This window comes from Cynocephalus volans, chromosome X, assembly GCF_027409185.1.
Source record: "Cynocephalus volans isolate mCynVol1 chromosome X, mCynVol1.pri, whole genome shotgun sequence".
NCBI lineage: Eukaryota > Metazoa > Chordata > Mammalia > Dermoptera > Cynocephalidae > Cynocephalus > Cynocephalus volans.
The window spans coordinates 74,235,526-74,523,883 of NC_084478.1; the positions used below are offsets into that span (position 1 = coordinate 74,235,526).

Here is a 288,358-nt window from a genome sequence, read left to right on the forward strand (position 1 = left end):
GGTTCCAAAGACTTTCCAAGCACCTGTGCTCTGGACCCCAGTTTCACTGTGGCTGAGTGTCAGACCCAACACCCAATTGTTATAAGCAATGGAAACGGACTAATACAGTGGTCAAGGAGCATAAAGTGCATGATTTCAATCCTAAATCCACTGAAGCTTGTTTTATGGCGCAGAATACGGTCTATCTTACAGAATGTTGCATGTGCACTTGAAAATAATGTATACTCTGCTGTTTTTGGATGGAATGTTTTATGGATATTGTTAAGTCTAGTTGATTTACAGTGTTGGTCAGTTCTTCTACATCCTTGATATATTCTGCTATTCTGTCATCTCTACTTTTCTAAAATGGCCATCTTTATCAATACGAACAGTTTTTGTCTTAGTGTCTATTTTGTCTCATATTAATATTAATAATGACACTCATGTTCTCATATGATTGCTGTTTGTATAGTATATATTTTTCTGTCCTTTTTTATTTTTAAATTTAATTTAATTTTTAAAATTTTTTACTAACATATTATTACAAATCATACTTATTACTTATGCACCTTATCCAATCTTTCCCCAGCCCCCTCCCACTTCCCCCTCTAACAACCATAGATTTGTTCTCTCTTCTGATAGGTTAACTGTTTTTCTGTTGATTTGCTGCCTAGATGATCTGTCCAGTACTGAGAGAGGTGTGTTCAGGTCCCCCGCTATTATTGTATAACAGATGCTTCTTCTATTACTTTGGAGCATGCTTTGTGGAGAGAGAGGACTTTTTTTGTTGTTTGGTCTCTGCTGGTGACTCTCCTTGTGTCAATGCACTTGAGTGTCTGGCGTGCCATCTGCATGGTGGCTGTGACTTCTCCTATAGCAACTAGCCACTTTTGCCACAGCCATGGCAATTGCAGTGGCTATGGTGAGCTACCCACATGGAAATGGTGTTTTTGGTGTGGTCTTTACCTGGCTGCAGCTGGGTTCAGCTTCCCCTGGCTTCATGCCTCAGGACCCCAGTGGGGCACTGGGGCAGCATCCCGTCCTTTTACTTTCAATCTATTTGTATTTTTGAATATAAAGTGTGTCTCCTGTCAAGAGCATAAAGTTTGATAATGTCTGATAATCGCTGTTGATAGGATTGTTTAATCTATTCATATTTAATGCTACTATTGACATGGTTGGACTTATGTCTGCCATTTTTCTTTTTGTTTTCCATCTGTCCCATGACTATATTTTTCTTCTGTTTTTCCTTTATTATGTTCTTTATCATAAGTGGATATTTTCTAGTGTACCATATTAATTCCTTTAATGATTTTTTTAACTATAATTTTTGAGTTATTTTTTGAACGATTGATTCAGGTCTTACAACATATATTACAATATATCAGAATCTACTTCAGAGTTATATAAAATTATTTCTAAATAAGGTACAGGAGCTTTACTTCTATATAGCTGCCTTCCTCCTTTTATGTGCTATTACTATTATATATATTACACCTATATCTGTTTTAAAACCAACAATACATTTTTATAATCATTGTCTTATATAATCTTATGTCTTTTTAAAGAGATAAAGAGAATAAAGATGAGCACAAATATATTTATAGATTTTCTTCATTCAAATGAACCTTCTTATTTACCTTTTCTAGTTGTCTTTATTTCTTTCTGTGGATTTGAGTTGCCCTCTGCTGCCATTTCCTTACTCCGATATAGCTTAATTCCTATTCTCTTCTTTTATGTTGTTACTGTCAAATATATTGCATTTCTATATGCTATAGACCCCCAAATAAAATTTTATACATATTATTTTATGTGATAGTTTTTTCATTGTGATGTAATTGGCATACCATAAAATTCACCATTTGAAGGGTACAATTCAATGTTTTTCATATATTCACAGAGATGTGCAACCATCACCACTAAGTTCAGAGCATATTCATAACTCCAAAAAGGAACCACTTACCCATTACCAGTCACTTTCCATTCCTTCCTATAACCAACCCCTTGCAACCACTAATCTGGTTTATGTCTTTATAAAATTTCCAATTCCAGACATTTTCTATAAACAGAATCATACAATATGCGGCCCTTTGTGTCTGGCTTCTTCCACTTAGCGCAATGTTTTCAAGGTCGATCCATTTATGCCAGTACCACACAGTCTTGATTACTGTAGTTTTGTAGTAAGATTTGAAATTGAGAGTATGAGTCTTCCAAATTTGTTTTTCTCTTTCAAGACTTTAGGCTTATCTAAGTCCCTTGCATTTTTATATGAATTTTAGGATCAGCTTGTCAATTTCTACAAAAGAAAACAAACAAAAAAGACAAAAAGAAAAGAAAAAGAAAAGCCAGCTGGGGTTTTAATAAAGATTGAATGCAATCTACAGATCAATTTGAAAATTATTTACCTTCCAATCCATGAACGAATTGCTTTCCATTGATTTATGTCTTCTTTAAATTCTTTCATCAACTTTTTGTAGTTTTAGTGTACAAGTCTTGCACTTCTTTTGTTAAATTTATTCTTAAATATTTTATTTTTGATGCTACTATAAATGGTATTTCTAAAATTTTTATTTACAGATGTTAACTGCTAGTGCATAGTGTATGCAATTGATTTTTGTATATTGGTCTTATATCCTCCAACATTACTGAATTAATTTATCAGCTCTATGCCAATAGAAATACTTTTACAACTTTCTTTCTAGTCTTGATACCTTTTCTTTTTCTTGTCTAATTGCCCTGGCTAGAATCTCAACTATAGCATTGAAAATAAGTGACAAGAATGGACATCTTGCTTGTTCCTGATCTTAGGGAGAAAGTTTTCAGTGTTTCACATTAAATATAATGCTAGCTGTGGGGTTTTTTTTGCAGATGTCTTCCATCAGGTTGAGGAAGTTCCTTCTTATTCCTAGTTTGTTGAATGTTTTCATCATGAAAGGGTGTTGGATTTTATCAGGTGCTTTTTCTGTGTTTATTGAGATGATCACTGTTTTTCATTCTTTATTATGTGGTGATTGACTTTTATACGTGGAATCAACTTCTCGTTTCTGGAATAAATCCCACTTTTGTCATGGTGTGTAATCTTTTATAAGCTGCTATATTTTGTTTGCCATTTTTTTGTTGTTGAGAATTTTCACATCTATATTCATAAGGGATGTTAGTCTGTAGTTTTATTTTCTTGTGATGTCTTTGGTTTTGATATATAGTAATACTGGCCTTGAATGAGGTGAGAAGTTTTCTGTCCTCTTCCACTTTTTGGAACAGTTGTAAAGAATTGTTAATTCTTCTTTAAACCTTTGGTAGAATTCACTAATGAAGTCATCTCCACCTTGGATTTTTTTGTGAGAAAATTTTATATTATTATTCAGTCTCTTAACTTGTAACAGGTCTATTCACATTTTCTGTTTTCTCTTGAGTCATTTTCAGTAGTTTGTGTCTTAGTGGGAATTTGTCCATTTCCTGTATGTTATCTAAATTATTGGGATATAGTTGTTCAAAGTACTCCTTTATAATCCTTCCTATTTCTGTAAAATCAGTAGTAATGTCCCCTCCTTTAATCCTGATTTTAGTAATTTAGTCTTCTCTATTTTTTCTTGGTCACAAATTTCTTGATTTTTTTCCAAGAACAACCTTTTCATTTTGTTGATTTTCTCTATTGTTTTTTCTGTTCTCTATTTCATGTATTTATGCTCTATTCTTTATCTGAATGAAAACACCCTAATTTCTCACTTCTGGCTGACTTTGAGTCTCTGCAAAAGCTGGAAGTTAAGGCTATGGCAGAGTTGTAAACTGTTTGCTCGAGTGCTGAAGACTTGCTCCAGCATATACACTGAACTACTAGGCAATAGCTGAGAAACTTACTGGTCCCAGTCATTTAAAGATATCTCTGTCTAATTATTAGTTGACCACTCAGCCATGTCAATGAATACAGATTATACAAAGTTAGTTAAGAAAGGTCACTAAGGAAACAAACAGCAACAATAATAATAATGAGCAACAAAAACACACCTGGGAAAGAGAAAATCTGGTTTCCAGAGTTGTTTGTTTTGGTGGCATCCCTTGCTGATGCTACTTAGTCACCTGGTATCTCTCAATGGAAGAGTGAAGTCTCAGGCCTTGCAGAGAAGGAGACTGATTCCTCTGACTGCTTATTGTCAGCAATGCTCCCAATCAATCCCTTTTGCTGGTGCTGCTGGGATCACCTGCTGTTGGAACACCTGTTCTATCTGGAGGAGAGTTGAAACCTCCTGGGCTGTGTTCCATTGGCAGTCAGGTTGACAGTCAGGTCGGCAGTCATGTTGGCAGTCAGGAAATGTCAGGTCTGGGTTGCCTACTTCTCTTAGGTGGCGGGGGGGGAACACATGATGCCCTTCTGTTGTGTTATTCCTCCAATCTTGTGGTCCCTAGCCAACTTGCCTTTTCCTTATTACCTTCTGAAGTTCTCCTTTGGTTTTATGTTGCATCATTTCCAGAGTTTATAGTTGTGTTTTGAGGGAAGAGCAGGGAGAAATGGGCCTAACCCATCTTGCCTGGACCAGAAGTTCCTGTAAAGCATTTTTTAAAAATCATTATTAATTGTCATAAAGATGGGTAATACATGACTTCTGCCCTCAAGAAACTATGGTCTAGTGGGGGAGATGTGACCAAAATACAATTGTAGTAGCAGCATTTACTCTGTTTCAGTTTATAGGTAGTAAATGCTTAACATTAATTAACTGGTGATTTTTATGGCAACCTCTGAGGGAAGTACTAATATGCTGCCCATTTTTAAAATGCACAAGAGACCTTAAGAAACAAGTTCAATGTCACACAGCTAACAGGTAGCAAAGTCAGGATTGGTACCTAAGCAGTCTGGCTTGAAAACTGCTACTCTTATTACTATGCCAAGTCAGATGCCAACAGAAAGAGGCAAATGAATGGCCATAGAGTTCAGAAGAGCAAATGAGCTCATCATGGTGTGGAAGTCAGGAGAAAGTGGCATTTTGGGGGAATCACGAGCATTAAATAGGATTTCGTTGAGTGTAGATAATAAAAGTCTATGTAGAGGGAAGAGCATGTATAAAGGCCCTGTGGTGGTAACAGTAGGGTCCTGCTGAGGAAACAGCTAAAGCATCTAGTATACTGAGTGGTGGGAGTTGGGGCTGCAAAGGAGGTTGGAGCTATAGGATAGAAGGCTTTGAATGCTAGGCTGAGGAACTCATTCTTATTTTACACAATAGTGACTTCACAAGAGTCATGTCCTAAGCAGTTGGGTGGTTTCTAAAGAAAATTCTGGTGGCAGCAACTGAAAATGGAAGCACGGAGCCCAGTGGAAGCTAGAGATGAAGAGCTTACCTAGGACCAAGACAGCTGAGACAAAGAGGAGGGGATGGATTCAAGAGATATGTAAAAGGTAGAAGCAATAGAATTCAGGGACTGATTAGACATGGGGACCAAGTGAGAGAAAGGAGCCAATGACAATTCTCAGCTTAGGAGCCTGGCTGGCTGCTAGTGCCATTAACTGAAATATTGAATTCTTCTGGCTCCAGGATATGGGCAAAGGCAGTATAGTAACCTCTGTATAGCATTTTTTTAAGATGTGAAGACTATTATTCTGTTGACAGGCAGACTTCTTTTCTCAAGGCAAAATGCCTTCCACCTTTCCTCATGGATCCTATTTCCAATTGTTATATTCATTTTCCTTCCCTCTTCTCTGGGCATGTTCTAATCTCTGGCACTCTCAGAATGCAAAACACAGGCAGAGTGTTAAGAGTGGGGTGGACAGTGAGAGAGGGAGAGAGACAGAGACTGTGTTGGAACAGTGAGAACAGTGAGACTAAGACATAAGCATATGGCCTGAATTCTAACCTTTAAGTTAGAGAAGACAAAGAGACAAAAGACTTGTGGTATCTTACTCCATCAGTAGTGCAGTTCCCATGTTAGAGCCTTGCACATTTTGACAAGGAATCAGTCAAAAGTGGTAATGGAGCCTTCAGCGTTAAGACAAGAAACCAGGTGTCCTGGAGCCTAACTCCAGCCCAGCCTCAGGTCATCTGATGGGCCTTGGGAGATCCTCTTCCATTCCAGGTACTCTCCTCTGCTGTAAATGACATTCTATTAGGTTGAACCATATGAAATGGTCAATACTAGGAGAGTTTTGACTGGCACAAATTGCAATATTATATGGTTCAGCTTAATACTTTTATCTGTTATAGTCATGTGCCTGCTTATCTTACACACACACACACACACACACACACACACACACACACACACACACACACACACACACACACCCCACTGGTAGATTGGCAGCTCCCTTGTGGCTACTACAGATCCAAATGGCTGAAAAAATAAATAAATAAAAAGCCCTGATTTGTAGTGTTTGCTGATTTCCATGGTAATCACGGCTATGATTACCATAAGCAATTTCAGTCTACTAATGTGATGCCACTGAATGTGGAGTTCAGAAGAAATGCGCATAATTGGCTCTTGAGAGCTAGTACAAGCTGCTCTGACACACCACTGCTCATCTCTATTACTATAGCACCTAACACAGGATCTCAGATCTAGCATGAGGGCCATAAAAGTTCATCACTTTGAAGACGTAGCCTCCTCCTTAAGAATCCAAGCTGCACAGCCAATGACAGTAAAAATGACAACCATTTTGGCACCTTCCTTTACAGTTTTCAAAATACTCTTTATATTCATTTCACAGGAGGGAGACAGGGAAGCGATCCATATTCTTACCTGATAGATGAAGAAGCTGAGGCACAGAGAAGTGAGGGCAGTGCCTTAAGTCACACAGATGGGCAGGCCAGAACCAGAAAGAAAAGTCTCTGACCTAACTCCTAGGAGAGGCAGAAACTCCTACTGCTGCTGGACTTTATTCACCGGAGCTCAGCTCCATCTCAAGCTAGGGAGAAGATACTTCCTGATTCACGAGTCAGGAGTTTGGAAGCTGCGGACCATTTCCACCAGCTGTCCATGACTATCCTGAATAGTGGCTGCCATAAATACAGTCAGTTAAGGAGGAAGCTACATGAGGCCATCTGTACTCTGTATGGTCTTCTGGCCAAGCCAGGAACATGCTCAACCTTGGTACTGAGAACAAAAAAGAGGGGGGGGGGAGAGAGAGGAGAGAGAGGAAGGAGAGAGAGAGAGAGAGAGAGAATGAGATGAAAATAAAGGACAGAAATGAGACTGAGGAGTTGGGAACATCAAGAGAGTGAATTCCTTCTAAGTATGGCAATTTTTCAAAAACCTAAAAACACACACACACACACACACACACAAATAAAACTCTAACCTCACCATGTCTAATGACTGGGCTGTCACAGTGTAAGGTCTGGTGGCTGGCAGGTTCAAAGGGCTTTTCACAGGGCCCGAGCCTCCGGAGAGAGATGAGCTCATAGAGTACAGGCCAAAGCTTTTGTGTAATATTGCCACCTTGCATTTCTATAGCCTTTTACAATTTTTAACATGTACTTTCACATTCAGTGTCTACTGTATTGTCCAGTGGGGAAAATGAGAATGGCTTCCAATGCAGCACAGGATTGGTGGGAGGGAGGATAAGTAGGCATTACTGGCCCTTTTAGCAGGTGAGAAAACATGTTCACGGCTTGGGACAGACCTATCCAGGTTCTCAAGAACTTGCCTGTTCTTCTGGCCCTCCCAGCACAAGCTTGCACCAAGCCATTATTTCAACTTCCAGGTGAGCAGGGTCCCTCCTCTGACTGGCCTACCACTAAGCCCAGACCCAGGATACCCTACAAAACTTGGCTTTAGGGATAGGCTACCCTGAAAGCAGTTCTCAAGGTAAGGACCCAGAGGAAAACATCTTGGTGGGTGCCCTGTTTGCATCTTGAATGCAGATATGACCTACCCACACAAAAAGCGATCAGGGATTCATGAAAGCCCAGCCTTGGCACTGAGCACCAGCCACCGTCATCTCCTTCCCACTCACCTGTTTGGTCTCACTGTTTCACACTTGCCTCCTCTCTTGGCACTGGGTTTCTGATGCCCACTTCAGGTTCCTTACTTGGATGATGGTTTTAATCTTAATTATGCAGCTCAGGCCTTAATCTGCTTCTCCAGGTTCAGCCTGCTGCATGTCTCCTGGCTCCAGTCACTTCCAATTGCTGATAAAAGAAACACTTGCCACTGACTCCCCTTGAAGCCTCCATTCCTACCTTCCCTTGGGGCAGGGGCATTGGACCTTGAGCCTGAATGCTGACATCACTGTCTCTCCTGGGACCCCTAGATCCAGCCATCAGCATCACAACAACATCACATCAACATCAACATCAGAGAGCTCAATGGAAGAAGCACAGGGGCTCACACTCTTACCTCCCCAGCTGCAGAGGCCTGCACAGAGGTGACCAGGTTGACCAGATCTCCCACTTCAGGGTCCACAACTACCAAGGATCCAAAATGAGGCTGCCTATGTGCCAAGGACAGGAGCCACAATGACAGCTAAGATTGGCCATCATCTGAGCCGGGCCAGGCACTGGACAGCGAGGCTTTATACAAATTATCGCTAATCCCCATGACAAGGTGCAGATTATTTCTTCTGTTTTACAGATGAAGATGCTGAGGCTTAGAGAAGGTTTCACTTAACCAAGGTCACACAGCCAGTAGGAATAGGACCCAGGTCTATTTGACTGCAAAACTCATCATACCACTTAGCCTCTTAAAGGTTTCCAAGAATAATACAAAGGATCTCAGTGAATTTGTCCAAAGTGTTCATATTTAGCATATTTAAATGAATAGAATTACCTTCTCTGTGGTGGTGGCTTTTTAAACCTTATTCGTTCTTTCTAAAATAATGTCCGTGTTAAAAGGGTGTTAGAGACCATCAAGGAAAGCAATTACCCCACATCCCTCTGCCTAGGTTAGACAGTCCCTGAGAGATCGTGTCCTGTTCTGGGACCCATATTTGAAGGGGGCCACAACACACTGGGGTGTGTTTAGGAGGGAACAAGAAGGCTGAGGTGGGGGCTAAAAATCAGGGCACATGGGGGAGGATTGGAAGGAGCTTGCTATGCTCTGAATGTTTGTGTACTCCCAAAATTCATATGTTGAAACCTAATCCCCAATGCGACAGTATTAAGAGATGGGGCCTTTAGGAGGTGATTAGGTCATGAGTGCTTCATCCTCATAAATGGGATTAGTGCCCTTTTAAAGAGGCCCAAAGGATCTTGTTTGCCCCTTCCAACATGTGAGGATAAAGCAAGAAGGTACCATCTATGAGAAAGCAGGCCCTCACCAGACACCAAATCTGCTGGCACCTTGATCTTGGACTTCACAGCCTCCAGAATTGTGAGAAATAACTCTGTTGTTTATAAGCTACTCAGTCTATGGTATTTTGTTATAGCATCCTGAATGGACTAAGATACAGCTGAAGTTGTTAAGCCTGGAAAAGAGATGACTCCAGGTGACATGAGTCAGTTCATGTTACTCTCTGCTCTCATTTTACTCACAACAAGAGCCAAAGTCTTTACAATGGTCTACAAGGCCCTTTTTCATTTCCCCAGCCCAAACACTACCTCTATGACCTCATCTCCTATAACTGTCCCCCTCACTCACTCAATTTCAGCCACACTGGAGTCCTGGTTGTTCCTGAATACACGATCTGCTCTCACCTCAGAGCTTTAGCTCCTCTCAAATGTGATCTTCTCAGTGAGTCCTCTCTGACCACTGTATTTTAAATTGCAACCCCTCTTTCTCCTCCCCTGCTTTATTTTTCTCCATTGTACTTATCACCATCTGACATACTATATCTTTTGTTTGTTTTGTTTATTGTCTACCCCCCTCCCCAAAATAAGCTCCATGAGGGCAGGGCTTTATGTCTCTTGATCACTGCTGTACCCTCAGCACCTACAACAGAGCCTGGCATATCACAGGCAATCCATATTTGTTGACCCAAAGAATACCATCTGTCTTCAGATATGGAAAGGCTGTTACATGGCAAGGGAACAGATAGGATCTGTATGGTTCCCAGGGACTAAGCTAGGTCAATTCCAGCTCAATATAAGAAGGGACATCATAGGTATTAAAACTCCAGGAATCTATGGCAGTGGAGGTAAGCAGGCATAGGACAGATGGTGTCGGGGGGATTTGGGCATCAAAAGGGGTAGGGTGAGGAAAGAACTGCAGCTTGAAATTCTGTTCTCCAACCCCCTCATTTACAGATGAGGAAGTTGAGGCTCTGAGAAATCACCCAAGTTCCCATGAGTTACAGGCAGAACAGGGACTAAAATTTTGGGGTCCTGAATTCTAGAACAGTGAAATCATTTTTCCCCCCAATGAGGCAGTCTTTTCGTGGCAGGGTGATTTCCAGAAATACTTGTGTTTGTTTGTGTCTATTGTCCCCCTATATCCCAACTCCTCATTTCCCTCATCCATGAAGGTAATCAGGCCCTTGACAGACTTCTTGCAAGAGGTAGTTCGCAGCATAGAAAACAGAAGCAGGCTGAAACCACTGAATCCATCATTCTTTCATAAAAGCCCGAAAACTCCACTGAGGACACATTATCCTAAAGGCAAAGGACAGAGGGAAGAGGCTTAGGAGAGCCCAGAGAGAGAAAAAGAAAAGAGATTCCTACCACTCCCAGCTTCAGCTGCAAAAGGAGAAGTCCTGAGTCTAGGGCTGTAGGAACTCTCAGCAGTGCCTCAGGGAAGGGGAGGAGATGGCCCTAAGGTGCTCAGAGGGAGGCAAAACCTAAGCCCCCACAAGCCCCCGAGCTCCTAGCTTCCCCTCTCCGACTGCTGGCATGGAAAATGATGGTGTCAGTGGTGATGAAATAGATTAGACAATAGTTGCTCTCGCTCTAATTTCTCCCCCCCCCCCGATTCCAGTGCCACCCTTGAGGGAGTGGAGGTACCCGGTCATGACTGAAATGGAATTTCCCACTTCCCCGTTAGAAATGGAGAGCTTGGAGTCAGAATTCAGTTACTTTATGGAAAACAGACTATTTCTTGCCTACCCACATCTGAATTTGTGGACAGAGATGGATGCCCATTTCATTTTCTGCTTGTTGAAGTATATAACCTTACTTTTAATCATAGTATTTGTGGCCAGGCAGGGCATCCGCTTCCTGTTGGTGATGGGTGCTGCACGGGAGCCCCTGGGAAACCATATGAGGTGCCCCATGGGCTGGATCACAAAGAAAATGTGCTCCAGCATCTGGAGGAAGTGAGAAAGCAGGAAAGAAACTGAGGGAACAGAGAACAGCCTTCAAGAGCCCATCAGACAACAACTATTCTTCCAGAGAAAGAGACTGTTTCCCACTGTAGCTGTAGTGATTTACGATTAAGTAACTTCATGAGGCCGAGCTCCAATTGATAGTGAAGGTCTAAGTGGCAGGAGGGCCCTGTCTCCAGGCATCTAAGTGCTCATGTCTGTTGACTCACTCTGCTATTCATCATCTTTCCCAGGCTGCTTATTAGCAGGTTTAAGTAGGAGGGGCGTTGGGCCCACCCAGGTGGGAACAATTCCCAGAGATCTAAGGCTGGGTGTGGGAGTGGGGGAAGGGAGTCCCACCGTGGGTTCACAAGGGCCTCAGCCCCTGGATGCTGACCCAGGCTTGGAGCTGGGAGGCTTAGCTGGGCCCAATGAGATAGAGAGGCAGCCAGAAGTCCCTTTTATCTTCAGGATGCTCAGACCTGGGGCCAGCTGCTGGGATCATTACTGCAATTCACCCCTGGTATTCAGCAGCTTCAATGTAAGTGCAATGAAAAAAACCCACAAGATTTGGAGTCCAGTGATTTGGCTGTGTGAATTTTGGTAAGGTCCTAACCTCTCTGAGCTTCAGTTTTCTCATCTGAAAATAGGAATAACAATGTCAACCTCATAGGGTTAAGGTGAGGATTACACAAGATAACGTAAAGTGTCTGGTGACTGGCACATATCAATGATATTATTCATTTTGTGCTTGGAGAATTATTAGGAGTAAACTTTCTCTTCTACCACCTCTTCCACCCTAGCCTGCCCCACCCTCTTTCCCACCCTGACTTGTAGTCAGTATTCTATATTACCATGAACAAGTCACTTTACTTCTCTGTGCCTCCATTTTCACTTGCTCTGCCTACCTGCTTCTTAGGACCTTCTAGAAGATAATAGAGATGGAAGGAGTTTGCAAACTAGAAAGTGCTGCCTTCAGGTCACTTGCTCTTACTGGCTAGGTCTGTCTGTAGATGCCATGCAGTCCAGCCTAGGAATTAACCAAAGAGGAAAGAACATGGTCAGTAGGGACAAGAGCCCAGTCAGCCTTCTTGGGAGTGGAGCTGTGGGGAGCTAGCAGCTTGCCCACAGCAGTCCCCAAAGGGTTTGCATAAAGCTCTGCTGGGCTTACATCTGCTCTAGATGAAAACTGGGAACAAAGGCAGCCCCCTCCCTAGGCACAGCCCTGGCCCTCAAATGGACCAGAGAACATCACTGGAGCTGAACGAACTGAGTTTCTAGATGATAAAAAGGTAGGCCTTAGGATGGCTTCCAATGCCCCTGTTCCAGCACTGCAAGGTACTCCCCAGGGGGCCACAGCAAAAGCAGCCATATGTCGGGGCAGAACAGGAAGAGCTCTTACCCACCCACCCACCTTGTCCAGCAGGTCCAATGTATCACAGTCATGTGGGTACTACAAAAAATACTGACAGAAGAACTCCATCCCAGGCCAAATGAGTCAGAATCAGGGTGGGAAGTGTTGAACTTAGGTAGTTGAAAAAGTTCTGCAGGTCATTCTGAGGTAGCCCAATCTTCTGACTTGCATATGGGAACTAGTGTAGTCAAATCTATGCCCAAGATCTGCTCAAGGATAAGGGATTTGCCCAAGGTCCAATTGATTAATGAGGGGCAAAAATTAGGGCAAAAACCCAGGCCCAGAGGGATTGCTCCAAAAGATCCCTAAGTAACTACATCTGCCCCTTCCCTCCCTGGGCAGCCCAGGACAGAGAATTCAATTTCTGTGAAATATCAACTCTCCTCCCATGCGGTTCTCTCTTGCTAATTTGCTTTTAATTGGCTTTGCTTGATTCATGAGGTCCTGGGAGTCACCAAGCTTCTTTGCTGCTCTGGGAAGGGCCCCCAGGAATCCCTCCAATTGTATCCATGGCAAAACTGCTCACAGCACTTTCAACCAGCTTCTGTTTCAGGCCTTCTCACTTACTTAGAGATTGCAGTTGGGAGAAACTCAGGGATGCCCTCACAGCAGGTGCTAGATGCCCTTGCTTGCCAGGGGCCAAGGGTAAGAATCTGGATTAAGAGAAACCAAAGCCATGAACACAATCAGCTTCTCCTCATTGGTGGCATAGGTAGGCGTTTGTGTGGTAACAGAAAGTGGCAAGTTATTTCTGCCTAGGTTAGGACAGGCCTGGAAATCAGTACATGACCACGAAGTGATTGGATCATTGCTATGGTATATCTCTGGTGCCCATGGATAAGATGCCCATAAAGGCAGAAGTCACATCCTTCCCTTCCCTCCCCTCATCCAGCACCACAGCTTAATAGGTGGGGCAGGCAGCTAATTGGCCAGCATCTCTGCCCATAGGCCCAGGCAAAGGCCACCATTCCTGTAGCTTAGCCTGATCATCCCATGATTAGACACATCCTTCAACTGAGCCATCAGCAGGAGGTCCATACCTCTGTGTCTTGACTGGTGGTGAGGCCAGCACACTTGCACAAACTGAGGCTAACTTCACAAGTGACAAGCTCCTGGCAGTGCACATGGACTTAAAGGCAGGTGTGAAATGTGTGGAGAGTTTACCAACACAGCATCTGACTGGGACACAGGGCATGGCTTGGATGAAAAACTGAAGTTTCCTCTACTTTCAGTTTAAGCTCTGGCTTCTGTTTCCCCTTCTGGATGCCTACTCCCCACCCACCCACCTCCTTGGTTTCTTCAATTTCCCTTCAAGGGCAAACCCAACAACCACGGGTCACAAGCATGCTGCTGTGGAACAAATAAGAAGAACGCACTTTAGTGACTGCGGGGGGTGCGGTGGGTCCCTCTCAAACCCAGAAGTTTATTAGCATTCAGCAAAAGAAATATATGTTACAAATAGGCAGTGCACCAAGATATCCAGATGTAGTGAGAGCTAGGAGTGCAGAGGTCACAAACCAGGAGATTCTATGTTGCCTCAGGGATGGGGAAAGGGAAACTCAGATACAGCCAGGGGCCACACTCCTCTTTCTGCACTGGGAGAAAAAAACTCTTACTTGGGATGGGGATGTACTGCAGTTCCTAATTTCTTCCCTCCTCCCCCGCAGCCATTTCATTTAACATGACATAAATATACATTTCTGTTTCCCCTCCCACCCCACCCCACATATACACCAAGAAAATAAGCACCAATAGTAACAAGAATAATAATTAAAGTTCCACCTCTCAATAGACCCAACCCTCACACATATATGTGCCATGTGCACGTTCTTCTTTGGAGTGACTATAGGATGGAAAAGTGGGGGATCAGGCCATCAAGCCATCACCCTGACAGTTACTGCTCCCCAAAGTACCATCCATGTGTGAGCTGGAGCAGGGCGGGGAAGGGGAAATGGTGGTAGGGGGAGAGATTCCCCCAAAGCAGCAAGAGGGGTCAAGGAGTTCCCGAAAGTCTCCTCTGGGCAAGTGTCACAATCAACTGAGCTCCTGGAAAATCCCATGCAAGGGTTTCCTCAGGGAGATGGTTAATTCCTGATGGTTTGAGCATCATTGCCATCTTTCTCCCCCAGCTTCTTGGGGAAAGGGGGCATAGTTGAAAATCCCTGCCTCCCGACTGGGTGCAGAATGTCCTCAGAATGCTCCTTTGGAAACTCAACATGACAAATAGCACAGCATGGGCATTCTGGTTTCAAAATGAATGCACAAAAACATAAAGAGGAAAAAAAAATAAAACAAAAGAGACATGAGTACTTTCAGAAGGTTTACACATGGGGAACGGGGAGTCCAAAAGTATAACATAAAATAAAGCCATAAAATGACACGCTGTCTACCAGGTTCCACATGCCTGAGCCACCTGGCATTTGTTTTTGGTACCTGGACATCTTCTGCTGTCCCTATCACAGTGGGAGGGAACAGACAGTGCGATACAGCAGGGGTAGGGCAAGGGGAAAGAGGGATGGCCCTAGGCAGTTGAGATGCCAGCCCTCTGCCCAAGCAGCAGGGATTTTTTGTGTCATCTTTGTTTTGTTTAAAACTATAAACAGCACCGCTTAAAAATAAAGTATATCAGAAAAGAACAATTGATAAACATTGTTTTCCATGAATATAAAATGCAAACAATACAAAAATAGATAATTGACTTCTGATATATATATATATATATTAAAAACAACTTAGATGCAACATACACATGGGTAAACTCGAAGTCTCCCTGCTAAACCCCCCATGCCTCCCTATAGCAACTGGGCCTGGGGGACAAGGACAGGTGGGGTGGCGGCACAAGTGGGAAAGCCACTGGCAGCAGGATAAGGGGTGTGCACCCAGCCTCCTGGGTGTGGGAAGCTACCTCCCTCCTTGGTACAGCCCTAAAAAGGGAGGAAGACTGGTGTTTATTGAAGCCTTTATCCCTAGAGGCTTGTGGCCTGGTACCTAAGCTGAGGCTAGATGGGCAGGGCATCCTTGGAAACTCTAAAGCACCAAGAAACTGGCATCCCGGCCCTGGGAGAGGCCTGCTAGATGGCCTTCTCTATCCATGTTCACTGGTCCCCCACAGACTGGTCCCATCTGGAAATTCTCAGGATCAGAGCTGTCTGGCACTACATAGGCCTTGGGTAGCAAGATAAGGGCAACTATCTCCTTTCAAGTCACATCCAAAAGTATTGTCCCAAGACCTTGCAATGGAGACATGGTGTTCACCTGGTCACAGCCTAGGAGGTGTGGACATGACATCAACACCTTTAGTAGTCTGGAGAACATCTGGTACCAGCCAAGCAAGTACTGGCCTGTATTTGGGGAGAGGACTAGAGCTTGGCAGCCTCTCCCCATGTCACCCTGTGCTGTCATCACCACATGTCCCCAGCCAGGTCTTCCTCTTCTCGGCTGCAGCTGGGGTTCAGCCACAAACTACTCAGCTCTACAGACCCAAAGAAGCCTGCTTGTGCAGCCATGTATCCTGACTGCCCCACTTCTGAGGTGAGGATCCTGTCTGTGGGCTGGCCGGGGCACTGAAGGAACTTGCAGGCAGCAATGTTGTCCAAACCATGAACTCCACTCAGCCCTGGACCTTACTCTGTGGTGTGTGACCTTCCAAAGCCCAGCAGAGTATATCAGAGCTATGTAAGCTCCCCTCAGAGTCAGCACCTCTTGCTGCCCTCCTAACCCTGAGGGCAGCTCTCAGCCCTTGGCCAAAGGCTGACCATCTCCTTTGCCTCTTCTCAGACAGGTTGGTGGCCCTTTTCCAGAGGGCTCAGGAGGCTGATGACGGCCCTATTGCCTGCTGTGACTGGCACAGTACACAGGCAGACAGGAGCTCGAGCTGCCCTGAAGAAGAGGCAAGAGGTGGGTTTCCCCTGTTGTTGTAAAGGCATTTGGTGAGTGTTTATTTCCTACCAAACAGCCAGGCCAATTTCAGCCCTACCCTCCCAGAGCAGCTTTGGTAAGAGGCCACATGGTTGTAATTTGGGCACTTCTCTCGCAGAATGCTGTGGTTGGGGCAAGGAGGGCCTTCCTCACCCTCTTCCATTCTCCAACTCCACAACAGATGCCTTTCTTCATGACGTAGCCAAAGTCAGCCAGGAGAGCGGGTCTGGGTCCCTTGAGGGAAGGTGTTGGTGCAGCTTCTACCAGCCAGGTCCGCTCTTAGTGAGGAAGGGCACCGGGCCAACCCCAATCTGAGAAATGGTAACAAAGACCAGCATGGACGCATTCCCTGGCAAAGGGACAGTTTGGCAACAAAATCACCTTGACTCAGGGGACCAACAGCATCTGTTTCCAAACTAAACTGCTGTATCTCAGGAATGGAAAGAGCCCTGCTGACTTCTTAACAGGCATGGAGATGGCTGGGAGGAGGTGAGAGAAGGGGTGAGGGGTGGGGAAGAATCATAATTTGGGTCAACACATCTAGGCAAAAATATGTTCCATATGCCATCTCCAATAAAGAAATTTAAAAGGGACCCTCTCGTATGGGTGATTAATGAGTGACTGAGCCTGACAAGATTAGTCTGTTGGAATGTCTTCCCAATGGCAAGCTCTCCCCCACCAGTATTTCCAACCTAGTTGAACGTGAAAACTGCATGGATTCAGGGGAAGGGAGGGTGCCATTCAATCCATAAAAGGCTGCAACTTCCATGCAAATCAGAGTCCTGCAGCTTGGTAGAGTAAGGTTAGGTCAGTCTTTCCTCTCAAGAAGCCTGGTCCTTTGAGGATGCTAAGGACTTGGCTAACAGGAAGATGAAAGCTCTTTAGAGAGCCCAGAACAGCAGCTGAGATGCCTTTGGTATTGTCTCAGTAGTGCAAGCCTGGGGCCTCTTTACAGAGTCCAAATGAGGAGGTGAGCAAGGCTTAAGGAACTTTTTGTGTTGGGGTAGGGGAGGGTAGGGAGCAATTTTCCCTTCTAAGAAGCTGGGCTGCTTCAAGCTCCACAAAGTCTGAAATCCCCTCTCCTGATGGCTGGGACAAAGGACCTCCTTTTCCTATCTTTCTCCTGTACCCCACAAAAACCCCAACCCCTATAGCCAAGCCTAATTTAGGTTGCTTCCCTTTCCTAATCTCAGTTAAAAGACCGTGTTCCTTGTGATGAGATTATGAAAACTTCCTTTAGAGGAAAAAAGAACAAAAATTCAAAAGCATCTGCAACTCAGGCAGTCACAGGCTTAAAAGAGGAAGAAGGAAAAAAAAAATCCTATCATTCCAGAGCTCAAGACTTTATGGCAGTGTCCATGATAGAACCTTGTTTTGTCTTCTGTTTACAAATGGACAAATTTAATCACTCTATTAAGAGGATTAGTGTTTTTGCCTTCACCCCTAGCTATGGCAGGCTAGGTTACAAGGCCCCCTTCTGGTTATGATGTGAAAGTCCACAGCAATAGGCAGTGAGACACATGCTACTTGATCCTCTCTAAGGACAGCTAGCTGGGACAAATAGCTTATAGTCATCTGACATAATGGTGGCTATGCCAAGGCCAAGAGGAATGGCAGTGGGGAGGATCTGTACCACAATTTCACATTGCTAAAAGCAAACAAGCCCCCCCCCCCCCATTCCCAAGTGGAAGGCAGTGGTTCACCATCCACTGGGGGCAGGGGGCAAAGGGGTGCTAAAGGTTCAGCCTGTGCCAAGGATACATGCTATATCTATATAATCACTAACTTGGCAACTGGAATAGGCACAAAATTACAGCATCCCAAACTCTGTGTGGGTCACAAGAAGAAACCCTGAAAGCAAAAACTGGAGCACAGCAGCAGCAGCAGCCTCCCTGGGCAGATGTGCTTGAGCTGAACATGGCCATAGATGGCAGAAGAGGGAAGTGGGAAAACAAAGGTGAAAACTCATAGGAGTTTTCCTTGGCCAAAAGGATTTTTAAGTTAAACAGCAACCCCCACCCCCCACCCCTCTGTTCAACCCCTGATCCCCATTCACATGCTCAGACCCCATGCCCCCACTCTGGAATTGATGATGACTACTTGGCTAGGTTTCCATTCACGACATTAGAGGAATAGCTGATGGGGACAGAGGCACCTTGCTTGGCCCTCTCCTTTGACAAGTCAAGGCTGGAAGCCCTGTAGTGAGTGGGCTGGGGGGGCTCAGGCTGGACTCTGGGTAGCTGAGGGATGCCATGGGTGATGCCCACAGGCTTGGCCTGGGGCACAGTGCTGTGGTTAAAGCCTCCAGAACTGGAAGAGCAACTGGACTCACTGACAGGCAGCAACACATCTCTAGGCCTGGCCCTCATACTCTGGGAGGCCAGTGGCTGGAGATTATAGCAAGGGCCCATGGGCAGGGGTAGGTGTGAAGGCCGAGCATGCTGAGGCCCACATTCCCTGGGTGCCCTTCGCTCTGGCCCTGGCACTGACAGCGACATTGACATGGCCACAGGAGGTACACAAGAGGTTGCCTGCCCATATGGAGACTGGCTGGAAGATTCATCCAACTGGCTGGGGCTTATCCGGGAAGGGCCTGGCCCCACCAGAAGAGGACAGGGAGCCCAGGCAGGCCAGTCATAGGCCCCTGGGGGTTCAGTATAGAGGGACATGGGACTGTCTCGGCCCCATTCTCCTTCCTCCTCTTCATTTTCTACATCTGAATCTTCCTGCTGGGCCTGAAGCTCATCAGACTCTGGGTAGCCCTGGGCCAGATGGGAATTGGAGAGCTCCAATTCCAGGGTCTCTGCAGTGTCGAGGGAGCGGCTCCTCCTGTTGAGACCCATGGTGGCAGGCGGAGGTCGAGGGTGCATGCCAGGCAATCCCAAGTATCGAGGAAGGCTGCTCACACCCCAGGATAGGCCTTGGTAGAATCGGCTGCGGTAGTTGTTGAAGGTATGTTTGTGGTAGTAGCCCAGCTCAAAAGCTTCCAAGGAGGCTGCAAGGTCTTCGTCATTGTGAAACTCAGAATTTTCTTCACACTTGTCTTCCCCATCCCGTTCCACATCAACGATGTCAAAGGTCACCATGGGGGGCAGCTCAGGGAGGTTTTGAGTGAAGGATGAGTCAGAGTCAGAGCTGCAGGACATGCTAGAGAAAAGGTTCCCATTGCTGGTGAACTCCACAAGGGCCTGTGAGAAACTCACAGTGGCACTTCCTTCCTTCTCAACCTCCTCTTCCTCTAGCTCCTCAGGGGGTGAGTAAGTAGGGTAGGCCCTCCTGGGAGATCCTCCAAAATTTGCTTCTTGCATGTCTGGCTCAAACATAGCATCACTCTGGAAAAGCTGCATCAGGCAAGTACTTTGATCTTTCTTGGAGCAAGTTCCCTCGAAACGCTTCTCCAGAGGACGGAAGTCCCTCCAGTCTGGCTCACTGCTCGCAGTGGTGGGGAAAGCTGAGGTAGTTCCTCGGTGGGAAGTCTGAGAGGCCCCTGATGCCCCTGCCACCAGGCCCATCACTGACGGGCCTAAGGGCCTCATCTGATACTCCAAGATAGGCTTCTCCTGCCAGACCTGGGCCTCTCGGGCCTGAGTCTCTTGGGTTCGGGACTCCCTGGCATAAGCCTGAGCATGGGCTTCTCCAGCATAGGCCTCCCTGCCATGAGCCTCTCGGATATAGGCCTCCCTGGTGTGGGCCTCCCTGGCATGAGCCTCCTGGGCACGTGCCTCCCGGGCCTCAAGTTGCTCCCGCCGAAGCTCCCAATACAACAACTGTTTCTGGATGGTCACTAGTCGTTCTTCCTCTGTCTCCATTGCCCCAGGTGGCCTGGAGGAAGAAAAGGGCTCCAAGCTCAAGAAGGGGTCAAACATCTCAGAGCTGCGACCATGGAGATCATAAAGGCAGTCATCTCCAGGTGGAGAGTTCTCGAGACTGTCATCTGGCTCATAGAACTCATATAGGGCATCTCCACTGTAGCTGTCTCGGGGTAGGCAATCCCTGTGGAAAAGCCCCAGGGCCTCACCTGAATCATCCTCAAATCCAGGTGTGGTGGAGTCACAATAACCTTCGTCACTATTGGGGGCAGACTCTTGCTGGTCACTCTGAGGAGTCAAAAGTTCACCAGGGGCTAGGCCAGCATAAGACTGAACTGAGTGAAGGAGCATGTAGCCATGGTGGTTTGGGGATGTGGTGGGATTGTACCCCAGGTTCAGATTGGGCCTTGGGTATATTTGGGCACTTGCCCACAGATATTCTAAGTCATCATCTTCTTCCTCCTCCTTGACCTCCTCTTCTTCCTCCTCTAATTCCACTTCTTCTTCCTCCTCTTCTTCCTCGTCATCATCATCATCAGGTAAGGCCATCTCCTCCCCACCTCCTTGGTAGGTCACCAGGCAGGAACTTCGCTTGGTCCCATCTCGGTTGGCCCTCTGGCCCCCAGAGGCCATGCTGTCTGTCATACTGTCCATGTCCTGTTCTGCAATAATATCACCACAACCTGTCAATGAGTCAAAGCTTTTCAGGGATGTGACATCCCCAAACAGAAGACTCAGCTGGTCCCCCACAGGACCACTGGAGGGATTTACCTCTCCTGTCACCACCTTCTCCCCTGTGTCTGGGCTGTGGGGGTCCTCAGGGCAACTGGCTTCAAGGGCAGGCTTGGGCTGCATGAGTGCTGAGACATAGGCCTCCATGGGTTTTTCTTGATCTTTACAGGCCATCTCAGTAGCGGGTGGAGAAGGTTCTGGTGCTGGAGAAACTTTTGACCCAGGGGCATCTTGGGGTTTGGCATTTTCCTCTCTAGGGGCTTGGAAGAGCTCCTCAGATTGAGGCAGAGGGGCTGAGTTCACATGCTCTTGAGGCCTGGCTCTAGCCCCCTCAGGCCTCTTAGCCTCTGGCTCACTTTTCTCAGCCCCAGCAACCTTGCTCTTTCGGTGACGGCGGATACTGCTTAAAAAGCCTTTTAGGCCTTTCTTTGGCTTGGGCACAGAGGAAACCTTCTCAGTCCCAGCTTTCTCTGTGGCTCCAGCCACAGACGTCTTATGTCTGGGGCCTGTCTCCAAGGTCCCATGGGCACTCTGGGAACTGGGAAATTGGCAGGGTGACTCAGGCAAAGGTAGGGGGAATCCAGTTCCTTTGCTGACAACGTCTGCAGGACCACGGGCTGCTTCACTCAGGCTATCGTAGGTCTTGCTCTTGCTGAGGCCCTTTTTGGAGCTGCCTTTCCCAGAACTTTTGCTTCGTCCCCCTCCAAAGAAACTAGGCAGAGTACAGATACCCTTCTTGCCACCAAAGAGTTTCATGGCAGTTTTCTTCAGCTTACCTGGGCCAGATGAGGGCTGCTCTGGTGTTGGTCTTTCTGTTGCCTCAGCTGCCTTGTTCTTGGCTCCTTCCTCAGCAACTTGGTCCTGGGTATTCCCAGAAGCTGCAGCTCCCTTGATTTGAGCAGCTTCATCCTTTTGGGTCTCCATGGTGATGGGGACAACTCAGGTACTTTCAGCTGGAAGTGCAGCCTTGGGCTTGCAGGCACTGTTATAATATCATCACTAAGGAAGCATCACAGTGGGGTCTGGAGAAGATGAGAGACAAAGACATACTGGTGAGCAAGCATCCACGCTGAGTTTGTTTTCACAGGTGTCTGTGGTCTCAGGCTTGAATGGAACCAGAGAAAAAGTAAGGGAAAAATGTGAAGAAAACCTTAATCCACTCCATATGCTTGGCCTGGTGGGTCAGCCCCCTCTGGGCCCCAAGGCAATGAAACTCTACACTGAGAAACAGGCAGCCATCACCTCCCCCCATCCCTAACCAAGTCCACTCCCTTCGGGCCACCCTAAGCTCAAGGGAGCACTGGGCAGGGTAAACTACAGATGTGTGAGAAGCCCCAGTGGTGCTATTAGCTGTGGGAGGGATTACTGATAATTGAAGAGGGGAGGGGTAGGGAGAGGCAGGAAAGGCAGGAGGGAGGTTGGCTGTAATGTCACCGAATTTTTGAAAAGCATCTGGCAAAACAGCCCATGAAGTCCTTACTGGGTTCTATTGGAACCTGGCCCTGATTTCACATTAGCCTGGGCTCTCACTGACATTTTGCCTGGGGCTGGGAATAAAAGAAGACCTGAAGTTTCACCAACTGCCTAAGGGCAGGATAATGCTCAGGCCTTCAGAACCTCAGAGTAGGAGCCTCACAGACCCACAGACTAGGGCTGCAATCCAGGGCTTGCTAAAACCATGTGGTGGCCTCAGGAAAGGTACTTTCTAGGCTGCATATCCTCCATCCAAGAGGCCTACTAATACCTCCCCTTCATAGAGGTTATGTGAGAGGTGGGTCTAGGTGAGACTTTCTATTGACTGTCCTGCTGGGAAGAGATTTTAAAGTGGCCCTTGACAACTGGAACCCCCAAGTTCCACTTTAGAACCACCAGGTGGAATGTTTCTCCTCTATTCTCTTCCCCTTGTTATTTTGTCCCCCATCTAGCTCTCTGTCTAGGAAGAGAATTCCTTCAAGGCACAACCCTACATGATTCATGTTCCTGTTCTGGGAGATAAGCTCTCAACAGCTATTTAAATAAATAAACCTGGTGCAAGCCACACCCTTCTGGTCTAGGTTCCCAACATTCCAAACACCCAAATGCCAATAGACCAACACACCTCCCCCTCTCCCCCAGGTCTGGTGTATTCTAGTGACTGTGGATTGGTGACCAGCCTGCTAAAACCCAATAACCCCTCCCTAGAAAGTCCCACCAGTGTGTCCCCTCTCCGTAGGGTAGCCACCAACAGAAGGATCTAGGGTGAGAAAGGGGGTGCGAAGTGGAAGAGGTAAGGCAAGCACCACTATGGTCAGGGAGCAGCTGGCCAGCACACCAGTCCACTGATTGATTGTGATGGTAATAAGACACATTCAGCTGCAACAGAAGACTGTGGACCAGCACTGGGGGTGGAGAGAGACTAGCAGCTACTATCTATACTCTGACCTCATTAGAGGAACCCCTCCTGGAGTCCCTGCTCCTGTCTTGCAAACAATCTTGCCTAGTGCCTTGTTTGGCTTGACACTTGGATCATCAGTGTGATCCAAGCTTCTATCGAGAGCACTTTGCAGAACTGAATATTAAAATTAGAGCAAGATAATGGCTGGTTACCCAGAAAAGGAAAAAAGGCAAAAGTTTTTTAAAATCAGCTTATCTGATCCCTTCTCTGCAGAGATCTGCATTGCCATTTGCTTAGGTTGGGTGTTTTTCCATGTGACATATTTTAACATCACACTGTTGCAACTTAGCCCTGCAACTGATAGCTCCATAAGAGACAGCACCTCTGATACCCAAGCACACAAAATCGCCCAGAGGTCTCTGCCCTGGGATCTGATGGGAATGGGGGCCCTATCATCTATCTGAATCTCCCACTTTCCATAGCACAGATATTTTAACCTCTGCCCTGAAATTGCTGACAGGGTTGTCATTATGGGTTGGGGGTGGGGGAGCTGGGGTGGCAGTAGTGGAGCTGTTTGTGAAACTGCATTCCCCTCTGTGGAATTCATGAAACATACCGCTCCTGAACATTCAGTAAGTGACAGGCACTCAGCAAAATCCTGCAGGACAGGCCCATAAGGGGGAACCCCTAAACCCTTGCTTTTAGGAAGCCTCTAGACTAACAAGGAGAGAGTCTGATATGTAACAGTCTGAAGGCTCAACATGATACAGGCCTGGAAGAATAGCTCATTATTTCTTAAGCTGGATGATAGGGTTTCTGTAGATTTCTCGGCCTCACTTCTCTGCCCATTGGCCCAAGCCCCAAATACACAGGAGCTTCTCCAGTCCTTTTAAAGACGTGGTCACCCAGGCACTGCCTCTCCCTAGAAACGGGCTTTCCTTGTGAGTCTTCTTGATTCCCCTGCTTTCTCTTGAGGTCCTCTCCCTGCTGAGGTCCTCTCCCTGCCCAGCTCGCCTCGAACAAGGGGCTTTGGGAGCCACCTTGTACCTGCCACTCCCCTTTCAAGCTCCCAAACCTGCTTAGAGAGGAATGTATCTAAGATGGATACTGCCTGAATAGGCTTCCACTATGTCAGTATTAGCTCAGCAAGGGTGAGATCAGAGACAGATGCTACCCCTTCCCCCACCCCCTGTTCAGATAAAGAACAAGAGAGGAGCTAATCCCAGGGAAACACATGTGACAGGGCAGCCGAGGAAAGCCTGCAGAGAAGCAGCCAGACCAGGCGAACAATGGAGACCCCTGACTTTCCTATGTATCCACTCCCTTCTACTCATCATACCCTGTGTGGGAGGTCAAATGAGAAAACTGAGGCTTGAGAGGTCTCAGGAGAGTGTACTTTGAGGAAAAAGCCTAGAATTTGGGGCCAGAAGCTAAGGACTTCTGCGCAACCTTAGACAAATCTTTGCCCTATTCTGGACCTCAGTTTCCCCACCTAGAAATGTGAGATTAGACCAGGGGGTCCAGTTGCCCTAGGTTGCCCTGAGAGGCTGAGGGAGGGATGGTCCTGTGTCCAGTTTCCAGTGGCTGCTGAGTCAGGAGGCCTTGGTCTGGTTTGGGGGGTCCTAAGCCTTGTTGGGAGGCCTGGGTACTTAGCTGGTTAGACCAAGACCACCACTACAGGTCAGGGGTGCACTGTGGCCCAGCCATACTTCTTGCACCACCTCCCAACATTTTACTCTTTCAAAATGTACTAGGCCGGGCCTGTGAATATTTCCAATATGTCCAGAGAGGAGGGGGCCCAGAGTCTAGCCCAGCATTCTTTCCTATGAAAAGAGCTGAAGCTCCCAGCAGGGAGGGCTGAGCAGATGGGGAGGGAGAGCTATGGCATGCTGGCTAGGGACGGAAGGTTAGTATCTGCTTGGAAGCCCAGCAGGGGGGAAAGAAAAGCCTGTAGGAGATGAAAGCAATGAAAGCTTTAGGACAAGAAATACAGATCAAAGGATCTTTGCCCCTGAAGCACCAATATGCCTGTCTGTGACCTCACCAAGGTCCCTTGGGCCATTTTCTCCATTGTCTATATTTCCCCCTAATCCCAAAAGAGGAGGCTGGGGAGCAATGCTCCCTTAGCTGGCATCTCTGCACTGGTTCTGTTTTCCCTGCCTGCCTTGCTGGAGATACACTTACACGTGCACAGGTTTGAAAAATAAGACCAAACAGAGAAGATAAAAGACTCTGATTATTTAATTCAGAGAACAGAAGTTGGGGGTGGAGAGAGTATTTAATGCTTATGAAATCTCCCTCCAATGGATTGTGAGGCAGAAGAGCAATGATGGCCAGCTGCTCTCAACTCTACCCCCAAACACACACACATATGCAAGGTTTAACTATAGCAGGAGAGGTTCAGATTAGCTCTGAGAAAGAACTTCCCAGCAGTGAGATGGGTGACCTAAGAATGAGTGACACAGGAAGGCTATGAAATACTTCCTCTGGAGGCTTAAACTTTATCACATAGTTTATCTGCCTGGACAGTATTTGAGGCAGGGAAATTGATGGAATAACTTTGGGTGTCCCCTCTTCCAGCCTCAGGTACCCTGTCTGTTAGGTGGAAACTCCTTCTCCCTCTTTGGTTCTACAAGCCCATGATCTGTCAGGCTTGCCGCTATTTCTCTCATTCCCTTGTTCCCTTGGACCAGGAGAGCAGGGCTATTCCCTTCAAACACTTTCTGAGAATGGAAATGTAACAGTTCTTGAGGAATTTTCAACACTTCCAGTATACTGGGAGGGAATCACTGGACTGCCAACTTCTTGCAACTACATCCTCTCCTTCTGAAACTTTCAGCACCCGATAGATTGTAGACAACACCAAGAGATAAGAGACATGAAACGGGAGAGGGATTCCCCAGATGGGGCCCCCAAATTAACTCAGCCCCAGGAGGCAGCAGCCTATCTCTAAATAGCCCTGTGACCTTAAGCAAGCCATTGTTGTTTTCCAGGGTCCAAACTGGTTCTCCCTGAAGGCCTGTTTGGCTGAGGAAGGAGTTCAACAGAGGCCTAGAGAACACTAAGCCCCCACCACGTTGCTATTTAGAACCTAGGTTCCCCCCACCCCTTCCATTCCTTGCCCCTGCAAGGCTGAGGGAGACTGACATAGTGAAACATCCCTCTGGAGATAGCCTGCCCCCAGCTCTATTTCCAGATCCTAAGGTCGTCTCTTACCTGCCTGACTTGCAGCATGCTTCCAATCGCTTTTTAAGACCCCCATTCTAAAACCCTTTCTAACACCCCCATTTTTATCACAGCATATTTATACACACAAAAAAATACCCAACCCCCCAATTCCCCATTCTTTGATGCCCCCTTCCCCTAAAAGGATCAGCTCTCCATTCCACAGCCTGGTGTTTGGGAATCCCCACCACTGAGCCCTAACCTCTGCTCCACCTCTGAGCCATACCATCTATCTCAACCAGAATAGACTCAGTCACCTTACTCACCCTGCCTGCTAGCCACCTTCCTTCCATCCTAATTTTGCTTACCCTTTGCCTACCAAACCCCTCTACTTTCTGGCAGCTTCCCAGGATGATCCCCTGTATATACAGATCTCTCATCTCTCAAGCACTTTGTTTCTAGACTCATGAATTAGCAACCAAAGGTATGCATAATCTAGGGTCTGAGCAGTTCATATCCTGAGCTTACTGTTGAGGGGATACTTCATGATTTATGTTTTTCTTATAGTTGCAACCCATCTCCCTTCTGCATTCTCATGAGGCATACTCAGTAAATATCTGAGCCTCGAGTATCATTTCTCTAGTCACTTTCATATAGACCACGACAAGTACAAATTGGAAAGATAAAGGTCTTCTCCAAACCTGTACAAAGACAGCAAGTCCTTCTGAAGCAATCATTAATTGCTCTGCACTGCTAGGCTCTGAGAGGATTGTGGCTGAGGTCCAGGTTTCATTAACTCCTTGGAGAGGTTCCGAGAGAACCCAGACATCCATGATATCAGGGAGACAAAGCAGAGGAAGGGAAATTAATTAGTCTGCCTCCTATTATAATTTAAGCCTGAAAATGCCCAGGAGATGCAAGCAGCCCTGGAGGAGTTCCGAGAAAGAAGAGGTCATCATGAGTGGCAAGAGGTAGACAGGAAAGGCACCGAGGAGAAGGTAGGCCCAGAATTGGGGCCTCAGAGGGAGGAGGATTTGGACAGGTATAGGCTGAGTGGGTTTGGGTGTGGGGAAGGGAATAATAATATAGAGCAGATACATTAGGTGGCTGTTGGCCTGAGGCAAGGCAGAGGGCGGGTCTATCGCTGGGGTGGAGATGCCCAGCTGCAAGTACCAGGTGACTGTAGTGTGATATCCGCAGTCCTGGCTGGTGTTGAAAAGATCCCCAGCTAGCCTTTCCCCAAGTGATTTACTGGGTCTCATTGCCCTCCCCTCAAAGATGCCCAAGCTTTGCCTCAGAGGTTGATCAAAGGTCCAAGAAGAGCTTGTCAAGCCCCTGGATCACTCCCTTTACCCTGTTCCTCTGGAAGGCCTAGAGAACCCATTGCCAGAGGCACACCGTGGTGCAGTGACTGTGCGCTTTGTGGGGCCCAATGAGGGGAGCCGCACTGGGGGAGGGGGCTCTGCTGGAAACCCCAGGGGTGGGGCGGGGAGTCCAACAACACAGTGCCCATGTCCACGCCGCTGACGCAGGCGGGCAGAGCCGCAGAGGGAGGTGTTTGTGCGTGGAACAAGGATCACCTTGACCCCGTGGCCTATGACAAAGCGAGCCTGGCCAAATAGAGGCCAGCTCTGCGGGGCCAGTCCAGCTGCTGCCAGGGCGCCTGGGCTGTAGAGCGCATGGCTGGCACAGACCCTCACCGCCCAGGGAGCCCAGGCAAAGTCTGGCATTCAGGGGGTCACCAGTGTCAGGGGTGTTTGCAGCAGACAATGACAGCAGCCCTGTGGCTGCTGCGAAGTTGAAGGATTTGGCTGCCTCCCTAGTTCTCTCACACACATACAGACGGTGCGTTCCCTAGTACAACGACCGCCTCCTTGGCTTCTGGTACGGAAATCCCTCCACAGCACCATGTCTATCGCTATTTTTAAACGGGACGCTGGAGATGAAAACGCGGCCAGTACCCTAGGGGAAGGGAGGTAAGGCGAGGGGGGAAGACAAAGCGGCCTTGCGGCTCTAACCCAAGGACCAGCAAGAGCCCCGCCGCCAGCTTGCTTGCTCACGGAGGCGGGAGCCAGATGCGCTTGAAGGCCCAGGAGGGGGCGCGGCTGGTTAGGGCTGCAAGGCCGAGGTTCCGAAGGGAAGTTGGCAGCCCACAGGCCTAACTGAGCTCCCCTGGGTATGGGGTAGAAAGTGTGGATATCCCAATTCACGCCCAAACCAGTCTCCATCTGGCCCAATCCGGGGCGCCGGCTTCGTCCGCAGAGAGGAGGGAGAGGCAGAAGATGCGCAAGGGAGGAGCGGCAGCAGGGCCGCTGGAGTGAGCGGTACCCGCGTAACACAGCTGTTTCAGCAAATGTGCTACAACAAAGCTGCGGACCTCCCGGCCTACAAATGCACGGCTTGGGTTGCTGGCTGGCAGCGCCCCACCCGCAATCGCGGGGCAGCACGTGCAGGCCCATCACCGCCTACCCCGAGAGCCCCAAGGTATGGCCCAGGTTAGCTCTCCCGCCCGCCCACCCTCTCCACTCCTCTACCCCCCGCTGTGGTCGTCCGCGCTCAGAGGACTCACAGCCGCTCGGCCTCTCACCGGACAGTCCGCAAAGCGGGTTCCAAGGGAAAGCGGCGAGCGGCCCGGACTCCGACCTGCTCAGTCCTTAGTGCCCTCCTCCAGGCGACCGGAGCGGAGCACGCGGGAATGCACCCGACCGCGGGCAGGCGGGGGCTCCAGGCTGCGCGCAACGCTTACCCGGCCCGGTCCGGCTCCTGGCCGGGTTATTGTTTGCTGCGCCGCCCTGGCCGGGGCTGGACTGTCGACTGCCGTGGCTGAGAGCGCCGCCACCGTTGCTCCTGCCGCTGCCGCCGCCGCCGCCGCCGCCGCCGCCGCCGCCGCCGCCGCCGCCGCGGCTCCAGTCACCTCCCGCACTGAATCCCCTTCCCCAAGCTCTGGGCAGCTCCCCCATACCCCTCCCCCGGACTCCATGGCCACAGGGTGGGGCGTCAGAGCACTGATTGGCATGAATATGGTCCAATTGCTACGGTGGGAAGGCGTGCCCCGTCCCGCCCACTGTTTTTTCTTGGTACGTTTCTCTTTAAATGCAAATAAGTGCGGGCGTGGCGTTGGCAAGGGGCGGAGAGGGTGCGGAAGCCCTCGCTGGGCGCCCCACTCCCGCCCCCAAGCCAGGCGGTCGCGGAGTGGCTACACCGAGGGCTCGAGGGGACGGTCCCTCCCGGATGAGGCTCGCGGATTCCTGGAGCTCGGTTTCGGTTTTGCACGCGCTCCCATTTCCGTGACCGCCTTGCATTCGCGCTACTGCGCCCTGGTCGCCACTCGGCAGTTTATCCCCCCAAGAGGCCGGTGGGGAGAATCGTGGTGGAGAGGTTGGGGAACCTGGGGGTACTGCAGAACCTTTTGGTACCTCGGCTGACCTACCCTTAGGCATAGAGGCAGGGCCTCGCGGCTCGCGCCACCAGATCACCCAGAGGAGGGACTCACCGGCCGGGAAAGCCAGCTGCAGCGCTTGCACCCACGCCCCAGCTTCTTCCGCCTCTCTGGCACACCTGGGCCCTTAGGGACCATCGAGTCCAACTTCTACCAATTACCGACGGGCCTACTACTGTCCAGAGAAGAGAAGGCACTCCACTAAGTTTCCCAGTCCTCAAGCGACAGGGGCGTATTTAGAATCCAGAGCCCCGGGCTTCCCATCCAGGACTGCTTTCACTTTTCTTCTCTGGGAAGATACCCGTTTACTTAGTTTGACACTCACCCAGTTTCCCACCTTTCACAGAACATGAAGGGGATCCCCAAAGTCTCCAGAGCCTTCAGCCCCCCAAATCTTTAATTTTGAACCTGGCTTCGTGCAGGTCCCTGTCCCCGAAAAGTCTAGATATTGAGAGAAAAGTCTTGTGTGGGCCCAGACCTGAGGTCAGGCTGAGGATGAAGTGAGGAGGCCTGTACCAGCCTTGCCCACTACTGTGTCTGGGATGTGGCAGGGACCAGTTGAGCTCGGGTCTCCAGCCTGAGGACGTTAAGTGGCATGAGTGGCTGCCAGGGCCAATTGAGCTGAGGCAGCAAAGAATCCAGTTTTACCACCAGCTCAATATCTGGAAAGCCCAGCCCTAAAATTCTGTGAATGTCTAAAAAGGAGGAGGAGGGTGGGTTAAAGTTGAGGAATGGGGAAGGATTAGAGATCAGCGTGTGCCATTTTTGCATTGCAGGAGTGTTCTCTGCTGCTCTACTGGGTCCTGTCTGCCTTGAAAAGATCCAGCTGCTGAACTGGTAAGGTAAGAGGTGGACTGCTGCCTCTGCATGTGCAGAGCACAAGAAGTGGCATGGCTGCTGGGACTAGGATCTAGCTCCGGTGCTGCCTCAGACTTGCTGTGAGAACTTGGCCAATCCCTTTTCCTCTCTGAGCCAGTCCACCACCCCACCTCCCCAAGGAGGGGGTAAAACTCATCAGGCTCCCTTGATTTCTTAGGGCTCTGCCAGTGAATTAAATTCTCTCTATAGTATTTCACGATGTTTCATGACCTCCCATGATCTATACATCTCCAACAAAAAAATCAGCAGTGAACATCATTCCCTCATCCTAGTCCTGTGTCTAAATAAATGGTGGTAAGTGGGGAGCTGCTGCTCATTATGCAACTTTGTTGGGTAAGTTCCTTCTCCATAGCCTCAGTTTCCCCTTCTGGATGGCTGTTCTATATAATGTTTCCCTAGGGCTGTGCTTTCCTGCTTTGGAAAGTCTTGATTCTTATTTGTTGGGTCTGATCTGGAAGGGTCTTCTCTTCCATCATAGGCTTCACTGCTGCCTCCTGCCTCTGGTCACTTGCCACCTGCTCACATTTCACTTGGAACCTTGATTCTCTCGATTAGGTCAAGATTACAATTTGAAGAAGGCAGTTTCCAAATCTGGAGCCCAGGAAAACAAAAAGCCAGAGCAGTCTCTGCTGTGGGAAAAGGAAGAGAGGATGTGTGCAAAGTAGTCAGGTGGTGGGCTTGAAATAACCCTGGACACTGTTGCGTTGCTCTTGTCACAGGAGCTAGTCCTCCCTGCCTTCTGCCAAGCCACCAACATTCTGCCACACCAGTCAGCTTTGGGGGTGATTGATACTGGGTTGAGCCCAAAAGAAGTAGGGCTTCAGGAAAATAAAACTAGACTTTGAAATGCTAAAGAGGCCTCCAAGCTGGGCGCCCTTCTTTGTGGTCTTGATATTCCTGAGCCTTGGGAGGACATTGTGTCTGTGCCTTAAGGGGGAAGGAAGGTGGGAGGGGGCAGCACAGCTCCTTGTTTGTATGGCCCGCTCCTCCCCAGAGGCAATGTATGGAAACACCAAGTGTGTGCATAAACTTGTGCCTCAGAATGGAGCCCTTCAAGGCTCACATCCCACACGCTGATTGACATGTGATCAACTTGTTTGGTCAGGACAGGGACTGGTGGTAGGAAGCAGGAATTCTTTTTTCTCTTAAGTTTCATTATCTGCAAAATGAAGATAATCCCCCTGCCACCCAGGTTCTTGAGTCTGCAGTGAAAAACTCATGAGAACAGATGTGCAGGCTGTATGGAGCATCTTCATAAACTCAAGTAGACAGACTGGGCCACATGATTACAATGCTCATTTCTTCCTTCACCAAGTGTTCCATGGGCACCTCCTCTATGCCAGGCCTGGCAAAAGGTATTCAGAGGGGGGTACAGTGGTAACCTCCTTGGGGGACCTGGGGATGGGGTTCTGAGAAGAGCTGAAAGCTAGGCTAGAGATCTGGCAAAGGTGCTCTGGAGCATTGCAGATGAAGAGATTTCCCTCTCCTCACAGTAGAAAGGGGCATCAGAGAAAAGTTCCATGGAGGATGGCCTTTATGATTGAGTCAAATCAGAAAAATAGGGGAAGGATTCCTGCCTAAGCCAAAGCCCATCAGTGTGAGAGGGTATGGTAGGTTGGGTGAGAGCTACGATTCTGGATGGCTGTTAGCTGAGTATTTGTATAGAGGAAGAGCTGAAAATTAGGCTAGAAAGATAAGTCTGGGATCAAAGAACAAATGACCACAACTGCCCAGGTACATGGAGGCCCAACTAGCTATGTGTGGAGTATACTAACATTTATAAAGCAAATGTATTTCACAGGGCCTAGTTTCCAAGACCCTGTAATTTCAGATATAGCCTAACTTTTTAAAATTATACATAGAAATGTTAAGCTTGTGAAAGACAGGAAACTTTCCCCAGGCTAAGGTCTCCGTTGTAGGTAAAGAATTTTAACACAGCAAAATTGCTGGCTCTAAGGGCAAATGTCCTTGGTGCAGCTAAACCTAATGATTGTTGCCATGACAATTATCTTACTGTTCTTTTTGTAACCACCTATGTTCCTTTTCTGTAACTTTCTGGCCTGGAAAATAAATACCGAGAGAAGACCCTAGTTCAGTGTTATTTTCCAAGTAGGAATGCCTCTCTCTTGAGGGTTCCTGGAAAATTAACCCCTTTGGGGCTTCTCACTGCTCAGAAGAAATGAACTTTGAATAATCCTTTGCGTCTCTGTCACCCTGGGGGAGAGGTGACAACTATGTTCGTTCATCCTTCCCAGGGAAGCAGCACAGTGTAGTGATTCTGCTACCAGACTGCCTAGGCTGGGATGCCAGTCCCACCACTTAGGAGCAGTGTGATCTGGGCAGATTAATTTACATCTCTGAGTCTCAATTTTCTCTTCTGCAAAATTAGCATAATAATAGTACCCATGTCACATGGTTGTAGTAAGAATTGAGTGAGTATTCCATGTAAAGTGGCACAAAGCCTAGTACATATGAAGCTCTTGATAAATGTTAGCTACTGCTGCTGCTGTTGTTGTTACTATTATTATTATTATTAGTCTCTTTCTGATCCAATGTGCAGATCTTTAGCATTATAGAACTTATAATATGACTTTGAAACCACTTTTTAATATAAACACACATGAGCCTGTGATTCCTTATGCACAGATTCCTTTTGATTGTGCAGACCCAGACTGAGTTTCCCAGGATAGAATCTCTTGTTTGTCTTTATATTCTCAGCACCCAACAGAGAGTTTAGCACAAACTTGGTGCTGAGCGTATGTTTTCTGAACATAGTCAAACGAGGCATTTTCAGGTCTCTAATATCAAGCTTAGGTGCCAGCATCCACCTGTGAAGTGTGATGTTGCCACTCACTGAACACCCATCTGTGCCAGGCCTTGTGTTAAGTGCCATGCCTGTCACCCAGAATGGTGAGCTAGACACAGCTTCTGGCCTCAAGGGCAACCAGTCTAGTGGAGGAGGGGCACAACTCATCAGACCAATGCCCTGCAGTTTCCAACTTGGGCTGGCTGGTGTTGCCATCTGAACTCAGGAATATAGGAACAGGATTAGGAAAGCATAATGATTCTGTTTAGGACATTCTGAGTTTAACAAGTCAGAAATCCCACCTTTGCACTTGCTGTTCCCTCTGCCTACGACATTTGTCCTCTGAATATCGGCATGGTTTGTACTTTACTTCCTTCAAGTGTCTGTTCAAATGTCACTAATAGTAAGACTTTCCCTGGACACCTGATATATGAAATAGCAATCCCCATTTCTAGCTCCTTCAGTTTCTAATCCCTTTATTGGTCTTTTTTTTTTTTTTTTTTTTTTTTCCTCATCCATAGCATTTACCACCTCCTGGCATGTTGTTTCTTATTGTTATTCATTTATTTTTACTGTAATTTTTCATTGTCTTTTTCCCATCATGATAATGGAAGCTCCAGGAGGGCTGACAGACAATAAACAAAATACATTCATTAAATATATAATATGGCAGTTGGTGATGAATATGATGGAGAAAAATAGAGCAGGGAAGGGGTACAGGGAGTACTGGTGGGGCATGCTGCTTTAAACAGGGAAGTTGGGGCAGGCCTCACAGAGAAAGTGACATTCAAACAAAGATCTGGAGGAACTGAAGGAGCAAACCATGAGAATATCTGGCGGAAGAGCATTCCAGGCAGAGGAGATAGCAACTACAAAGGCCCTGAGGTTGTTACCAACAGACCAGGCTTGGCTTGCCCTCTCGCATTAAACAAGTGACTCGAAAGTCCAGAAGTTGGTACAAGGATTGGAAGGTTTATTCAGATAACCAGCATCTGGGGGATGACCAGGCTAAAATCATCCCCCTTCTGATGCCTGTTCTTGGGTTTATAAAGGGGAAGAGGCAGGAAGATGAGGTAAGGGTCTTTGTTCTGAAAAAAGGGGGGAGTCTGGGAGCAGCACATGGTCTGAGTCATATGCCACGGTCCCATGATGGACTGGGAAATTCAGCGTCACAGAGTCTGTGGTCAGCTTCAAGTCCTTGATGTTGTTAACTTAGGGTTGGAGTCCTTATATCCTAGGGAGAGCTAAAGGATAATAACCTCAGTCAAACACCATAAAAATAACTGACTTGGATTTGTAATTAACGTGGATGCAGTTTTCCATTAAGTAAGAGGGGGACCAGCTAGGTTGTCTTGCCTCTCTCTTAATACTGCCTCTTCTTTGCAGCTGATTAGAGAGGTAAGAAAAACAATAAACTTAGTTTCTGTCCTTCATTGTAGGTGCACAACCTCTGAAGTAAATCAACATAAGAGGGGGCGATTTCATCTCTGGGCAGTCTCAGCATATGGTCAGTCTCTCCATTCTGCTACCCTCAGGGAATTGATGATTATCAGTTCCCAAGTTAATGGCTGACTGAAACATTTTGCTTGGTCTTAGTTACCCCAAAGATTGTTGTTTTTCTGGCTAAGGTCCCTTTCAAGGTGGTGACATGCTGGGATGTTAGAGGAACAAGGCAGCCAGTGCAGCTGGAACAGAGTAAGCGAGGGGGAAAGTGGCAGCATAGGAGGTCACAGAGGACATATGGGACGCAGACATTGTATGGCTTTGTGAGTTATTTTAAAGACTTTTAACTTTGCAGGATTTTGAACTGCATGATCTCAGTGAAATGTCTATGGAGCTGTAGCAGCAAGGGCAGAAGCAGAGAGGCTATGAAGGAGGCTCCAATAGTGAGCCAGGTGAGAGGTGATGGTGGCTCAGCTCAGGGTGGAGGCAGTGGAGGTGGTGAGAAGTGGTTGGATTCTGGATGTACTTGGAAGATAGAACTGGCTGGACTTGGTGATGGCAACTTAGATGAAGAGTGTGGGAGAAAGAGAGTAGTAAGGAACAAGAGCCCACAAAGCCCTGAGAGGGAGGGATTGGCAAGGTGAGACCAGAGCCAAGAGAGCTGGCTTTCCCACCCAGAAGCCAAGGAAAGCACTGCAGTTTTAGGAAAGACAGTGTTACCAAGAATGTGTGTGTTAGATACTGCCCGGAGGTCCAGCAAGACAAAGGTCAAAAAAATGGCAGTGAATGTGGATCTGACAAGTCACTGGTGATGTGGGCAAGGCCAGTTTGGAGCAGGGGTGGGGGTATACACCAGACTGCAGTGGGGTGTCAAGAGAATGTATGTAGACTCCTTGTTCCAGAAGTTTGACTACAAAGAGGTAGTGGCTAGAAGGAACTTTGGGGTTTAGGTTTGTTTTTACAAGATGGAAGGATGTGACCTTGTTTATATGCGGAGGGGGGAAAATCAATCAAGTAGAATATATAGAATACAGGATAACTGATGGGTGTGGGACTGTGAATGGGGGTGGGGGATGTATTCCAGAGCCCCTATAGATGAGTTAACGCTGGCTGGGAGGAGGGACCAAGACAAGAGGGAAAGATGTATGGATTCAGTAGAGTTTGTTATAGAAGGTTGAAGATGTCATGCCTAATGATTTCTATCTGCTCTGGGAGGTGAGAGGCAAAGTCCCTAGTTGACAGTGAGAGGAAAAGCAGTAGTGGAAGGAGATTCAAGGAAGCTTGTTAATATTGGATAAGGTTTGAAATAGCTACTGCAGAGAATGGGCTACTTGATGAAGGTCCAGTCGGGCTGTCACTGAGAAATGTATAGCCAACCCCTTCTGTAGTTTTGTGAGGTCCTGCTTCCTAGCTATGTGACCTTGAGCAAGTTATTTAACCCCACTGTGCCTCAGTTTCCTCATCTATAAAATGTGCTTGAAACAAGGCCATTGAAGTAAATGAGTTAATCTATGTAAAGTGGTTACTTGAGCACACTGCCTGGCACATAGTAAGTGCTCAATGGAAATTAACCCTTTAGATTTCTTTTAAAAATTAATTATCCATGTTATTTTTGATTGACAAATCATAACTGTATATATTTATGGGGTACAATGTGATGTTTTGATATATGTATATAATGTGGCATGATTAAATCAAGCTAATAACATATCCATCACCTTGCTTACTTATCATTTTTTATGGTTAGATATTTGAAATTTATTCTTAGTTATTTTGAAATATATAATACATTATTATTGACTGTAGTCACCCTGCTGTGCAATAGATCTCAAAACCAATTCCTTCTGTCTATCTATAACTTTGCACCCTTTGATCAACAACTCCCAGTTCCCTCCCTCCCCACCACCACCCCGACTTTGGTAACCATCATTCTACTCTCAACTCTTTAGATTTCTATGGTGATGAGTTATTTCAGTTTCTTCTATGGTGTTCATTAGCCCAGGCTTAGGGGAGGACAATGGCATGATTCAAAGTTAGTGTGTTACTGGGTGAGAGATTAAAGTGATTGAACATGGAGTCAAAGATGGACAGGGAAGGAAGAGAATTCAGGGGTGGGAGAAATGGAGAGAAACTAGGGGTCATGTGGTACTTGAAACACAGTGCCTAGCACATAGTAAGTACTCAATAAATACAAGTATTTGTTGAGTAAGAGTGGAAGATTCTGTGGAGTCAAACCATAGGGTTCCAGGAATGTAACTTCTGAAAAAAGCAGGCAATTCTGACTAGAAAGTGGGACCTGCATTTCAGGCAAGGCCAAGGATTCTAAAATGAAGAGTGGGTGGTGATGTGAGAGTCAAGGAGGATAAGGAACTACAGGCCAGGGCATCGGAGGGATCACTGGACCAGAGCCTACCATCAACCCAGCCTCTGCTTTTCTACTGGGAAGAGGCAGCCTACTTAGAGATTGGCAAAGTAGGAGCAAGTACGCAGGCTAGTGGCTGGAATCTAATGTCTTCTGTACCTGTAAGTGGATAGAGCTCAGAAGATACCAGAAAGAAGCAGATGGTACTTGGCTTGACTGTGGAGGAACAGAGTTTCCTCAGGGATGGGGGAACGATGAAGCCCCTTTAAAGTTTGGAATTAACAAGCAAAAGTAGAGACACAGCCCCTCTGAGTCCTAGGAAGGGAGAGGGAGAACTCTGCTCCTCCTATATGCCTGGCCCCTCACTCTAGGTTTACCCCAGCCCCTATAGCCTGTCTCCAGTGCCTGGGGTTGCCACCTTTCCCTGCCTTTACTCCTTGGTGCCAGCTCTCTCATGGGGGTCAGGCTGGGGCCCCTGATAACTAACGGGCTGACACCCCTCTCAGTGATAGAGAGCCCTGTACCCTGCACACACACTGCCCAAGCCTGGAAAATGAAGTCAGGCCTCCACCCCCACTCTGCCCTGCCCAGCGCTGCCTCTCACACATGAGGCAGAGCATAGCATCTTGGGAAGATCCTTGGCCTGGACAATAGGAGCCCTGTGGGGTCTAGTCGTGACTCTGCCATTGCCTTACTGCGTGACCTTGGGCAAGCTCCCTCCCTTCTCTAGGCCTGTTTCCACATCCGTACAGAAATTGTTCTGCCTACCTCACAGACTTGTTCTAAGAAGTAAATAAAATAATGAGTGTGCAAATAATTTTAAGCAGTAAAATGTTCTGTGCACACAAGAGAGTGGTTAAGTTAATGCTGCGAGATGCCCTGTGAAATCAGGGAACATATTCTCCATATGCTCAGCAAGTTATTCCTATGACTCTGCATGTCTCATTCTAAGAACTGAAATCTTCAAGTGTAAAATACCAGGGTATTCACTCAGGTAGTCTAGTCCCCAGCCTAGCTCCTGCTACACTGAACTCGAACCGAATTGAACTGGTTACCCAAAATGTCCTGCATTTTTCCATTTCTATGTCTTTGTTCACTGAGTTCCCTACATGAGTACTTTTTGCTTCCTCTCTGCTGATTAAAATCCTTTCCACCATTCAAAGCCAAGATCAAATACCACTTCTTCATCAGGCTTTCTATTAAGTTAGCAGCTGAACGGCATCTCTCTGGTTTCTGGAGTCTCATGAACTGTTTTTCACTTTGGGTATAGTCTTTGGGGACCCCCTTTCCCAATAAAGCAAAATAATTTTCCCCTTGTAGAATAGAGTGCACACTTATCAGTGCCAAAACCGAGGCTCATGGCAATGTCAGGAAGGAAGAAAGGGAGGTGTCTCAGTCCATTCACGCTGCTATAACAAAAAACCTTAGACTGAGCAATTTATAAACAACAGAAATTATTGCTCACAGTTCTGGAGGCAGGAAAGTCCAAGATCAACACACCAGCAGATTCGGTATCTGGTGAGGGCCTGTTCCTCATATATGGCGCTTGCTATGTGTCCTCACATGGTGGAAGGGGAAAAAGGTAGCTCACTCCAGCTTCTTTTATAAGGCACTAATCCCATTCAGGGTGGAGCCCTATGACTTAATCACTTCCCAAAGGCCCCACCTCTTAATACTATCACACTGGGTATTAGGTTTCAACTTATGAATTTGAGGGGGACACCAATATTCAGACCGTAGCAGGAGGGAAGCAGGGAGTGAGGGAAGAAGGGAGGAAAGAAGAAAGGAAAGGGAGATCAAGAAGAGACAGGGAGAAAGGGAGAAAATGAAGGAGGGAAGGGGCCTAGCTAACCTGGAGTGGTTAAGACTCAGCCTTCCTGAAAGCTGGTGGCTCTGTTGTTTTTTTTAAATTTTTTTTTTGGTGGGGGGTGGTGTGGGAGACTGGGCTGTCACGTGGGGTCAGTGCCAACAAGGGACTAAAGGCCAAGGGGGAGATTTCACTCCAGGAACAGTAACATCAACTCTGCTTCCTCCTCACACCTCCTAGGAAAAACTGCCTTGGAAGATTCATCATTAGAATTTGAGATGGTCTATTCCAACCCCTGGAGCATTGTCTGGATGGGAATGGTAAGGCCTGGGGAGTAGAAGGGATTAAGGCACCAGACTTTGAAGTTGTTTCTGCTACTCACTAGAAGCACTGGAAAGAGAATAGCTGGGAGTGGTCTGGACAGCTGAGCTACCAATAACTTGCACACTTAACTTTGTTGGGTTCTCAGTTTCCACAGCTAGAAAATGGGGTTGAATTTCACCCCTTCCTCTTTGCTTAGAATTTGGTATGCTCCGATAACCTCCTTCGACGCAAATCCTTTGACATGCCCAGAGTGTCCATGTGCTTTCAGGGCTCAACCAGAGAATCTGTGTCCCAGATGTCATAGTTTTCATCACAGAATGGTGTTAAATTTTGTCAAATTACTTTCTGTGTCAATTGAGATGATCATGTGTTTTCTTTTCTTCATTCTATTAATGTGATATATTATATTAATTAGTTTTCTCATGTTCAGCCATTCTTGCATGCCTGAGATAATTCCCATTTAAAGGGTGTACTTTGCCAAGGGCTTATAGCAGATGAGGCTTCTGAGGTGACTCTTAATCCCCAAGGGACCTGACTAAGGGGATGGTGGGTAGGACGGGGTGAGGTCCTGGACAAACCATCCCTAAGGGGTCCAGATTGAAAGAAAGGTAGAAGAAAGCCCAGAATGCCTACCCTGAAGCCCAGTCCTTCAGTTCTCATGCTCCTTGGAGATAAACAGTTGCATTGCTCTCCAAAGTACCTAAGAATAAAAGTCTGGAAGCTGAGCAGGGCAGGAGCATGGAGATAGATATCCAGTCTTCTTGCCTTCCTTCCTAAAGTCTCTCAGGCACTAGTAGCTAAGGAAAATGGGAGAAGCGAGAGAGATGAGAGGCCAGTCACTTTAAAACCCCATGCCCCACCTCCCTTTCCCCCTGACAGGGGAGCATGATGTAGGGGGCTGCCAAGGCAGCCCCCAGGAAGAGCTCTGAACATCTAAAGTTCTTCCTAGATACAGATTATCTGGGCTGTCCTCCTCCATCCCTTCATCTTTTGTCCCTTTCACTGCTTATTTACATCCCCACCCACAGTGTGTAGGGGAAGTACAAGAAGGCCCTGTAGAAGGATGAAGATTTAGCAAAATGAAGGTGCCTGGATTTGGGTGAATTGAGTGCTGGTCCAGGGCATGTTTGCCTCCCTCTTGTGCTCTTCTCCACACCATAGGGGTGCTGACCCCTGCAGGCTGAGTTTCCCAGGCTCCGGAGTCAACTACCCTCTGGCTGGGTTCCACCAACGGGAAGTCCTGGTGGGAGGGCAGGAAAATGGAGAAGCCAGGGTACTTAGCATCTGCCTTCTCTGTCTCAGGTGGTGTCTCTGCTGTGTCTCCTTTGTGGTTCCTGCTGTCAACATACATCCAATTCTGCTGTGTGTTTTCAGCTCCAGGCTAAGGTCACACCACCTCCTCCGGCTGTCCCTCCATTCTTCACCTTCCCCTGCTCTGCCCTGTATTGCAAGTGGGTTGATCCCTGTAGGCTGTTTCACAGGCTCTCATATTAGTTGACTCTGGTTTCCCCAATGAGAGAGACATCAGAGTAATATTCCAGTGCAGGAATGAGGGAAAGAAGAGGGCATTTTTTCCTTTCCTCTGGTTTGGACAGCATGTTTCTAGCTCCCATGGACAAGCCTATGATTCCACTTTTCATCAGATGACCCCTGTCCCTGCACTCTGGAAATACCTCCTCCCTTACCCCTTCAGCCTAAGGGTGATGATGTTGGCTTCCTCCTGTTGCTAATCTCTGGGTTACCTGCTCATCCTGTTTGGATCCTCAGCCTGTCACCTATTAAACCAGTTTCTTTTCTGCATTAAATTCCCTGTCATAAGTATTTGGTAGTTTGTTTTCTCAGTTAGAACTTAACTGTGAACTGGACTAGTGGGAATGAAGTCTGGGAATGAAGGTGAGTGAATGGGAGGCTCCTCAGTCACTTTACTTAAAGTAATAGAGGACAGGAGGACAACCCCTGAAAAGGCATCTTGTAGTAGTCAGAGAAGTGAAGGGAGGCACAGGGCTGAGCAAGCTGATGTATTCTTCTACCCATTTGGGTTCTTCAGGCCCTTGCTTCCAGGGTAGCACATTTCCAAACCCTGTAGAGGATCTTGGTAGGGAGGTGGATTCATTTTCTCTTTTGCTCTTTCAGTGGCCAAGACTCCTGTGATTGTCGGGTGCCAGACCATTACCATCCTTCCCCATGGCCGATCAGATCCCTTCCCCCAATGAACCCCCTCTTTTCCTCTATATACACATGCCAGACACAGCAGTCACCAGAACTTATTTTGTTGAGGGTTTTATTGTGGAAGATAATACAGGAGAGCAGCTCCAGGGGAGTTGGTAGAGTTGTACTGCCCTCCAGCTACCTGGGTCCCCAGGTGGTTTTTGGAGGCATCATGGGTTCCTGAGAAGACTGCAAGATTACAGTTGGTGTTTGAGGTAGTTAATCAACATGGGGGGAATATCCAGCTGGTTGATGGCATGTGGCTGGCTGGCCTGGCGCAGGGCTCTGCGTATAACTAAACGGGCCTGTGACAGGAGCGACCGTGGAGTGGCTACACCAAGGGGAAACAGGTCATGAGAAGCAAGTCTCAGCATAATTTTCCCATCCAGCCTGCCCTGGCTAATACAGACTTAATGCTCTCTCCCTTCTAAAAACTGTCCCCCACACTGTCCCTAATGCATATTACCAGTGGGGACACACTGAGGCTTAGAAAGGGCATGCTCAGGACCACAAAACAGTCATTGGGAAAGCCAGGACCAGAAACTGGGCTAGTGCCTCTCCCTCACCTCATCTTATTGACCCCTTCCCTAACATGAAATTTGTAAACTCTTCTCTACTGTGGCACCAGGAGAAGGAGAAAGATGGAGTTTTCTCCAGTTCATCCTAGAAGATTGGCTTGGGTGGTGATTTGGGGCCCTGGGACCTCTAAGCTAGGAGGCCTATGGTGCTAGCCTGCTCCCCACTCACCTCGGGCCTGTAGCAGCAATGCAATGCCTTTATCATCTTGCGAGTTCAGGTCCAGGGAGAGAGATGGAAGGTAGATGTTAGCACCAAAATCAATTAACAGCTGGATGTACTCTGGCTCACAATTGTGGTGGAGGCAAATTTCGAGGAGGGTGCGGGGCTGTTTAATATGAGCCAGTAGGCCCTGATCGGTGCAGTTGTAGTTGGGGTCTGCCCCATGAAGCAAAAGCAGGCGGAAGCAGTCGAGATGCCCGTAGACTGCGGCCAAATAAAGGGGGCCTGAACATGAAGCTATGTTCGATGCCCAGACTGGTAGTTTAGCCTTGACGTTGGCCTCTGCACCGTGGCCCAGGAGCTCCTGCAGGATAGCAACGGCGCCATCACGGGCAGCTGCAAGCACAGGAGAACAGTTGTTGTAGATGCTACCACCAGGACAGGCACCAGCTTCCAAAAGCACACGCACACAGTCCAGATGGCCATGACTGACAGCAGTGAAAAGTGGTGTCTGTGCCTTGACGTCCAAGCTATCTACGTCAGCACCATGTGCCAGGAGGACCTGCAAACAGCTCGAGTGGCCATATGAAGCAGCCAAGCGCAAGGGTGTCCCAGGAACACCCCAGCCGCTCCTGCTGTTGATGAAACGTTTGTAACGCTCCTGGCGTAAAAGCTGGTCCAAGGTACAGGAGTCATTGTCGTACACTGCTTGATTGAGAGCCTGCTTCTCCCCCGTGTCAGTGTCTTCCTCTTCCTTGTCGGGCTGCAGGAGGGAGAAGATCTTGGTGATGTCCATGAGGTTCATCTTGGCTGATTGAAGCAGGACTATTCTCATTATGAGCAGGGGGATATGCCAGATCTGTGGGTGACAAAAAAGTAGAAGGGACTGACGGTCCACATCAAAAGCCTGTTTTCAGCCTCCACTTGAACCCTTTTCTCCCTGCCCTTCACCATCAGGGTACTCATTCATGGGTCTCCTGCTTCTCACTCTCACTCTCACTTTATTTCAGACCCCAGAGACAGCTGCCAAAACAGGTTAGGCCACTTCATAGACTGGTTCCTTTGCATATACTGTTCTGCCTGACCCTCAAACTCCTACTTTTGGGAAGCCTTCCCTAATCTCTTCCTTCTCCTGCTCAGGGATTCCAAAGAACCACAACTAGACTTCAGCTATGAACTTCTGCACAACATTTCCACTTATCTGTGCTCCATTAGTATGTAAAGTCCAGGGCGAGGACCCTGTCTTCATCTTGCATTCCTCCACCTCCAGTAGGGCCTACATCATGGCTGGGGATTTGGTAAACATATCTTCCTCAGTTCAGAACGTGTGGATTAATGAGGTGGCTCTGGCCTGGCAGTTGCTAGGCCAACAGATTAATGCTTTGTGGTGTTATACTGTTATCCTTTAGCATTTTGATATCAGTCTTGTGGGGCAAGCCCTCAACTCTATGTCTCAGCATTTTGGATGAGGTTCACCCTCTTTGCAGCCCCTCATATCTGACCAAGTCTCCCTCTCCTGGGTCTTCTGTAACCTCCCCTCAGAGTCAGGCCCCATGCTTTAGGAACAGAGGTGCTTAGGAAATGGGTGTTCAATGACATTTACTTATTAAATGAAGAGGTGGCATTACAAAGAACACACTTCAAGTAAAATGAAGGCAAATAAATGGCAGCAAACGGTCAAGGATTCCAGGGCAAGTCCTCCTCTCTGGTGACAACTGGTTTCTCCTCCAGGACCACTTCAGTCCAGGAGTCCCTTTGATTGCCAACACCTCCTCTGAACTCACTGCTTCTCCCATCCCTCTGGCTCAAGTCTTTTCCCATCCTTTCTGCCCAACACAGCTTAGAGCCTTGTCTCAACCCTCAACTCTTCTCTTCCCCTAATCCTTAGGCCTTACAAAATCACCCATGGCCCAATGACTGACTCAACCTAACCCCTGACCTTACCAGTCCTGTTCCTAGTGTTCCAAAGTCAAGGTCACCCACCTCAGTTTGAAATGTCATCAGGGTGAGCTGGTAGGTTTTTCAGAGCTTGAGTCTCCCTACTCTCCCATACCCTGCAGCCAAGGTGTCAGGGCCGCATACCTCTTTTTATTTACTGTCCACCCCGTCTTCTCTTTATTAGCCTGGGACCTCAAGTACCCACCTCATAGAAAGAAAATTGTGAGGTGCGTGGGTGGAGTCACTCTCAACTTTAGGTACCCCCTCACCTGCCAGCATCAACCCCATATATAGTCTTATTATTTATTCATTCTTCCAGTGCAATGGGAAGAATAGGATTTTGGAAATCAGGGAGACCTGGGTTTGCAACTCAGCAGTCCTAGTTCCTAGCTGAGGAACCTTGGGCAAGTCCCTTCCTTGGGACTCAGTTTCCTTATCTATAAGACAGAAATGATAGTCTGACTCATGAGGCTGTTAGGAGGAAGAGAACTACCATATATTAGATCTTCAAAGGTGAGCTTCCTTTCTCTGCACCTTCACCTCCTCACACTGCTTCCTCCTCCTCAACCATCTTAGGAAATGAAAGAAAAAACTACTATGGTCCCTACCTTTCTCTTCATCTCTCCCATCTTCACTAAACTTATCCAAAGAGTTGTCTACTTCCCCACCTCCCATTCACTTCTCCACCCTCTGCTCCCTACTCTTGCTCCCACCACCCTAAATCATACACCGAGAAAGCTCTTCAAAAGGTCATCCTTGTGGCTAAATCCAGTGGATGTTTCTCAGATCTTTCCTTCCCTGACTTTTCTGGGATATCTGTCCCTCCTGACCACTCCTTCCTACAAATCCCTCCCTCAACTTCCTGGCTGGCACATTCTCCTAATTTTTTTCCCCTTCATTCTCCCTGAAATATTTATATTCTGCTTGTTCTCTAATTCATCCTCTTCTCTCCAGTCCCAGAGCTTTAGCTCTCACCTTTATTCCGATGATTTCAAGTCTATCACTCCAAGACCCCCAGCTCTCTCTCCAGCTCCAGGCATGTATACACTGAATTTCTTCAAGCACTCCAAAGTCAGCAGTGACCACCACCACCATCACCAAACTTGATCCGTATCTCAAACTTGATCCATATATCCATATCCTCACCATCTACCTGGTCAACCAAACCAAAAACCTAAGACTCATCTCAATCTTCTCACCTCTTTGTCCCACTCCCATCCAATCCCATCAAGTCCTGTGGATTTTACCTGCTAGAGACCTCTCCAGACCATCTGTCCCCCTCAGGGCCCAACCCCATTGCCAGTGCTTTATCTAACCCCCCACCGTCTTTTGCCTCAACAGTTATAGTAGTCTCCTACATAGTTTCCCTTTTCAATATTTTCTCCACATTGTGGCTAAAGTGATAATTAAAAAATACAAATTTGGTTTTTACCAATCCTCTTTTTTAAATCCCTTAATGGCTTTTTTTTTTTTTTTTTAGTTTCTAGTCAGTGAATTTATCATGCATATTTTATTATTTTATTTTTTATTGAAGCTTAATTGATTATGTATATGTGTGGGGTAGATTTGAATATCAATACATGTGTACAATATGTGGTGATCAAATCAGGATAATTAATGTACTCATGTTTACAAAACGTAATCAGTCTTTGTGACCCTTAACTAATTTCTCAATAACTCCCCTCCCCTTCCCCTTTCTCTCCTCTGATAACCACAGTTCTGTTCTCCGTTTTTTTTAAAGTTCAGTGTATTACTGTGATTCTTTCTTTCCTTCCTTCTTTCTTTCTTTTTCTTTCTCCTCCCTCACTTCCTTCCTACCTTCCTTCCTTCCCTCCTTCTCTCTCACTTACGAGTGAGGACATGCAGTGTTTCTCTTTCTGTGCCTGGATTATTTCACTTAACATATTTCTCTAAAAATTCATCCTTGTTGCTATAAATGGCAGAATTTCATTCTTTTTTATGGCACAGTAGTATTCCATTGAGTCGATATACCACATTTTTCTTATCCAGTCATCTGTCAGTGGACATTTAGGTTTGCCTTAGCCCAGATCACAGGTTCTTCATGAATAGATAGATCTTGGCCAATCTCTCCAGCCTCACTTTCTGCTACTCCTCTACTAATACCCCAATATCCAGTAATAAGGGAAGAGAAATGATGGCTGTCAGTATACATCATACTTCTTTCTGCCACATGCAGTTCCTTCTGCTGAGTTAGCTCCTCCAGAATCTGTGCTGCTATAGCACTATAGCAGTCATCACACTGTATTGTAAGTGTTTCTATATGGGTCTGTTTTGCCCCCACTGCAGATGGAAAGGCATATGCCACCGTAGTAAAAAATGGTTCTGGAGTTTTGCTTCAATCCCAGCTCTACCTCTTAGTAGCTGTGTGACCTAGAGCAGGTCACTTAATCTCTCTGTGCCCATTTCTTCTTCTGTAAAGAAAGGATAATAGTAGTACCTGTCTTGGAGGACTGTTGTTAGGATTAAATGAGTTAATACATAGTAAGTGCTTAGAATAGTGCCTGAACATAGTTCTCAGTAACTATTTTTACTATGATGATGATCATTCCTTAGGTCTCAAATTTATACAACTATTGCTCCCTACTTAATGTTCTAGAACCTAAGAACTGGAATTAACCTTGAAGATCATTTAACTTAGTTTCTTCAATTTAGAGATAAGGAAACCAAGGTTCAGAAGGGAGCAGGGACTTCCCTAAGGTCACATAGCTGTTACTGTCAGTTGTCTCATTAACAAGAACCCAGAACACACTTGTGCTTTTCAAAACTATTTCATGTACTGGGATAGGTAATAATTTTGTAAATGGAGGAAACTGCGGCCAGAGAGGGTAAGGGATTTGCCAGGTGCCTTACATCAAGGCAATAGCAGAGTCAGAAATAGAATCCAGGTGTTCCTACTTCCCATCCTGTTTTTTCTATTACAACATGAAACACAAACACATACCCCTCCCCCTTGCCTCAAGCAGAGTCACATTGCAGCTCCCAGGATTCTCAGCTTTTGCATGTCATGCTGAATTCCGGGGACTTGAGTAATGGGAGGTCCCTTTACAAATCGTTTCTTCTGATAGCCAGTAGGGATTCCCTTCTTACTATTTTATTTTGGGGACTGGCGTCTGGGGAGATGAAGAGGACAGGAAGTGGTGGAGGGAAATGCCGAAGCTCTTACCAAGGTCATACCATCAGCCCACAGCAGGGCCCATGTAAGAGCCTCCAGAGGGAGATAAAGTCATGGCCTCCAACTGGCTTTGGCACCTGAGTGAATTGCACCACATTAGATAAAGACAAGAAAATCCAGCTAGTCTATTGCCTAAACTCGCTTTGCTGTGGTTTATTAATCAAAAGAGTTATTGTGTGCCCACTGTGTGCAAGGAGCCCCTCCCTGATCCCCAAAGTGCAAGAGTTTTAAATCTTTTTGTGACGTTGGCCCCTGTGGCAAACTGGAGAAGTCTGTGGACCCCTTTCAGAATGGTTTGTAGTACATCAAATAAAATACATAGGATTAAAAGAAACCAATTATATTGAAATACTGCTATGAAAATATTTTTAAAACTCCATATATAGTAGTAGATGATCCTTATTAATATATTAAATAACAAGATTTACTAATAATTTCTAAGTGGTGATGAGTGTAAATGACATTTCAAGATTTCTGCCACAACTGTAATATGATACAAAATGTCTGCATGATTTCTTCTAGTGACCAAATTACAGGAACTGGTAGTACTACTGCTGTTTGCTGCCTGCATTCCTCCTTGAAGGAGATGGTAAATATCAGTTAGAGGTTAGAAAAAAGAAAGGTAATTGCTTGCCCTTCCAAGTTTCTGGATCCCTTGAATTATATCTAAAGCCTTCTTGGGGTTTGTTAATCCAGGTTAAGAACTCCTACAGGATAGTGGCTGGTTTCCTGTATCCTAGAACACTCTTTCAGGCATTAGTAGAGTATTTTTCAGACTTACCTTCCTCTTCCCACCCTGAGGATCTCTGCCCTTATGCCATTAAGCCCATTCCACTGCACCACACACAGAAATTCACAAATACCACACAGGGACACGAAGAGAAACCTTCACTATCCCTGTAGTGTATATAATCGGAATTGCCCTCAAGAAGTAGGTCCGTGTAGACCTGAGGGCCTAGGAAGACACACTGTCTTGGGACAGACAAGGCAAAAAGCTGGCATCGTATTCCTCCTCACTTCTGCTGGTGGGTTTCCCTACCCACGCTGCCAAACATCCCCAAGTCCCAGATCCAGGAGGAACAGCCCATGAAGGGTGGTGGTCACAGGTCAGCGGTTCCACAGGATTTACTCCTTCCTGACAACCTTGAGTCCTAGGATACAGGTACTCACCAGGCTTCGGCCTGAGGCCCTGCTGCCTGGGGTCGCTGTCCCAGCCCCTCTGCAAAGCACTCTGGCCCTAGTGGCCCCTCCGTGGGGAGCCTCTACTGCCCCAGGCTGGAGCAGGCAGGACCCTCGGTTCCCACTGTTAATGCCTCTGAAAGGCAAAGCGTTGGCCCCTATAGCTGACTTGGTCCAGAGGGCTAATTTTAGGCTACACTCCCCCACCCAGGCCGTGTTATCTTACTGTGCCATTCTGGGAGCAATCCCAGCAAGGAGGGGGGCCGCTCACGGGTAAGACCTGGAGGGAATGACTGACAGCTAGACAGGTGCCTGATGAGGCTTGGGCTCCTGTTCCCAGCCTTTCGTCGTATACCCCTCCCCACCACTCAAATGGGTGCCAAGGTGAGGCCTCTGATCTGTGGGTGTTCCCATCCCTCCACTAAGAGGCCCGGGAAGACCCAGCCTCTCCTTGCACACCTTCCTCTGAGCTGGGGCCTGTTTTTTCCTTCTTCCAAACTTAGCCTCTCTGGGTTTCCTTTTTCCTTTCTTGAGGGCCCAGCAACATGCCACCCTCCCTTCCCCCCACTCCCCAGAGTGAGGAGGAGAGGGGGAAGGAGAAGGCTTCATACTTGAATGTGTTCTCAGTCAGCTTTTCTAAAGCTTAAGAAGGCCCTAATCATTTATAAAGACCTCCTCGGTCCACTAACCCACAGGCTCAGCACGAAGAAAATGCCCATAGCCTCCCACTCTTCTCACCCTAAGGCATCACCACCAGTTTAATATGTCCAGCACCGGGAACTTTTTCAAAAGCCCAGCTCTGAAGAGTACCATTTTATCTCCCTGGTTGTCTTTAAATGAGGGAAGTGGTAGGAATTTACCTTTAGAAACAGTTGCATTATCTATTTCAGGTGTCACACAAAAAGAAACTGGGAGCCAGCATCCTGCTTCCCTCTGGGAGGAAAAGCTAGCCCAGCATTAGGTATATGGACCACACCACAAATAATCTGATCAAGTCTGAGAAACTCTTTATGGGAAACTATCAAGCAGCCACTATGTGTTAGGTTCTAGATGCAGGAAGAACACAGAGAAAAATAAGAAATGGTATCCCTTAAAGAGCTCACAGTTTATTAGGAAAAACAAACATGAAATAATTCTATTTTATATAATGTAAAAATGTCAGAACTAAAAGCTTCCCTGGATGCCAATGGTTATTCTATGTCCATGTCAGTCTCCCAGATTAGTCCGGGGGATACGGCGGAGTTCTCTGTCCCTACATCCCACCAAAACCAGTTATAACCTGAATTTTTCTGCAAATAGACTCCAGTCTATACAGAATACTGATCCCAAGACCTAGAGCCCTTCTCTTTCTTTTTCCAATCACCAGGGAACAGAAAAAGGTTTTAGTAAGGAAAAACAAAAAACCAGTGAAGGGGTCAGAGATGTGGTGGGATAAAGCAGTGGCAGCCCTGTTTCACTTGATTACTTTGGTGTTAGAATCTGCACATTGAAAGTTAATTTCCACATTTCTGAGAAACATTTAATGACTTCAGCTTGAATGCTTCAAATAATAGGGCACTTTCTACATTCAGAGGCAGCACATGTCATTCATTGTTGGGTAGCTCAGTTAGTCCTTTCTGCTAAGCCCATATCTGCATCTTTAAAGTACACCTGAGAACTTATTTTTATCTTCTGCTCATCCTTAGGAACCAAGAAAATATAGTTACTTTCTTTACTCCAAAACAGCCCTCTAGCATCTGAACTCAGGTATCCTACCCTCTATGTCACTTTATGTCAGGGAAAACAGCCCCAGATCGTTGAACTATTCCTTTCAAACTGGTATCTATCCAGTCTCCTTCTCAGTCTTGTCTACCACATTCATGAAGTGGTCATGCAACCTGCTAGCAGATCGAGAGTGTCAGGGAGCTCATAGGAGGTCAGATGACTCCTTTGGAAAGTGTCAGTGTCCCAGTGTGATCAGTAACTCTGAAGATCAGAAACATCAAAAAGCGTATTAGCTTTAGCTTAGTTTGAGCCAGTGGCCTGTAGCTGTTCATTGTCTGAGGTGAAAGCCTGATTAGCAGTCAATAAATAAGCCATTATGATGCTAAAGATGACAGAGTAGGGTATTATTCTTGAAAAAAGATTTACAGAATATTTAAATATAATTTTCTATTGAGATAACTGTAGATTCACATGCAGTTGTAAAATTAATAAGAGGTCCTATGTACACTTTACCCAGTTTCTCCCAATGGTAACATCTTGTACGATATCACAAGTATGATACTGACATTGACACAATCCACCTATCTTATTCAGATTTCTCCAGCTTTACTTGTACTCATTTGTGCATATGTGTGTGTATTTATTGCTATACAATTTTATCACATGTAGATTCTTATGTATACCACCTAAGACAATATACATAATAGTTTTATCCCAATAAAGATATCTCATGTTGCCTTTTTATAGCCACATCTACTTCCTTCCCACTCCTCCCACCTTGGTCAGAACTTCATTTGTTTTTAAGACTGAATAGTATTCCATTTTGTGTATATACCAAATTTTGTTCATTCATCTGTTAATGGACATTCAAGTTGTTTCCGCATTTTGGCTATTATAAATAATGCTACTATGAACATTCAGGTAACATTTGATTTCCAGCACAAGTTTTTGTGTGGACATATTTTTTGGAGGAGCTGCCACACTTTTTCCATAGCAGGTGCACCATTTTACGTTCCCACCAGTGATGCATGAAAGTTCTGATGTCTCCACAACCTAAGCAATACTTGTTATTTTCCTTGGTTTTGATTATAGCTATCCCAGTAGATAAGTGGTGTCTCATTGCAGTTTTGATTTGCATTTCTCTAATTATTAATGATGTCGAGTGTGGAGTATTCATAAAGCAAATGTACTTGACAGGGCCTGGTTTTCCAAAGACTTGCAGTTTCAAATATTGACCTTGCAAAGGACAGGAAATTTTCCCCAGGCTATAAAATCTCTGTTGTAAGATAAAGAATTGTAACACAGCAAGGTTGCTGGCTCAAAGACAGACAGGTTACTGATTGATATGTAAAGATACTGGGAAATTGCTGTAAGAAGAGAATGTTTGCTAAAATCAACCTTTTGTTAGTGGATCGACTTAATTACATGTTACCAGCTTCTATTGTTAAACTTGTTAAACTGTACTTAGCAAAAACCCCACCTATGTCTCTTCCTGTAACTTGCTGGTCTGGAGAATAAATGCAGGAAGAGAACCCCAATTCGTGGTTAATTTCCCAAATGGAAGGAATGCCTCGCTCTTGAGGGTTCTGGGACATTAACCCCTTTTTGAGGCTTCTCACTGCTCAGATGAGATGGGCTTTGAGTAATCTTTGGCAGCTCTGTCACCCAGGGGAAAAGGAGTGACAAATCCGTAGGAGGCAAGGCAACAGTTGAGCATCCTCTTGAAATCTGTCTATTCAAGTACTTTGCCCACTTTTTTTAACTTATAAAGAAACTCATGTTTATTAGCTGATTTACATTTGAAAAAGGAAAGGTATGTGCACAAAGAGCTGTTTAACAAAGTCTCAGATATCAAACAATAGTATTTCCCTGACTGCCCTACCAAGAGGGCACTTACGCTCACTCCTAGGTGACCATGCTCTGGAATGCAACCATTTATTGTATGTCATTGCACTGCATTGTGTTGTACATGGAGTATAGGCCTACAGGCATCTGACATCAAGGAAACGAACTATAACACTAAGAGCACTAGTTTCAAATGTCAAAACTCCATGTTAGTAACCACAAAATACTAATTATGTAATAGAATGATCAGAAATGTAACAAGCTTTGAGTACTGTGTAAAATACTCCTTTTAGAGAGAATTGGCTTTTGTGAGCTGCCTTCAATTTATTTCCTCTCTTTGCCAAAGCCTGTGCATTCATGCCAAATCAAAGACATATAGCACAAAACTTTTTTAATCATAGTAAAAAACACATAACATAAAATTTACCATTTTAACCATTTTTAAATGTACAGTTCAGTAGTGTTAAGTATATTCACATTGTTGTGCAACAGATCTCCAGAACTTTTTCCTCTTGCAAAACTGAAACTCCATACCCATTAAACAACTCCCCAAATCTCCTTTCCCCCACCCTCTGGTAAGCACCATCTTACTTTCTACTTCTATGAATTTGATACTTTAGATACTTCATATCAGTGAAATCATACAGTATTTGTCTTTTTGTGACTCACTTATTTCACTTAGCATATGTCCTGAAGGTTCATCCAAGTTGTAGTACATAACAGGATTTCCTTCCTTTTTAAGGCTAAATAATATTCCATAGTATGTATATACCACATTTTGTTTATTCACTCATCCATGGATGGACACTTTTGTTTCTTCCACCTTTTTGCTTTTCTGAATAATGCTGCTATGAATATTGTTGTACAAGTATCTGAGTCCCTGCTTTTAATTCTTTTGGGTATATACCCAGAAGTGGGATTGCTAGATTATATGGTAGCATATTTTTAATTTTCTAAGGAACTGCCACACTATTTTCAATAGTAGTTGCACCATTTTATAATTGCATCAACAGTATGCAATGGTTCAAATTTCTTCACATTCTTGCCAACATTTGTTACATTCTGTTTTTCTAATCTTACAGTAGCCATCCTAATGGGTGTGAGGTGATATCTCATAGTGGTTTTGATTTGTATTTCCCTAATGATTAGTGATGTTGAACATTTTTTCATGTACCTTTTGGTCATTTGTATATCATCTTTGGAGAAATATCTACTCTCAATTCATTTGAGCATTTTTGATAGGTTTATTTTTCTTTTCCATTGTTGTTGAGTTGTAGGAGTTCTTTATATATCCTGGATTTTAACCCCTTGATGGAGTTTGGACGTGTTGTCCCCTCCAAAACTCATGTGGAAATTTGATCCCCAATGCAGCAGTGTTGGAAACTGATTGGGTCACAGGGGCAGATCGGTCATGAGTAGATTAATGCTCTCCCTGGGGGAGAGGGGATTAATGAGTGAGTTCTCACTCTATTAGTTCCCATGAGAGCTGGTTGTTAAATATACCCTGGCACCTCCCCCCCCCTTGCTTCCTCTTGCCATATGATCTGCCTGTACCTGCCAGCTGCCTGCTGTTTTCTGCCACGAGTAGAAACAGCCTGAGGCCCGTGCCAGATGCAGCTGTCCCAGAATTGTAAGCCAAATAAACCTCTCTTCTTTATAAATCACCCAATCTCAGGTAGTTCTGTAATAGCAACACAAAATGGACTAAGACAGAAAATTGGTACCGAGGAGTGGGGTGTTGCTATACAGATACCTGAAGATGTGGATGCAGCTTTAGAACTGGGTAATAGGCAAAGGTTGGAGGAGTTTGGAGGACTTAGAAGAATACAAAAAGATGAGAGAATGTTTGGAACATTTTAGAGATTGTTGAAGTGGTTGTGACCAGAATGCTGATAGAAATGTGGACAGTAAAGACCATGCGAATGATGAGGTCTCAGACAGAAATGAGGAACTTATCGGAAATTGGACAAAAGATAACCCTTGCTACACCATAGCAAGGAATTTGGCTGCACTGTGTCCACGCCCTTGGACGTTGTGGAAGCTGGGACTTAAGAGTTGTGAACCAGAATGTATGGTGGAAGAAATCTCTATGCAGCAAAACATTAAGGAAGCTGCACAGTTACTTCTAAGAGCCTACTCTGAGTTATGGCAGCAAAGGCATGATGTAAAGTCAGAAATTAAAAGGGAAGCAGAGCATAAAGATTTGGAAAATTTGTAGCCTGGCCATGTGGTAAAGAAGCAGAGAGCAGGAGAAAAATGCAAGGGTGAAGCAGAAGACGTTATCTTGGTGGTGAGGCAGCCAGATACTAGTAACCATGACAATGGGAAAAAAGCCCTGCAGGCATTTGAGAAGTCTGGAAGGGTGCCCCATGCATCAAAGGCCCTGAGGCCTAGAAGGACTGAGTTGTCCTGGAGGAGAGACCTGGGGCACAGCTGCCCTCAGGAGCCTGCTCCCTGCATCCCAGCTGCTCTGGCTGAAGCAGCCCCAAATGTGGTTCATGCAGCAGTTCTGGAGAGTAGAAGCCTGAAACCTCGGTGGCATCCACGTTGTGTTAAGTCTACAGGCTGGCAGGACATGAGAGCAGTAGAGGCATGGCAGCCTCCACCCAGATTTCAGAGGATATATGGAAAAGCCTGGGGGACCAGGCAGAGACCTGCCACAGGAGCAGAGTCACTGCAGAGGCCATCTACTAGAGCAATGCCAAGCAGGAAAGTGGGGTTGGAGCCCCCACAGGGAGCCTGCACAAGGGAAATAGCTAGTAGAGCCAAGGCAGTGAGGCTGCCACCAGGACCGCAGAACTGCAGGGCCACTGATAACATGCAACACAGGCCTGGAAAAGCCACAGACACCAGTGCAGCCCACTGGGCTGCACATAGCAGAGCTGTGGGAATGAGGCTGCCTTATGCTTTGGGGCCCAGATGCTCAATTGTGCCCAGGATGCAGGACTTGGAGTCAAAGATTATTTTGGAGCTTTAAGACTTAATGTCTGCCCTGCTGGGTTTTGGACTTGTTTGGGGCCTGTTTCTTTCTTCTGGCCTATTCCTCTCTTTTGAATGGGAATGTGTACCCAATGTCTATTCCACCATTGTATCTTGGAAGTAGATAAATTTGTTTTTGATTTTTACAGGTTCACAGCTGGAAGGAGTTTTGCTTTTGGTCTCAGATGAGACTTTGGACGTTGGACTTTTAAGTTGGTGCTGGAACAAGCTAAGACTTTTGGGACTGTTGGGACAGAATAACTGTTATTTTGTATGTGAGAGGAACATGACTTTTGGGGGGATAGGGGCGGAATGATGGAGTTTGGAGGTGTTGTCCCCTCCAAAACTTGTGAGGAAATTTGATCCCCAATGTGGCAGTGCTGGAAACTGGGTCATGGAGGCAGATCCGTCATGAATGGCTTAATACTCTCCCTGGGGGATTAGGGGATTAATGAGTGAGTTCTCACTCTATTCCTGCAAGAGCTGGTTGTTTAATAGACCCTGGGCACCTTCCCTATCTCTCTCTTGCTTCCTCTCACTATGTGATCTGCCTGTACCAGCTGGCTGCCTGTTGTTTTCTGCCATGAGTAGAAGCAGCCTGAAGCCTATGCCAGATGCAGCTGTCCTAGAATTGTAAGCCAAATAAACCTCTCTTCTTTATAAATCACCCAGTCTCAGGTAGCTCTGTAATAGCAACATAAAACGGACTAAGACACCCCTTATCATATACATGATTTAAAAATATTTTCTCCCATTCCATAGGTTGTCTTTTCACTCTGTTTATAGTGTTTTTGATGCTCAAAAGTTTTTAAGTTTTATGTAGTCCTACTTGTCTATTTTGCTTTTGTTGCCTATGCATTTCATGTCATATCCAAGAAATCACTTCCAAATACAGTGTCATGAAGCTTTTCTCCTATGTTTCCTTCTATGAGTCAGTTTAGGTAATTTCTGTATTTCCGGAATTTGTTCATTTTACTGTAGGTTATCTAATTTGGCTGTATACAATTGTTCATAACATTTGCTTATAATCCTTTTATTTCTGTAAGGTTGGTAGTAATGTTACCACTTTCAATTCTGTTAATTATTTGTTGACTTTTCTCTGTTAGTCTATTTAATGGTTTGTCAATTTTGTTGAACTTTTCAAAGAACCAACTTCTGGCTGTTGATTCTCTCTATATTTTTCTATTCTCTATTTTATCTATCTCTGGTTTAATCTTTATTATTTCTTTCCTCTTGCTATCTTTGGGTTTAATTTGCTTCTGTCCCCCTAATTCCTCAAGGAGTAAGTTTAGATTATTTATCTGAGATCTTTCTTCTTTTTCAATGTAGGCATTAACAACCATAAATTTCCCTCTTTGCAATGCCATACGGTTTGGTATGTTATTTTTTTCATCTCTATTCCTAATTTTCTTGATTTTCTTGTGATTTTGTTTTTGACCCACTGGTTGTTTAAGAGTGTATTGTTTAATTCCCATGTATTTGTGAATTTTCCAGTTTTCCTTCTATTATATATTTTTAGATTTATTACTTTGTAGTCATGGAAGAAATGTATGATTTCTGTCTTTTAAAATTTATTAAGACTTCTATTGTGGCCTAAGATATGTCATATATTGGAAAATGTTTCATATGCAATTTAAAAGAATGTGTATTCTGCTGTTGCATGTATGCACATATGGTAGGTCTAGCTGGCTTGTAATGTTGTTCAAGTTCTCTATGTCCTTACTGATCTTTTGTCTATAAGTTCTATCTATTATTGAAAGTGTTGTATTGACATCTCTAACTATTATTGCAGAGATATCTGTTTCTGCCTTTAATTCAGTCAATGTTTGCTTCATATATTTTTTAATCTTGTATCCAACTTGTACCGAAGCATTTCCCCTTTTTTGGTATTAATGTAAACAGTATCATGTTTGTGATTGCTAATTTCAATTGTTCATCATTATATAAAAAGTAATTGACTTTTGTATATTAACCTTGTATCTTGCAAACTTGCTACAATTGCTTATTAGTTCCAGGCTTTTTCCTTTATATCCTTTGAAACTTTTTACAAAGAAAATCATATCATCTGCATTCAAAGATAGTTTTATGTCTTTCTTCCTAGATTGTAAACCTTTTATTTTCTTTTCTTGTCTTATTGCATTCATTCAGACTTCCAGTATGATGTCAAATAGGTGTGGTGAGAGTAGACATTCATGCTTTGTTTTTGATTTTAGCAGGAAAGCATCTACTTTCTTACCATCAAGTATTGTGTTAGCTGCATATTTTTTGGTGTTTTTTTATAAAGAATAGAAAAACTTCAAATAAATGACCTAATGCTATACCTCAAAGAAGTAGAAAAACAAGAACAATCCAATCCCAAAATTAGTGGACAGAAAGAAATAATTAAGGTCAGATAACTAAGTGAAATAAACACCCCCCAAAATGACACAAAAGATCAGTGAAACAAAAACTTGGTTTTTTGAGAAGATAAACAAAAATAGACAAATCATTAGCTAGACTAACTTAAAATGGAAGAGGGAAGAACCAAATAAAAAAAATCAGAAATCAAAAAGGAGGCCTATAGGTTGTAACCAATACCACAGAAACACAAGAAATCATTACAGACTATTATAAGCAACTATATGCCATAAAATTTGAAAACCTAGAGGAAATGGACAAATCTTTGGTCACATGCAGACTACCAAGACTGAACCAAGAAGAAATAGGAAACCTCAACAGACTAATAACAATCAATGAGATCGAAGCAGTAAGCAGCAGTCTCCAAACAAAAAATCCTATTACCAGAGGGCTTTACTGATGAATTCTTCATTGAATTTTTAGGAAAGAAAAGAACTGTGATTACTAGAGGTAGAAAAAGGGAGGGAAGTGGGGAGGGAGAGGAGATAATGAGAAATTGGTCAATGGACACAAAGAATGATTATGTATTGTAATGATGACTAAGCTAATTATCCTGATCTAACCATCACACATTGCACACAACTATTGAACATCAACTTTGTAACCAACATATATGTATAATAAGCTATATTTACAAAAAATATAAAAAATAAAAAAGTATTTAATACCAATTCTCTTCAAACTATTCCAAAAAATTGAAACACAGGCCATTCTCCCAAACTCATTCTGAGGCCAGCATCACCGGGATACCAAAACCAGACAACAAAAACCAAAAAAGAAAACTAAGGCCAATATATGATGAACATAGACACGAAAATGCTCAACGAAATATTAGCAATCAGAATGTAGCAACACATCCAAAAAATTATCATGATTAAATGGGTTTTATCCCAGTGATGCAAGGATTGCTCAACATACATGTCAATAAATGTGAGACACGACATGAAGAAAATCAAGGACAAAACTCATATACTATCTCTGTAGACACAGAAAAACCTTTTGACAAAATTCTACATTGCTTTATGATAATTACTCTCAGCAAATTAGAAATAGAAGGAAAGTATCTCAACACAATAAAAGTTATATACAACAAACTGCCAAATGAGTATCATCCGGAATTGGGAAAAGCTGAAGCTTTTCCATTAAGAATGAGAACAAGTGAAGAATACCCACTCTCCCCACTCCTATTTAACATCACAGTGGAAGTACTAACCAGAGCAATCAGGGAAGAGAAAGAAATAAAGGGCATCCAGATTGAAAAGGACAAAGTCAAACTGTCCCTGTTGGCAGATGACAAGATCCTATATATAAAAAAGGCTACCCAGCTATCCCACTGTTGGGAATATACCCAGAGGAATGGAAATCATCAAGTCGAAGGTATACCTGTTTCCCAATGTTTATCGCAGCACTCTTTACAATAGCCAAGAGTTGGAACCAGCCCAAATGCCCATCATCAGATGAGTGGATACGGAAAATGTGGTACATCTACACAATGGAATACTACTCAGCTATAAAAACGAATGAAATACTGCCATTTGCAACAACATGGATGGACCTTGAGAGAATTATATTAAGTGAAACAAGTCAGGCACAGAAAGAGAAATACCACATGTTCTCACTTATTGGTGGGAGCTAAAAATTAATATATAAATTCACACACACACACACACACACACACACACACACACACACACACACACACACACACACACACACACACAAACCGGGGTGGGGGGGAGAAGATATAACAACCACAATTATTTGAAGTTGATACGACAAGCAAACAGAAAGGACATTGTTGGGGAGGAGGGGGTGAGGGAGAAGGGAGGGAGGTTTTGGTGATGGGGAGCAATAATCAGCCACAATGTATATCGTCAAAATAAAATTTAAAAAAAAAATAAATAAAAATAAAAATAAAAAAGGCTAAAGACCATGGAAAAAAACAGAGTTGCAAAATGATTTCAGTAAAATTGCAAAATCAACATTCAAAACTCAGTAGCATTTTTATACTCCAAGAATAGACTAGCAGAAAAAAAGAGCTAGCCCATTTACAATAGTGACCAAAAAAATAATAATAATAATAATAATCTAGGTATCAATTCAACCAAGGAGGTGAAAAATCTCTAACAATGAGAACTACAAATCTTTGTTGAAAGAAATTAAAGGGGACACAAAAACGTGGAAAGACATTCCATGCTCTTCAATCAGAAGAAATAACATTGTAAAAAGGTCCATACTACACAAAATGGACTACCCATCAAAATACCAATGACATTCTTCAATCCAATAGACAGAAAATAGAAATGGAAAAAACAATCCTAACATTATATGGAACAACAAAAGACCTGAATAACCAAAACAATCCTGAGGAAAAAAATAATAATAATACTAAAGCCAGAGGCATTACACTACCTGACTTCAAATTATACTACAAAGCTATAGTAAGCAAAACAGCATGGTAATCACATAAAAATGGACACTTAGACCAATGCAACAGAATAGAGAACACAGAAATCAACCTGAATATTTACAGCCAACTGATATTTGACAGAGGGAACAGGAGCATACATTGGGAAAAAGACTGCCTCTTCAGTAAGTGCTGGACATCCACATGTAGAAGAATGAAACTACACTCATAATTCTTGCCATATACCAAAACCAACTCAAAATGGATTAAAGACATATCATATCTAAAACTATAAAACTATTAAAAGAAAACATAGGGAAAACACTTTAGGAAGTAGGACTGCATAAAGACTTTATGAACAAGACCCCAAATGTGCAGGCAACAAAAGAAAAAATTTAAAAATGGGATTACATCAAGTTAAACTCTTTGCATAGCAAAAGAAACAGTTAACCAAGCAGAAAGACAATCTACAGAACGGGAGAAAATACTCACAAACTATGCATCCGACAAGGGATTAATATCCAGAATATACAAGTAACTCAAACAACTTCAAAGTAAAAAAAGCCAAGTAACTCAATTAAAAAATGCGCAAAGGAGCTGAAGAGGCCTTTCTTAAAGGAAGACATACAAAATTCCAACAGACAGATGAAAAAATGCTCAACATCACTAAGCATCAGGGAAATGCAAACCAAAACCACATTGAGATATCATCTCATGCCAGTTAGACTGGCCAACATCAAAAAGACAAAATAACAAATGCTGGCAAGAATGCAGTGAAAGGGGAAACCTCCTACATTGTTGGAGGGATTGTAAATTGGTGCAGCCATTATGGAAAACAGTATGAAGGTTCCTCAAAGAACTACAGATGGAACTGTCATGCAATCCAACAATCCCACTGCTGGGCATATACCCAAAGGAATGAAAATCACCATGTTGAAGGGATACCTGCACTCCCATGTTTATTGCAGCTCTATTTACGACATCTAAGAGTTGAAACCAACCTAAATGTTCATAGAAGGCTGACTGGATAAGAAAAATGTGGTATAGAGTTCTGGTCAAGATGGTAGAGTAGACAGTACCTAGTGTCGCTCACTCCCACAAAGAGACCAACTTGCGACTATTAAAAAGCAACAACAGGAGACGTGAGATCTGTGCTGGAACAGGCAGGATCCATGTGCCATGGGACCCCAGTCCAGGACCGTGTCTGCCGCCCAGAGAGGCCTGAGAGCTATGGGGCCCACACGCCCCAAGACAGCCAAGACAGAAAAGGAAGGCATTGCTGGACCTCCAGCCCAGGTTGGTCCCTGCTGCATAGAGAGACTTAAGAGCCTCTGGGCCCACATGCCCTGAGACTGCTGCACTGGAAAAGGCAGGTGCGGTGGGACCTACAGCCTAGGTTGGTCCCCACTGCTTAGAGAGACTTAAGAGCCTCTGGGCTCACAATGCCCCAAGACAGCTTTGCTGGAAAAGGTAGGTGCTGTGGGACCTCCAGCCCAGGTCAGTCCCTGGCACTTAGAGAGACTTAAGAGCTGTGGGTCCACACGCCCTGAGACAGTGGTGCTGGAAAAGGCAGGCACTGCAGGACATCCAGCCCAGATTGGTCCCCACTGGTTAGAGAAACTTAAGAGCCTCTGGGCTCACACACCCAGAGACAGCTGTGCTGGAAAAGGCAGGCACTGTGGTATCTCTAGCCCAGGTCAGTCCCTGCCACTTAGAGAGACTTAAAAGCCTCTGGGCTCACACGCCCAGACACAGCCGAGACAGAAAAGGCAGGTGCTGTGGGACCTCCAGTGCAGGTTGGTCCCCACTGCTTGGAGAGACATAAGAGCCTCGGAGCCCACATGCCCTGAGACAGCCATGCCAGAAAGGCAGGCACTGCAGGACCTCCAGCCCAAATTGGTCCCTTCCACTTAGAGAGTCTTAAGAGCATCTGGGCTCACATGCCCCAAGATAGCTATGCTGGAAAAGGCAGACGCCATGGAAACTCAAGCCCAGGTTGATCCCCACCACTTAGAGATACTTAAGAGCCTCTGGGTCCACACCCCCGAGACAGCCATGTCTCTTTCCATGCCTGGAAAACACAAGCATTACAGTACTCCCAGCCCAGGCTAGTTCCCACATCCAGAATTGGCAGTCCCTGCAGGATCCAAGCCAGACATCAGGGTGAAATGAGTGGACTGTGATACCCCTTGCCACAATGACAAAACACCAAAGGAAGGATAACAGAAATATGAAAAATCAAGACAGTACATCACCACAAAAGGAAAACAATAACTCTAAAGCTCTAGAGCCTATAGAACAGGAAGTCTTTGAAATGACTGACAAGGAATTTAGAGAAACAATTCTAAGGAAACTAAATGACATACAAGAAAACACAGTTAGATAACACAATGAAATGAGAAAAAATATACAGGATCTGAAAGAAGAAATGTACAAAGAAATCAATGCCTTCAAAAAAATGTAGTAGAGCTTGTGGAGCTGAAGGATTCATTCAACAAAAGAAAAAACAAAACAGAGAGTCTAACCAGCAGGCTAGATGAAGTAGATGAGAGAATTTCTGACCTTGAAGACAGGCTGTTTGAATTAATGCAGGCAGGCCAGAAAAAAGAAAAAAAGAATTTAAAAAATTGAAGAAAATCTAAGAGAGATAACAGACAAGCTTAAGTGCTCAAATATCCAAATCATGGGTATTCCAGAAGGGGAAGAAAAAGGAAATGGCATTGAAAACATATTCATTGAAATAATAGCAGAATACTTCCCAGGTACAGGGAAAGTCACAGATCTCCAGATTCAGGAAGCCCAATGACCCCTCACATATTCAACCCAAAAAGGTCCTCTCCAAGACATGTGATAGTCAAACAGGCAAAACTAAAAGACAAAGACAGAATCTTAAAAGCTGCAAGAGAGAAGCAGCAAGCCACCTATAAAGGACCCCCAATCAGAATAACATCAGACTTTTCATCACAAACCTTAAAAGTCAGAAAAGAATGGGATGATATATTCAAAATACTAAAGGACAAAAATTGCCAGCCAAAAATACTTTACCCAGCAAGGCTATCCTTCCAAAAGGAAGGTCAAATAGTATATTTCTCAGACAAACAAAAACTGTCGGAGTTCACTACCACACGACCAGCCTTATGAGAAATTCTCAAGGAAGTACTGGGTTTGATACCTCATAAACAACCATCATTGCCATGAATACTCAAGAAAGAGCAAAATCTACCAGCAAAACAAAAATGCTAACAATAAAGAAAAACAGTTTCTCTACCACCCCAAGAAACCAACAAATACAAAAGATAAACAGAAAATTAGGAAGAAAGGAACAAAGGGTACTTAAGACATCTAAAAAAAATCAATAAAATGCTAGGAGTAAACCAACACCTTTCAATAATAACTCTAAATGTAAAGGGATTAAATTCCCCACTCAAAAGACAGACTGATGGAGATTGGATGTGTAGTCCCCTCCAAAACTCATGTGGAAATTTGATCTCCAATGTGGCAGTGTTGGAAACTGATTGAGTCATGGGGGTGGATCCCTCATGAATGGATTAATGTCCTCCCTGGGGGAGGGGGGGTTAATGAATGAGTTCTCGCGAGAGCTCTTTGCTTAAAAAGACCCTGGTGCCTTCTATCTTTCTCTTGCTTCCTCTCTCTTGCTTCTTCTCTCTTGCTTCCTCTCGCCATGTGATCTGCTTCTACCCACTGGCTGCCTGCCACTTTCTGCCATGAGTAGAAGCAGTCTGAGGCCCATGCAGGATACAGCTGTCCCAGAATCGTAAGCCAAATAAATCTCTCTTCCTTATAAATTACCTAGTCTCAGGTATTTCTGTTATAGCAACACAAAACGGACTAAAACACAGACTGAAGGACTGGATTAAAAAGATGTACCCAAGAATATGCTGCCTTCAAGAAACTCGCCTGACCTGTAAAGAGACACATAAACTAAGAGTGAAAGGATGGAAAAAGATATATCACGCAAACAGAAATAAAAAATGACCTGGAGTAGCTACTCTTATATCAGATAAAATAGATTTTAAAGCAAAAACCATAAAAAGAGATAAAGAAGGCCACTATATAATGATAAAAGGATCTGTCCATCAAGAAGACATAACAATTATAAATATATATGCACTCAATGTTGGAGCAGCCAGATTTACAAAGCAAACACTATTTGATCTAAAGAATGAGATAGACACTAACACCATAATACCGGGGGACCTGAACATCCCACTCTCACCATTGGACAGTTCATGTAGACAAAAAATCAATAGAGAAACATGAGATCTAAACAACACTTCAGACCACTTGGAATTGACAGACATCTACAGGACATTTCACCCAACAACCACAGAATATTCATTCTTCTCATCAGCACAGGTAACATTCTCCAGGATAGACCACATGTTAGGTCACAAAACAAGTCTCAACGAATTCAGAAAAAATGGAATTATTCAATGTATTTTTTCTGATTACAATGGATTAAAATTAGAAATCAATAACAAATGAAACTCTGGAAACTATACAAACACATGGAAATTAAACAACATTCTACTTCACGACACATGGGTCAAAGAAGAAATTAAACAGGAAATCAAAAAATAGCTTGAAACTAATTAAAATAATGACACATAATACCAAAACCTGTGGGATGCTGCAAAAGTAGTAATAAGGGGGAAATTTATCATATGAAATGCTTACTTCAGAACAATGGAAAGATGGCAAATAAACAACCTAATACTTCACCTTAAAGATCTAGAAAAACAAGAACAATCCAAACCCAAAGTTAGTAGATGGAAAGAAAGAATTAAGATCAGAGCAGTACCAAATAAAATAGAAACCTGAAAAACAATACAAAAGATCAATGAATCAAAAAGTTGGGTTTTTGGAAAGATAAATAAAATTGACAAATCTTTTGGTAGGCTAACTAAGAAAAAAAGAGAGAAGACCCAAATAACAAAAATTAGAAATAAAAAAGGTGATATTACAACTGACAACTCAGAAATACAAGAAAACATTAGAGACTACTGTAAACAACTATATGCCAACAAATTTCAAAACCTGGAGAAAATGGATAAATTTTTGGACACACACAAGCTACCAAAGCTGAGCCAAGAAGATGTAGAAAATCTGAACAGACCAATAATAGTAAAAGAGATTGAAGCTGTTATCAGAAGGCTCCCAACAAAGAAAAGCCCAGGACCAGATGGATTCACAGCAGAATTTTACCAAACATTCAAAGAGGAATTGACACCAATTCTCTACAAACTATTTCAAAAGATCAAATCAGAGGCAATTCTCCCAAAGTCATTCTATGAAGCAAACATCACCCTGATACCAAAACCAGGTAAAGATACAACCAAAAAAAGAAAACTATGGGCCAATATCCTTGATGAGTATAGATGCAAAAATCCTCACTAAAATACTAGCTAAAAGAATACAGCAACACATCTGCAAAATTATACACTATGATCAAACGGGATTCTTCCCAGAGATGCAAGGTTGGTTTGACATATGCAAATCAATAAATGTGATAAACCATATGAATAAAATCAAACACAAGGACCACATGATCATCTCTATAAATGCTGAAAAAGTATTTGATAAAATTCAACACTCATTCATGATAAAGACTCTCTACAAGTTAGGTATAGATGGAAAGTATCTCAACACAATTAAAGGCGTATATGATAAGCCCACTGCTAATACAATTCTGAATGTGAAAAATGAAAAGACAACCAACAGAGTGGAAGAAAATACTTGTAAAACATACATCAGACATAGGATTAATATCCAGAGTACACAATGAACTCAACTTTACAGCAAAAAAACAAATGACCCAATTAAGAAATGGGCAAACGAGCTGTATAGGCTCCTTTTAGCTTTTCCCTTAAGAACAGGAACTAGAGAAGGATGCCCACTCTCACCACTCCTGTTTAACATAGTGTTGGAAGTACTAGCCAGAGCAGTCAGAGAAGAGAAGGAAATAAAGGGCATCTAGATTGGAAAAGATGAAGTCAAATCATCCCTGTTTGCAGATGATATGATCCTGTACATTGAACAGCATAAAGGCTCTGCAAAAAAATTCCTAGAGTTCAGAAATGATTTCAGCGAAGGTGCAGGATACAAAATCAATAGACAAAAATCAATAGCATTTCTATACTCCAACGGTGAACACACAGAAAAAGAAATCAATAAAGCTAGCCCATTTACAATAGCTGCCAAATAAATAAAATAATTAGGAATAAAGTTAACCAAGGATGTGAAAAATCTCTATGAAGAGCAGTACAAACCACTGTTGAGAGAAATTAAAGAGAACACAAGAAGATGGAAAGATATCACATGCTCTTGGATTGGAAGAACCAACATTGTGAAAATGTCCATATTACCCAAAGTGATCTACAGATTTAATGCAATCCCCATCAAAATTCCAATGACATTTTTCTCTGAAATAGAAAAAAACTATCCAGACATTTACACGGAACAACAAAACACCATGCATAGCCAAAGCAATCTTGAGCACAAAAAATAAAGCTGGAGGCATAACACTACTTGACTTTAACCTATATTACAAAGCTATAATCAACACAGCATGGTACTGTCATAAAAACAGACACACGGATCAATGGAATAGAATAGAGAATCCAGAAATCAACCCACACACCTACAGCCATCTGATCTTTGACAAAGGCAGCAAGTCTACACACTAGAGAAGAGACTGCCTCTTCAACAAATGCTGCTGGGAAAACTGGATATTCATATGTAGGAGAAGGAAACTAGACCCATACCTCTCACCATATACCAAAATCAAATCAAAATGGATTAAGGAATTAAATGTGCATCCTTAAACAATAAAGCTCCTTAAAGAAAACATAGGGAAAACACATCAGGAAGTAGGAGTGGATACAGACTTCATGATCAGACCCCAAAAGCATGGGCAACCAAAGGAAAAATAAACAAATGGGATTATATCAAACTAAAAAGCTTCTGCACAGCAAAAGAAACAATCAACAGAGTGAAAAGACAACCAACGGAGTGGGAGAAAATATTTGCAAAATATACATCAGACAAAAGATTAATATCCAGAATATAAAAGAACTCAAACAACTTTACAGCAAAAAAACAAATAACCCAATTAAAAACTGGACAATGGAGCTGAATAGGCATTTCTCAAAGGAAGATATAGGAATGGCCAACAGACACATGAAAAAATACTCAACATCACTCAGCATTTGGGAAATGCAAATCAAGACCACTTTGAGATACCATCTCTCTCCAGTCAGGATGATTAATATCCAAAAGACTGAGAATGATAAGTGCTGGAGAATAAGGATCTCTCATACACTGTTAGTAGGACAGCAAAATGGTGCAGCCTTTATGGAAAATGGTATGGAGGTTCCTCAGACAATTACAGATAAATCTACCATATGACCCATTGCTGGGATATACCCAGAGGAATGGAAATCATCATGCCAAAGGGATACCTGTGCTCCAATGTTTCTTCCAGCACTACTTACAATAGCCAAGAGTTGGAACCAGCCCAAATGTCTATCGTGAGATGAGTGTATAAGGAAACTGTAGTATATCTACACAATGGATTACTTCTCTGCTATAAAGAAGAATGAAATACTAGCATCTGCAACAACATGAATGGACTTAGAGAAAATTATATTAAGTTAAACCAGTCAGGCACAAAAAGAGAAATATTATATGTTCTCCCTTACTTGTGGGAGGTAAAAATAAACAAATAAACACACAAACAAACATAGGGTGTGAGGTGAAGAAGACACAACAATCACAACAGTTCCTTGAAGTTTTTAAGACAAGTGAACAGATATGACGTAGGGGGGAGGGGAGAGAGGGAGGGGTGAAGAGGAACGTGTAAAGCATCATGAAAACTGACTACAATGTAATATTGAGAAGTTCAAACAAAAATAAATAAATAAATAACAAGAACAAAAAAAGAAAAAGAAAAATATTGTATATATACACAATGGAATACTATGCTGCCATAAAAAGGAATGAAATTCTGCCTTTCACATCAACATGGATGAACGTACAGAAAATTATGTTAAGTGAAATAAGCCAGGCACAGAAAGAGAAATACCACATGTCCTCACTCATAAGTGGGAGCTGCAAAAACAAAAACAAAGACACAAAGAAAGAAAGATAAAAGAATCACAATAATTCCCTGAACTTTCAAAAGGACATAAGGGAACTGAGGGCACCAGAGGTAGGAAGGGGGGAGGGTAGGGAGGAATTAGTAAAGGGCTACAAAAAATGTTTACATTATGTAATGGTTAAATTAAAGAAATAGATAAATAAAAACTTCCTTTATGAAGTCCAATTTTTCTATTTTTTTCTTTTGGTGCTTGTAATTTTGGTGTGACATCTAAGAAATCATTGCCAAGTACCATGTCATAAAATTTGCACCTATATTTTTCTATAAAAATGTAATCATTTTAGCTCTATGATGAGGACTTCGTTTCATTTCCAGTTAATTTTTGTATATGGTGTAAGGTAAGGGTCCACATCTGTATTAGTCAGTTTTCTGTTACTCATAACAGAATACCTGAAACTGGGTAATTTAAAAAGAAATTAAGTTCATTTCTTACAGTTTTGGAGGCTGGAAAATCCAAGGTCCAGGGGGCACATCTGTTGAGGACCTTCTTCTTGGTAGAACTCTCTGCAGGGTACTAAGACAGTGCAGGAAATCACATAGAGAGAGAGCTTAAACAAGAGTGAATTTGTTCCTATGAAGAATCTTATTGGTATTTTTATGGGGATTGCATTGAATATGTAGATTGCTTTGGCTAGTATGGACATTTTCACAATGTTTATTCTTCCAAGCCAAAAGCATGGAATATCTTTCCATATTTTTTGTCATTAATTTCTTTCAACAGTGATTTGTAGTTCTCCTTGTAGAGATGTTTCACATCCTTGGTTAACTTTATCCCTAGGTATTTTATTTACTTATTTTTTTGGTGACTATTGTAAGTGGGCTCACTTTCTTGATTTCTTTTTCTTCTAGTTCACTGTTGCAATATAAAAATGCTACCGATTTTTGCATGTTGATTCTGTATCCTGCAACTTTGCTGAAATTGTTTATAAACTCTTAAGAATTTTTGTCATCTTCAGGTTTCACTCTATATAGGATCATGTCATCTGCAAACAGGGACAGTTTGCCTTCATCTTTTCCAACCTGGATGCCCTTAATTTCTTTCTCTTGCCTGATTGCTCTGGCTAGTACTTCCAATACTATGTTAAATGGGACTGTTGAGACTGAGAATCATTGTCTTGTTTCCATTCTTAAGGGAAAAGCTTTCAAGTTTTCCCCATTCAGGATGATATTGGTTGTGGGTTTGTTGTATATGGCTTTTACTACATAGTGATACTTTCCTTCTAAACTAATTTGCAGAGAGCCTCTATCACAAAGGGATGTTGAATTTTTTCAAATGCTTTTTCAGTGTCTATTGAGATAATCGCATTCATATGGAACAACAAAAGAGCCCAAATAGCCAAAGCAATCCTGAACAAATAAATTAGTAAAGCCAGAGGCATAATACTACCTGACTTCAAATTATACTATGCAGCTATAGTAACCAAAACAGCATGGTACTGGCATAAAAATGGACACACAGATCAACGGATCTGAATAGAGAATTCAGAAATCAACCCATATTCCTACAGCCAACTGATCTACAACAAAGGTACAGAGAATATACAGTGGGGAAAAGATTGCCTCTTTGATAAATGGTGCTTGGAAAGTTGGGCATCCAGAGGTAGAGGAATAAAACTTGACCCATGCCTTTCACCATATGCCAAAATCAACTCAAAATGAATTAAAGAATTAAATATATGTCCCCAAACTATTAAACTCATAAAAGAAAACATTAGGGAAACACTTTAGGAAGTAGGACTGGACAAAGCCTTTATGAACACGACCCCATAAGTAAAGGCAACAAAAAGAAAAATAAGTGGGATTTTATCAAACTAAAACCTTCTGCACAGCAAAATAAACAATTAACAGAGTGAAAAGACAACCTACAGAGTGGGAGAATATCTTTTCAAACTATACATCTGACAAAGGATCAAGCACATACAAAGAACTCAAAGAACTTAACAGTAAAAAAAAAAACAGAAAACAAAAAACAAACAAACAAAAAAACCCCACAAGTAACCATATTAAAAAATGGGCAAAGGAGGAACTGCAGAAGCATTTCTAAGGAAGATACATAAAAAATGCTCAACATTATTCAGCATCTGGGAAATGCTAATCAAAACAACACTGAGATATCATCTCACTCCACTTAGACTAGCTATTATCAGAAAGACAGAGTAAAAAATGCTGGTGATGATACAGAGAAAGGGGAACCCTTCTACAGTGTTCAGGGGCCTGTAAAATGGTGTAGCCATTATGGAAAATATTATGGAGGTTCCTCAAACAACTACAGATAGAACTTCAGAATGACCAAGCAACCCCACTGCTAGGTATATACCCAAAGGAATGGAAATCATCATGTCAGGAGAGTTTCAAGATGGCGGCGGCTGCGGCGGCTGGCGCGGAGTAGCTGAGGTGGAAAAGGTGGCCACTGGGCCTCAGGCAGCCAGGAAACTTGTGGACCTTCCTCTGGCCATCTCTTAAGGGAGGACTGCTGCTGCTGGCCGGTCGTGGGGGCTCAACGCCACTTTGCCCCCCGCAGGAGAGGCTACCTCATTTACAGGCAACAGCTTTGAAGTGTGGAGCAGGAAAAGAACTGATTCTTAGCTGCAAAAGCGAGTCTTGAAACAGGGAACATGGCGCCAGGGCTGCTGTGGATGCAGCCAGGATCCCGGAGGCTGGGGCCGCACTGAAGGCGGCCAGCTGCCCTATTCAGGATTCGAGGTTTCAGGCCGGCATTAAAGAAGATTCCTGGGAGCGCCCGAGCGGCGCCGCGACTGAACAGCCCAAGGCGGCAGCTCCGAGAACACGGAAGGCAACAAACCAGAGACAGAGCGAGCGCCCGACCTGGCACAGCACTGAGTGATCCCTGGCACAGCTCTGTTCGGGGGGTGGATGCCCCCGCGGCTCCCGCCTGCACCACCAGGCCACTCACTGCCCCGGTGCTGCCTCCATTTTCCCAGGTGCGGGCAGCTCCGCCCTGCTCGGCCATCACTGAGCCCATTTGCTTGGCCTGGCGCGGGGCTTTCCGGACCCTGCGGGCTGGCCTCCTCTCCCACTCCCTCCGCGGTCCTCTGGCGGGGCTGGGGGTGTGGGGCGTCCCGACCACTGTTGGGAGGGCTAGGAAGTACGGGCGGGCCGACTGTCACTCCACCACACCCTGGACTCCGGCCCCGGTAAACTTCCTGTTACTGGGAGGCAGATACCATCTCTGCGACCACCAGTTTGGAAAAAAGCCTAACGAATTTCTGGTTGGGAATAGTGTGGTAGGAGAGTTCCCAGGTCCGCTTGAACCTGCCGGAGAGCAGGCTGCAGGCGGGCACTAGACTCGGTTTATACCGGGGGTATACAAAGGTGAACAAGACCCGAGAAAGATCTACACAGTGCTACAAAGGCACCCAGAGAGACCGGTCGTCTGTGCCTAGCAGAAACCTGGTAGACTTCCTGGGCGAGGCGGTGCTGGGCAGGGTCTTGAAGGCCCAGCTGATAGACGAGGGGTGCAGAAGACACACCCCAGCCCAGCACAGTGTGCACAGAGGGGGGAGACGTGCGGCCAGGGAGGCGGAGACTCGACAGAAACCACACACCCGGTAGGGTGGCCACTGCACGATCTAACAGCCTGGGCCAGAGCACACGGAACGGGGAGAAGTCCTGTACAGAAAGTGAAAGCTCAACAGAGATCACACACCCTGTGGTACGTGATCCACCAGCCCAGCAGAGTCCAAGCTGACCAGAAAGGTGGATCCCCGGAGAAGCCCAAGAACCGAGGCAACCACACACACAAGACACTAGAGGCCAAATGAGCAGTCACGGCGGGAGCCATACCAAATTGGCAACCACAGCAACATCCTAGTTAGTCATTAGTCTCAAACCGGTGGACTGTGAAACCCCCTGCCACAATGAATAAACACCAAAAAAAAGACACCAGAAATACAAAAAATCAAGAAAGTACACCACCAAAAGTTAATAAATCTCATACTCTAGATCCTATAGAACAAGAAGCCCTTGAAATAACTGACAAGGAATTTCGAGTGATAATTCTAAGGAAACTGAATGAGATACAAGAAAACTCAGCTAGACATCATGATGAAATGAGGGAAAGTATACAGGATCTGAAAGAGGAAATATACAAGGAAATCAATGCCCTGAAAAAAAATGTAGCAGAACTTGCTGAACTGAAGAAGTTATTCAGCGAAATAAAAAACACAACGGAGAGTTTAACCAGCAGGCTTGTCGAAGTTGAAGACAGAACCTCTGAACTTGAAGATGGGCTGTTTGAAATAACACAAGCAGACAAAAAGAAAGAAAAAAGAATCAAGGACATGGAAGAAAATCTGAGAGAGTTATCAGATAACCTTAAGCACTCAAATATCCGAGTCATGGGTATTCCAGAAGGGGAGGAAAATGGAGATTCCATTGAAAACATATTCAACAAAATAGTGGCAGAAAACTTCCCAGGTATAGGAAAAATCACAGATCTTCAGATCCAGGAAGCTCAACGATCTCCAAACGTATTCAACCCAAAAAGGCCTTCTCCAAGACATGTCATAGTCAAATTGGCAAAACTCAGAGACAAAGAGAGAATCTTAAAAGCTGCAAGAGAGAAGCGTCTAATCACCTATAAGGGAGCCCCAATCAGGTTAACATCAGACTTTTCAACACAAACCCTAAAAGCTAGAAAGGAATGGGATGATATTTTCAAAATACTAAAAGACAAAGATTGCCAGCCAAGAATACTCTACCCTGCAAGGCTATCCTTCCGAAATGAGGGGCAAATAGTATATTTCTCAGACAAACAAAAACTGCAGGAGTTCACTACCACAAGACCACCCTTACAAGAAATCCTCAAGGGAGTACTGGGTTTGGTTCCTGAAAAATAACTACCACTGCCATAAAAACCTAAGAAAAATCTAAACCCGCTAGTACAATAAAAATGGCATTCATGAAGAGAAAACAAGCTAACAAAAACACTATCTACAACCTAAGGAACCAACAAACAAAGAAACTGACAGTAAATCAGAAAGCAAGGAACAAAAGACACCTAAGACAACCAAACAACCAATAAAATGCTAGGAATAAATCAACACCTTTCAATAACAACTCTTAATGTTAAAGGCTTAAATTCCCCAATTAAAATACACAGACTGGCTGACTGGATCAAAAAGCAGGACCCAACTATATGCTGCCTACAAGAGACCCACCTCACCCATAAAGATTCACACAGACTAAGAGTGAAAGGATGGAAAAAGATTTACCATGCAAACAGAAAAGAAAAACGAGCTGGAGTGGCTATTCTTATATCTGACAAAATAGACTTTAAACTAAAAACCATAAAAAGAGACAATGAGGGACACGACTTAATGATAAAAGGACTGATCCATCAAGAAGACATAACAATCATAAATATGTACGCACCCAATGTTGGAGCAGCCAGATTTATAAAACAAACTCTATTAGACCTAAAGAAGGAAATAGACACTAATACCATAATAGCAGGGGACCTGAACACTCCACTGTCAATATTAGACAGATCATCTAGGCAAAGAATCAGTAGAGAAACACAAGATCTAAACAAGACTCTAGACCAATTGGAATTGGCAGATATCTACAGAACATTCCACCCAACAACCTCAGAATATTCATTCTTCTCATCAGCACATGGATCATTCTCCAGGATAGATCACATATTAGGTCACAAATCAAGTCTCAATAAATTGAAAAAAATTGGAATTATCCCATGTATCTTCTCAGACCACAATGGATTAAAACTAGAAATTAATAACAAACAAAACTCTGGAAACTATACAAACACATGGAAATTAAACAGCATTCTACTTAATGACATATGGGTCCAAAAAGAAATCAAGCAGGAAATCAAAAAGTTTATTGAAACTAATGAAAACAATGATACATCATACCAAAACCTGTGGGATACTGCAAAAGCAGTATTGAGGGGAAAATTTATTGCATTAAATGCTCACTTCAGAAGAATGGAAAGATGGCAAGTGAACAACCTAACACTTCACCTTAAAGAACTAGAAAAACAAGAACAATCCAATCCTAAAGTTAGCAGACGGAAAGAAATCATTAAGATCAGAGCAGAACTGAATGAAATTGAAAACCAAAAAACAATTCAAAAGATCAACGAATCAAAAAGTTGGTTTTTTGAAAAGATAAATAAAATTGACAAACCATTAGCATGGCTAACAAAAAAAAGAAGAGAGAAGACTCAAATAACAAAAATTAGAAATGAAAAAGGCGATATTACAACTGATCCATCTGAAATACAAGGAATCATTCGAGACTACTATAAACAACTATACGCCAACAAATTTGAAAATCTGGAGGAAATGGATAAATTTCTGGACACACACAAACTCCCAAAACTGAACCGTGAAGACGTAGAAAATTTGAACAGACCAATAACAATAAAGGAGATTGAAGCTGTTATCAGAAGGCTCCCAACAAAGAAAAGCCCAGGACCAGATGGATTCACAGAATTTTACCAAACATTCAAAGAGGAATTGACACCGATTCTTTACAAACTATTCCAAAAGATTGAAACGGACGCAAATCTCCCAAACTCATTCTATGAAGCAAACATCATCCTGATACCAAAACCAGGTAAAGATATAACCAAAAAAGAAAACTACAGGCCGATATCCTTGATGAATATAGATGCAAAAATCCTCACTAAAATACTAGCAAACAGAATACAGCAACACATACGAAAAATTATTCATCACGATCAAGTGGGATTCATCCCAGGGATGCAAGGTTGGTTCAACATACACAAATCAATAAATGTGATACACCATATTAATAAACTCAAACACAAGGACCATATGATCATCTCTATAGATGCTGAAAAAGCATTTGATAAAGTTCAGCACTCATTCATGACAAAGACCCTCTATAAGTTAGGTATAGAGGGAAAGTATCTCAACATAATTAAAGCCATATATGCCAAACCCACTGCCAATATCATCCTGAATGGGGAAAAGCTGAAAGCTTTTCCTTTAAGAACAGGCACTAGACAAGGATGCCCACTCTCACCACTCCTATTCAACATAGTGTTGGAAGTACTAGCCAGAGCAATCAGAGAAGAGAAGGAAATAAAGGGCATCCAGATTGGAAAAGATGAAGTCAAACTGTCCCTGTTTGCAGATGACATGATCCTATATATCGAACAGCCTAAAACCTCTACAAAAAAACTGTTGGAATTGATAAATGATTTCAGCACAGTAGCAGGATACAAAATCAACACACAAAAGTCAGTAGCATTTCTTTTCTCCAATAGTGAAGATACAGAAAGAGAAATCAAGAAAGCCTGCCCATTTACAATAGCCACCAAAAAAATAAAATACTTAGGAATTGAGTTAACCAAGGAGGTGAAAAATCTCTATAATGAGAACTACAAACCACTGCTGAGAGAAATTAGAGAGGATACAAGAAGATGGAAAGATATTCCATGCTCTTGGATTGGAAGAATCAACATAGTGAAAATGTCCATACTACCCAAAGTGATATACAAATTCAATGCAATCCCCATCAAAATTCCAAAGACATTTTTCTCAGAAATGGAAAAAACTATTCAGACATTTATATGGAACAATAAAAGACCACGAATAGCCAAAGCAATGCTCAGCAAAAAAAATAAAGCTGGAGGCATAACACTACCTGACTTTAAGCTATACTACAAAGCTATAATAACCAAAACAGTATGGTACTGGCATAAAAACAGACACACTGACCAATGGAATAGAATAGAGAATCCAGAAATCAACCCACACACTTACTGCCATCTGATCTTTGACAAAGGCACCAAGCCTATTCACTGGGGAAGGGACTGCCTCTTCAGTAAGTGGTGCTGGGATAACTGGAAATCGCTATGCAGGAGAATGAAACTAGATCCATACCTCTCACCGTATACTAAAATCAACTCAAAATGGATTAAGGATTTAAATATACACCCTGAGACAATAAAACTTCTTAAAGAAAACATAGGAGAAACACTTCAGGAAATAGGACTGGGCACAGACTTCATGAATACGACCCCAAAAGCACGGGCAACCAAAGGAAAAATAAACAAATGGGATTATATCAAACTAAAAAGCTTCTGCACAGCAAAAGAAACAATTAAAAGAGTTAAAAGACAACCAACAGAGTGGGAGAAAATATTTGCAAAATATACATCTGACAAAGGCTTAATATCCAGAATATATAAGGAACTCAAACAACTTTACAAGAAGAAAACAAGCAACCCAATTAAAAAATGGGCAAAAGAGCTAAATAGGCATTTCTCTAAGGAAGATATCCAAATGGCCAACAGACATATGAAAAAATGCTCAACATCACTCAGCATCCGGGAAATGCAAATCAAAACCACATTGAGATACCATCTAACCCCAGTTAGGATGGCTAAAATCCAAAAGACTATGAACGATAAATGCTGGCGAGGCTGCGGAGAAAAAGGAACTCTCATACATTGTTGGTGGGACTGCAAAATGGTGCAGCCTCTATGGAAAATGGTATGGAGGTTCCTTAAACAATTGCAAATAGATCTACCATACGACCCAGCTATCCCACTGTTGGGAATATACCCAGAGGAATGGAAATCATCAAGTCGAAGGTATACCTGTTCCCCAATGTTCATCGCAGCACTCTTTACAATAGCCAAGAGTTGGAACCAGCCCAAATGCCCATCATCAGATGAGTGGATACGGAAAATGTGGTACATCTACACAATGGAATACTACTCAGCTATAAAAACGAATGAAATACTGCCATTTGCAACAACATGGATGGACCTTGAGAGAATTATATTAAGTGAAACAAGTCAGGCACAGAAAGAGAAATACCACATGTTCTCACTTATTGGAGGGAGCTAAAAATTAATATATAAATTCACACACACACATACACACACACACACACAAACCGGCGGGGGGGGGGGAAGAAGATATAACAACCACAATTATTTGAAGTTGATACAACAAGCAAACAGAAAGGACATTGTTGGGGGGGAGGGGGGGAGGGAGAAGGGAGGGAGGTTTTGGTGATGGGGAGCAATAATCAGCTACAATGTATATCGACAAAATAAAATTAAAAAAAAAAAAAAAAGAAAGAAATCATCATGTCAAAGGGATACCTAAACTCCCATATTTATTGCAGCTTTATTTATAATAAACTTACAAAAGACTGAGAACCAACATAAATGTCCATCATTGAATGAATGGATAAGGAAAATGTGGTATATTTATACAATGGAATACTACTCTGCCATAGAAAAGAATGAAATACTGCCATTTGCAGCAACATGGATGAACTTAGAGAAAATCATGTTAAGTGAAATACACCAGGCCCAGAACAAGAAATACAGCATGTCCTCACTTATATGTTGGAGGTAATAAAAGTAAATATATAAATAAATAAATAAAAGAATGATACAAGAATCACAACAACACATTGAACTTTTAATAGAAAACAGAACTGAAGTTACCAAAGGTAGGAAAGGGGGTGGGGAAGCAAAGTGGGTGGGGGAGGAATGGTAAAGTGCCATGAAAATCAATTACATTGTATAATGAGGAGTACTAATTATCCTGATTTGAATATCACATATTGCACACAGGTACTGATATTCAATTTTATACCATATAGATATGTACAATCAACTATGTTCTAATAAAAAATAAGTAAATTTTTTAAAAAGAGTGCATTTATATGCTCTCCTTATAAAGCCACCTGTGCACTCCCATGATAACCCATTAATCCATTCATGGATTAATCCATGAATCAGGCCAGGGCTTTCACAATACAATCACCTCCTGACAGCCTCACCTTTTAACATGGCCACATCAGGGTTCAAGCTCCCACATGAGCTTTGGAGGGGACAAACATTCAGACCATAGCAACATCCAACTCTGTTAGTGTTGATCCAGTTTTCCCAGCTCTATTTGTTGAAAAGACTGTTCTTTCCCCACTGAATAATCTTGGATCACTTATGAGAATCATTTGACCACATATTTGAAGGTTTATTTCAGGGCTGTCTTTTCTTTTCTATCTGGTCTATCTGTCTGTGGTTATGCTATTACTACACTGTTTTGATTACTGTAGCTTTTTCATTAGTTTTGAAATCAGGAAGTGTGAGATCTTAAGCTCTGGTTTTATTGTTTGAAGATATTTTTTGGCTATTTAATGACTCTTGAAATTTCATATGAATTTTAGGAAGGATTTTTCTATTTTTGCACAAAATGCCTCTGGGATTTTGATAGGAATTGCATCAAATACATAGATTGTTTTGAGCTGTATTGCCATCTTAACGTCTTCTAATCCATGAACACAGAATGTCTTCCCATTTGTGTCTTCTTTGATTTCTTTCTGTAATGTTTTGTAGTTTTCAGTGCACAAATTTTTAACCTGCTTTGTTAAATTTATTCCTAAGTATTTTATTATTTTAAATGGAATTGCTTTCTTTTTTTAATTTCCTTTTCAAATGGTTTATTGTTAGTGTATGGAACATGACTGATTTTTTGTGTGTGCTGATTTTATATCTTGCATCTTTGCTGAGTTTATTAGTTCTAATACTATTTTTGTGGAATCTTTATGTTGTATGCAAACAGATCATTTTACTTCTTTCTTTATAATGTGAATCCTTTTATTTCTTTTTCTTGCTTAATTGCTTCAGTTAGGACTTCCAGTAGTATGTTGAATAGAAATGGCATAAGAGGGCATCCTTGTCTTCTTTCTGATCTTAGAGGAAAAGCTTTAATCATTGAGTATAGTGTTAGCTGTGACCTTTCAATTTATGACCCTTATTGTTTTAAGGTAGTTTCCTTCTATTCCTAGTTTGTTGAGTGTTTTATTTATTTTAAATCATAAAGTTGTATTGAATTTTAACACATGCTTTTTCTTCATGAATTGAGATGATAATATACTTCATTCAGTTAATGTAGTACATTATATATATGTATGTGTATATATATATTTGCATGCTAAATCATTCCTGCATTCTAGGAATAAATCCCATGTAGCCATGGTGCATAATTCTATTAATGTGCTGTTGAATTCTATTTTTTAGTATTTTGTTGAAGTTTTTGCATTAATATTCACAAGGTATATTGCTCTGTATTTCTCTTTCCTTATTGTGTATTTGTCTGGCTTTCATATCAGAGTCTCACTGGCCTCAGAATAAGTGTTCCCTTATCTTCAAGTTTTTGGAATATCTTGAGAAAAATTGGTCTTAATTCCCCTTTGAGTATGTCAGAATTCCCCAATGATGCCATCTGGTACTGGACTTTTCTTCATTGGGAGGTTTTTGATTACTAAGTCAACCTTCTCACTAGTTACAGGCCTATTTAAATTCTTCTTTCTTCATGATTCAGTCTTGGTAGGTTATGTATCTCTAGGAAGCTGTTCATTTCGTCTAAATTATTTATGTATTTGGAATAGAGATGTTTCTACTATTCTCATAATTATTTTTAATTCTGTAAAATCAGTAGTAATATCCACTCTTTTGTTTCTGATTTCTCTTGAGTCTCCCCTCCCCCCCCAGCAAATCTAACTAGGAACATGTAAAGATTGTTAATTTTTTTGAAGAACCAACTCTTGGTTTCATTGGTTTCCTCTACTTTTTAATTTTTTTTTTTTTTACTTCTATTCTCTTTTATTTTCTTACTTCTGGTAGCTTTGGGTTTACTTTCTTCTTTTTCTAGTTCCTCAAGGTGTAAAGTTATGTTGATAATTTGAGATTGTTTGTAATGTAAGCATTTACACCTATAAATTTCCCTCTTAGTATCACTTTTGCTGCATTCTATAAGTTTTGGTATGCTGTGTTTTCATTTTAATTTGTCTCCAGATTATCTTCTAATTTCATTTATAATTTCTTTGGCCCCTTGGTTGTTTGAGTATGTTGTTTAATTTCTACATATTTGTGGATTTTTTAGTATTCCTTCTGCTATTGATTTCTAATTTTATTCCATTGTGATCAGAAAGATAGTTGGTATGATTTCATTCTTCAGGCCCTAAGGCAGCAGCTCTGACATGGCAGCCGCTGTGGGATCAAGTCCAGGCACGTCTCTACCCCTGAGAATCCTGAACGGATGACCTCCATACTCTAAGGCAGCAGCTCCAACCTGGCAGCCCCCATGGGATCCAGGCCAGGTGAGTCCCCACCACTGAGGCCCAAACTGATAACCCCCAGGCCCTGAGGCAGCAGTTCTGACCCAGTAGCCCCTGCAGATCCAGGCCAGGTGAATCTCCATCACCAAAGACCCAAACCAATGACCCCTAGGCCCCAGGGCAGCAACAGGCAGCTGAGTGACAGCAAAACTCCTTGCCACTGCTGCAGACACCAGGGTGGAACAATTGGACCATGAAAGCCTCTGCCACAATTACTAAATACCAATGGAGAAATACTAAAAATATGAAAAACCAAGACAGTGCGACACCACAAAAGGAATACAACTCTCAAGTTCTAGATTTTATAGAACAGGAAGTACTTCAAATGACTGACAAGGAAGTTCAAGCAAAAATTCTAAGGAAACTAAATGAGATAGAAGATTCAGACAAAACAATGAAATGAGTAAACGTATACAGGATCTCAAAGAGGAAATGTACAAAGTAATCAATGCCCCAAAAAAGAATGTAGGAAAGCTTGTGGAACTGAAGGATTCATTCAAGAAAATATAAAAAACAACACAGAGCTTAACCAGCAGGCCAGAACAAGCAGAAGAAAGAATTTCTGACCTTGAAGATGGCCTGTTTGAAATAACACAGGCAGACAAAAAAAAAAAAAAGAAAGAAAAGAAAGAAAAATGAATATAAAAATTGATGAAAATCTAAGAGAAATAACTGACATCTGAATCATGGGTATTCCAGAGGTGAAGGAACAATGAAATGTCATTGAAAATATATTTAATGAAATAATAGCAGAAAACTTTCCAGGTATAGGGAGAGATACAAATCTTTAGATTCAGGAGGCTTAAAGATCTCCAAACATATTCAAACAAAAAAGGTCCTCTTATAGACATGTTACAGTCAAATTGGCAAAACCAAAGACAAAGAGAGAATCTTAAAAGTTGCGAGAGAAGCGTCAAGTCACCTATAAAGTAACCCCTATCAGACAAACATCAGAATTTCATCAGAAACCCTAAAACAAGAAGACAATGGGATGATATATTCAAAATACTAAAAGACAAAAATTGCCAGCCAAGAATACTTTACCCAGCAAGGCTATCCTTCCAAATTGAAGGACAAATAGTATATTTACCAGACAAATGAAAACTCTGGGAGTTCACTACCACACAACTAGTCTTACAAGAAATTCCCAAGGGAGTACTGTTTGATACCTGAAAAAAAAAATCAGTACCATGAATACTCAAGAAAGAACAAAATCCTCCAGTAAAATAAAAATTCAAACAAAGAGAAAAAAAGTTTATCTTCCATCCCAAGAAACCAACAACAGAAGACAAACAGTAAATCAAAAAGAAAGGAACAAAAGATATTAAAAACATCTAAACAAAAATAAATAAAATGCCAGGAGTAAATCAACATATTTCAGTAATAACTAGTAATGTAAAAGGATTAAATTCCCCATTCAAGAGACACAGACTGACTGACTGGATTAAAAAGGTGGACCGAACAATATGCTGCATTCAAGAGACTCACCTCACCTGTAAAGACACATATAGACTAAGAATGAAAAAATGGAAAAAGAGACACCAAGCAAAGAGAAATGAAAAACGAGCTGGAGTAGCTATTCTTATATCAGATAAAATAGACTTTAAAGCAGAAACCATTTTAAAAAAAGATAAAGGACACTATATAATGATAAAAGGATCTATCCAACAAGGAAAAATAACAATCATAAATAATTATGCACCCACCATTGGAGCAGCCAGATTTATAAAGCAAACACTATTAGACCTAAAAAAAGAGAAAGCCACTATAACCACAATAGTAAGGTACCTGAACATCCTACATTTAACATTGGGCAGATCATCTAGGCAAAAAATCAACAGAGAAACAAGATCTAAACAACAGTTTAGACCAACTGGACTTGGAAGATAGCTACAGAACATTTCATCCAACGTCAGAATATTCATTTTTCTCTTCAGCATATGGAACATTCTCCAGGATAGACCACATGTTAGCTCACAAATCAAGTTTCAACAAATTCAAAAAAATTGAAATTATTCCACATATTTTTTCAGACCACAATGGTTTAAAAATAGAAATGAATAATAAAAAGAAACTCTGGAAACTATACAAATACATCGAAATGAAACAACATTCTACTTAATGACATATAGTCCATGAAAAAATTAAACAGGAAATCAAAACATTTATTGAAACTAATGAAAATAATGACACATCATACAAAACCCTGTGCGACATTGCAAAAGGAGTACTAAGGAGGAAATGTATCACATTAAATGCTTCCCTCAGAAGAATGGAAAGGTGGCAAGTAAACAACCTAATACTTCACATTAATGAATTAGAAAAACAAGAACGATCCAAACCAAATGTTAGTAGATTGAAAGAAATAATTAAGATTGCAGAAGCACTAAATGAAATAGAAACAGAAAAAAATGATATGACAGATGAATGAGGAAAAAGTTGGCTTTTTGAAAAGATATATAAAATTGACAAACAAGCAAGGCTACCTAAAGAAAACACACAAATAACAAAAGTTAGGAATAAAAAAGGTGATATTACAACCGATATCTCAGAAATACAAGAAATCATTAGAGACTTCTATAAACAACTACATGCTAACAAATTTGAAAATCTGGAGAAAATTGATAAATTTTTGGACACACACAAACTACCAAGACTGAGCCAAGTAGATATAGAAAATCCGAACTGACCAAAAACAATCAAAGAGATTGAAGCTGTTACCAGCAGTCTCCCAACAAACAAAAGCCCAGGACTAGATGGCTTCATTGCAGAATTCCACCAAACCTTTAAAGAAGAATTAATGCCAATTGTCTACAAACTATTCCAAAAAATTGTAACAGAGGAAATTCTCCCAAACTCATTCTATGAGGCAAATATCACCCTGATACCAAAACCACACAAAGATACAACAAAAAAATAAAAGTACAGGCCAATATCGTTGATGAATAATCAGTATAATACTAGCTAATAAAATACAGCAACACATAAATAAAATTATACAGCATGATCAAGGGGGATTCATCCCAGTGATGCAAGGTTGGTTCACCATATGCAAATCAATACATGTGATACACCACATCAATAAAAAAAGAAAAATACCATATGATCATTTCTATAGATGCTGAAAAGTATTTGAAAAAATTCAACATTTGTTCATGATAAAGACTTTCTATAAATTGGCATAGAAGGAAAGTATCTCAACAGAATTAAAGCCATATATGACAGACCCACTGCCAACATCATCCTGAATGGGGAAAAATTAAAGCTTTTCCCTTAAGAACATGAACAAGACAAGGATGCCCACTCTCTCCACTCCTATTTAACATAGTGTTGGAAGTACTAGCCCAAACAATCAGGGAAGGGAAGGAAATAAAGGGCATCCAGATTGGAAAAGACGAAGTCAAACTGTCCCTGTTTGCAGATGATATGATCCTATATATAGAACAGCTTAAACACTCTACAAAAAAACTCTTAGAGTTGATAAACAATTTCAGCAAAGTTGCAGGATACAAAATCAACACACAAAAATTAGCATTTATTTTCTACAACAGTGAACTAGCAGAAAAAGAAGTCAAGAAAGCTAGACCATTTACAATAGTCACCAAAAAAATAAAATACCTAGGAATAAATTTAACCAAGCATGTGAAAAATCTCTATGATGAGAACTACAAATCACTGTTGAGAGAAATTAAAGAGGACACAAGATGGAAAGATATCCCATGCTCTTGGATTGGAAGAATTAACATTGTAAAAATGTCCATACTACCCAAAATATTCTACAGATTCAATGCAATCCCTATCAAAATTCCAATGCCATTTTTCTCAGAATTGGAAACAAAATTCCTAACATTTACATGGAATAACAAATGACCCTGAATAGCCAAAGCATTCCTGAGCAAAAGAAAAATTATAAAGCTGGAGGCTTAACACTATCTGACTTTTAGCTGTAATACAAAGCTATAGTAACCAAAATAGCATGGTACTGGCATAAAAACAGACACACAGACTAACAGAAGAGAAATTCCAGAAATAAACGCATGCATCTACAGCCATCTGTTCTTCAACAAAGGCACGAAAACTGCACACTGGAAAAGAGACTGCCTCTTCAGTAAGTGGTGCTGGGAAAATTGGACATTCATATGAAGGTGAATGAAACTAGACCTGTACCTCTCACCACATACCAAAATCAACTCAAAATGGATTAAAGAATTAAATATGTGTCCTGAAACAATAAAACTCCTTAAAGAAAACATAAGGAAAGCACTCAAGGAAGCAGGAGTGGGTACAGACTTTATGAATATGACCCCCAAAGCACAGGAAACCAAAGGGAAAATAAACAAATGTGATTATATCAAACTAAAAAGCTTCTGCACACTAAAAAAAAAAAAAATTATCTCAGTGAAAAGAAAACCAACAGAGTGGGAGAATATATTTGCAAAATATACATCTGACAAAGGATTAATTTCCAGAATATACAAGGAACTCAAACAACAGCAAAAAAACAAGTAAGCCAATTTAGAAACGGGCAAAGGAGCTGAATAGGCATTTCTCAAAGGATGATATACGAATGGCCAATAGACACATGAAAAAATGCTCAAAATCACTCAGCATTCAGGAAATGCAAATCAAGACCCCTGTGAGATACCTTCTCACTGCAGTTAGGATGGCTAATATCCAAAAGATTGAGAATGAAAAATGCTGGTAAGGATGCAGAGCAAAAGGAACCCTCCTATACTGTTGATGGGACTGCAGAATGGTGCAGCCTTTATGGAAAATGGTATGTAGGTTCCTCATACAATTGCAGACAGATCTGCCATATGATCCAGCTATTCAACTGCTGGGTATATACCCAGAGGAATGGAAATCATCATGCCAAAGGGATACCTGTACTCCCATGCTTATTGCAGTGTAAATAGCCAAGACTTGGAACCAGCCTAACTGCCCATGATTGGATGAGTGGATAAGGAAAATGTGGTATATATACACAATGGAATACTACTCTGGTATAAAAAAAAAAAATGAAATACTACCATTCAGAGCAACATGGATGGACTTAGAGAAAATTATATTAAGTGAAATAAGCCAGGCAGAGAAAGAGAAATACTGCAGGTTCTCACTTATTTGTGAGAGCTAATAAAGGTAAATAAATAAATATACAAACAAACAAATTCGGGTGGGAAGAAGACACAACATTCACAACAATTCCTTGAACTTGTTAACACAAGTGAATGGATATGATGTTGATGGGAGGGAGAGGGAGAGGGAAGGAGGAAAGGGAGGAATTGAGAAATGGACATGAAAACAACTATGTGGTATACTGATAAATTTTAAGAAAAGACTTTGTGGACTAACGTGGTCTATTCTGGAGAATGTTTCTTGTTCACTTGAGAATAATATGTATTCTGCTGTTGTTTGGTCAAATATTTTGTATGTGTCTGTTAGGTGCAATTATTCTAGATTTTTGTTGAAGTCCTTTCATTAGTCAGGGTTTTCCAGACATACGGAAACAATAGGATATTTACGTAAATGTATGAGAGGAGATATATTAGGGGAATTGGCTCACATGATTGTAAAGGCTGAGAAGTCCCATAATTGGTCACCTGCAAATTGGATGCCAGTGGCATGGCTCAGAGTCCAGAAGCCTCAGAACCAGGGAAGCCGATGGTGTGATTCTCAGTCTGAGGCCAAGGCTGGAGAGCTGGTAGAGACATTGGTGTAAGTCTTAGAACCCAGATGCTGGAGAATCTTGACATAGGATGTCCACAGACAGGAGAGAAGAGTGTATCCCAGGTCTAGTGAATAGAGTGAGAGATTTACATTTTTCCTCCATTTTTGTTCTTTGGGCCTCCAGCAGATTGGATGGTGCCCACCCATATTAAGGGAGTATCTTTCCTACCTAGTCCACTCAGGCTTACATGCTAATCTCTTCTGGAAATACCCTCATAGACACACCCCAAAATAATGCTTTTCCAGGTTTCTTTGTATTACTTAATTTAGTCAAGTTGTCACCTAAAATTAACCATCACAGTCCTCTATTTTCTTATTTATATTCTATCGGGTTGTTCTATGCATTATTGAAAGTACAGTATTGACGTCTTGTGCTATTATTTTAGAGGTATTTCTCCCTTCAATTCTGTCAATGTTTGCTTCATATATTTATGAGCTCTGTTGTTTGGTGCCTCTATGTTTATAACTATTATATATTCTTGGTGAACTGACACATTTATCATTATATAATGTCCTTCTTTGCACTTGAGACAGTTTTCAACTTAAAGTCTATTTCATCAGATGTTAGTATAGCCATCCCTGCTCTCTATTGGTTACTATTTGCATGGAGTATCTTTTTTCATCCTCTTACTTTCAAGATATGCATGTCCTTAGATCTAAAGTGAATTTTTAATAGACAACATATAGTTGAACCGAGCATTTAAAAAAATCACATTGTGCCAAAATGCCTTTTTAATTGAGGAGTTTAATTCATTTACATTTTAAGTCATTACTCTTGGTGAAGGACTTAATACTACTATCTTGTTATTTGGTTTTTTGTTTGTTTGTTTCTTACAGCTTTGTTCCTCATTTCCTCCATTACTGTCTTCCTTTGTGCTCAGTTGATTTTTTTGTAGTGACACATTTTGATTCCATTCTCATTTTTTTGTGTGTGTTTCTTCTATAGATGCTTTCTTTATGGTTAACATGGGGATTACATGTAACATTCTCAAGTTATAATAATCTATTTAAAATTTATACCACCTTTATTGTAGTTGCATACAAAAATTACCATTTAGGTATGGGGTAGGGAAGATAGTGAGAGGTAGGTTAACAGATACAAAAGTACAGCTAGATAAGATGAATAATATCTAGTGTTCTATAGCACTGTAGGGTGACTATAATTAACAAGAATTTATTGTATACTTTCAATTAGCTAGAAAAGAGAATTTTGAATGTTTACAACACAAATAAATGATAAATGTTTGAGGTAATTAAAAAAAAATCAGTGGTTGCCAGGATTTCAGGGGATGAGGGAGGGAAGGAGGGAGGGAGGAATTAGGTGGAGCACAAAGGATTTTTAGGGCAGCACAAATATTCAGTATAATACTGTAATGTTTAATACATGAAATTATGTATTAGGTAAAACCCATATAACTGTACAATAAAAGAGGTAACCCTAATATAAAATTAACAATAATATATCAATGTTGATTTATAATTGCAACAAATGTATCACACAAATATAACATGTCAATAATAGGATAAACTGTATATGTGGATGGGGGAGAGTATGGGAACTATCTGCATTTTCTGCTCGATTTCTCTGTAAAACTAAAAATGTTATAAAAATAAAGGAAAAAAGGTGAAATAAGTTTTTATCACAGTTCTGCTTTTTTACATTAAATTTTGGTTTACATAAAAAAACAAATGAACAAAACCCCAAAAAACTACCCTTTACAGCTCTACCTCCCCTACTTATGTTATTGATGCCACAAAATTATAACTTTATATAGCATGTACCAATTGCCATAGATTTGTAATCATTTTTTAAGCATTTGTCTTTTAAATCATGCAGAAAATAAAAAGTTGAGCTACAAAACAAATTACAATAATACTTGTTTTTGTATTTGTCTATATATTTGCCTTTTATAGATAAACTTTATATTTTTGTATGACTTTGGGTTCCTTTCTAGCGTCCTTTCACTTCAACTTGAAGGATTCTCTTTAGCATTTTTTTAGGGTAGGTCTTGTGACAATGAATTCCCTGAGCTTCTGTTTATCTTGGAATATCTTAATTTATCTCTCAATCTTAAAGGACAGTTTTGCCAGATATAGAATTCAGTTCTTACTCCCCCCCCCGCATTTAAATACATCACCCTGCTGATTTCTGTTCTTGAAGGTTTCTGCTGAGAAATGCATTGATAATCTTACTGAGCATTACTTGTATGTGACGAGTTACTTTTCTCTTGCTTCTTTCAGGATTCTCTTTGTCTTTTTTTTTTTAAAAAATTGATTATAATATGTCTTTGTGTGAATCTCTTTGGCTATATCCTAAGTGGAATTTGTTGAGCCTCTTATATTTATATAATAATTTCTTTCCTCAAATTTAGGAGAGTTCGGGGAATTATTTCTTCAAATAATCTCTGCCCCTTTCTCACTCTCTTCTCTTTCTGGAAATTCCATAATGCATATTTTTATCTGCTTCATGGTGTCCCATTAATCCCTTAAGCCTTGCTTTTTCTCCTCAGATTTGATAACTCTAAATGACCTGTCTTAAAGTTCTTTGATTCTTTCTTTTGTCTATTAGAGTCTAATGTTGAACCTCTCTGGCAAATTTTTCCACACAGTTATACTTTTTAGCCTACAATTTCCATTTGGTTGATTTTAAAAAATAATTTCTATCTCTTTCTTGATTTTCTTATTTTATTCACATATTGTTTTCCTGATTTCCTTTAGTTCTTTGAACATATTTAAGATAGTTGTGTTAAAGGCTCTGTCTGGTACATCTGCTGGCTGTGTCTTTTCTTGGATAATTTCTGGAGATTTATCTTTTTCCTTTGAATAAGCTGTCTTCCTGTTTCTTTCTTTGCTTAGTTATATTTTTTTCAAAATTGGGCATTAAACAAAAAAAACAGCCACTTTTTTGCAGCCTTTTCAGAATAGGTTCTTGCAAGAGTAGATTTTCACTAATTAGCAGGGTGTATTCTTAGCCTTGGGATTAGCCCAGCAGGTAGACTTAGTCTTTTCAGGCCTTTTCTCAGCATGCATATTCTCTGGGCCTCCGTGTGTTCATTTTTTTTATTCCCCCCCATATATGTGGTTGCTTTTAAATGTCTAAATTTCTGGGCTGGCTGGTTAGCTCAGTTGGTTAGAGAGTAATGTTGATAACACCAAGGCCTAAGGTTTCATTCCTGTTATCAGCCAGTTGCCAAAAAATATATAAATAAATACATAAAATAAATGTCCTAATTTCCCTAAGAAACTCACTGCTCCTTCTTCTTGGGGCCTTACTTTTGATAATGTATACCTCTGTCAGTAATCTCTTGGCCCTGTTGTCTGTGGGTCTGCAGTCCCCTTTTGGCTTTCATGAGCTGTATTCACTGCTTCTCATGACTTCTTAGCCTGAGATATGAGCTGTATAACTTTTGCTCATCTGAGCTTTATGTTAGGCAACACAAACACCAATCCCTCAGGCTACCCCAGACAGGTTAGAACGTTGCAAATTACATCTGCAATGCTCTCCCCAATTTGAGGGGGAACTGGGAACTGGGTCACCACTTTTCCCAAACCACATCATATCAGGGAGGGTGTGGATCAAGGGCAAGTAAAAATGACATAAAATTTCCTAGCTTTTTGAACATGGTCTTTCCATGATTTGAACATTTCCTTAGTTACTATAGATCTTTGATTTCCAGAACACTTATAATAAAGTTATTTTATCCAGTCTCTAGTGTTTTGTTAGTGTTTCTATAAAGGAATGAGGGCTTGGATCTTCTTAGTCCACCATCTTACTTTAAGCTTTTCTCTCCCTGACTTTTGAAGGATAATTTCACTGGACACAGAATTCTAGATTGGTGCTTTTCTTCTTTCAATACTTTAAGTATTTAGCTCCACTCTTTTCCTACTGGCATGGCTCTGAAGAGAAGTCTGATGTAATTATAATCCTTGCTACTTCAAAGGTAAGATTTTTTTCCTCTGGCTCCTTTCAAGATTATTTCTTTGCCTTTGATTATCTTCAGCTTGAATATAATATGCCTAGGTGTTGACTTTTTGGTATTTATTCTTCTTGGTGTTCTCTGAGGTTTCTGGATCTGTGATTTGGTGTCTACTATTAATTTTGAGACATTCCCAGTCATTATTGCTTCTTTTTCTTTTTTTCCCTCTCTTTTTTCTCCTTCTAGAATTTCCATATGCTACATTACATAAATTTATGTTACATCTTTTGTACTTGTCCCACAGTTTTTGGACAATCTTTTATGTCTTTTCATTCTTTTTCTATTTGTATTTCAGTTTTGAAGGGTTCTATTGACATTTCTTCAAACACACTGATTTTTTTCTGGACATGTTTAGTGTGAGCCCATTAAAGCCATTCCTCATTTCTATTACATTATGTTTGATTTCTAGCATTTCATTTCATTCATTCTTAGAGTTTCCATCTCTGTGTATACATTACCCATCTGTTCTTACATGTTATGAGTACCCTTAGTTTATTAATCATATTTTTAAAAAATTCCCAATCTGATAATTCTAATATCTCTGCCATACTGAGTCTAGTTCTGATGCTTGCTCTGTCTCTTCAAACTGTACTTTTGTCTTTTAGTATTGTCTTAGTCTGTTTTATGTTGCTTAAAACAGAGTACAGGAAACTAGGTAATTTATAAAGAAAAAAATTGATTTCTTACAGTTCTGCAAGAGTGAGAGGGAGCATCTGGTGTGGGCTGTCTTGCTAGTGGAGACTCTGCAGAGTCCTGAGGTAGTGCAGGGCCTCACATGGTAAGGGGTTCAGTGTGCTAGCTCAGGTCTCTCTTCTTCTCATAAAGCCACCAGTCCCATTTCCATAACCCATTAATCCATGAATCACCCAGTAATGACAAACGTGATCTTTCATGGTTTACTCTTCCTTATGATTTTCTTAATAATATATCCTTTTCTATACATTGCTTTACTTTAAGAAGAGTAGATGATACATATAATGTATGACATATGTATTAACTGACTGTGTTATTGGTCTTACAGTGAACAGTAGGCTATTAGTAGTTAAGTTATTAGGGAGTCAAAAGTTATACATGAATTTTTGACTGTATGGGGGGTTGATGCCCCAACCCTTTCATTGTTCAAGGGTCAAATATATATTCATTCCATCCTTATTGCCCCTGTCTTAACTCATTTCAGCACCAACTCAAAAGTCCAAAGTCCAAAGTCCCATCTGGAAAATCAAAACAAGTTATCAATTTTCAAGATACAGTGGTGGTACAGGAGTAAGACAGAAATTTCTACTCCTAAAGCGAGAAATAAACAAGAAAAGAGGGGTAACTTGTCCCAAGTAAGTCCAATACCCAGCAAGATAAACATTAAATTTTAAAGCATAAAAATAATCTTCTTGACTCCACATCCAGCATCCTTTGCACACTGGTGAAGGGTTTGGGTCCCCAGGGCCTTGAGCAGCCCCTCCCCTATGGCTTTTCTGGGGTCAGTCCACCCAGCTCTCCCAGGTTGGTATTGCATTCTCGCAGCTCAACAGTTCTGGGATCTCAGTGGCAGTCCCACTCCCACGGCTCCACTAGGAATGGCACTGGTGGGGACTCTCTGTGCCAGCTCCAACTCCACAATGTCACTCCACATTGCTGTAGTGGAGGGTGTCTGTGATATCTCTACTTCCGCAAGAAGTCTCTGTCTAGAATCACAGGTCTTTGCATACATTTTTTGAAATCTCAATGGAGGAAGTCATGCCTCCATATCTTTTGCATTCTATGGGCCTGTAGAATTAACATCACATGTACACTCCCAGGACTTGCACCCTCTGGAGTAGCAGCGGGAGCTGCACCTGGGATTGTTTGAGCAACAGCTGCTCCAGCCAGAGCTGCTGGGATGTAGGGATCAGTGTCCTAAGGCAGTGCAGTGCAGCACTGCCCCGAGTCTGTCCCCTAAAACCATTTTGTCCTAAGCCTCTGGGCCTGTGATGGGAACAGTTGTGTTGAAGATCTTTGCAATGCCTTTGGGGCCATTCTCCCATTTTTCTGATGCACAGCACCTGCTTTCATTTTATCACTGCTAATCTTTTAAGCAAAGGGTCTGTTGGCAACACCTTTACATTGCTCTCCTGAAAATACTCTTTCATTCTCTACCACCAGGCCAGCCTGCAAATTTTCCAATTTTTTTCACTCTGCTTCCCTTTTCTCTAGCATTTCACTGAATGCAGTCAACAGTAATCATGCAGATCCCTCTACATTTTGCTTAGAAATTTCTTCTGACAATGGGAGAAAATATTTGTAAACAAAGAAGCAAACAAAAAACCAAATAATTCAATTAAAAATGGACGAATGAGCTGAATAGACATTCTCAAGACATAAAAATGACCAACATCACTAATTGAAAAAATGTTCAACATAAGTAATTATCAAGGAAATGCAAATCAAAACCACAATGAGATATTATCTCATTTCACTTAGAATAGCTATTATCAAAAAGGCAGAAAATAACAAATGCTAGAGAGGATGCAGAGAAAAGAGAACACTTATATGCTCTTCTTGGGGATATAAATTAGTAAAAATCATTATGAAAAACAAAATGGGGATTCCTCAAAACTTAAAAATAGAACTCCCATATGATCAAGCAATCCAACTACTGGGTTGGAAAGAAAATCAGTATGCAGAAGAGCTATCTGCATTTCTATGTTTATTAGAAGTACTATTAATAGCCAATCAGTCTAAGTGTTCACCAACTGGTGAATGGATAAAGAAAACATGGTATATGTACACAATGAAATACTACTCAGCCATAAAAAAGAATGAAATCCTGTCATTTGTTGCAACATGGATGAACCAGAAGACAATATGTTAAGTGAAATCATTCAGTCATGGGAAAATAAATATTGCATGTTTGCATTCATATGTAAGAGTCTAAAAAGTTGAGCTTATAGAAATATAGAGTAGAATTGTGGTTACTAAAGACTAGGAAAATTAGGGAGGAGAAGGGGATAGGGAGAGGGTGGTTAACAAATACAAACTTACAGCTAGATAGGAACAATAAGTCCTAGTGTTGCATATTACTATTAGGTGACTATAATTAACAATAATTTATTGTACATTTTTAAATACCTAAAGTAGAGGAGTTCGAATGATCTCAACACAAAGAAATAATAAATGTTTGAGGTGATAAAAAAAAGATTAGTGGTTGCCAGGATTTCAGGAAGGAGGGAGGGATGAATAGGTGGATCACATAGGATTTTTAGGGCAGTGAAACTATTCTGTATACCATAATGGGGAATACATGACACTGTGCATTTGGCAAAACCCATAGAACTGTATGACACAAAGAGGGAAGCCTAAGGCAAACTTCAATTAATGATAATGAATCAATATTGGTTCATAAATATAACAAATGTACCACAGTAATGTAAGATGTTGTTAATAAGAGAAATTGTGTGTGTAGCAAGGTATGTGAACTGTTTGCACTTTCTATTCAACATTTTTGTAAATTTAAAGCTGCTATAAAGATAAAGCATTTTAAAACAAGAAATTATGACTGCCAGATGTTATTTTATTGCTCTTAAGTTTGACTGCCCACAAAGCCCTAGAACATGGACACAATGCAGCCAAGTTCTTTGCAAATGTGTAATAAGGATGGCTCTTACTCCAGGTTCCAACACCTTGTTTCTCATTTTCATCAGAATGGCCATTACTGTCTGTATTTCTATCATCATTCTGGTCATGATCACTTAACAAATCTTTAAGAAGTTCCAAACTCTCCCTAGTCACTTTGTCCTCTAAGGCCTCACCAGAATGTAGACTTTTTCTGGCCTGCTTTTCCAAATTTTTCCAGCCTCTGTTCATTATTGAGCTCCAAAGCTGCTTCCTTATTTTCAGTTATTTGTAATGAGTGATGATCCCTCTTCTTGGTACCAATTTTCTGTCTTATTCCATTTTCTGTTGCTTATAACATAATACCTAAAACTGGGTAATTTATAGAGAAATGAAATTTATTTCTTATAGTTCTGGAGCCTGGGAAGTCCAAGGTTGAAGGGACACATCTGGTATAGGCCATCTTCCTGTTGGGGACTCTCTGCAGAGTACTCTGAAGAGGCATAGGGCATCACAAAGTGAGGGAACTCCCCATGAAAGCTCAGGACTCTCTATTTTCATAAAGCCACCAGTTTGGATGTCATCAAAATGGCAGTATAGACAATCCTCAGCATTGCTGCCCCCCACAACTGATCAACTTACAACCATTAAGACACAAAAACTGCCATCCTGAGATTGTTGGTGCTCAGGGAAAGAGGAAAAAAGACATACGAAGTGCATGAAGGTGTGAAAGGGCATGGTGAGAGGGAGGAGGGAGCATTCCAACCATTCCAAGTCTCAGTTATTCTGGGACCTGCATGCTACAAGGCAAGGAGCAGCAGCTGATAGAACACAGAGCAGCTACCAGGAGACATAAAACTACAGCAGTACCCTTTGTGTGACGCTACATGGAATCTGCAGGGGAGAAGCATGCTTCAGATTGCACCATCCTACCTCCCAGGTCAGCAGAGCCACTAGCAAACTTACTCTGGACCTGCATAGGAGCAAGGGGCTGCATCTAATGGAAAGAAGAAATGACCCAGAGGATGGTGAGTCTTTACTGGGGACACAGGAAGGGCCTGCCCCACAGGAAATTTTTGGAGTGCCTGGGGGGAGTCTGACCCAGCAGGGGAGCATTGGAGCACAGCAGAGGTAGCTGATATGCCTTCCAATTGGCATGGGCACCACACAGTGGAGACTGGTCAGGGTGACAGAACTCCAGGGGGCACAATTTGTGGGAAAGACTCAGCCCCAGGCAGAAATTTCCACACAGACCACTTGTGACAATGGTGACCCCACAAGACATAGAAGTTATGAAAAGGCCAACAATTAAAATCTGGTACACACAAAAATATTTCCCTGGTTTCAGAAATAGCAGAAAAGTAGCAATTTAGCTCAAGAACAGAGTTCAAATTCCAGTCCCTACAGGAAATTTCCCCCAATTCAGAAATTAACAAGAGGACAGCAAATTAGTTCCAGTGCAGAGTTTAAATGGTGATGGTAGCAGATAATCCACCAAAGAATGGAGGGAAAAAAATAGACAAAAGACAAAGCTCTGATATTAACCAGTAAATGTGTAATACCACCAAAGAACACCAATAAAACTTGTAAGAGGTAGAAGTCTCCTCAATGCCCAGGCATCAACATAAAGACACAAAGATTGAGAAAGAACAGGGAAATATGATACCACCAAAGGTAACACAAAAAAAGCAACAACAAACCCAGAAGAACAGTGGATTTATGAAATGTCTGACAGAGAATTAAATGGTATATGGAAAACAATTTGGAAGCAAAATGTGAAACTTGACAAAGAAACAGAATCAGTTTTTTAAAAAAAAAATAGAAATTCTAGAAATGTATTCTTTAGTACATTATCTGAATTGAAAAACTTGACACAAAGTTCCTACAGCAGACTCTAATAAAGAAAAATATCAGTGAGCTCAAAGAACACACTAAACTATCCAATGAGAGGAGCAAAAAGAAAAAAGAACTTTTAAAAAATGAAAGAAAAATGCAGTATATATGGGAATCCCTCAAGTGAAATAACATCTTCATAACTGGTGTACCCAAAGGAAGTAAACAAAAACAAAAACAAAAACAAAAACAAAAACAAAGGAACCTAGAAAGCATATTCAAGGAAACAATGACTGAAAATTTCCTAAGGATGGAGAAAAATGACAGCATCTAGGTACAGAAAACTCAGAGTTCACCAAATGAATTCAATCCAAAGAGGAACATCCCAAGGAATATCATAAGCAAAATATTAAAAAAGAAAGACAAAGAAAGAATACTGAAAGTAGCAAGAGAAAAGGAACACATGACATTCAACAAAGCCCCAATATATCTCTCAGAAGATTTCTCAGTAGAGACCCCACAGGCAAGAAGAGAATGGGATAATATATTCAAAGAGCTGAAGGAAAAATATTGTCAGCCAAGAATTCTGTATCCAGCTAAACTAACCTTCAAATATGAAGAAAAAATTAAGTCTTTCCCAGGCAAAAAAAAGTTGAGGGAATCTATCAACACTAGACTTGCCTTACAAGAAATGCTAAAGGGAGTTCGTCAATCTGAAAGAAGATAAAGCTAAAGAGTAGAAAGAAGACATTTGAAGGAACATAACTGACAAATAAAACAAGTACACAGACAATCTCAGAATACCCCAATGTTGGAAAGGTGGTGAATAAACCCCTTATATCTTCAGTATGAAGACTAAAGAACAAATCTAACAAGGCAATAACAAATACAACAACCACATAAAAGATAGGCAATATTAGAAGATGTAACTTGAAACAACAAAGTCTCAAAAAGTGAGGAAAGGGGATGACACAGAGATGGCTTTTTTTCTCTTTTCTTTGGGATTAAAGTTAAGTTGTTATTAGTCTAAAATAATCTGTTATAACTATAACATGTACTTTGTAAGCCTCCTGGTAACCATTACACAGAAACTTACAAGAGACATACTAAAAATAAATTGCAAAAAATCAAAACATACTGCTAGAGAAAAACATTCAAACACAAAGGAAAACAGTAAGATGGAAAAAGGGGGAAAAGGATCTACAAAACAACTAGAAAAAAGTAGCAAAATGTCAGTAGAAAGTTCCTATATATATAAAATGTCTCTAAATGTAAATGGATTACATTCCCCAATTAAAGGATACAGAGTGGCTGAATGGATTATAAAACAAGAACCAACAATATGCTGCCTACATGAAACTCATTTCATCTATAAAGACACACATCAACTAAAAGTGAAGGGATGGAAAAAGATAGTTCATGTAAATGGAAACCAAAAAAGAGCAAGAGTAGCTATCCTTATATCAGATAAAATAGACTTCAAGCCAAGGAAAGTCCTTATATAATTATAAAATGATCATTTCAATGATGGGATATAACAATTCTAAATACATACTCACCCAACACTGGAGTACCTAGATACATAAAGCAATTACTGTTAGACCTAATGAGAGATAGGTTCCAACACAATAGTTGAGGACTTTATACCCCACTTTTGGCATAGGACAGATCAACCAGACAGAAAATTAATCAAGAAAGATAAGAATTAATCTCTACTGTAGGCTGATAGGACCTGATGGACATTTATAGAACATTACCTACAATAGCTGCAGAATGCACCTTCTCAGCATCACATGGAACATTCTCTAGAATAGACCATATGTTATGTTACAACAAGTCTTGACAAATTTTTTAAAAATTGAAGTTTCAATAAAAAATAAAGCAATAAAACTTTAATCTTTTGAAGAAAAACATTTTTAAAAAATTGAAATTATATCAACTATCTTGTTTGACCACAATTTAATAAAACTAGCAATCAAAAACCAAAGAACATTGAAAACTGTATAAATATATGGAAATTGAACAACAAGCTCCTAAACAATGAATGGGTAAAAGATGAAATCTAAAAGGAAATTGAAAAATTCCTGGAGACAGATGAAAATGAAAACACAACATACCAAAACCTATGAGATACAGCAAAAGCAGTTCTAAGAGGGAAGTTTACAGCAATAAATGCCTCATCACAAAAGAAGAAAGATTTCAAATGAACAACTTAATGTTACAACTCAAGGAACTAGGAAAACAAGAACAAACCAAACCAAAAATCAGTAGAAGGAGAGAAATAACAAAAATCAGAGTATAAATAAATAAATTAAAGATTAAAAACACAATACAAAAGATTGTCAAAACAAAGAGTAGGTTCTTCAAAAAGATAACCAAAATTGATACACCTTTAGCTAGACTGATGAAGAAAAAAAAGAGAAGACTCAAATAAATAAAAACAGAAATGGAAAAGAAGACATCACAACTGATACCACAGAAGTACAAAGGATCATAAGAGACTATTAAAAACAACTATATGCAAACAAACTGGAAAACCCAGGAGAAATGGATAATTTCCTGGACGCATACAACTTATCAAGGTTGAATGAAAAAGAATTAAAAAACCTAAACAGATCAATAATGAGTAATGAGATTGAGGCAGTAATAAAACGTCTTCCAACAAAGAAAACCCCGGGACCAGAAGCCTTCACTGCTGAATTCTCTATCAAACATTTAAAGAATACCAATTCTTCTCAAACTCTTCTAAAATACTGAAGAAGAGGGGATACTTCCAAACTCATTCTATGTGGCCAGCATTACCCTCATACCAAAACTGGAAAAAGATACAACAAAAAAGAAAAACTGCAGACCAATATCCCTAATAAACACAGATGGAAAAATCCTGAAAAAAATACTAGGAAACTGAATGCAACATCACATTGAAAAGATCATTCACCTTCACCTACTGGGATTCATCCCAGGGCTGCAAAGATGGTTCAGCATATGCAAATCAATATATGTGACACATCACATAAACAGAATGAAGGAAAAACACCATATGATTATTTCAATAGAAGCAGAATAAGAGTTGCATAAAATCCAACACCTGAGCCCAGCAGACCCACGTGGCACTGGCGACCCCTCCCCACTCCTTGGACCTGGAGGGGAGCACCAGCCCTGCCCCACTGCCACCTGAGACACTGAGATGTGATCCCAGCAGACCCACATGGCACTGGCAACCCCTCCCCCCTCCTTGGACCAGTCCTGGAAGGGAGTGCCAGCCCCGACCGCCTGACCCACCAAGGTGAGCCAGCTGGGGGAATATTCTACAACCACAGATTCTGGAACAGGACCCAAGGTGGCTTAACATAAACCATAACTACCACCACACCTACTGTCAAAGACAATTCACCACAATAGTAGCAGCCAGGGCCACTCCACAGCCAACCTCAGTTTAACTGAAGAAGCAAACCTTCTACCAAATGACTAAACATCAATGAAAAACTAGTACAACTACAAATAAGCAAGAAGAAATGATACTACCAAAAGAATACAGTAATGCAATGCTCCAATGTCAGACTCCATGGAACAGGGAATCCTTGAAATGTCTGAAAAAGAATTCTGAGCAATGATCTTAAGAAAACTTGAAGAAATAAAGAAAGACTCAATTAGAGAACATAGTGAAACAAGAGAAAATATCCAGAATATGAAGGAGGAAATCTACAAAGAGATTAGTACCTTAAAAAAAAGTGCAGCAGAACTTCTACAAATGAAAGACTCACTCAGTGAAATACAAAACACAACTGAGAGCTTGAACAGCAGGGTAGAGCAAGCAGAAGAAAGAATTTCAGATCTTGAAGATGGTCTTTTCGAAAAAACTCAGGCAGACAAAAAAAAAAAAAGAAAAAAGAATTAAAAATAATGATGAAAATCTAAAAGAGATAGCAGACAACCTCAAGCACTTTAACAAAGAAGGGCAGGAGAAAGGAAAAGGTATTGAAAATCTATTCAAGGAAATAGTAACAGAAAACTTCCCAGGTGAACAGCAAGATACAGACCTTCAGATCCAAGAAGCTTAAAGGTCCCCAAACAGATTCAACCCAAAAAGATCCTCCCCAAGACACATTATAGTTAAATTTGCAAATCTCAAAGACAAAGAGAATTCTAAAAGCAACAAGAGAAAAGCATCAGGTCACTGATAGGGGTACCCCCATCAGACTAACAGCAGACTTCACAACTGAAACCCTACAGGCCAAAAGAAAGTAAAATGATATATTCAAAATAGTAGAAGAAAAAAAATCGTTAGGCAAGAATTCTTTACCGAGCAAGGCTCTCCTTCAGAAATGAGGGAGAAATAGTGTATTTCCCAGAAAAACAGAAGTTGTGGAAGTTCACCACCACCCAACCTGCACTGCAAGAAATTCTCAAGGGAGTCATTCATCTAGAATCTGAATTATGGTGATCACTATCACAAATACACAAGAAAGAGCAAATCCTACCTTAAACAAAAATGCCAGCAAGAAAGAAAAAGACTCTAAATCATCCCACCTTAAATCTCCAACTAACATTGAAGAAGAGACATAAAAGGGGAAATAATGATCAAAAGATATTTAAACCATCTAAACAAGAAGCAATTAAATCACAGGAATTAAGCAACACTTGTCAATAACTACCCTAAATGTGAAAGGACTAAACTCCACAGTCAGACACAGGCTGGGTGATTGGATTAAAAAGCTAGTCTTCAAGAGACCCACCTCACCTATAGAGACACACACAGACTAAAAGTGAAGGGATGGAAAAAGATATACCATACAAAGAGAAACCAAAAACGAGAAGGAGTAGCTAATCTTATATCAGACAAAATAGACTTTAAACCGAAAAACATAAAAAGAGACAAAGAAGTCCACTATATAATGTAAAAAGGATCTATCCAGCTAGAAGACATAATAATTATGAATACATATGCACCCAATACTGCAACACTCAGATATAGAAAGCAAACACTCTTAGGCCTATTGAAAGACATAGGCCCTAATACATTAATAGTGGGTGATCTGAACACCACTCTCTCAGTATGGGACTGATCTTCCAGGCAACAAGTCAGCAAAGAGACACAGGATTTAATCTACACCTTAGGCCAACTGGACCTGGCAGATATATACAGAACATTTCATCCAAGAACTAAAGAATATACTTTCTTGTCATCAGCTCATGGAATATTCTCCAGGATAGACCACATATTAGGTCACAAATCTAGTCTCAGCAAAATTTAAAACATTGAAACCATTCCAAGTATCTTTTCAGACCACAATGGACTAAAATTGGAAATTAATAATAAGAAACTCTGAAAAATATACAAATACATGGAAACTAGATAATAGGCTCCTGAATGACATATGGGTCCAAGAAGAAATTAAACAGGAAATCAAAAAAATTCTCGAAACTAATGAAAATAAAGACACATCATACCAAAACTGGTGTAATACTGCAAAAGCAGTATTAAGAGGCAAATTTATTGTAATAAATGCTTACATCAAAAGAATGGAAAGACTTCAAATAAATGCCTCAAAGAACTTGAAAAACAACAACAATCCAAACTTAAACAGATGTAAAGAAATAATTAAGTTCAGAGCAGAACTAAATGAAATAGAGACCCAAAAAACAATAGAAAAGATCAACACAGCAAAAAGCTGGTTTTTTGAGAAGATATATAAAATAGACAAACCGTTAGCTAGGTTAACAAAAAAAGTAGCAAGAAGACCGAAACAACAAAAATCAGAAATAAAAAGGGAGACATAACTGATACCAAAGAAATGGAAAGAATCACTAGAGACTATTATAAACAACCGTGTAACAACAAATATAAAAATCTGAAAGATATGGATAATTTTCTAGACACCTACAAACTACCAAGACTGAACCAAGAAAAGATAGAAAACTTGAACAGACCAATAACAAGCAAAGAGAATGAAGCAGTAATTAGCAATCTTCCAACAAAGAAAAGTCTGGGTCCAGATGCCTTTACAGCTGAACTCTACCAAACTTTTAAAGAGGAGTTACTGCCAATTCTCCTCAAATTATCCAAACAATGGAAATAGCAGCTATTCTCCCAAACTCATCCTATGAGGGCAACATAACTCTGATACCAAAACCAGATAAAGACACAACAAAAAAAGAAAATTACAGGCCAATATCCTTGATGATCATAGATGCAAAAATTCTCAACAAAATATTAGCAATCAGAATACAGCAACATATTTAAAAAGTTATACACTATGATCAAGTAGGATTCATCCCAGGAACGTAAGGATGGTTCAACATACTAAAGTCAATAAAGGTGATACATTACATCAACAAACTCAAGGACAATGACCATAAGACGATCTCAATAGATGTTGAAACAACATTTGACAAAATTCAACAACCCTCTATAATGAAGACTCTCAACAAATTAGGTATAGAAGGAAAGTATCTCAACATAATAAAAGCTATTAATGAAAAGCTGACCACCAGTATCATCCTGAATGGGGAAAAACTGAAAGCTTTACCCTTAAGAACAGGAACAAGACAAGGATGCCCACTCTCTCCACTACTATTTAACATAGTACTGGAGGTATTAGCCAGAGCAATCAGGCAAAGAAAGAAATAAAGGGAATCCAGATTGGAAAAGACGAAGTCAAACTGTCTCTATTTGTAGATGACATGATACTATATAGAGAAAAACCTAAAGATTCTATCCAAAAACTCTTAGAGATGGTTAATAACTTCAGTAATGTTGCAGGATACAAAATAAATGTCTAAAATAAGTTGCATTAATATACTCAAATAATGAACTAACAGAAAGAGAAATAAAGAAAGTAAGCCCATTTACAACTGCAAAAAACAACAAAAAAATAAAATACCTAGGGATCACTTTAACCAAGGAGGTGAAAGACCTCTACAATGAGAACTACAAACCACTTCTGAAAGAAATTAAAGACATGAAAAGATGGAAAGATATTCCATGCTCCTGGATTGGAAAGATTAACAGAGTGAAAATGTCTATACAACCCAAAGCAATCTACAGATTCTATGCAATCCCTATCAAAATACCAGTGACATACTTCACAGAAATGGAAAAGCAATCCTACCTTTCATATGGAACAACAAAAGATACCAAATGGCCAAAGGAATCCTGAGCAATAAAAATAAAACTGGAGGCATAACACTACTTGACTTCAAATTATACTATGAAGCTATTGTAGCCAAAACAGAATGGTACTGTTATAAAAATCAACATTCAGACCAGTGGAATAGAATAGAGAACCCAGAAATCACCCCTCAGGCTTATAGCCATCTGATATTAGACAAAGGCAACAAAAATCTACATTGGGGAAAAGACTGCCTCTTCAACAAGTGGTGCAGGGAAAACTGGTTATCCATATGCAGAAGAATGAAACTAGACATGCATCTCTCACCATACACTAAAATTAATTCAAAATGGATTAAAGACTTAAGTATAAGATCTGAACCTGTAAAATTACTAAGGGAAAATATAGGTGAAACAATCCAGCAACTAGGTCTGGGCACGGATTTTATGAACAGGAGCACAAAAGCACAAGCAGCAAAAGACAAAATAAGCTTCTGCACAGCAAAGAAAATGAAAAACAGAGTGAAGCAACAGTCTACAGAGTGGGAGAAAATTTTTGCTAACTATGCATCTAACAAGAGATTAATACTCATAATATGCAAAGAACTCAAACAAGTGTGTAGTAAAAAACCAAATAACCTAACTAAAAAATGGGCAAAGGAGCTGAATAGACATTTTTCAAAGGAAGACATACAAATGGCCAACACGTACATGAAGAAATGCTCAACATCACTAGTCATCAGGGAAATGCAAATTAAAACTACATTGAGACACCACCTCACCCCAGTTAGGCTAGCTATAATCCAAAAGATGGTGAATAACAAATGCTGTCGAGGGTCTGGGGAGAACAGAACACTCCTACACTGTTGGTGGGACTGTAAATTAATACAACCACTATGGAAAACAGTATAGAGGTTTCTCAAACAACTACAGATAGATCTTCCATATGATCCAGCAATCCCACTTCTGGGTAAATACGCAGAGGAATGGAAATCATCATGTCAAAGGGATACCTGCACTCCCACGTTCATCGCAGCTCTGTTTACAATAGCCAAGACATGGATCCAACCTAAATGTCCATCGATGGATGACTGGATAAGGAAACTGTGGTACACATACACCATGGAATACTACTCTGCAATAAAAAAGAATGAAATTCTCTCATTTGGTACAACATGGATGAGCCTGGAGAAACTTATGTTGAGTGAAATATGCAAAGCACAGAGGGATAAATACCACATGTCCTCACTCATAAGTGGGAGCTGAGAGAGAACAAAGGAAGGAAAGACCACAGTGGTGTGTTGGACTTGCAGAGGGAGAGAGTATGCCTAGGGATATAAATTGGAGTGAGGAAAGCGGAATGGAGAGGGAGGTCAGGGATAACTGGGTGAGAGACCCAGGGTATAATCACAATTTGTGGTAATGGGTATACAGCCAGTATGAATCTGGCCTCCACATCATGGGATCGAGGGGTGACAATCAGCCTTGTATGTCATGAATATTCATAGCCAATAAAAAAAATCCACCACCCCTTCATGATAAAAACACTCAACAAATTAGGTATAGAAGAAATGTACCACAACACAATAAAGGCCATATACAACAAAGCCATAGCTAATATCATACCAAATGAAAAAAACTGAAGATTCTTCCTCTAAGATCTGGAATAAGACAAGGGTACTGTTTCCCCACTCTCATTAAACATAGTACTGGAAGTTGGAGTTAGCCCAGTGAGGCAAGAGAAAGTAATAAAGGGCATCCCAATTAGAAACTAGGAGGTCAGACTATCCCTATTTGCAGATGACATGATCATAAAGATAGAAAACCCTAAAGACTCCACCAAAATATTACAAAAACTAATAAGTGAATTCAGTAAAGTGGCAGGATACAAAATCAACACACAAAAAAATTCAATAGCATTCCTATATGCCAATAACAAAATAGCTGAAGAAGAAATCAGGAAAGTAATCCCATTCACAATAGCCACCAAAGAGGGCTGGCCAGTTAGCTCAGTTGGTTGGGGTGCAGTGTTATAACACCAAGGTCAAGGGTTTGGATGCCCTTATCACCATGCAGTTTTTTTAAAAAAGCACCTAACAGCCACCAAAGATATGAAATACCCAGGAGTAAATTTAACCAAGGAGGCGAATGATCTCTACAAAGAAATCTGTAAGACATTGGTGAAAAAATTGAAGAGGACACAAATAAATGGAAAGATTTCCTATATCCATGGGTTGGAGGAATTGTCAAAATGTCCATATTACCCAAAGCAATCTACTGATATAATGCATTCCCTATCAAAATACCAGCAACATTCTTTTTTTTTTTTTTTTTCCTATTAATTGAGAAAGGTATTTCTTTTCTTTTCTTTTTTTTTTCTTTACTTCTTTTTTTTTTTTTTAATTTTATTTTGTCGATATACATTGCAGCTGATTATTGCTCCCCATCACCAAAACCTCCCTCCCTTCTCCCTCCCCCCCTCCCCCCCAACAATGTCCTTTCTGTTTGCTTGTTGTATCAACTTCAAATAATTGTGGTTGTTATATCTTCTTCCCCCCCCCCCCGGTTTGTGTGTGTGTGTGTGTGTGTGTGTGTGAATTTATATATTAATTTTTAGCTCCCTCCAATAAGTGAGAACATGTGGTATTTCTCTTTCTGTGCCTGACTTGTTTCACTTAATATAATTCTCTCAAGGTCCATCCATGTTGTTGCAAATGGCAGTATTTCATTCGTTTTTATAGCTGAGTAGTATTCCATTGTGTAGATGTACCACATTTTCCGTATCCACTCATCTGATGATGGGCATTTGGGCTGGTTCCAACTCTTGGCTATTGTAAAGAGTGCTGCGATGAACAACATTCTTAACAGAAATAGAATCTTAAAATTTGTATGGAACCACAAAAGACCCCATATAGCTAAAGCAATCTTGAACAAAAAGAACAAAGTTGGAGGTATTACAATATATCATTTCAAAATGTACTGTAAAGCTATAGTGACCAAAACAGCATGGTACTGGCATAAAAACAGACAAATAGACAAATGGAACAGAATAGTGAGCCCAGAAACAAACCCACGCAATTATAGTCAACTGATTTTTGACACAGTGAAATATACAGTGGGGAAAGGACAGCCTCTTCAATAAATGGTGCTGGGAAAACTGGCTATCTACATGCTGACGATTGAAACTAGACCCCTACCTCTCACCATACACAAAAATCAACTCAAAATGGATTAAAGGCCTAAATTTAAGACCTGAAACTATGAAACTACTAGAAGAAATCAGCGGGGAAATGTTATATGAAATGGGAGTGGGCAGCACTTTTTTTGACCGAGACTACAAAGGCACAGGCAACTAAAGCAAAAATAAGCAAATGGGACTACATCAAACTAAAAAGCTTCTGCACAGCAGGGGACACAATCAGCAAAGTGAAGAGACAACCTAAAGAATGAGAGAAAGTGTTTGCAAACTACGCATTAGACAAGCTGTGAATATCAAGAATATATAAGCAACTTAACAGCAAAAAACCAAATAACCCAATTAAAAAATGGGCAAAGGACCTAAACAGACATTTCTCAGAAAACATACAAATGGCCAACAGGTGCATAAAAAGATGCTCAATATCACTAATCATCAGGGAAATGCAAATTAAAGCTACAATAAAATATCATCTCACTCCACTTAGAATGACTATTATCAACATTTCACTCCAGTTAGAATGGCTATTTCGACAGAAAGTAACAAATGCTGGCGAAGATGTAGAGAAAAAGGAACTCTCCCACATTGTTGGTGGGAATGTAAACGGTACAGCTGTTGTGAAAAACAGTATGGATGTTCCTGAGAAGATTAAAAATAGATCTACCTTATTACCTAGCTATCCCACTACTGGGTATATACCCAAAGAAAATAAAATCAAAATATCAAAGACACCTGTACTGTCATGTTCATCCCAACACTATTCACAATTGCCAAGAGATGGAATCAACCTAAATGCCCATCAATGGATGAATGGATAAAAATAACTGTGGTATATAAACATAATGGAATACTATTCGGCTATAAAAAATGAAATCCTGTCATTTGCAGCAACATGGACAGAACTGGAATCCATCATATTAAGTGAAGTCGGTCACCAAAAGGCAAACACTGCATGATCTCACTCATATGTGAAATCTAAAATTTAAAAAAAAATTGTAAAGAATGTGGTTCTCATAGAAATAGAGAGTAGAATCATGGCTCCCAGAGCCCAAGGGGAGGGGAATGGGAGGGAGAAATGATGTACTAACTGGTATAAAACTATGCTATCTACCCTAAGTAAATCATTGTACAGTATATGCATGTATTGAAACAACACACTATATCCTACAAAAACGTACAATTAAAAAAAGAAAAAAAAGTGAGATATGTCTCCACAGTTAAAATGGCTATTATCAAAAAGAAAAAAACATAACACATGCTGGCAAGGCTGCAGAAAAAGGGGAATTCTTGTAAACTGTTTGTGGGAAGGTAAATTAATATAGCCATTATGGAAAACGGTGTGGAGTTTCCTCAAAAAACTAAAAATAGAAATACCATATGATCCAGCAATCCCACTGCTGGGCATATATCGAAAAGAAAGAAAATCAGTATGTGGAAGAGGTGTCTGCATCCCCATGTTTATTGCAGCACTATTTACAATGGCCAAGATATGGAACTGACCTAAGTGTCCATCAACAAATGAATGGATAAAGAAAATGTGGTATATATATACAATGGAATATTATGTAGCCATAAAAATTCATATTAAAAAGAATGTAAATTTTTATCATTTGCAGCAACATAGATGAACGTGGAGGACATTATGTTAACTGAAATAAACGAGGCACAGAAAGACAAATATAATGTGTTCTCTCATATGTAGGAGCTAAAAAGTTGATCTCACAGAAATAGAGAGTAGAATAGTGGCTACTAGAGGCTGGGAAGGGTAGGGGATGAAGGGGATAAAGAAAGGTTGGTTAATGGGTACATAAATAAAGATTGGAGGAATAAGTTCTAGTGTTTGATAGCACAGCAGGGTGACTGTAACAATAATTTATTGAATATTTCAAATTAGCTAGAAGAGATTTGAAAGATTCCCAATATAAAGAAATGATAAATCTACGAGGTGATAAATATCCCAATTACTCTGATTTGATCATTTCATATTGTATACATACATCAAATTATCACATGTACCCCATTAATATGTAAAATTATGTTTCAATAAAAAATAAAATTAACCATAAAAAAGCCACTAGTTCTACTCCCACGATAACCCATTAACCTATTAATCCATGAATGGATTAATCCATATATGAGGGTTCTCTACAAAATCACCTCTTATAGACTCACCTCTCAATACTGCCATATTGGGGATTATTTCAACATGAGTTTTGGAGAATACAGTCATTCAAACAGTAGCAAATTGCATTGTAATTTTTTGTTAGAAAGCCAACCATCCATGATGTGCTGGATAAAAGTAACTGAGGTAAATAGTCCTTTAGTATGAGGTTTTATGTTTATCTGGCTAGGGGTTAGACTCTGTTTACTGCTTCCTGTAGCTGTAGGTGTCAGAGGAAAAAATTTCCTCTGATGTCCTTGTTTTTGGGGACATTCTTGTTGCCTTTGGTGTTTTTAGAGACTTCATAAGTAAGGTCTGATGTGCATTTCTTTCAGTTGTATTTTCCTGTTATTATATAGGACCCTAATCAATGTGGTAAGAAGATTAGTAAGGGATTAGAAATGTTATATTGTCCTACGATTAGGTCTCAGTGTTTTAGTGAGCTTGTGTCCCTGGGCTGTGACTTTCAGAAATGCTTCTCATTCTTCCCCATCCCTCTTGTGAAGACAGGAAGGCTATAGGTGGCTGGAGCTGTGTATTTTTCTTCCCAACATGAAGAAGGCTAGAGGAGGCTGCAGTTGGGGTTTCCCTTCTCCCAGATCAGTTAGGCTCTGGCAAAACCCCTATCAGTTAGGTTCTAGGAAAATAGTTTATTTTGAGGGAAGGCCCTCTTAAGAAAAACAAAATGCTCTGGATGTATTTCAAAATGGCTACTTTCCACCTCCTCCTGCTGGAAGCACAAGGGGATTTTTCTTTATTCTCCACTGTAAGAACCTGGTAGGGCTCCTGGTTTAAAAAAAAAAACTCACATAACTGTAGAGTAACCTCTAATACTGGGTCTCCAGGAAGGGTTTTATTGGTTTGTATGTTGTTGTTTTTTTAACTCTTAAATTTTCCACAGTTAGAGTCCAGTAGTTCTTTAATTAAAGTTTAAGTTTTCTTATTCTTGTACTAGGTACTGGTTGGAGAGTTCTGCTCTGGTATTCTTCTGGTTTCGCCTGTTTCTCCAATTTTGGGGACAGCAATTTCCTCTATGAATTCAATTTTCTGGAGGATTTAGGAGAAGTTAATTTTCAGTTTGTTTATTTTTTATTTTTGTTATTTAGATGGGAGTGACAAATTCCATGCTCTCTATATGCTGAACTGGAAATATAAAGTCCTCTGATGTTTTTAAATTTTCTTTGAGACTTCCTTTTTGTCCTATGGATTATTTACTAGTGTGTTGCTTAATATCAAAGTGTATAGAGACTTTTACTGTTGTTGTTCTATTATTGATTTCTACTTTTATTACATTGTGTCCGAATACACAGTCTGTATGATTACAATTCCTTTAAATTTGTTGAGGCTTGTTTTACGGACCAGGATATGGTCTCTTTTGTCATATGTTATATTGGAGCTTGAAAAGAGTATGTATTCTCCTGTTGTTGCTCAATACATGTCAATTAAATCTTGTTGGTTGATTGTACTCTTTGGTTCTATATCCTTGCAGATTTTTTGTCTAGTAGTTTTATCAGTTGCTGAGAGGTGAATATTGAAGTCCCCAACTGTAATTGTGAGACTGTCTATATATCATTTCACTTTTATCAGTTTTCATTTTATATATTTTGAGGTTCTGTTGTTTGCTTTGTACACATTAGGATAATGATGTCTTTTTAATGGACTGACCATATGATGTTATATCCCTCTTTGTCTGCAGTTAATTATTTTTTGCTCTAAAGTATATCTTATTAGATATTAATATAGGCAACCTTTTTCTACCCTTTTATTTTTAATCTTCCTATATTGTGAATTTGAAATGAGTTTCTGGTATATAGTATATGGCATGGTGTGTTTTATTTTTATTTAATTTTTATTTTTATGCTTTTAATTTATCAGTATACAATATAGTTGATTTTCATATCCCTTTCCCAATTCCTCCTTTTCCTCCCTCCCTCTTCCCCCTCCCCCATCATCATATCTGTTCACTTGTCTTAACAAGATCAAGCAATTGTTCTGATTGTTGTGTCTTCTTCCCCCACACCCTGTTCATTTGTATATTTACTAATTTATTTTTATTAGCTCCCACAAATAAGTGAGAAAATGTGGTATTTCTCTTTCCATGCCTGGCTTTTTTCACTTAATATAATTTCCTCTAAGTCCATCCATGTTGCTTCGAATGGTAGTATTCCATTCCTTTTTATAGCAGAGTAGTATTCCACTGTGTACATATACCACATTTTCCTTATCCACTGATCCAATGATGGGCATTTAGGCTGGTTCCAACTCCTGGCTACAGATATCCCTTTGACATGGGATTCCCATTTCTCTGGGTATATACCCAGAAGTGGAACAGCTGGGTCACATGGCAGATGTATCTGTCACTGTTTGAGGAACCTCCATACCATTTTCCATAAAGACTGCACCATTTTGCACCTTAGTGTAGGAGGGTTCCTTTTTCTCCACATCCTCACCAGCATTTGTCATTCTCAGTCTTTTGGATATTAGCCATGCTAACTGGAGTGAGATGGGGTCTCAACGTGCTTTTGATTTGCATTTCCCGAATGCAGAGTGATGTTGAGCATTTTTTCATGTGTCTGTCGACCATTCGTATATCTTCCTTTAAGAAATGCCTATTCAGCTCTTTGCCCATTTTTTAATTGGGTTACTTGTTTTTTTGCTGTTAAGTTGTCTGAGTTCCTTGTATATTCTGGATATTAATCCTTTGTCAGATCTATATTTTGCAAATATTTTCTCCCACTCTGTTCGATGACTGTTCACTCTATTGTTTCTTCTGCTGTGCAGAAGCTTTTTAGTTTGATAAAATACCATTTCTTTTTCCTATGGTTTCCAGTGCTATGGGGGTCATATTTATAAAGTCTGTACCCAATCCTACATCCTGGAGTGATTCCCCTATGTTTTCTTTAAGGAGTTTTATTGTCTCTGGATATATATTTAATTCTTTAATCTATTTTGAGCTGATTTTGATATATGGTGAGAGGTAAGGTCTAATTTCATTCTACTACACATGAATGTCCAGTTTTCCCAGCACCATTTACTAAAGAGGCAGTCTCTTCCCCAGTGTGTAGTCTTGGTGCCTTTATCAAAGATCAGATGACTGTAGGAGCATGGGTTTATTTCTGGACTTTCTATTCTGTTCCATTGGTCCATGTGTCAGTTTTTATGCCAGTACCATGCAGTTTTGGTTACTATAGCTTTGTAGTATAGTTTAAAGTCAGGTAGTGTTATGCCTCTGGTTTTCTTTTTTTTTTTTTCTTGGCTCAGGATTGCTTTGGCTATTTGAGGTTTTTGGTTATTCAATTTGAATATTAGCAATATTTTTTCCAATTCTGAGAAAAATGTAATTGGAGTTTTGATGAGGCTTGCATTGAAACTGTAGATCACTTGGGTAGTATGGACATATTCACAATGTTAGTTCTTCTACTCCAAGAGCATGGGATATATTTCCATCTTCTTCTGTCCTCTTTAATTTTGCTCAACAGTGGCTTGCAGTTCTGCTGGTAGAGATTTGTCACATCCTTGGTTAAATTTATTCCTGGGTATTTTATTTTTTTGGTGGCTTTTGTAAAAGGGCTAGCTTTCTTGATTTCTTTTTTCTTCCAGTTCATTGTTAGACTATAGAAATGCTACTAATTTTTGTGTGTTGATTTTCTATCCTGCAACTTTGCTGAAATCATTTATTAACTCTAACAGATTTTTTTGGAGAGTCTTCAGGCTGTTCTATATATAGGATCATGTTATCTGCACAAGGACAATTTGACCTCACCTTTTCCAATCTGGATGCCCTTTATTTCCGATTGCACTGGCTAGTACTTCCAACATCATGCTGAATAGGAGTGGCGATAGTGGGCATCCTTGTCTAGTTCCTGTTCTTAAGGGAACAGCTTTAACTTTTCCCCATTCAGGATGATATTGGCAGTGGGTTAGTCATATATGGCTTTAATTCTGTTGAGATACTTTCCTTCTATACCCAATTTATAGACAGTCTTTATCATGAAGGAATGTTGGATTTTGTCAAATGCTCTTTCAGCATCTATAGAGATGATCACATGGTTTTTGTGTTTGATTTTATTGATGTAATGTATCACATTTATTGATTCACGTATGTTGAACCAATCTTGCATCCCTGGGATGAATCCCACTTGGTCATGGTGTATAATTTTATTTATGTGTTGCTGAGTTCTACTGGCTAGTATTTGAGGATTTTTGCATCTACATTCATCAAAGACATTGGCCTGTAGTTTTCTTTTTTTGTTGTATCTTCCACTGGTTTTGGTATCAGGGTGTTATTTGCCTCATATACTGAGTTCGGGATAGTGTCCTCTGTTTCAGTTTTTTGGAATAGTTTGGAGAGAATTGGTATTAATTCCTCTTTAAAGGTTTGGTAGAAATTGGCAGTGAAGCCGTCCAGTCCTATGCTGTTCTTTGTTGGGAGACTTCTGATAACAGCTTCAATCTCTTTGATTGTCATTGTTCTGTTCAGATTTTCTTTGTCTTCTTGGCTCAGTCTTGGTAGTTTGTGTGTGTCCGAAAATTTATCTTTTTCTTCCAGATTTTCAAATTTGTTGGCATATAGTTGTTTATAGTAGTCTCTAATGATTCCTTTTATTTCTGAGGTATCAGTTGGAATATTGCCTTTTTTCACTTCTAATTTTTGTTATTTGTATCTACTCTCTTCTTTTTTAAAAAAACAACTTTTTGTTTCACTGATCTGTTGTATCATTTTGGGGGATTCTATTTCAATTAGTTCTGTGCTGATCTTAATTCTTTCTGTCTACTAACTTTGGGTTTAGAACATTCTTGTTTTTCTAATTCTTTAAGGTGAAGTGTTGGGTTGTTTACTTGCCATCTTTCCATTCTTCAGAAGTGAGCATTTAGTGCAATAAATTTCCCCCTTAGTACTGCTTTTGCAGTATCCCACAGGTTTTCACATGATGTGTCATTATTTTCACAGTTTCAATAATTTTTTTGATTTCCTGTTTAATTTCTTCTTGGACCCATATGTCATTAAGTAGAATGCTGTTTAATTTCCATGTATTTATATGGTTTCCAGAGTTTCCTTTGTCATTGATTACTAGCTTTAATCCACTGTGGTTTGAAAAAATACATGGAATAATTTCAATTTTCTTGAATTTGTTAAGACTAGATTTGTGAGCTAACATGTGGTCTATCCTGGAGAATGTTCCATGTGCTGAAGAGAAGAATGAATATTCTGATGTTGTTGGATGAAATGTTCTGTAGATGTCTGCCAAGTCCAATTGATCTGAAGTGTTGTTTAAGTCTTGTGTTTCTCTGTTGATTTTTTTGCCTAGATGTTCTGTCCAATGTGGAGAGTTGGGTGTTCAGATCCCCAACTATTATGGTAATAGGGTCTATCTCTTTCTTTAGGTCTAATAATGTTTGCTTTATAAATCTGCCTGCTCCAATATTGGGTGCATAATTATTTATGATTGTTATGTCTTCTTGTTGGATAGATCCTTTTATTGTTACATAGGGGCCTTTATCTTTTTTTATGGTTTTTGCTTTAAAGTCTATTTTATTTGATATAAGAATAGCTACTCAAGCTTGTTTTTCATTTCTATTTGCATGTTATATCTTTTCCCATCCTTTCACTCTTAGTCTGTGTGTCTTTACAGGTGAGGTGGGTCTTTTGAGGGCAGCATTTTGTTGGGTGCATCTTTTTAATCCAATCAATCAGTCTGTGTCTTTTGAGTGGGAATTAAAACCTTTTACATTAAGAGTCATTGGAAGGTATTGATTTACTCCTGGCATATTGATTTTTGTTTGGATGTTTTAAATATCTTTTGTTTCTTTCTTTCTGATTGTTTTCTGTGTTTGTTGGTTTCTTGGAATAGTGGATAAATTGTTTTTTCTCTTTATTAACATTTTATTTTACTGGTGTGTTTTGTTCTATCTTGAGTATTCATGGTAACAGTGATTATCTTTCATGTACCAGACCCAGTACTTCCTTGAGAATTTCTATTAAGGCTGGTCATAAGGTAGTGAATTTCCTCAGTTTTTCTTGTCTGCGAAATATAGTATTTGTCCTTCATTTTGGAAGGATAGACTTGCTGGGTAGAGTATTCTTGGCTGGCAATTTTTGTCTTTTAATATTTTGAATATATCATCCCATTCTCTTCTTGCTTTTAGGGTTTGTGATGAAAAGTCTGATAGAGGTTCCCTTATAAGTGACTTGACGCATCTCTCTTGCAGCCTTTTAAGATTCTCTTTGTCTTTGAGTTTTGCCAATTTGACTATATGTCTTGGAGAGGACATTTTTGGGTTGAATATGTTGGAAGATCTTTGATCCTTCTGTATCTGAAGATCTCTATCTCTCCCTATACTGGGGAAGTTTTCTGCTATTATTTTACTGAATATGTTTTGCAATGCCATTTCCTTTTTCATCCCCCTGTGGAATACCCCTGATTCAGATATTTGAGTGCTTGAGGTTGTCTCTCTCATATTTTGTTCAGGTGCTTCAATTCTTTTTTCTTTTTTGTTTTTGCTTGCCTGTGTTGTCTTGAACAAGCCTCCTTCAAGGTCAGAAATTCCCTCTTCTGTTTGTTCTAGCCTGCTGGTTTAGCTCTCATGTTTTTTATTTTGTTGAACGAATCCTTCAGCTCCCCAAGCTCTGCTACACTCTTTCTCAGGGTATGGATTTCTTTGTACATTTCCTCTTTCAGGTCCTGTATACATTTTTTTCATTGCATTGCATTGTCTGAGTCTTCCTGTATCTCATTTAGTTTCCTTAAAACTGTTGCTCAAAATTCCCTGTCCATCATTTCAAGGACTTCCTGTTCTATAGGGTCTAGAATTTGAGTTATTATATTCCTTTGGTGGTGTACTTTCTCTGTTTTTCATATTTCTAGTATCACTCCATTGGTGTTTAGTCATTGTGGCAAAGTTTATCATAGTCTACTTGTTCCACCCTGGTGTCTGGAGCAATATCAGGGAGTTTTGTTGATGCTCAGGTGCCTGTTGCTGCTTCAGTTCTGGGGGTTGCCGGCAGCTGGGGCCTCTCTCAGAGGCAGGGACTCGCCTGCGAGTGTCTTTGGGCCCCATGTGGAGGATGCCAGGAGTTGGTGGTGCTGCTGCCTCAGGTCCCAAGTGTCAGCAGTGGCTGGGCATATGGTGTGTTTTTAATCCACTGTTAATCTCTGTATTTGGTTGGTGTATTCAACCACTTACATGGTCTAAATATTACAACACTTACAATTACAAAGGTAATTTAAACATTTTAGGGCTTAAGTCAGCCATTTTATTATTTGTTTTCTGTTTGTTCCTTTGGTTCTTGTTCTTGACTTCCTGTGTTACTTGAACATTTTTAGGGTTCCATTCTAATTTATTTATAGTGTTTTTGAGTGTTGTGTTTTTGTATAGTTTTGTTGTGGATGCTCTGGTTCTTAAAATATACCTATGTGACTTATCACAGCCCATGACTATTAACATTTTACCATTCTGTAAAGTGTGGAAACCTTACATCCATTTAGTTTCCTTTATTTTGACCACTTTTTAAATAGAGTCCCCTTTATCCATGGGGGATATATTCAAAAAATCCCAGTGAATGCCTGAAACTATGGATAGTAGCAAACCCTATATACAGTATACTTATTCCTCTGTATCCATAATTATGAAGATGTTTAATTTATCAATTAGGCACAGTAAGAGATTAACAATAACTAATAATAAAATGGAACAATTATAACAATACACTGTAATGAAAGTTATATGAATGTTCTCTTTCCTTCTCTCAAAATCTTATTATACTGTACCGGCAGTAACTGAAACTGCAGATAAGCGGGGACTAGTATACAATCGTCTTTTTTTTTTTTTTCTTAATTTTATTTTGTCGATATACAATGTGGTTGATTATTGTGGCCCATTACCGAAATCCCCCTCCCTCCTCCCTCTCCCCCTCCCCCCAACAATGTCCTTTCTGTTTGCTTGTCATATCAACTTCAAGGAATTGTAGTTGTTCTGTCTTCTCCCCCCGCCCTGGTTTTTTTTGGGGTGTGTGTGTGAAATTATTTATTTATTTTTAGCTCCCACCAATAAGTGAGAACATGTGGTATTTCTCTTTCTGTGCCTGACTTGTTTCACTTAATATAATTCTCTCAAGGTCCATCCATGTTGTTGCAAATGGCAGTATTTCATTCGTTTTTATAGCTGAGTAGTATTCCATTGTGTAGATATACCACATTTTCCGTATCCACTCATCCGATGATGGACATTTGGGCTGGTTCCAACTCTTGGCTATTGTAAAGAGTGCTGCGATGAACATTGGGGAACGAGTATACCTTCGACTTGATGATTTCCATTCCTCTGGGTATATTCCCAGCAGTGGGATTACAATCGTCTTGAGTATCAGATGTTACAATTTGTGTTTCAATCATCAAACATGATTTATAAAACTCAGGAGTAAGAGAATAACCTATTGTACCTACCCATATTTCTGCTCTTTCTATTGCTTCCTGATGCTCCAATATTTCTTTTATTATTTCCTTCCTGTTTGAAGAACTTCATTTAGCTAGTCTTTAAGAGTAGGCATGCAAGGAACAAATTCTTTCAGTTTGCCTTCATCTGAGGATGTCTTTATTTTCCATTCATTTCTTAAGGACAGTTTCACTGAATACAGAATTTACAGTTGATACCTTTTTTCTTTCAGCAGTTGGATAATGTTGTTCCACTTTTTCTCTGGCTTTCAGAGAAATCCACTCATTTGAGTTGGTATTCTCTCATAGATAATTAATCATTTCTTACTGTTTTCAACATTTTTTTTCTCTGCCTTTAGTTTTCAGAAATTTATTTATGATGTATACTGGCATGTATTTTGGGGGATGGCGGGACTTATTCTTTTTTGGATTTGCTAAGCTTCTTGAATCTGTAGGTTTGTATCTTCACCAAATTTGGGAAGCTTTCAGCCATTAGTTCTTCAAACACTCTTTCAACAACACTCCCTTTCTCCTTTCCTTCTTGGACTCCAAAAATATGGAAGTTTTTTTTTTTTTAATTAAGTTTATTTAATTAACTTTGTAATCGTCACACAGGTCCCCGAAGATCAATTCTTTTATTTTTATTTTTTTCAATCAATTTTCTATTTTTCAGATTGGGTAAATTCTATTGACCTATTCTCAAGTTCACTGATTCTATCATCTACTATCCATATCCTACTAGAAGCCCACCCAGTTTTTTTTTTCCTATTATATTTTTCAGTTGTACAATTTCCACTTTTTTTAAAAAATAACTTTTATTTCTTTGCTGAAATTTTCTTTCTGTTTCTAAACATTTTTAATTGCTTTAAAAATCCTTTTTATGATAACAGCTTTGAAGTCCTTATCAGATAATTTCAACATCTGATTTATCTCAGTGTTGGTGTCAGTTGAAATGTCTTCACTCATTCAAATTGCGATTTTCCTAGTTCTCAGTGAGATGGATGATTTTCTGTTATATCCTGGACATAATATCTATTATATTGGGAATCTCTGGGTCCTATTTAAATCTTCTATTTCAGGAGGTACTCACCCTCTTTAGCTTTAGCATGCAGATTCTGGCCTTCTGTTGTCAACTATGGTTCCAATGGAAATTTAGCTTTTAAAGGATTTTTGGTACTATTTTGGTCTGATTGGTTTATCTGATGCCACTGGGGCTCCTCCTGTTTCCTGTCTGTGCTGCCTAAAGGGGTGGAAGGGCTTTTCCTAGGCCTGTTGCACAATGTCTCTCAGTCAGGGATGGTACTCTTAGGTCTGCAGGGACAAAGAGGCTTTCTAGAATGAGTGCTTGTTGCAGCAGGGCCTCTCTTGCTGATGTCGCTTGGCTGCCCCATGTCTCTGGGTGAAGGGCAGAGATGGAGAGCTCTTTGCTTGGCTGTTTATTGTTAGTGGTGACGTAAGGGAGGTCCTGGTCAATCCCCTTTGCTGATGCTACCAGGCTCACCTCTTGCTGGAGGGACTACTGTTTGAATAATAAGCCTACCTGGGCTGCCTTCTGTTGTCAGACTGAAGGCCAGAAAATACCCAGCCTGGATTGCCTTCTTCTGTTGGGTGAAAGGACATAAGATGCCCTCCTTCAATGTTGTTATGCCAGTCCTGGGATCCTAAACCAGTTCTCCCTCTTCATACCACCTTTCAGAGTTCTCCCTTGGTTGCCTCTTGTGTTATTTCCAGGGTTTACAGTTCTATTTCATGGGAAGGAACAGTGAGAAATGAATCTACACCATATTGTCTGGACTGAAAGTCTAATCAATAGGGTTTTATAGTATGAAATTCCAAAGTAAGAAAATATTTTAGTCAGTCCTAGGTTCCAATAGCCTACATACTAGCTTGGCCACTTTGAAACAGGACTTCAGCTATTTCAACCATATTAAATATATTTAAAGCTCCCAGCTCAGGGTGTGGCACAGACGAGCCACTCAACAAGTATTCAAAATCTTTTCCCAGAAATCAAATAGTCCCAATGACCTGTTTTAAACATAAGGCAACAGAGGCCTAGAGAAATGAGGGAGCCTTTCAAATGTACTGAAAGCACAAAAGCACATTCTGTCAACTTTTGATTATTCAGTTCCTTGCTTCTATATGATAGTTCTGGTTCAGTTGGACAGGATTTGAGGACTGAAACTAGTAATACCAACTTATATTTGAAAAGCACCTCCAAATTTACAAAGTGCTTTTGCAGTTACAATTTCCCATGGTTGTCACAATCACAGCATGAGACTAGAAGGGAATATGATTCCTATTTTGAAAATAAGGAAACACAGTAAGTCAGGGGGCTGACACTCATCCAGAAGCGATTCCTCATTCAGGGCCTTCCCTTGACACCCTTTCCTTGATGAAACCAGACCTTTACTGGGTGACAGGAGGCTTTGTACATAGTTGATTCCACGGTGCCCAGCTTGCTATGTCCTTGGCCACAGCTAACACAGTGGGTTATCTTTAGACTAAAGAGAATGGATTCCATGTTCAGGCTTATATTCTGTATACGGTACCATGAGAACTTGGAACTCAAATTACCCTTACAGAGATTTTTGGTAAATAAAAATCCTCCCAGTATAGATGAAATTATCCATCTGCATAGGTCACTTCAGGTAAGGGGGTATCTCAAACCGGAAAAGAGGTTGATGAATTCTAACCCAGGAAGGCAAGATTGAAACTTAATATAGAAGCTGTAGTCTGGTCAACAACAGGAGGTTGGCTGAAAACTATAGCTCATATAGTGAGGTACTATGTGGTCATTAAACATGATGACAGACCTACATTTATTAAAATGGAAAGATGGTCAAAATTAAGTGAGACTAGTATACAGGAGTATGTAGTATGATCCTATTTTTGTTCCCTGTGTGTGTGTATTTCCATCTCTGCATAGAGGAATTATGATGCCTTTTTTTGGTTGTCCATATTTTTAAAATGTTCAACGAACAAAGTTTTCTTGGACAATTATGAAAGAGCTATAGTCTAATCCACTGTATGGTTATATTATATTGAACTTGATTATCTAAAGACAGTGTGTCAGAATAGGAAGGGGGCTGAATGGAGTTGAGGAAAAAGGAAACTTAAGAGTAAGAATTCATCAGTCTAATCAGCAACATCAGGCCTGAAAAAGGAGGCTAACTAATGCTTTTTGACTTTCACTTTATGTGCCAGGCACTTTACCAGGTACTGCTTTACATGTTAGCTCAGTTAATCTGCACAATCACCCTGTGTGGTAGGTACAGTTATTACTCCCATTTTATAGATGAGGCCTTGGAAGCTCAGAGAGGGAAAGTGACATGCCCAAGGTCATACAGCTAGTAAATGGCAAAGGCAGGACTAGAATCAAGGTCTGTCTGTGTTCCACCCACTGGAGGCCCTGGGCAGGGTCCCCAGAGAGTGAGGGAGCCTCTCCCGTGGGGCCTCTTTTGAGGCCTGGAGGAAATAGCCCTGAGTCCATGAGGTTCCATGTTTGAGAATTCTTGCTGGCAGTGGGGGGAAGGGGGTCCTGTGGGGGATAAAGAGCCTGGTCCCTGAACAGGTCTGTCCCCAGTGTGAATAAATAAACTGGTATCCATCATGAGTTAAGTTTGTCTCAGTCTTGTCCTCACAGTTGGTCACTGACAGGCTCTGCACTCCACAGTGCTGTTCAGAACCAGGTGCCCTCTCTGATACCTGACTTGTCTTAACATCAAAAGGGCATATTTTAACCTACCTTCAGATTCTCTGTCTTTGTATAGGTGGCTCATAGGTTGAGGCTAGGTTGGGGTACCATTTTTTGGAGGTCTTCCACTTTTCCTTTATTTGTAGCTAATACACAGCAACCTCACACACATAAAAGATTGAAGGTTTTTAATTTTAGACCAAAAACACTATCAACCAAACATTTTCAGACTGGAACACAACTGCAGAAGGGGACCAGTGAGCTCTGTGGCACTGGACAAAACAATTGGCAGTGAACATCTGGACTGAGTCACACATCCATACCCACTGGTGTTACCGACAGGCTCAAGATAACACATAATAGGAAGTTTAAAGTCAATCATTCACACGGTTGTACTTGGCAAGTTCAGACTTGAGCTGCTGTGACAGTGTCATTCTGTTAACCTGGGGCTAATGAAAAGTCAGGTTCTCAACCTATGGAGTTTGGATTCTGAATTATACATCAGTTGCATGATGTCCACGTAGGCATGAGGCAGACATTAACACACTACAGGTAACATGGGCCATTATATTTGAATCTTACTTCTAAAGCTGCCTGATCAATACACCCCAGAGGAAAGGCCAATTGTTTCACTTTGGTTTGTGTCTCTGGCTTAGCATGTCCCAAACTCTTCATGGCACTTAGTTGGATAATAGCGAAGATAGAGGTTTAACACTAAGAGTTATTTAATCTTGGACAAATTCTCTTCATCTGAATGCCCAAATGACCTATGAGATCAGATGCTACTAAAGTTACAGTAAACACACATATATACAAATAGTCTTACTATGAGTTACATTCCAAAAGGACTGAACTTGTTAGCTGCTGTTCCTAAGCCTGAGGCACTGTTAAACTACAATACTGAACATGCTCTGTTTCAGAACTAGGATACGTGCTCTGCATGCATTTCTATTGGCATTCACAAAATACAGAAACTGCCCCGTCTGCAAATGTGAGTGAGGTGGAGACTTGGAGATACTTTAAGTGAACTGGTGTGGCCAACTGCATGTGAGGTGGAACCAAAGACATGGGTCTTCAAATAGTGACCATCTATTGAGTTTGGTGTACATATTCTCACCTGAGTAGTGAGGGATCCAGTGATGCTTCAGCTACAGAAGCAAAGAGAGGGCTCAGGACTCATCTGCCTTAGGAACATATTAAGGGGAGAGAATAAAACCCACCATCCTTGAGGCTCTAAAAGAAAAGAAAACCCAGGATCACACATGCCCCAGCAGAGAAAAGTATTGACAGAGAAAATACACAACTCAGTATTCTTAAGGAGTTTCTACCAGTGTAAAAGCCTTAAAAGAAAATGTGTTAGTTATAGTACTGCCTGAAAAAGAGGACCTTTCTGTGAACAATTTAATCTGAGGAGCACATGAAATCTTAAATAACTGGAATGCTGGTCATCATGGATGGGTATATATACTCCTTTTGTCTAACTGGACACATATATTTCTGTATTAGCCTCTCTTCCCTCCTGCCCTTCCCTGAGCTACTCCACAACTGGGATTTTGTACTGACATAGTACCCTCTGAAGAGTCAGAGTACAAAGCCATGAAAATGGTTGAAAGGCAACAAAGCTTTGGAAGATAAAGAAGCTTTTAGGTCACCCCCAAAGCTTTAGAAAACACCAAGGGACAGGGCACCAGACTTAACATGGAAGCCACTGGTTGCACACATGCTAACTTCTGAACATGTTTTTGTTCTACCCCTGTATGAAACATGGGCCTAAATTAGAAAGCTGCTTTCAAAGCACGCTTGTCTTTTATGAAGACAAGTCACAAATCATGGAGCATGTAACACACTCTTACTCACACTGACATCTAACGGAGATGTGGGCTGCCATAACTTGTGACAATACCAATATTTCCTATTTAAGGGGAAGGCACAAACTGTCAGTACCTCAGCAAATCAGAGAAGACATGTTCTGTAGGGCTTAAAAAGTATTTTTTTGGGGGGTGGGGCCTTGAAAAAGCCTCTATGCTATCATCAAATGCCTTGAAAACAGAACTACCTTTAAAAGGAATACAAAACAAGAGTTCTTTATGACCCCAAATCTTTCCCCTTGTCCTTTGGTGTCACCTGACAGACCAGCCATTTCTTTACATTAAAAAAAAAAAACAACAAAAAGAAAACCAAAAGAAAAAACATAGGAAAAAATTTTAGGCTTAAGCCATGTCTACTTTTTGTTTGTTTTTAAATGTCTCTATCAAAATTCAGGCCTAGATTTGGCACTTAGAAGAAAGCAACCAAATTTGGTTGGAATCATATCTTGCCTGCATCATACACAGAATTCTAGAAAGGAGAGGCCTGAGTGTAGGGAAAAGATTTGGTATAGACATCACTAATTCATACACATTGGGAATTAAAAGGGAAAGTGAGAACAACCTTTTTGGGTATAAACCAATCTGGAGTACAGTAAATCCCTTTGGAGAGAAGTATTTTTCTTAAAGGTAATTTACATTTCCCCACACAAAAAAGACCACTTTATAAAAATACTCTCGTAGACAGATTTCCCAATGAGTGTGATTCCCAATGGTATATCAAAGACTAAAAGCATCAAGAAAAAGTAGTGTGTGTTTAATAAAAGCCAGTATGTAACAAAGATCTAACACAAGTATCCTTAGTTATTAAACTTCTCTTTCTGCTAAATTCAAGCCAATCTTAAATATTTACCAATTTGGTTTGAAAAGCACCTCTTAAAAAGATTTGGATTTCTTTTGGCTGAAAATGTTCTGAAAAAGGTATCCCTTCCAGTGAAGTATGAGGGGCATCTCAGATAAAAGGTATTCCATGCATGTTGTTAGGCAATGACAACTGACTTGGTGGCAATTGAATACAGTTTCTAAGGTGACTTTCCAAAGATAAATGGGTTCAATACATGCACCATAATCTTTACATTCTTGTCCTGTTAGTTCTAGATAAAGCTTCGGGTTTTCTTTCACACAGCAAATGCTATTCCTGAACTTCTTCAAAAAGTCAGACCATTAGCTGTTAATTACTTAAGTTATTTAGGACTGTTTTATTTATTACTGTGATAAATCCGTCCTTATATCAACTAAGTAAATAATTAATAAATTTTTTAAAAGGTGTCCATGCAAAATCTGACCATGGCTACACACACAGGAACAGAGCCTGCCTCATGCTTAGAAAAGATAAACAGTGACCCCAGGCCCGTGAAACTTGAGTACAAAACAGGCAGAGGTCAGTTTAGTAGATGAGACAGTGGCAGGTGGTTAAATGCCTCCCTATTTAAGTAGGGCAGTCATATGAGAATGGAATTTCTGCTTGAAGAATTAGAAGGGTAGGACAGTGGAGGAAGGGGTCACATTTCTTTCATAGCATAGGTGCTTATGAGAGTATGAGTGAAAGCCATTAATACATCATCTTTTCTAGTACTACTGGCAAATTTTCTTCAGGACTATCCTCTCTATAACTAGGCTTCTGACTACAGATAGTTACGGGGTTTTTAACAGTACATAAATATTTAGATTCCAATGAACCTTTTTTCCTCTCAGATTTTTAAATCCAAGTGTAAAACAAGAAGGTGTTTGGTGTTAAGAATAAATAGGAGGTTTTTACAAGGTTTTCCTTAATTCTGTATACATTACACACAAGCAATAATGGGATATGTTGAGGAATAAAAAATAAAAGGCCAAACAAATTGATCTCACAGATCTTGAGGCGAAAATTGATTCCATGGCCTTAGATACTCAACAAAATAAGACAGTCTTTTTAAAAATTGTTTTTGCTTTTGGAAATATCAGGGTTACTATTTATCACTTCTCAGTTTAGAATTCTATTGAAAAGACCTTCTTTTCACTATTGGATTATTTTGTTTTGTATCTAAGAAATAAGGTTGGGTACTACGTACTGTCCTTACATAGGTCTTTAGAAATAAATATGAGACTTTTAAACTAGCTTTTATAGCATTTTCAAAAACAACTACACCTTGCCATTTTCCTTTTTCCTCCCCACAACCCTCCCCCCCAACAACAAAACAATAACAACAACAAAAACTCAACACACTATATCTGGAATATCATGCTAGTTAAGGAACTGCAAAATACAGATTGAGATGGGGAGAAAGTCCTGGGTATAAAGCAAAACCCAGAATAGGCTCACTTCTATCAGATTGGTACTATCATCCTTTTTGACAACTTCCCTCACAAAGCCAGGGTTAGACGTAGCCTCCAGATCAAAACACTATTTTTTACAAAAGTAAGAAGTCAAATGACGACTGGCAACATCTGATTATTTAGGCTATATAAGCTAAGGACGAAATTGTGGAAAAATGGGGATCAGAAAAGAATAAAAAATCACCTTGATGCTTTAACATTACAGAATAAAGGCAGCTATCAAGAAGAGGTAAGTAGAAAAATGGCCCCTATTTATGAATAAAAAAGACTCAAATGAATTTGTGTTCTTTAAAAACAGAATTAAAACAGTTACCAAGAGGCAGTAAATAGAAAAATGGCTCCTATTTACATATGAAAAAAAGACGACCAAAATAACTTACGGAGTTCTTCCACTAAAGAGGAAGGTTGTTTTGGCTCCATAGTTTAGGAAGGGTAAGAAATCAAGGAGCTATCTTGGTTCTCCTCTCCTACACATAACTTAAACACTTGAATTAAAAGGCACCTCTTTCTTAATGAGGTGATCCTTTATAGATTTCTGTATTCACAACTGGATGTGATGATCAACAGATATGGCTTTTTAAGTTGTCTAACTTTCTTTTCTTTTTCTTGAGCTTAAACCAGACATAGAATATTCAGAATAGACATCTTGGATGAGGACCTGGATTCTGCTAGCACTGGGAGTTCTGGAAATACTGACAATATATGGAGCATGACTTGAACTGCTTGAGGCCTACCCTACCTCCAGCATGTGTAAGTGGCAAAACCATGACTAGATATCCAATAGGAAAGATGAAACACCAGCTAGTATATCAACCCCAAGGGGAAAATCTGGTGTTTAAACAAAAACACATCCTTTCCCTTCCTCCAGGAGTATCTGGACCTGCTACAAAAATGGACTTTTTTCAACACTGCACATTAGCACAAAGTAACAAACCTACCAGATTTTAAAAGTAGTGCCAATTGTGTCTAAAAAGCCACAAACTTCATGTGATGTCTACACAAGCAAAACCACCGGTTTTCATAAGAAGACCTAAGAAGGGCCTGTTTTGCAAAAACCCAGATGGGCACATAGACCATGTCTCAGCCAGAATGTGCAGCACTGAGATTTTTAGTTGCTTCCAGAACTGATGCTAAAAATGTTATTAATCAATGTTACTAATTCGGACCCCACTAATTTGGAATTGATCACTTTAGACTGTAGTAGGTTCAAGTTTACCTACGGGCTATGTATGAAAAAGGGGATTGGCTAAGTGAGTATTATAACAAGACCTAGCTGCTGTGTGGGGTGAGGAGAGCAAGTGTGAAAACTTTCCTTATATGTTCTAAACCACCAAGCACCCATGCACTCATGCTAACAATTAAGGATCATTTTGATTTATTTCTCAGGCAAATATCGGGGTCTCTACTGGCAATAGTATTAGCTAACATCCCATGAGTAAGCATACCTGAAGTAAAATTTTCTTTTAAAACATTCTGAAACTCACAGTTACCTGCTACATACTATCTCTGCATCCCCTCAACAAGGTCTTAATTTTCCACTGTGACAATATTTCCACTTCGCTCTCATGCTATTGCAGTAAGGGTGGAAAAGGAGAAGTTAATCATTAAGGAAAACGGATAGTGGAACCAGCCTAATAAGCATATCATCTGAAAGGCAACACTTCTGAAGTTAAATCCCACTTTAGAAGAATAACACACTCTTGCCAACATTCTGGACTGCTTTAACATGCATACACTGGTAGCTTAATCAGTAAAGTCCCTAAATCCCTTTCCAGACTTTTATGTGGGGATAGGAGTGCCCTGGCCTCACTCGCTTAAACCAATTGGAAAAGCAGCATGGCCCTCTTTGGGACGAGGATCATTTTGGCTGCTGTAGGTGCACCTAGCATGGAAGCAGATGAGTAGCTAGCTAGCTCACTGCTGCTTGGAGCAGCCTGCCTCCTTGGTGCCTATGTCCTCAGAGATGCCCGTGTCCTCTATGATGCCCATGCCTCCAGAGAAACCCATGTCTCCAGAGAAGCCCCTGGCCTCAGAAATACCCATGTTTCTAGAGATGTCAGTGACCTCAGAGATGCCCATAGCCTCAAAGATGCCCAAGTCTGCAGAGATGCCCATGGCCTCGGAGATGCTCACATCCCCAGACATATTTATGGCCCTAACACTGTCCATGATCTCACAGCAGTCACAGTGGAGGTCTGCACACTGGCTGTTTACTTGATCCATCCGACCTCGGAGGCCTCCTTCCCTGGACAGGGTGCCATTCTCCATCAAGGTATTCAGGTCTCCATCAATACCCATAAAGCCGAGAGGATTGGTCAAAGGATTTCCCAGATGCTGGGATAATAAATTCCCTAATTGAGAGCAGGTACAGACCTCTTCTGGTGGCTCATCACACGTATTCAGTTTCTGTCTCAGGAGCAAGGAATGATTAAAAGAATTAGAAACATAAATACTAGGAAAATATCACACTGACCAGCAGGGATCCTGCTGCTCCTTGCTTATACACTAGCAAATAACCTCTACATGCCTCCCAACCCCAAACATCTTTTCTTTATCACTTGCCATAGTGCTTTAGAAGCCCTACCATTAAAGAGCCTCAAGGCCTTGTATCTATAAAAATCTTCTTTTCTGATAAATACAATTTTATTATTGGGAGGGGGAGGGCAAGGGAGAGGATCACTAACATTTATTGAATACCTCTATGTGCTGGGAAGTTCACATAACTTCCTTTTATCCTTATCAAAGAAACCTGTTAGTTAGGTGTTAGCTGTATTTTATAAATGAGGAAACTGAGGATCAGAGAAGTTAAGTAAGTCACCCAAACTCATACATTTAGGAAGTGGAGAGCTGTGACCTGACCCTGCATCTTCTTAATGCCAAAATCTATGACCTGTCTATGATCTCATACTACCTCCAATAGATATTTTCTCTTTTAGGGATAACAGAATGATTCACTGATACTTTACACTACTAACTCTTTACTGTCATAGACACCTTTGAAAATCTGAAGAAAATGATGGCCCTTCTCCTCAGAGAAATGCATGCATGCAAATGTATGTGCACAAGACAGTGCACACATACAGTTTTTTGGCATAATTTTAGGGGGTCCATAGACCTCAGAAACCCATCTATGGCTACCTGTGGGTTTACAGACTCCAGTTAAGAGCTCCTGTCTTAGAGTTTAGGCATATCATTATTATTTTCCTGGAAATCACAAAATCACAGTGATATGCAATAAAAATGGTGAGGATCCTTGGAGAGAGGCACTAGAACTGGGAGGTGGCTGGGGGAGTCTTTTAAACTTTTCATTTTGTACCTTATTGTATTCTGCATTTTCTAACTTTACAGGGTTGTCTAGGTGATGATATTATGGGCCATTTTAATTTTTATTCTCTGTATTAAAAAAAGGAAGTTAATATACTCATACACACACACACACACACTTTAAAAGGAAGCCATTCTAGAGAATGATCTGAGTCTATCTGAAAGGAATTTGATTCTCTCTTGGGAACCAGGTAGGCATAAGTGAGAGGGCTGGGTCTAGGGCAGGTGACCTGCTCTGGGAGCCTTGTGGAAATGACTGTTAATAGCTAAAAGAGGAGGCAGGAGGCCTTATGAAGAAGTTGCCTAATTCTGCCTAGGGCTGGGCCTTCCTGAGGCTACTTGTTTCCTACGATTTTAAGTCATACTTCAGCCTTTTTTTTTTTTTTTTTTTTTTCCTTAATGGAATCGAGTAACTGGCTGTTGCTTACCAAGAAGAAATTCAACAGTTTGGATCTCAGCTAACCAGTTAGCTCACTTGGTTAGAGTGTGGTGCTGATAACACCAACGTCAGGGTTCGGATCTCAGTACCAGCCGGTGCCAAAATACAAAAGACAAAACAAAAAAGACTTTTAAAAGTTTGGGATCTGATGTAATCATAACACATTTATTTCCACAATAAAAAGGATATTTGTTTACTTATAGGGAGCAGGAAAACTACAACTTATCTGGCCTGAAGTCAGTTCACACCCCTCTCCTCAACAGCACACTCTTTCCAAGAATTCTCTACTATAGGGTACCGCTCCCCTCTCCTTCAAACAAACCCTTAGGGATCCCTAGACTCCCTAAGCAGCCCAGTATTTTCCATATTAAAAAAAAATCCTTATTGACTTGTTTAACCTGTAAAACTTAAAAACAAGTGTCCAACTTTGGTTTTGCTGGTATTGGAAAGCAAAATAAACAAACATAGCACAGCCACACAATGAACAGAGTTTGCAGTCTACATGGGAAGAATATAAGAATCTTCTTTTACAAAGTTTTCTAAATTAGAAATATAGCAATTTCATTGATCTCATCAGCACCCCAAGATGTTATACTTATTCTCTTGATGGGTAACAAATGCCAGTGTGATTTCCTTGTCATCCCCTCTTGCTCCTCCTAACATTCCACCCAGATCCAAAAAGGGAACCAGTATATTTGTTTAACTAGCTGAGTGAGATATTTGCCACACTAAGATGTACTGGATTGAATTATGTCCCCCCCGAACTCACTGAAGCTTGAATTGTGTTCCCCAAGCTTTATGTATTAGAAACTTAGCCCTCACTGTGATTGTTAAAAAGGTGGGAAATCCTACTATGGTAATTGAAAGGTGAAGCCTTAAGGAGGTGATTAGACTGTAGGACCGTGCAGTAGTGAATGGATTAAAAATGGTGGTTAGGGGTATGGTTCTGAGGGCTTTAAAGGAAGAGGAGAATCTGTCTTTCTCTCTCTCTGCTTCCACCATCTTGCAATGTGAGACCCCTGCGTCACGGCTGCCACCACCAGATGGACTTTGGACTTCCCAGTTTCAGAAACTGTAAGCAATAAATGTTTTTCTTTATAAATCACCCAGTTGTAGGTATTTTGTTATAAGCAACATAAAAGAACTAATACATATGGGAAATAAGAAAAGGAGTTATGCTTAGAGCTTTGTAAACACAGGACACTTGGAAGCCAGAGAGCATAACAAGCCAGCCAGGTAGCTTTCCACAAGTACCAATTCAACTCCAAGTGGGCTGGGCCTCCCCAGAAGGGGCAAAAGGATCTCTTCTTGCAACCTTTCTCCTCACCTTTTCTAGTACATGCACATCTGCCTCTAGCATTGCTCTCTGTTTCTTAATTTCCAGGAGGCTCTCTATCATACTCTGCTTGGGCTGCAATCCTTTGTCAAAGCACCACACCAGAACCTCGAATGGACAAAAAAAAAAAAAAAAAAGTGGGTTAGTTTGGCTAGAGGAATCAATTACTCATGTTTTCCTCATCCTATGAAAATATTAACCTGGTAGTGGGAAAATGTAAAAAATTATGCAATTCTGGTGACATTAAGACTGGACATGCTCATAACTGAAAAATAAATTTCCCATCAGAAAGACCTCTGCTAAAGGAGACTTTTTGGAGCTGAGCAAACTTAAGGTTTTTTGTTTTTTTTTTTTTTAAATCAAACTTTCTTTTTTTTTGACTGGTAAGGGGATTGTAACCCCTTTGGTGTTGCCTGCACCACGCTCAGCCAGTGAGCGCACCAGCCATCCCTATATAGCATCCGAACCCATGGCCTCGGTGCTACCAGCTCCGCACTCTCCTCCCAAGTGAGCCACGGGGCCAGCCTAAATTAATCTTTTAATGAGATTACAGATTCACATGTAGTTTTAAGAAATAAGATTCAAAATAGATTAAATACTTAAATATAAGACTTGAAACTATAAAACTCCTAAAAGAAAATACAGGGGAAACACTTCCCAATGTAAGTATACGACTGGGCAAAGACTTTATGAATAAGACCCCAAAAGCACAGGCAAAAAAAGAAAAAAATAAACAAATGTGATTATATCAAAATAAAAAGTTTCTGAACAGCAAAAGACACAATTACAGAGAGAAAAGACAACCTACAGAAAGTGAAAAAAACATTTGCAAACTATACATCCAACAAGGGATTAATATCCAGAATATAGAAGGAACTCAAATAACTTCACAGTAAAAAAAAAAGTAAACTGATTTAAAAATGGGCAAAGGAGCTAAACAGGCATTTCTCAAAGGAAGATATACAAATGGCCAACAGACACATGAAAAAATGTTCAACATCCCTAACCATCAGGAAAATGTAAATCAAAACCACATTGAGATATCTCATGCCTCTTAGACTGGCCAGCATCAAAAAGATGAGAATAACAAATGCTGACAAGGATACAGAGAAAGGGGAACCCTCCTACACTGTTGGTAGGACTATAAATTAGTGTAACCATTATGGAAAACAGTACAGAGGTTCCTCAAACAACTACAGATACGATTCAGCAATCCCGCTGCTGGGTATACCTAAGGGAATAGAAATCATCTTGTTGAAGGGATATCTGCATTCCCATGTTTATCGCAGCTCTATTTACAATAGCCAAGAGCTGGAACCAACCTAAATGTCTATCATCGGATGACCGGATAAGGAAAATGTGGTATATATACACAATGGCATACTACAAATGAAATTCTGCCATTCGCAGGAACATGGATGAACTTAGGGAAAATTACATTAAGTGAAATAAACCAGGATCAGAAAGAGAAATACTGTATGTCATCGCTCATAAGTGGGAGCTCAAAAAATGAATAAATAAAAAAAGAAAGAAAGACAACAATCACAGTAATTCAATGAACTTTCAAAAAGAGAGAACAGAACTGAGGCCACCAGGGGAGGGGGCGGGAGAGGGCAGGTTAGTGAGAAATTGGTAAAGGGCCACAAAAAATGATTACACTGTGTAATGTACAATTAAATATACTAATTATCCTGATTTGAGCATCACATATTGCACATAGGTATTGATATTCAACATTGTACCCAACAGATATGTACAAACAATTACATTTCAATAAACACAAATAAATAAATAATTAAAAATAAATGATAAGAGAAAAGAATGACATCAGCCAGATGGAGGAATAGAAAGCCCTGGATTCTCCTTCCCCTCACAGACACACTGATTCAATGGCAACATAAGAATCAATTCCTTTTGTGAGAAATCCAGAAATTAGTTGAGAGGCTCTGGCACCAAAGGTGAGTTTGGAAACAGCCACACTGAAACCAGTAGGAAAAGCAGAGACACCCACTCACTGCAATCCCACCCCCAGCACAGTGCCATAGGATCAGAAGGGAACCTCCAGTTGCAGCTTCAAGAAGAGGAGTTAGACCACACATATCCCAACTTCTCCAGGTGCTCACCGAGTGGCTTCTTTCTCGCCTATTTTCAGAGAGCTGAGAGGATCTCTGAGACAAAGTGGCAGTCTGAACTTATTAGAGCACCTCTATTATCTTAGCGGATGACATTCAAAACCACATAGGCAAATGGTGTGAAGTTATAGACTTGCCTAACGTGGTTCTATTCAGTAAACATTCTGCAGGAGAGTCAACCACAATTTGCCTTCACCTTTGAAGGTCAACAGTACACCTCTTGCCAGCTGCCTATGGGATACGTAAATAGCTCTGTGATTGCACGTGTGCTTTGCAGACATGACCTAGCTGTCTGCCCCACATTCCCAGCAAGGATTCAGCTTTGGCATTACACTGATGACATGCTCCTCACTGGACCTGACCAAAACTGTCTCACAGGCCATTGCAACTATGAGCAAACACCTCACTGAGAGGGAATGGTGTCTTAGTCCATTTGGGCTGCTATAACAAACTACCATAGGTTGGGTGTCTTATTAAAAACAGAAATCTATTCCTCACAGTTCTGAAGGCTGGAAAACCCAAGATCAAGGTACAAGCAGACTCAGTGTTTGGTGTAGGCCCTCTGCCTGGTTCACAGACAGCTGTCTTCACTGTGTCCTCCCATGGCAGAAGGCACAAGCAAGCTCTCTGTGGTCTTTTATAAAAGGACTAATCCCATCTTCACTAATCCATGAGGGCAGAAGGGGCAAGAAAGCTCTCTGTGGTCTCTTTTATAGGGGCACTAATCCCATCAACACTAATCCATGACCTAATTACTCATTTCCTAATGCCATTGCATTGGACGTTAGGATTTCAACATATGAATTTGGGGGGAATATAAACATTCATTCTACTGCAGATGGGCAATTGTCCCATATAAGGTACAAGACCTCTCCCAGTCTGTTCAATTTTGGAGCTACATTTGGAAAGAAGCACATTGGAAAAAGTGTGAACTATTTCTGCCTAGTAAAAGACAAGCTCCTAGTGCTCCAACCTCCCTCATGGGTAAAGAAGGTCCAACATTTGATAGGACTATTTGGATTCTGGCTCTAACACATTCTCCACCTCCAATATTTGCTATCAAGTCACCTGTAAGTCTTCCACTTTTCAGTGAGAACCTGAGCAACAATGAGTACTAGATAAACTAAAAGAGGCTATCACTTTGGCTCTCCCACTAGTCCTCCTGAGGATAAGAGTTAAAATGAGAAGTTGCAGAAAGCCCAAAATTTGCATCCTGGAGCCTCTTGACCAAACAGGTAAACCGAAATGTGAAAGCTAAAACTGTAAAATTCTTAGAAGAGAACAAAGGTGGAAATCTTCATGACACTGAAGTTGGCAATGATTTCTTAGATATGACACCAAAAGCATAGGCAAAAAAGAAAAAATTGATAAACTGTACTTTATCAGAATTAAAAACTTTTGTGCATCAAAGGACACAATCAAGAGAGTGAAAAGACAACCTAAGGAATAGAAGAAAATATTTCCAAATCATCTATACAAGTATGGTAAGGGATTAATGTCCAGAATATATAAAGGACTCCTAAAGCTCAACCACAAAAACCAAATAACTCAGTTCGAAAATGGGCAAAGGACTTCATTAGATATTTCTCCAAAGAAGATACACAAATGGGTAATAAGCACACAAAAAGATGCTGAAATCACTAGTCATTATGGAAATGCAAATCAAAACCACAATGACATACCACTCCACATACACATTAGTATGGCTACTATATTAAAAAAAAAAAAGAAAAGAAAAAGGAAAAAACGAGTACTAGTGAGGATGTAGAAAAATTGGAACCCTTGTGCACTGCTGGTAGGAATGTAAAATGGTATAGCCACCATGGAAAACAGTTTGACAGTCCTTCAAAAAGTTAAACATAAAATTACCATATGATCCAGCAATTCCACTTCTAGGTACATACCCACCAAAATTGAAAGCATCTGTTACAACATGGTTGCAGCCTGAAAACATTACGCTAAGTGAAAGAAGCCAGATGCAAAAGGGTGAATATTGTATGATTCCACTTATATGAGGGACCTACAATAGGCAAATTCAGAGAGACAGACAGAGGTTGGCAGGGGCTGCAAGGAGAGGGAAAGAGGAAGTTATTTTTTTATTTATGGGTATGCAGTTTCTGTTTGGGATGACGAAAGAGTTCTAGAAATAGATAGTGGTGATGTACAACACTGAATGCCACTGAATTGTACACTTAAAATTGTAAATCTTATGTTATATATATTTTACAAAATACAAAAGAAACAGACAAAAAGACATGGATCCAGGGGATGGATTGTTATATAAATGAGCCAATGATGGCCTCTATATATTGGCCCTATGTTGTTTACTTCTTCATTGCACGCTGGGAACCCATTAGCTCAAAAGCCTGATGGTACCAACCTCAAAATTTTACACATCCAATCATTTTAAACATAAGCATATTCTTAGTGTCTGCTTTACATATCCTGTAAAACTATAGCCGACATTTGCTAATCATAAATAAGATAAAATGAGGGGCAATGAAGACCCCAACCTGCTGCTGACCTTCAGAGTTCTCTGACCCAGAGACTCCCTAGCATGCTGCCTAGCAATATCATGTAGACCTATCAAGCTCCTCTCCCCAGTGAGTTCCCTTGACCTCTTCTACAACCTATGTTGCAGTCTGGATGGTCTCATGCTGTGAGGGATGTCCCTGGGTGAAAATCTTTCAAAACACTACCCAAACAAAACTTATGTGCTAATGCCATCTCATGGTTCTCAATCAGACATAAAATCCTTCAATGTCACTACAATTACTACCAGTAATGTATGAGAAATTCAGTTTCTCAGTCTCCTCACCAGCACTTGGTATTGTCACTATTTTTTAAATTTTAGCCATTCTAATAGGTGTGTGGTGATATCTGATTAAGCTTTTAATTTGCATTTCCCTAATGGCTAATGATGTTGAACATATTTTTATGTGCTTATTTGTCATATGCCTATCTTCTTCAGTGAAATGTTTGTCTTTTGCCCATTTTTACATTGGATTTTTTTTTTATTTTTTACTGTTGAGTGTTGAGTTCTTTACATATTTTAGATACTAGTTTTTGTTGGCTATGTGATTTGCTACATTTTCTCTCCATCTGCAACTTGTCTTTTCATCCTCTGAAAATAGGCTTTCATAGAGCAAAAGTTTTTAACTTTGTTGACAACTAATTTATCAGTCCTTCCTTTTATGGATTGTGCCTTGCCTTAGGTCCTGAAAATTTTTCTCCTACGTTTTCTTTTAAAAGATTAATAGTTTTAATGCTTTACATTTAACTCTATGATCCCTTTTGTGTTAAATTTTTTGGGGGAAGGGGGATCAATGGATTGCAACAGCATCATTTGTTGAAAAGGCTATCCTTCCTCCATTTAATTTGTTTTGCAATCAATTAGATATATTATTGTGAGTCTACTTTGGGTTCTCTGTCCTGTTCTAATGAGCTATGTGTATCCCTCTATCAATACCAAACAGACTGGATTACTGTAGCCATATAAATGTCTTGAAATTTGGTACAGTGTTTCCTCCCACTTCAAACTTTTTTCAAAATTCTCTTAGCTATTCTAGCTCCTTTGCCTTTACATCTAAATTTTGGAAAAATATAGACTTCTATCTTCAAAAAAAATCTTGCTGGAATTTTGACAGTTATACCTGTATATGAATTTGGAGAGAATTGATACTTTTACTATGTTGAGTCTTTCAACCCATTAACATGTTATGCCTCTCCGTTATTAGTTCTTTAGATTGCATTCTTCGGCAGTGTCTGTATGTTCATTGCCAGTATATGCAAATGCAATTTTTGTATGCTGATATTATATGCTGTGACTGTGCTGAACTCACCTATTAGTTCTAAGAATTTTTTTTATTTTTGTAGATTCCTTGGAATTTTCTACATAGACAATCATGTCATCTGCAAATAGAAACAGTTTTATTTCTTCCTTTCCAATCTGTATATTTTTTATTTATTTTTCCTCACTTAATGTTCTGGCTAGGCCTTCCAATGGTATGCTGAATAAGGTGGCAAAAGTGGGTATCCCTGCATTATTCCCAATCTTAGAGGTAAAAGCATTCAGTTTTTCATCACTAAGTATACTGTTAGCTGTAGGTGTTTTGCGGATGCTCTTTATCAAGGTGAGAAAGTTTCCCTCTATCCCTAGTCTTCGGAGTATTTATTATGAATGGGTGTTGAATTTTGTCAAATACTTTTTCCGAATCAATTCATATCATTATGTGATATCTCTTTTTTAGCCTTTTAATATGGCATATTCTGTTGATTGATTTAAAAATGTTGAACCAGACTTGCATCACTGCAATAACTCCACTTGGTCACACTGTAAAATTATGTTTTATATATTTCTGAGTTCTATTTGCTGATATTTTGCTAAAGATATTTGCATCTAATTCAGGAGGGATATTGGTTTGTATTTTTCTTCCTTTTTACTGTCTTTATCTGGTCTTGGTATCAAGGTAATATGTTCTTTTACTCTTCTATTCTCTGGTTTGAATTCTTCTTTATATGATTGGTAGAATTCTCCTGCAAAACCATCTGGGCATGAAGATTTCTTTCTTGGGGTTTTAAAACTATGAATTAAGTTACCTTAATAGTTTTAGGGATATTCAAATTACCTACTTCATATTGAGAGAGCTGTGGTAGTCTGTGCTTTTTAAGGAGCTGGTCCACTTCATCTAAGGAGTCAAATTCATGTGGAATATAGTTGTTTGTAGTATTTCCTTATTATCCTTTCGATGTCTGCAGGGTCTCTAGTAATATCACTTATTTCATTCCAGATATAGGTAATCTGTGTCTTCTCTCTCTTTTCTTTGTCAGTCCTTCTACTCTTATCTTTATTGTTTTAGGTTTATTCTTCCCTTTATAGGTTCTCAGTGTGCTAGATTAGAATATTTGAAACTTTTTCTCATTTTAAATGTAAGCAGTTAGTGCTATAAATTTCCCTCAGTACTGCTTTAGTTGCATCCCACAAATGTGGGGGTGTCGTATTTTCATTTATTCCAATGTATTTTTTTCCCTTAAGACTTTATTTGATACATAGATTATTTAGAAGCACGCTGTTTAGTTTCTAAGTCTTTGCAGATTTTCCTGTTATTTTTCTGTTACTGATTTCTAGTTTAATTCTACTGTGGTCAGAGAAAATATTTTGTATGATTTCAATTGAAAAAAAAATTAAGCTTTTTTTAATGGCCCAGGACATGATCTATCTTTTTATATGTTCCATGGGTGCTTGGAAACAATGCATATTCTTCTGTTGTTGGGTGGAGTATTACATAAACATGGACTAGATCCTGTTGATTGATTGTGTTGTTAAGTTCTTCTGTGTCCTTGTTTTTTCTCTGTAATTGTCCTATTAACTGTTGAGAAAAGGGTGTGATATCACCAACTCTAATTGTAGACTTGTTCATTACGTCTTCAATTCTGTCAGTGTTGGCTTCACATATCTTATATCTTTGTTGCTTTGTATATAAGGTTGCTATTTATTCTTAAATTGACCCTTTTATCACTATTTAATGTGTCTGTGTCTATGGTAATTTTCTTCTGAAGTGTACTTTATCTCATACTAATATGGCCATTCCTGATTTCATTTATGTTTTTGTGATATATGTGATATCTCTTTCTATCCTTTCACTTTCAACCTACCTATGTCATTATATTTGAAGTGAGTTTCTTGTAGACATTACAGTGAGGTGATTTTTTAACACACTCTGCTAATCTTTGTCTTTTTATTGTATATTTGAATCATTTGTATTTAATATAATTATATGTTAGAGCTTAATTCTCCCATGTTATTATTTTTGTTTGTTCATTTTCTCTGTCACTTTTTCTTTCTTGTCCTGCCTTCCTGTGGGTTACCTGAATATATATTTCTAAATTTTGTTTTGATTGATCTAAAGTATTTTTGAGGATAACTATTTCTAAAGATTTTTTAGTGGTTTCTCTAGGCGGTATATTATGTATGTGTATAGTGTGTGTGTGTGTGTGTGTGTGTGTGTGTGTGTGTGTGTGTGTGTGTGTGTGTGTGTGTGTGTGTGTGTGTGTGTGTGTGTGTGTGTGTGTGTGTGTGTGTGTGTGTGTGTGGCTTATCACAGTCCACTGGTGGTGGAACTTTACAAATGAGTGAAGTGTACAAATCCTACTTCCCTTTACATCCTTTTGCCCTCCCTATTTATAACTGTCTCAAATATTTCTTCTAAATACTTTTAGAACCATATCAGACAGTGTTACAATTTCTGCTTCCATTGTCAATTAACTCAACTTAACAGGAAAAGGAAAGTCTATTGCATTTACGCATTTCTATTCTCTCCATTGTTCTTTCTTCCTTTCTGATGTTCCAAGACTCCTTCTTTTATCATTTCCTTTGTCTTTAGAGAACTTCCTTTAGCCTTTCTTTTAGGGTAGGTCTGCTAATGACACATTCTTGGTTTTCTTTCCTCTGAGAATGTCTTCATTTCTCCTTCATTCCTGAAGGATATTTTCACCAGTTATAGAATTCTGCATTGAAATTTCTTTTTCTTTCTGCAATTGAAAATGTTGTACAGCTTCCTTGTGGCTTCCGTGATTTCTGATAAAAAATACACTGTCATTTGAATTGTTTTGTCCCTATATAGTTGACCCTTGAACAATGCAGGGGCTGGGGCACTGACCCCCTGTGCAGTCAAAATTCCATGTATTACTCTCCCCCAGCCACTACTGTGCTGCACTGCATACCCCAAGCCCCATAGGGAGAAGAGGGGCACATCATTACTTAAGTAGTAGTTAAGTACTTAACTACGAATAGCCTACTCATAGCCTACTGGTGGCAGGCTACTTAACTGTTAACCAAAAATCTTCCAATATATTTATAGAAAAGAATCTGTGTATAAGTGGGCCCATGCAATTCAAACCTGTATCGTTCAAGAGTTTGCTATGTCATTTTTCTCTAGCTTTATCAAAATTTTTTTGTTTAGTTTTCATAAATTTGATTACAGCATAACTTGGTGTGAATTTATTTTGAAATTACCCTATTTGATGTTCAATCAGCTTCTTGAATCTATACGTTTATGCCTTTTGCAATATTCAGGTCATTTTAAGCCACTATTTCTTTGAGTACTTTTCAGGCCCTCCATCTTTAGCCTTTCCTTCTGAGTTTCCAATGATACACGTGTTAGATCCTTTGTTACTGCCCTACAGGTCCCATTTATTTTTTTTCAGTCACTTTTCTCTCAGATTGAATAATTTCTATTTCTCTATCTCAAGTTCCTTGATTCTTTCCTCTCTCCCTTCCATTCTGCTGTTGAGCCCATCCATTCGGTTTTTTCATTTCTGTTACTGTATTATTCAGTTGAATATTTCCATTTGGCTCTTCTTTATATCTTAATTTCTCTGCTGAAACTTCATTTGTTTCAAGCATGGTTGTAATTGCTTCTTGAAGCATCTTAATTATGTCTATTTAAAATCTTTGTCAGGAGTTCTGCTCAAGATGGTGGAATAGATGGTCCTCAGTGTCACTCTCTCCCACAAATCAACCAATTTACAACCACAAAAAAGCAACAACAGCCAAACTGGGACACTAGAGATCAGGGGAAGAGAAGGAGAGACCTACAGAGTGCATGAAGGTGGAAGAAGCCATGATGAGAGAAAGAAAGAACTGCTTTGACTGTTTTGAGCCCTGGCCATGTCCAGGCTGGAGCTGCTGAATGCACAGAGCAGAAGCCAACAAAAGCTGCAGCTATGCCCTTCAGATGAAGTTGCTTGGAGGCAGCAGGGGAGAAGAGGGCCATAGTGGCCCCGGACCCACATAGGAACGAGGACCCACAACGACTGAAAAAAAAGGAGCCACTCAGAGCTGGCGAGTCATCATAAGGGACTGGGGCATGGCCCATCCCATGGGAAGTGTTTGCAGCATGCGTGGTGGGGAAGATGGGCCCACTAGGGGAACACTGGGGCACAGCAAGGACAGCTGATCTGTCCCCCAATCAGCACAGGACCACTCAGAGGAGACTGGTCAGGAATATAGAATTGCATGGGGGTGCAGTCTGATGAAAAGACTCAGGCCCAGACCAGAGTTTCCACACAACCCAGGTGCACCAGATCTCTTAAGAGCTGCAAGTACCTATAAGTCAACCATTAAAACCTGACCTACACAAAAACCTTCCCTAGGAAATCAGCTGCAAAGAAGCAATTTAGCTCAACCACAGAGCTCAAGTACTGGTCCCCACAAGAAGTTCCGCCATTTTAGAAGTAAGCAAAGGACAACAAATTAGTTTCAGCACAGAGTTTAAATGGTGGGAACAGCAAATAATCCAACACAGAAATGAAAGAAACAACAAAGTACCCACTACCAGAGACAAAGTTTCATACAGGTAGTAAAGATCTCATTTCACCAAAGAACACCTATAACACCTAGAAGGACCGGAAGTCCCCTAGGCTACCAAGCCAGAAAGAGGGGAAGGCTGGGGACTTCAGTGATGACCCCCAACAAGTGCAACCAATCCCAAGGGTCAGGGACGAGGGGCATGGTCACACACCCCCAACACATGCAGCCAGCCCAGCGGCAACCATCGAACTGCCACAGGAAGTGCCCCAGGCTCTCCTAGCCAGGGCAGTGGGGGGGATCTCAAGCCTCAACCACACCCTCCCCCAACACATGCAGCCAGCCCAGTGGGAACCACTGAGCTGCCACAGCAAGCGACCTGGACTCTCCTGACCCAGGGCAGTGGGGGCACCAGGGCCTTGGCCACTCACTCCCAACATCCACAGCCAGCACAATGCAGACCACTGAGCCACTGCAGGAAGTACCCTGGGCTCTCCCATGCCAGGGAGGTGGGGGGCCTCGGGCCTCAGCAAAGCCACCCCAACACATGCAACCAGCCCAGTGATGAGCACCAAACCACCACAGGAAGCACCCTGGGTTCCCAAGCTGGGATGGTGGGGGGTGAGGGCTTTTGCCAACCCCCCTGACATCTGCACCCAGCCCAGCAATGACCAAGCCACCACTGGAGGCTTCCTAGTCTCCCCTGTGGGAGTGAGGGGGGTGCCACAGGCCTCAATCCTGCCCCTCCTTTTTCCTTCTTCTTCCATTCCATTTTCTTCCCCCTTCTCCTTCCCCCAAACTGCTCGGCAACAACATCCTAGAATGTAAAAAAATATATTAATAAAATTACATTTTCTTTAAAAATAAATAAGTAAATAATAAACAGGTAGATAAATAAATAAATAAATAAAATCTTGGTCAGATTGTCAGATAATTCTAACATCACTATCATCTTGGTACTGGCATCTAGTGATTGCCCTTTCTCATTCAAATTGATATTTTCCTTGCTCTTGGTCCGATGACTGATTTTCAGTGGAAACCTACACATTTTAGGCATTTTGTTAAGAGACTCTGGATCTTATTTAGATCTTCTGATTTAGCAGGCTTACTATGAAAGTGTTCTGGCAGGGAGTAATGAAAAAGGAAGGGTGCCTCCTCATCATTGCCAGGTGGGAGTACAAGTCAAGGTTCCCCACTTAGCTTCCACTGACACTTGAGTTCGGGAGGACAACCATATTACGATTGGGTGGAAATGGGAATTTGGACTCCCCACTAGACTTATGTTGATAACACCCTAGCTGGGATGGAAAGAAGTTCCTCATTTCTTTTCCCATGTGATCTACAATACCACAGGAATGGCCTCATTAATGCTGGGTGGCAGTGAAAGTCCTGACTCCCCACTAAGCCTCCTTTGATACTATCCAAATGGGAAGTGGGAGAGGTACCTTATTACTGCTGAGTGGAGGTGGAAGTCCGGGATCTCCACAAGGTCTCTACTAACACTGCAGGGAGGGGAGTGTCTATTAGGGATGAAAATTTCACCACCCCACTTGGCCTTCTCTGACACCATCCTGGGTTGGGATAGTGTGGGGGTGTTTGGGTGCTTTCTTGCAGCTTGATAAGGGCAGAAATCTAGGCTCCTGCATTGGCCTTTGCTGGCTGGCTAGTCCCTTTCCCAGTGCTTTGGCTAGACACAGCAGGCTTCTCTTTCTGGCTTCTTTTCTGTGCCGTTGGCACTTCTGAGTTGCCAGCTTCTTTAGTATCAAGTCTGGGATATATGAGGCAAAAAGAAAACCCATGGAACTCACCATCATGTTGTTCCTTCACTTCTGTGGACCCTAGTCAATCTGCCTTGTTCTCTACACCTTTCATAGTGGTTTAATGTTTGTTTTATAATGCCCAGGGATTTCAGCATGAAGAATAGGAGAAATATGTCTATTTCATCTTCCCCTACATCTGGTTTTCATTTCTTAAAGAAATGCAGAAGAATTTCTGGCACTACAGTTGTCAACAGGCACATGTAAACTAGCATCACTTCACTGAGAAATTCCCATTAGGAATTTAATGACAGCAACAAAAAATACCTATCATTGGTGACATCACCAAAGATGGTGGAGTAGGCAACTCCAAAACTCTATCCCTCCACTAAAGCAACAATTAACCAGGCAAAAACTAAAAATCGACTTTTTAAAAACTCTGAAATCTAATGGGGAAAAAAAAAAAAAAACTTACAGTAGCCAAGGGACAGCTTAATAAAAAAAGAGGCTGCTAAATTTTGGTAAGAGCATATTACAATATTTTCACTTACCTCCCTGCCATCCCTCCTTCTCCAGCCTAGTGGAGGCCTTGGGGATGGTCATCTACATTACTGATATGGCTGTCTGCTGCCGTGGGTGGAATACAGACCTTCATCTCAAAAAACTGTGGTTTTATATTTTGACATGCCTGTTGCCTACCTGAAGTACAGGCTCAGGGGCTTGACTTTGTTTTGCCCATCTTGGAACTTACTCATAGCTGAAGTGGCCTTCTGGATGATATTTGTTGGAGGCATTTAAACGCAAATATACCAGCTGTAGGCACCCGAGGCAAGGGATGATAGATGGAGCAAGCAGCAGACAGAATGGGAAAGCCTAGGAAGGAAGAGGCTGGGAACAGAGGTACATAGGAGAATAAAGACTTTGAAAAGCTTCCAAATATACCAGGAAATGTAGAAAGCCAGGCATATGCCCAAGGCTAAACACATTCTCAAAAATGATCTGAGAAGACCCTAAGCTGTTTCTGACCTGTGGCTGACTATTAAGCTCTACAGAAGCAGGATATGAATGCTAAGGCATATAAATAACCTGGCTAAACAATGAAGGCATACACCAATACAGAGACAATCTGCAAAGACCAGGAGACTATTTTCATTTTCTGGCATTTAAATAAATCTCTGTCAAATCACTAGCTGACCACTAGACTAATGGACAAGAGAATTTAATGACTGTATATGACAAAAAGCAAAATCTTTATGAAAATAGTTTAGAAAAGCCAGTAAACCAATAAGTACAACCCACAAGAAGTAGCAACAAAAAATCTAGGGAGAGGTGAGAATCTGATTTTCAGAATCACCACATTATAATATTCAAACTGTCCAGTTTTCAACAAAAAATTACCAGGCAATAGAAAGAAACAAAAAACATGGTCCATTCATAGGGAAAAAAGAAATTAATAGAAACTGTCCATGAAGAAGCCCAAATATTGGTCTTACTAGTCAAAAAATTTAAATCAACTGTTTTAAACATGCTCAAACAACTAAAGGAAACCACGCACAAATAACTAAAGGAAACCAGGAGAATACCTCACCAAATAGTATCAATGAAAACATGGAAATTATTTTAAAAAATAACCAAATGGAAATTCTGGAGATGAAAGTGCAATAATTGAAATGAAAAATTCACTAACGGGGTTCAACAACAGATTTGAGCAGGTAGAACAAATTAATGAACTGGAATATAGATCCACTGAGATTACCCAGTCTGTGGGCATGAAGAAAAAAAAATACTGAAAAAAGCCTAAGGCACCTGTGGGAGACTATCAACCACATCAACATAAAATATTCAACCATATCAACAAAATATTCTTTCTACCTTTTTCTATTACTCCCATTCTAGCAGGATAGGAGTCTTAGAAGGATAGGAGTAATAGAAAAAGTCAGAAAGAATATTGTAAGACATAATGGCTTTAAAATGTCCCAAACAACAAAAGACATACATCTACATATCTAAAAAGCTCAATGAACTCCAAGTAGGATACATCCAGAGATCCAAAATGAGACACGTTATAATCAAACACTCAAAAGACCAGAGAATCTTAAAAGCAACAAGAAAAGAAGTGACTCAAAAATTCTGGTCCTCAGTAACACCTAATTCAGCTAACTACTCATTGAAAACCACTGAAAACCACAAAGGCCAGAAGGCAATGGAATAGCATATTCAAAGTGCTAAAAGAAAAACCTGTCAACAAAGAATTATATATCCAGCAGAACTATCCTTCAAATTTGAAGGAGAAATTAAGACACTCCCAGATAAACAAGAGTTGAGGAAGTTAATAGGCCCATCCTATAGGAAAGACTAGGAAGTGTCCTTTAAGCTGAAATGAAAGGACAGAAAACAGTAACTGAAGTCATCCAAAGAAATAAAGAACACTAGTTAAGGTAACTAGGTAATATAAAAAATAGAAAAAAATACAAACATTATACTTTTGGTTTGTAATTCCTCTTTGTTTCCCTAAACAGATTTAAAAGACAAATTCATAAACAATAATTATAGGTCTATGTTAATGGGCACAGAACATATAAAATGTACTTTGTGACAATAACAACATAAAGGGGGTGCTGTAGATTGGATGCATCCCAATCCCACTATGATTTTTAAGAGAGTGGGAAATCCTATTATGGTAATAGAAAGGTGGGTCCTTGAAGAGATGATTAGATTGTAAGACCATGCCATAGTGAATGGATTAATAATGGTGGTCAGGGGCATGGTTCTGAGGGCTTTAAAAGGAGAGCACATGAGAAGTTCACTCTCTCTGCTCTTCCATTTTCTGCCATGTGAGACCCCTGGGTCACTGATGCCACCACCAAGCCCTTCACCAAATGTGTTCCCTGGATGTTGGACTTCCCAGCCACTGAAAATGTAGGCAATAAATTTTGTTTTCTTTATAAATTACTGAGTTTTAGGTATTTTGTTATAAGCAAATTATCAGCAATTGAAACTTACAAATACCGGGGGGACTGAAGCTACATAGGAGGACAGTGTTTGTGTGCTACTGAAGCAAAGTTAGTAATAATTCAAACTAGGATGTTATAAACTTAAGATGTTAATTGTAACCCTAGGGTAATGTATTAGTCCATTTTTGTGTTGCTATAACAGAATACCTAAGACTGGGTAATTTATGAAGAACAGAGGTTTATTTGTCTAATGATTCTGGGACAGCTGGGTCTGGTGCAGGCCTCAGGCTGCTTCTACTCATAGAGGAAAACACAGGCAGCCAACGGGTATGAGCAGATCACATGGTGAGAGGAAGCAAGAGAAAGAGAGAGAAGAAGGTGCCAGGGTCTTTTAAACAACCAGCTCTTGTGGGTACTAATAGAGTGAGAACTCACTCACTACCCCCACCCCCCAGGGAGAACATTAATCAATTCATGAAGGACCCACCCCTCTGACTCAAACAGCTTCTAACACTGCCACATTGGGGATCAGATTTCCACATGAGTTTTGGGGGGACAACATCCAAACTCTATTATTCCACCCCAGTCCCCCAAAACTCATGTACCTCTCACATACAAAATATAATCATTCCATCCCAACAGTCCCAAAAGTCTTAGCTTGTTCCAGCACCAACTTAAAAGTCCAAAGTCCAAAGTCTCATCTGAGACCAAAGGAAAAACTCCTTCCAGCTATGAACCTACAAAAATCAAAAACAAATTTATCTACTGTCAAGATATAATGGTGGAATAGACACTAGGTATACACTCCCATTCCAAAAGGGAGGAATAGGCCAGAAAAAAGGAGAAACATGACCCAAACAAGTCTGAAACCCAGCAGGAGAGAAATTAAATCTTAAAGCTCCACAATAATCTTCTTTGACTCCAAGTCCTACATCCTGGGCACAATGGGGCATATGGGCCCCCAAAGCATTGGCAGCCTTGCTCCCACAGCTCTGCTAGGTGCAGCGCACTGGGCTGCGCTGGTACCTATGACTTTTCTAGGCCAGTGTTACATATTGTCAGTGGCCCTACACTTTGTGGGTCCTGGTGCCAGCCCTGCTGCTTTGGTTGTACTAGACACTTGGCCAGTGGGTGCTCTCTGTGGGGACTAACGCCGCTTTTCTCCTCAGCATTGCTCTTGGTGGCTCTGCCCTGTGGCAGGTCTCTGCCTGGACCCTCAGGCTTTTCCATACATCCTCTGAAATATGGGTAGAGGATGCCATGCCTCTACCGTTCTCATATTCTGCCAGCCTGGAGACTCAACACCATGTGGATGCCACAAAGGTCTCTGGCTTGTGCTTTCCAGAGCTGCTGCATGAACCACACTTGGGGCCACTTGAGGCAGGCTGCTCCAGCCAGAGCAGCTGGAATGCACAGAGCATGTTTCTGAGGGCAGCACTGCCCCAAGTCTGTCCTCCAGAATAACTCGGTCCTTCTAGGTGTCTGGGTCTGTGATAAGAGGGGTGCCCTTCCAGACTTCTGAAATGCCTTCAGGGCCTTTCTACCATTGTCTTGGCTATTAGCATCTGGCTGCCTCAACATCAGGCTAATGTCTTCAGCAACCAGTCTATCTGCTTCACCCTTGCATTTTTCTCCTGCTCTCTGCTTCTCTACCACACAGCTAGGCGGAACATTTTCCAAATCCTTAGACTCTGCTTTCCTTTTAAATTCTGGCTTTATGTCATGCCTTTTCTGCCATAACTCGGCATAGGCTGTTGCAAGTAGCCATGCACCTTCCTTAATGCTTTGCTGCTTGGAAATTTCTTCCACCAAACATCTTGGTCCACGACTCTTAAGTACCACCAGCCACGAAGTCCTAGGGTATGAACACAATGCAGACAAATTCCTTGCTATGGTGTAGCAAGGGTGATCTTTTGTTCAATTCCCAAGAAGTTCCTTAAGAACTTTTTACCTGAGAGACCTCATCATCACCATGGCCTTTACTGTCCAGCATTCTGGTCACAACCATTTAACAAATCTCTACAATGTTCCAAACTTTCTCTCATCTTTTTGTCTTCATCTAAGTCGTCCAAACTCCACCAACCTTTGCCCATTACCCAGTTCCAAAGCCACTTCCACATTTTCAGTTATCTGTATAGCAACACTCCCTCCTATGTACCAATTTTCTGTATTAGTCTGTTTCTGTGTTGCTATAACAGAATACTTGACACTGGGAAATTTATAAAGAACAGAGGTTTACTTGGCTTACTATTCTGGGACAGCTGCATCTGGTGCAGGCCTCAGGCTGCTTCTACTCCTGGCATAAAATGGCAGGCAGCCGATGGGCACAAGCAGATCACAAGGAGAGAGGAAGGAAGAGAGAGAGAGAGAATGGTGCCAGGGTCTTTTAAACAACCAGCTCTCGTGGGAACTAATAGAGCGAGAACTGACTCAATACACTCACCCCCCAGGGAGAGTATTAATCCAATCATGAGGGATCCACCCTTGTGACTCCAACAGCTTCCAACACTGCCACATTGGGAATCAGATTTCCACATGAGTTTAGGGAGGAATAACACATCCAAACTCTATCAGGTAACCACTAGGAAAATAACTAAAAAATATACAGATAAGGCAAAGAGAAGGAATCAAAATGATACACAAGAAAGAAAAATCAATTTAACAAGGAGAAAGTACTAACAGAGAAATTAAGGAACAAAAAAGGTAAAAGATAAATAGAAAATGCATAGTTATTTAAGGCAAAAGTCTCTATCAGTAATTACTTTAAATGTAAATGGATTAAAGTGTCCAATTAGAAGGCAGAGGTTGGTAAAATGAATTTAAAAAGACATGATCCAATTAGACACTGTCTTCAAAAGACTCACTTTAAATTCAAATTAAGATAGTGAATGGATGGAAAAAGATATTTCATGTAAATAGTAGCCAAAAGAGAGTTGGTGGGGCTATACTAATAAAGACAAAATAGAAATTAAGTCAAAAATTGTTACAAAAGACCAAGAAGGACATTATGTGTTCATAAAAGGGTTAATCCATGAAGAATGTATAACAATTATGAACATATGCATCTAACAACAGTCTGAAATATATGAAACAAAAATTGACAGAACTGAAGAGAGAAATAAACAGTTATACAGTAATAGCGGGAGACTTCAATATCCCACTTTCTATAATTGATAGAACACCTAGGCAGAAGATTGATAAGAAAATAGAGGACTTGTACAACACTATAAACCAAGAATACCTAAAGACATATATAGAACACTCCATCCAACAACAGCAGAATACACATTTTTTCTCACATTATTCTCAGAATACACATCATTTTCCAGGTCAGAATATCTGTCAGGCCACAAAACAAGTCTTAATAAATTTAACATTTTAATGACTGAAGTCATACGAAGTATATTCCCTGACCACAATGGAATAAATAAAATTAGAAATCAATAACAGAAGAAAAAGTGAAAAATTCAAAAGTGTGAAAATTAAACAACACACTCTTAAACAACTAGTGGATCAAGAAGTCACAGGAGACTTAAAAAAATACTTTAAGATGAATTTAAAAAAATACCTAGAAGTGAATTTCACCCAAGGGAGTGAAAGATCTCTACAACAAAAACTACAAATCACTGTTGAGAGAAATTAAAGAGGACACAAAAAGATGGAAAGACATTCCATGCTCTTAAAATGGAAGAATTAACATTGTGAAAATGTCCATACTACCCAAAGCGATCTACAGATTCAATACAATCCCCATCAAAACACCAATGACATTCTTCACAAAATAGAAAAGATAATCCTAACGTTCATATGGAACAATAAAAGACTGAACAGCCAAAGCAATCCTGAGCAAAAAGAATAAAGCCAGAGTAATTATACTGCCTGACTTCAAATTATACTACAAAGCTACAGAAACCAAAACAGTGTGGTACTGTCATAAAAACAGACACACAGGCCAAAGAAACAGAATAGAGAACCCAGAAATCAATTCACATACTTAAAGCCAACTGACCTTCAACAAAGGCACCAAGAACATACACTGGACAAAAGACTGCCTCTTGAATAAATGGTGCTGGGAAAACTGGACATCCATATGCAAAAGAATGAAATTAGACCCATACCTCTCACCACATACCAAAAATCAACTCAAAATGGACTAAAGACTTAAGTGTAAGACCTGAAACTATACAATTCCTAAAAGAAAACATAGTGGAAACACTTCAGGAAGTAGGACTGGGCAAAGACTTTATGAATATGACCCCAAAAGAACAGGCAACAAAAGGAAAAAATGAACAAATGGATTAAATCAAACATAACGTTTTTGCACAGCAAAGGAAACAATTAACAGAGTGAAAAGACAACCTACTGACTGGGAGAAAATGTTTGCAAGCTACACATATAAGAGATTAATATCCAGAATATAGAAGGAACTCAAACAACTTCACAGTAAAAAACAAATAACCCGATGAAAAAGTGGGCAAAGGCGCTGAATATGCATTTCTCAAAGGAAGATATACGAATGGCCAACAGACACACGAAAAAATGCTCAACATCACTAACCATCAGGTAAATGCAAATCAAAACCACACTGAGATATCATCTCACCCCAATTAGACTGGATATTATCAAAAAGACAGAGAATAAGAAATGCTGGCAAGGATGTGGAGAAAGGGGAACCCTCCTACACTGTTGTTGGGACTGTAAATTGGTGCAGCCATTAAGGAAAACAGTATGGAGGTTCCTCAAACAACTACAGATAGAACTGCCATATGATCCAGCAATACCACTGCTGGGTATATACCCAAAGGAATGGAACTCATCATGTCAAAAGGATATCTGCACTCCCATGTTTATCGCAGCTCTATTTACAATAGCCAAGAATGGAACCAACCTAAATGTCCATCATTGGATGACTGGACAAAGAAAATGTGGTACATATACAGAATGGAATACTACTCTGCTGTAAAAAATAATGAAGTCCTGTCATTCACAGCAACATGGATGAACTTAGAGAAAATTATGTTAAGTGAAATAAGCCAGGCAAAGAAAGAGAAATACTGCATGTTCTCACTTATAAGTGGGAGCTAAGAAAATAAACACATGAATAAAATAAAAAAAAAAAGAAAGACACAACAATAACAATAAATGTGTTGAACTTTCAAAAGGTAAGAACAGAACTGAGGTTAGCAGAGATGGAAGGGGAAAGGGGGAAGGGAGGAAGGAAGGAATTGGCAAAGGGCCACGAAAAATTATTATATTGCATTATGTTGAATATACTAATTATCCTGATTTGAGCATCACATATTGCACACAGGTACTGATATTCAACTCTGCACCCCACAGATATCCACAATCAACTATATTTCAATGAAAAATAAATAAATAAATAAATAATTTCCATGTTAAAATAAAAAGAATTACAGAAAAAGAGGATTTTTTTTTAAAGGAGTAAATATTTGAATAAATAATGTAGATAGGTAAGTGTACCAGGCTTTTAAGAAAATTAAAGGCTCAAGACTGAAAGAATCTGTAGAGTGCCAAAGAGTAGGAAGAAAGAAAAACACACACCACATTGTACCAAAATTTCAGAATAAATTTTAGCTCAAAATATAAAATGAAAATTCTAAAATCTCAAAAAAAGAAAAAGCATACCACATCAAAGAAATAAGAATCAAATTAATCAAAAATAAAGCCGAGTGCAAAAAGACTAAAGAAGTAGTATTTTTTTAAGTATTGGAGAAAAATAACTTGGAATTTTGAATTTTATATCCAACTCCAATGTCAGTCAGACATCTAAGAGCTCAGGTTTGTCAAGCAAAGAACCATGTTGACGAATGTGGGCATAAAATTCTTAAATAAGGGAAGAAATACAAAAGATGCTGCAAATGATATATGAATAAAAGAGGCCAAATACCTTGATAAAGGTGGTTGCTATGAGAGAGAGAGAGAGAGAGAGAGAGAGAGAGAGAGAGAAAGCTATTATCAAAGTAAAAGAAGAAACATATTCAGAATAACACCTATTAAAATTTAAGATACTATTAGTATGCTAAAGACTGAGTTCTAAGAAAGGATATTAAGAAATACTAAATCAGTATTTCTTAAAACAACAAAAGAACAAAAAACCCACAACGTACTAAAACATATGGAATACAGAGAAAGCAGTGCTAAAAGGGAAATTTATAGACGTACGTGAAATTAATAGATGTTAAATTAAATTTATAGCTGTACCTTAAAATACATTAAAAATATATACTTTAAAAAATAAGAACAATCTCAAATCACTAACCTAATATTTCACCTTAAGGAACTAGAAAAGGAAGATCGAATTAAACCCAAAGCTAGCAGAAGAGAGGAAATAATAAAGATTAGAACAGAGATAAATGAAATGTTGATTAGAAAAACAACAGACAGAATCAACTAAACCAAAGTTGGTTCTTTGACACAATCAACACAATCTACAAGCCTTTAAACTAAACTGATTAAGAAAAAAGAGAGAAGTCTGAAATACTAAAATCAGAAATAAAAGTGGGAACATTACTACTGATCTTATAGAAATAAAGATGATTATAAGAGAATACTATGAATAAGTATATGCCAACAAATTAGACAGATAAAATGGACAAATTTCTAGAAACATGCAAACTACTAAAACTGACCCAAGAAATAGAAAATCTGAACAGACCTATAGGTAAAGACATTGAATTAATAATCAAAAACTTCCCAACAAATAAAAGCTCAGAATCAGATGGTTTCACTGGTAAATTCTACCAAACATTTAAAGAATAATTAACACCAATCCTTCTCAAACTCTTCCGTAAAATAGAAAAGACTTTTTAACTCATCCTATGAGGCTAGCATTACTCTGATACTAAAGTCAGATATCACAAGAAAATAAAACTATAGATCAATGTCTTTTATGAATATAGATGCAAAAATCCTCAACAATATACTACCCAACTAAATGCAGAAGCATATTAAGATAATTATACACCATGACCAAGTGGGATTTACCCCAGGAAAGCAAGGGTTATTCAACATATGAAAATCAAACTCTGTAAAATACCACATTAATATAATTAAAGAAAAAAAAAACACAATCATCTCACTTGATGCAGAAAATGTATTTGACAAAATCTAACACCCTTTCATCATAAAAACACTCAACAAACTAGGAACAGAAGGGAATGTCCTAAACATGATAAAGGGCATTTGTGAAAAACTACAAGACAAAGCTTTGCCCCTAAGATCAGGAACAGGACAAGGATGCCTGCTTTTACTACTTTTACTCAACACTGTACTGTGTGGAATATACTATAAAGCATATGTACTTCACAGGGCCTGGTTTTCCAAAGCCTTGCAGTTTCAAATATTGACCTTGCAAGGACAGCAAATTTCCCTCAGGCTATATAAGTCTCTGTTGCAAGATAAGGACTGCAGCACAGCAGGTTGCTGGCTCAAAGGCAGACTAGTTACTGATTGTTATGTAAAGATACTGAGAAATTGCTACAGGAAGGAATCAAACTGCTAAGATCAAACTGTTGTTGATAGGACCACTTAATTGTCTACTGGAATGTCATCTGGCTTATTTCACTGAAAGTTACCAGCCTATATATAAAACTATAACCCCACCTATGTCTCTTCCTGTAACTTCCTGGTCTGGAAAATAAATGCAGGAAGAGAACCCCAATTCGGCGTTAATTTCCCAAGGAAAGGATGGCTCTCGCTTGAGCGTCCCAAAGGGAGATTAACCACTTCGGGGCCTCCCACTGCTCAGTAGAGATGGGCTTTGAGTAATCCTTTGCATCTCCGTCACCCAGGGGAAGTGGGGTGACAAATCCGTGAGGGGAGAAGCAACGCAAAGCAACAGTACTGGAAGTTTTAGCCAGGACAATTAGGCAAGACAATAATAGGCACCCGAATTGCAAAAGAAGAAGTAAAACTCTCTCCATTCAAAAATGACATAATCTTATACATATAAAATCCTAAAGAATCCACAAAATAAACTGTTAGAGCTAATAAATGTATTCAGCTCTGTCTTGCACTCATTCATTGTTGTCAGTGACCACTTAAGCCTGCAGAAGCTTTGGGAAGATACAGCAAACAAAACCAACACTCTCTGTTTCTCTCATTTTTCTTTTCTTTGTTGGGGAATAGTATGGGAAAGGAGAAGAGAAAGATATAGAGGAAGACTAAAGGAATAAAAAAACCCACATCCTGACTGGTTGTATTCCTACAAATTAGGTATTATTTCTTATTTATTTTCCTAAGTGAGTAGTAGCAAAGTCCTGATAATCAAAAGGAGTTGAGCTCTTGTTTTCAGAGGCAGCAAGGAATGGGTGATGTGGGCACAGAGTATCCTACTTCACAGCCAGGCTTGTGCAGATGGTGGCAGCTATCCAAGGAGAGGCAAAGCAGCTAAGGCTCTGGGGTCTGCTATAAGAAAGGAGGGAACAGCTTAGGAACTTACTGAATGTTGTAGGGCACAGCACTAGGACTGAGCACCCCATACATAGTGAAACCTTTATAGAGAGGGTTCTTGAAGTCTGGTTTCCTCTGAACTAAGAAAGGCCATACAGAATGTGTTTTCTCACAGACTCTCTTAGAAAAGAAAAAGAAGCCAAAAAATTAAAAGCACCAAGCAAATAATCTCAACAGTCCCGATGACTTGATAATTAGTCAAATTTTACTAATAAGTAACCCAACTAGAGAGAGAGGATATGATAGAAGAAAAATGGAAATAAGTGGCTAATGAGTGTTGGTAGAGTAACAAATTACCTGTGCTTCAATTTATCTATCTTTAAAATGAATAGGAAGTTCAAAAGAGTTCCATACTACAGAGTAGGAGGTTCCGAGTCCAGTCTCTGCTGTGGAGTATAGCTGTGTGATCTTAGGAAAGTCCCTAGCTCTTTCTGGGCCTGTTTCCTCATCTGTACTATGAGACCTCTAAGGTCTCTTCCAAATCTAGGATTCTATGAACTGATGACCTTTCCAGTGTTAAAAATTCTGGAATTGTTTTAAAAAGTCTGGTAAGTCAAGAGACAGGAATCCCAGTTGGTGAATTTCTGGCTCTTCTATATTTCATTTTATTTAAAGCCCGCTTCTCCTCCCTTCAGAAGGTTTAAGACAGTAAGACAATTAGCAACTTATACTAGCAAATACTCATGAGTTATCCCATGTGGGCAACTAAAGATTGTAGTATTTATATTGCAAGACTGATTCTTATACTTTAGTTGGAACCATGGGGAGCCTGTTCAACCAGCAAGGAAGCCCCTTAGTTAATACCTCAAAATGCATAGGTCCCAATGACAGCTGCTGTATAAGTATGCATGGGAAGAAAACTGAAGGAGAATAAAGAGGAGTGGAGTGGTTTGGGTGGTAGGACCTAAAATGTGGTCTTTTAACTTTTACAATCCTCAGCCTATTTCAGTGAGGCCACAGGTCCTGTATATCCATCTTTCTCATATGTTGTTGGTTAAAAATAGAAAAAAAAAAAATCTTGCAGAGGTAACTAATATTCATTAAGTATTTACTATGTGTCAAAAACTGTACCAGACTCTACCTAAAATACCTCCTTATATTTTTATAGTAAAACCCTGTTTTAGCCCCAAATTACTAATAAGAAAATAAGACAAAAAAAATTAATTTGCTAAAGATCACATAGCTAGTAGGTGACAGAGCTAAAGTTTGAATCCAGGTCTGCCTGATTCTAAAGTTCATGTTTTTCCTTTCATGAATGAATGACACTTCTGTTTTAAGTAACTGCTATTTTAATATACATTAAAATGTTCGAGACTTGTACAGAGAGTCAGATTCATGTGGGAAATGGGTGAAAATATAATTAACCTCATTTTAACAGGGGGAAAAGATTATGGAAAAGGTCATGGGTTTTAAAGCCTAGAGAAGCTGGTCAGAGACTGAATGAATGTGTCTAAGAGCATTTGGGGAGGGAGTGAGAAAAGTCTAGTTGCAAAAAGAAAGAGAAATATGCATGGAAGCTACAAGTAAATACAAATGTTAAAGCAGGAAGACTCATCACTGTTCTCTGTGTTAATGAGAATAGGGAATCACAGAGAGGTGAAGTCATCCAGGCCTGAGAACTTGAGCTAACTGCTAACTTGGCCAACAGCTGTGAAACAGGAGTGGGCCATGAAATAGCTATTTTACTGTCTCTAAAATATTAATCAGAGTACTGCTCACAGGCACTTTATCTTGTCAACCTCAAATAATATTTATGTTTTGTATATTGTGGGAATGTTAGTTTAAGTGAGGGGTGCAAACACAACTGTCTACAAGAACTGGGCAGATAACATTAGGAGCAGGCTGAGAATAAACTATAGGGAATGGTGAGAACTCTGGCCAACAAAATGTCTGCCTCATCCAAATAAAGCAGCTGCTATTCAGTTCTAGCTGATTATTGTCATGGGAAAATATAGATCCAGTGTTGCCAGAGTTCCTGATTTTTCAGAATATCTTAGTACAGCAGCTTTTTTAATTGGGAAAAAATATCCTAAAATAACTGGATTTTTAGGTGAAATCTCCTGATACTTAAATGTTGGCAACTAATTCAGAGCTTAAAAAAATACTCCACAGACTAAACAGACCAGGCCTGTTGGGCCAGGTTCGGTTTGGCCTATGAGCTGCCAGTTTGTGATAATGACTACTCACATCTGCATGGCAATTGATTTCTTTACAAAGCCCTTGCACATCCATTGTTTTATTGACACCACATGATTTCTCTGAAAAGTAGGCATTATTGTCCCTATTTTACGGATGAGGAATCTGAAGTTCTGAGCTATCCCTGTGCAAATATTGAGTGGTTTATGTTTCAAAATTTCTTTTTATTATTGTTACTTCCTCTCCTCAGTACATTCCTTTTGCACTGACCCCCTTCTCCCTATTCAGTGTTTTCTCACAAACTAAATTCACCTTAGATCTTCCCGATCCTTCTGGCAGTTTCCAAGGAAGTTTCCAAACTGGCAGGAGAAAACATGGTCATGAATCTCCAGCAGGAAGTTTTCATTAAACTCAAAGGCACAGGGAAACTGTTCCATTAATTGCCAAATACAGTCTAGAAACTGGGTGAAGATAGGGGAAACTTCTTTAGAGTCCCCATCCAGGTGGCCACACCTGAGAGATGTAAATAAAGGTAAAGACAGACACTGGTTAATTACACTGTTTGAAGTTGGCTATAACAAGTTTACCTTTTGTCTCTATTGGCATTGGCAGGGAAACACCTTATGCCAAAACACTAGCCAGAATCTCAAAGCTAGTTAATCCCAGCAGACTTCTCAAACACTGGTATCCTTCAATATCATCTACACCGGAGAACCTTTGGTCATCTAGTGGATTCTTTCTTACACCCTCTTTCCAACAGAACTTTCTGCAATGATGGAAATGTGCTGTGCTATCCAGTTAGCAGTCACTAACTGTTAAGCACTTGAAATGTTGCTACTGTGACTGAGGAACTGACTTTCTAAATTGTATTTAATTTCAATTAATTTAAATAGCCATATTTAGTTCTACAAGTGTACTTCAAAGTTCATGTTTCCATGAACTTTTTGAGGTACCCTCACACGTGAGCAAGGACTACATCTACATTTTTTACTGCATAGTGCCTGGCAAAAAAAAAACACCTTCATAGGTATTTAAGAAACGTTTATCAAATGCATGAATGAAACCTCACCCCAGAATTGTTTAAGGTTTACTTCCCACATAATGCCCTCTTTATTAACCCTGCCATCCACTGAAAACCCTATTCCACTGGAAACCAACATGGCATCCTCAGCTTCTATGCTGAATGTTCTCTTCCTTCTGATACAACTGTAACCTGAATTACCAAGGATATCACCTCTTCTTAGGGTCCAAATCAAATGGAAAATGCCGAATGTTCCACGGTCCATATAACATAATCCTAAAACAGAGGTGGGATCAGCTTTTTCCTTGCTCCTACTACTCCTTCTGCTGCTTAGAAACTACTATTCCTTTCACTCTCTTAAAAACACTTCCATTATGGGTCATGCTGTTTATCTTATTTACCTTACAATTCCTCAATGTTGTTGTCTTCTACCAATCTCTCGGTCACTTCACCACATTCTCTCAAGAATTTGACTCCTGTCTTAAGTACTTATCTTTGGTGTTGATGCAGATGACCTACACTGGCTTAAAAGGTTCCTTAACTAACTCAAATCCAATCATCTTAACTGATCTTTACCCTCTACTCTACTTTGGCCACCCGAATCCATGGCCATAGGTTGGTTATTCAAATCACCTAGAAGTTCTTACTTTATCTTTCAAATCTTAATCCTAATATCCCACTCTGAACAACATGTATTATATTTCAAAGGCTGCTCATCTTCTTACCTCCTCCAGACCTCATCTCAGGACCTTTCTACTTGCCAGATTACTATTGGCTTCCCTTGCTTCCTTATTCAGCCTACATGCCATGGTCTGTCCCATCAACTAATCTCCCCCACTTTTTTCAACTTTCTTGCCTTTCTTGTCATTTTCTCCTTCAAATTCCAACCATAGATTAGCCTAAAAAGTTATGTTCTGCGCTCCCACATCCTTACTGATGAATGATGTTCAAGAAAATTATAAAACCATATAAATTCACACTATTTTAAAATTAAGTCTTCCACATTCACCTAGACTTAATTGCTCCCAAATAAACTTTATGTATGTCCTTAACACCATTTTCCCATTACTTACAGCTCTTACAAATTTTAAATGATCTTATCAAATCTCTAACCTAGTTCACATCTTCCTTCACACCGACATGTACAGTGTCACTGAAAAAGATCAAAGCCAACAAGTAAAAAATATCTAACTTCTGCCTGTGACACACACTTAGTTCCTTCTCTGCATATCTTTACATCCAGCCTCCATGGAAAAAGTGTTCTTAGTCACAGCTTAAACTAATCTTTTCATTTGGACTGGAGCTTTCACCCTTTCCTGTCTCCTTAGAAGACTTACTCTACCAAAAATTCACTGTCTCTTTCATATCTTCAACCTTATCTTCCTTAATGTTTCTTTCTTCTCAGCACAAGAAACTGCTCAAATCTCTCCTTGTCTTGAAATACCCTTCCTCAAACCCATAACTCTATCTAGGCATCACCCCTTCTCTTCTACCCCCTTCAGTGCCAAGATTCTTAGAAAGAGATTTATATACTCACACACCACTTCCTCAACTTTTGCTCATGCCTCTATTCACTGCCATTTGGCTTCTGCTTCCACCACTACTCAATCATTTAATCACTAAGAATCATTAAAAACTGCATATTGCCAAAGCCAATTATTGGGTTATTCTGAGGCATATGACACTGCTGACTAATCACTTGAGTCTCCTATTTTTTTTTTTTTTCCTTTCCTTTCCTTAGATTTATTCTTACCTCACTAACCACTCTTTCACAGTCCCCTTCATGGACTCCTTTCTTCACTAGACTTTCATGTATCCAAGGCTCTGTCCTGTTCCTTGGCTCTTCTCCCTCTTTACACAATTTTTTGGGGTTATGTTAACCAAATCCATGGCTTAAATTGCCACATATGCAGATAACTCTCAAACTTTTAATCATCTCTGTCCAATCCAGAACTGGTGAGCTCCAGATTAACACTGAATAGTCTCCCTACTGGACATGTCCTCTTGGATGCCCCATTGTAAACAAGTCCCAAACTGAAACTATCTTTCCCCCCAAATCCTGCCCTGTATCATCCTGTATTCTCTATCTCAGAAAACCCAGGTATCTAAGGCAAAAACTTCCAAGTTCTATAAGACTTTTTTATTACTTCATGGTTCTCTTAGTTCTACTTCCTGAATACCTTTGTATCTGTCCCATTGCCTCTGTCTTTTGTCAGGCCCTCATCAATTCTGATAACCTTCTAATTCATCCCCTTGCCTCCAATCTCAATCTTCCACACTGCTGCCAGAGGGATATTTCTAAAATATATTATCTGTTCATCATTTCACTGCCCTGTTCAAAATCCTCCAATATAGCTTTACCACATATAGGAAAAAATTCAAACCTTTTAGCTTAAAAACAAAAACAACAACAACAACAAAACAGGGCCTTGAATGATCTTCTCCTCGCTGGCCCCCATTCCCTGGCCTCATTTTCTCTACTCTCCCTACACACCCTATGACCCAGCCACACTGAATTTCTTGCAGTTCCTCAAATACATCACCTTGTTTAATGCCTTTATGGTTTCATACACATCAGTTCTGGAATGCTTTCCCCCTTTCTGAATAACTCCTACTCATACTTTAAAGCTCAACTAAAATGTCACTTATTCCAGAAAGCCTTCTTTGCCCAAGAATGGATAAGATTCCTTTGCTTATGTTTTCCTCAGTCTTAGCATATATCATACTATATTGTTGGCACTGATATTCTTTTCTTTAAAAGGGACAGGGACCATATCTGAGTCGACTCAGTCTCCTCAATACCCAACACATTGACTGGCCCGATGTTTGTTGATGGATGGACCCAAATGGCTAGAGAGTGCCAATTAATTAAATTAAATGGATGCACATCAATGGGGGAAAACAAAACCTGTATCATAACCTCCTTGAGGATAAAACTCACATTTTATTTGCCTTTGGGACCAGCTTAGTGTCTGATACAGTATATAGCACATTGTTAGGTATTTGGTAAATATTTATTTATTGTTCTAATAATATAGGTAAAGCCTTAGTGAGGTGGCTTGGTTTATAGCAGACAACAGATAAATGTAAGCCCTTGCCCCCACCCCCTTACTAAAGAACAGAAATCCACACCTATCCTATCTCTTACAAAGGTTACATGCTATGTTGTCTTAGATACTAGTCCTCTGCCTGAATGCCATTCTCATCCCACTGTTCTGTCCATCAAACTCCTATTTATCTCCAAAAAGTTCATCCATATATGCTACCTACTCCTGTAAAACTATCCCAACCTCTTTATGCAGAGCTAAGCACTTTTCCCACTGTGGCCAGTGATGCCTTGTTCTTCCCTGAAATATTTAACAATTTGATATAATTTAGCTGAACTCACTGAAGGCAGCGATGATATTCTGGTCACCTTTGTAGCTTCAGCACTCTAGCATAGTGTCAGGAATACTTGATTCTTGATGAAAAGAGATTTACGCCATGTTCAACTTGCCGTTCCTTCCTATACAAGAGCCTACTGGGGTTTTAATAAACTTTACCCCAATCAACTCTTCTCAGCTCTCTCCTTCAAAATGAGGATATTTTTACCTTTGGGAGAACTTGTGACCCATGGATATCCATTCCTTCTCTATCAGGATCTTCATTTTTATACAAAAACAAGAGTTTGCATTAGGAAAATCATAAAACGATACATACGCTTAGCTTAAATGGTTGAACTGATCATAAAATAATGTTAAATTCCCAAATCATAACTAAGTGAGTAACTTGGATTTCATTTATAGGCATGTACAAGCTGCCTTCAAATTTCAGATGCTCTCAAGATAAATTATTCTGGATTTGTTTATAGTGTCACATTTCTTTTGGCTTTTACATGATGCGTAACAAGGTATTGAGCCATAACTAAATGCAATCCTGATAAGCATATTATCAAATTCACCCTTTGGAAAACAGGAATCCAAAGGCGGCATTTGGGTTCGTAGCAAGAACAAAACCATTTAAAAAAATTTCAAAGAAATGAGGATAAACCACTATTATGAGTTCTGTTTCTTGGAAAGATAAACTAAGAAGCCTTGGATTCAATACTAGAAAACAATCATGAGTCTGACATCCAAACCGCTGACATATTAAAGATGATGAGCCCATCAGACAGCCTATTTAACAGCTTTGCAGACTTTTTGAGACTTTGACCCCCCTTACATACATCTTTAGCTTCTGATAGGCAAGAAAGTATGTTGAATATACAATAGAAACTATATAGACTGTATGTGCCTCATTTAATGAAAAGGAGCTAAATTGAAAAACAGCTATTTTTATAGATTTAGAACTCATTCTTTTAAAAAGCAATTTGGTTGAGAGTTCTTTTTGATTTATTCACAATCTGTCACTCACACAAAGTAAAATATAATTGCTTGCTCTCTTACCACGAGTCCTTTGAATGTCCTATAAAATGGATCTAGGAGGATGCTGGCTACTGAACAGACTTGTGCTGTGCGGTCCCACCCATCAGAACAATGGACTAAGACAGTGGCCCTTTCTACCTTCACTGCCTGTAAAGACAAGAAGCAAAAAGTACCATAAGCATCCTTTGCATAGCATGCTGGGTTAATAAATATTTTTGTTAATTTCAAGAAATTTTTTTGATTTCCTGTACAATTTCTTCTTGGACCCATAGGTCATTTGGGAGTCTGTTGTTCAGTTTCCACGCCCTTGAGTAGTTTCCAGAATTTTGCTTGTTATCGATTTCCAGTTTTAATCTGTTCTGTTCTGAAAAGATACTTGAAATGATTTTGATTTTTAAAAATTTCCTGAGACTTTATTTATGACTTAATACGTGATCTATCCTGGAGAATGTTCCATGTGCTGATGAGAAGAATGTGTATTCTATAGTTGTTGGATGAAATGTTCTGTAAATGTCTGCCAAGTCCAATTGGTCTAAGGTGCAGTTTAAATCCTGCGTTTCTTGTTGATTGGTTGCCTGGAAGATCTGTCCAATGCTGAAAGAGGGGTTTTCAGGTCACCCACTATTGTCTTACCAGAGTCTATCTCTTTTTTTAGGTCTAAGAGTTTTTGCTTTACATATCTGGGTGTTCCAGTTTGGATGCATGCATATTTATGATTGTTATGTCTTCTAACTGGATAGATCCCTTTATCATTATACTGTGGCCTTCTTTGTCTCTTTTCATGGTTTTTGGTTTGAGGTCTATTTCATCTGATATAAGAATAGCTACTCCTGATCGTTTTGGGTTTCCATTTGCATGGTGTATCTTTTTCTAACCTCTCACTTTTAGTCTGTGTGTGTCTTTATAGTTGAAGTGGGTTTCTTGAAAATAGCATAAAGTTGTGTCTAGCTTTTTAACCCAATTGGTCAGTCTGTGTCTTTTGAATGGGGAGTTTAATCCATTTATCTTTAGGGTTGTTATTGATAAGTATTGCTTTACTCCTGTCATTATACTGCTTTTTGTTTAGATGTTTTAAATATCTTTGTTTCTCTTTTCCCCTTTTATATTTCATCTTCAATGTCAGTTGGCTTTTTCATGTGACATGATTTAGCTTCTTTCTCTTTCTTGTTTGCATTTTGGTTTTAATGGCAGGTTTTGCTCTTCTAGTAAGTCCATGACAGTGATTATTGTTTTTCAGATTCCAGATGCAGGACTCCTTTGAGAATTTCTTGCAAGGTTAGTAGTGTGGTAGTGAACTCCCATAATTTTTGTCTGGGAAACACACTATTTTTCCTTCATTTCTGAAGGATAACCTTGCTAGGTACTGAACATTGGCTTGCCATATTTTCTTTTAGTATTTTGAATATATCATCCCATTTTCTTCTGGCCTTTAAGGTTTCAGTTGAGATGTATGCTGTTAGTCTGATGGGAGCTCCCTCATATGTGACTTGAGGGTTTTCTCTTCCTGATTTTAGAATTATCTCTTTGTCTTTGAGTTTTGCCAGTTTGACTATAAGATGTCTTGGAGAGGATATTTTCGTATTTAATCTGTTTGGGGATCTTTGGGCTTCCTGGATCTGAAGGTCTGCATCTCTCCCTTTATCTGGGAAGTTTTCTGCTATTGCTTCCTTTGAGTAGGTTTGCAATGCCTTTTCCTTTCTCCTCCCCTTCTGGAATACCTATGATTCGGATGTTTGTGCACTTGAGGTTGTCTGCTAGCTCTCTTAAATTTTTTTTATTTTTTAAAATTCTTTTTTCTTGTCTGCCTGGGTTATTTCGAAAAGATCATCTTTGAGTTCTGAAATTCTTTCTTCTGCTTGCTCTAGCCTGCTGCTCAAGCTTTCTATTCTGTTTTTTATTTCACTGAGGGAATCCTTCATTTATTTTTTAAGGTATTAATCTCTTTGTAAATTTCCTCCTTTATATCCTGGATATCTCTTCTTGTTTCACTGTGTTCTCTAATTGATTCTTCTCTTATCTCTTTGAGATTTCTTAAGATCAGTGCTTGGAATTCCTTTCAGATATCTCAAGGGTTTCCCACTCTATGGGGTCTGGTACTTGAGAACTACCATATTCCTTTGGTGATGGTGTCATATCTTCTTGTTTATTTGTAGTTCTGGTATTTTTTTCATTGTTGTTTAGTCATCTGGTAGGACACTTGTTTCTTCTACTACTCAGGAGTAGGCTATGAGGAGATAGACTTCCTCTATTTGTAGGTTCTGCTGGTGACTCTTGTATCAATGAAGTTGAGTGTGAGGTGGGCTGCCTTGGTTCCTGTTCAGTAGGTGGGCAGGCCTGTCTGGGGCTCGGGCAAGTGTGAGTGGGCCTACAGCTGTGTCAGAATTGGTGTGGGGAACGTTGCTCACCTGGGCTCTGGCTTGGTCAGTGGGTGGACCCCTCTGGGGCATGGGCAGGCATTGGCAGGCCTGTGGCTGCATCTGGAGTCAGCACGTGGGACCAGCCCTCACCGGGACCCTGGCTTGGTCAGTGGGTGGGCCTGCAGCTGCATCTGGAGTCATGGGATCAGCACTCACATGGGTGCTTGCTTGGTTGGTAGGCAGCTTTTTTTTCTTTAGGAACGAAAAGATATTTGAGCACACTTCTGAGGGAAGAAACCAGTCAAAAAGAATAGGTTGAAAATTTAGGAGAAAGAGAAAAAAAATTTAGGAGAACTGACAGAGCCGGTTCCTTGCAGAAGTAGGAGAGGATGGGATTTAGAATACAGGTAGAGGGAGTAGCCTTACACAAAAGATGGGACATCATGTCTGCTGAGATAGCAAGGACATGAAAAAAGCTAGTAAATAGTTGGAAAATGAGGTATCACCTTGATTTTTTCATGAAGAAGCAGACGTGTTTGAGTATGTGCTTACAGAGAGGGGAATAACAGTAGTGCAGCCAGCTTAGGAATTCCTCCTTGGTAGAACATGACTGAGACCCAACCAGGACACATAAAATAACTGCACATGGCCCCTAAGACGACAGGACTTGAGCTTAGATTATAGACCATAAAACTATGACAGTATCAATTAACATGTCTATGGGATTTATTTCTTTGCAGCAATGCTTAGCAGTCAGGGTGTAAGAACAGAGAATGACTGTGGTTAGCAGGGCAGGTAGAGCAGAAGGATAAAGGGCAAGATGGAATGAATAAGGTGCTACACTACCATGTCTTAGTAAATAGGGAAGAAGGAGGAAGAGGAGTTAAAAGTGTAGAGGTTTCCATGAGATAGAAGAACCATACTAGCTGGAATGACGATGTGAGAGCTACAGTATAAAAGCTCAAAGAACTATAAGTACAGAGTGTTTGATATGTTGTACATGGACATTCAAATTTCCTAGAATGAGGGGAAGAATAAGGATGGAGAAGGTGGTGAGGCTGTTCCCAAAGTCCCTACTGGAGGAGGGAGAGTAACTAGGAGGGTACAGGATAGTATAGCTAACTGAAATAGATATGAAAGGAGTAAGGAGCTTTGTAAGGAGCAAGAATAATATTGAACTTGCTCTGGGCCCTGTGGTTCATGGGGTGTAATAGAATGAGTAACCTTTGTTGTAGGGATACAAGAAAAATGGCATTCCTAGAAAGGTATTGAGGTTGTAGGTAAGAAAGAGAAGTGAAAGAGATCTGGAGAAAGGTTTCTCAACTTCTATAACTTCTAAGCTAAGCAGACATGTCAGGTGGTATCAGACGCCTAAAAGCAGCAACTATACTCATTGTTTAGGTCTCCAAATGGACTGAAAAGTCACTGGTGAATAGGAAAAGATGCTTAATTTTACTAATGATTATGGAAATACAAATTAAAACATGATATAAAATTTATCGCCTATCACATTGACAAATATTAAAAAGACTGATGATAACCATTGTTGGCAATGTGGAAAAATAGTCACTGTTGGTAGGAACGGAAACTGGTACTACCTATTTGGAAAGCAATTTGGCCACATTATTAAAATTTGAAATATTCATACTCTTTGACTCAGAAAATCCACTTCTAAGAATATCTAGCTATATAAAGTATATGTTTAAGGGTATTTGGTGCATCGGTTTCTGCATTAGTGAAAAACTGGAAAAAACTAAATTCCCTATGAATAGGGGACTATGATAAATTTCCACAGTGGACTATTATACAGTCACTGAAAAAAATGAGGTAGTATTGACTGAACTGACCTGAAAAATGTCCATTATACATTAAGTACAAAAAGTCATGGGGGCCGGCCCGTGGCTCACTCGGGAGAGTGCGGTGTTGAGAACACCAAGGCCCCGGGTTCGGATCCCATATAGGGATGGCCTGTTAGCTCGCTGGCTGAGCGTGGTGCTGACAACACCAAGTCAAGGGTTAAGATCCCCTTACCGGTCATCTTTAAAAAAAAAAAAAAAAAAAAAGTCAGTTGCTGAACAGTATGCACACTATGACCCCACTTTTACAAAGTAATAATATATGTAAGTGTATATGCTGAAAAACTCCAGAGCTGCACTGTCCAGTATGGTAGTCACTAGCCACCTATAGCTATCTAAATTTGAGTTTGTTGAAACCAAGTAAAATTAAAAACTCAGTTCCTCAGTCTCACTAGCCATATTTCAAGTGCTCAATTGCCACATGTGGCTAATGGCTATTATATTAGATAGTACAGATATAGAACACTTCTATCATCACAGAAAGTTCAAATGAACAGTGCTGATAGAGAGACAAAACATTAAACCAATAACAGTGATGTGTATGTGTAGTGGGGCAAACTATGAAGAATGTTTACATTTTATGTTATATATTTCTGAAAAGTAAACTACTTTGATATTGTACATATATTGCTTTTGCAATGAGATAAATAAATAAATAAATAGATAGATAAATAAATAAATAAATAAAGATTGTTTTAAAAAGAAAGAGAGAAAAAAAAGTAGCAGTGTGTTAGAAAACAGCAAGAAGTCCACTATGGCAAGATTGTGAAAGATTCTGAACGTCAAGCTACAGGGTCTTACAGACAATAGAAAAGGGAACCACTAGAAGATTCTCAGCTTAAACTGACATTATCAGATATGTTCAAGAAAAATGACTTTAGAAACAATTTGGTCACCAAACTAGGGAGCAAGTAAAGTAGCTAGGCGGTTATTATAGTACTTTGGGCAAGGGATGGAGAATATCTTAACTAGGAAAGCAGCAATAGAGACTGGGAAGAAAGGTTAGATTTAAGAAACACTTCTGAAGTAGAATTGACAGGACGTGGCAATTGCCAGATGGAGGGAAAGAGGGAGAATTCAAGGACGACTGAAGTTCTCAAGCTTGGGATACTGGACAGGTGGTGATAGAGACAGGGAGCACAGGGAGCCTATCATTTTGGTCCACTCATTTTAATTCAACCAATATTTATGAGGCTGTACTGTCTATAAAATCTCCCTCTTCTCCACCCTCACTTTCTTTGGCCTAATAAATTTGGTTTCAGAAAGGGAATACAGATGTATGAGTGTAGGATATATGAAAAAGGAACAGTACAAAGAATGGTCAGAACAATGGGCTTGAAACAACTTACAGGGTCACAAAGGAAACACTAATAATATGTTACAATGATAAGTGTAGGCAATAGGACTAGGAAAGCAAAAAGCAGTACGGCTGGACATTTAAGACAGTTAATTACATATACTCTTCAAATATTTTAAGCCAGAGGCTATATATATCATTACTTTCAACTAAGAAAATGACAGCAGAGGGGTAAAAAGCCCTTCTCTCCTTTTCTTTACTTCTACCAAATGTGGGTGGGGTGAAGAAGGAGAGTCTTTTTTTTTTTTTTCTTTTGACCGGTAAGGGGATCGCAACCCTTGGTATGGTGTCGCCCGCACTGCGCTCAGCCAGTGAGCACCCCAGCCATCCCTATATAGGATCTGAACCCGCAGCGGGAGCACTGCTGCGCTCCCAGCGCCGCACTCTCCCAAGTGAGCCACGGGGTCGGCCCAGAAGGAGAGTTTTCATGTAGAAATATATAAAAACAAAACTTCAAAATGAGAAAATATGTACTCTGAATTTCTTCCCCCCCTCCCCCCCAAAAATCACCTAACAGGATACAGAGGCCAGGGTCTAAAGGTCAGAAAATAAGAGAGTCAGCATAAAGGTGGTAAAGCCTGCTAGACTGCATTTAGAGGCCAACCTATAGAAAAAAGTCTGCTTTGTACTCAGAGTTCTGAAAACCCATAGATACACAAGTTTGCATTTATTTCACACCCATTCTTACTTCCACTTCATACCTTAGAATCAACAAAAAAATACATTGTAGAGTAATAGAGCTGGAAGGACCATTAGAGATTACCTAAGAGTTTTTTTTGAAATGAGTCCAGGGGTCTGAAGATCTGAAATTGAGGTCCATTTTCTGTATGTATAGTCATATGTGCATTTTTCCAGGGGGGACAGGGATAATCACATACCTAAAGAGTTTTGTGGGCCCAAGAGTTACATCATTAGATTCTAGTCCGACCACCTTGTTTTACAAATGGAGAAACTGAGGCCCAGAGAGGGAAAGAAACTTGCCCAAGGGCACACAGTGAATTAGTAGCAGAGCTGAATACAGAAACTAGGTTTCTCTTCAATATTCTTCCCATCATAGCACACTACTAACTCAAGAAATCCCATAATTAAAGTCAGTGCAAATTCTTAGAAGTCCTGATTATTACCTTTGTAATGAAAATTCCAGCATCCATAAGGCTTTAATGTGTCTCAACCACCCTGAGCTCTCCAGGCCTCTAAGAAATTCGCTCATTGTTGGAGTTTTCAATTCACAAACTAAGGTAGAAAAGGAAGCAGAGATTGAAATTCACAATCACCTCAGTTTATCCATCAAGAAATGGTAGAAAGTGGATCCCCATTTTGCAAATGAGAAAGTTGAGGTATAGAAATGTTAAATGATTAGTTGGAAACCATGCAGTGAGTCAGGGACAGGACTAGGGCTAAAGGCTACCAATCTCTCAGAGTGGGCCTCTGCTTTCTCAAGTTGTAGAACTTTCCTCCCCAATCCCCAAACCCTCAGATATCTCTCCAGAAGACTGAGTTAGCAGCTACAGGGAAATATTCACTTCTCCTCTGATTAGAAAACACATTCGATACCCACCCATCCTAACTCTGCAGGCCCTTAACATCTGTCTCTACTCCTACATTCCCATCTACTCCCTGCAGCCAGCCCTGTGCTATCTCAACAGGCTGAAAAAAAAATTACCAGTTAATTTTCATGCACTTTGCACTGGTTATCCAACAAGAGGGCAATCTTTTGCGTCAAAAATCTGTAAAACAAAGTCCTCTTCTATAGAATATTTTAGGGCAAAAAAGTACAGAGGAAGAGACCCAAGGAAGAGGGACACTAATATCCTAAAAGGAATGCAGACTAAAGAAACAGGATCTGATAAGGGTGGTGTGAGAGAGGGGTCCTGGCAGACTACACCAGTAAAAAATTGAAGAAAAGTGAGGAAGAACAGGGAGTTCACTAAAGAAGGCAGGTTTTCACTATCTTTTCCTGAGTTGGCATACCACATCATAGAACCCCGGGTAGTGGTTTTAGGAGAAATGTTCTAAATCCAAGAGTATTGTAAGGCCCTAATCCCACCTTGCTCCCATTGTGACCCCAATTATTTTGCAGTGATGACAGATGACCAAAATTGTCTGTTATTAGCTTTATTCCTTTTAGGTCTAAATTCAACTTCTCCATCAGCACAGTGATGAAATCAGACTGACTCTCTATAGCTGATTATATAATTTGATTTCTTACCTTGAGGATGATGAAATAAATCCCAAATTCATTAATACTTATGTTGGTCTACCAACCCCTGAAAACCAGCTTCTATAATCCTACAGAGAGAAATGATTTCCACAGGACCTAGACCCAGATGGACTTTACCAAGTTATGAAACTAAACATCGTATCTTAATCTCTCTGCCAGACCAACGTTGTTATGATTCGGTACTACATAAGCTAGATTCATACTACAGTTAAAAACCTTACCATTTATTAACTCTGCTTGCCTGCTTGTTTTTCTGTTCCACCCCAAATCAGGCATGCATTTTGCTTACATAATAATGTAAAGCTACAGACACTGGCCTAGCCAGGGTGAAATCCCTGTACCTTCCAAGAGTTTCTGCAGGCTGCTCCACATCACATGGATGTTCTCAATGCCCATGAACCTGAAGCGAATGTTGGCATAGCTGTCTTCATTTTCATACCCCTTCCCAGCTGCTCGATTGGCCGTGGCATTCAACTGCAATAGCGGAGGACATAGTAAAGCAAATAGACCAGATGATGGAAGAATAGGGTTCCCCAATCTCAGTGCTTCATTCCAAACAGCTTTAAATTCTATCCATTTTTTAAAAAAGTTAAATCAGACACATTCTGGAATGGAGAGAATTTCACTGGTTTTTAGATCGTACCTTAAGTAACAGACTCTTATATGGAAAGAGAGGGAGATCTAGTATTTTTGTTTTATTATTAAAACCCTGCTTAAGAGATGAAGGATATGGCAACTATGAGGATATCTGAGTTAAAGAACTGAAATAATAATTTTGAGCTGCCTATCACAAACAAGTGTTTTCTCAGCTGAAAGGGTTTTATACTGAGAAACATAGAAACTTTAAAAATCTTTACAATTGAGAAGCTCTAGAAAAAAGTCTAAGATCTTCAGGGCTGAACGATTTTAAATAGGTATTCTAGAAATATGTCTAAAATGTGACTTTATGAGATAAATGACATTTACTCACTGATAAAATTGAAATGGAGATACCAATAGCTGTTTTAACACTATATTCAGCTTGTAGCAATCAGAGAATCTCTAGGTCACATAAAGAATGTTGGGCAGGATAGGGAGTAAATGAGACAGACTTGAGGAGAGGAGATATTAATACAATAACTAGAAAGCAGTCAAGATACCTTCTGTGATGATGACCATCTTACTACTTAAGTGATTTTCTGTCGTCTGGACCTTTTTTCACATCTCCCAATATTGTGCATTGCAGAAGGCCAAGCAGCATGTATGTGGACAGGGTGTAGTTTTTACATTAATGGAAAGAAAAGCAAAAACCTCAAAGAACAAACTATTCAAGTTAGTATATAAAGAGGAAAAAAAGGTCAACATGCTCCACACATTGTTTAGAATGCACAACACCTGTTAAAGGGAAAAAAATGTGATGATAATTTTGATCTTTTACAACACTGACAGTGTCCCTAAGTTTTCATTAAATTAATGACAAATGTCAAAAGAATACCTATGGCAACACAAGCAACAGACACCTAGTAGAAAGGAAGTTTGCTATGAGTGATGCTTCAGCAAACAAAACAAAAATTACAGCAGTCCCTACCCAATTCTGGGCAGGCCAGATAATGCAGACTAGCTAGCTACATCATGCCAGTATACACTCTTTGGATATATGTGTGGCAGATCTGAAGAACGGCTACATGTTAATATTCAGATACAGAAGAGGAGTAATATTTATTGAGCTCCTAATATGTGCCAGACACTGTGCTAGATCCTTTACATATATTATCTCATTTAATCCTCACTACAGCCCCTACAAGGTAGGTACTATTATTATCCCCATAAAAAAATTGGCTCAGAGGTTTTACCCAGGACCATATTGACAAGGGCTGAAGGCAGAATTTGATCCCAGGTTTGTCTGACTCCTAAAAACAAAATTTTGTCAATAAAACTACGATATGGTTTCTACTAAAAGTATAGATCCAGGCAACCAGAAGAGGAATATTTCCAGCCAGATATTTCTAGGCCTGTCTTAAATTTGCTCAACTTTAAGCAAGAAAAATGTGACATGTTAAAAGGGGCTTTCTGGTGTTGAATGTGGACAAAAAGCACCAACCCTTTAGTTTCTCAAAAGCTTGGTATGTTTCTCTTAACCAGTTTAAGATCATTTAATCTTGATGAAAGATACTGATTTGATTAAACTCTTCAATCTGAGAATGTCAGAGGTAGTTAGGGTGAAAGCAAGATAGCAAGCTACTAAGAAACTGAAGACTGGTGCCTGAGCAGAAAGGGGAATTATTTTCTCTCGAGTCCAGTCAGTTCTAGGTAGCTCTGGAAAATGGACAGTGAAAGATCACAAAAATGGGGCAGAGAGCTGTCTAAGGCCACTGTCTGGTTTCATGCATATCCAGCTATTCAACTCTGAAGCCAAAATACCTAATTTAGGCTTAGCTCTAAATCACTGATTTAGGGATCACTAGTTAGCAATAAAAACCTCCTAGTCAGCCAGACTCCACATGTCAGATTTTAAGCAAAATTATTTCTTTCTGGGGCTTTTTGTGAAAAGGACAACCTTTAAGAAAATGGAATTTGTCCTTTACTTGCTTTGTGGGGCACAAGGAATTCTTCTATCATCCCTTATAGAGCTAGACAAAATGTCAAAGGTCAAGAAATTAATGCAGAGAGGAATTTAGGCTGATATTTTGGTTGATCTGAGGACCTTCCATTCAATGATATTCACATTTGAAAGGGACAAAGCCTGAGAAAACACATTGGAACAAATCAAGCAGTATCAGGCTCCTTAATAAGATCAAAGGATTTTGCTAGGTCCAAGTCCACTGCCAAAATCAAAATCCAAGGCAAATTTATGTCCCTGATCTTTTCTTATTCTCTGGGACCAATATTTATTTATTTTTTGTCTCCCTCCTGCCCCCATTTATCTGCTTGTATATTATTTATTTTTATTAGATCACACATATGAGTGAGAACGTGCGGTGTTACTCTTTCTATGCCTGGCTTGTTTCACAATATAATTTTCCCTAAGTCCATCCATGTTGTTGCGAATGGTAGTATTTCATTCTTTTTTATACCAGAGTGGTATCCCATTGTGTAGAAATACAACATTTTCCTTATCCACTCATCCAATGATGGGCATTTAGGCTGGTCCAACTCCTCGCTATTGCAAATAGCACTGCAATAAACATGAGAGTACAGGTATCCCTATGACATGATGATTTCCATTCCTTTGGGTATATACCCAGCAGTGGGATAGTTGGTCATATGGTAGATCCATCTGTAATTGTTTGAAGAACTTCCATAGCATTTTCCACAAAGGCTAGACCATTTTGCAGTCCCACCAACAGTGTAGGAGGGTTCCTTTTGCTCTGCATCCTCATCAGCATTTATTATTCTCAGCCTTTTGGATATTAGCCACCCTAACTGGAGTGAGATGATATCTCGAAATGGTTTTGATTTGTATTTCATGAATGCTGACTAATGTTGAGCATTTTTTCATGTGTCTGTTAGCCATTTGTATGTCTTACTTTGAGAAATGCCAATTCAGCTCCTCTGCCCATTTTTTAATTGGGTTGTTTGGTTTTTTTGATGTTAAGTTGTTTGAGTTCCTTGTATATTCTGGATATTAATCCTTTGTCAGATGTATATTTTACAAATGTTTTCTCCCACTCTGTTGGTTGTCTTTTAACTCTGTTAATTGTTTCTTTTGCTATGCAGAAGCTTTTTAGTTTGATATAATCCCATTTATTTTCCCTTTGGTTGCCTGTGCTTTGGGGTCATATTCATAAAGGCTGTGCCCAATCCTACTTCCTGAAGCATTTCCGCTATGTTTTCTTTTAAGAGTTTGATTGTTTCCAGACAAATATTTAATTATTTAACCCATTTTGAGTTGATTTTGGTATATGGTGAGAGGTACGGGTCTAGTTTCATTCTTCAACATATGGATGTCCAATATTCCCAACATCATTTACTGAAGAGGCAGTCTCTTCCCCAGTGTGTATTCTTGGTGCCACTGCTTAAGATCAGATGGCTTTAGGTGTATGGGTTGATTTCTGAATTCTCTATTCTGTTCCATTGGTCTATGTGTCTGTTTTTATGCCAGTACCATGCCGTTTTTGTTAATATAGCTTAAAGTCAGGTGGTGTTATGCCTCCAAGCTTTATTTATTCATTTATTTATTTATTGCTCACAATTGCTTTGGCTATTCGTGGTCTTTTGCTGTTCCATATGAATGCTAGAATTGTTTTTTCCATTTCTAAAAAAAATGTTATTGAAATTTTGATGGGGATTGTGTTGAATCTGTAGATCACTTTGGTTAGTAAGGACATCTTCAGAATGTTAATTCTTCCAATCCAAGAGTATGGGATACTTTCCACCTTCTTGTGTCCTCTTTAATTTCTCTCAACAGATTTTGTAGTTCCCATCGTAAGAGATTTTTCACATCCTTGGTTAACTTTATTCCTAAGTATTTTATTTTTTTGGTGACTACTGTAAATGGGCTAGCTTTCTTGACGTCTTTTTCTGCTAGTTCACTGTTGGAGTATAAAAATGCTGATTTTTGCCTGTTGATTTTGTATCCTGCAACTTTGCTGAAATCATTTCTCAACTCTAAGAGTTTTTTTGTAGAATCTTTAGGCTGTTCTATATATAGGATCATATCATCTGCAAACAGGGACAATCTGACTTCATTGTTTCCAATCTGGATGCCCTTTATTTCCTTACTTTCCATGATTGCTCTGGCTAGTACTTCCAACACTGTGTTGAACAGGAGCGGCGAGAGTGGGCATCCTTGTCTTGTTCCTGTTCTTAAGGGAAAAACTTCCAACTTTTCCCTATTCAAGATGATATTGGCAGTGGGTTTTGTAATATGGCTTTGTGTTGACATACTTTCCTTCTATACCCAATTTATAAAGAGTCTTTATCATAAATGAATGTTAAATTTTGTCAAATGCTTTTTCAGTGTCTATAGATGATCATACAGTTTTTGTCTTTGACTTTGTTGATGTGGTGTACCACATTTATTGACATTCGTATGTTGAACCAACCTTGCATCCCTAGGATGAATCCCACTTGATCATGGTGTATTTTTACGTATGTGTTGGTGTATTCTATTAGCTAGTACTTTATTGAGAATTTTTTCATCTATATTCATCAAAGATATTGGCCTGTAGTTCTTTTTGTTGTTGTTGTATCTTTGGTTTAGGTGTCAGGGTGATTTTTGACTTATAAAAATGAGTTTAGGAAAAATGCCTCCATTTCAATTTTTTGGAATAGTTTGGAGAGAATTGGTATTAGTTCTTTTTTAAAGGTTTGGTAGAATTCTGCAGTGAAGCTATCTGGTTCTGGGATCTTCTTTGGTGGGAGACTGCTGATTACAGCTTCAGTCTCTTTGACTGTTATTGGTCTGTTCAGACTTTCTACGTCTTCTTGGTTAAGTTGTGGTAGTTTGTGTGTATTCAGAAATTTATTAATTTCCTCCAGATTTTCAAATTTGTTGGTGTATAGTTGTTTATACAATTTTTTGTTTCACTGATCTTTTGTATTGTTTTGGGGGGTTTCTATTTCATTTAGTTCTGCTCTGATCTTAATTATTTGAATCCATCTACTAATTTGGAGGTTTGGATTGTTCTTGTTGTTCTAGTTCTTTGAGGTGAAGTGTTAGGTTGTTTACTTGCCATCTTTCCATTCTTCTGATGTAAGCACTTAGTGCAATAAGTTTCCTCCTTAGTACTGCTTTTGCAGTATCACACAGGTTTTGGTATGATGTGTCATTATTTTATTAGTGTCAATAAAATTTCTGATTTCCTATTTAATTTCTTCTTGGACCCATATGTCATTAAGTAGAATGCTGTTTAATTTCCATGTATTTGTGTAATTTCCAGAGTTTCATTTGTTATTGATTTCTAGTTTCAATCCATTGCATACTGAAAAAATACATGGAATAATTTCAATTTTTTGAATTTGTGGAGACTTGATTTATGACCTAACATGTTGTCTATCCTGGAGAATGTTCAGTGTGCTGATGAGAAGAATGGATATTCTGAGGTTCTTGGATGAAATGTTCTGTAGATGTCTGCCAAGTCCAATTGGTCTAAAGTGTTGTTTAGGTCTTCTGTTTCTCTGTTGAATTTTTGCCTAGATGATCTATCCAATGTTGAGAGTGGGGTATTCAAGTCCCCTACTATTATGGTATCAGTGTCTATCTCTTTCTTTAGGTCTAATAATGTTTGCTTTATATATCTGGCTGCTCTGATGTTTGGTGCATATATACTTGATTGTTGTGTCTTCTTGCTGAATAGATATTTTTATCATTATATAGTAGCCTTCTTTATTTTTTTATACTTTTGGTTTAAAGTCTACTTTATCTGCTACAAGAATAGCTACACCAGCTCATTTTTCATTTCTATTTGCATGGTATAACTTTTTCCATCCTTTCACTCTTAGTCTATGTGTGTCATTACAGGTGAGGTGAGTCTTTTGAAGGAAGCATATTGCTGGGTTCATCTTTTTAATACAATCAGTCAGTCTGTGTCTTTTGAGTAGGAAATTTAATCCTCTTACATTAAGAGTTTTTACTGAAAGGTGCTCATTTACTCCTGGATATATATATTTTTTTTTTTGGATGTTTTAAGTGTCTGTTTCTTTCTTTCTGATATACTGTGTTGGTTTCTTGGGATGGTAGATAAACTTCTTTTCTTTTTATTGTTACCATTTTTTTCTTGCTGGTGAGGTTTGTTCTTTCTTGAGTATTCATGGTACTGATGGTTGTTTTTCAGGTACCAAACACAGTACTCCCTTGAGAATTTCTTGTAAGGCTGGTAACTCCCACAATTTTTGTTTGTCTGAGAAATGTACTATTTGTCCTTCATTTCAGAGTTACTTGAGAGTTATTATATTCCTTTGGTGGTGTCATATTTTCTTGTTTTTTCGTATTTCTAGTATCTCTCCATTGGTGTTTAGTCATCTGGAAAAGAAGTTGCTCTGGAGTCGGGTAGCAGAGAGGAAGGTCCTCCTGCAGGTGTGTTTTCTAATGATGACTGAATGTGGTGTTTTAGTATTAGATCCAGGTAGATGCTGTAGTGTAGTCTCTGTGAAGGTATTTTAGCCAAATTCAGTGTTGGAGTTGTGTGAGAGTGCCTCTGTGACCTATTCTCTAGGACACTTATTTCTTTGCTGAGGTTGGTAACACTATATTAGATCATCAGGAGATAGGCAAGCTCTCAAATTTCAGGGGATAGTGCCTTGGAGTCTTGTCACTCTTAGGTTATAGTGGGTGCTCTTGGGCCAGACTGTTGGCACCATGGCTAACTCACCCTGACACTATTAGGTGCACTAGGGTATACTAGTACTCCTCGATTTGAAAGGTTGACTCTGAATGGGTTTTCTCTTTTTTCTTTCCTGTTTTCCTGGGCTCCGCTAATGTCACTCCTTCTGCCTATGCCAATGAGTGGTCACAAAGAAACCTATGAAGTAGTGGTGGCTGCTGTTTTGGCAGCAAGCTGTCCTTACTGCAGCAGTTGCTGTGGGGGAAGCTATTGTGGTCCACTCACTCTGCCATGGTGTCAGCAATAGTCACAAGGAGTGTCGCTGACACTTGGCTGCATGTCACTCCCTCTCCCTTGGGGCCTCTGCAGCAGTGGAGCAGGCTTTTTGTGGGCAGGGTCTCACCTAACTGCGTTCCCACAGAGGGTGCTGGGTTGGGGCCTCTGCCTTGGGGCCTCTGTGGCGGCAGGCCCTGAGACCAAGATTTAAACTGCACTTCATTGAATTGGGAAAAATTTAATCAGATAATAGTGCTGGGTGCTAGAAAATTATTGTCACATAAGCCAAAGACGTTTTGTTAATCATACAGGAGTCAGATTTGTGAACCCTCTTCCTTTCTGTTTTAATACATAATTTAATACATAATTTACAGACAGATATGTTGGTAGTAGTAAGTTTCCAGCGTCCACATTGAAGCTCTTTCTCTGATAGTAAATTTGGACTACAGAAGTTGAATATTGAAAATTTTGGTTGAAGAACAGATTCAGTAAAAAAGATGAGGTGATGTCAGTGTCCCTCATCTCAGGATATCACACTGAGGCAGCAAAGCTAGGTTGTTCAAAGTACCTTCTCACAGCCTTGCTTGGCAGTGAAAGCCTTATAAAAAGAGCTCCAAATGGCTTGCTCAAATGATTTTACAGTGCCTGACACAATAAATGCACATACACAAACCTAACTTCCACAATAACACTGCAAGTCTCAACATGTGGGGAAGGGGATTGCAAGAGATAGGAATATCAGAGAAGTCACTGACAGGTTGATACCTTTGGTCTTGTGTCTATGACATACATAAACTGGCTCCCTGGGTTCGTTTGGCTAATGGCCTCTAGCAAGAGCTTGTCATCTACACAGCGAGTGTAAAATCCAGAGAGAGGCTGGCTACAGCGGCAAATGGCAGCCTATAAGGAAAAAGTGTGTCAGTGGAGCAATCACATCCACAGGTGGTCAAAAATCCTCCCTGACCGCAGGTTCAGTGAGTAGAGGAAGAGGATAAGCCAACTCACGATAGTGATAGCATCCAACGCAAACAGAGATGTGGCTCTAAATCCCAGTCATTTCACTGACACTGAGCTCAGCCTCCCACCTCCCCTGGGCATGTGGCTCTGATTCCCATAACAGTCTTGCAAATCAGACTACAAAAAAATGACATCATAAGTGTTTTCTTAATAAAATTCTATTTCTGACACATAATGGGTTAGCTATTTTTCTGAAACTGTCCCACTTTTATAATCCCAGTAATACTGCCCATATTGAACCAGAGGCTTGCAGTGGCAGCATAATTCAAGATAGAACAAAGAGCTAGAGTGAGTTTAAGGGAACAGGGTTCACTAGTTTCAGGAGTTAATGCCAAGTTAGAGGGCTAGTTTGTTTCAAGCCATTTTAACATAAAAAACATAGCTATTTAACACGCATGTCTGGTAATGATTAGTTAATGAACCTCATTCACTTTGGTGTCATTTCTAAGGAATCTGTTCATTTTGATAGTTTGATACAAAGACACCCAGTTGCATTACTATATTCTTTAACACTTAAATAGTTGCCCACTTGAGAACTTGACTATTTGTCTAACCTCAGATTTTAGAATGAGCACAAGAGGTAAGGACTATTATCACTTCCAACATAAGGGGATTCAAACACAGAGGAGTCAACTGCTTTCTTCTTATTACCTTAAATTATATGAAAAGCAGTAAGAAAGAATCAAAGATATCTCTATTTTAGTGGGAGGCTACAGACCCCAAATATCCTCTCAAACAAATAACTCCCTTTTATTCCACAACTTCCCAGAATCCACAGAAAAGGAAAGAAACAAATGAACAAACTAAAATGCCACTCAGCATTTGCATAGCATTTTACAATTTACAAAGTACACATATATTTTTCCCTCATGTGACCCTCTCAAAAACCCTCAGAAGGGTTTGAACTGAAGTTCAAAGAAGTTAAATAACTTGCTAGAGGTCACACAGCTAGTAAATGGCAGGGTGGGACATAAACCCAGGTCTTCTAGAGCCAAGTTTAGTTCTCATTAGAGAAGTCTGTGTAACTCACATTGTTCTCTTTGTAGAGATAGGAGAGCACAGGGACACGTTCTTTACTTCTGAACTTTGAACTTCCAACCACCGTTCCCAGGTAACAGATTTAGGAAACACTATTTCAGGAGGGTAGGTACTGCATATCTAAAAGAAAATAAACTCAATATTTTTTTTAAATCTTTCACATGCTAGCAGCAGGATGGAATTAGAAATCACTCATGCATTAGCTGGCTGGTATATATCATCCACAAACATCCATTCCTCAGAAATAGAAACAAAAATATCCTTGGTATAAAAGCTTTTCCCAGTATGCTATTATTTTTCAGAAAGGAGGGTATTGAGACATACAAAAACAAAATGTACCTTGAGAATAACTAAAATCATAGGCAGAAACACAAATATAAGCCTACCCTGAAATTCCTACATTTGCCTATAGGAGAAAACAATGTATATTGTAAACAAGTAAATTAAAATGAATAGATTCAAATGAAAGGCAGACAGGTAGAAAGGGAGGAGGTTAACATGATTTACTCTTTCATAAAATGCCTATTGGGTTACTGGTATGCATATCTAGAGGACCTTTAAAACACCAGTCTGGGGGTGGAGTTGCTGACATTTTAGGTGTGACTTACTCTGCAAAAAGACTGACATTTGCCCAAATTTATCAGCTTTTAGTGATTAATAAAATGTATCTTTCCAGAGACAGTGACAAAATATTGTAATAGTACAGAACTGACATTGCAAAAATAACTCTAACCATTCCCCTAAGTAAAAAATACCCCCCAATATTTGACAACAGATCAAACAAATAAAAAATGAACGGGCAGTAAAAAGGTAGAGCAGATCAAGAATGCTCTACATAACTCATTAAAGTCAATGTTCCCCAAATGCAGACCACTTGAAAAAGAAAAAGTTCTCTACCCTTACTGAGACCTAGACTTTGGAGAAGCAGGTCCTAAAAAGAATAAATGGTGTTCCCTTTTCACCTCAGAAGACCACACATATCCAAAGGACCAATGCAGATATTTCAGACCTCATTTGGGGGACTTAGACATACATGTGAACTGTGCAGAATTCAACCCATCTCTACTCATTCCTGTCAAGCATGACCCTAACAAGCCACCTTACAGATGGCCCTGCAAAGTGATCAATCTTCACTCATCAAGGGCCCAGCTCATCAATCTTCATACCTAGTGAATATTCAAAGCTGTGTTACCAGAAAAACCATTGCAATTAAGGTCTTATGATAGTAAAAAGCTGGAAATAAGATCTAACAATTCAGGGATAACATTTAAACACCAATAATTGTGCAAAAAAGTTATGATAGCAGGTCTAACTACTATCCTTAGAAAGGCCTACTTGCAAAGCTGGTACATGGAAACTTGGATTTCAGGAGGGTGTCCGTCATTCCCTAATTGGTTTGAGTGGTTCACTGTGCTTAAACTGTTTATACAAACAATGTGGTTTATGCTGAACACCTGCTTTCCTTCTGGGCATCTAGAATTTTGGTATACACTAGGCAAAGGGTACCTATGTGAACAGCCCCCACTAAAAATCCTGAGAACTGAGTCTCTAACGGGCTTCCCTAATATACAACATTTCACACGTGTTGTCACAATTTGTTGCTAGATAAGCATGTCCTGTGTGACTCCACTGGGAGAGGACTCTGGAAGCTTGTACCTGGTTTCTTCAGGCTTTGCCCCAAGTGCCTTCTCCCTTTGCTGATTATGCTTGGTATTCTTTCACTCTAATAAATGACAGCCATATGTATGACTATATGCCAAGTCCTGTGAGTCCTCTTAGTGAATTACAGAAACTGAGGAATGGTCTTGGGGATTCGCAGCACACTGCCAGACCTCTACATTGGGCCCAGAGCTCTTTCTTGAGATCCAGACCCAAATGGTTGATATCAAATACTTGATATGTTTTTAATCACCCTGCACTCAAGTCTAAAACTGAAGACACTGTCTGTCCCTCTTCTGTGGTCTTTATCTTGGCTAACATAACTAATACCCACTTGGTTACAGAGCCAGAAACCAGGAAACCTGGGATGCATAATAGACTCCTCTCCCTTTCCCCAGCCACATTTAATCTGTGCCCAGGTTCTTTCAGTTCTACTACCTAAATGTCTTTTGAAACCATCTCCTCCTCTCCATCTGCAGTTATTGCCTTAGTTCCAGTTCTCATCACTTCACACATCATTCTCCTGCATCCTTAGCTTCAGCAAACTAATTCTCCACATTAATAACAAAGTTATGTTTCTAAAATACAAATATACTTATGTTCCTTTCCAGCTTAAAATATTCTAATGGCTCTCAACTGTCGTCAGGATAATATTCATATTTTTTAATTTCTCCATGAAGCCCTTCATGATCTGGCTTCACTTCCTGACCTCCTTCCTTCTCCCCCTGTAAAAATCAGGATAGAGTTCCTTCACAAGGCTGTTCCCCAAAGCATCAGGCTGTTTCTGGCTTCCTAGGCTAATTTTCATATCCCTCATCTATGCTCCCATAGCACCCTATGCTTTAGACCATGAGATCTCTGACTCATATATTTATATTTATATGTATATATACATTTATATATATTTATACACCTTTTTTCAAAACATTTTTTGCTGATATTGTCATTTTAATTAAACAAAAATGATAACAACAATGACAAAACTACCTCATAGCTTCTGTTGGCATCAGTTATGGTCCAGTACCTGTTGGGTATTCCCATACGCTCAAAGTCTGATATTGGGTCAATGAGTTTCCATCCATTTTCCCTCATCTCTTTTGAGGATTTGGGGTTATAAGAAAAAGCATAAATATCTTCAGGTAGTGCTGGAGAAGAAGTACAAATAGGCATAGAAACAAAATAATAATGAGTGAAACTTAATCACCAAACAATGCAAATAAAGGCTAGATTTCCTTCTCTCAAAGGGAATGTTTGCCAAATGCCCCAGAAAATGACTGTTTTGTGTACAAGTCTGCTTTTATGTAAGGAATAAGAACAAGAACATTGCTTTCAGTCTTTCTCTCAAAAATGTTTTATGTTTTTGTGACACCAATACAAAGTGAGAACTTTCTGCCAGGCTTCCTATAAAAAAGAACGCTGGATAATAGACTGAACTGAGGATTCAGGGTTTCACATGTTAGGAAAATAGTCCTTACCAAAAGTTTTTTTTTTTTTTTTTTTTTTGTCGTTTTTTTTTTTCGTGACCGGCACTCAGCCAGTGAGTGCACTGGTCATTCCTATATAGGATCCGAACCTGCGACGGGAGCGTCGCCGCGCTCCCAGCGCAGCACTCTACCGAGTGCGCCACGGGCTCGGCCCCCGTACCAAAAGTTTTTAACTGGGCCTCCATGTCCTAATTGCATTGCTTGTTATAACATGCTGCACAACATTAACCATGTTCTTGCATTCTACTTGTCAGGCCAACACCAGATTCAAGCTGATAAATCGCCATCTTATCCTTTCTCCCTGCCAGTCCTGCTTCCTCCCTTCACAAGATACAACATGCAATCAACAACTTATTTGGCCAATTTCTGTGCAACAACTTTTCCAGGGATGGATGGAGCCTACCAGAGCCTTATAAAGTGCTGGGCCAACCAGAAAGTAACTCTTGTCAATAAAATATCAGCAAACATTGAAGAATTACTCTGGGGAAAAGGGGGAAGCTGACAGATTAGCTGCTTAGAGACGTGGGCTGGGAAATAAGAGGGTGAGGCTGAAGGAAGAAAGAATAACTGCATTACTGAGGACTCTGATAAACTGCCCTAGTCTTTTAGTCGGAATTGAAGGTAGGAGTGGGAACAGGGGGCTAAATATAAAGCCTAAATGACAATAAGAAATGATTTTTGTTCCAAAGCAGTCTTCCCAAATTGATACTTAAAAGGATGAAGGGTGAGAGAAGGAAATATCTATTAAACATCTCATATATACTAAGTACATAGTAAAATGCATGAATGTATTTAAGCCTAAAGCAACTGCCTTGGGGAGCTGCTTTGGGAGCTTTTCTTTTCCCTACTTTTACAGGTGAAAAAGCTGAGTTCAGAGGTTATATAACTTGCCCAAATACCGTGAAGCTGTTAAGTGGCAGAGCCCAAATCCAAACCCTGTTCTGTTTAACTCCACAGCCCATGATCTTTTCATTACACCATTCTAGAAAAAAAAAAAAATTAAAATGGTTTTAGATAAAAATAGTATCATAACTACCTGGCTGAGAGAGCTTGAGAAGCGAAATATAAACCTCATGGCAAACAAGGTCTGAGTCTAAAACAAAGTGGGCCACCTGGAAGTTCTTGCAGCGGAAGATAAGGGGACAGCCCAGGCTCGTGCTGGGCAACTTCTCCACAGTGGCAATGTGATAGAGTGCAATCTGCTAAAAAAAAAAAAAAAAAAAAAAAAAAAAAGAACCAGAATAAACATACAGATGTACACCAGCTCTATCACTATCAATGTGCCTGACTCTCAGTAACGGTAACAGTATGGCCAGAGATATGATTACATCTACAACCTACAAACCATCGTTTGTAAGACTTGACTGGGGTTCTTTCAAACAGAAATAAAACATAATAGTGGTAAAGCAATGAGAAAAAATTGCAGTGTTAGAAAACTTCTCTCTCCTTAGAGATATGAGACTAACAGGTTTGTGGTACAATTTTGGTGGATCAGCTTAGAATAGATGACTTCTAGCATACTATGGTGGAGTTTACAATCACAGAAGAAAACAGAATTTCCCTTTGTTCTATCAAATTACTAATAAAATTATGATTAATAATTTGTATTGTGCTTTATTATTCTACTAATAAGAATGTGTTAGTATTATAACTCCTAGCTATTTAATCTCTGCAAGAGCCCTTGAGGTATATTCATCCTACTTCAGGAATGAAGAGAGCAAAGCTCTGAGAAGTGAATTCCTCATCAGAGGGCACACATCCAGGAAGTAACACAAACAGGATTTGAACCATGGCAGTCTAACTCTACGTCCAGGATTCTAAAAACTCCAGTTCTGGAATTATAATTTAACTAGAAACATTAGGAGGAAAATACTCTCCTACATTTTAGACTCTAGTGACAGTAAACCAAAGATGTAGGATGATTATTCCTACCCAAGCTAATGCTAGCAAGTAAATAAGTAAACAAGTAAATAAACGAAGGGAAAGGAAACTAGTAAAAGAAAATGTGTCCAAATAACACAATTCTCTCTTTATAGATTCAAAAAGCCATAGAATCATGTCTATTGTCTTTGATGCTCTCCTCCCATCCGTTGTCTCTGATGTTTCCTGCAACTACAGAGTCTGGATGTACTCTTTCCACTCTCTGGACTCCCTGTCTTGTGCCTGAAATGGTCTTCCAATCAACATTTCCTTTTCTTCTCCTCCACACATCCCATGCTCCAGTCCCTAATTTATTTGGAAAAGTCATCCCTTCCATGAAATCTTTCAGTCATAACAACCATCTAAGAATGGGGCAGGTTTGGAAATTATTCGCATATTCCCAGGAGGAATTTTCTATCTTAATTTCTATCTTAACTGTTCTGTCAAACTCAATTCCTACTGTGATAGTTTTAAAGTGGTCACAAAAACTCTTCATTATGTAATAAGAATTAATACATCAAATTCTGGGAAAATCAAAGCCTTGCCAGTCAACATAGGAGATGTGTGTTTGGGTAGTAAAACACTGATCCATCAAGATCAGGGGCCAGGCAAGTAATTGTGGTGAAATTGAGAAGTGGGGGTAGGTGGTAAAGACTAAGGCTGGGAAGAACTTCATTAATAACAGTAATTGGGTAAGTAAGCCTCCTCTGCCATACAGAAATAAGTAATGTAAGTTCTCCCTTCCAGATCCAGTCTGCTGAGTTTGAAATAATACCAATCAGGAACAAATCTGGTGACATGTGTGCTATCTATAAATGCAGGTACACAGGAGATAGGCTCGTGGCACAGTACTCAAGAACTGGTCCCTAAACTATTCGAACTGGGAGAGTCCTTGCTAACTACATAATCTAACCACTTCATTTTACAGATGAGAAAACAAGCCCAGATGGAGAACCACTTGCACAAGGCCACACAGCCTCTTAGTGTCAGAGCTAAGTCCAGCTACAACCAGCTCGCCTAATTCCTCTTTTGGCATTCCTTTCATCACAATAAAGGGAGCAAGATATAATCTTAAATGGGGAAAGGTCATGGGATCTTAAAAAGGAAGAATTAAAATACTTCTTTTATATATGTGATGGTTAACTTCAGGCGTCAACTTGAGTAGATTAAGGAATACCTAGACACCTGATAAAGCATTATCTTTGGGTGTTGTCAGTGAGGGGGTTTCCAGAGGAGATTAGCACGTGAACCTGAGTGAACAAGGTAGGAAAGATCCAACCTCAATATGGGCGGGGCAATATCTGCTAGGGGCCCGGAGAGAACAAAAACGGAGGAAAAGGCGAATCTCTCTCTCTCTGTTCTCTGGAGCTGGGATACACTCTTCTCTCCCAGATGTGGACATCAGAATTCCAGGCTTTCCAACCCTTGGGTTCCAGTACTAACACCAACGGCACCTCTGGGCTTCCAGAAAACAGAAGCATTCCAAAATGCCAACCAAAACCAGAAAAGACATTCCAAGAAAGAAAAAATACAGATCAATATTTCTCATGAACATAAATGCAAAAATACTCAACAAAATAATGGTGTATTAGTTTGCTAGGACCACCAAAACAAAGTACCAATATCTGGGTGGCTTAAACAATAGAAATTTATTATCTCACAGTTCTGGAGGCTAGAAGTCTAAAATCAATGTATTGGCAGGGCTGGTTCCTTCTGGGGACTGTGAAGGAAGGACTGCCCCAATCCTCTCTCCTTGGGATTATAGATAAGATATCTTCTCCCTACGTCTTTTCACATCACACCTAAATAAAACTTGCAGCAGAGAAAAACTAAAGACATGGAAAAATCCATGGAATCTGGAATTGTTTTTAAAAAAATTGTAGGGCAATGGCTTTCATGCTTAGCTAAACATTAGAATCAACTGGGGAACTTAAAAAAAACCTATGCCTTGGTCTCTAGAGATTCCGCTGTAAATTATCTCAAGTATTAGAAAAGGTTCCTCAGGTAATTCTAGTATGCAGCCAAAGTTGATAACCAGAGACTTAGGGAATTACAAATTCATCCTCTTATTTTCCAGGGCTAAGTTCTAAGATTCACCCCTAAATACAAATACAACAACTACAATAACAAAATAGAGAAGTTACTATGCACCAAGCATTACATATTACATTTCATTTTAATCCTTACTACAACCCAGTGCAATTATGCTTGAGAGAAAAAAAGATCTCTTTTGATGAAATGCCCTAGGAATCTGTCCTTCAAAGTCATTGTTAAAACTGTTTTCCAGTCACAAGAAATATAAGTCTTATTTTCCCGTATAGGCTAGGAAAGAATTTACTTCCAGCACACAGCCATCCTTGCTAGAGGTATATATACTGTCAAACAAAACTATAGAACCTATTGTTGGACTGAGCACTAGGCCTCAATGGATGAGACCAAACCAAAATGGAGTCACTCATGCTAAATGCCACATAGTCAAACTGCAACTTTAAGGAGGCAGACAGATCTCCAAACAGACCAGTTCTTCCTGAAAACAGGAGATTCCAGTCCATCTGAATTGGAGTAAGAAGGAAGTCTCTCTGTTTTAACCATTACGAAAAAAGTAACCTGAAATATCCAATCCTTTTTTTTTTTTTCCTATTGTCCTATTTCCTTGTTCCCACCTTACAAAACCCACTGTTCTGCTATTGCCCAGTGGGAGCTCTCATTTTATGTTGTATAATGGAGGCTGCCCTGATTCATGAATCATAAATAAAAGCCAACTAGGTCTATAATTATATTTTTTGTAATTTTGTCTTTTGACAACACTGAAGGTGTCTAAAGGGTGGCTAAAGGAAAAAGAGGGAGCCACAAGTGGCCAATTACAGAAGGGAGGGAGCGAGGAGGGACAAAGCCAGAGAAGGAGTAAAAAAGAGTTAAGCAAAAAGCCAGAGGTCCAGTGTAAGATAAAGGAAAAAGAACTCTCAGAACCCAGGAGGCACTTTAAGGCTAGAAACCCAGATGGGGAAAAAAGGGTGAAGAAAAATCCACAGTAACCTTCAGGAACAGACTAGGTAGAAGGAATGGGAAGTAGGGTAGAAAATACTTATAGAAAAAGCTGCAAAGTACTATGGGTGCATACCATTTTTTTTCCTAACATTGAAGACGCAGGGAGGCATTGTGCTAATCAGAATGCAGAAGGATATGTAAACTTGATGGAGTGGTTTGGTAAAAGCATGTGATCACTTCAGCCAATTGAAAATTAAAAGGAAAATAGGCCTGTCCTTGCTAGAAGAACTGTACTGTGTTCAGGTTAATAGAAGAAATCAATGTCAACTGACCAGGGGCTCACTCTCTCACACTCAGGAAAAGAAGTCACACTTCAAGAAAAAAATGGGCAAGGGGTAAAGAGTGGGAATTGAAACAATAAAGCATCCTTAGTTTTTTCCTGCCTGTCACAGAGATTTCTGTGTGGCCCTGAATGGCAGGAGATGCTCAAAAAGGGGAAAAATTAGCCACTTAGAAGGAGTTCCTGCTATGGCCTAGGGCACTATCTACCAAAAGGCTACGTGATCCAAGTACTAAGAGTGCTATGTGCCACTTGGAGGGTAGTCTTTGAGGAAGCCTCAGAGGAGGGAGAAAGTGTTGATATCCAGGCTTGACTTCCTATAGGGCCCCACATGGCAGGATACTTAAGACTATTAGCAAGTAGGACCTTCCAGGAGACCTGCAATTACACAGACCCTCTCTGCTTTGTACCCATGGGCACTAGAACTGTCTCGTTCTGAGACAGTGTGGTAAGAGTGTTCCTCTACCTTAAGTGCTTTCAGCCCAAAGAAACCTGTGCTCCATTCTGTGTGTATGTGTGTGTGTGCAGATACAAGAAAAAAGGAAAGAAAGAAAAAGAGAGATTGTGAGAAAGACAGAAGGAAGAGACAAGAAGGGAGAGAAAAGAGAAGAGAGGAGAGAGAGGGTAGAGAGGAAGAGGGAGAAAGAAGGAGAAAGAGGCGGAAAGTAAAGAGGAGAGAGGTGCAAAAGAAGGAGAAAAGAAGATGACCACCACTAGGTACTGTATAGACTTTAATTCCCAAGCAGGCCTCCTAACTGGTTTGTTAGTTTTGTACTCCTGGGTTGTAGATAGAGCACTCTTACATTTACAAGATCTTTGCTCTTAGAGAAGCTGTGGACTATACATAAACCATGTTTTTTTCATTTCCCTTCCAGAAAGGGAGAAAGAGAAGAAATCGGGTGCACTTCAGAGGTCTCAGAATCCATTTACTATTCCGAGTTGCCATAATTATTTGTAATAACTCAGATACACTGAGAAAATAAATAAAGACAAGACATGGTTTCAGAGTACCAACAGTGTAATGATATTCATCAGCCGCACACATGTCCCAAACAAGGCCTGCCTTATGTGGCATCACCTCCAAAAGGACAAACAACTGCTGCACCCAGCCACATATTAAGAAAGGCTTTATCCTGCTTTCATGGAAAGCATCTCTAATTTAGGTTTCTTCTTTAAAGTAATAAGAGGGAAAATATGTAACAAGAGAGAGGGGAGAAAGGGAAAGATGGAAGGCAAATTGTCTTTTGTATCAAGATGTTCAAGGTCATTTGATGCAAGTATTAAAAATGCAACACAGACTAGCCATGAATGGATGCCACCCCAAACCCTCCTTTTCAGTCCCCTTCCAATTAAAGGAAATTTGAGACTTGGAAAGGAATTCTGCATCTCTCAGTCCGCATATCAATCATTATTAAGTGCTGAAAACACCTAAGAGTTAGAATGAACCTTCCAGATTACCACTAGCATTTCTCAAAGCATGTTCTATAAACTCTAATTCCACATGACATTAATAGGTGTACGCACACACAAAGTTCTGTGGTCAGGATAGGGAAACACTGGGTGAAACAAATATAAGGTTTCTTTGTTGTAGGGCTTCTTAGAGCCTTTAATAAGGTGACCATTCACTATGAATCTCTACAGTGCTTGTGTTGTCAACATTATTTTACCTTAGAATTCTTTTTATTGTCTTAAGCAAATTATCTTGTGGGACAAGTGTTCATCAAGAACATAGTTTAGGAAATCCTGGTATAATCCAATCTGGTTTGGGGGTTTTATTTTTTTATTGAAGCAGTATAGTACAGGGGTTAAGAGCACACACTTTTGAGTTACAGACTACCTGGCTTCATATTTGTTTATCTTTAAAATGAGAATAACAGTATTGCTGCAAGCATTAAATCGTACATAAATATGCAATATTTATGTAAAGCACTTAAAACAGCACCTGGCACATAGTAATTACACTACAAAGGTTAGATATTATTATCATTTTACCCAAGAGGGAAGTGAAGCCCTGTGAGGTAAAAGGACAGTCTAAGGTCACACAGCATGTCAATATCAGAGCTGTGGCCAGAACTCAGGTCTCCTGACTCCCTGTCCAGTATTGGTTTCTCAAATAATTAAAATGTCTTTAGAGCTTATCAAAAAATCTAAAGCACTTAAGTATTGTACCACAAAACCACAAAATATCTAAAAAGACACAACCTTAAAACAAATCCCAGTGGTTTCTAGGAGTAACTGCTTAGTTGGGTTTCCAAAGTACAAAGTGAGGTCAAAAGACGAGGTTTTGATGGTGAGGAAAATGATTCCAATGCAAAATAGTGGCCAAAATGCCAGACCACTGCTACCAGGGCTTCCTAGGTAGGCTCTCTCCTTGCAACATAGTACCAAGAGCCTGTTGGCAGACTCAGGCAAATCTCCCTCTGAGACAGGCTGATCCTTGAGATCCCACAGGACTAATGTAAACAAAAACCCCTACCATTGTTTGGCACTGATAGAAAGAGAAGGGAATGCACAGTTATCAAACACTTAAAATGTGCCAGGCCCTCATCATATACCTTATCTTAATTTTCATCAGTCTCAAAAGGTAGACATTATCCCCATTTTACAAATGAGAAAACTGAAACAGAGCATTTAAGTGATTTGCCCAAGAACTCGGAGCTTATTAATAAATATATCTTGGATTCAAATGCAGCTCTGTCTGTCCATGCTTTTTCTACTACATCATACTACTTCCTAAACTGAAAGGATCAGTGTAAATCCAAGTGGATTTGGACTTTTGAGAAATGAAAGGGGAGCACAATTCTCACCTCTAGAAATCCCAATTCCTTGATAATGAAAAACACTTCTTTACCCAGTTTTATCTTTATTTATTTTGACCCTGCCTCTTTCCTAAATGAATTTGAGGTAGTTTGTAATAAAGGACAGATCTACAATTAGGTTATTAGAATAGAAAATCAAAGCCATGAAAAGGAAAAGAAAGCAATTATTCTAAGTACAAGAGCTAATGTAGTTAATATGACTGAACATTAAATTTGGTCTTAGTTTCCTGGAAGTGAAGCTAAAAATTATCTGCTTTTAGGAAGGCTTCATATAAATTATAATCTCCTTGAGAGCAGGTAGGGTGGATTGAAAAGCACTTTGTAAAGTACTACAAAGTGTTATTATTTTTTATTATTATTATTCAGAATAGCATACTATACCCACCCAGCACTCCAATTATTTTGGCTGTTGTTTCTGTGATAACTCCACACAGTTTATCATAGTCTGATGCAATCATGCATACTAAATAACTAAAAAACAATGCTGCCTCTGCTACCTGCTAGATGTTTGACCTTGGGCAAGAAACTTCAGCTCTCTGGACCTCAGCTTTTACATTTGTGAAATGAGAGGCTTAGACTATCACTAGTGATATTTATTTATTAACAGCTTTATTGAAGTATAATTTACATACCATAAAATTCACTCATTTTTAAATATACAATGCAATGATTTTTAGTAAATTTAGAGTTGTACAATCCATCACTGCAATATAATTTTAAAACATTTCCATAATGCAAAAAAAAAAAAAAAAAAAAAAAACCTCATTCCCATTCCTCATTTAGATAATTTTTTAAAAGGTCCTTCCTAACTTTTATCTTTCTAGATTTACAAAGCTATAGCAGCTCTTTGCTACTTACAGAACCAAGTTCAAATTCCTCAGTGTACCACTCAAGGTCCTTTATAATCTACAAAACCTAATCTCCAACTTAATTCCTTGCTAAATACCTCTTACCCCCTTGCCTTAATTAGTTACCTGCCTCTGAGCTTATGTCCTTGCAGTTCCCTTAACAGGGTCCCTTTTACCTCCCCAGTCTCTGAAGAGTCAAATCCTATCTATACTCACTCAGCTTAAATGCCACCCCCTTCATAAAGCTTTCCTCATTTCACACTCCTCACACGAACCTGAAACTGGACCTAATTGGCCTTTAAACTCCAATAGTATTTCATTTGTTCTCCTCATGAAAGTTCTCACTTTCATTCTTGGATCTTATGCTTGGCATCTCATCACCTTACTTGATTAAGAGATCCTAGAGGGCAGATGCTGTATCTAAGCCAGCCATGTATCCTTAATAAATACTAATGTGGGGTTCTGTAAACAATAACAATTAATAATGATGATGATAGTAATTGGTAGCTAAATTAAGCATCTACCACATACCAGGCACTGTTCTAAGCACTTTTACAAATATTAATTCATTTAATCCTTATAACAACCCTGTGAGATAGGTAGTAGTTTTGCCATAATTTTACAAAGAAACTGAGGCAAGAGAGATTATATACTTGCCAAGATCACAAACTAATTAAGTAGCAGAGTGGAGATTTGAATTCAGACACTCTGGCTCCAAAGAATGTACTCCTAACCACAGTAAATTTCCAAGCCAGTTGAAGCTCAATAAATGTTAACTGAATAAATCCTAATTTTAAAAGTTCCATTCCAGGAAGGTAATTAAGAATTCTAGGTGTTAACTGACAATAGTGATGAGGGTACGGAAAAGCACAAAGAACAAATTCTGATTCAAACAGGAAAATCACTGAACTTTAAGGTAGGCCCGAGGTACTACAAAAATGGTAGCTGAATCCCAAGTTGTAACTTAAAAAGGCAGTTCCTTTCTCATGTGTAGGTGGTAAGAGTGGAAATTAGTAGTATCTAACTGAACATATGCATACTCTATGACCCAGAAATTCTACTTCTATGTATATCCCAACAAATATGCATATTTATATCCACCAAAAGAATGCTCTATTGGTAATAGCCATAACTGTAAATTCCCCATTAACAGAAGAATGGATAAAACATGTGGCATGTTAACAAAACGTATAGCAATAAGAATGATCTATAACTACAAAGAATAATACGAATGCATCTTTCAGACAACGTTGAGCAAAAGAAGTCAAACACAAAAGAGTGCATACTGTATGCATCCATTTATATTAAGTACTAAAAAAGGGCAAAACTAATGTATCCTGTTAGAAGTCAGGCTACAGTTCACCCTTAGGAGGGGTGTTGACTGGAAGGGAGCATAAGGAGGACTCCTGGTAATGTTCTGTTTCTTGATGTCAGTGCTGGTTATATGGGTAAGTCTAGTTGGTAAACATTCATTGAGCTATAAACTTATAATTTATGTACTTTTTCTATACGTATATTGCACTTTGATACATTTTTTTAAAGTCTTCCTGAGAAGAGAAAAAGACTCGAGCAAGAGCCAAAAATAAAAGTCACTTTGGTAATTGACATGCATAACTAATGACTAACAAACTCACAGTTATCTTTGTCCTGAGATGGACAAGACAGATGTCTTTCCCTTTTGTGGAAGCAGTGAGTTGACAAGATGGAGGCCATTTTAATCCCTAGCCATTAGTGCAACCCTAATCCTTCCCAGAAACTTAGAAAAAAACAGACATGGCAGCATACCACCTGTGGGCACTCACAACCCTGCCAGGCACCAAAAGAAATGCCAATTTTGTTTAAAAAACTAAGTCTACTCTTGGGGCTTTTATTTGTATTTTAAGACTCACAACACCATCCATGCAGTACAAATGGAGTCTAGCCATGATGCCAATTTAAGTTATCTTGAGCATGAATACCATACCCACACCAGTCTGAAACTGAGCACTCCTATCTTTATTAGGCAAGTCATTCTACCTCAATGCATCTGTTTCCTCATTTAGAACACGGGAATGATAATAGTATCTCCCTCATAGGTTGTTATAAGGATTGAAGACCTATTTCATGTAAAACATTTAGCACAGTGCCTGCCACATAAACACTCAATATGTGTTAGCTGTTATTATGTTTATATGGGCTAGTTAATGATTTGTTCTCTCTTCCAATTACCATACAGCCAGCCCAGTTTATAGCTTTAATCCCCCAGTAGGGAGATTTTAATATGTTAAATATTTTAATATTTTAACGCTCAAGGACAAGGGCAGTTCTCCTTCCTCTTATCCCCCAGGTCAAAAGAGAAAAAAAAGTATTCAGGTGAGCTGAGTTTGAAATGAGGAAGTAGAATGGCCCAGGCTTAGGCAGGTTGGGAGCAGAGCGAGTCTGGATAGCAGAAGCTCCTTTGCCTTAATGGTGCCACCTTCCCATACCATGCCAGGGAACCTGGTGCAAATTACATTACCTGGAAAGGAAGGAGCCCAGAAAAGGTAAGGCTGGCTACTACAAAGAATGTGGTTGATTATCTTTCACAGAGAAGGGCCCTGAAGAGGAGGGAGTCTGGAAAGAAGAGGTTTGAAGGTTATACTCCCTGCTTTGCCCATCAGGCAGCACGAAGGTCTAAAGCTAACAAGTGGGCAGAACTCTACTACTTAGAAAAAAAGCTTGCACATGCATCCTTTTATTTAATCCTTACAACCACCCTATGAAGTGAGGGCAGATTTTTTTATTACCCCCATTTGGTAGATGAGAAAAGACAAGGCTCCTCACCAGCTAGTAGTTGGGGGGCCAGCACTCTAATTCAAGTCTTCCTGCTTCAAAATCCATGCTCTTTCCATTAAAACATGCTGGGCTTTTATGTGGACTTCAGTTAGCCTGGGCCACTTCTGTTATGATCAATAGAATAATTAACCACAGACTAGTTGTGAACTCTTGACTGTTCCTCAGATAGAAGAAAGAAGACCGTCAAGGGGAAGGTGGATCTGGAATAGAAAGGGGCTGGCGATGGGAAGGGAGAGAGTAAGATCTGGAAAGTTAAGAGAGAAAAAGAAGCAGAAAAAGCTCTAACCGGGGGCCGGCTATAAACTGGCTATAAACAGACACCAACTGGCCTGGCAATGCCACCTCTTGGGTTTCTCCTCCCGGCTAAGAAGGGCCAGGTAGACTCTGCTCCACCCCCTTTCCTTTCCCATAGCCCAGCCTGGGCTAGAAAGATGTTGTCTCCCCCCAAACCCACACGCGCACGCCAAGGAGCTGGGGCGAGGCGGGGATCTGGGGAGTATTCGGAGCAGGTTACGGGCAGGGGGAAGCCAAGAGAGAGTGCAGGAAATGCTGGACACAGGAAGTAACTCGCCACGAGGCAATGCCACGTGGGGTATTCGCGAAAAGCGGTTACAAGTGCCGCGAGTGTGTATAAGAAGCTGGAGTTACGGTGGGCATGAGGTAACGGCGGGGAGGAGCTGGGGTCGGGGGGCCAGGGCAGGGAGGGACCCGCAGACGCTCACCAGGCGCGGGGGGAGCGGTGTCGCGTGAGGGGACGGTGGCGCTGAACACCTCTTCCCGCGCCGCCCGCAGGAGGGTCCTGAGGGTAAAAGTTCAGTTTGGTTGAAAAGGAGTGCGGACTGAGAAAGAGACGCAGGTCCCAGCGCGGGAAGGGAGCGTCAAAAAGCACCCCTAGAAGGCTGAGGGGTGTGCCTGGGCTCCCAGCTGAACGCCTAGAGGAAGCCCGGGGCTCTGAGTCTCGCCTAACTCCTCTCCTTACCTTGGGCACCGTGATGTGGTCCATGACCCCGGTTCCCGCCACTCGAAGCCCTCAGTACTACTACGGCTTACCGCCGCCACTCCAGCCGCCTCTTGGCCCAACCCGGGCTCCTACCCGGAGCCCTTCCAATCCTGGCTCAAACTCTCGTCACCTGATCTGTGCGGAGGCTTCTATCGCGGCACTTCGTCCGTAGCCGCTCTCGCCATTTTGCTTCCTGGCATATGCCTTTTTCTTTGGGGAGGCGGCTATTCAGGTTTGGGCCGAAGGTTTTACCCAGTGCTTAATCCCAGACTCGAATATTGTCACCGCCTTCACTCTCCTTGATGTTATAAGGGCTCTGAACACAGATGTCACTCGACTAATGTCACAGTGATGGGACCTTGCAGAGATAACACGGCCTGTCCTATGCTGGCAACTGGGTTTCTAAAGAGCTTCCTAGTTCTGAGACCTTTGGCAAGTCACCCTGTTTTTTGAAATATGGAGAGGCATTGTTGCTTTGTGTTGCTTCACCCCCCACGGATTTGTCACCCCACTTCCCCTGGGTGACGGAGACGCAAATGATTACTAAAAGCCCATCTCTTCTGAGCAGTGAGAGGCCCCGAAGTGGTTAATCTCCCGCCAGAACCCTCAAGCAAGAGGGATCCCTTCCTTGGGAAATTAATGCTGAATTGGAGTTCTCTTCCTGCATTTATTTTCAAGACCAGGATGTTACAGGAAGAGAACAAAGGTGGAGTTGTAGTTTAACAATATAGGCTGGTGATTTTCATTGAAACAAGCCAGATGACATTCCAGTAGACAAGTAAGTGATCTTATCAACACAAACTTGATCTTAGCAAACATTCCTTCTTATAGCAATTTCTCAGTATCTTTACATAACAATCAGTAACTAGTCTGTCTTTGAGCCAGCAACCTGCTGTGCCACAGTCCTTATCTTGCAACAGAGACTTATATAGCCTGAGGGAAATTTCCTGTCCTTGCAAGGTCAATATTTGAAACTGCAAGGCTTTGGAAAACCAGGCCCTGTGAAGTACATATGCTTTATAGTATATTCCACAAGGCATATCTTTCTCTCCATCACCTCTTTTATATGTTTGCTGTCATCAATCTAGTTAAGACCTGGAGTACTGCAGTAGCCTCATAACTTTTGCCATCACAGATGTGGGAGGAGGACCAAGGGCCCACTGGACCAGCTCTCAGATGAGACACAGATCTGCACAGGACCTCAGTGGTGTGCTCTGAATCAGATTTATGATGGGAAAAAGAACAGTCTGGGAGTTGGAAAACTTGGGTTCTACTCCTGTCAAGTCTGCCACTAACTTGCTGTGTGACCTTCGTCAACAAATCATGTCACCTCTCTGGTACTTGAGTTGACCAAGGTTATGATGAGGGGTATTGGCAACTATCTCTAAGCATTTCTAGCTCTACTATTGCAATATTAGGGTTTGCAATCTCACCTCCCCTACAAAGTGATTTCTATCTTCTTTGAATGCCCATAACATTTGCTAGCTAAACTACTCATTCATCATACTCTGCCTTCTTTCCTACCTAAAAGCCCTTCCCTCGATTTTTGGCCCTCTTTTCCCTTGAACTGTCATTTCATCATTTTCAGTTCTTTTACTGTCAAGCATCTCAAAAGAATAGTCTGCTTATCATCACCTCCACTTCATAACAAACTCCCGAACCACTCCCCTGAGTTGGCTCTTTTACATTATCCTCAACTCCAATGAGTACAGCAACTCTTCTCAATGCTCATTCTCTATTTTGCAGCATTTAACACTATTGATTCATATCTCTTTTTGACATTCTTCCCTTGCCCTTTGTTATGAATAAGACTCACTGCCTGCATGCCTAATTGTTCTGTCTCTGCCTCCTTCCCAGTTCTTTTTTGTCCTTTTTTAGCCATTTCCCTGGCTTCTATCCTCATTCCTCTTCTATTTTCTTTCCCTTGGTAATCTTGATCTCTTCCACAAGTTCAACTCTTACCTGACCCCCATCCAGGTAGGGAACTCCCAACTTTATACCTCAAGTCCTGTGACCTTTCTCCTGAGCTCAAATTTAGAACTTCCAACTCCCCCCTGGGAGTTCCACTTCTATATTCTTGCTAGCATATTAAAGGCATCATCAGCCAAAACAAATTCCTCATCTTTCACGCTCTCCTCCCACCCACCTCCCCACATTCTCCCACCTCTGCCACCTGCTCTTTCTCAAGGTTTCTCTATCCCTTCTAAAAGCACCACCATGTGCCTGGTTACACAGATTAAAAACCTCATTTTTGTGCTGTTTGAGATAGTGAAAAGAGTGTGTGGACTCTGTAGTCAGACCAGATTCAAATTTCGGCTCTGCTATTAGCATGACTATGGGCAAATTATACAACCTCTCAGTGCCTTAGTTTCTCTCTCTCTCTCTCTCTCTCTCTCTCTCTCCCTTCAGAAAGCATAGCAGAATGGGCCTTCATTTTCTTGTCTGTAAACTCATTCTTATAAAATTCTTATGGGGATTCAAAGTATGTAATGTGCCAGGAACAACATATTGGAACAATGAATATTGGTGGTCCCCTTCCATTCCTCAACTCAATCTGAACATTTCTGTTCTCCTTCTCTCTCTCTCAGATGATTACCTTGCGTCCTAGTTTGCTGATAAAATAGAAACTATCAGAAGGAAATTTCCACATCCTCCCACAACCAAATCTGCTTGCTGCCCTGCATGTGAACCCATATAATCTGCCTTCAATGAATGAACTGTTCCTGAGTCTTCCTAAGGCAACCCTTCCACTTGTTCACTCAATTTCATCCTCTCTCACCTGCCCAATTGTCCCATTTCCTTTATTACTAAAATGTGTACACTTTACCAGATCATTTCCAACAGCACAAAATACATTCTATAATAGTTTTAATATTAAATAACTCTTTATTGACCCACATTTCTGTTCCCTAGCTATCATCTCCCCATTTCTCTGTTGTATGTTTTAGGAAAACTCCCCAAAAGATTTGTCTAAATGCATTCTGTCCCCACTTCTTTTCCTCTCCACCCGTTCTCTCTTGAAATCACTCTAATCAGGCTTTGCCCCTACCACTCCACCAATCTGCTCTTGTCAATGTTGCCAATAATCTCACCATGGCAAAATCTACTGGTCAATCTTCAGATATATTCTTGTCCTCTCAGCAGTATTTGATCACTCCCTTCCCCTTGATACATTTTCTTCACTTGGCTTCAGGGACACCACTCTCTCTCCTACTTCTCTGACTTCTCTTTCCCAATCTCCTTTGCTGCTTCCACTCATCTTACCTATCTCTACATGTTGGAATGCTGCCAGGGCTCAGACCTTGGTCCTCTTCTCTGTTTACACTTATTCTCTGGCTGCTGTCATCCAGTCCCATGGTTGTAAATAACATCTATTTGTGGAAAAACTTTATATCTAGTCCTAAAATTTCATGTCTATGTCCCAAAGATTTATATCTAGTCCTAATCTGTCCTCTGAACTCCAAACTTACATAATATTAGGCAGCCTACTGACATGTCTACTTGGATATCTTAGAGGCATCTTAAACTTACCATGTCCAAAACAGAACTTTTGATTTCTACCTGCATCTTCAAACCTGCTCTTTCCATAGTATTTCTCATCTCAGAAAATGGCAACTCCATTCTTCCAGTTTGTCTTAGTTTTTTGGGCTGCTATCCCAAAATACCCAAGCTTGGGTAATTTATACAGAACACAAATATATTTGTCACAGTTCTGGAGGCTAGAAATCCAAGATCAAGGTGCCAACAGGTTCAGTGTCATGAGGACTGCTCTCTCTACTTATAAGATGGCATCTTAAACACTACATCCTCCAGAGAAGACAAAAGCTGTGTCCTCACATGGCTGAAGAGATGGAAGGAGAAAAAAGATCTAGCTAGTTCCCTCCAGCCCTTTTATCAGGCACTAATTCCCATCCATGAGGGTGGAGCCTTCATGGCCTAATCACTTTCTAAAGGCCCCACCTCTTAATATTGTTGCATTGGGGAGTAAGTTTCAACATGAATTTTGAAGGGAACACAACCCTTCAAACCATAGCACATTTGTTCAGGCCAAAAGCCTTTAAAAAAATTTAAAAAGATGACTGGTGAGGGGATCTTAACCCTTGACTTGGTGTTGTCAGCACCACGCTCTCTCAAGTGAGCTAACTGGCCATCCCTATATAGGGATCCGAACCCGTGGCCTTGGTGTTATCAGCCCCACACTCCCCAAGTAAGCCACAGGGCTGGCCCCTTAGGCCAAAAGCCTTCGAAGCATCCTCTTTCTCTCATGTCCCACATACCCAACTCATCATCAAAACCTATCAGATCTTCCTTCAAGATATTATCCAAATCCAACCATTTCGTTCTCTTGTACCCTTGGCTCAGGCCTCTATTATCTCTTGCTTGGATTATTGCTACAGTCTCCTAACTTGTCTCTATGTTTTGGTGCTGGTCCCCCTAAATCTATCTTTACATAGCATCTTCTATGGGACTAGAATCTAGAATCTAGAATGATGTCACTCCTTTGTATAAAACCTTCTAGTGGTGCCTCATCTCAGAGTAAAAGCCAAACTCTTAATCATGCCCTATGAAGCCCTACATATGATCTAAGACCAGTACTTCTCTGACTATATCTTCTATAACCCTTTTCTCTCTCTGCCCAAGTCATATTGACCTCCTTGCTGTTTCTCAAGTATACCAGACATGTTCCTGTCTCAGGGCCTTTGCACTTGCTATTCCCTCTGCCTAGAATGCTCTTCCACCAGATATCTACATGTTCACTCCCTCATCTCTGTCAGGTCTCTGATCAAATGTCACCATGTCAGAGAATCCTTACCTGAGCATGTTATATAAAATAAAACCATTACCACTTCTCCAACATTCTCTACTCTCCTAACCCTTTTTCTTCATAGTTATCAATACTACCTGATATATTATAAATATGTTTGTCATTTATTATTTTATGTATGTCACTTCTGTTAGGGTAGGGACTTTTAGTTTACTGCTAGATCACCGAAGTCTAGAATAGGCCTGGCACTCAGTAGGAACTCAATAAATATATGCTGAATAAATGCATTTTCAGAGCTATTCCATATTTTTCCCACCATTAAAATTAGTCATTTCTCATAAAATTCCCTCCTTAAGGCAAGTTGATATCATTTCAGAAAAAAATGAGGCACAGACAATGACTTGGCAAAGGTTGCAGAAGACTCACTAGTCAGAACAAACCCCCACAGTAGTAAAGAAAGCCTGGGAATGAGAGAGAAAATCTGGAAGAAGAGAGTATTAGGCTCATAAAATATTTTTAGTGAAAGGGATACTGTTATTATCTATTCCTTTTTTGTCTCCATTAGAATGCCAACTCCATGAGGACAATGGTTTGTCTCTGTTCTGTTCACCACTGTACCCCAGTGCTTAGAAAAGTACTTGGCACATAGTGAATGCTTGATAAATACTTGCTAAATGACTGGATAAGAATGAACAACTCTAGACTCACAGCTGGTGAGGGCTAGAGGATAAACTAGAGGGAAAGAGTCTGGAGGCAAGGAAACCAGTTAGGAGGCAATTGTGATTGTCCAAAAAGAAGTTGTGAACTGGTGAACACTGTAGGTTTTTTTACTTTGTACCTAGATCCCAGGTCTCAGCGAGATTAGCCAACATATGAGATAATTGTTTCTGTAGTAAATCTCCCCTGTCCTGTTTTACATTCAAGCCTCCAACTCAATTATTGTCCACTTATGTTCCACTTCCAGGGCTTTCCTACTATTGGGGGTTAATGTTCTTCCCATGGTATCCCAGGGAAGTAGGTAGGTCTACTTTGCCCTATAATCTTGCTAGCTATGGATACTTCCTCAGAAAGCTACTGCCAGAGGTCACCAATGATGTAATTGATGATGACTATTTTAAAAGTCACAGAGCCTTTGTGACCTCACTCCTGCTCCAGAGGTAGCTTGATAAGTCACAGCAGAGGGCAACTGAGGCATAACAAGTCACCAAGACCTCCTCCACCTTGCTTCTGGAGAAAGGCCATAAGAAACAGACTATTTTTAGCTTATTTCAGTCTCAACTTATCATACTTCTTGAGCCAAATGCCAACAAACTTCCTTTGAAGACCAACTTGCTTGAAAACACTTTATTCATTTTTTAGAGACCACTTACTTGAATAATGCAGTGCATAGGGAATATCACCAAAGAGGTCTGGCAGGACTACATCACCCTCTTCCTACAGACTGGGATATGCTGTGATGCAGCAATTATCACCAATTCCCCACCTTGGTTATTAGCATCTTATACTGAAGGCAACCTGTTCCAGTTGACTCAAGAAGAAATTCAGATCTTGGTGGCAAGGGAGGGGAGAGAGAAGTTATTTCTCCAGGGAATCACCCTTGCGGGGACCAAATGCTTGCTGATCCGGGACAACCTGTACACTGAGGGCAACAACACCATGGACCTGCGCACCAAAGGCCAGAGTCAGGGCAGCCAGGCAGTGACGGTGGTTCAGATCGAGTCTGTGTACCTTGTGGTGATGGGAAAAAAAGGAACAGAAGGAGGGCCTCTCAACCTCAAAGCTTTTGAGATAGCAGGTTACATTAGAGAGGCCATTCATCAAAATGTGGCCCATTTCTAACTAATAAAAAAGACTTGATGTTTTACCTGTAATTTGAGTTCAATGTTACGTGTTTCACCTGCTAAATTAACATGCTCTTGAAGAATAAAAGAAAGGGAGATCCCAGATTAGGTTTGGAGGGGTGTGTGTGTGTGTGTGTGCGTGCGTGCATGTGTCTGTGAGTTGGGAGGAGGTGTGGGTTGGGGAGTGAGTAATTCCTTCAGGCATTTGAGCTTCTGTGTCTTTTTTACATTCTTAACACCTACAATGCCATCCCTTCCTTCTCAGCACCTGGTTGAGAGAATAGTGGACTGATAACCAGAAAATTTCGGTTCAAATCTCAAGTTTTCCTGTGATCTTTATGTCTCTGGGCCTCACTTTCCTTATCTGTACAATAAGGAGTACACTATGTCTTTAAGAGTACTTTAAGCTCTGGAAATCCAGGATTTTATAACATCACACACATCCTTCAAGAACCAGCTTAAGTACTACATCCTCCAAGAAGCTTTCTCCGACTGCCTTAACCCTTGAGGCTAACCCTGATTTGAAGTCCTAAAGGTCCAACATTCTGGGTCATTTGTTGGCCCTTAATCACACTCTACCCAACATTTCTTGGATGACTATTCTATGTACTTGTTTAACTTTTCATGTACACATTGGTTTATTTTCCAACTTCATTATAATCTCCTAGAAGGCAATGGCTTTTACTTCTCTATTACCTTCTTGGGATAACCCAGCATGGGACTCTTCAAGTGGAGTTGGTTACAGGCATAAAATTGCTTATCAGGCAGAGATAGTTTTTCCAAAGTGAGAGCTCTGCAGGGTGTGGGTCATCCAGGGTGCTTGTGGCTAGATTTTCCTCTTCCAATTTGTAGCTCATTTCTGGACCCTTTATGTGTTTATTGATGTCACTGTCAGAGGAAGCATGAGTGGGCAGGAGGTAAGAAAGGAGGTGAAAAAAAATCTAACCATTCAACCTAGCTTGTGGCTAGAAGCTTTGGAGCAACTGGGATGAGAAATGGCAGAGATGAGAAAGATAAGGTTGAGTAATAGACCATGGGGCTATTTTTTTGACCCTGTTGTCATCAGTACCCAGGAGCAATGATTATGGAGAACACTCTTCTGTGTTAATTACAAAAACCAAAATTACCCCTAACACACACACACACACACACACACACACACACACACACACACACACACGTTCACGCACACACACACACACAAATACCCCTCACAAGCTTGTAAAGGTCCGGGTTTAAACATGGAGGTGGTCAAATCTCCAGAGCAGCACTATCCAATACAAATATGATGCTTGTTACAGATGTAATTTTAAATTTTCCAGTACTATAATCAAAAAGATGGCAAATAACAAATGCTGGCAAGGGTGTGGAGAGAAGGGAATGCTACTGCACTGTTGATGGGACTGTAAATTAGTACAAGCACTTTGGAAAACAATTTGGAGGTTTCTCAAACAACTACAGATAGATCTTCCATATGATCCAGCAATCCCTCTTCTGGGTATATATCCAGAGGAATGGAAATCATCATGTCGAAGAGATACCTGCACTCCCATGTTTATTGAGCTCTGCTAACAATAGCCAAGATACGGAACCAACCTAAATGTCCATCAATAGATGATTGGATAGGGAAACTGTGGTGGTATATATACGCTATGAAATACTGCTCTGCCATAAAAAAGAATGAAATACTCCCATTTGCAACCACATGGATGAACCTGGAGAAACTTATGTTGAGTGAAACAAGTAAAGCACAGAGGGTTAAATACCACATTTGCTCACTCATATGTGGGAGCTAAGAAAGAAAGGAAGGCAGGAAAGAAAGACCACAGTAGTGCTGTGATCCAGCAGAGGGAGAGAACATTCCTAGGGCTACAAATTGGAGTTGAGGGGAGAGGGGGAGGGGGAGGGAGGTTGGGGGATAATTGGGAGGGGGCAAAGGGTGCAAAAGTAATTTCTGGTAATGGATATGCCCCCAGTATGAATCTGGCCCCCACATCATGGGCAGGAGGGGGGACAATCATCTTTGTATCTCATGAATATTTGTAATAAATGAATAAATGAATAAATGAATAAATAAATAAATAAATAAATTTTCCAGTAGACACATTAAAAAAGAAAAAAACAGATCAACTTAATTTTAGGAATATATTTTATTTAATCCAGTACATCCAAAATATTATTATTTAAACATGTAATCAATACAAACATTACATGTTTTTATTCCAAGGCTTCAAAATCTGGTGTGCATTTTACATTCGTAACACATCTTAATTTAGGCGAGCCTCATTTCAAGTGCTCAATAGTCACACATATCTAGTAACCATTGTATTAGGCAGCATAAGTCTAGGCCAACCCCCATCCAATATTTGAAACCCTTCTGCAACATCTCTGCCAGTACGTCCATCCATTCATCCATTCATCCAGTACATACCATGCTAGACATTGCATAGGTAACTAATGAAAATGTCAAGAAAGAGGAAAAAGAGGCTTTCTAGATAAAATTTTAGTGGGGATAAGACAAAAGAAAATATAAATTACAGTATGAGGTAAATGCTATGAAAGAGTTTATTTGTTCATTAATGTTTGTATTGAGCTCCCACTATGCGTCAGGAACTGTTTTAGACACAATAGTGGATAAAATATACAAAAAGCCTACATTCTACTGGGATAGACAAATAATACATGTCAGGAGATAAGTGTTACTAAGACAAAGCAATGTAAGAAGAGATAGAGAGTGATGGGAGGGACTACTTTAAGTAGGGAGGCCAGGGGCAACCTCTCCAGAGAGGGGAGATGTGTGCAGAGGCCTTAAGGAAATAAGGGAGTGAACCATGTCAAGAAATGGAAGAAGTGTTTCAGACAGAATGAATAGCCTGTTCAAAGGCTTAGAAGCAAGAGCATGCCTGGTCTGGTGAGGTACCACCAGGAGGCCAGTGTATTTGCAGCCCTCCAGGACAGTGCCCCTTTCCCCTTCTACCTGCAGCATCCTCAGGCATGGTGATAAACAGCTTGGTGCTGCCTCGCAGGGTGAAACAGCAAAGCAGAGCTAAAGCTCTTGCCACCCTCCTTCTGGGCCCTCTCTTTCTGATTAAATTGCATTAACTTTTTTTTGGCAGTCACATCATTCTGCTGACTCACGTTGAGCTCTTAGTTAACTAAACCTCCTAAGGCTTTTTTCACATTGGCAGCTGTTAAGAAATGATCTCAAAATAGTGGTGGGCCAATGAGCCAGAGAAAAAGTTAAATGTGGAAGTGGCTTCACCTTCATCTTGGACACAGCCCCAATGTGGCATGATACAGATCTCTGAAAGGAGAGAGAAGGAGGTGAGATGGAAGGTGAGGAAGGTGAATTTTTAAGATAATTGAGCCTTCTACATTGTCTTTGCAGCCTGGATGTCTCAAATAAAGAGACAAAAATAGGGCCGCTGGGGAAGAAATGGCATTGCAAGTTAATTAGAGGGGCCCAGGCAAATCATTAGAGGACTACCTAAAGCACCAAGATGCCCCATTGAACAAGAAACTTAATTGGGCCTACAGCCGACTGAAGCCCAGGGCTGGTAGGCTGGGAAGAAGATGGGGAACCAGTTGGTGGCTGCCCAGCAGAAATCCTGCTCTTTCTAGCCAGAGAGAAGCACTTCACTGCTGGACCAGGCCTGTTGTTATGGTGAAGTATTTCCCTAGAGATTGAATGTGCCTTGTGTAAATAAGCTTGAACTGCACATGGAGAGAAACATATAGAGCTGTACTGCTTCCAGAAGCATAAAGGAAGGCCATCATGGGAAGGCTGGGGCCAGAACAGCGAAGCTTGTGTCTTGCTGGGAGGACCCATCTCCTTTCTCCATCCATCCTGTGAGCCCCACAGCATCCCCTCTTCAGAAGCTAGTCTTAACCCTCCTCTGCCACCCTCACACCCATTTTTCTCTTGCACCCCGTAGTTCAGCCACATTGAACTCCTCACTCTTTTCAGGAAATGCTGCACAATTTCTGTATAGTCTGTTTTTCATGTTGCTATAACAGAATACCTGAGACTGGGTAACATAAAGAACAGAGGTTTATTTATCTTACAATTCTGGGACAGCTGCATCTAGTACAGGCCTCAGGCTGCTTCTACTCATGGCTGAAAGTGGCAGGCAGCCAGTGGGTGTGAGCAGATCGCATGGCAACAGGAAGCAATACAGAGAAAGGAAGGTGCCAGGGTTTTATGGGAACTAACAGAGCAAGATCTCACTTGCATTAATCCATTCATGAGGGATCTGACCCCATGACTCAAACAGCTCCCAACAATGCCACACTGGGTATCAGATTTCCACATGAGTTTCGGTGGGGGGGACACATCCAAACTCCATCATTCTGCCCCTGGCCCCCCAAAACTCACGTCACTCTCACATACAAAATACAATCATTCCATCCCAACAGTTCCAAAAATCTTAGCTTGTTCTAGCATCAATTTAAAAGTCCAAAGTCCACAGTCTTATTTGAGACCAAAGGCAAAACTCCTTCCAGTTGTGAACCTGTAAACATCAAAACCAAATTTATCTACTGCTAAGATACAATGGTGGAAGAGATATTGGATGCACATTCCTAAAGGGAGGAATAGACCAGAATAAAGGAGAAACATGCCCCAAACAAGTCTGAAACTTGGCAGGGCAGATATTAAATCTAAATGCTCCAAAATAATCTTCTTTGACTCCAAGTCCTGCATCCTGGGCACAATGGGGCACCTGGGCCTCTAAAGCCTTGGGCAGCCCCACACCCATGGCTCAGCTGTGAGCATCCCACTGGGCTGCATTGGTGCCTGTGGCTTTTCCAGGCCAGTGTTGCATGTGGCCAGTGGCCCTACAGTTCTGGGGTCCTGCTGGCAGCCCCACTGCCGTGGCTCTACTAGACATGTCCCCCCAGGTGGGGTCTCTGTGGGAGATCTGATCCCACTTTTCTGCTCCACATTGCTCTAGTAGATGGCCTCTGCAGCAGCTCTGCCCCAGTGGCAGGTCTCTGCCTGGGCCCCCAGTCTTTTCCATACATCCTCTGAAATCTGGGTGGAGGCTGCCATGCCTCTAGTGCTCTCGTGTTCTGTGAGCATGCAGACAACACGACAGGAACACCACCAAGGTTTCTAGTTTGTGCTCTCCAGAGCTGCTGTGTGAACCACACTTGGGGTCACTTGAGGGAGGGCTGCTCCAGCCAGAGCAGCTGGGATGCAGGGAGCAGGTTCCTGAGGGCAGCTGCCCCCCAAGTCTGTCCTCCAGAACAACTCAGTTCTCCCAGGCCTCTGGGTCTGTAATGGGAGGGGTGCCCTTCCAGACTTCTGAAATGCCTTCGGCCTTTCACTCATTGTCTTGGTTATTAGTATCTGGCTGCCTCATCGCCAAGCTAATGTCTTTAGTAACCAGTCTGTCTGCTCCTTCATCCTTGCATTTTTCTTAAAAGGGCTTTCTCATTCTCCACCATATGGCCAGGCTACAAGTTTTGCAAGTCCTTATGCTCTGCTTTCCTTTTAAATTCTGGCTTTACATCATGCCTTTTCTGCCATAACTCAGCATAGGCTGTTGGAAGTAGCCATGCAGCTTCCTTAATGCTTTGCTGCTTGGAAATTTCTTCCACCAAACATTCTGGTTCATAACTCTTAAGTCCCACCTTCCACAAAGTCATAGGGCATGGGCACAATGCAGCCAAGTTCCTTGCTATGGTGTAGCAAGGATGATCTTTTGTTCAATTCCCAATAAGTTCCTCATTTCTGTCTGAGACCTCATCATCAGCAGTTTACTGTCCACATTTCTATCAGCATTCTGGTAACAACCATTTAAACAATCTCTAAAAGGTTCTAAACTTTCCCTCATCATTTTATCTTCTTCTGAGTCCTCCAAACTCCTCCAACTTTGCCCATTACCCAGTTCCAAAGCCACTTCTACATTTTTAGGTATCTGTATAGCAACATCCCACTCCTGGTGACAATTTTCTGTATTAGTCCATTTTGTGTTGCTGAAACAGAATACCTGAGGCTGAGTAATTTATAAAGAACAGTTTATCTGGCTTATGATTCTGGGACAGCTGCATGTGGTGTGGGCCTCAGGCTGCTTCTACTCATGGCAAAAAGTGGCAGCCCATGGGTACAAGCAGATCACATAGTGAGAGGAAGCAAGAGAGAGAGAGGAGGTGCCAGGGTCTTTGAAACAACCAGCTCTTGTGGAAACTGATAGAGTGAGAGCTCACTCACCACCTCCACTCCCCAGGGAGAGCATTAATCCATTCATGAGGGATCTGACCCCATGACTCAAATAGCTCCCAACACTGCCACATTAGGGATCAGATTTCCACATGAGATTTGGGGAAGATAACACATCCAAACGCTATCAATTTCCCTCATGGTATTCTCAGAATTGACACCCGCCCCCTATTCCCTGACAATCTCAAGCCCATATCCTATCCAGTTTTCTAGGCCCAGCCACGAGGACCCTTCCTCTAAGGATATTCCCTGGTCTCCAAGTTTGGAGGTGTTCTCTTATACTTTGGAATCCCCCACCTTTTTCTTTGCAGCTCTCCCAGGACACTTAAAACTTTCAACTTTTAGTCCTTACCATGCATGTGCATATCTTCTTTCCCTTATTAGTCTGAAGGTTCCCCAAGAAATTACTATTTGGCTGTAACCCCCATTAGAGCAGGCTTTCTTGCTAGGAAGTTCTCAATTAATACACAACTTACTGGACAATTAAACAATGACAGACATAACAAATGAATGGACGAAGGAGTGATTTTCCAGCCAAGCTTCTTTCTTGGCTTCCCCCCTCCCCCCCAGTTTCAAGCAGTGGAGAATGAGGAAAGGTTGTTGATGATTGCTCTTTGCCCCCTCCTCCCCGGCTCCCTAGCACCAGTCACTAATTCCCTTGCCTCTAGGCAGCAGGTAGGGGTGGGGGAGTATCACTTTGGAAAATTTTTAACTGTGGCTTTGAGGCTCTATGTAATTAATTATTATGGACCCTGCATAGGGTGAACTCCTGCCAAGTGAATGGTAGACACAATTAATGGTATAAGGGTTGAGTGGAAAAACTGCCTTTGGGTGCTGGCCTTGCTCATTACCTCACTGGATGTGCATACTCTGCTAATTAAGAGTTCCACAAGCTGCCTATTCATTTATTCATGTTTATTTTGTTGCCAGGTTGTCTATGAAGACATTTACAATGGGATGAAAAGACTTGAAATCTGAATCCCAGTCCTGAGCTATCACTAACTAACCCTGGACTAGTCATTTTACCTCTATGGGCCTCTGGCTCTTTACCTAGAATAGGGAGATATTGATATCTGCAGGGTTGGTGTGGGAATGGCCACAAAGTGCTTTGGAAAATGTAAATTGCTGTATGTATCAGGTCAGCCATGAAATGGGGATTAAGTTAGAGCCATCTGTGTTCAGACAGGTACTTGGAAGCAGAAGGAGTCAGACTCAGATCCCAGGCTTAACAACAGTCTGGAAACCTTGGCTTTAAAGTGTTAATTACAGCAAAGGCTTTACTGATTTTGAGGTAGGGAAAGGGGTAGGATGAAGTGCTGCCTCTTGTGGAAATGTTGGGGGCAGCTCTTAGGATCAACAGCAAACAGCCTCATCCTTGTGGCCTAGAAAGGAAGAGGGTAGCCATTTCCTAAAGATAAAGCAGTGTGGGTACTCTACAGTTTATAAAAAGTTTTTGACATTCATTCATTCATTCATTCAATAGATATTTACGAGTGCCTACTATGTACTTAACTGTGAACAGATAAATTACAATAAATGTAGTAAGAGGTATTAGAGAGTGTTTTCATTCATTCATTCAAATATTTACTGAGTGCCCACTATGTTTCAAGCACTCTTCTAGGCACTGACAGCATAACAACGAACAAAACTGAGAAAAACCCCTGCTGTCATGGAACTTATGTTCTAGTCTGGGAGACAGATAATACACAAAATAATAAAATACACAGTATGTCAGATGATGATAAGTTCGAAGAAAGAAAGAAAGAAAGAAGAGAAGGGTGACAGGGAGTACTGCAGCAGAGTGAGGAAGCCTTACAATTTTACATAAGGGAGTTAAAGAGTGCCTTACTTACAGGCAACATTAAAGAAAAGACCTGAAGTAGGTAAGGCAGTAAATCATGTGTATATCTAGGGGAAGAGTATTCCAGGCAAGGACAAAGGCTATGAGGTAAAAGCAGGATTGGTGTGTTTGAGGGCAGAGTGGAGTGAATAAAAAGGGGAGGAGAATAGTTGGGAGATGAGATCAGAAAAGTTATATGGGCTAGATCTTGTAAGACCTTATAGGACTTCAGCTTTTACTCCAAATTAGTTGGGGAACCTTTGAAGAATTGCAACAGGAGGGGTGATACGATCTGACTTGTGTTTAAAAGAGATCACTTTGGCTGCTATGTTAGGGATAGACTGCAGGAAGGCAAAGGAAGAAGCAGGGAGATCAGTCAGGGGGCTACTGCAAATGATCCAGGTGAGAGATGGTGGTGGCACAGATCAGGGTGGTAGCAGGGGAGATGGTAATAAGCAGCCAGAATCTGAATGTGTTTTTAAAGTAAAGTGACAGGATTTGCTGACAGATTGTATGTTCGGTGTGAGAGAAAGAATATTCAAAGATAACACCAATGTTTTGGACCTGAGCAACAGGAAGGAGTTGCCACTTGCTAAAATGGGCAAGACAGCAGGAGGAAAGTTTGTAGTGGGGAGAGCGAGGGGGTCGTAGATTGGGAGCACAGTTTTGGTTGTGTTAAGTTTGAGATGTTAAGTTTTAGATATCCAAGTGGATATGTTAAATGTTAAATAGCAAATTGGTTATATGTGTCTAATATATAAGTCTGGCATCTAGAAGAGAGGTCTGGATTAGAGATATCAATTTGAGAGTTTCAGAATATACCTGTGTATCATGGGAGCTCCAAATATGAAAGGGCACTCGCACAGTGCTTGCCTATTCCAAAGAACTCACATGGGCCAATGGTGGTTTATTAGACTTACAGGAGGTGCCATGGGGTACATACAACAGTTATATAGTGAACAGATCAAAGTAGAGGTGTAAGTCATTTGCATGCTTACCTGTAGACTCTCACCCAGCTCACATAACTCAGAGCAAGGGGAGATCTGGCTGAGTAAATAAGTTAAGTTACTTGCTACCCTCCTGGTACCAGAGTAGTTAACACTAGTTTGCTAACTCCATTTATATGTTAATTCATTTACTCGAGGCTCCTGTTTCCTACTGTCTTCCCTTTGTCTTAAAGGAGACATGCCTTTCTTTGGGTAAACTACCTTGGCCAGGGGTAGTTTCCCAGGGGGAAGGGGAAACTCTGGTATGCACGGGGAGAGGGAAAAAGTCTATGTCCAGCACTTACCTTACAACCTGGTATTTAAAGCCACAAGAATGGATGAGATCCACCAAGGGTGTGAGTGCAGATAGAGAAACCACATGATTAGTCTGTGGCAGGACTGGGATCAGTGGTGTGCTGGTAAATGTTTGATGACTAATTCTCTGAAGGGAGAAAGCCCTGATTTGCAGCATTTGCCAATTTCCATGGTGTAAAATCTTCCACCATGGCCAATTTCAAGCTACCAAGGTGATGTTAACTAGTTGCAAAATTCCTGAAAATTAACTCTCACTAGCTGATATAGATCAGTTCCAGCATACCATTGGCTAAAATAGAATCTGGATTCCAGACGTTTGACTCTTCCACTGAGTCCCAGTCTTCTAGACATTTGGGCCAATTTAGAGGTGTTCTGGAGAAGAGGTTAGGGACAGCATCTGAGTCTTGAGTCCTTTTGGGGTTGGCCCTACTACTATTTACCAGAGGGATGTGGAGTGCCCTGCCTACTGCTGGCAAGAAAATCTTCCTGTCTACAAATCTTTCCAGTGTCTGCTTTTCCACAGCACCTCTTTTAATAAAAGCATCCTCTTCCAAAGACCCTTGGTAAAATGTCAAGCTCAGTCCTATAAGGAATGGCATATTAATTAGCACTAATTAATATATCTTAGTTTATCATGTTACCTCTAGTCATTTACTCTGCTGAGCACAGGGTCCTGAGGGAATGATATCCAGGAATAGCAAAATTTGATTGGATATGACAGGCAATGGGAAGGGAGTGGGGGATAGAAGTGATTCCATCCACGTATAAGTGATTTCAGTATTCCATCTCTCCAGAAATGCCACTGCTATCACCCAAGATGCTTAAGGCAGACATTTGGCTGTCATCTTTAACTCTTCCTTCTCTTATAAACCCACCCCCACACATAGTCAATCACCAAGTGCTATTGATTATACTTTCTAATTACCTACCAAGTCTGTCCACTTTCTCTCCATTGCCACTGGCACCACACTAATATATGCCACCCTCTTCTTTTACTTATGATATAACCTCCTAGATAGTATCCCTTCTCTTCAAGCCACCCACCCACCCCCAATCTATTCTCCACAAAGCAGCTAGAATGATGATTTTAAAATGCAAATCTGATGGTATCATTCTGCTTAAAACACTTCAGTGTCTTCCAGTTGCCGATGAAGACAGAGAACCTCACCATAGCCTAGAAAGCTTGGCAAGGTCAGGTCCTATCTATTCCTTCAACTTCACTTTGTGCTATACTCTTTTCCTCCACACTCCAGTCATGCTTAAATGTGTCAAGCTCTTTTTCATCTTAGGGTCCTTTGTACGTGTTTCCTTCTGCCTGGACCCCTCCTTCTCTCCCTCCTTCACATCTGCCCCCCTCCCAAGTGTCTCCTGATAATGCTTTCTTATTCTTCAATTCTCATCTGAAAAGTTGCTTTCTCTAGGAAGCCCACCAAGAGTACACATACTAGGTTAGGTCCATTCGGTGCATGCTCCTAAGCACCCGTACTTGTCTTTCAGACATTCACAGAACTTGTCCATTGTCTGCCTTCCCTACGAAGATGTTAGCATCATAAGAATTGTAATTAGTTGGCCTTGTTCACTGCTTCACCCCTCCCATACCACATAATAAATGATCTGTAAATATTTGCTGAATGAATCAATGAGTTAATGTTTTATAGGGCCCTTTTAAATTCAATATATCTAAAAGTGAATTTATTATCCGTACTCCTACCACCTTACCTCCTCTCCCTGTAGCATTCCATACATTAATTTACAGCATCATTGGCTTATTTTTGTACTCTTGAAAGCAGAGCCTAAGACAAAAATACTCAGGAGTAGATGATTAATTTAGGAGGTGATCCAAGAAAGCATGGGTGAGGGAGGAGAGAGAGAAAGAGACATTGAAGAAGGAAAACTAATGTAAAGATGCATTTTCAAGATCATTACTATAGACAACAGAGGCTTGATTCCACCAGGATCTCTGAGAGGCATCCAGAATGCCTCCCAAAATTCTCTACCTAAACATCTTTCAGAGGCAAGAAGATATATCTAATCCTATTGGTTCTTTTGCTCCACTGATTGAAGGTTGCTCCTGGGGTCATTAACTTTCCCTGCACTTTTGGACTACTTTTGAGCAAGCTCCACACACCAGAAAAGGCACTGGGGCAGAATTCAAAGATGTTTATCGTGCTCTTGAGGCAGAACACCAGTAGCTAGAGGTGAGTCAAAACTGTCCACCACAGGTACAGCTAAAATCAGAGGTGACCCAAGAGGATGTCATGTGGGTGACAAAGGTTTCTGCTCAGTCACTGAATTAGTTTCTAGTACTGTGTAACAAATTACCATAAACTTTGCAGTTTAAACAAAACTTATTTATTAGCTCACAGTTCTGTATTTCAGAAATCTGAATGGGTTTAGCTGGGTTCTCTGCTTAGGGTCTCACAAGGCTGAATTCAAGACATTAGCTAGGTTGCACTCTTATCTGGAGGCTCTGAAAAAGAATCCACTTCCAAGTTCATTCAAATTGCTGGCAGAATTCAATTCTTTATGATTGTAGGACTGAGGTCCCTGTTTCATTGCTGACTGTCAGCCAAGGATCACTCTCAGCTCTTAGAGGCAACTCTCAGCTACTTCCACATGGCCTCCTCCATCTGAGAAATAAAGAACATCCCTCATTTCAAATTTCACTCACTTTTAATTTCACTGACTTCCTCTTCTGCTTCCTGCTAGAGAAAACTCTCTGCTTTTAAAGTGCTTGTGTGATTAGCTTAGGCCCACATAGATAATCTCCCTTTCTTAAAGTCACCTAATTAGTACCCTTAATTACATCTGCAAAATCCCCTCTGCCATGTAATGTGACATAATAAAGGGTGTAATACCAGGGGGCAAAGATCACAAGGGCCATCTTACAATTCTTCCTTAGCCACCGTCTACTTAGTTGCCTCCTTCTTCTCCCTCTCTTCCCAAATCCAGTCACTACATCATGTCAGTTCTATCTTGTCCCCAATTTCTCCTATCTCTATCCTTTCCTCTCCATCCCACTACCTGGAGTCAGGCCCTCATCTTCTCCCACCTGCACAATTGAAACAATCTTGTGACTGGTCTCTCCACTTCCAGTCTCACCCTTTCTCTAATTCATCTTCCACAATGCAGTCAGAATTATCTTTCTTTTTTTAAATTGTGTTTGTTTATTAATATATATATATTTTTGCATTCTAAGATGTTGTGGAGCAGTTGAGGGAGGGGAAAGGGGAAGGGGGGAGGAAATAGGGTGGGAGGAGTAGGAAGGAAGGGGGGCTTGGTCGAGGTCCATGGCAGCCCCCTCATTCCAGTAGGGGAGACCAGGGAGCTTCCAGTGGCCACTCGGTCATTGCTGGGCTGGAAGCAGATGTCAGGGGGATGTAGCTGAAACCCTTGGCCCCCCCAACAACCTGGCTTGGGAGCCTGGGGCATTTCCAGCTGCAGCTCAGTGGTGGTCATCACTGGGCTTGGTGCAGATGTTGGGGGGGTGGCTGAGGCCCTCGGCCCCTCACCATCCCAGCTCGGGAGCCTGGGACACTTCCAGCAGTGGCCTGGTGGTCATCGCTAGGCTGAACGTAGTTGTTGGAGGCACATGGCTGAGGTCCACAGCCCTCCCTGCTCCTTGGCTTGGAAGCCCAGGGGGCATCCCATCCTCCTGGGTTTTATAGGTGTTCTTTGGTGGTGTTAGACCTTTAATAGTTAATATCAAACTTTGTCTCTGATCTGTGGGTTTTCTTGTTTTTTCTTTCAGTTCTGTGTTGGATTATTTGCTGTTCCCACCACTTTAACTCTGCACTGGAACTAATTTGTTGTCCTTTGATTACTTCTAAAATGGGGAACTTCCTGTGGAGACCAGCACTTGAGCTCTATAGTTGAATTAAATTGCTGCTTTGCTGCTGATTCTCTGGGGAAGGCTTTTTGTGCAGCTCAGGTTTTAATTGCTGACCTTGTATGTACTTCTGGGTCTTGTGAGGTCCAGTACACTTGAGTTGTGTGGAAACTCTGGTCTGGGCCTGAGACTTTTAATCAAACTGCACCCCCTGCAGTTCTATATTCCTGACCAGTCTCCACTGAGTGGTCCTGCACTGGTTGGGGGGCAGATCACCTGTCCATGCTGTGCCTCAGTGTTCCCCTGGTGGGCCTATCTCCCCCACCAACCGCACTCCAAACACTTCCCATGGGATGGGCTATGTGCCAGTCCCTTGCAATGACTCACAGGCTTCTGGGTGGCTCCTTTTCCACAGGAACCATGTCAGTGGTCTTGCTGGCCTGGGAGCCACCAAGGCCCTGTTCTCCCCTGCCGCCTCCAAGCAACTTCATATGAAGGGCACAGCTGTGGCTTTTGCCAGCTCTTGCTCCATGTGCTCACCATCTCCAGCCTTGAAACAGCCAGGGCTCAAAATGGTGGGAGTGATCCTATCTTTCTCTCATCATGGCTTCTCCTGCCTTCATGAACTCTGTAGGTCTCTCCTACTCTTCCCCTGAGCTCTAGAAGCCCCAGCTTGGCTCTCATTGCTTTTTAATAGTTGTATTGGATGATTTGTGGGAGACCAGAGTTGTCTTCCTAAAGTATAGACCAGATCATGTTCTCTGCTTTTAAATCTTCCATAGTTCCCCATTGTTTAAAGGATAAAGCTTAAATCCTTTAAATTTTATCAATGTATTTATACTCTACTTTTTCCAGCAATTAATGGCTGCAACTTATAACGATATCCCATACAATATTATAGTAAATAATAAAGTTAAAACACATAAAATAGTAGGGGAACATAAACAGAAAATGAGGACCAAGGAAAAAAAATATATAAAATGAAAATTCTAGGACTAGTTGAGTTTTAAATTTGGCTCTGAGCTCCCTGATATCCAAGACAAAAGTGGGATATGATCAATTACATTATTCTCTTTACCAGAAAGGAGAAAGTAAATCTTTGGTTAGCATTAAGTAGTGAAATGAATAATATCTTACGCCAGCATTTTAGTAGGAAAAGTAGCAATGGATTTCAAGTGACTATTTGAAACAGCGGAGCAAGGCGTAGCAGGTTCTTCACAATTCATCTCTGGCCTCCTTTTCAGACCCACTCCTCCCATTCCCCCAGAAAGTACTTCTACCTTAGCCCTCAGAACAACTTTCTACCCAGCAAACGTAGCTTACACGTTCATGTATCCATGACTTTGCTTGGCTCCGATTAACACTGTGAAGTGTTTTTGTCACCTACTGCAGAGTTCTTTTCTTTACACTAGAGGTTGTAAACTCAAATTCAGGGGTTAGGCAAATATAATAACAGCCTTGGAGAGTTTATTACATTAACTCTTTAAATTCTCACAAATTCCCTACAAGTTGGCACTATCATCTTTTCCATATACAGAGAAGGAAACTGGACAGCTAGTAAGTGGCAGATCCAGGCTATGCAAGCAGGACGTCTGACCCCAGAGACCAAATATACTTAACCATTGCACTGGTTAAGTCTTCTTAACCTCTTGGGCAGCGGGTATAAGACAACAGGGAGTGATTTGAACTCAAGAGTTCATACTCCATGTTAATATTTTTTAAAAATTATGCTAGCCAAACAATACATGACTTCAGGCCATAAGGACAGTGTAATAGTCAATTTTTGTGTTACTATAACAGAATATCTGAGACTGAGTAATTTATAAAGAACAGAGGTTTATTTGGTTTACAATTCTGGGACAGCTCCATTTGGCACAGGCCTCAGGCTGCTTTCAACTCATGGCAGAAAGCAGCAGGCAGCTGGTGGGTACAAGCAGATCACATGGCAAGAGGAAGCAAGAGAGACAGAGGGGAGGTGCCAGGGTCTTTTAAACAACCAGCTCTTGTGGGAACTAATAGAAAAGAGAACTCACTCACTACCCCCATCCCCCAGGGAGAGCATTAATCCATTCATGAGGTGACTCACACAGCTTCCAACACTGCCACATTGGAGATCAGATTTCCACATGAGTTTTGGGGAGACAATAACATCGAAGCTCTATCAGACAGCTATCACTAGTTTGTAATCTTTGCTTTATCCTTCTCACCATAAGTTACCTGATGTTTCTCTTAATAGCTATATCCCACACCAGGTGAATCCTGAGGCCAGGTCTGTCTTTCATGTCTATCTCCTCTACCTAACCTCCCACTTCCCATCTAGGTTTCAGCTAGCCAGAGGGCCAAGCAGCCATTACTTAGTCCCAGTTGCTACTTCCAAGGAGCCAGGAGAAATGTAGAGATTAAGCTCTGTCTTTTTTTTCTGTCCATGAGAGTTCCTGGAACAAATCTATGAGAGCGGAATCTAATGTCTAATGGGATTCCACACCCGTCATGGAGATCTGCTGTTCAATTTCCTGTGAACAAGCTCCAGTACTAAATACTGGTTAAAAAAAAAAAAAAAAAAAAAAAAGTAGCCACATTGCTTCTTGCAGTCTGGGTCTCTCCTCCTCCTCCCTTACACTACTTCCTCTGGTGCCTTGCCCCAGGAATACGCAAGACTCCATTCCGTCTGTCCTAGGTCCTTCTCTACCAAACACCCTCTGCAAAACAGGGTTGCATTCCACTTCTGGCCTAGCCCAAGAAGAGCGTTATCAAGCACTTTTCTTCAGGTATTGAAACCCGTTTGAAGAGGAAACATTCTGCAGTTTACATGGACCAAGAAGATGACCCAGAGTTTAACAGATTCAACAAAGAGCAAGCCAAAAAACCTCTCAATTTCAGAAATCTTCTCTGAGTCTGCGGTTTAGTTTACAAAACAGAGAACTCTGTGGATTTCCTGCCTCAAGCAGCTTTCAGATCCCTCTTCAGTGTTGAATTGTGGGTGTGCCCAGTTTACTCAAAGCCCTTGGCTCAACCTAGGACAGGCATTAAGTGCCTGGGAAAAGGGGGGGAGGGGAAGGTGCTGATGTGCAAAGGGAGAAGCTAAGCCTAGAAAGTGAAGGCCCTGTGCCTGAGATGAGCCCTGAAGTCTAAATTGACCATGCACCCAGGATTCTTTCAATAAGCTCTGCTTCTATTCCATCAGTCTTCCATTCTCACCTTTCTTGATTTATTTTTAACTCGATTCCAGTCAACAATCTCTGAGTTGGATCCCCATTACTTCTCTGACCTTGTCTCCTGACACTCTTTCCCTCTCTCACTCTGCTTCAGCTACACTGGCCTCTTTGCATGCTCCTACCTCAGGATCTTTGTACTTACTGTCCCCACAACTTGAAACATTCTTGCTCCAGATATCCTCAGGTCTAATTCTTTCGTGTTAGATTTCTACTCAAATGTCACCTTTTCTGAGAGGTCTTTCCTGATTCTCCTGACATAGACCCTACCCCTGTCATTCTATCCCTCTTACTATGCCTTATGTTTTTATAGCACTTATCGTTGCCTTATGTATGATATATTTATGTGTTTATTGTCTGTATCTCATAATAGAATGTAAGTACCATGAGGATATGGATGTTTGACTGTTAGGGTCACTACTGTATCCCCAGTAATCAGCACAATGCCTGGCACATAATAGGTACTCAATAAATATTTGTTGAAAGAGTGAATAACTTAATGAATAAATAAGAATTTACAGGGAACTACTATGCTGCTGATCCTGTATTAGACTATGGTGAAAGAAGGGGTGGGTAAAGATAGAGTGTCTATCCTGGCGTGGGATGAGGGGCTTTACAAATTAGTCAGGGAGTTAAATCCATCCACAAGTAACTCTGCTGAGGTAGGATGTGGTAGCCGCTATAATAATAGAGCCAGAGAATGTTCAATGGGGGAACAGGGGTGAGAGAAAATGGGATGATCTGTGAAAAATTTGGGAGGAGATGGGATCTGAGCTGTGGTTATGGGAGTGGGTAGAACTGTCAAAGGTGAGAGGAATCAAAATAAAGGAAATTTTAGGTATAGAGGGGACTGCTTGAGCAAAGGTACGGGGAAGAAAAAGTGGCAGAAGTGTTCCAACAGAAAAGGTCATCTAGGATGGGTGGCTGGTAAGTAAGGTACATCAGTGGAGGCTGAAATGAGTTGGAGAGGCAGACTTGGGTCAGGGCAGGAAGTCTCTGGCTCTTCAGGCCATCTGAGAAAAATAAGAGTCACCTGACAGAAATGAATAGTGTGCATTTATGAAAGCAAGCAGCAAGCATACTGGACTCACTTTATTTTAAAAAGAAATGCCAGCCTGCAATGTGTAGTTAATGCTTGGCGCCATCAGCAAAGTCCCTGCAGGGACACTTGTGGTTAGTTAAAGATATAGAGGACATTTTTCATGCTCCTATATTTTTCTGAACTTGCCTACAAGCCTAATTATAAATGTCTCAAAATATTTCTTACTCATTCTCACAATTGGGACAAATTATTGTCACCAAAGGCAATGGCTGATCATTCAGGAATCTGGAATTGCATGCTATTTATCAAAACATTATTTTCACATTGTTAGTTTAAAAGATCCCAAGCCCCCATCGCTGCCTCTCAGAACTCTTGCAATGTCAGTTGTCTAGTGCATTCTGCCTCATGATTGTTGTCATTCCTTATCATTGTCATCATCATCATCACCATGACCACCATCTTAGAGTGGAGAGAGGGGACAAGGAGTATTTCAGGAGTTGCTTGAAGAGGTTCTTCATTCTTATAGATCTGCCCTCTCTCATCCAAGAAGGACCTTAGTATGGGTATCTTTGGTATGACTGTTGTTTTCACCTTCCCAGCATCCCTTTCATTCCTTTTGATAATAGCCTCCTCAATTTCCCTTTGGGGAACCTTCCCTTCCTCCCTCAGTCCATGTAGATCAGGTGGGTTGACACATCTCTTCTCTGACTCAAATGGGTTGGTACATAATATCACTTTGGCCAATGATATCTCATTTTATTACCTACAGTAAGTGTTCAGGGATGGCAGGTGACTAAAACTGAGGCAACCCTGGGGCTTTTGATTGGAACTATTGATAACAATATGTTTTATTTTCATTGGAATTACTAGATATGAGGATGAAGATGATAGCAACCAATTGTTGGCATTTACCATTGTTCTAAATCCTTAATGTTGATTAACTCATTTCATTATCACAGTAACTCTATGAGGTAGGTAGTAGTATTATCCATATTTTATAGGGGATACAGAGAGTAAAATAACTGTCAAAGTCATGCAGTAAGTAGCAGAACCAGGATTCAAAACTCAGGAGTGTAATTCCAGAGCTTGTGCTCTTGACTACTAGGCTATATTGTAGATGAATATACAAGACTGAGTTGGTGGATGTGCGGATGACTGAGGATAAAATGGAATGATGAAGAGAGAGAATCCAGGTTCTAAAGATGTAATTGAGCTCCTAAATCCAGATATCTTTGATCTTTTGAGGTGTCTGACTCAATAAATTCCCTTTTTGCTTAGGCCAGTTTGAATTGAGTTTCTGTTACTTGCAACCAAAGTAACTCTGACTAATCTTTTTTCCCACTTGTCTTACTTAGGGCCTCATATTTCTAAGAGTTAGAGGGAAGAGAGGAAGAAGAGTCCTGGATAGCATCAGGCTCTGACTGGCTTCCTCATCTCCCAAAGCTGGAGCCACATGACCTCTGCATGCAGGCTCAAGCTCACCCTGGACTTTGGAACTATCACTGACCTAAGATAAGGGAGTTGAAAGCATAGCTCAAAAGACTCCCCATCATCTGCCATTGGCTAGAAACCTTACTTAAATCTTGAATCACAACACCACTCATGTCCCCTTTAGATAAACAGAATGCTGAATGTGAACTGGTTGAGTGCCTGCACATGAAAGTGAGCTGGTTGAGGGCCTGCACATGAAGATGATTTGCATTTTTGCTTTGATCTGTTGACTATATAACTTCTGTGTGTGGTCCACAGTGGTGCAGATTTCTTACTGACCAGTCACCATCAGCATCTCTTGTTAGTCTAATAAACCCACATCTCTACCTGCTTGATCTCTGGGTGATTTCTTTGGAATAGAAGGATACTACACAAGTGCCCTCTCAGATTTGAGGCTCCCATGTTACACCTGGTTTCAGTAGTTTAATTATTTCCTGTGGTAATTTTTTTATTACTACCTTGGCAATCTCCCTGATAACACCATCGTTCAGTGGCAGTGGTCCAGGATGGCCTTGCCATTTACTTTCCCAGCTACTGGAGTCCATCTTGAAGTCCCAAGTTGATGGCTAAGGTTCTGCTACTTGCTGAGAGACTTGCCAAATGCAAAATGCCTGCCTGGATTTCCTTGCATCCCATATATCTAACTTCCATGTGGTCCTCTCTACCAATCTGACTTAGTCTGGTCTCTGGCATATAGAACATGGTCAGTAAAAGATAGCTTATTTTAGTGGGCATTTATTGTTTACCTTCTTAACATCCACTCCCCAATATACACCTTCCCAACAATTTCTGATTTATTTGGAGGATCTATGTGATGTGGTTTCAGGGAAGTTGATTATGTCTTTAACTCTAGGAGTTGAGCAATCTACACATTCTCTCCCCTATCCACAGAGATTCAAGGGTGGTCATGTAATTTAAGCTGGTGAAATAAGAATGAACCTCAGGGGTATAATGAAAACACTGGGATAAAGATGATTTCTTTTCTTTTTTAGATGTGAGAATTGAAGCATGTAGCCCTTGGACATTAGCAGCCGTCTTGAGAAGCTAGCCTTAGTCAACATCATGGAAAGTAGGATGGAGAGAGGGAAATAAATCAGGGCCTTCCTGACAATGTTGAGCTGCTGATAAAGCCCCACCTGAAGCTAATCCTATCTCTGGGCTTTTCAGTTATATGAAGTCATTTCATTTAAAAATCAGTTTGAGTAGGATTTCCTTCTACATGCAACCAGAAGAATTCCAAATGGTGTAATTATTGTTTTTGTTGTCCCAGTTATTCCTGGTCATCTGCTAACTGGGCTATATACAGTAGCATCAAGATATAGGAAGCCAACATATGCTTTAGGAAAGGCAGAGATGAGTAGGAACAGTGTTTGGAAAGGATGTAAGGGCAAGATCATTGGGTGTGAAGATGGCTATTTAAGGTCTAAAGTTGCACTGTCCAATACAGTAGCCACATGTGGCATTTCAAATTTAAATTAATTAAAATGAGATAAAATTAAAAATTCAGGTCCTCAGTCACACTAGCCACATTTTTAGTGCTCAATTGCCACGAGTGGATACCTATATTGGACAATGACAATTAAAGAACATTTGTACCAGAGAAAGTTCAATTGGACAGCATTGCTATAGACAAGAAATGAGAGCAATAATTCTCAACCATGGCTGCACATTGGAAACACCTGGGGAGCTTTAAAAAAAAACCAAAACACTCATGCTCCAATCCAGATCAAGTCAATCAGGGTTTCAGAGGATGGGGAGGTATCAGTTTTTTAAAGCTTCCCAAGTGTTTTCAATATGCATCCAGGGCTGTGAAACATTGGTGAACCGGCATCTTTGGCATCACTTATGAATATGTTAAGACTGCAGAATCTTCCACACTATTTCAGATCTACTAAATCAGAAACTGAATTTTAACAGATCACTAAGTGATTCATATGCACATTACAGTTTGAGAAGCACTGATCTATGGGAACTCAGTGTTGGGTTAGGGCACACAGACCCTTCAAACCCATTGTACAGACTGGGTCAGAGTCCCCCCTGATACCATCCTGGGTCACCAGACCCCTCACATACAGATCCACGAGCTAGGTAATTGGGAAAGATCCCGGGAGCTATTGGCAGATGACACAAACTCAGTCCTCAGCTTCCTCAGCAGCCTCCAGCAGCTGTGGTGGTGGCCTCCCCATGGCCTCCTGGGGGTGGGGGACACTGTGGATCAGAGCCACTCATCCTTTATACTTAAGTGTGATAACCCAGGACAGCTGGGTGCGAGTCAGACAACCCAGGAACACCTGGGTGCATATATGCAATTACATTAAACAATTACCATGGAACACCTGGATGCACGTGCATATTTACATCAAATGCTTGGCAAGATTCCAAACCCCCAAGGGATACTGACCACTTACTCTCACTTTCCCTACACTCAGTAAGGGTCAAGAAAGGAACATTAGAAGCTGTGGACATTAGAAGATATCTAATCATAGATGGAAGGTGTCACTTTTATCCCCAAGCCTCCATTTTATCTAACTGTAAAATGAAAGGGTCAAACAGCATGGTATCTCTAGTCCTCTAACTTGCTTGATTTTGTGTTGACAGGTACCTTAAGGGTCATGTGACCCAATGTTTCCCAGCCCAAAGTAGAATTCTGAGCAGTAAACTCTGTACCATGAATCCCAGGAGTGAGGAACAGGAATTTTAGATGCAACTTCTGTTACCTGGAAGGGATTAAAAAAGGGAGCAAGCTTGAAGTCAAAATCTGCCTCAGTGAGCCAAGGGCCAGTGATTGGGAAATAGTGCTTGTGACTAACCCCTTCCTACCTGAAATTTGAATTTGTCAATGGCATCTCATCTAGGTGGCTGTCCAGCCCCTGCTTGCACACTTGCAGTTATTCAGGTGCCCCTTCACTCATTAACCAGGCCATCCATTACATCCATGGTCAGCCCTGTGAGAAAGTTCTTGCTCATGTTGAAAACTTTATTTTCCTGTGTGTAGGGAAAATGAAAAGTAAATGGTTAGGGTCTCTCAGAGGGTTCAGAGTCTTGCCAAGCATTTGATGTAACTGATAACTGTGCATGTGAGCCCAGGTGTTCCTTGGCTATTGTCTGTGGATGTGTGTGGGTGCCCAGGTGTTCCTGGGTTGTATGCCTCACCTCCAGGTGTTCCTGGGTTATTGGACTTAAGTATAAAGGATGAACAGCTCTGATACACAGTGCCCTCGGGATGCCCTTGGAATCCACTAGGGCAGCTGCTGCTAGCTATCTGAGCTTGCATCTGAATAAAGCCTATTAATTTTTATCCATGGGTCCCAGGATCTTTTCCCTATTACCTAGCTCATGGACCTGCAGGTGAGGGGCTTGTGACCCAGTCTGCATAATGGGTGTGAAGGGTCTGTGAGTCCTAGTCCTAGCAAGACACTGTGCTTCCACCTGTGGGTCCTAGCTCTGGCTTCTGGAGTCTAACAGACTGCATCTTCTGACCTGTGACAGTGCATCAGTGGTTCAAAGATGAAGATAATGTCTCCCTGAGTCATTTCTTTTCCATGCCACATAGTCCTGCTTTCTTCAACCATTCTTTGTGGGGCTTGGCTTACAGCTCTCTCCCAAACCTGCTCACTCCCCTCTGGACATGCCCCAGGTTGTCTGCCTCCTTCTTGAAGTATAGGGCCTATAACTGAACAAATACTCTTGGAGGTGTCTTATGATCATTATTTAATGAATACTTGCAGCAGGGGATGCACATGTATCATCAAGCAATACTTTTTTCATGTGTCAGAAGCCAAGGCATTGCCAAGGTCTGTGACCAGTTAAAGATCTTCATCCTTAAGCTGTGAGTCATCCAGCTATGTTAATGTCCTCATGACCTCTGCCCCAAGGGCCAGAACCAGAATCCATGCTTTCCTGCCCTAATAAAACCCATTAATTCTACAAAAGCTAATAACCAAAAGAATCTGCTCTGATCAGGTCAGCTAACTTATAGTGCTTTGGGAGATCTGAGCTAAATCAGTAATAAAATCCACCTGTCCTGGAAAATGTTATCATAAGACCATTTTTCTTAGAAGAAGCCTTAATGGTGCCAGAGAGCCATAAAATAAACTTGAATACTTCTAATTACTCTTACCCTAGATCCCTGCATGTAGGATGTAACCTAGTGTCAGGCTAGGGCTCAGACCCTACAAACCCATTGTACAGACTGGGTCACAAACCCCTCACATGCAGGTCCACAAGCTAGGTAATTGGGAAAGATCCCAGGAGCTGTTGGCAGAGCTGACAGGTTCATTCCAAAGAGAGCTCAGTCCCCAGCTTCCTCAGCAGCAGCAGCAGCTTACAGCAGCCCTCAGGAGACCCAGCAGCAGCAGCAGTGGCCTCCTGGGGCACCCGAGGGGCCTGGCAGCAACAATCTCCAGCAGCAGTAGTGATCTCCCTATGGCCTCCCTGGGGGCATCCTGTGGGTGGGGGCACTGTGGATCAAAGCCACTCATCCTTTATACTTAATTCTGATAACCCAGGCACACCTGGGCACACATGCACAGTTACATTTACATCAAATGCTGAGCAAGATTCTGAAACCCCCAAGGGAGCCTGACCATTTACTTTCTCTTTCCCAACACCTAGTAACAATCCCAAATCTGTATGTCATGTACAGCCAATAGAACACCTCATGAAGTAATTAGGCAGGGCTGTCTTTCTCTTGTTATCCTTTGGCTCTTCCTCCTCGTGATTATAAAATGTGTATTAGTCCATTTTGTGTTGCTATAACAGAAATACTTGAGGCTGGGTAATTTATAAGGAAAAGAGGTTTATTTGGCTTATAATTCTGGGACAGCTGCATCTGGCAGTCCTCAGGCTGCTTCTACTCATGGTGGAAAGTGACAGGCAGCTGGTGGGTACAAGCAGATCACATGGTGAGAGGAAGCAAGAGAGAGGAAGCAAGAGAGAGAAAGAGGAGGTGCCAGTGTCTTTTAAACAACCTGCCCTGATGGGAACTAATAGAGTGAGAACTCACTCATTAAAACCCCCAGCCCTAGGGAGAGCATTAATCCATCCCCATGACTCAGTTTCCAACACTGCCACATTCAGGATCCAATTTCCACATGAGTTTTGGCAGGGACAACACATCCAAACTGTATCAAAATGTTAAGCTCTGCTGGCCATCTTTGGAACACATTTTCAGGGCTACCTGATCTGTGTCTCCATGTTTGCAATCATCACATTGGCTCAATAAGCCCTTTCTCTATATATTTGGTCTTAGTTTCTTTTTAGGTCAACATTTAAGCGACCACAAAGGGACTCCAGAGCAACTCCTCTGACCACCCAGTGTTTCCTCTTTTGTTTAAGCTTTTAGAACCAGCAAAAAGAGGGGCCCATTGTGCCCTCTCACTCCAGGGGCTCCATTGGTGCAGAAGAGCTGAGTTTCTCTTGGATTCCAGATCTCCCCCTTTTGGTTTTTGAGATCAGATGATCTACTGAGCTGGGTTTTTTTTCCCCCACCCTCTCTTCTCTTTTGAGAGTGAAAGTTTCCAACTCTATCCATGGGAGTTTTGGATAAAGGTACTGTTAATTTCCACTCCCACTGCACGGGTAAGAGATTCTAGGTTTGGCAGCTGTCTCTTTTTGTTTATGTCTACATATATATGTACAAAGCATATGCTATGTCTACATGTTCATGTCTATATGTGTGTTTGTGTTGTCTGCATGGTACCAAATTGGCTTATAAATAATCTGCACTCCTTGAGTGAACTTTTCAAGTTCACATGACTTTAATTTACTAAAATTGCTGATAAAATAAATGTGTTTTTAAAATTTGATTTAAACCTTTTGCCTAAATTTGCCTTTAGGTCAACACATTTTGTGGTATATTTAATACTTGTTTAATTTCTTTAAGGACTAAAAGCTGTAAGAGAACTGCCTTCTGGGCTTCTCCCAAAGCCCTGCACATGTTTTGTTGTTAGCTTGTGTTTGGTTTTAAGTTCTAAATTCTGGGCACTAAACAGAAGGCCATGGCAAGGTCAGAGGACATAATGTGTCCACAGCACATGGGCCACCAGCTGCAGGACAAAACCCAATACATCTCCTCCTTAGCTCTGCCTCCTGGCCATGCTGGGAGAAACAATATCTTTTAGACAGTATCTTTGTGAATGCTGCCCTCTGCCTTAAGCTCCACATGGCCTCTCTGGAACAAACATGGCCCTAAATGCTACCTGGATACTTGGGACCCAGGATGGCTAGTGAAAGGGGACCTATGCCCAATATCTCAAAGGCCCTAGTTAACATTAGCTGATAAGGGTATAGACTTAATACACCAAGTTTTTGGCTGGGAAAACATAAATATTTATTTGGTAGAAATAGCTGAGACTCCAACTGGGCTTTCTATAATCTGCTCTGACAGATGGACCCCCATTTACTAATGTGAATGTATAAAAATGTCCTTATCAGCACACATCTTTGCCTGGTTTTACTAATCAAACAGGATTACATTTTTCTTTGTTAGAGTCTTTTTAGTTGTGAATCCAGCCAAGACCAGAAAAACCTTTCTATATATAATTTTTAGGCAAATGAGGCCAATTTAACATTAATAGAAAAAAACCCAAGTATGTAAAAAAGAAGTGATATAAAGAAAGCTATGGGTGTGAAGATGTAGTTATGGTTAGAAAGGCTAAAAGGAAAAAAAAATTTATGTGAGAGAGCATCAGGTGCAGTGTATTTTTGTCCTAGAGTAAAGTGACTGGCTATTTAGGAAGTACGAAATATAGAACAAAAACAGAAAGTCTGAGTAAGTCATAATAATGGTTTGTATGGGTTAATTTATAAAAGAAATTATAAAATTGGCTAAAATTATAAACAAATTATGTATAAGTTTTTCTAAAAATTAAACATCAATATGAAAAGTATTGTGATACAGATTTAGAGTTTGTTCTCCTGCATTGGAACAACCAGATTTCCTAAAAGCACTTACCTACTCTTAATAGAAAATTGTAAGAAGTTTTCTTTATCTTTTATATAACTGGCCTGGGAAACTTATTTCATATTTTATCATGATAATTTCTTGTGCTCTCTGCTTTTGAAATCCTTTGTCACTTTGGTTTTATTTTTGTAGTGTTTTGTGATCTTATTTAACTAAATGTTTTAAGCCTTTGTTATTTGACAAACTTTCCAAAACCAAATCCAGAATACTCAACCTTTTGACTTGGACTAATTTTGAGGGGTTGCAAGGGCCCTGGAGCTTCTCAAAGGATACACACACACACACACACACACACACACACACACACACACATATATGAGTCGTATCAAAACCAATTGGCTTATTTGATAAATTAGACTATATGGGAAAGCATTGTCAGTACTGAGATGTTATGAATATGTGTTCCAAAATTATGTAAGATTCTTTAAAATCTATGTCTTATAAAATGCTATCAATCATAATCTTGGTTAAATAATAATTTTAAAGTGTTATGTCCTAAACTAACAGATGCAGTTTATTCTAATGAAAAAACTAATGGGTTTATAAAATTACCAACCAAGGTCAAAAGAACAAAAATTAATTACATAAAACTAAATTAACTGAAAAAATTATGGGTTTTTACCATTTCTTTATTTTGAAACATTGTTGTTTCCTTTTAACAATTAAAACATTTACTTTTCTCTCTACTTGATCCCTCTAGGATTTTAACACTGTTCATGAATATTGTCTTTTTATGGCAATATAGTTATTAACATGAGTTCAATAAGGATCTGTTCTTTTTGTAACAGGACACAATTGGAAACACTGGTTATTTCACCAAGGATTTGATTGGAATGTTAGGCTTGCAGATATGACCAAACTGCCCTTCCACTGCCTGCCCCAGCCACTGCAGTACAAATATGTTAATTGGAGACTGAGCTTACACTCACCCTCAGGCTTAAGCCCAGACCCTCAAGCTCAAGCTCAGATTACAGATGTAAAGGATTGTTTCTTTAACATTCCCCTGTATGAAAATGATAGGGAAAAATTTGCATTTTCCCTCCCTAGCATTAATGCTGGGGCTCCTTTATGAAGATATCAATGGAAAGTCCTCTCTCGAGGTATGATTAACAGTAAGATTTTGTAGATTGTGCTTTATGCCCTGCTTATATGGCTTTTCCAGATGCCTTGATTTATCATTACACGGACAACATTCTCATTGCTCATCCAGACTTTAATGCAATTTTTCCAATTCAAATTAAAACTGACTATAAACTCACATATACTTCTAAGGCCTTTCAATTATTTTATGATAATTAAAATATTAAACATGTGACAGGAATCCCATATAACCCCACTGGCCAGACAATTGTAAAAAGAGCTAATGGCCTACTCTAGTCTCAATTAAATAAACAAAAAAGGGGGAGTAACATATGGGCTTTTCTTTTTTATTCAGTCTTCCATAAGTAATATTTGTTGGCCCCATGTTTTGAATCCTCTCATTTTTGTTCTGCTTACTTGGGGTGATTCAGAGCCTCCTCTTTCATCTAATGATACTGCTTACACTGGAGGTCTCCTGGTGCATTACAAGTTTGCAGAATCAATTGTAGTACTTATTTTACTGCTAGCAACTTTTGCATTCCCTTTCAACCACAATGGTATATAAGTCATATTTTTACAGCTTTTAATTGTATTATAAGCTGTGAAACATCAAATATTTATTCAATCTGCAGGAGTTGGTGGAAACTCTAAGTGGGAAAACAATCATCCCAAACCCGATATTCCTGTTTGTTTTCACCCCTGGATTGCTATTGGAAAAGGTGTGGACCTTAACTGGGTCTCTTGCCATTCAAATAATTTTACAGAAAAAAAGTTATGTTGGATAGCTAATGTTAGCATTGACTAAGTTTTGATCTGTATGTATTTGCCATCTCCTCTACACTTTAATATCTCTAATCTTAATATTTCTCATATGCTTATTTTAAAAGAGAGCAGAAGCTTGGTTACCTGTTAACCTCACAGGACAATGGATGGGGAATTCTGCCCTGGAGCAAGTCACCTCTGCTCTAGAGAGAGTACACGCTAAGAGATTCTTGGACATTCTTATGGCCTCTACAGCTACAACTGCTATAGCAGTGACTGCTCATTCTATCCAAACAGCACAAAGAATGGCTCTTTTCAAAATATGACCTCTGAGCTTCTATCTCAAACTAAACTTCAGTTCCTCCACTACATGGAAGGATGTACAAAGACTTTTACATGGAGCTTTTCATTCTGATTTACATGGAGATATTCAAAACTTAATAATTAACCCATTGGATTTCTATTTTAAACATAAAAATTTGGATTATTGCTTGAATTAGTGTCTTATGTATCTTGTGTTTTCTTATAGTGATTAAATTGTTCTGTTCCATGTTCCAATGAACTTCTCAAACTGAAGTAATGCTGACTCTTCTTCATCAGAACATCCTTGCTTCCACCATTGACTCTAACTCTTTGACAGCTTCTAATTTTTTAAATAAATAAATAAATAGGGGGAAAATGTGGAGGGTTAGAAATCTTGATTCTCATTTGATTTTAGAATAGGGTTTTTGGTTAAATGCATGTATAGGGCAAAAGCCCTCAGGTAGGGCACCACAGCCCTCTGATAGCCAGACAACAGCCCATCTAATCAACTCTAATCACTGCTTAGGTATGGGATTGTATGCTTTAATGATTTTAGAGCTAACAGGTGTTTTTCATACCAATCCTGTTAAGAGATTTTAAGAATTGCTGTAGGGAAAGATGTGAAATAAATGTTTGTTAGGGGCAAGCAGTCTGTTGGGGGAAACTTTAGAAATAATTATACTTAGATTTTATCATAAGAATGTAACTTTTGCTTAAAGAGAGGTTATAGTTTAGATAATGAGCCAGTTTGACCAACTTAGCTTTTCACTAATTATACTTTGGAATGTCACATTGTTAATTTTACTGACATTACTAGTTTCCATTGCTTAAGTATACTTAGCCATAGATAACTTTTGTAACACTGCCCATGTCCTTGTGTTTTTTTGTAATGATTGAATCAACTGAATTTTCTTGTGAGACCTCCTTGTCTTTGCAATAAAAAACAGAAGCTAGCTTTGAATTGGGTACACGCAGTTTTCTCCTTCTAACAGAGGAATTGCTGGGGTACAGACCCTTCAGGCTTCTCATTGCATTCACAGTGCTTTGAGTAATTCTTTTTTCATCTCTGTTACACACTGAGAAGTGTAACATCTTTGGCAGGGGTATCAGGGAAAATGGGAATTCTGTCATTCCAGTTACTGCTGCTAGGTGAGTCACAGCATTGACAGATATGGCACTGATATTTTTCAGTTTTCCAGCTGAAAGAAAATTACATAGCATTATTTTGAAATAACAGCTGTTTCTTATGGTGTTTTATTTTACAAATACTTAAAAAGTGGGCCCATATAACTTGAGGTGACCTCAAAATTACAATGGCCAAACGTGCATCCTTTTAATGTATATATATTATAATATATATATTATATTTATATATTATATAAATAAATAAATATATGTATATATATATACTCTCATAAATAATTGTCTTATAGGTACCTATGGAAAGAAATTAACAAAACAGCTTTTAAAACAGTGATTAAGTTTAAAACAGTTATAGTTCTTTAGACCTGCCACAAAATTCCTTTAAGAAAAAAATATTTATAATAATTAATTTAAATTGTTGTAATCAAATTTTGATTCTTAACCTTTTGGCATACACATTTGTAATCCTTCTACCTCCATAGACAGCTTTTGATTTCCTGTTTATCTTACCAATGGTTTTTGATTTTCCATCTATAGGGACACATGGGAATTTTATACAGACAGACAGCTTAGAAGACAGTCAGCTAAGAAGCTGAAAACCTAGAAAGCACAACCAAGCAAAAACATGGGTTACACCCCTTTACAGCCAGTAGAACTTCTAAACTTTCCTCTTTAAGTTATATTAATAACAGCCTAGACTGTAAAAGGGTATAAAATTCTCATTTGTTTTAGATTTTTGAGTCATTTGTAAAGATATATATTTAATCTAAAATTGGGTTTATAATATGTTTAAAAACTTGTTTAATTTCTCTCCTAAGCTAAATAAATAGTACTATTTGTACTGTCCATTGCCAGCTCTCAGGGCTTTGTTTTTGATAGTGGTACTGGATCGTCAGAGGTCTTGGTTACACCTCTGGTTTTGTTTGCATTGCTTGATACATACCTTAAAATTTTAAAAGCCAAAAACATTTGCTGTTTTGTTCTGGCTAATATCTGATAATAGTAGATTTTTTAAAAGATTTTAAATCTCTGTGGTAAAAATTTGGCTTAACTAAAACTGATATGTATATACACACACATTTATATTTAATTAAAACTGATACTATATATACACATATCAGTTTTAATTAAGTATAAATTTAATTAAATATTTATTTATTTATTTATTTATTTATTTAAGGTCTATTTCTCTCTGTTGGATTTTGCTTCTCCCTGTGGGAACTTTTTAGTAGACCCTTTTCTTAAAACTCTATTAAGTATATATGCTCTCTCTGTCTACTTCTCTTGTTGGCATAATTTCTACCAACGACTTTTGGAGACTCTGGGATCACATGAGAAAATTGGTAATGGAGTCAATGACCTCTTTTTATATCTGCTGCCTTCCTCTAGGAGCCCCAACAATCATGAGTGAGTTCGGCCCTGTTCCTTAATGAACTCCACCCTAAGCTCAGTAATTCAGTTAAAAAATGAAAACTTGGGGCCGAGCCCGTGGCGCACTTGGTAGAGTGCTGCGCTGGGAGCGTGGCAACGCTCCCGCCGCGGGTTCGGATCCTATATAGGACTGACCAGTGCACTCACTGGCTGAGTGCCGGTCACGAAAAAACGACAAAAAAAAAAAAAAAAAAAAAAATGAAAACTAAATTAAAGGTCTAACCAGATTAGTCTCCAGAAATAGTACTTTCCATCATTCAACTGATTATTCTAAACTGACCTCTAAATTTTCTATATATTTCTTTGTAAAATCCTGTAGTATATTTCTATAATTTTGTGTTGATTGACATCTGTCCTCCTCTGTGTCTTATCTAAGTGACATACCTAAATCTAATTCTGTCCCATAGAGAATGGCTGATAAACCTGTCAAGCCAAAACTAGAGTTTATAGCAACTTCCAAATCAATTTTTAAAAATGCAACAAATCCAGTTTTAAAAGAAATAGATATTTGTGCTAGACACTTTAAAAATCATAAAACTGTTACTTCTATTTTTATACTGACTTGAGTTATATGTAAGCTAAAGCTGTAAGAACTGACTGCTGGGCCATGCTGGAATGACATTATTTTGTAGTTCTGCCCTGTGTCCTGAGATCTGCCCCCATGGTATGTAAATCTAGGACCCAAATGGGCCCTGCCTTCACAGCCAGCCTTGATGCCATGTTGGCTTGTGATCCAGGATGGCTGAAGGGTGAAACGTGGAAAAGGGTACCTATATCCAGTATCTCAAAGGCCTTGGTAACACATTAAATGGGCAAACTCCCAGACTCATGGTCTTGTTAATTTGGCTAATCATCTCTCTACATCTCCAAAAGAAAAAAAAAAGTTCAAATATACCTGTTTAAAATAAGTAAATTAGGTAAATGTGACTAGGATAAATGTTTATACACAAACTTGTCATAGTTTCTCTTTTTTTTAATGATTTGTTTTTATTGGTTATGAATATTCATGAGATACATAGCTGATTGTCACCGCTTGTGCCTAAGATGTGATGGCCAGATCCATACTGGCAGCATGCCCATTACAACAAATTGTGATTATAACCCATGTCCCCCACCCAATTATCCCCTCAATTATCCCTGACCTCCCTCCCCATCCTCCTTTCCCCACTGCAGTTTGTATCCCTAGGTATGTTCTCTCTCTCTGCAAGTCCAGCGCACCACTGTGGTCTTTCTTTCCTTTCTTCTTTATCTCTTAGCTCCCACTTATGAAAGTACATATGGTATTTATCCCTCTGTGCTTTGCTTATTTCACTCAACATAAGTTTCTCCGAGCTCATCCATGTTGTTGCAAATGGGAGAATTTCATACTTTTTTATGGCAGAGTAGTATTCCATGGTGTATATATACCACAGTTTCCTTATCCAAACATCCACTGATGGGCATTTAGCTTGGTTCCATATCTTGGCTATTGTAAACAGAGCTGTGATGAACATGGGAGTGCAGGTATCCTTTCAACATGACGATTTCCATTCCTTTGGGTATATACCCAGAAGTGGGATTGCTGGGTCATATGGAGGATCTATCTGTAGTTGTTTGAGATGCCTCCATACTGTTTTCCATAGTGTTTGTACTAATTTACAGTCCCACCAACAGTGTAGGAGCTTTCCCTTCTCTCCACATCCTCGCCAGCATTTGTTATTCACCGTCTTTTTGATTACAGCCAGTCTAACTGGGGTGAGATGATATCTCAATGTGCTTTTAATTTGCATTTCCCTGATGACTAGTAATGTCAAGCATTTTTTCATATACCTATTGGCCATTTGTATGTCTTCCTTTGAAAAACATTTATTCAGTTCCTTTGCCCATTTTTTAAATTGGGTTATTTGGTTCCTTGAGTTCCTTGTATATTATGGATATTAATCCCTCGTCAGATGCATATTCAGCAAAAATTTTCTCCCACTCTGTAGAATTGCTGTTTCACTCTGTTGATTGTTTCCTTTGCTGTGCAGAAGCTTTTTAGTTTCAAAAAAATCTTTTCAACACTGTAAAATCTTAAAGTCATGTTAAATTAATAGGGATCATAAGATATTTAAGTCATTTCTAAGTAAGTTAAAATACTAAAACATTAATTATTAAACATAAGTTTAAGTTTATATACTTGTACATCTATTAAAAAATTAAAACATGCCTTTTCAAAAATTAGTAAGTGGTTTTCATCTACAAATATTGATATAAAACAGTTCAAAATTGCTTGTTTCTTAGGTTTTCCACATGAAATTATTGTAAGAAGTGAATTTGTAATTAATATGTGAGATTAAAACTACTAGATATAAGAAAAACAATTCCATATACAAAGTATATAAGAGAAATACCATGTAAAAAAAAGTAAAATATGTTTTTCTTAAAATTGTTATAAAAAAGACACAAGAATGTGGCTTGTATTAAAAAAATTGTAAAAGTTCTGTAAAAATCTTGTTTTGTGTGGTCAAATCTGACTAAAATTGAATATATTTATTTATGAGCTTTTATTAAAATTAGCTTTCGTATTAATAGCACACTGGTACAAAAATAAGTTGTAGGTTTCCCATTTAATCAAGATTTTCATGTAGTATTCATAAAAGATGACAAGATATTTCTGTTCAACTTTTAAGTTAATTTTAAAAAAGAGTGAAAAACAGATTCTATGTCTTTATTATATCTTTTAATTACTTTAAAAAACTGAGTTAAAAATTTATTGTTTTTTAAAAAATATGTAACTATATTTACATAAATGTATTAATATAGGTTCCAAATTATATAAAAATCCTAAAATGGACTTCCAGTCAAGATGGTGGAATAGACAGTATCCAGTGTCACTCTCTCCCACAGTCAACTAATTTACAGCTATTAAAAGGCAGCTGTGTCTGCTAAAAGTCAGGGGAAGAGGAAGAGAGACCTACAGAGTTCATGAAGGTAAGGCAGGAGAAGCCACAATGAGAGAAAGAAAGGATTGCTCTAAACTTTTTGAGTCCCGACCATTTCAAGGATGGCCCTGTTGAGCACATGGAGCAAGAGTTGGCAAAAGCCAATGCTGTGTGACCTTCATATGAAGTTGCTTGGAGGCGGCAGGGGAGAAGAGTGCCTTGGTGACCCTCAGGCCAGCAAGACCACTGACAGGGTTCCTGTGGACCCATATAGGAGTGAGGAGCCACAGATAACTGAATAAAGGAGCCACTCAAAGGCCAGTGAGTCATCACAAGAGACTGGCACACAACCTGCCCCATGGGAAGTGTTTGGAGTGTGTGGAGTAGGGGAGACTGGCCTACTGCAGGAACATTGGAGTACAGCATGGACAGCTAGTCTGTCCTCCAATCAGCACAGGCCTATTCAGTGGAGACTGGGCAGGAGTATAGATTTGCACAGGGTGCAGTTTGCTGAAAAGACTCAGAACCAGACTGGAGTTTCCACAAAACACAGGTGTACTGTACCTCACAAAACCCGGAAGTGCTTACGAGGTCATCAATTAAGACCTGAGCTGCACAAAAAGCCTTCCCTGGGGAATCAGCAGCAAAACAGCAAATTAGCTCAACCTCAGGGCTCATGTTCTGGTCCCATAGGATGTTTTACCATTTTAGAAGTAATCGAAGGATAACAAATTAGTTCCAGTACAGAGTTTAAGTGGTGGAGACAGCTAATAATCCAACACAGAACTGAAGGAAAAAACAAAAATACCCACACGTCAGAGACAGCGTTTGGTATTAACTAGTAAAGGTCTAACATCACCAAAACCACCTATAAAACCTAGAAGGACTGGAAGTCCCCCAGGTTCACAAGCCAGGGTAGGGGTAGGGCTGAGGGTCTCAGCCAGGCCCTCAGATATCAGCATCCAGCCCAGTTATGACCACCAGGCCACTGTTGGAAGTGCCCTGGGCTCCCAAGCTAGTGTATGTGGCCCAACGGGCTCAGCCACCCCCCCAATATCCACATCCAGCCCAGCAATGACTGCCAGGCTGCTGCCAGAAGCACCCCAGGCTCCCAAGCTGGGACAGTGTGGGGCTGAGGGCCTCATCGAAGCCCACCCAACATCTGCATCCAGCCCAGCAATGACCACCAGGCCACTGCCAGAAGCACCCCGGGCTCCTGAGCTGGGGTGGGGAGGGGCCAAGGGCCTCAGCCATGCGTCTCCAATGTCCACATCCAGCCCAGTGATGACCACCAGGCTGCCACCAGAAGCATCCTGGTCTCCTAACATGGGGCAGTGAGGGGCTAAAGGTCTCAGTCATGCTCCCCACAGTGTCTGCATCTAGCCCAGCCATGTCTGAGCCACTGCCAGAAGACCCCTGGGTTCCCATGCCAGAATGAGGGGGATGCCATGGGCCTTGACCATGTCCCTCCTCCTTCTGCTACCTTATCCCCCTTTCTTTTCCCCTCTCCCTTCCTCACAACTGCTCCACAACATCCTAGAAGAATGTGAAAAAAATTAGTAATAAATATATTTTTAAAACTACATAAAAAATCCTGAAATTCTGGTATGTCTTGGTATATGTTATCACTCATAATTATGGCTACTATGCAAAATTGTTGTAGACGATAGATACAACCAAATTTCTTTGTCAATTATAACTTAATTGTCCACAGTAAATTGCTTTATTTTGATGCTTTTCTTTCTGAAAGTTCCTTGCAAATCCTAAAATTGTTAAATCTTTTCTTTTCTTGTTTTACTGAAACATAATTGATTGTACCTATCTGTAGGGTAACACATTGAATATCAATACCTGTGTGTAACATGTGATACTCAAACCAAGATAATTAGTATATTCAAAATTATACCATATGATCATTTTTTGTGGCCCCTTACCAATTTTTCCATAACCTCTACTGTTCCTCCACCTTTCCCAACACTGTTGGCCTCAGTTGTGTTCTCCCCTTTTGAAAGTTCAATGTATTATTGTGATTTTAGTCTGTATATTTCTTATTTTATTTGTTTATTTTTATGTTTATTTATTTTTAGGTCCTACTTGTGAGTGAGGATATGCAGAATTTCTCTTTCCGTGCTTGGCTTATTTCATTTAACATAATTTTCTCCAAGCTCATCCATGTTGCTGTGAATGGCAGAGTTCCATTCTTTTTTTTATGCCAGAGAAGTATTCCACTGAGTATACATACCACATTTTCTTTATCCAGTCATCCATCTATGGACATTTAGGTTGGTTCCAACTCTTGGCTATTGTAAATACAGCTGTGCTAAGTATGGAAATGCGTGTATCCCTTCGACATGATGCTTTTCATTCCTTTGGGTATATACCCAGCAGTGGAATTGCTGGATCATATGGCAGTTCTAACTGTAGTTGTTTGAGGAATATCCATACCATTTTCCATGATGGCTGCACCAATTTACAGTCCCACCAACAGTATAGGAGGTTTACCCTTCCTCTGCATTCTCACCAGCATTTATTATTTTCTTTCTTTTTGATAATAGCCAGTTTGACTGGGGTGAGATGATATCTCAATGTGGTTTTGGTTTGCATTTCCCTGATGCTTAGTGATGTTGAGCATATCTCCATGTGTCTGTTAGCCACTTGTATATCTTCTTTTGAGAAATGCCTATTCAGCTCCTTTGCCCACTTTTTAATCGGATTACTTGGGGATTTTTTTTGTTTGTTTGTTTTTGTTTTACTGCCAAGTTGTTTGAGTTCCTTGTATATTCTGGATATTAATCCCTTGTTGGATGCATAGTTTGCAAGTATTTTCTCCAAGTCTATAGGCCGTCTTTTCACTCTGTTAATTGTTTCTTTTGTTGTGTTTTTAGTTTGACATAATCCCACTTGTTTACTTTTTATTTTGTTGCCTGTGCTTTTGAGGTCTTACTCATAAAGTTCTACTTCCTGAAGTGTTTCTCCTGTGTTTTCTTTTAAGAGTTTTATAGTTTCAGGTCTTATATTTAAAACTTTAATCCATTTTTGGTTAATTTTGGTATATGGCAGGAGGTTCAGGTCTAGTTTCATTCTTCCTAGTGGTAGATCTTGAATATGACAAGCACCATTTTAGACAGAACCAAGCACAAAATGGCTGCCAGCCTCCCACCCGCCCACCCCTTGCCCTTTACAAGAAGCCACATGATTTCTGTGAAATAGAAACTTTCCAGCTTCCACATAGGTGCAGTTCTCCACCAGGTTACATCAACCCAATGGTCCCTCCCCTTCTGCACATTTCACGCTCAACAGCTTATATAAACTCTTGTACTCCCATTGTTGCTGCTGTCCTCCATTTTGAGCATATCCTGGCATCTTCCTTTCTTTAATAAAGCCTGACCAGTACCCAGCATTTCAGCTCACTTTCTTTCACCTAGGTTTTTTGTTTGGTTGGTTTTTGTTTTTTGGTGACTATTGTAAGTGGGCTTGTTTATTTTTATTTTTATTTTTTTGCTGTGAGTTTGCTATTGGAGTATAAAAATACTACTGATTTTTGTGTGTTGATTTTGTATCAACACACACAAAAAAAACCATCCTACAAGTTTACTGAAATCACTTATCAGCTCTAAGAGATTTTTTGATAGCATCTTTAGGCTTTTCTATATATATAGGATCACATCATCTGCAAACAGGCAGTTTGACTTCATCTTTTCTAATCTGGATGCCCTTTATTTCTTCTCTTGCCTGATTTCTCTTGCTACTACTTCCAATACTATGTTAAATAGGAGTGGTGAGAGTGGACATCCTTGTCTTGTTCTTGCTCAGTATCATTCAGGATGGTATTGGTGGTGGGTTTGTTGTATATGGCTTTTATTGTATCGATATAATTTCCTTTGATACCTAATGTACTGAGAGTCTTCATCATGAAGGATGTTGAATTTTCTCAAATGCTTTTTCTGTGTATATTGAGATAATCATATGGTTTTTCTCCTTGACTGTGCATTACATTTATTAGCTTGTGTATGTTGGTCCATCCTTGCATACCTGGGATGAATCCCAGTTGATTGTGGTGTATAATTTATTTTGATGTGTTGTTGCATTCTGTTTGTTATTAATTTTTTGAGGATTTTTGCATCTATGTTGATCAAAGATATTGGCATGTAGTTTTCTCTTTTTTTGTTGTATCTCTGTCTGGTTTTGTTATCAGGGTGATACTGGTCTCATATAGTGAGTTTGGGATACTGCTCTCTGTTTCAATTTTTTGGAATAGTTTAAAGATAAAGCAAACACTATTAGACCTAATAGGTATTAATTCCTCTTTAAAGGCTTGGTATAATTCGGCAGTAAAGCCACCCCATCCTGGGCTTTTCTTAGTTGGGAGACTGCTGATTACTGTGTCAAACTTATTGCTTGTTATTGGTCTGTTCAGGTTTTTTTATGTCTTCTTGGTTCAGTCTTGGTAGTTTCCATGTGTGCAGAAATGCATCCATTTCCTCCAAGATTTCAAAGTTACTGGCCTGTAATTGTTTGTAATAGTCTTTAGTGATTCTTTGTGTTTCTGTGGTATCATTTGTAATGTCTTCTTTTTCATTTCTGGTTTTTGTTACTTGGATCTTCTCTCTTCATCTTTTAGTTAATCTAGCTAATGGTGTGTCTGTTTTGTTTATCTTTTCCAAAAAACAACTTTTTTCTTTGTTGATCTTTTGTATCATTTTTTAGGTCTCTCTTTCATTTAGCTCTGTTCTGATCTTAATTATTTCTTTCTGTCTAGTAATTTTGGGATTGGATTATTATTTTTCTAGTTCTTTTTTTTTTTCTTGCACTTCAGTGTATATTTGTGATTTTTTTTCATCTTTACCTGACAATTTGAGGACAATTAGCTTTGTATCTCATGAATATTCTTAATAAATAAAAAAAATGTTAAATATCAATGATGTAGAAGAGCTTGACATCAATAATAAATATTTTTCTAGTTCTTTGAGTTGCAGTGTTAGGTTGTTTACTTGAAATCTTTCTATTCTTTTGATGTAAGCCTTTATTGTCATAAACTTCCCTCTTAGAACTGTTTTTGCTGTATCCCACAGGTGTTGGTATTATGTGTCTTTATTTTTATGAGTTTTAAGAATTTTTTGATTTCCTGTTTAATTTCTTCTTGGATCCATAGGTTGTTCAGGAGCATGTTGTTTAATTTCCATGTGGTTTTATAGTTTCCAGAGTTTCACTTATTTTTGGTTTCTAGTTTTAATCTGTTGTGGTCTGAAAACATGCTTGAAGTAATTTCAATTTTTAAAAATTTGTTGCAAGTTGATTTGTGAACTAACATGTGGTCTATCCTGGAGAATGTTCCATGTGCGATGAGAATGTATATTCTGTAATTTTCGATGAAGTGTTCTGTAGATATTTCCAAGTCCAATTATTCTAAGTGTAGTTTAAATTCTTTTTCTGTTGATTTGTTGCCTAGATGATCTGTCCAATGCTTAGAGAGGGGTGTTCAGGTCCCCATCTATTATCATATTGGGGTCTATCTCTTTTCTTGGGTCTAATAGTGTTTGCTTTATATATATATGTGTGCTGTGTTGTTGAGTGCACGAATATTTATGGTTGTTAAGTCTTCTTGTTGGATGGATCCTTTTATCATTATATAATAGCCTTCTTTGTCTCTTTTTATGGTTTTTGGCTTAATGTCTATTTAATCTGATATAAGACTAGCTACTTCTACTTGTTTTTTGTTTCCATCTATGTGGTATATCTTTTTGCATCCCTTCACTTTTAGTCTATGTGTGTCTTTACAAATGAGGTGAGTCTCTTGAAAACAGCATATAGTTGGGTCTAGCTTTTTAATCCAATCAGTCAGTGTGTCTTTTGAGCAGGGAATTTAATCCATTTACATTTAGGGTTATTATTGAAAAGTATTGTGTTATTCCTGGCATTTTATTGATTTTCATTTTGATGTTTAAATATCTTTTGTTCCTTTTTTACTCTTTCATTGTTTGTCTTTGTTGTTTGTTGGTTATTTGAGTTGGTAAGATATAGTTGCTTTCTCTTTTTCATTTGCATTTTTGTTGTACCTGTGGTTTTTGTTCTTTCTTGTATATTCATGGTAGAAAATGCCAGGAATAACATGATACCTTTCAATAATAACCCTAAATGTAAATGGATTAAATTTCCTGCCTTTTGGATTCCAGATGCAGGACTCTCTTGAGGATTTCTTTTTAGGGCTAGTTGTGTGGTGCTGAACTCCTATAGCTTTGTTTGTCTTGAAAATATACATTTTTCCCTCATTTCTGAAGGATAGCCTTGGTGCATATAGTATTACTGGCTGGCTTTTTTTTTTTCTTTTAGAATTTTGAATACATCATCCCATTCTCTCCTAGACTGTAGTGTTTCTGTTGAGAAGTCTGCTGTTAGTCTAATGGGTACTCCCTTATGGGTGAATGGACACCATTCTTTTTCTGTTTTTAGGATTCTCTCTGTCTTTGAGTTTGCCAGTTTAACTATAATGTGTCTCAGAGAGGACCTTTTTGGAATAAATCTGTTTGGGGATCTTTGAGTCTCCTGGATGAAGAGCCCTGTCTCTCCATATTTCTGGGAAGTTTTCCACTATTGTTTCATTGGATATATTTTCAATGCCTTTTCCTTTCTTCTCCCCTTCCAGAACACCCACGATTCAGATGTTTGTGCACTTAAGGTTGTCTGCTAGTTCTCTTCAACTTTCTTCATTTCTTTAAATTGTCTTTTCTTTTTTTTTGTCTGCCTGGGTTATTTAGAAAAGACTGTTTTCAAAATCCATTTCTTTTTCTTCTGCTTGCCCAGCCTGCTTCTTAAGCTCTTAGCTGTGTTTTCTTATTTCATTGAATGAATACTTTAGTTTCAGGAGTTCTGGTACATTCTTTTTAAGGTATTAATCTCTTTATAAATTTCCTCCTTCATGTCCTGGATAGTTTTTCTCATTTTGCTTTGTCATCTAGGTCTTCTTGTATCTCATTGAGTTTCCTTAAGATTGTTGCTCATTATTACTTTTCAGTCATTTCAAGGTTTTCCTGCTTTATGGGGTCTGGTACTTGAGAAATATAGTATTCCTTTGATCATGTGTTATTTTCTTGTTTGTGCACATGTGTGTGTGTTTGTATGTCTAGTATCCCTATGTTGGTGTCTGGCCATCTTGTTGAGTAGTTTCATATTCTATTACTTGGTAGTGGGATTTGAGCAGAGAGGCTTCTTCCTGTAGATGTGTTGTATATTGATTATTGAGTAGGGTGTTTTAGTATTGGTTCTGCATAGATACAGTGTTTTTGTGGTTCCTTTGGCCATATTCAATGTCAGAGTTGTACGTGAGTGCCTCTGTGGCCTAGGTACTGGGGCATTTAGTGGTTCATTGCTGAGGTTAGTGACACTGTGTTGGATAGTTGAGGACATGGGCAAGCCCTCAAGTTTTGGGGAGAAGTTCCTGGGTACCCTGTTACTCTTTGGCTAGTGTAGGTGACCCTGGATGGGCTTGTTAGCACCCCAGCAAGTGGCCTATGACCCTGATAAGTTCACCAGAGTATACAGGAAACTCCTGAGATTGATTGGGTGGCCACAAGCGTGGTTTGTCTTTCCTCATTCCTCTTTCCAGTGGCTCTGCTCATGACCTTCCCTGTGTCAATGAAGTCCAGTAGGTGACAGTTGGTGGACCCCATGTGTGGCCAGGGTGCCTGGTGTAGTGGCTGCACAGGCAAACCTGCACATATCTGGGGCACCTGGTGTGGCAGGTAGGGCTCTTGGTGTGGCAGCTGTGCAGGGGAGGTCCCACATGTGGCCAAAGTGTCTGGTGTGGCACCAGCCAGGGGACCATGCATGATGACTGGGGAGCCTGGAGTGGCAGTTGCACAGGGGGCCCATGTGTGGCTGGGGCACCTGGAGTGGCAGCTGCATGGGGTGGGGGGCTAAATGTGTCAATTGCTTATAGAGGTTTCACTTCACTATTTCTCTGAGTTGGAGCCATTTTTTCTCTGGATTCCATGTTTTCCTTTTTCTGTTTTGTAGAGCAAAACTTCAAGTAACTTCCTAAGAATGGAAATGTTTGAGGTAGATTTCTAAAATATCTACCTTAAAATATCTTTTTTCTGCTTTCATTCTTGATTATTGATATCAGGCTAGATATAGCTTCAACCTCCAGTGTTGAGAAATGTGACACTGTTCTGATCTCTGATTCTTTGTTGATGATCTGTATTTTCTCTCTTAGAGCTTTTTGATTGTGTTTGTTTTAAATCTCTGATGTTCTTAAATTTCACAATAATATGCCTAGGTACGAGTCTTTCATTTAATGTGATGGGCCCTTGGTGGGCCTTTTCAGTCTGGAGACTTGTATCTTTTAGTGCAGGCAATTTTTTCTTACATTATTAAATAATGTCCTCCCTTTCATTTTCTTTGTTGTCTTCTCCTAGAATTTCATTAGCTGCATATTGGATCTTTTAGATTGATTAATTTTTTTCAATCTATTTTCTCAGTTTACTTCTTTTTGTGTTCTTGTACTATCTAAATTTTCTCTATTTTGTCTTCTAATACTTATCTTGAAATTGTTTATTCCAGCAATTATTTCTGAATTTATTTGAGTAGTTTTTATCTTTTTAAAATAGAAATCTGTTCTTATGTTGTCAATAGGGTATATTCTCACATCTCCCTGAGTATTCTAATAAAAGTTTTTAAAGTTCTCTTGTGTTCTTTTCGTTATCTCTTTTCCTCCTGAGTCTTTTGTTTTTCTTTTTGTTTGTACTGGCCATTCTCCTTACTATTGGAGGCTTTTTATCAAATGTCTTATGATCTTTGGTTGTTGATTTGTATTTAAGAGTGAGACACTATGAATGTGATTGGATGCACTATGCAACTTGACAAAACTAGTCTGGAGATTGGCTTCATTTGGGGGTTATTGTGTGGGATTCTGGGTTACTCATACATGTCAGAAGTCTTTTCTCTGAAGATTTTCAGTTTCCTTTGATACAAGTCCTGAGGATCAATGCTTAACTGCTTAGGAGTCTTCATATCAAGGAGTGGGGGTTCAGTCAACTGTTTATGTATTGATTTCTAGTTCTTCACCTGTTCTCTGTTGTTCTTGGCCTAAGTCTCTGGCGCAGTCCACGCCATGGCAGGATCCTAAAGGAGTCACCTTGGGCTGCCCTCTCCGAGTTGGCAAGGCCTCTGGAGGGAGAGCTGCTGGCAAGGCCGCAGCTATGAGCACTTGCTACAACCATAAGGGATCCTGCCTCGGCTTCGTGGCTTTTGCCCTCTCTTTTGATATTTTGGTTAGCGTGGCAGTCTTCTGAATTCCCAAAAGATTATAAAAATAACACAAATAACTTTGCAGTCATTGAACTAAACATTCCCACAAAGGATCTGAGTAAATTGGACAATTTAAAATTATCCCCTTATGATAAATTGACCACACCAACATATGTTCCAAAAGCACCACTCATGACTAAATATGAGCTGCAACCTAATGTAAGTTGGCAAACATTTACTGGAGATTATATTAATGGCAAGAGAATGGTTGGCATTAATGAGAAATTATATTATTGGGATAAATTAAGTATATGGGAATGAAACTGTAGAACTCCCTTTACTTGTTGGTGTCCAATTTTAAATAAGCCATTAAGAATCAGGTGTTGGGATAAAAATATATGCTGTAAAATTATTAAACCTGCAAAATTAGACCTAAGAGGTAACTGTAACTGGTTTTGTGAGGGATGGTGCTGTGCACAATGACACTTTAACATTTAGATCAAGATTACAGGGCCATAGCCAATGCATAACTTAAAATGTGCATGATAATGCTGCTCAAATATCCACTGTTCTTTTTACATTTGGCTCCCACCCTGTTAATAGGGTTGATATTAACCAAAGCTTGCTAACAGAAAAAGGTCACAAGATAACTTCAAGACAATGAAGGGATGGTTTGAATCTGATAAACCTGATTCCAGGAAAAAGAAGCACGAGTTGATCACCTAAGACGTGCTGACCTCTGAAAAGTTTCCTCCCTGATTTTTGGACTATTGATTTAAGCTTGCTGATACAATAAAAATAATACCCAAAAACCTCCTGCAGAGAAAAATCTAAATAAAAGGCATTGTCTCATGCTCTACTGGGCTCCAGCTGCAACATGCTGACAGCCCGCAGAGAGAGAACATGCATACTGATGCATTGAGGTCTCTGTCTGTGTTTGTTATTTTCACTGACCCTCCCTCTCCCTTTTCGGGTACCCACAACTCAACTGGAGCTGGTCTCTGGCAAGTCCCAATCATCTCTTGGGTTCTTTTTGTTTGTCTGAATTGAGACATTGGCCCCTATTCAGCTCTTTGTGTGTTATAGCTGTAGTGTCCTCTGCCCTACATCATTATGCCTCCAAGCTGCTTTCCAGCTTCCAGAAATCTGTTGAAATATTTTGTTCACTAATAACCACTCAATCATTCTCTTTTTATTAGACGTTTATACTTTTCTCATTCTTTTACTATTCTGTTAGGGGGTCTTAAGGGGGAAAGAAGACAAACGTGTGGTCATTCTGCCATCTTTAATGCAAAGTTGCTTAGTGATTAAAGTATTAACTATGGAGCAAGACTGCCTGGATTAAAGCCCTTTCTCTCCAACTTACTAGCTGTGTGCCCTGGCCAAGTCATTTGACCTCTCTATTTCGTCATTTGTAAAGCAGGGATAATAACAGTATAGCTATCTCACAGGGTTGATGAGAAGAATAAAGTCAATACTGAAAAGAACTTTGAACATTTCTTGCACATAGTAAGGAGCCAATAAGTGTTTGCTATTATTATTGTTGCAGTTACTCCATTATTTCATACAAAATCAGAGTGTTTATTGCACAAAAAATACATGCTCATTTGAGAAAAATCAGATAACACAGACAAAGAGAAGAAAGTAAAAACCACTGTAATCCCAGTACCCAAAGATGACTTCTGTTAGTATTTTGGTGTTTTCCTTCAGATCTTTTCACTGCCTATTACTTGATTCTAGTCTGCTCTGACCAGCCTAGCTACTGACAGCTGTTCCTCATTCTCCTGTTTTAGAACATATCTCATCTTTCAGACTTGACACATGGCACTTTTGTCCTGGCTGTGACCTTGGCTCCTCTTGAAAAGCATTCTGATTCTCCACTCTGGCTGTTGTGTCTCAGGCCACCTTTGGTAGGCCTGTTCCTAGCCTGATAGTGCTCCCTTGTGTATTGCTGCCATGGTGTCACTCTAGTGCTGGCCATCAAGTAGTGAAGGCACTCTTGTACTTCTGGAAGCTCTCAGGTTCCTCTCAAATTTGCTAGGCCAGGCTCAGCATGGTGCTGAAGATGAGGTTGCCATGTGAGGACAGGGCCTCATTAACCAGCTACCAGAGTCAGAGCATAGTTGTTGGTCTTATGCACAGGCTTTTGCAGGAGTATTATGCTGGCCAAGCAACACAGTTTCCTAGCTTTCTCATGCAAGTGGGCAACTTCTTGGACACACAGGAATTGTGTTTTTCAGTTGAAGCAGAGCAGACGGGATTTCTGGTTTCCTGCCTGATGGAGAAGGGGAGAGTTCAGCCATCTTGAGTACATAGCAGGCAATCTCCTTTATGAAGTCTTGGTGGCCTTCCCAGCTGTGTGGTAATTTTAGATTTTACCTTCTCCACCAAGGGAGAAGGTAAGGCAGTCAATAGGTAACAGAGTTCTGGCTGCTAAGCCTAGCCCTGTCTTCAAAAGATACCATGCAATGCACGTAATTCCAGGCAGGGCTTGCCAACCCTGTCCTCAATGAATTAGCCCAACAGCTGAAGTTAGCAGCGATCTGGAAAAACTGGTAACTAGTATGTGATTAGGCAGCCAGCTGGCTTCCTAGCTATGTCTACTGGATAGTCTGCCATTGCCAGAAAGGGCCTCCCCCACAAGATTTAGGATGAGACCACGTGGATAGGGAGAACATATCCCCTGATGATTATATCTTATGACAGTAGGCCCTACTATATTAATATTCACCTGCTGAGGCACAAAACCTCAGGCCATTAGGAATAGGAAAAATGGCCTGACACATTTATCTCTCCACTTTTCCCTACTCCCGCCCTGGGGGTATTCTATCTACAATGAAACTGTAGGGAGGGACATGCAGGGGGCTCCTGGTGGTAGTAAAACCCAAGGCACCAAGAAATTCTGTCATCTTGATTTTGTTCAAACAGTCCTAGCTATTAGTATTGCTACTATTATTACTATTATACTCACTGCTATTAGTACTTCTACTATTACTACCATTATCACCATTTATTGAGCACTTATATTCACAGAAACTGTGCTAAGTACTTTACACACATTGTTTTATTTGATGGTCACAATAATGAAAATGGTATCTCTATTATTCCCCTTTCACAAAGGAGGAAACTGAGGCCCAAGGTCTTATGGATGAAAATGACAGAACCAAGATTTGAACCAAGTCTGTCTGACTCCAAATGACGGCTTTTTCCACTAGCCTCTACTACCTCCCAACCTGCTACAAGCTCAGGCTAGTATGGGTGGACACTGTCAACATGTGATCACAGCTGGAGGGCTCATCATCACCCATGAGCCCCACCTTTGGAGTTCAAGGTAGATAACGACAGGGACCTTCTGGTTCTATTTCTTACTTTCCTCTATGCTACTGTGATGGCCCTTATTTGATTTGAAGTCTACTATCCAATAGTAGTCTGGAACAGCCAGGTCATGGCTTTCATTTTGGCTTTTGGCTGCTAACATTTTCAGTCGGGATCAGAGGCAGCTGATCAGCTTGCCTCATGGATACCTAGAGTGCCAGGCAAGTAATTGGCCTGCTGAGAAGTCTTCTTAGAAAAAGAGGCAGGTCTCAAAGGAAGACACACAAATGGCTAACAGGCATATAAAAGAAAATACTCAACATCACTAATTATCAGGGAAATGTAAATCAAAACCACAACGAGATACCATCTCACCCCAGTTAGAATGACTATCATCAAAAAGACAATAAATAACAAATGCTGGCAAGGATACAGAGAAAGAGGAACTCCTATACACTATTGGTGGGAATGTGAGTTAGTACATCCATTATGGAAGACTGTGTGGAGACTCCTCAAAAAACTAAAAATAGAGCTACCATATGCTCCAACAATCCCACTGCTGTGGATTTATCCAAAGGAAAGGAAATTAGCATATCAAAGAGATATCAGCACCCTCATGTCTATTGCAGCACTATTCACAATAGCAAAGATATGGAATCAACCTAGGTGTCCATTGACAGAGGAGTGGATAAAGAAAATGTGGTATGTAGACACAATGGAAAACTACTCAGCCGTAGAAAAGAATGAAATCCTGTCATTTGTGGCAACATGGATGAGCCTGGAAGACACAATGTTAAGTGAAATAAGTCAGAAAGATAAATACTGCATGTTCTCATTCATATGTGAAAGCTAAAATAAAATAAGTTGAAATTTTAGAAGTAGAGCATAGAATTGTGGTTACTAGAGGCTAGGAAGGGGAGAGAGGATGGGAGATAGTGAGAGGTTGGCTAACGGACACAAAATTACAGCTAGACAGGAAAATAAGTTTTAGTGGTGTATAGTAGTGCTAGGAATCTATAACAGAACAATAATTTATTGTACTGACATGGCTAGGAGAGAGGAGCTCAAATGTGCTCATCACAAAGAAACAATATGTGCTAACTACCCTGATTTGATCATTACACACTGTATACATGAATTAAAATATAATTCTGTACTTCATAAATATGTACAACCAAAATGTTTCAATTAAAAAATATCAGGGTATTTAGTATTAACTTTCTAAAGAAAAGAAAAACAAGGAAAAAGAGGCAGGGAATAAGAACTACAATTTGGCCATTAACTTTATTACTAGGACCTGAATTCTAGTGATATGTGTATATGCTCTCCCAGAATCAGTCTTGAAAGCTTTGGAAGTACATTGTCAAGAACCAGTATTCAGGGTCCATGTGACCTTCCACATTCCTTGCTGGCAATCAAGCACTAGTCACCAACAAGACAAATTGAGGAACTTGGGCAACATTAAGCTAAGTGAAGTCTAAGTTTGGTGATGGTTCAGAAATGCTCACAACATTACACTTGCTGTAACCAATATTGTGGAAATTCAACCTCAGAAATTACATAGGAATTACATCTGAGAGAAAAACCACTGAAAGAATTTCAAACCAGACTCCAACAATTCGATTGTTAGGTAAAGCCCTTCTTGCTCTATGTAACATGACTTCAGGGTTCCAGTGCCCTAACTGGCATCTTCCATTACCTTCTAAACCTGGAGGGTGATTGTCTCTTTTAAAAACCTCATTATTTGTACCTTGGACTTGGCTTCCTATGAATCCCTGATCTAAATGGTCTTGAAATAGCTTCTAGTTACTGCTGAGCCACTGGGAAAATATATTCTTGGGAGTCCAGAATGTAAGTTCCTAGGTAGTTCCCACTCCATGCAGAGTCCAGTTGATGTGGCAGAGTCCAAGGTGGCTGTGGTTCTAGAGTGGCAGACCCTTGAGATCATCAAGAGTCCATCAAAGTTCTTCAGGTTTGAAGAGTATTCAGTTTATACTCAATTTCTCCAACTTCATCAGGGCCCTATTTTAACTCTTAAAAATAGGCAATTGTATTAATGGAGATTTTTTAAAAAATAGCCAATGGCTTAAACAAAATACAGGTTTTTTTTCTCACATAAGAATCTGAGTCAGTAAGGGGCTGATTTTCCTTTCAATTTGTCACTCTGTCATTCTTGGCCCAGAAATCCCATCTGGCAATTCAAGATGGCTACTTCAGCTTTGACCATCATGTTCACATTTCAGCAGAGGGAAGGAAAAGGAGAGAGTCCCCCTCTTCCTTTTAAGAGTATGACTGGGAGGTTGCACAAATATTTCTGCTTATACGTCACTAGCAAAAATTTGGTCACAAAGCCACAACTGGCTGAGAGTCTGGAAAACATGATCTTTAGTTGAATGACCATATGCTAGGATAAAAATTCTACCTTTATGAAAGGAGAGAATATTTTATAGACATGAACTATTACATTTCCACACACTTTGGGGACATTCTCAGATGCCTTTCTAGAACCTATTCTCCTCCTCCTCCTTAAAAAAAAAAACCTGATTTTATTCAGGTATCCATCCTTTCCCCATATATCCTATGCACCTTAGGTGAAACAAGACCTGACCCTCAACTGTAGGAGTGGCCTGATCTCATTCCCCTTGCCAGTGATCAGTTCAAGACTGACATTTGGGGCAAATAAGATTCAAGAAGAGGTTTGTTGGTGACTTCTAAAGAAAGATCTTATTTATTTTTCTGTGCTAAATTGTAGAACCAACCTTCACTTTTTTCCCTCTGAACACTGTAATATGTAGAGATGAGGCCCAGAACAGCTATAGTAATTTTGCCTAAATATAAAGCCAAAACATGGAGGAGAACAAAGCTGTCAAAATCACAGATGAGTGGAGCTAGAGCCACTAGATCAACCCTGAATGCCTTTTTTACTTCTGGACTTCATTATGCAAACCAATTATTTTTCTTATTGTTTAAATTAACTTAAAGTTTGGTTTTCTTTTGCCTGTAACCAAAATCATCTTAACTGACAAAACAGTCATGGTCATCATGAGGATTAAAGTTCTCTTCATCTGTGCCTACCTCTTGACCTAGACTGACCCAGCTTGATCCTCCATAATCAAAAGGGATATCTCTTATGCTGTGCTACTGTGGAACTGAGCCTATTACATGAAGATCCCTAAGATGGGTGAACCATACCATGTACAAACTTCTTGCACAAGCTCTCATAAAACAACAACAACAACAACAACAAAATCTACTCATTTAGGAGCAAGCGCTGTTTGTCATAAAGGCTGTGAGCCACCATTCATTGAGACACCACCTCTTATGACCATTGTAGAAGATATTCTTTTAAAGGTCAGCTTGTAATTATTTAACTTTTGCTGTTGGTATAAAAACATAAAGCAGGTGTAAATATGTGTACTGGGAATTTTCCTTTGCAGACATTTTTCTACCGTTGAAATATAGAAGCAAAAGGTCATATTAATTACAGAAAGAATTTTTTGCTCCATACAGAACATAACACAAATGATAACTTCATATTGGACAGCAAGAATCAGTTAGAAGGATGTTCTCATTTGTCAGATTTGTCTCCCTATGTCAGAAAAAGTAGGTGGGCCAACACTGAGTCAATAATAAGTAATTAGGCCCTCTCCTCCTTTTATGGGTCTTAAGAGGGTGAGCCTTGTGGAAATTGAATGTATATGAGAGCAGAAACTATGAAAATGCAGAGGAAGCAAGTCAGTATCAACAAGTCCCTGACTCTGATATCTCTACTTTGATTCTGATGAACAAGATCTGGAGAGGAGTTGTACTTTAAAAGGTCTGAGTTCTGGCAACAGATTGGAATGATGCCTTGAGACTCACTATCACTTGCTTTGCTTTCCCTAGGATGGGAAGTGCATAAAGAAGCCTACAGCTTAGCTTTGGTCCGAGAGGAGCCATTAACACTGAGTCTGCCATAGGCCATTCATACTGAGTTAAAGAATGCTCCGATCCCTGGACAATTAACACCATTTATATCTTTTTTTTTTTTCACATACTTAGTAAATGGATCTCTTCTCTCTCTTGCTTTTTTTTTTAAGGCACCTAGCATTAAAGAAGGCTTAACTGGGATGACTCATGTGGATGGGCAAGGAAGAAATAAAACAGACTGAAAATTACTGAAGTCAGTCCATATGAGTCAATTCTGTAATAAGCATACTATCTGATTACTAAAGCCTGCAGCATCTGAAAACCCAGTGCCAGTTGCAGGGATTCTTAGGATTCTATATACAGGAGTTTCATAGCACCTAGGTGATAGGCATACAAAAGCAATGTAGCGATTTCTACTATCAAGACTTCCTGTAGCCCCACATCTGGCACAATATTCAAAAGTATGTGAAATGGGTGGGTTGTTTTCATCAAGTTCCTGTTGGTGTTGATGCTGCTGGTCCAGGGACCACACTTTGAGAACCACTGACTTAAGCAAAACCTTGTCTGAGTAGCTTCTTGACATCTTTCCCTTCTCCTTAGGCCTGCAGCAGAACTAGCCTAAGCTTTTCCCTCCCATCCCTTTTTTCCTATGTACTCCACTGATCCTACTGGATCTACCAAGAAGCCAGCCTTCCTCTGGGCTCACTACATTAGCTATATGGAAATAAAAAGAAAGAGATTTAAATGAGAACAAACCATGAATAAGCATACCATGTGGAAACAAAGACCTATTAACCTCTCCAACCCCTCCTAATTGTACATTCTTCACCCCCATCCCCCAGCAGCTCCCCCACAGTAGTGGTGATAATGATGAAAATCTTGATCACAACTTGAAGTTAGCATGTGTTACAGACAGTCCTCTACATTTTATTCTTTCTCTGGTTAAACAAAATGGGTCTAACAACAGGGTCTGTGGTCAGCCAGTGCTGTTTTTGTCCTCTTTGTGGGAGGCAATCAGCAGAGTGCCAGAAAAGTCCTGCTTGTACCACCATTAAAGTTCTCTCTCCAGTTGCTGGCACTGTACCTGAGACCAGTGAGTTGGTTAGATGGTTATATTAGTCCTTCAAGGACTTTAATAAATGGCTCTCTGAAATTGTCCTTAGAGGCCACTTAAATGTATCAGAACATTGCTTCAATTAAGCTAATTCCAATGCTATACTACAAACAATACCAAGAAGTCATCCCTATTCTATTTCCCATCTCAACTATATGAGTGTTGTACCAGATAATAGCATTTGGTATAATCCAAATAATTAAATTCCATCAACATAAAATGTACCAATTTCCTCCCCTCAACAACTGCTTTAATTTAGCACTACAAATACCTCCAATTCCACATTATTCCTTGGTTACCAGAGAGAAATCTGAGTCCCCAGATATATAGCACTAACTTTCCTCCCTACTTTCTTTTCATTATGCTTAATTCCAGACCTACTGAATCAGAAATTCTGGTCCCAAATCCTTGCTTCTCAAAATGTTGTCTGCAGAACAGTAACATTGACATCACTTAAGAACATATTAGAAATGTAGGATATGAGGTCCTGTCCCATATTTACAGAATCAGAATCCTCATTTTAATAAAATTCCCAGGGAGGTTCTATGCAGCGTAAGAATTAAGGATCATTGGTTCTCAACCATGGCTGCATAGAATCACCTGAGAAGCTTTTAAAACACCTGTTGCCCAGAACATACCCCAGAGCAATTACAATAGAATCTCTGGAGGTGGGATCCAAGCATCAGCATTTTAAAAATCTTTCCGGGTAATTCCAATGTGCAGTCAATGTTGAAAACTCTTCCTCTACATTATAAGCTAAGGGGATAAAATTAAGTCCCTGGGCTTATATTTGTCCCAGTTTCATTTATCACAGTAAGAAACCATACAACTGTTTGGGGCCAAAGTCCCTAGCTAGTAATAGCAGACATTTGCCTTGAGTAGTCTGCTGCATATGGCCTTTAAGGGTAATGCAGGACTCTGAGGCCAGTTTCATGTATTTGGGATCCAAGTCAAATATCTCATTCTTCTTCTGAAGGCAACCTGGTTTATGATTTCTAAGACTTAGATTTCTAGGACCTATTCTGGGAATAGCTCATCAGGTTTGTCATAGTATCAAGTGGTGTGGGTGAGGTGCTAGCAGAGCAGCAGCAGGTTCCCCACTTGGATGGTCCTCCCTGCTGCATGGTACTTGCTAGCCAGGGCTTGGTAATGGTATTTGTACTGCCAGTCCTCCTAGGTGGCCTAATACTCTTCTAGATTCCAACTGGTTTCCAGAGTTAGGAAGGTATGGTATACTGCCAGAAAGAAACAGGGTGGATACCAAAATTACTATAGAAAAGGTTGATATGTGTGGAAGAATGGACCACATTACAGAATTAATGTGCCAAGGACAAAAAGTTAACATTTAAGTATTCACAGTCTTTCCTTTTTCTTGGTATTCTAAGCCTTAGTTTGGCAAATTGTGGCTCTTGGGACAAGTCTGGCCCACTGACTTTTTATGTATGGGTCTCAAGAAGAGAATGATTTTTACATTTTTAATTGGTTGGAAAAAATCAAAAGAATAATAATATTCTGTGACACTGGAAAACTATATGTCTATGGGTGCTTTTACAACAGCAGAGTTGTTTTTATTCAATAGCAGAGTTGTGACAGAAACTGTATGGACCACAAAGCCTAAAGTATTTGCTCTCTGGCCCTTTACAGAAAAAGTTTGCTACCGCTTGCCAGTGCTTCTCAAACTTTAATGTGCCCTGGAATTTTCTTCTTTTTTTCTTACTGAAACATAACTGATTATATATATTTATGGGATACAGAGTTGACCATCAATACTTGTGTACAATATGTGATGATCAAATGAGGATAATTAGCATATTCATCATTACAAAACATAATCATTCTTTGTGTCCATTAACCAATTTCTCTCTAACCCCCCCCCACTCCTCCTTTCTCACCTCTTGTAGCCACAGATCTGTTCTTTCCTTTGGAGAGTTCAACATCTTATTGTGATCATCTGTCTTTCCTTCCTCCCTTCCTTCCTTCCTTCTTTCCTTCCCTCCCACTTATGAGTGAGGATATGCATGCCTGGCTTATTTCAATTAACATTATTTTCTCTAAGTTCATCCACATTGCTGTGAATAGCAGAATTTCATTTTCTTTTTATGGCTGAGTAGTATTCCATCCTGTATATCTACCACATTTTCCTTATCTAGTCATCTGTCGATGGACATTTAGTTTGGTTCCAACTTTTGGCTATTGTAAATAGAGCTGCAATAAACATAGGAGTTGTGCATAATGGAATTGAATAACCTGGGGATCTTGTTGAAATGTAGGTTCTGATTCAGTAAGTGTGGAGTGAGGCCTGAGATTCTTCATTTTTAACCAGCTCCTAGCTGATGGTCCATAGGCCACACTTGGTGTATCAAGGGCTTGGAGGAATGTTTGTTTGTTTGTGTTGCTCACCTACCAAGCTTTTGTCGTGCTGATCAACATAATGGGTTATTATCCTAGAGGTGGCAAATGGAAAGCCAGACAGCCAAATCCAGCCCACAGATGTGTTTGCTATGTTTTAGAGATTTCTGGTTTTCTTGAAAAACTGGAGGTTCTTGGGCCTGAATTTTCACATGGCAACAATTATCTGGGCTGAATATAGGCTGCTCCCTTCAGATAGGGCATACACTCTCTAAATTTCCACTCCTGAGCCAGAAATCATGACTGAAGATATCAGTGCAACCTGCTGCCTCACCAGCAGCAGCACTCCCTACAACTGCCACAGACACCAGTGCTAAACAAGTAGTCTGTGACAGCCACTGCCACAGCAATTGCTGCTGCAAGGGTGGCCTGCCACCACACCAGCAGCCACTGCTGCTGCAAGGGTGGCCTGCCACCACACCTGCAGCCACTGCTGCCTCATAAGCAGCCCACTGACCACTCATCAGCATACACAGGAGGGGAGTCACCAGTGGAGCCCAGGACAAGAGGTGAGTGAGTGCAGACCCATGACCCAGTGGCCCAACCCACAGGGAGAATTATGCTGCCTTACAAAGTAGCAAAACTGGGGAGTGAGAGGTACATGCACAGCCCATAGGACTGCCTTCTTCTGGGGAGAGGAACACGTGGAACCCCTCAAGAATATAAAAACCCATGACACTCAAATAGAAAAAGGAAGAAAATTTCCTACCACCACCAACCCATCCCTCAACCAGGGGAAGCAAGGTCCCAGGAGGAACCTCTGCATGTAGGAAAGAAGAAAGAGAAAACCCGCCCAGAGTCACCCATTCAAATCTAGGAGCACCAGTGTACCCCAGTCCACCTATCAGGGTCAGGGGGAGCTAGTTGTGCTGCCAACAGGCCCACCCAAGTTCACCCACAATAGCCAAAGAGTGACAGGGCTCTCGGGCACTTCCCCCAAGAATTTGAGAGCTTGTTCATGTCCCAGGGAACCAACATAGTGTCACCAACCTCAGCAAGGAATTACTAAGTGTCCCAGGAACTAGGCCATGGAAGCACCCACAGATAATCCCAACATTGAATTTGGCCAAAGTACCTACACAGAGACTGTACTACTGTGTTTACCTGGAACCAATACTAAAATATCCCATTCAATGGTCATTATAAAACACATCTACAAAAGAAACTCCCTCTCCTCAAAGCTCACTCTAAAGTACTAGAATAAGCAACTGCTCCACCAATGACTAGACACCAATGTAGAGATACTAGAAATATGAGAAAAGAAAATATGAAACCACCAATTGAACATATTAAAGCTCAAGTACCAGATTCTACAGAGCAGAAAGTCCTAGAAGTAACTGAAAATCTTAAGGAAACTCAATGGGTCACAAGAAGACTAAATTAGGTGACACAACAAAATGGGGAAAAGTATATAGGATCTGAAGGAGAAAATGTACAAAGAGATTAATGCCCTGAGAATGTAGCAGAGCTAATGGAGCTGAAGGATTCATTCAACAAAATAAAAAAACACAACTGAGAGCTTGGACAGCAGACTAGAACAAGCAGAAGAAAGAATATCTGATCATGAAGATGGTCTTTTTAAAATACCCCAGAGAGATTAAAAAAAAAAGAAGAAGAAAGAAAGCGAGAAAAAAGAATTAGAGAAAATTAAGAAAATCTAAGAGCTTGTGGACAACCTGAAGCAGAAAAACATCCATGTCATGGGTATTTCACAAGGGGAGGAGAAAGGAAAAGGCATTGAAAACATGTTCAGTGAAATAATAGCAGAAAGCTTCCCAGGTATAGGGAGAAATATGGACCTACATACCTAGGAGGCTCAAATATTTCCAAACAGATTCAATCCAAAAAGGTCCTCTCTGAGACAAATTATAGTCAAACTGGTAAAACTCAAAGACAAAGAGAGAATTCTAAAAGCAGCAAGAGAAAAGCATCAAGTCACTTATAAGGGAGTCCTCATCAGACTAACAAGAGACACTACATTCCAGAAGAAAATGGTATGATATATTCAAAATATGAAAAGAAAAAAATTCCCTGCCAAGAATTCTGTACTGAGCAAGGCTGTCCTTCAGAAATTGGGAAGAAATAGTGTATTTCCCAGACAGACAAAAACTGTGGGAGTTCACCACCATGTGACTAGTCTTGCAAGAAATTCTCAAGGGAGTCCTACATCTGGAATCTGAAGGTGATAATCACTATTATGAATGCACAAGAAAAAACAAAACCTGACATTAAAACAAAAATACAAAGAAAAAAAAAAGAGAGAGAAAGAGAAGGAAACTAAATTGCACCACCACCAAAAACAATGAATATTGAAGGTGAACAATAAAAAGGAAAGAAAGGTACAAAAGATATTTTAAACATCTAATAAAAAAACAATAAAATGCCAGGAGTAAAACAATACCTGTAAATAACAATGCTAGACATATATGGCTAAACTCACCACTCAAAAAACACAAACTGACTGGATTAAATAACTAGACCAAATACATACTGTCTCCAAGATACTTACCTCACCTGTAAAGACACACACAGACTAAAAGTGAAAGGATGGGAAAAGGTATAACATGCAAATTGAAACCCAAAACAAGCAGGAGTAGCAATTCTTATATCAGATAAAATAGACTTTAAACTAAAACCATAAAAAGAGACAAAGAAGGCCATTAAATAATGATAAAGAGATTGATCCAGCAAGAAGACATAACAATCATAAATATATATGCACCCAACACTGGGGCACCCAGATATATAAAGCAAACATTATTAGACCTAAAGAAAGAGATAGACACCAATACAGTAATAGTGGGGACCTGAACACCCCCTTCCCAGCATTGGACAGATCATCTAGGCAGCAAATCAAAAGAGAGACAAAGGATTTAAACTATACCTTAGACCAACTGGTCCTGGTAGATATCTACAGAACATATCATCCAACAATGACAGAATATACACTCTTCTCATCAGCACGTGGAACATTCTCCAGGATAGACCACATGTTACGTCACAAATCAAGTCTCAGCAAACTTAAAAAAAGTGAAATCATTTCAAGTATCTTTTCAGACCAACAAACTAGAAATCAAAAGCAAGCAAAATTCTGAAAATCATACAAATACATGCAAACTAAATAACAAGTTCTTGAATAACCTCTGGGTCCAAGAAGAAATTAAACAGGAAATCAAAAAATTTCTTGAAACTAATGAAAATAAAGACACATCATACCCAAACATGTGAAATACTGCAAAAGCATGACTAAGATGAAAGTTTATTTCAATAAACACTTACTTCAGAAGAATATAAAGACTTCAAATAAATGACCTAATACTGCACCTCAAAGAACTAGAAAAAAAGAACAATCCAATAATAATAGTGGTAGATGGAAAGAAATAATTAAAATCAGAGCAGAACTAAATGAACTAGAGACCTAAAAAATGACAGAAATGATCAATGAAACATAAAGTTGGTTTTTTGAAAAGATAAATAAAATAGAAAAACCATTAGCTAGGTTATCACAAAAAAAAGAAAAGAAAAGAAAGAAAGAAGAAGACTCAAATAAGAAAAATCACTAATGAAAATGGAGACATACAACTGATACCACAGAAATATTAAGAATCACTAAAGACTATTATAAACAACTGTATGTGAACAGATATGAAAATCTGGGGGAAATGGATAAATTTCTGGACACATATAAACAACTAAGACTGAGCCCAAAAGACATAGAAACCTAAACAGACCAATAACAAGCAATAATATCAAATTATTTCAAAAGACTGAAACAGAGGCCAATCTCGCAAACGCATTCTTTAAGGTCAGCATCACCCTGATACCAAAACTAGACAAAGATACAGCAAAAAATGAAAACCACAGGACAATATCCTCGATGAACATAGATGCAAAAATCCTCAACAAAGTATTAGCAATCGGAATACAGCTACACATCAAAAAAAGTATACACCATGATCAAGTGGGATTGATCCCAGGGATGCAAGGATGGTTCAACACATGCAAATCAATAAATGTGATACATCACATCAACAAAATCAAGAGCAAAAACCACATGATTCTCTGTACACCTACAGAAAAAGCATCTGATAAAATTCAACATCCCTTCATGAAAAAGACTCTCAGCAAATTAGGTATAGATGGAAAGTATCTCAACATAGCCATGTATGACACACCCACTGCCAATATCATCTTGAATGGAGAGAATCTTTCAGCTTTTCTCCTAAGAATGGGATTGAGATAAAGATGGCTTCTCTCACCACTACTTTTAAACATATTACTGGAACTAGTAGTCACAGCAATCAGACAAAAGAAATAAATAAAGGGCATCCAGACTGGAAATGATGAAGTCAACCTGTCCCTGTTTGCAGATGATATGATCCTGTATTAGAAAATTATAAAGATACTACCAAAAAACTAGAGGTGATTAATATTTTCAGTAATGTTGCAGGATACAAAATCAACACCCCAAAATCAGTATCATTTTAATACTCCAATAATGGTCTAGCAGAAAAAGTAATTAAGAAATCAAGCCCTTTTACAATAGTCTCCAAAACAATAAAATACCTGGGAATCAATTGATTCAATGGGGTGAAAGATCTCTACAACGAGAACTACAAAACACTACTGAAGGAAATTAAAGAGGACAAAAAAAGGTGGAAAATTATTCCATGCTCTTGGATTGGAAGAATTAACATAGGGAAAATCTCCATTACTCAAAGCAATCTACAGATTCAATGCAATCCCCATCAAAATACCAATGAAATTCTTCACAGAAATAGAAAAAAAACAATCCTAACATTCATATAGAACAACACCATGAATAGCCAAAGCAATCCTGAGCAAAATAATAATAATAATAGTGATGATGATGATGATGATGATGATGATGGTGGTGATGATGATGTCTGAGGCATAACATTACCCAACCGCAATTTATATTATGCAGATATTGCAACCGAAACAGCATGGTACTGGCATAAAAACAGATGCTCAGATCAGTGGAACAGAATAGAGAATCCTGAAATCAACTCACATACTTACAGAAGACTGATCTTTGACAAAGGCAACAAGAATATGCATTGGGGAAAGACTCCCTCTTCAATACATAGTGTTGGGAAAACTGGACATATATATGCAGAAGATTGAAACTAGATCTGTACCTTTTGCCATATACCAAAATCAACTCAAAATGGATTAAAGGCTTCAATATATGACCCCAAACCATGAAATTACTAAAAGAAAACATAGGGGAAGCAGTCCAGGAAGTAGGACTTGGCAAAGACTTTGTGATAAGACCTGAAAAGCACAAGCAACAAAATAAAAAATAAACAATTTGGATTACATCAAACTAAAAAGCTTCTGCACAACAAAGGAAACAATCAACAGAGCAGAAAGACAACCTATGTAAAGAGAGAAAATATCCACAAACTATACTTTTGACAAAGGATTAATATAAAAATATATAAGGAACTCAAACAACTTCACAGTAAAAAATCAAATAATGCAATTAAAAAATGGGAGTCAGGAGAACAGGCTGGCCACCCGCCCAGACCCCTGCCCCACACATGCAGAAGGCAGGACCCTGCACCATGCCATTGCCAGTGGGGGAGGCACCCACCTAGGCAGAAGAACAGGCCAGCCACCATCCAGCCCCACCCCACCTGTGCAGAAGGCAGGAACCAACATGCCACACCACCACCACCAGACTTCACACAGCTTCTGTGGAGGTGGTACACAACAGCCATCACCAAAGCTAATACTGTTGCAAGGATGGCTTGCTGCCTTAGTAACATCCATGACCACTGTGCAGTTGGCTCACCACATATTTCACTTCACTAACACAAGGAAATTCATAGGAAGAGCCTGGAAAAAGAGGAAGAAGTCTTTCTCCTCAAAATCCACTCCAGAGTAATAGAAGAAGCAACTGACCTACTGGATGACCAAGAATCAACATAGAGATACTAGAAATATGAAAAAATCAGAAAATATGACACCACCAAAGGAATTCAGTAACTCTCCAGTACCAGAACTGATAGAAGAGGAAGCCCTTGAAATGACTGAAAAGGAATTCCAAGTAATAACTATCTTAAGGAAACTCAATGAGATAAGAGAGGACTCTGTAAGACAACACAATGCAATAAGAAAAAATATCCAGGATATGAAGGCTGAAATTTACAAAGAGATTAATACCTTAAAAAAGAATGTAGTAGAACTCCTGGAACTAAAACACTCATTCAATGAAATAAAAAACACAACCGAGAGCTTAAGCAGCAGATTAGAACAAGCAGAAAAAATAATTTCCAAACTTGAATAGTATTTATGAAATAATCCAGGCAGACAAAAAAAGCAGGAAGAAAAAAATTTAAAACATGAAAAATCTCTAAGAGAGCTAGCAGACAACCTTAAGTGACCAAACATCTGAATCATGGGTGTTCTTGAAGGGGAGGAAAAAGGTAAAGGCATTGAAAACCTATTCAATGAAATAATAAGGGGTGATAGAGTTTGGATGTGTGTCCCCACCAAAACTCATGTGGAAATTTGATCCCCAATGTGGCAGTGCTGGAAACTGATTGGGTCATGGGGACAGATCCCTCATGAATGGATTAATGCTCTCCCTGGGGGTGGGGGGATTAATGAGTGAGTTCTCGCTTGGTTAGTTCCCATGAGAGCTGGTTGTTTAAAAGACTCTGGTATCTCTTCTCTTTCTCTTGCTTCCTCTCACCATGTGATTTGCTTGTATCCGCCAGTTGCCTGATGCTTTCCACCATGAGTAGAAGCAGCCTGAAGCCCATGCCAGATGCAGCTGTCCCAGAATTGTAAGCCAAATAAACCTCTGTTCTTTACAAATTACCCAGTTTCAGGTATTCTGTTATAGCAACACAAAATGGACTAATACAATGTGAAACTTCTCAGGTTTAGGGAGAAACACAGACTTTCAGATCCAGGAAGCTCAAAGATCCCCAAACAATTTAAATCCAAAAAGATCCTCTGAGATATATTATAGTCAAACTGGCAAATCTCAAAGACAGAGAGAATCCTAAAAGTAGCAAGAGAAAAGCATGAAGTCACTTATAAGGGAGCCCCCATCAGACTAACAGCAGACTTCTCAACTGAAACCCCACAGACAAGAAGAAAATGGGATGACATATTCAAAATACTAAAAGAAAAAACTGCCAGACAAGAACACTATACCCTGCAAGGCAATCCTTCAGAAATGAAGTAGAAATAGTATTTTTCCCAGACAAACAAAAACTGCAGGAATTTATTGCCACATGACCAGTTCTGCATGAATTTCTCAAGGGAGTCCTGCATTTGGAATCTGAAAAACAATGATCACTGCCATGAATACACAAGTAAGAACAAAACCCTCCAGAAAAGCAAAAATGCAAATGAAAAAGATGAAAAAAACTAAATCTTACCACCTCAAAAAAACCAAACAAACATTGATGACCAATAATAAAAGGAGAAGAAAGAAACAAAGATACTCAAAACATCTAAACAAAAACCCATAAAATGCCAGGAGTAAGACAATACCTTTCAGTAACAACCCTAAATGTGAATGGATTAAACTCCTCACTCAAAAGACACAGACTGATAGATTGTATCAGAAAGCAACATCCAACTGTATGCTGTCTTCAAGAGACTCATCTCACCAGTAAAGATGTACACATACTAATAGAGAAGGGATGGAAGAAAATATACCACACAAATGGAAACCAAAAATAGGCAGGGGTAGCTATTCTTGGATAAAATAGACATTAAACAAAAACCATAAAAACAGACAAAGAAGGCCACATTATAATGATAAAGGGTTCTATCCATCAAGAAGACACAACAATCATAAATGTATGTGCATCCAACACTGGAGCACCTAGATACCTAAAGCAAACACTATTAGACTTAAAGAAAGAGACAGACAACAGTATGATAAGACTGGGAGACCTGAACACCTGCTTCTCATCCTTAGATTATCCAGGCAAGAAATCACCAGAGAAACACAGGATTTAAACTACACTTTACACCAATTGGATCTGGCACATATCTACAGAACATTTTATCCAACATCTACAGAATATACATTATTCTCATCAGCACACAGAACTTTCTCCAAGATAGACCACATGTTAATTCACAAATTGTCTCAATAATTTTAAAAAAATCAAAATAATCTCAACTATCTTCCCAGACCACCATGTATTATAACTAGTAATTATTAACAATTGAAACTCAGGACTATATACAAATATTTGGAAATTAAACAACAGGCTCCCAAATGACATATGGGTCCAACAAGAGGTTAAAAAGGAAATCAAAAAATTTCTAGTAAACAATGAAAATGAAGACACATCATATCAAAACCTATGGGATGCTGCAAAAGCAGTGATAAGAGAGAAGTGCATAGCAGTAAATGCTTACATTAAAAAAAAATAAAAAGTTTTCAAGTCAACAACTAACTCTACACCTAAAAACAAACAAACAAACAAACAAAACTAGAAAAACAAGAACAATCCAAACCCAAAGATAGTTAATGGAAAGAAATAATTAAGATTAGTTCTCTTGCTTCCTCTAACAATGTGATCTGCTTGTATCTGCCAGCTGCCTGCCACTCTCTACCATGAGTAGAAGGAGCCTGAGTCCTGCACCAGATGCATCTGTCCCAGAATCAATTATACACTCACCATGTATTTCCAGCAATCTTGGAAAGACAAAAGACTTTCTTCTGGAATCTCATTAAACCTCATCCTTGACAACAGGGTAGCTGACCAGCTCTGGGTACCAGATACCTACTTTCTTTCTTTCTTTTTTTTTTTTGACTGGTAAGGGGGTCACAACACTTGGCATGGTGTGTTCTGCACCACGCTCAGCCACTGAGTGCACCGGCCATCCCCATACAGGATCCGAACCCACGGCCTTGGCGCTACCAGTGCCGCACTCTCCGGAGTGAGCCATGGGGCCGGCCCAGACACCTACTTTTGAATGAGAGGAAATCATTTGTGCACAGGGTCATGCTGAAAAATCGAATGGTCTTGCTGTATCCTGATGGAACAGTTCTCTATGTACTTCATATTTTCCTCAGGAGGCAATATACTTAGTCCATTAGTATTGCTGAATTCAAACTATGCTCACAACTCTTATTTAGAAATTCTATTTGAGAGGAAGAGGAGGAGAGACCTCCAGAGTTCATGAAGGAAGGAGAAGCTACAATGAGAGAAATAAAGGATTGCTCCCACCATTTTGAGCCCCAGTTGCTTCAAGACTGGCCCTGGTGAGCACACAGAGCAAGAGCTGGAAAAAGCTGCAGCTGTGCCCTTTCTATGGAGTTTCTTGGAGGCAGCAGGGGAGAGGAGGGACTTGGTGGCCCCCAGGCCAGCAAGACCACTAACAGGGTTCCCATGGACCCACATGGGAGAGAGGAGCCACAGAAAAAAGAAAAAAGGAGCCACTCAGAGGGCAGTGAGTCATTGCAAGATTCTGGTGCATGGCCCATCCCATGGGAAGTGTTTGGAATGCAGGCAGTGGGGGAGACAGGCCCACTGGGGGAACATTGGAAAACAGCATGGACAGCTGATCTGCCCTTCAGTCAGCACAGGACCACTCAGAGGAGACTAGTCAGGAATATAGAACTGAAGTGGGTGCAGTTTGCTGAAAAGATTCAGGCTCAGACCAGAGTTTCCATGAAACCTGGCTGTCCCAGACCTCACGAGAACTGGAAGTACATACAAGGTCAACGACTAAAACCTGAGCTGCACAAAAAGCCTTCCTCAGGGAATCAGCAGCAAAGCAGCAATTTAGCTTAGTTCAACCACAGGGCTTGCGTGCTGGTCCCCAAGGATGTTCCCCTATTTTGGAAAAAAGCAAAGGAAAACAAATTAGTTCCAGTGTAGAGTTTAAGTGGTGGGAACAGCAAATAATCCAACACAGAACTGAAAGTAAAAACAAAATATGCACAGATCAGAGACAAGTTTCAATATTAACTAGTAAATGTCCAACACCATCAAAGAACAACTATCAAACCTACTAGGACCAGAAACCCCTGGGATCCCAAGCCAGGCAGTGGAGAGGGCCATGGGCCCCAGCCACATTCCCTCAACATCCACAGCCAGCCCAGCAATGACCACTGAGCTGTGGCAGGAAGTGCCCTGGCCTCTGAGCTGGGGTGCTGGGGGGCTGAAGGCCTAGACATGCTACCCCAAAATCCATAAGCAGCTCAGTGATGACCGCCAAGCCTTCACTGGAAACATCCTGGTCTCTCAAGCCAGGGTGGTGGGGGGCCAAGGGCCCCTGCCATGTGCCCCAACATCTGAAACCAGCCCAATGATGACCACCAAGCCACAAGCAGAAACACCCTAGGCTCCTGAGACAGCAGCAGAAACATCCTAGGCTTCTGAGCTGGGGTGGTGGGGGCCAAAGGCTTCAGCCACACCCCCTGACATCTGCATCAAGCCCAGCAATATTAGAGCCACCACTGGAAGCCCCCTGTTTCCCATGCCAGAATGAGGGGCATGCCATGGGCCCCAATCATGCCCCCTCTCTTTCCTCCTCTTCCGACCCTATTTCCCTCCCCGTTCTCCTCTCCCCCTTCCTCCAAACAACATCTTAGAATGAGGCATGGAGCCAGGGGAAGCTGAACCAAGCCACACCTAGGCAAGCTGCCGCCACCACTCTGGGGCCCCACCAGAGTTCTGAAGCATGGAGCTGGAGGAAGCTGAACACAGTTGCAACCAAGTAAAGAGCACACCAAAAACACCATTTCCACACAGGTAGCCCACCGTAGCCAGTGCAATTGCCATGGCTGCCACAAAAGTTGCTACTCTCTATAGCAGCAATCACAGCCACCATGCAGATGGTATGCCAGACTCTCAACTTCATTGAAACAAGGAGAAGCACCAGTGGGGACCTGAAAAAAATTTTAGAAGAAGAGGTCCTCTCTCTCCACAAAGCACACTCCAGAGTAATAGAAGGAGCATCTGATTTACAATAAGAGGGGAGGACTTGATCACACCTGTCTTAGTATTGGACAGATCAACTAGGCAACAAACCAACAGAGGGACAGTTAATCTGTCAGACGGGGAGAGCAAATCCATGGTTATTAGAGGGAGAGGGAAAAGGAAAAGGGAGGAGGGGAAAGGGAGAAGGGAAAGGGGAGAGTTTGGATAAGGGGCATATAGAATAAGTACTATTTGTAACAAATTAAGGGAAAAAAATCTGATTAGAGAAGAACCAAAAGATATAGAGACCCAAACAACAATACAAAAGACTGATGAAACAAAAAGTTGTTTTTCTGAGAAAATAAGCAAAATAGACAAAACTTTAGCTAGGTTAACAAAAAATAAATAAATAAAAAGGAGAGGAAAGACCCAAATAACAAAAAAATTAGAAATGAAAAAGGAGACATTACAAATGATTTCACAGAAATACAAAAAATCATTAGAGACTATTATATACAACTATATGCCAACAAACTTGATAACCTGGAGGAAATGGATAAATTTCTGGACACATATAAACTACCAAGACTGAACCAAGAAAATATAGAAAATCTGAACTGACCAATAACAAGGAATGACATTGAAGCAGTAATCAGCAATCTCCAAAGAAAAGCTCAGGACTGGATGGCTTTACTGCTGAATTCTATCAAACCTTTAAAGAGGAATTAATAGCAATTCTCTTCAAACTATACCAAAAAACTGAAACAGAGGTCACTCTCCCAATCTCATTCTATGAGGCCAATGTCACCTTGATACCAAAACCAGACAAAGATACAACAACAAAAAAGGAAACTACAGGTCATTATCTTTGATGAACATAGATGCAAAAATCCTCAATAAAATACTAGCAATCAGAATACAGTAATACCATGATCAAGTGGGATTCATTCCAGAAATGCAAGAAAGGTTCAACACACACATCAATAAATGTGATACATCACATCAACAAAATCAAGGACAAAAACCATGTGATTATCTCAATAGATGAAGAAAAAGCATCTGACAAAATTCAACATCTCTTCATGATAAAGACTCTCAGCAAAATAGATATAGAAGGAAAGTATCTCAACACAATAAAACCATCTATGACAAGCCCACCACCACTATCATACTGAATGAGGAAAAACTGAAGACTTTTCCCTTAAGAACAGGAACAAGATTAGGATGTCCACTCTCACCACTTCTATTTAGCATAGTACTGGAGGTACTAACCAGAGCAATCAGGGAAGAGAAGGAAATAAAAGGAATCCAGATTGGAAAAGAGGAAGTCAAACTGTCCCTATTTGCAGATGACATGATCCTATATATAGAAAAACCTAAAGACTATCAGAAAACCTTTAGAGCTGGTTAATAATTTCAGTAATGTTGCAGGATACAAAACTAGCACCCAATAATTAGCTGTATTTATGTTCTCCAATAATGAAATAACAGAAAGAGTAATCAAGAAAGTAAGCCCATTAACCAAAAAAATTAAATACCTGGGAATCAATTTAACTTAGGATGTGAAAGATCTGTACAATGAGAACTACAAAATGCTACCAAAAGAAATTAAAGAAAACACAGAAAGATGGAAAGCATTCCTTGCTCTTTGATTGGAAGAATTAGCATTTTGAAAATGTCCACAACTATCCAAAGCGATCTACAGATGCAATGCAATCCCCATCAAAATACCAATGACATTCTTCACAGAAATAGAAAAAAAGATCCTAACATTCATACAGAACAACAAAAGACCCCAAATAGCCAAAGTAATCCTGAGAAAATAAATAAATAAATAAAGCTGGAGACATAACACTGTGTCTTCAAATTATACTTTAAAGCTATAGTAACCAAAACAACATGGTACTGACATAAATATAGACACTTGGACCAGTATAACAGAATAGAGAACCCAGAAATCAAACCATTGACCTACAATCAATTTATATTTGACAAAGGCAACTAAACCATATATTGGGGAAAATATTGCCTCTTTAAGAAGTGGTGCTGGGAAAATTGGATATCCATATGCAGAAGAATGAAACTAGACCTACACCTCTCACCACATACCAAAATCAACTCAAACGGATTTAAGACAAGTGTAAGACCTGAAACTATAAGACTACTAAGAGAAAATATAGGGGAAACACTTCAGGAACTAGAACTGGGCACAGACTTTATGAACAAGAGCTCAAAAGCACAAGCAACAACAGAAAAAATAAGTAAATGGGATTATATCAAACTAAAAAGATTCTGCACAGCAAAGGAAACAATCAACAAACTGAAATGACAACCAGCAGAGTGGGAGAAAATATTTGAAAACTATATATCTGACAAGGGATTAATGTCCAAAATGTACAAGAAATTCAGGCAAATCCACTGAAAAAAACCCCACAAAAAACAAAAACAAATAACCCAATTAAAAAGTGGGTGAAGGAGCTGAATAGACATTTTTCAAAGGAAGACATACAAATGGCCAACAGGCACTTAAAAAAATGCTCAACATCACTAATCATCAGGGAAATGCAAACCAAAACCACGTTGAGATATCACCTCAACCCACTTATACTGGCCATTATTAAAAAGACTAAGAAAAACAAATTCTGGCGAAGATGTGGAGAAAGGGCACCCTCCTACACTGTTTGTGGGACTGTAAAATAGTACAGCCATTATGAAAAACAGTATAGAGGTCTCTGAAACAACTACAGATAGAACTACCATATAATCCAGCAATCCCACCTCTGGGCATATAAGGAAAAGAATGGAAATCATCATGTCAAAGGGATACCTGCACTCCCATGTTCATTGCATCTCTGTTTACAATAGCCAAAATATGGAACCAACCTAAATGTCCATCGACGGACAAATGGATAAGGAAAATGTGGTACATATTCACAATGGAATATTACTCTGCCATAAAAGGAATGAAATTCTGCCATTTCAGCAACACGGATGAGCTTGGAGAAAATTATGTTAAGTGAAATAAGCCAGACACAGAAAGAGAAGTACTATATGTCTGCACTCTTGAGTGGATTCTAAGAAAGAAGGAAGGAAGGAAGGGAGGGAGGGAGGAACAAAGGAAAGAGAGAAAGAAAGAGAGAAAGAGAAAGAGAAAGAAAGAAAGAAAGAAAGAAAGAAAGAAAGAAAGAAAGAAAGAAAGAAAGAAAGAAAGAAAGAAAGAAAGAAAGAAAGAAAGAAAGAAAGAAAGGCCACAGTAATACATTGATCTTTCAGAAGGAGAGAACAAATCTGTGGTTACTAGAGATGGGGGAGGGAGAGGGAGGTAGGGAGAGACTGGGTAAGAGGCATAAGGAATAGTTATGATTTGTAATAATGATCATGGTAATAATATTGATTTGATCAAAAAAAGAAAGTAAACCTACCTAAAACAAAACAAAAGAATTTCATATAGATTGTGTTGAAATTGTAATATTTGTACTATATTGGATTAAATATAATATATTCTTAACAAAATGAAACAAAAAATGTAGTTTATAGTTATTAACAATGATTAGTAAAAAAATATATATTTCCACTCCCTTTTAGTATTACACTTGACCTATTTCACTCATTTGTGTTACTTGCCAAGACCATGTAGTCATTTGAGTTTGCAACCTATGGAAGAGTCTTCTATGAACTCCTCTATATTTATTATCCTTTTTTTCTTTTTAATAGAACCCCTTAGTTTTAGTTGACACATAGGTGGCACAGCCTGTCCCAGCCTCCCTTCAGCTAAATGTGGATACACAACTAAATTCTACACCATGGGCTGTGAGTGAAAGTGATGGGTACAACTTCTATAATGTATCCTTAAAGGGAAGAAATATGCCTACCCCTTACACTTTCTCCTTCCTGATGGCTTGAAAGCAGATGTGTAAGCAGGAGCTGGAACAGCCGTCTTACACCATGACGTAGAAAAGCATGTTGAGGATGGTACAGCAACATGGTTCTCAACACCATGGGAGTCACCATGCCAGCCCTGGACTGCATTTTCTCAGACATTTATATGAGAGAGAGAAACTTTCACCCTTAAGCCACTATAACTTTTGGCTTTTTTACAGCAGCTGAACTGGAACCCTAACTGATACACAACTCCTGGACTACTCCAAAATGAAGTATCTGTTGTGTCCTGTATTTAAAGCCTTCAGGAAGCTATCAGAACACATAAACATATCAAAGCACAACAAAATAAATTCCCAGAACCAAATTTGTCCACTGAAGCTGTTTACAATCTTATCTCACTTCCTAAATCTAGATTGCTGTTATTAGCTGTAGGCCATGACAGCTTTTCAGCATTACCTGGCACAAGGAGAAAAAAAGAAAAAGAAAAAGAAAAAGAAAAAAAGAAAATCACTAGGCTTCATGGCTTCTGCTTCTCTAAGTTATCAAGCCATCCAGGGGTGCTGTCCAGAGGGTGTATCTGTGATCTTCAAACCCAGTTAAAAGAATTCTTCCAACAAAAGGTTAATTATGGTACTGAGATGATTTCCACGTCCTTGACAGGTTGGGACCCTCCATTCATGCAGATTTCCTCTTCTCTTAATATATGGAATCTGAAACACTCCTGCCTAATAACAAAATTTAGAAATTTGCTCTGCTGGTCCTTCCACCTGGGCCTTCCCCAAAGTGCCTCTCTTTCTTTCAGAATACCTTTAAAACCTCGTATTTTCCTGGTTTCCAATATTTCAAGATATTCTCCATCCATTTTCTTCCCATCCCATGTCCTGTCCACTTATACTGAATTTGATGTGAACCATTCAGGGACATGGCCTCTACATTTTCTTGTGAACAGAAATCTTTGTATTTGTAATAGACAACTTTCTAAGCAAAGTTTCTGAACTGAAATTATTGAGATCTCAGTCATCCGCTTCACTCTGTTTCTCCAATTCCTGCAGGATTGGAGGCTGTTTGAAGTTAATACTGCCTCTTTCTCCTCTGTATTCTTTGTACTTATAATTTCTGCCTCTCAAGTGACTTCCTCCCCTCATCTTTTAATCTGTCCCATCCAGAGAATTTCCCTCATATTTCTGAGTTAAAGCTGCTGTTATGTATTGTATTAATTAGATAAAGCTAAAAAGTAATAACAAATAGACCCCAAATACAGTTTATTTCTCTCTTGCATAATAGTTGAGGGCAGGTATTTCATTTCTCTCTCTCTCTCTCTCTCTCTCTCTCTCTCATTCTCTCTCTCTCTCTATCCCCCCCTCTCCCTCTGTGTGTGTGTGTGGGGGGGGGGGTTTCTCTGTTCTACACAGTCATTCAAGGCCCCACACAGATGGACTCTGTTATCCTCAATTTGTGGATTCCACAGATGCTCTGGTCACTGCCATCCTCATCCTTGGTAAAAGGAAAATAACATGAGTGATTGTGTGGAAAATGATTGTGTGGAAGTGGCACACAAAAGTTCCACTCCTAATCTACTAGAGAAAATTTAGCCACATACCATACCTATGTCTGGGAAATCTAGTGAGGCTGAGGCTACAGATGTACCTACAAATCTATTATGACGGAAAGAGGAGAGGCTAGAGTTTGGTGGGTAGATGGTGGTGTCTGTCTCATACATGTATCTCAAAACTGTGTTATCTGAATACAATTTGCCCTTCCTAAAGCCCTACCTTTCCTCCCAAGTCATAGCTGATTGTCACTATGTCCATAGTGGCAGAAACATCTGTTTTCAATGCTTATGTTTTTTCACTGCCTCAGTTTACTTTTTATTTCCCTCTAGAATGCCTTTTCATGCAAGTCCAATTGAAATTTTCAGATATTAACTTGCTTCATAAGATGTTCACTAACAGTGTTTGCTGTATCTTTTTATATCCTCCATGACCTCTCACCTTCTTCCACTCATATACCCCCTCCCTTCCCAAACACATGCTTAATAGTTGGAGCCTCCCTGAGATCCAAGAATTAAGACAGACTGAATCATATAATATATATAAAAAAGCATTGGCCTTAATTCCATAATGGCAGTGGAGAATTTTACATTTGTAACATAGCTCAATGAGTATAAATCGATCAAGTAAAAGAAGAAAACCTCACATTGCAACATTTCATAATCCCCTCCCAGTTCAGCACCTTAACAATGTTCATCCCATGATGAACAGAAGGATAATTATGACAGTAAAGAAAAAATAGGCATATGTTAATGGATCTTTGTTCATCAATCCAGAGATGTTTGTGACAGATATCTCAACCAATAATCTTATTTTTATCTTGGGAACATTTAGCTTTTGTGGCATAATCAGCACATGCCCGTGGAAGAAACGCAGTTTCCAGATAGGCTCTCTCAAAAGTGTGGCACCAAGAAAACTACTTAGGCCAACCCACAGAGTGTCATTTCTTCAAGTGTGGACCACCAGCACCAGAATCATCTACTGAATCAGAACCTTTGTGGAAATGGATTAGGGGAATCTGCATGTTTAACAAGCTCCCTCTGTTTTCTTGTTCAAAAATAATTTTTATCACATGAAATTGCATAGATATTAATACAATAGACACCCATATACTAACCACCAGCTTAAGAAATAACTTCTGAGATATTCTTGTGCCCATGATAGTGTGAAAACCTCTGAATCGGGGAAAAGGTGAAGGCAAAGGATTTTTGAGTCAAGAGAGAGTGCAGGTAACTGTGAAATAGCCTGGATTAAATGCAGGGCACTATTTTTATTTATTTATTTTGCACTTAGAAAGGGTTCTATTTTATTTTATTAGCATATTCTTTATTAAAATAGTAATTATTCTTTATGCCCCTTACCTGGCCAATCCCTTCCTAACCCCACTCCCTAACCTCCCCACCCCCATTTCTAGTATCCTTAGGTTTGTTCTCTCCTTCTTGAAAGTTCAACATATTATTGTGGTCTCTTCCTTCCTTCCTTCCTTCCTTCCTTCCTCCCTCCCTCCCTCCCTTCCTCCCTCCCTCCCTCCCTCCCTCCCTCCCTCCCTCCCTCCCTCCCTCCCTTCCTTCCTTACATCTTTCTTTCTTTCCTTCTTTCTTAGAACCCAGTTATGAGTGAGGACATGTATTTCTCTTTCTGTGTCTGACTTATTTCACTTAACATATTTTTATACAGGCTCACCTACATTGCTGAAAATGGCAGAATGTCATTCTTTTTATGACTGAGTAGCATTCCATTGTGTATATGTAACACATTTTCCTTATCCACTCATCCTTCGATGGACATTTAGGTTGGTTCCGTATTTTGGCTGTTGTAAATAGAGCTGCAATGAACATGGGAGTGCAGGTATCCCTTTGAGATGATGTTTTCCATTCCTTTGGGTATATACCCAGTAGTGGGATTGCTGGATTGTATGCTGTAGTTGTTTGAGGAAACTCCATTTTGTTTTCCACAATGGCTGTGCTAATTTACAGTCCCACCAAAAGTGTAGAAGAGCTCCCCTTTCCCCACATCTTTGCCAGTATTTGTTATTTTCTTTCTTTTTAATAATGGCCAGTATAACTGGGTTGAGATGATATCTCAATGTGGTTTTTGTTTGCATTTCCCAGATGCTGAGTGATGATGAGCAATTTTTCATCTATCTGTTGGCCATTTATATGTCTTCCTTTGAAAATTGTCTATTCATCTCCTTTGCCCATTTTTTAATTGAATTATTTGTTTTTTTTTTTTTTTTTGCTGGGAAGTCATCTGAGTTCCTTATATATTCTGGATATTAATTCTTTGTCAGATGTGTAGTTTGCAAATATTTTCTCACATTCCATAGGTTGTCATTCCACTCTGTTGATTCCTTTGCTGTGCAGAAGCTATTTAGTTCGATATAATCTCATTTGTTTATTTTTTTCTTTTGTTTCTTGTGATTTTGGACTTTATTCATAAAGTCTTTATGCAGTCCTACTTCCTGAAGTATTTCCCCTGTTTTCTTTTAGTAATTTTATGGTTTGGGGTCATATATTGAAGTCTTTAATCCATTCTGAGTTGATTTTGGTATATGGTGAGAGCTACAGGTCCAGTTACATTCTTCTCCATAAGGATGTTCAATTTTCTCAGCAACATGTACTAAAGAGGCAGCCTTGTTGCTTTTGTCAAAGATCAGTTGGTTGTAAGTATGTGGGTTGATACCTGGGTTTTCTATTCTTTCCCATTGGTTCAAGTGTCTGTTTCTATGCCAGTACCATGCTGTCTTGGTTACAATAGCTTTGCAATATAATTTGAAGTCAGGTAGTGTTATTCCTCTGGCTTTATTTATTTATTTATTTATTTATTTATTTATTTTTGCGTAAGATTGCTTTAGCTATTTGGGGTCTTTTGTTGTTTCATATGAATGTTAAGACTGTTTTTGCTATTTTTGTGAAGAAGGTCATTGGCATTTTGATAGGGTTTGCATTAAATCCATAGATTGCTTTGGATAGTATGGACATGTTCCCTATGTTAATTCTTTTTATCTGAGAGCATGGTATGTCTTTCTACCTTTTTGTGTCCTCTTTAATTCCTTTCAGTAGTGTTTTGCAGTTCTCACTGTGGAGATCTTTCACCTCCTTGGTTAAATTGATTCTTGGGAGTTTTCTTACTTTGGTGACTATTGTAAATGGGCTTGCTTTCTTGATTTCTTTTCTGCTAGTTCATTATAGGAGTATAAAAAGGCTACTAATTTTTCAATGTTGATTTTGTATCCTGAAACATTACTGAAATTGTTAAGAGGTTTTTTATATTGTCTTTAGGTTTTTCTGTATTTAGGATCATGTCATCTGCAAACAAGGACAGTTTGACTTCCTTTCCAATCTGAATGCTTTTATTTCTTTCTCTTGCCTGATTGCTCTGGCTAGTACTTCCAATACTACACTAAATAGGAGTGGTGAGAGTGGGCATCCTTGTCTTGTCCTATTCAGGATGATATTGGTGACAAGATATTGGTGATATTGGTGATTACTTTGTTGTATATGGATTTTATTGTGTTGAGATACTTTCCTTCTCTACCTAACTTGCTGAGAGTCTTTCTCATGAAGGGATGTTGAATTTTGACAAATGTGCATCTATTGGGATAATCATATTGTTTTTGTCCTTGATTTTGTTTATGTGGTGTATCACATTTATTTTTTTCCCTTTTTAATTGATTGATTAATTATTATCATCATTATTTTTCTTTACATTCTAAGATGTTTTTGGAGAGCAGTTGGGTGGGAGGGAGAGAGGAGAAAGGAGAAGACAACAGGGTGAGAGGAGGAAAAGGAGGGAGAGTGGGGTGTGGTCAAGGCCCATAGCACCCCTCTCATTCTGCAGAGGAGCCCAGGGGGATTCCAGTGGTGGTCAATGGTCACCACAGGGCTGGATGTGGATGTTGGAGGGGCACAGCTGAGGCCATCAGCCCCCCATTACCCTGACTCTGGAGCCTGGGGTGCTTCTCATGGTGGCATGGTGGTCATCACTGGGCTTGATGTGGACAACAGAGGGTGTGGCTGAGGCCCTCAGTTCAGGTGCCCAGGACACTTACAGTGGCAGCCTGGTGGCCATTATTGGGCTGGATGTGGATGATGGGAAGTGTGGCTAAGGCCCTTGGCCCCCCACCCAGGTTTTAGAGACTGGAGCACTTCTAATGGTGGCCTGGTGGTCATTACTGGGTGGATGGTGATGTTGGAGGGATTTGGCTGAGGCCCTCAACATCCCCTCAATCCTGGTATGGGAACCCGGGGTGCTTCTGGTGCCACCCTGGATGTCATTGCTGGGTTTTATATGGACATTGGGGGGGGGCTGAGACCCTCAGCTCTCCCCTAGCTCATGTTTTGGAGCCTGGAGGCCTTCTGGTCCTTCTAGGTTTTATACGTGTTCTTTAGTGGTCTTAGCCCTTTAATGGATGATATCAGAACTTTGCCTCTGATCTGTGGGGTTTTTTGTTTTTTCTTTCAGTTCTGTGTTGGATTATTTGCTATTCCCACCACTTAAACTCTGCACTGGAACTCATTTGTTGCCTTTTGGTTACTTCTAAACTATAGGACCTTCCTGTGGGGACCAACACTTGAGCCCTGTGGTTGAGTTAAATTGCTGCTTTATTTCTGATTCTCTGAGGAAGGCTTTTTGTGCAGCTCAGGTTTTACTTGTTGACTTTGTATGTACTTCTGGGCCTTGTGAGATCTGGTACACCTGGGTTGTGTGGAAACTGATGTGGGCCTGAGACTGTTCAGGAAACTGCATCTCCTGCAATTCTATATTTCTGACCAGTCTGCATTGAATGGTCCCATGCTGATTGGAGGGCAGATCAGCTGTCTGTGCTGTGCTCCAATGTTCCCCCAATGGACCCATCACCCCACCCCCCACACTCTAAACACTTTCCATGGGATGGGCCATGCACTGATCCCTTGCAATGACTCACTGGCTTCAGGGTGGTCCCTTTTTTCAGTTTTCTGTGGCCCCTCCCTCCTATGTGGATCCACGGGAACCCTGTTAGTGGTAGTGCTGGCCTGAGGGCCACCAAGGCCATCTTCTCCCCTGCAGCCTCCAAGCAACTTCATATGAAGGGTGCAGTAGTGGCTTTTGGCAACTCTTGCTCTGTGTGCTCACCAGGGCTGGCTTGAAGTGGCTGGGGCTCAAAACGGTTTGATCAATCCTTTCTTTCTCTCATTGTGGCTTCTCTTACTTTCATGAACTGCATAGATCTCCTCCTCTTCCCCTGAGCTCTAGCAGCTCCAGCATGTCAGCTGTTGCTTTTTAACAGTTGTAAATTGGCTGATTGTTGGAGAGGATGATGCTGGATACCATCCATTCCTCCATCTTGACCAGAAGTCAATTTGTATCACATTTATTGACTTGTGTATTTTGAACCATCCATGCATCCCTTGGATGAATCCCGCTAGATTATGGTGTATAATTTTTCTGATGTGTTGTTGTATCGTGATTGCTATTATTTTGTTGAGGACTTTTGCATATATATTTATCAAGGATATTGGCCTATAATTTTCTTTTTCATTGTATTTTTGTCTTGTTTTGATATCAGGCCTCAAAGAAAGAGTTTGAGAGAATGGCTTCTGTTTCAATTTTTCGGAATAGTTTGAAGAGTATTGGTATTAATTCCTTTTTATAGGTTTAATAGAATTCAGTAGTAAAGCCACCCAGTCCTGGGATTTTCTTTATTAGAAGATTGCTGATTACTGCTTCAATCTCATTGCTTGTTATTGGTCTGTTCAGGTTTTCTACTTCTTATTGGTTCAGTCCTGGTAGTTTGCATGTGTCCAGAAATTTATCCGTTTCCTCAAGGTTTTTATATTTGTTGGTGTATAGTTGTTTATAGTAGTCTCTAATGATTCTTCATATTTCTGTTGTATCAGTTGTAATATCTCCATTTTCACTTCTGATTTTTGTTATTTGTGGCTTCTCTATCTTTTTTTGTTAGTCTAGCTAATGGTTTGTCTATTTTATTTATCTTCTTGAAAAACCAGCTTTTTGTTTTGCTGATCTTTTCTAATGTTTTTTTGTCTCTCATTTAGTTTGGCTCTGATCTTAATTATATCTTTCCAACTACTTCTTTTAGAATTGGATTGCTCTTGTTTTTCTAGTTATTTGAGTTGTGGCATTAGGTCATTTATATAAAGTCTGCCTAGTCTTTTCATGTAAGCATGTATTGCAATAAACTTCCCTCTTAGTACTGGCAGTATCCTGCAGGTTTTGGTATGATGTGTCTTTGTTATTGTTAGTTTCAAGAAATATTTTGATTTCCTGTTTAATTTCTTCTTGGACCTATAGGTCACTCAGGAGGCTTTTTTTAGTTTCCATGTATTTGTATGGTTTCCAGAGTTTTACTTGCTATTGATTTCTAGTTTTAATCCATTGTCATCTGAAAAGATACTTGAAATAATGATTTTTTTAAAAAATTGCTGTGTCTTGATTTGTAACCTAACAACCCAAAGAGATAAGAGAAGACTCAATTAGAGAACACAATGAAATGAGAAAATAATATCCAAGATATGAAAGAGGAAATTTACAAAAAGATTGATACTTTAAGAAAGAATGTAGCAGAATTCCTGGAACTTGAAGGACTCACTCAAGGAAATAAAAACATAACGGAGAGGTCGAGCAGCAAGTTAGAGCAAGCAGAAAGAAGAATTTCAAATCTCAAAGATGGCCTTTTTCAAATGATTAATGTGCAGAAAAAAAGAAAAAAGGAAAAGAGAAATTTTTAAAATAATGAAAATCTAAGAGACCTAGCAGACAACCTTAAGTGTTCAAACATCTAAGTCATGGGTATTCCAGAAGGGGAGGAGAAAGGAAAAGGCATTGAAAACATATTCAAAGAAATTATAACAAAAAACTTCCCAGGTATCAGGAGACACACAGACCTTCAGATATAGGAAGCCCAAAGATCCTCAAACAGATTCAATCCAAAAAGATCCTCTCTAAGACATTGCAGTCAAATTGGCAAAACTCAAAGACGAAGGGAATTCTAAAAGCAGCAAGAGAACAGCATCAAATCACCTGTAAGGGAGCCCCCACCAGACTAATATCAGACTTCTGAACTGAAACCCTACATGCCAGAAGAGAATGGAATTAAATATTCAAAATACTAAAAGAAAAAATTTGCCAGCCAAGATTTCTATATCCAGCAAGGCTATCATTCAGAAATGAGAGAGAAATAGTGTATTTCCAAGACTAACAAAAATTGTGGGAATTCACCACCACACAACTAGCTCTGCTAGAAATTCTTAAGGGAGTCCTGCATCCTGAATCTGAAAAATGATAATCACTATCACGAATACAGAAGAAAGAGCCAAACCCACCATTAAAACAAAAGCATGAATGAGATAGCAACTAAATCATGCCACCTCAAAAATCCAGCTAACATTGAAGACAAATAATAAAAGGGTAAGGAAAGAACAAAAGATTTTTTAAAACATCTAAATAAAAAATAATAAAATGACAGGAGTAAAACAATACCTTTCAATAATAATAAAAAATTACATTTATTCACAATAAATATAAATCAATTAAACTCCCCATTCAAAGGACACAGACTGACTGGATTAAAAAGCTAGACCCAATTATATGCCATCTTTAAGAGACTCACCTTAGGACTGTAAATTAGTACAACCACTTTGGAAAACAATTTGGAGGTTTCTCAACCAACTACAGATAGATCTTCCATATGATCCAGTAATCCCACTTCTGGGCATATATCCAGGGGAATGGAAATCATCATGTCAAAGAGATACCTGCATTCCCATGTTCATCGTAGCTCTTTTTACAATAGCTAAGATACGGAACCAACCTTAATGTCCATTGATAGACAATTGCATAAGGAAACTGTGGTATATATACACTATGGAATACTACTCTGCCATAAAAAGAATGAAATACTCCCATTTGCAATGACATGGATGAATCTGGATAAACTTGTGTTAAGTGAAACAAGCAAAACACAGAGGGATAAATAACGCATGTGCTCACTCATATGTGTGAGCTAAGAGGGAATGGAAGGCAGGAAAGAAAGACCACAGTCGTGCCATGAACCAACAGGGGGAGGGAGCATTGCTAGGGATACAAATTGGAGTGGAGGGGAGAGTGGAAAGGGGAGGGAGGTTGAGGGATAATTGGGAGGGGACAAAGGGTACAAAAGTAATTTCTGGTAATGGGTATGCCCCCAGTATGAATCTGGTCCCTACATCATGGGCAGGAGGGGGGACAATCAGCTTTGTATCTCATGAATATTCATAATAAATGAATAAGTGACTAAATGAATAAATAAATAAATAAATAATTTTTCAAGAAGAGACTCACCTCACCTGTAATGACACACATAGACTGAAAGTGAAAGAATGGAAAAAGATATACCATGCAAATGGAAGACAAAAATGAGCAGGAATAGCTATTCTTACATCATATAAAATAGACTTTAAACCATAAAAATAGATAAGGAAGGTCACTATATAATGATAAAGGGATCTATACAGCAAGAAGACATAGCAATCATAAATATGCACTCACCCAACACTGGGATACCAAGATGTATAAAGCAAACACTGTTAGACCTAAAGAAAGAGATAGACCCCAATAAGATAACAGTGGGTGACCTGAACAACCTTTCTAAGAATTGGACAGATCTTGCAGGCAACAAATCATCAGAGAAACATAATATCTAAGCTACACTTTAAACCAACTGGACTTGGAAGGTATCTGCAGAACATTTCATCCAACATCTACAGAATATACCTTCTTCTCATCAGCCCATGGAACATTCTCCAGGATAGGCCACATGCAATGCACTCTTAATCCTAAAAAACAAAGCAGGGAAAAGACCAGCCAAGGCATATTTGTATCCAAACATTAGCCCCTTATGTGGGAATTCCTCACAGATAATCCTTGAATCATGACTGATTTTAAATCCTCCCTCACTAGTTCTTTTTTTCTGCCCCTTTTAACATCTCTCTTTGCCACAGTTTATGTTTTAATGACCAAGTCTTAATCTGCCTTTGTGTAGAGTGGTCCTATCCATTTTGGATAATTTTTTCTTCTCCAAGCCTGATCAAGTTTTCTCATACCCTGGCCCATCCTATAATGTCAAGATCCTTACCCTATTTCTGTGCAAATATTATTTCCAAAGCCAAGACACAACAGGTGTATATGGTTAAAAATAATTCTTTGGCCACTGTGTTTATGATGAGTTTAATTTCCACTCCACTTGAACCCATGGAGATGACTCATTTCCTATAGAGCTCAGGCCCTGCTCCATTATTGTGATGTGTTTGTGTGTGTGTGTGTATGTTGACCATAAGAGAACCCCACCCATCCCTCCAAAGCTCCTAGCATCTATGATTAAGGTCGAGCATCTTCTCTGTCCTCTAGAGAGTCAGGACAAAGAGACAGAGAATTTGAAGCAGTGGTCATGGGGTCACAGATCTTTTAGAATTCCACACAGAGGAATGAGGCCAAACGTAATGTGAGCCAGCTCTTTTCTAAGAAATAATCACTGGACCTGCCAGGAGCTGATTCCTGCCTGCTCCTGGAATATCTGAAGACTCAATTTTGTCTTTGCTCAGGTATGACTTTATTTTTCTCGTGTGGTACTTTGATAAGCAAAGTCCTAAGCCCCTCTCTTTCAGGGTGTAGTAATAATACTGACAATAACATTAATGATGACTAGTTTACAGTTTGACTCAAATGCTATTTCCTCCAGGAAGCAATCTATGATCTCTCAACTGGAAGTGAGCCTGGCTTGCTTTTTCTCCCACAGCATGAATACTTGCCTTATTACACGTTACAACTCCTCTGAGTTAAAGTAATTCATGTAACTGTTAACTTTCACTTGATCTATGCCCTTTCGTCATGCCTTTTTCATACTTTTACTCTTCACATGTCTAGCACAGTGTTTTACACGTGGCTGACATTTAAATACTTTGCTGTACATATTGTCTACAGGCTGTTTAGCCAACCCCACCAGTGCCCAAGTTGCTCATTAATTTTTTAATGTGGTCAGTCAAGGAGCAGTGCATCTGGAGACTAAATTGTACCATGGATTTTAGCCTGTGGCTCTGCTTCACAAGAAACAGGAATGGGAATGCCCCCCTTTAGAATTCAAAGACTTTTTCAGTCCATGTGGAAGTACATCAACAAAAGTATACAGTAAACCCTAAAATTCATCTTCTCTAGAACTTTGGTAATATTCACTGAGCGAAAAAAGAAGGAATAAGCTATAACCTTGGTGAGACTATGGTGGGCTGAAGAGCGTAGTGGTTTAGATACCAATATTTGCCTCTATTGTTCTGGTAAGCTCTAAGGGCTCTCTCCTTTGTGTTCCCACCTTGGTCCTGCTGTTCTCTTCCTTCTTTCCCCAACTTGCTTGGTATGTGAGTTCAAACTTCTGAAATCTTAGGCAGCTCCTGGCCTCCCAGGAATTATGCTAAAAAGGGGCACACATTCCAGGTAGCAAGAATTATTGTACTAATGTTCCATCTCACTAAGTATGCTGGGAGCTGTGCTTCTTCAAAAATCCCCTACCTATAATGTATTGTAGTCCAGCATTTTGACCAGAAGAGCATAAGTCTTACCTAGTGACTGCAGCTAGGCCACATACATGGCTGAATCTCCAGGACTGCTGAGTCCTGGTCCCAGAGGGGAACAAGTGCAAAAATTTCTCCTAAACCAAAACCCACCTAAAAATCTTAAAGACCCAAACCCAGTTGAGCATGTTATTCTTATAATGATCATGACATAGGGCAGCACTCTTCAAACTTGCTTTAGTCAAGGGCCGGCCCATGGCTCACTCGGTAGAGTGCGGTGCTGATAACACCAAGGCCACGGGTTCGGATCCTATATAGGGATGGCCGGTTTTCTCACTGGCTGAGCGTGGTGCCGACAAACTTGCTTTAGTCAAGAAAACCCAATATAGTATATAAAACCCAATATAGTATATAAAACTTGTAATGGAGGAGTTGCTCTGGTTGAAGACCAGGTAGGTCCTCTCCCTTTTTGCACCCACAGTGGCTTCTAGTGTACCTTTAATAAATCCAAGTGTAAAGTCCAGACTACAGAAATATGGGGAATTTGGCCCTGAGGGCTCTTGGGTCACAGAGAATTGATCATGGATTTTTCCGTCTCTATCTACACTCACTCCCTAGGTCATGGTTATACACCTATACACTGATGAACCACAGATTTATAAATTGAGCCCAGACCACTTTCTTGACTCTAGAGTCATATGTCCAACTGCCTACTTGATATCTCCACTTGATGAATAAGCTAATTATCCTGATTTGACAATTGCGGGGGCACGCCTGTGGTCGTCCCACAAACCCACAAGGAGAAGGAGCCGACAAGATTACCCCCGGCGCTGGGACCGAGGGATCTCGGGGAAAAGTGAGCCTGCTGCCCACCAACCCAGCCTCATGAAAGAGACACTCAGATGTGTCTGTCAGGGCAGTTCCACTTTATTGCCGTTACACTGCAATTTATATAAGCAAGCAAGTAGGGGCTTTCCATGAACTAACCAATGAATTAAAGGATCATGCGGGCATGCATTTTGTACTAACATGTTGAGCACAGCGATCGCACAGGGTTCATGAGTGCAGAAATACTGGAGGACCAATAAAAACCTTTTGGAGCTATCTTGGGTTACGCCTCCCCTACTTCCCATGGGCACCACCTTCATCCTCCACCCATAGACACCATGTGGCTCACAGATAATGTTTGCTCCTAAAAATGGGCCCAACAGACAATCACATAATGTACAAAACTATTTATAGTCAACTTTGTACCCTACAAATATATATAATCATTTATGCTTCAATAAAAAAGAAAGTAAAAAAAATTTTAAAGGAAAAAGTTTATAAATATCTAATACTTGTTCCAAACTTCACGTTTCCAAAACCAATCTCCTGTTATTTCTCGTAATCCTTGCCTCCTACTCTTTATTTCATTAAATGGAAGATTCATCCTTCCAATTTCTCAGGCTAAATGCCTTGGAGTCATCATTGACTCCTCTCTTTCATATCCTACATCTAATCCATCAAGAAATTTTGTAGGCTCCACATTAAAAATACATCAAGAGATGCAGAAAAAACATATTTCAAAATCAAGCTCCCTCTCATGATAAAAACATTCAACATACCAGGAATAGAAGAGAACTTTCTCTATCTGGCAAAAGACATCTATGATAACCTGATAATCTGTGACAGTTAAAATCATATTTAATGGAGAAAGATTGGATACTTCACCCCCAAGACAAAGAACAAAACAAAATATCTATTTTCTCTACTGCTATTCCACATTGTACTGGAAGTTCTAGCCAGCATAATTGGGCAAGAAAAATTTAATTGTATTTCTCTACATTTGCAATGAACAATCTGAAAATGAAATTAAGAAACAAATCCATTTACAACAGCATCAAAAAGAATAAAATACTTGGAAAATATTTTTTCACTGAATTGATTTATTTTTTAAAAAATTTATTGAAACAAAATTGATTGCTCATATCTGTGGGGTATAGCATTGAACATCAATAACTGTGTGCAGTATGTGATAACTGAGTCAGGATAATTAGTATATTAAACCATTTTTTTGTGGCCCTTTACCCATTTCTCACTAACACTCCCTCTTACTCTCCCTTTCCCACCTCTGTTGGCCTCAGTTCTGTTCTCTCCTTTTGAAAGTTCAATGAATTATTGTGATCATTTTTCTTTCCTTCGTTCCTTCATTCCTTTGTTCGTTCGTTTGTTCCTTCCTTCCTTCCTTCCTTCCTTCCTTCCTTCCTTCCTTCCTTCCTTCCTTCCTTCCTTCCTTCCTTATGTTTGCTTCCACATGATTGAGGACATGCAGTATTTTTTTTTCTGTGTTGGGCTTATTTCACTGAACATAATTTTCTCCAAGCTCATACATGTTGCTCCAAATGGCAGAATTTCATTCTTTTTTATGGCAGAAGAGTATTCCATTGTATATATTTACCACATTTTCCTTATCCAGTCATCTGTTGATGGACATTTAGTTTGGTCCCAATTCTTTACTATCATAAATATCTACATTAAACATACAGGTGTGCAGATATCCCTTCGGCATGAAGATTTCCATTCCTTTGGTTATATACCCAGCAGTGGGATGGCTGGATCATATGGCAGTTCTAACTGTAGTTGTTTGAAGAACCTCTATACTGTTTTCCATAAAAGCTGCATTAATTCAGAGTCCCACCAACAGTGTAGGAGGGTTCCCCTTTTTCCACATCCTCATTAGCATTTGTTATTCTCTGTCTTTTTGAAAATAGCTAGTATAACTGGGATGAGAAGATATCTCAGTGTGGTTTTGATTTACATTTCCCTGAGGCTTAGTGATGTTGAGCATATTTTCATGTGTCTGTTGGCCATTTGTGTATGTTCCTTTGAGAAATGCCTTTGCCCATCTGTTAATTGGATTAGTTGATTTTTTTGTTGTTAAGTGTTTGAGTTCTTTGTAAACTATGGATACTAATCCCTTGTTAGGTGCATACTTTGCAAATATTTTCACCCATTCTGTGAACTGTCTTTTAGCTCTGTTAATTGTTTTTCCTTTCCTTTCCTTTCCTTTTTTCTTTCTTTTTTTTCTGTACAGAAGCTTTTTAGTTTGATATAATCCCATTTGTTTATATTTATATTTTCTTTTGTTGCCTATGCTTTTGGGGTCTTATTCATATAATCTTTGTGCAGTCCTACTTCCTGAAATGTTTCCCCCTATATTTTCTTTTAGGAGTTTTATGGTTTTATGTAACATATGTGAGTCTTTAAATCATTTTAAGTTGATTTTAGTATATGGCCAAGACAGGTATGGGTCTAATTTCATTCTTCTACATATGGATGTTCAGTTATCCCAGAACCAATTATTGAAGAGGCACTTTTCCCCAATGTATGTTCTTGGTGTCTTTGTTAAAGGTAAGTTGGCTGTAAGTATATGAGTTGATTTCTGGGTTCCCTATTCTGTTTCATTGGTCTTAGTGTCTGTTTGCATGCTAGTACCATGCTGTTTTGGTTACTATACCTTTGCAGTATAATTTGAAGTCAGGTAGTATTTATGCCTCTGGCTTTATTTATTTATTTATTTATTTAGCTCAGGATTTCTTTGGCTTATTTGGTCTCTTTTCTTGTTCCATATGAATATTAGGATTGTTTTTTCTATTTCTGTGAAGAATGTCATTGGTATTTTGATGGGGATTGCATTAAATCTGTATATTGCTTTGGATAGTGTGGACATTTTCACAGTGTTAATTCTTTCAGTCCAAGAGGTTGGAATGTCTTTCCAACTTTTTATGTCCTCTTTAATTTCTTTTGGCATTTAGTTGTAATTCTTTTTGTAGAGAACTTTCGCCTCCTTGGTTAAATTGATTCTTAGGTATTTTCTTGTTTCAGTGACTATTGTAAAAGGGCTTGCATTCTTGTTTTCTTTTTCTGTTAGTTCTTTATAGGAGTATAAAAAGGCTACTGAATTTGGTGTTGATTTTTTATCCTGAAACTTTATTGATATTATTTATCAGCTCTGAGAGGATTTTTTTTGGAGAGTCTTTAGGGTTTTCTATGTATTGGATCATGTCATCTGCAAACAGGGGCAGTTTGACTACATCTTCATCTTCATTTTTCCAATATGGATGTCCTTAATTTCTTTCTCTTGCCTGATTGCTCTGGTTAGTACTTGGAATACTATGTTAAATAGGAGTGGCAAGAGTGGACATCCTTGTTTTGTTCCTGCTCTTAAGGGAAAAGCTGTCAACATTTCCTTATTCAGGATGACATCTATAGTGTGTTTGTTATATATGGCTTTTATTGTGTTGAGATATTTTCCTTCTATACCTAATTTGGTGAGTTTCAATCATGAGGTGATGTTGAATTGTATCAAATGTTTTTTCTACATTTATTGAGATACTTATGTGGTTTTTGTGTTTGACTTTGTTGATTTGGTGTTTCATATTTATTCACTTGTGTATGTTGAGCCATCCTTGCAACCCTCCAATGAATCCCACCAGACAATATTTTGATGTGTTGTATTCTGTTTGCTAATATTTTGTTTAGTATTTTTATTTTATGCTCATCAGAGATATTGGCCTGTAGTTTTCTCTTTTTGTTGTGTCTTTTTCTGACTTTGGTATCAGAGTGATACTTGCCTCATAGTGTGAGTTTGGGAGACTGGCCTCTGTTTAAATTTTTTGGAATAGTTTGAAGAGAATTGGTATTAATTTCTCCTTAAATACTTGATAGAATTCAGCAGTAAATCAATTTAGTGCAGGGCTTTTCTTCATTGGAAGACTGCTGATTACTGCCTCAAACTCGCTACTTGTTATTGGTCTGTTCAGATCTTTTATATCTTCTTGGTTCAGTCTTGGTAGTTTTTTTGGTCCAAAATTTAACTATTTCCTCCAGGTTTTTTAACTTGTTGGCTTATAGCTGTTTATAATAGTCTCTAATAATTCTTTGTATTTCTGTGGTATCGATTGTAATGTCTCAATTTTTATTTCTTTTTTAAAAATGTTTTTAATTTTTTAATTTTTTAAAAATTTTATTTTGTCGATATACATTGTGGTTGATTATTGTTGCCCCTTACCAAAAATTCCCTCCCTCCTCCCTCTCCTCCCTCCCCCGCAACAATGTCCTTTCTGTTTGCTTGTCGTATCAACCTCAAGTAATTGTAGTTGTTATATCTTCTTAACCCCCCCCAGTTTTCTTTGTGTGTGTGTGTGTGTGTGTGTGTGAATTTATATATTAATTTTTAGCTCCCACCAAAAAGTGAGAACATGTGGTATTTCTCTTTCTGTGCGTGACTCGTTTCACTTAATATAATTCTCTCAAGGTCCATCCATGTTGTTGCAAATGGCAGTATTTCATTCGTTTTTATAGCTGAGTAGTATTCCATTGTGTAGATGTACCACATTTTCCATATCCACTCATCCAATGATGGACATTTGGGCGGGTTCCAACTCTTGGCTATTGTAAAGAGTGCTGCGATGAACATTGGGGAACAGTAATACCTTCGACTTGATGATTTCCATTCCTCCGGGTACATTCCCAGCAGTGGGATAGCTCGGTCATATGGTAGATCTACCTGCAATTGCTTGAGGAACTTCCATACCATTTTCGATAGCGGCTGCACCATTTTGCAGTCCCACCAACAATGTATGAGAGTTCCTTTTTCTCCGCAACCTCACCAGCATTTATTGTTCAGAGTCTTTTGGATTTTAGCCATCCTAACTGGGGTTAGATGGTATCTCAGTCTGGTTTTGATTTGCATTTCCCGGATGCTGAGTGATGTTGAGCATTTTTTCGTATGTCTGTTGGCCATTTGTATATCTTCTTTAGAGAAATGTCTACTTAGCTCTTTTGCCCATTTTTTAATTGGGTTGCTTGTTTTTTTCTTGTAAAGTTGTTTGAGTTCCTTTTATATTCTGGATATTAATCCTTTGTCCGATGTATATTTTGCAAATATTTTCTCCCACTCTGTTGGTTGTCTTTTAATTCTGTTAATTGATTCTTTTGCTGTGCAGAAGCTTTTTAGTTTGATATAATCCCATTTGTTTATTTTTCCTTTGGTTGCCCATGCTTGTGGGGTCGTATTCATGAAGTCTGTGCCCAGTCCTATTTCCTGAAGTGTTTTTCCTATGTTTTCTTTAAGAAGTTTTATTGTTTCAGGGTGTATATTTAAATCCTTAATCTATTTTGAGTTGATTTTAGTATATGGTGAGAGGTATGGGTCTAGTTTCATTCTCTTGCATATGGATATCCAGTTACCCCAGCACCATTTGTGGAAGAGACATTCCCTTCCCCAGTGAATAGGTTTGGTGCCTTTGTCAAAGATCAGATGGCAGTAAGTGTGTGGGTTGATTTCTGGGTTCTCTATTCTATTCCATTGATCAGTGTGTCTGTTTTTATGCCAGTACCATACTGTTTTGGTTATTATAGCTTTGTAGTATAGCTTAAAGTCAGGTAGTGTTATGCCTCCAACTTTATTTTTTTTGCTCAGCATTGCTTTGGCTATGCGTGGTCTTTTATTATTCCATATAAATGTATGGATAGTTCTTTCCATTTCTGAGAAAAATGTCTTTGGAATTTTGATGGGGATTGCATTGAATTTGTTTATCAATTTGGGTAGTATGGACATTTTCACTATGTTGATTCTTCCAATCCAAGAGCATGGGATATCTTTCCATCTTCTTGTATCCTCTCTAATTTCTCTCAGCAGTGGTTTGTAGTTCTCATTATAGAGATTTTTCACCTCCTTGGTTAACTCAATTCCTAAGTATTTTATTTTTTTGGTGGCTATTGTAAATGGGCAGGCTTTCTTGATTTCTCTTTCTGTATCTTCACTATTGGAGAATAGAAATGCTACTGATTTTGTGTGTGTTGATTTTGTATCCTGCTACTGTCTGAAATCATTTATCACCTCCAAGAGTTCTTTTGTAGAGGCTTTCGGCTGTTCGATACACAGGATCAGGTGATCTGCAAACAGGGACAGTTTGAATTCATCTTTTCCAATCTGGATGCCTTTTACTTCCTTCTCTTCTCTGATTGCTCTGGCTAGTACTTCCAACACTATGTTGAATAGGAGTGGTGAGAGTGGCCATCCTTGTCTAGTTCCTGTTCTTAAGAGAAAACCTTTCAGCTTTTCCCCATTAAGGATGATATTGGCAGTGGGTTTATCATATATGGCTTTGATTATGTTGAGATAATTTCCATCTATACCTAACTTATAGAGGGTCTTTGTCATGAATGAGTGTTGAATTTTATCAAATGATTTTTCAGCATCTATAGAGAAGATCATATGGTCCTCGTGTTTGATTTTACTAATATGGTGTATCAAATTTATTGATTTGCGTATGTTGAACCAACCTTGCATCCCTGGGATGAATCCCACTTGATCGTGGTGAATAATT

General features: G+C 40.2%; 4 protein-coding genes and 1 long non-coding RNA gene across 8 annotated transcripts; 2 read left to right on the top strand and 3 right to left on the bottom strand.

Annotated features, from left to right (window-relative positions):
• Nucleotides 1-18,568: 18,568 nt before the first annotated feature.
• AMER1 (APC membrane recruitment protein 1) lies at nucleotides 18,569-29,376 on the bottom strand. 2 transcript variants are annotated; one of them, XM_063084187.1, is made up of 2 exons: nucleotides 29,299-29,376; nucleotides 18,569-22,035 (listed from the first exon to the last, which is right to left on the bottom strand). In XM_063084187.1, exon 2 carries the CDS (start codon nucleotides 21,935-21,937, stop codon nucleotides 18,569-18,571), a length of 3,369 nt encoding a protein of 1,122 aa, XP_062940257.1. In that variant the 5' UTR covers nucleotides 21,938-22,035; nucleotides 29,299-29,376. The 2 variants fall into 2 exon arrangements, with proteins under 2 accessions (XP_062940257.1, XP_062940256.1); XM_063084186.1 differs by having other exon boundaries at nucleotides 29,140-29,366.
• A 1,389-nt stretch (nucleotides 29,377-30,765) lies between these two features.
• LOC134366804 (uncharacterized) lies at nucleotides 30,766-41,376 on the top strand. Its single transcript, XR_010022363.1, has 3 exons — nucleotides 30,766-30,833; nucleotides 39,529-39,608; nucleotides 40,915-41,376. It is a non-coding gene; the product is annotated as an uncharacterized LOC134366804 (long non-coding RNA).
• Nucleotides 41,377-41,876: 500 nt separating this feature from the next.
• Nucleotides 41,877-194,047, bottom strand: ASB12 (ankyrin repeat and SOCS box containing 12). Of its 3 annotated transcripts, none has more exons than XM_063083247.1 (3): nucleotides 193,935-194,047; nucleotides 42,568-43,417; nucleotides 41,877-42,151 (listed from the first exon to the last, which is right to left on the bottom strand). In XM_063083247.1, the coding sequence occupies exons 1-3, from the start codon at nucleotides 193,956-193,958 to the stop codon at nucleotides 42,018-42,020; spliced, it is 1,008 nt and encodes a 335-aa protein (XP_062939317.1). In that variant the 5' UTR covers nucleotides 193,959-194,047; the 3' UTR covers nucleotides 41,877-42,017. The 3 variants fall into 3 exon arrangements, with proteins under 3 accessions (XP_062939317.1, XP_062939318.1, XP_062939316.1); XM_063083248.1 differs by lacking the exon at nucleotides 193,935-194,047 and adding an exon at nucleotides 48,860-49,036; XM_063083246.1 differs by lacking the exon at nucleotides 193,935-194,047 and adding an exon at nucleotides 45,472-45,643.
• Nucleotides 126,347-180,849, bottom strand: MTMR8 (myotubularin related protein 8). The gene is given in 14 exon segments (XM_063083245.1): nucleotides 126,347-126,838; nucleotides 129,523-129,626; nucleotides 129,629-129,639; nucleotides 153,147-153,275; nucleotides 155,606-155,806; nucleotides 159,906-159,955; nucleotides 160,739-160,864; nucleotides 167,412-167,440; nucleotides 167,443-167,520; nucleotides 168,850-168,982; nucleotides 176,794-176,928; nucleotides 178,076-178,155; nucleotides 178,158-178,203; nucleotides 180,730-180,849. Coding segments are annotated over 14 exon segments (1,719 nt in total). The 5' UTR covers nucleotides 180,835-180,849.
• A 6,050-nt stretch (nucleotides 194,048-200,097) lies between the features above and the next one.
• On the top strand, nucleotides 200,098-200,559 carry LOC134368049 (profilin-2-like). The gene has a single exon (XM_063084658.1). It carries the CDS (start codon nucleotides 200,098-200,100, stop codon nucleotides 200,557-200,559), a length of 462 nt encoding a protein of 153 aa, XP_062940728.1.
• Nucleotides 200,560-288,358: the final 87,799 nt, after the last annotated feature.

Coding starts and splice junctions, on each gene's coding strand:
- AMER1 (XM_063084187.1), bottom strand. CDS start 21,937: ATGGAGACCCAAAAGGATGAAGCTGCTCAAATCAAGGGAGCTGCAGCT.
- ASB12 (XM_063083246.1), bottom strand. CDS start 45,591: ATGGTGGTGGTGGTCACTGCTGACTTTGGAGTGCTTGAAGAAATTCAG. Junction 43,418..45,471: donor TTGAAATCATCGGAATAAAG/GTGAGAGCTAAA, acceptor TGTCACCCACAG/ATCTGGCATATCCCCCTGCT. Junction 42,152..42,567: donor ATTGCTGCTACAGGCCCGAG/GTGAGTGGGGAG, acceptor CCCTTGGTGTAG/CCACTCCACGGTCGCTCCTG.
- LOC134368049 (XM_063084658.1), top strand. CDS start 200,098: ATGCAGTGCATAGGGAATATCACCAAAGAGGTCTGGCAGGACTACATC.